General features: G+C 40.7%; 1 protein-coding gene, 1 long non-coding RNA gene and 1 other non-coding gene across 3 annotated transcripts; 1 reads left to right on the forward strand and 2 right to left on the reverse strand.

Annotated features, from left to right (window-relative positions):
- Window positions 1-41,175: 41,175 nt before the first annotated feature.
- utrn (utrophin) lies at window positions 41,176-232,003 on the reverse strand. The gene is given in 81 exon segments (XM_040017758.1): window positions 41,176-42,506; window positions 45,040-45,065; window positions 47,887-47,970; window positions 48,173-48,248; window positions 53,652-53,889; window positions 54,700-54,815; window positions 54,817-54,862; window positions 62,173-62,238; window positions 64,511-64,576; window positions 65,067-65,105; window positions 71,170-71,306; window positions 74,838-74,949; window positions 77,945-78,111; window positions 82,927-83,084; window positions 84,506-84,591; window positions 85,147-85,348; window positions 88,373-88,447; window positions 90,137-90,198; window positions 98,149-98,209; window positions 99,552-99,630; window positions 103,193-103,339; window positions 104,151-104,419; window positions 105,806-105,916; window positions 108,534-108,663; window positions 119,062-119,218; window positions 121,613-121,785; window positions 167,907-168,096; window positions 168,232-168,386; window positions 169,289-169,497; window positions 169,606-169,723; window positions 169,833-170,050; window positions 170,540-170,660; window positions 170,901-171,002; window positions 171,110-171,262; window positions 171,593-171,742; window positions 172,192-172,327; window positions 172,611-172,786; window positions 173,721-173,871; window positions 175,301-175,473; window positions 177,059-177,229; window positions 177,966-178,061; window positions 178,201-178,338; window positions 179,010-179,174; window positions 179,470-179,514; window positions 179,658-179,828; window positions 181,975-182,103; window positions 182,637-182,816; window positions 183,537-183,707; window positions 183,823-183,978; window positions 184,067-184,240; window positions 184,536-184,667; window positions 184,918-185,079; window positions 185,632-185,781; window positions 187,434-187,568; window positions 188,301-188,492; window positions 188,595-188,765; window positions 189,460-189,615; window positions 189,781-189,894; window positions 189,987-190,124; window positions 192,277-192,428; window positions 193,579-193,747; window positions 194,283-194,527; window positions 195,224-195,311; window positions 195,407-195,530; window positions 195,631-195,794; window positions 196,980-197,159; window positions 197,324-197,431; window positions 197,683-197,784; window positions 197,972-198,091; window positions 198,351-198,501; window positions 198,983-199,164; window positions 200,221-200,451; window positions 203,481-203,647; window positions 204,278-204,393; window positions 206,005-206,177; window positions 206,808-206,900; window positions 208,343-208,420; window positions 209,567-209,659; window positions 210,925-210,986; window positions 230,148-230,299; window positions 231,568-232,003. Coding segments are annotated over 80 exon segments (10,761 nt in total). The 5' UTR covers window positions 230,221-230,299; window positions 231,568-232,003; the 3' UTR covers window positions 41,176-42,497.
- On the forward strand, window positions 198,408-201,174 carry LOC120725102. Its single transcript, XR_005694050.1, has 3 exons — window positions 198,408-198,533; window positions 198,774-198,778; window positions 201,164-201,174. It is a non-coding gene; the product is annotated as an uncharacterized LOC120725102 (long non-coding RNA).
- Window positions 232,004-235,497: 3,494 nt separating the features above from the next.
- Window positions 235,498-235,580, reverse strand: trnal-uaa. Its single transcript has one exon. It is a non-coding gene; the product is annotated as a tRNA-Leu (tRNA).
- Between the last annotated feature and the right edge of the window lie 2,027 nt (window positions 235,581-237,607).

Consider the following 237,607-nt stretch of genomic DNA (forward strand, 5'->3'; position numbering starts at 1 on the left):
CACACACTCTGCCTCCGCTCACCTTGCCACTCTGGATATTTGTCTGTAACCTCTCCTGTGCTCCTGCTCCTGCTCCACAAACAAGTGAGGTTGTTGAAGCAGACCACAACAATCCATCCGAGCTCACCTCGGCCACTGCTAATACGTCTGTCCTCTCTAAAGCCAGAGAGTAGAATGTGACACTCACCACCTCTCAGTTAATTCTAGTTTACTGCTCAATAAACACAGTAAATGTGAGTCATGTGATCTCAGGAGGAGTCGTATTAAAAAGTGATGTTTCTGTAATAAAGGCCTGTTATTCCCCCAGACCTCACTGTAAGCTGATGAACCATCTTGAAGAAAGGATTATACGAAAGGTTCACAGTTGGATTATAAAATGAGGAGTACGGGAGGATTAGCTATAGCCAAACAAATGCGATATGAAAATTGGATTTATGAGACTTTTCTTCTGTGCTCGTTCTGTCGTGTTGGATTACGGACGTCACAGAACCTAGTGGACTTACTACTTCCTCATCCGGTCTTCAACCATCGCTGATGGAGAAGAAATATAGAGATTGGCCAGACAACTATCTTCGTTTTTCTCTCTACAAAATCAGTCGTAGTCATCCAGCAGCAGCTTTTGATTATCTTTAGTGATTTATGAAGTGATTTGTGCACTCATGGCACTCATAATTTAAGGTTTTAACGTGATTGAGCCTCATGCTTTGCCCCTGCTTAAATCCTTTAATTTGTGGGTTCTTCGTTTAACAGTTAAGGTTAAAGATTAAGTTTTTTTTCAGGTTGTTTTAAGATGCATAGATAAAAGGTCCTTGGTGTCTATGTTCCTCATCACTTAAGTAAAAACCAAGCAATTCACCAGGTGTACAGATATAGAGGAGAGCTGCCATTAACACGTGTTTTATACATGTTTTTCTTACCCCCGCCTCCCATCCTTAATACCCGATGTGACATCCACCCTGTTGTTCTCTTTCTAAAACCTTTCACACCCAATAACTAGGGCAAAGTTCAGTTATTCATTACAATGTTTACATTTTCTAATCCATATACTGTACATAATTGTATATTTATATGCTGTCCTTCAACAGGCTTTATCATTAGCCCAATCACACATGAATATTATTACTCTGTGTACTTCAGTTACCATGCTGCTTCTTTTTCATTACTTCTTTTTAGCTCAGTTACATATACATGTCCTGTGTTTATGAATCACAGCATATTCAATATATCTTCTTTTATTCAAAACCATACATGGTAAAGTCAGACATTCTCACATTTCTCTGTCTCTCACCATGGATGCACACACGCTCTGTTGACTTGGTGCTTTCACTCACACAGACAGAGCCAAGGACGCACCGTAGTCATATCAATTCTCCCAGAATAGGTGAAACGGTCAGGCAGCAAAATCATTCCATTACTCAAACTACATTTTCGGTTCTTGATTATACATTGATTACAATAAAGCATGAGTAACAATTAGCAAAATGGCATATAAATAAACTCTGCTTTAGCACTCTGTACCACTTTCCTATTAAAAGGATGGATGTTAAGACCTTTTATTCCACTTTAGGGTAAAGATAAGCCCAGGGTTCGCAATCTCTTTGACACTCCTGGGGTAATCCTCTTTAGGAGGAGAGATCCAAGCCCTTTAAATAGGTCCAGGGGTCACAGGGATCTAATAGACCAAAGCTCAATATACATCAGCTGATATACATCAATAAATGTTAACCTGCTCTTCATACATGTTGTCATTTCCATGCCCCAGCCTCCTCCTCTCTTCCTGTTTGTCATTTCTTAGGTTCCATGCCTGAAAGCTGCTGAAATCCTCAGTGAGGCCTCAAAAACTGAAGCCTCAAGCCTGGTTACTCATTTATCAGTCTTCATTACCAATAAATATTGTTTATTGCTTGGGGTTTTGGTCTTTCCCTGTGGTAAATAAGCATTTACTAGGCTGGGAGGCAAACTGATTGTATAAAGTTGGGGTTTTCAGTGTGCTGAAAGCTGATGATGTGCATCTTATCGTTAACATGGTATTAGGAGGCTAACTAGATAATGACTCACTCCTCACAATGGGAAGCAAATTAAGATTACCCATCAGCTAATGGGCCATTTTTGGACCTGATGTTATTTCTTCCTTCTCAACATTACGCCATGTGGCCTGATGGATAACTCTTACAGGGTAATTTCTCTGTCTATGTTTGGCAACAGCACCCTTCGGTGAAAACCAAAATTGCTTTGTGGAGCTTTTTCTTTCCCTGGATGAAAGTCCGCAGTTATGCTTGTTAAGCCGAGGTGGGAGGTGAAAGGCGGGAAAGCCCAGGTGCTGTCAGTATCATCAACAGTTCATTCGGTGTGTTCATTGTGCCTTTGGATGATGAATCTGAAAATCATTAATAGGACGGTCCTGTGTGTGGAGGAATGTGGAGACATATGGCTGCCAGTGCGCAGGTCCGCCAGACTCATAAATCACCAGTGACAATGGATAATGAATGCAGGCCCATCAGAGAAGATTGGTTTGCCCATCTGTATATACGCTCTCTAAAGTAATGGCAGAATTTATATTTACAAGAAAATCAGTGTTCAACATGAGCTACGTGTGGCAGCGTGGATAGGCAAAGACCAGGATAGCAAACACTGTCAGCTAAAGTACAACATGCACCCCAACAAGCACAAACACAGACTAAAAAACTTACAAACACATCTTTATTTTAATATAATGCACATCTACTTGTATTATTCCACTTTCTGCATTTTGCACATTCTTTTCCAGATTTTTCCTCACTCTGCTTTGCCTTCATTACTGATCTAGTGTTCTCAGCACATCTGGCCACAGTAGCCAGACAGATGGTTAGTAGATGAGTCCTGTCTCTAGTCCGGGGATTTAGCCAGGTGTTCCGAACTTACTTCAGGAATAGATTCGTGCTATCAAATCCCAGAAGATATTAGTAAGGGCCTCTATGCAGCACCTTGGAGGCATCAGTGTCTGGTTGTTGAGTCCAAATATGATTGCAAAACCTTGAGGCAATATTCAGAGGCAAATTAGTTTTGAAATGAAGGCTAATATTATACCGCAAGTTGTCATATACTGTTAGAAAAAAGAGACAGATTAAAGGGGGAATTTCGGTGAAGTTCATATAGTTAGTTAATGAGCCATTTGAAGAATTTACCCGCACAGTCAAATCATGCACACTAAGACTACCTTCTAATGACTTTGCAAATGAAGCATCAACGGAAAGAGGTTTGCACTGTTTGACTTCATCTATATTTCTTTATCTTCAGAAAAGAAAGTGGAATTCACTGTCAATCTTTCAACCTGAGTATACAACGTGTTGCTTTCTCACTCCTTCGCTCTCACACACACACTTGCATGCAGATACACACACAAGTATACACAATTTCACTTGAAATCCCTACCTAAATTATGCTGCAACTCTGGGGGCCTGTGAAACTGCCAAGCTGATGGGAAGGCAGGAGGGGATTGTGGGTAATTTCATGTCACATTTCCAGCAAACGAATGTCTCTTTGGACGGATAATAGCCTACAGCACGCGCTGACAGAAAAGGCAAAGTCACAGTGCACCTTTTCATCAAATAGTTTTCCAGAGACGGTTTTATGAAGATTTTTCTGAGGAGGAATTTTCCACATTTATAAATTAGCATAGGCACATAAAAATTGGTTGTTTCCCTGAATACTGCTTCCCTGGTTTTAGTGCCTCGGCTAATGATATACTGAAAGTGGTACGTGAGGAGCCTAAAAAACAACCAAGGCATCCAAACAACTCCTATCCTCTTTTTTATATTTTGTTTGGCACGTAACCTCTTTATATGTGCACGTCACACCTATTCACACCACTAGTGGGTTGTTTGCTTTATGTAATTCATAAAGCCCTGTTTGTTTTAGTAGTTCATTTTTAATCGGGTTCTTGTTTAGCATTTCGTGGGGTTTGGTTCCTGTTTTGTATTCTGTGATGTTCTTTTAGGGTTTTGAATATCTTACAGTCCCAGAGTTCCCAGTGTTTTCGCAATGTCAGTGCCTTCCACAATCTTTATCTTTCCGATTCTCACTGCCTTTTTATTTTAGTAATTGCTTTTCCTTCTGTGTCTCCGGTGCTTTTACTTCCTGTCTTGTCTTGCCTCCTTTATGACCATTATCTGTGGCTTAATCGTTTCCACCTGTGTCTCGGAGTTTAGTCAGCCCACTATTTAAATGCACTCTTGTCTTTTACTTTGTCCGATCGCCTGCTTTTGCTCCTGTTTTTCTCTCGGCATTTATCATTCCTGCTGCCCCACCTGCTTCCTATGGATTATTGTTTTGTTCTTTCTTTCGCTCTGCTCCGCAGTGTTTCCTTCATTTGGGTCCCCTAATACTTTCTTCCAGTTCAAAACATAACACACATATCTCCGCTTTCATTTTGAGAGAAAAAAAAAAGACAAATTGCTAAAAAAAAAAAAAAAAGAAGAAGCAATTTTTCAAAACAAAAGTCATCTCCATCTTCCTGTGCTTTTATTGATAGGAATGAGGCAGGAAAATCCAAATGTCCTGAATTTCAAAAAGAGTTTATATGCTATCTCTTCCCACCACCAGCACCTTTATTCTGTATCTAAGCCTATGACTGTGTGCTTGCAACAGAGACAGGGTAGATATTTTGGATAAATTTGGTACCAGATAAAATGGATTGGGATTTCTCTATTTCCCAACCAGAAGTGAAAACTAGCAGCTAACTTATCTTAGGAACTAGATCGGGGAATAAAATTACTTGATTTAAGCTGCAAGATCTCCACACCAGTCTTCTCTACTGAAATCTGAGGATGTCTAACAGGACTTCTTTACCTGTCCCAAATACATTTGTGTAAAACTAACAGACCTAAAAATGAAACGTACGCTTCTGAACTATTAACAGCAGCAGCAGACTTGTTTTATTATTCAGCACTGCTCGAATAATAAAAGCAAATGTGAAGCTTTATCAACATGCTGTGAAATATTAGCATTTTGCTGCTGGTGTGAGACAGGAACATACATTTCTTTTGAATAATCCACAATCCCGAACCTGCCATTAGTTTTTGCTGAGCTATAACAATGTCGTCCTATGTCCTCTTGCTGTCAGGTGCCATTAAATGTCTCTAATGGTTGTCTATACTATTAGAGAATACCTGCATCAGTTTTAAGAAACACAAATGTGGTGACAGGTTTCAGCAACGAGGGTGATGTGCAGAGCTGTAGCTACTACAGAGGGATAAAGCCAGAGTGAAAGGGAAAGTTTACAAGATGGTAGTGAAATCCGCCATGATGTATGGTCTGGAGATGATGGCGCAGGAGGTGGAGCTGGAGTTGTGAGAGTTGAAGATTAGAGAGACAGCTCAGGTTGAGCAGTTTGGAGATAAAGTTAGAAAGGAGAGGCTGAGATAGTTTGGACATGTGCAGAGGATAACAGATAATGGATATATTAGACAATGGATGCTGAAGATGGAGCTGCCAGGCAGGAGGAAAAGAGAAAGACCACAGAGAAGATTTGTGGATGTAGTGAAGGAGGACATGCAGAGGGTTGGCGTGTCAAATGAGGATATTTGGGATGAGATGAGTGGGAGGCAGATAATCCACTGTGGCGACCCCTAAAGGGAACAGCGGATATAAGAAGAAGGAGGAAACAGTAATGCATCATTTTTGCACACTTTCTAAACTTTCTTCCATCCTTTGTTCTCTTCAAAAGAGTTTAGAATTTGTTTTTGTCTCTTTTTTTGCTGGTCTTTTTTAGATTTCTTGTTTAGAAGTAAAGAGTTTTGTGATCTAATCTGAGCTGCCTGCAGCCTGTGTTCCTCATATTCTATTCCACCACCTTTACATTTCCTCATATCCTGCATCTCTCCTGCAGTTATGCCCCTACCACACTGGGTGGTTATCAAGGCCTTGTTCTTATTCAAGCATTAAAGAGTAACAAGAGAGGTGAGGACTGACAACACTGACGCATTGTTTTGGTCTGCTTTAAATTAGTTTGGCATCTTGACAGGTCGAAAATTGGAAATGTCTAATATGACATTTTTTGCCATCCTTTCCTTCAAAACCCCGCACTGCCATCTGAAACACACAATTACTGATGTACAAATTCAAGCACGTTACTCTTTGATACGAACATGGCCGTGGTATTTGTTTCATTTAATCAGGAAAAGTGGGAATGCTTTGAACTTGCACAGTGGTAAGGAGAAGAGAAAAATAAATGGGGAGAAAATAATTCACCACAATGGCTTTAAGCCACATGGTTTCTTCATAAAGAACATAGAAATATGGCAAGATTAAATTACTCCGCCTCCACCTAATAGGGAGTGAATGTGTTAATATATGCAGTGCATTGTAAAAACAGTATTAACTCAATTAATTCTGTCTGAAAACAACATTTACAGGTACATTTAACTTCTCTTGACAAATGTTTGGCCAGTGTTGTTGAAAACCAACTGCATCGTTTTTGAAAAGTCCTTGACAAGTAAAAATAAATAGACAGCATTCATCTTACCAGTAGGTACGGTTGTGTTTTCTCTGAAGATTTTTCACGCCCCAAGGTGTGTACGCTGTTCTGTATTTCAAACTTCCAAAGCAAATCACATGTCATTCAAAAGTTGTGCTCGCTGAACAATCTCTCATTTCCACACAGTAGAAATATCCTCCCCTTACTTTTGTGATTATTTCTTTTGATTTAAACCCGAAAGGTTTACATCAAAAGCTAAACTGCGTGTAATTGCACCTAGCTACAGAGCATCCATCACTGTGAGGGCTCTTAGGGCATCATGTTTGGTGGGTCAACCTTAAAAGCCTGGGATGAAGTCCTGTCCTTGCATTAGGTTGTCATGGATACTTGGCCCTAACATTCACTCTCACCGTCAGCCACCTCACCGACCTGAGAAGAAGGTTTGCCACTTAAGCCCTCATACTGGTACCGTGTCTCCATCTCTGTGCTTGCTTGCTTGCTTGGTGCACACTGGCAAACACTTCCCCCATTTCAACACCAGAAAGGAAGCTGTTTGGCTAAAAAGACCCAGAGAGAGAGATGAGCAAGTAAGCGCAGAGCGCTGAGGGATTTGCATACAGTATAGTCTCGACACACATTTCACAGTCGTTACATCAAATAACTATCAAACACACACTTTTATCACCTTGAGCATGTCAATAGCGGCTTCAGAGCTTTGCGTTCTTACGTAACAATTCTCATTCGTCTCATGCTTCATTAAATAAACAGTCTTGAGTGGCAGCCTTGAAAATATCCTGCAGGCAAACAAAGCAAGTTTGAGTGAATTTCCCTAAATAGTTGCAGTTCTGGCACTCTTTAAGAACACAGAGAGCTGTTTGGGATCATGAACGTGGTCATTAATCAGAACTGCTGCACAGAAACAAGACTAGTATTCTATATAATGCAGTGTAAATTAATTTAAATTAACTTTCCTCTCCCTCCAGCTTCGGTTGCAAGGAGAGGAGGCTTTATGCAGATCGTATCCGTATATGCCGGTGAAAAAAAACAACCTTGGTCATTAAACAGTTATTCTTGTTTTATGAAAAAGCTCACATCAGGTGATTTGTTCACTGACTTCTGTTTAAGCAAATTAGGGGAAACCCAGTTGCTTTCTGTTGCAAAGAGGATTTTTTTCTTTGGTCTCTAATAGTAGCTTCATCGCCTCCATTCCAAGAAAATATTGTCTCTTCTGCAAAATCATTATTAACATTGGATTGGTGTGATTTGTAGACAACAACAGCCCTTTCATGACTGCAATTTCTGAGAGCCTACTGGAGTTTAATTTGAAAGATTAATGGTTGTATAACTAATTATGTGGGGTTGCGTAGAAAAGTAATCACCACAGGAAAACTGCATACATATTCATTAAGGCCCATCAGAAAGTTAGTTACAGGAACTCTGAAAGTACTTTAGGATAGTTCCTAAAATGAAGATAACTGTATATGGGATAATGTAATCTCTGCACAGGAAACTGGGGGAAGACAAGGGTGGTATCTACAAGGGTGTGTTAGAGCCATTGTTGAGAAAAGATAAATAAATAAAGGAGGCAGGGGAGGAGTGGTAATATTGTGGAGGGAGAAAACTCACAGATTTAAGCAAGAAAGATATGAAAACAATTCTGACGCTTCCTGAGATTAAAGTGGTAAATGTATCCGAAAAAGCTAGTAATATTCTCTAAAACCACATACTTCACTTTTCAAATGCAGTTCGTAGAATGATTCGTGTTAAGGATGGTCACTGTGTTTGCATCATAGTGACGTGAGACTGGCTTTATCTATTTGCATGGAGCTCAAAAAGAGAGATCGACTCAGGAGTTCGCCATAAAAGTGTCCCTGGTTTGAGATCTGTAATGTGGGGGTAGGGAAGATGTTAGGCACTGATTGCCAGGAGGCAAGGAGACAAAAGATCGAGAGGGAGGAAATGAAGAGATGTACGAGTGAGAAGAGTGGGCTGATTTAATAGCGATTGTGCTCGGTCCCGAAGCTGTCGGCCAATTCCATCGAAATGAAGATTCTGATATCTGGCACAAGTTTCGAAATAGAAAGTAGGAAGAGTGAAAGAAGGAAATACATTTGCAAAGGCACACTAGTGACAAAAGAAGTTGGAAAGTCTTTACATAATATTCAGATGACTGTAATTGCTAGAAATCCCTAAATAGCCAGGCAATCATATTAATGTTGATATGTGTATCACCCAGATCTGTTATTCTCAGAAGGTAAGCAAAGTCACAAACACAAAGGCACTTAAATCTACATCTACAAGCTCAGGATCTTCCCTTTCCAACTTTACTGTTATAAGTTTGTTGTATTCAGTATGCCCACTTATGTTTAATTACTTCTGCTCGCTATAAATATAAATTCATTTTTATTTACACACAGAAAGTCTTTTTAAGCTTCTTTGATTGTTGCGTTGCTGTCCTAGTAATCTTAGTAACAACCACACAGCTTAAATGTTCCTCTTTGTTGCCAGTATTTTAGCATCCCTTCCACCTGTGTCGTTTTCAGCCCTCTTAGGATGTGATGGCTAAGGCTTGCAGTGATTGCATCAGGCTTCAGTATCTATCTAGTGGCCATTTTCATCAACAGAGCACAATAGATGAGAGAGTGGTGATACTGAGTGTCCAAAGAAGGTGAGCGTCTATCTCCTTTTTTATCAGCATCCAGTTCCCATAGCTAATACACCACTTTAGACAACAGCTCGATGAATTTCTCTAATCACTACTATCAAATGTAACGGAGGGGATGTGTGTGTGGGTGTGACCCACATAGTATAGGATTGTCTTTCCTTTATGATGTCTAAAGCCACATATCAATATTAAATGTGATTTATTAAAATGTTCAAACATGCATGAAGAATCAGTGTTTTTACAATTCTAATGACCTTGAAAGTCAATATTTGGTATGACCACCTTTATTCTTCAAAGAAGTCTCTTTTCTCTTCCTGTCATTTCTTTTAGTAGTCTTCAGGAATAGTTTTCCAGTTTTCCAATCCATGACTGACAGTGTTCCACTCTCTATTTTTTTCTGTCCAGGTTTGTTTTTACTGCATTGGCAGTGTTTTTGGCATCACTGTCATGCTGAAAAATAAAGCTGTTGCCATTCAAATACTTTCCAGATGAAACTCCGTGGTTGATCAAAATCATGATGGTACTTTTCTGCATTTATAATTCCATCAGTTGTGACAAGATACCAAACACCACTTGCTGAGATGCAGCTAAAAACAATGACAGAGGCTCCACCATGTTCTACAAATGGCTGGAAACACCCACTGATGTACCTCTCTCCTGACCTCCTCTGTAGATATTAAACGTTGAACCAGGGATTTTGAATATGGATTTGTCACTCCATAAGACTGCGACTGATTTTCAGTCCTGTTCTTGTGTAACTTGGTGTAGCTCAGCCTTTTTTTTTCCCAGTTTCCCTTCCTTAGGAATGGCTTCTTGACAACCACCCTTCCACTGACACCATTTCTGATGAGCAGATGAGTGGATGATCAGCAGTAGGGTCAATGCATCTCTGAGGTCCTGTTTCATGTTTTTGCTCGTTTTTTTCCCCTGTATCTTTAGATATTGTTCGTCTGCTGTAGATAGTCTTTTAGGCCTCCCACTTCTTCTTCTTGTCCAACTGCACACTGCACAGCAATGTGTTCAGCTAATAGCTCTTTGCTTTGCACTTTCTTGGTGCAAAAAAAACAATTTTATGCCTGTCAAACTGTGTTATCGTTGGAATTTTTCATACAATCAACTAAAGAAATGTGAAGAGAAAAAAATGTGTTTTTGTGACAGGCTTGTAGTAACACAGTACCGAATGATACAGTTTGAAATTGGTTCTGTGCTAAGTTGTAGTTATATGTGGACACAACAGTGGTTGGCAGACACAACACCCCAAGCTTGGAAAAGTATTGCTCAAGACCAGTGTTGGGAAGGTTACTTTTAAAATGTATCCATACAGAACAGAATAGTGCCCAAAATGTGTTCAATGCATTCCGCTAAGATTTACATCTGAATACGTTGGATACTGATAAATGCTTCCTACTCGTGCATGTACATTGCGCTGTGATTTTCTGAAGTTATCCCACCAAGCTAACATTGTTAGTGGCGTAACGTCATAGACTGCAGCTACGGTTCAACCCGTTCTCACGCCCAAAGCTTACATTACGCTAGGTGACAAATCGTCACATAGTACGTTTTCGGCCCCACACTCCAAGAACCTCGAAACGTGAAATAGAGACCGTCTGGACTGAACCTACACATGTTCGCTCTTTTATTATAATTCTAGAAACACGCGATTTAACATCTAACGCCGGTTAACAGGAATAGGTTATGGTCAGGGCAGGAAAGGTTAGATTAGTGGCTGGTATAGGCTGAGTCTACTACGCGGGAGCGTTTTGGATTCCAGCAAACCGCGCGTACCTGAACGCGAAGGTTCCTTTCGCTTCCTCAGGAACACCGCGGGACGTGACAAAACGTCGACATGTTACGCCTCGGGAGTGAGAACGCTCTGAGCAGGTTGTAATGCAGCCTTCAGTAATAGTAATAAATGACACAGCAACAGTACATCGAAGACTCTGAAGTGGTACATAACCCAGGTAGCTACCACAACTAAAACAAGGTAGTTGCAGGAGGCTAATGTTAGTCTTTTTTTAAAAGAACTCACTTCCAGATGTTTCTTTAAGTTGGAGCTGGAATCTTTTGGCTGAGAACAGCTTGGTTGCTGGCAAACAGAGTTTGCATTGCACGCTCAGATTTCGCCCAATCCCTTTCTTCTTTAAATGTGAAGTGGTGTCGGAATTTCCAAGTAAGAAATGCATTCCTGTCCATGCACTGCTGGCTCTTTCGTCCTGGCTCCAGGTCCATTGTGGAACTGATGCCGCTAACATTAACAGGATGCTTACTTTAGAGCCTCTTATTATGTGTTTCGTTTGGGTTTCTGGCAATGCGTGGAATTACCAAAATTAAAGAGGGGATAGCCTAACGTATAAAACAGGAAAAGACTGCAGTGTAATCCATTTATTTCAACAAGGTAACTGTATTCTAATTATCACCTTTTTAAACGGTAACTGTAACGGAATATAGTTACTCATATTTTCTGTTTTAAATACGTAACCATGTATTCTGTTATTCCCAACCGTGCTCAAGACCAGATTTTTTTTTTAAATTACAGGAAAATCTGTCTCCTTGAAAACAAAATATAAAGAAAAGAAAGGTGGCTTCAGACTTTTGCAAAATATGCTAAGCTGTCCCCTGCAGTCATGAATGCATGACTGTGTGCTGTCTCTATCTTTTAGCAATGAGGCAATGAGGACGGGGGAATAAATGAGCTGAGAGGCACCAGAGCTCATGCTTTGTGATTTAGAAAACGCAAAACTGGTCATACATCATAGTCACTCTATAGAGCTGCTGGTGACCCGTGAAATGTCAAAAATCTGACAACTTTTCATATAAATCACCCACTGTGCTGCAAACTAACGTATAAATATATTTGTCAGGATCAGGCACCTGAGACATGTTTAAGATGTTGAGTTGAGCACATTGCTACTTTGTACCATATAATGTATATTTATAATTTTGTTGTGTTTGATAAGAGATGATTATTCATCCCATATTTGGGAAGTTCTTTAGCCCAGTGATGTGCAGGGTGACTGTCCATTGCATGCTGGGATGAGGGTCCTGTGGGTCTCTGCACATCACGCTTGATGTTCAATCTGAATGTGATATGGGGGACTTGGAGACCAACACCCCGGGGGTCTGTGTGTGTCAAATTAACATCCACGTGAAAACCAGAGCCGAATGTTATTTTCTTCGCCTGTCAGTGGACTTACTGTTGTTGCTGATCAGTGTACTAAAGTAACCCTTCAAACTTTGAAGTAGTTAAACTTAAGGAAAGTTAAACTTTGAAGCAGACAGAAGCATCTCACTCAGACTGATAATATACAAATTAGCTGAAAATTGACTTCACAATCTCTGCATCAAGATTTTTTTTTAACGTTAGAGCAGATATATTATGTCAAACATGAGAAGCAGCAGTAAAATCTTCTCCTAGATAATGTGTTTTTTAGATGACAAATTGCCTGTAATTTGGTTATTAGTTTTCAGCAGCTTGTGAGCCTGACAAGAATCAAGTACAACCATTTATTATGGACATAGGGAAATTATGTTTAATGAAATATTTGACGCGATAGCTGACTTTTTCTCTCAAGAGCTGTTTTATCAGAATGTAATTTCAAATAGTAGGACTATGATCAATAATAATAATAAATAGATGGAAGAAACCCTGTGGAAGAATACATTTTTGTATCTTTACACTTTATTGCTCTTCAAAGCTGTTTTTTACCTTCAAATAGAGGAAAGATAGACCAATTCACTGCAGGTCCAGATGACCGAAATATAATAAAATACCTCAAGTGTAGTCTGAAGTTGTTTTTTCCTGAGTGCAGCCTGAATCCAATTTTCAATATTCCCTCCATGGTCTACCAACTCCATTGTAACATGCTCCTTTTACAGCATTGGTATTTTGGGTATATGGGTGGTCTCCACTGTGTGTGTGTGTGTGTGTGTGTGTTTGTGAGATGCCCATTACTATTTACTTCTTCCATTACATGTTGCATTACAATCTGAACAACATAAGCTAGCTAGATATTGGTGTTATATAAATAATTTAATTTTATTTAATTCGTGAACATAATTTCCTAACTAAGGGTCGACATGGGACAGGGAATTGTTATTGTTGGGTACTGCCACTACACTTACTGAGGACTTTAAAAAGACTAACCACTCTCATTAGAAATGTGTCTCTTCCACCTGACAGGATACATCCAATTGGAAAATATCTTATAGGGATAACATTTAAGATGCTTTAGCTCGCCCTCCATTAATGCACATCTGCAAACCACATTGCAACCCACCACCAACCTCATTTTTACTGTGTGTTTAATTAACTGGTGTCACAATTGATATTGATGCACTTTCTTCTGTCATGGGGTAAGGACAGAAATATCCCAGATGTTTTCTTTTGAAAATAAGGGACTTGCATTTTTGTCACATACTGGCTGATTGGATTATAGTATATATTAGAGGGTACCCAGGTGTTCCTAAACAAATTCTCAGTGAGGGTGTACATGCTGTGAAACTAAAGCTTTAAAAAAAATGGAACAATTCTTTTTGCTTTGGGCAATATTTATCATAGCAATTCATTCATTCATTCATTTATTTGTTGCTTTGAGGAAGGTCACCATATTAATGCAAGCATTTGGCACAGCATGAAGCTGGGATGGCTTGTTTTGTTTTTGTCTAGTTAATTATTTCTTTTTTATTCATTCATTTTTCAGACTTTGATTTCTAGCACAAAACAACCAGCCAGTGTAGATTACTCAGTTCAAGATCCTTCTAATTGCATTTACTTTTGGCTGTTACACTTGGCTCTTTACAATAAGTATTACACAGACCTGAGGCAACCCACCAGGAACAACAAAACAAACCGGGAGCAAAGGAGCATCTTGTTATGACAGGGGGGGAAATTACCTTACAATAGGAGTAAGGCTAATGCTCTTATCTTGTACATTTTTCTATATATTCCAGCTGGTTCCAGCAGTTAAACGCAGGAATGAAAACGTAATTGTCTTTGGGTTTTTCTTTTCTTTCATTCTATCCGTTTTGTATGATTGGATTTTTGCTTCCTGTTTGGTTTATGTTCAGAGTATTCAGCTTTTACCTGCCTGTCAAACTCTACATAAAAAAAAATCATTATTATTATTATTATGAGTGGTTGACATATAGTCTGAATAGGAGTGTTCACCGGGACTATACAACAGCTAAACCTTGGAGAAGAAAAAGCTTCAGATATAGTCTTTAGAAAAAAGACATTTCAAAAGAAAGACAATTTAACTTCTGCAAAGTTCAATATTGTTAAGATCCAAATGCTTTGAATACTTGCTTTAAAATCCTTTAAGGAAAATAACGAGGTGGAAAAAATCAAACACAAATATTTGTGCCTTCTCTCGTTCTGCGAAAACCGGAACGATAACGGCCTACATGTGCAGCCTGTTAAAATGTGCTGCCAGTTTTAATGCTTCCATATTTTAACATTTACATTCCTCTAAAGGATGTGACAAAGAAATTTATTTTGGCAGACGGTCTACGTCTTGACATCTGGGACAAATCACCCCTCGGTGCATCCTATCAGTCAGAGCTCTGCGGCAATGCATATTCCTGATGTCTTTGTCAAGCCTGTTGTTTATCCCCAGGCTCTTTAAATACTCAATCATGTTCTGCAGCGACCAGGGTGGAAGAGAAAAAATAGATATGACAAATCATATTTTATGGTTTCCACCAAGGAAATCAGACCCGATTCTGAATATGTTCCAGGAACTGATGTTGGATGCCGCTGTTATACTGGCAGTAGACATCTCGTATCTTTCCTTTTAATGAGAGGACATCAGCTCATGCACCACAGTGAAAGCAAACAGCAGGAATCTGAGGCCAGCGAGGCACTGATCTGGCAGTTGTGAAGCTTAAGCAATGGTTGCTCGCCATTATCAGTGGAAAGCCATATTTATCTCATATCGTCGCGGACTGGATCCAGAGTTTACTGTTTTTTCCAACAAATTCTTATGCTATCTGTGTCGAGCAATTCTGTGATGTTAAATTTAATCAGAATCAAAATCAGGAAAAGTCTCTCAGTTCTAATATGGAGAAAATCTGTTGCTTTATATCTTATTGATATACAATGAATATACATGTTGGCTTTGTTCACATATTCAGCCTTTTACATCAGTCTTAATGTTTTTTCTGACTGCTTGAAGTCATGTGTGCATGTGATTTTTAATAATGTCGTAGTTATTCATGTTTCTTTCTTCCTAGACTAATAAGTGTCACGTTTGTATCATCTCTGCTTCCATACAGCTTCCTCCATATCCTGTTTTTTCCATTCCATTGTGTATGTCTGTTTCTCTGTCCATATACCTCTTTCTCTAGTAAGCTTTTTCCTGTTTGACTTTGATGTTTGTGTCTCTGCTGCTTTGTGAGTTTTCCTTCCTTTGTGATTGCCTACTTTCACCTGTTTTCCCTCAGTCTGTTAGTCCCTTTGTATTTACCTTTCTGTCCTTATCCGTCATCTGTCTTTGTGTGTTTGTGTACTTCATTAGGTCTCTTCTCCTGTGTTTTTTTTTTTTTTTTGTCACTTTATGTTTCCTTCTTTGTTCATACGTGGGACTGCTGGATTTTTTTTTTCTCTTTGATTTTTTTGCGTTGTGTTGTTCTTATTATTGTTTGCTGGATGCAGTCTGGGCTCCCCAGCTGCCTTTAGTGATCCTGCCAAGCCCAGCTTGCTTCGGTTATTACTTCCAGTAAGTTTATTAAAGTTATCTTTTGTGTCCTCCACCTTGAGAGTAAAACTTGTCCACTTGTGTGGTATCCATCCGTTACACAGCACACATCTTGGATACATGCAATCACATCCATTCAAAGCTATTTTTCAATAATGATTTTTATTAACTTTGACTATTTATACTACAAGCCAAAGTAAGCATTCCCTTCAATTATAAAAGAAACACAAATTACTCAACTAATACAAGAAGAACTTAAAATTCCCACATAAATACACCAGATCACTTGTAAATGTGCTTTTTTTTAAAAAAATTAACATTTTAGAAACTAAAAGAAATCACAACTTGTAAAAATAAAACTTAAAAACAAATCTCCAGTTTGCACACAAAGAAGGAAAAATGAACACAGGCCAGTAATATAAAAAAGTAGAGTGAAGGCTACTGCTAATTGTTCCACAAATGTCTGATTATGAACGTGCATGACCCGTCTCCCCAACCATGGAGTAATCAAAGCAGACGTGAACGTGTTAGCATCCTCATAGCGCCTCTTTGTTCCAGGACAGTGGCTCTGCTCTCGCCCTCAGGCTCGAGCAGGATCTCTTTATTCCGCTTGGATCCTCTTCTCTTCGCAGGCAGCTGCCACCCTACTTGGGTTTCTCATTCTTTGCCTACAATCGCCCTCTCTGCTTAAAGCCTGTGCCACTTTCATCAGAGGGCAATTTGAATCCATTCCACCTTGAATAATTGCACAGGTCAAAGCTCAGTGCGGAGGTGCAGAGTCTGAAAATGGTTTGACATGCGTCTTTGACTTCAGCTTCAAATATCGAGGTAAATTGGTTCATTTGGAATTGCTGCATGTGGCAGATAGGGTCTCGGTCTGGATATAAATGACACATTGATTTTTCCGTCTTCCAAAGTATTTCTCGTTCAACTCGTGAATAAGGTGTCTGGTTAGTATTCAGTTGGAGCACCTCATGCAGTAATTGAACCTGTATTACCCCTGTTACATCACCAAGGCCCATTTAACATTATTCAAGCAGGCATGCAACTCATTATTGTATCCAAAGGAGAGAATGTCGAAAACGGAGAAGCATGAAGAGGTGCGTCATATTTATCATGAATACAATAGACAGGAACAGAGAAAGCGTGCGAGTGAAAAATCAAACTTGTTATGAATTCTGCACCAGGTAGCAGATTCACCAGAACGTTCTGTAAGTCAAGACAACCCTCATTAGAGCGCTCTTCCTATTATCATTAGCCGGTGAATATGCGGCTCTGCGCTTGTTAGGCGACCCTGTGTCCATTTGTCAAGAATTAACAAGTAGCTGTGTTCATTACAAGTAGATAAGCTCTGGGAAGGAGGTTAAGTGATGAGTGCAGAGGTTATCCCCTTCACACACCCAGACAAGGTGCTCAGTGTGAAATGTCAGACAAGCGCACGTCTGTCTTGTTTCTTTTCGGTTTCACTCGGTTATTACTGCAACACGTTGCTCCAATTTACTATGACAGGATTAGCGGTGATTCAGATTTACGACGTCATGCAAAAAGTAACAGGAGCAGACAAGAAGCGGGGTCATGAAGAAATGCCGTGATTCTTTGCAGGTCTTTTAAGTCGTACTTACTGCCCAGCTTTGGTGCTGCTTATAGAGACATAAACTCCTCTCTTCTGTATAATCAGAACCTCCAGATACTTCCTGCGTGAAATGTTTTCTTTGGTTCCTCATTTTGTGCTTGTCAGTGTTTACAACCAAAGCTGTACCTGCCCACTTCCCATCCTGGGCTGCTTGTGTATTCATCAGCGAAAGGCTCAGGCTACCTCTTTTCATCACTGACATTGTACTTGCAAACTTCTGCGTGTTCCAGCTGTGACTGCGTAGCGGACAGGATGCATTTATGGTTTTCAGTTTGAGGCATGTGTATGCGCGAGTGTGTACATTGTGTTGTGTTTGTTGTGAGAGAGGAGGAGGAAAAGGGCAAGGTTCGGGGAAATCCAATAGCTGTGCTGGTAGTAAATGACCTTTACAATAAATGCATTCCTTTTCTCAGGGCAGGCAGGGATAAGCAATTCAGCCAGTCAGTTGCAATGAAGCAAACTTAAAATTTAACTTTAAATCTACTTTTACTCTCTAGGAAAACATGAACTTGGGGCACCAGGTGATTTCTGTGCAGCCAGGCCTGAACACTATGCATGTGCAGTCTGTGGACCAAAATGATGCAAAAATACTACATTTCCTGGCCTAGTGAACTATAACTACTGGTTTTCATTGTACAGAGTGACAAAGAAAATTAGAATTGTAGGTGCACCCCCATTATGTTTGCCATCAGAATTAAAGTTTGAAAGTTTGATTCGGCGAATACAAGGAGTTGATAGAGTAGGGTTAATATTCCTAAGGGTGGCTACATGCAGAAAATTGTCCTTTTTGGAGAGTAGGAAAAATAACATGTGATCATCAAATCATTAAAAAAGCTATATTGATTTTTATTTTTTATTTTTTTTACTTTCAGGTCAATAAGGCTCTATTTCCCCCACCTACACTTACCTTTTTAATCCCTTAGTTTGTAGAAAATACCCATAAAGGCACACTGATGATGATGAGACGTAATAACTTGCGTATATGTTTCATCTGCTTTGATAAAAGTTACACAGAACGCCTCAGTAACAAATATTAGCTGTTACACTTGACAAAAGCTTAGGTCATTATTGACTCAACCACTTTGGCAAACTGCAGCAGCAGCTTGCTGGCACTTAATGTTCCTCCCGCATCATTTCTCAGAAGACTGTTTTAGCACAATATGGATCGGTAGGTGTGAAAGCATCCCTAAAATGATTCATACAGTGGGTGGAACTAACTTTTATTTAGAGCTAGAGGGGAAAAGGACATCTGTGAGGATGAGAGCACTTTATTAGAGCATGGTTTGGCATTGTAATTTAGTCGTGCTCTTACCAGTGGTTCCTGTTTGCAGCGAAAATTCTTCATTCTATTTGCGAAACCTTTACCAGCCATTATTTTGCCGCCTCGCTTCATCTCAGTGGAGACACAAAGTGAAGGCGGGTGGCTGTTTGGCCCAGGCTGACAAAATCTCATTAAATTGTCCAAAAGTGGCATTGGTAACCTATTTGTGGCTGTTAATGGGGTGGATGCCGGCTGTTGTTGTATCCGGCCTTTAGTGGTTGTTGCGGGTTTGAGAAATGCCATTATCGGCCACTGTAATGTCTAGAGCGAGTGCTCCAAAGCAATTGTAATAACTAGCTCTATCCTGTCTTCACAGGTCAATAGTAGGTGGATGAGACAAAAGACCAATCACATTTCCCTCATGTGGCCTATAGGATGACTGATGACTCAGACACAGTAGATAGATGTAATTAAAAATATGCAAGTTTCATTTGTGCCACTTAAGTCTAATTTAATTTGTTCATAATTTCAACCATAACAGTGGCAGAAATCCAATTTCATGACATTTAATGGAAGCAATCTGTCTGACTCTAAAGTGGTTAAAGTGACTATTTGGGCTTCGTGCGAGGATGAATTAAACAAACACGATGCTCTTTTCAAAAACTCACTACTGTATTAAACACGTCTGCGTTGGTTTTCTTTCAGTTCCTTAAACTCTAAACTCTAAAGTAATAACAAAGCTTCAAGCCATTTATTTGAGTGTAAACAATTCACGGTGGCTTTTAACCTCAACCTGTTTCTGCATGCCTTTTTCTTATAACAGGCAGTGGCATTTTTAATGGAAATGAGAGGAAACAATCAACGCAGCTATTTTGGCAGCAAACCAGCCTCTGTGCTGGGTGATTGCATGAAATACATTTGAAAAGATTCTTTGTTTTAGAGGATGAAAATGTCACAAAGAAAAGTCACTGTGCACCATGCAAATTGCCTTGACCTTCAATAAAATTCAGTGCTTTTTATCCATTTAATAGTAACAAGTGTGTGCAGGGTGAACTATACTGCAAACACTATGGGTGAGACTCCTACTTTAGACTTGTCCTGTGGGAAGTGTTAGCCACTGATACTATATAAACATATTGGAGCCCTATAACGAAGGTGGCACAGCCTGTTAAATATAAATGAGGACATCAACATAAGTAATAGGTATGAATAATTAAAAGTATTTACTGCTACAGTGTAGGCTGTTATTTGGGACTCTAATAAGAAACTAATAAGACCATGGTTTATTGCATCAGTGAAGTTATGGAGCTAATAGTAATTAAAATGTGTAAGAGGTTGGTAAAGTCAGCTCAGAATGAAGCAGTCTTCTTCTCTTTCCTTTTTTCAGACCTGTAAACAAATACAAAACTGGAAATGCAAAGTAAACAAATGTTCACTCTCATATCAAATATTCATTCAGAGTCGCAGATCCATGACCTCTGTCTTATGGTGTTTTGTGTAGTTGCGTTTTTGTTAATATTTTATGAACTTTCAATATTGAAATTATTGTAATTATTATTGATTGTTGTTAGTTTGACTCCTTTTTTGATTTCATCATTGTTATTGTCGGGGGGTTTCTAAATTTAAGATTCACTTTCAGTTTCGAGCTTTTCTTCTTCGCTGTTCATTCCTCTGTCTTGTGTTTCGGTGTCAGTGCCTTTGTCCTCCTGGGCTCATTAAAATCTGCCATCTTGTTCAGTGTTAGTGTCCGTGTTTCATCTGTGTGATATTGTGCACTTGTCTCTCTTTTGTTTGCTCTTTTGAAGGTTGGTTTTTGTTTCGTGCTTTTTGGAGTTTCACTTCCTCCTTTGTAATTATCCTGATCGTTTTCAAGTGTGTGTAATTACTTCCAGTTGTGTCTCATTGCCCTCCTGTTTCTCAGTCCCAATCAGCCCTCAGCGTATTGAGGCTATGCAGACACATGAGACGTTCACTTGTCTTCCATTCTGAGCGTGCAAATAAGGCCCCAGTGGTTGCTGTTGGTTGGTGGCTTTTGCTGGGAAAATTATTTTTTTTAAAACTGCCCAAGTCCCAGTTAGGCAGGCCTAGAGACCAGTCAGTGGCTCCCAGTCTCCAAGCAGTAGTTGAATTGCATCCAATATGGCAGACCAATCAAAAGTGGTGGTTGTCTTCTTTTTGTTCTTTTTCAGGCTTCTGTTTTCACTCCCATGGTTGGGAATATAAAGAGAACGTGTAACCACTCACTGTAGTAATGATCTAATGTCCTTGTTAGTGTGTGTTGGAAACACGAGTACACACTCTCAGCCATTATGTTTTGTGTTGTTTTTTTTGTCTGCTGTCAGCCCTAAATAAAACCTGAAAAGCTCGAGAAACTGTAACAGAGTTATCTATAGCCTCCCACAGGAGAGAAATTAGCCTATTTTTCATGCTGTGTCTCTACTCTGCTATCGTGGATTACCAGCATTAGCGTGGCCAGTCATGATAAGCTATTTCAAACCTGAGGTTTTCCAAAAGTTAACCCAGACAAACGGCTTTCAAAACAGAGGAATGGTTTTCTATGAATACCACAGACTAAGAACTGTGGGTCTTCATTGCTACACACCTCACATATAACTTTATCTCCAAATGCCATGGTCAAGTGCATCATTTGTGTACCTCCAGTAGTAGCTTTTAGTAGTAACTTGAGGCTGTAATTCCTGCTAAAGCTGCTTTGAGCAAAGGCAGTGAGTACTCATATACATTTTATATTTTATTTTTTTAATTTGCAATCTTTATTTTAACTTTCTGGATAGATTGTATCTATTTATACTACTTAAATTGTTCAAGTATTTAATCTGGTATCCAGTTACCGGATATAGTGTGGCAGTTTTGTGCTGTGTGACAGCAAAATTCCCACTTTCTGTTCTTTTATTGATTATAATTTTACCTAACACAAAAAAGCTGAATGTCCCCTTTCAACATTACTTCAAATACTTGTGTGATTAAGGCAAATTTACTCCTGGTATCCTATCATTATACGTGCCACCAAATTAAGAATAAATGTACCAAATATGTAAATAAATGATCATTGCAATGTTTGCAATTTTTTTTTTCCTTTCATTTTTAAATAAAATAACAGTCCAACATCATGAGAGCCTGAAATGGCTACATTGCAGATAAATTGTCCATTAAGGCAAAGAGGCAGGGGAATCTAAAAAAGATAAAGTGATGTAATCTGGCATTCTTCCACTGGAGTAAATTGGACTGTTAAGGGAAGCCAGTGGTACCGAATGTCCCCAATTGAAAGGGCTGCCACTGCCATATACACTTGTATTGTGGGCCCTAAAATGGATGATCTGTTATACTGCGACTGTCCTATCCTATCCTTGAAACACTATTGGTTAATCAGCCTAATCTCCTGTTTTTCAAAGTGATAAACTGAATTCTTTCCCAAACAGAGGAAACAGATAAGTGTGCCATTATAGTTTCTACAATGGAAATGCAAAACTCAGCCATGTCATCTGTTTCTGCTTTATTCTCTCTTGAAAAGTGAATTTCAGCTTGAGTGATGCCGGGCCTCAGGAAACCGAAACATTCTGTATATATGTGCAACTCTTTCATAGTGTCACACAGTCTTTTTAATTGTTAATGTATTTGCAATTCCCCATATGAGGAATGTGGCGTATAAGTGTGTGATATTTCCAAAAAGATGGATGCGTCCGAGAACTCATTGCCGTTACGGTGGTGTGATCCCATCACAAGATGGTCTCTAGTTTCTTGTGCATTCAAGCACAAGATAGTCTGACTTGGGGGATAAACAGAAGTAGAATCCCATTATTTATACAGCCCACAAGTTGAAGTGCAATGTAACCAGGGTAGGATTTACTGTGGGAGGATCTATTCATGGCCTATAACCGAGGGAGCTCCAAGCTACTTGTCTGAAGATGTAGATAAAGAATGTGACCTAGCTATGACTGCAGCAGTGCACGAACACACACGCATACCGCACTGAAAGAAAGAATTGAAACAATGTCCACTCCAGCCAACCATGACGAGCCTGACAGGTAATCTTGGGAGAGCAAAGAAAGGGCCATTCAATATGGTTCTGCACTGAAACTTTGTGTAAATATGAAGATGAGAAATAAATTTGGTCACGTTGGTATAAAGGAGACCCAAAGGCTTCGCTGAGCATGGAGACCCTCAATCCTGCATCACCCTGCTGAGAAAGGCACAATAAAATGTCTTTTCTCCAAGTCATTGTAAGAAACTTCTGTTATTATTCATGTATTATTATTTATTTACTACTTAGTCATTAGTTACACTTTGAGTTAGACCCCTGTTTTATCATCAGAACTGCTTTAATTCTTCATGGCACTGATTCAGCGATATGCTGTTGTGGTCTCAGTTTTCACCACATCGCAAAGATGCTCTATTGGATTGAGATCTGGTGACTGTGGAGGCCAGCAGAGTACAGTGAAGTCATTGTCATGTCCTGGTGAACACAGTAACCGGGTCATTGCAGCAGATTTCAATGCAAGACACCATACGAGACCACCCATCTCCCATGCTACAGTTAGCAAACTGCTTGCTACGTTTTGTGAAACTGGTTCAGTGTTGGATTTGCCAAAATGTGGACGCAAGAAAACTGTCACTAATGAAGAAACATCAGTGGCTGTCCTAGCTTCATTCAGCAAGAGCCCACAGCGTAGCACTCGCCGCATGTCACTGGAGACTGGCATTAGTCGAACATCCCTTCGGCAGATATTGGCTTCTCACAAATGGCACCCTTACAAACTCCAGATACTGCAGCATCTCAACGAGGATGACCCAGATCGGCGCACAGAATTTGCAGAATGGGCAAAACAAAAATTGGAACAGGACCCTCAGTTCATGCAGAAGATTTTGTTCAGTGATGAGGCAAACTTTTATGTGAATGGTGAAGTTAACAAACAAAACCACCGCTATTGGTCTGACACTAACCCACATTGGATGGATCCCTCCAAGACTGTTGGAACAACAAAAGTGATGGTTTGGTGTGGTATATGGGGTACAACGATAGTGGGTCCATTCTTCATCAATGGAAACCTCAAGACCACTGGATATTTGAAATTGCTACATGATGATGTGTTTCCCTCTTTATGCACTGAAGCTGACACGTTCCCTGAGTTTTTCCAGCAAGATGGTGCACCACCACATTATGGGTGCCAGGTCCGAGCATTCCTAGATGAACAGTTTCCTGGAAAGTGGATTGGTCATCGTGGGCCAGTTGAATGGCCCCCAAGGTCTCCCGATCTGACCCCCTTAGACTTTTATCTTTGGGGTCATCTGAAGGCAATTGTCTGTGGTGTGAAGATACGAGATGTGCAGCACCTGAAACTACAGATACTGGATGCCTGTGCTGGCATTTCTCCTGTGGTGTTGCTATCAGTGTGTGAAGAGTGGGAGAAGAGGGTTGCATTGACAATCCAACACAATGGGCAGCACATTGAACACATTTTATAAGTGGTCAGAAACTTGTAAATAACTCATGAAAGAATAAAGTTACGTTGAAACCAAGCACATCATTGTTTTTCTTGTGACATTACCAATAAGTTTGATGTGTCACATGGCCCTCTTCCTATTGAAAAAACAAAAGTTGTATCCAAGATGGCCGACTTCTAAATGGCCACCATGGTCACCACCCATCTTGAGGAGTTTGCCCCCTCACATATACTAATGTGCCACAAACAGGACTTTAATATCACTAGCCATTCCCATGTTATTACAGTGTATCCATATAAATGGCCCACCCTGTAGAATATGGGTACACTGTAGTCATAAAAGGATGGAGATGTCAGCCACAACACTCGGGTAGGCTGTGGTATTTAAGGGCCCTGTGTGTGTCGAGAAAATATCCCCCACATTGTTACACAACCACCAGCAGCAGCCTGAATTGTACATACACATAGGTAAACATGCTTTCATGTTTTTTAAACCAAATTCTGACGCTTCCTTCTGAATGTAGCAGCAGACATTAAGACTCCACAGACATGGCAACATTCTTCCAATCATCAACTTTGCTGATCCCGTGTTTATTGTAGCCTCGGTTTCCTGCTCTTTGCTCATAGCCCGTGTGCTTCAAGGTACCCTGTGTTGTGCTGTTGTGCTGTTTTGAGCATTCAGAGATGTTCTTCAGCATACCTCGGCTGTAACGAGTTGTTATTTGAGTTACTGTTGCCTTCCTATCAGCTCAAAGCAGCCTGGTATTTTTGACCTCTGGAATCAACAAGGTATTCTCAGCCAGTAGCCCACTACTCACTGGCCATTTTCTTTTATTTTTTTCTCTCTGTAAATCCTATAAATTGCTGAAATCCCAGCAGATCAGAACCTGTCATGTTCAAAGCCACTTAAATCACCTTTCTTCTCCATTTTGATGCTTTGTTTGAACTTCAGCAGGTCATCGTCACCATGTCTCTATGTGATTGGCTGATAAGGTATTTGCATTAACGGACACTTGAGCGGGTGCCTAATGAAGTGGGTAATCTTTAGATACATATTTCTATCTAAGGTTTGCTCTTAATTCAACACCTTCCACAGAATGCGATTCAAATGAGCACATGGCAGCACATGGAAAAACTACATTTTACAGCAATTTTATAACTTTTTTCTTGTCCTCTTTTAAGAAGTAAGCTTGCACAGAGGCTTTCCAAATCTCAGCATCAGGTTATTACACAGAAATCCCACCTGTAAAATCAAAATTTGCACAGAAACAAGATCCATTTTAAATTAGCAATTATTTCCTCGTGCATGTGTTGGATGCCGGTGTTAATTCACCCGAGGCCCATGCTCTACCCTGTGATTAGACGGGAACAGTGAGATATTATTATGAATTATAGACCTCAGTGTGCAGTATATTTTTCTCCAACACAAACAAAAACACTATTCTCCATTGTTGTGAAATGAAGCAGGAAAAATGACAATAATTCGTTATTTTTATGTAGCTTTCAGCACTCATAACCACACACACACACAGGTGTAGAAAAAAACACCACAGGTCTACCTGCTCATGTATAATAAACCCACACATTACACTCACAAAGAAAGAAAAGCTCAGCAATGACTAATTAGTTCAAGGGCGCCCCTGTACTGGAGAGGAATCAATTACGTTTGCGATGCAGATGTGCAACATCAATTTATCCTCTCACAGCGAAATGGGCAGTAAGTAGGCCCGAGCCCATCACATTAGCATGAAACAGTTGTCGACAAAAACACTGAAATAAAGCAGCCGGCTCCCGGCATCCCAGCGCACAACACACACTGGGGTTAGTCCCGTGCTATTCAACAGCTTGGCTGGAAAACAAAACAGCACAGTGTGCAGGTTTTTACATCACAGTGGACACCAACACAAATACACGGGCGGAGGCAGCACCTGAAATGTACTCGACTTCATCAGGGGAACCAGAGGAAAAACTATTTGTCTTTTGGTGGCAGCTGCCAAGAGGGAAACAGTGGAGGTGCTATATGTTTGTGTGTGACAATTCACCCTGAATTTAATTACAACCATGTGTAATTGTGTGTCTGTGTGTGCGTGCAAATACGTGGATTTCTCGGGCTCCTTTTCAGTGCGTCTCCCCTCAGAAAGTGATCGGGAGAATATTGGACCGAATACGAAATGGCCTAAAATATTATCTGCAAACAGCCGGTCGTTCCCTTCTAACAAAAGCCATTCTCTCCATCCCAGAATATTAGCCGTTGCCGTGGCAATCTTCTCTGACAGACCCTGTCATTGGCTGGATTAGTGAGGATCAGTGTTAGCTGCCGGTGTGACTGAATTCACCTGGGCTTTCTGATACGTTCTGTTGTCTTTGGTAAACAGTAGTTTAGCAGAGTGTCAGGCGGGGAGATAATCCTCCACACGGGGAGGGATTAGCCCCAAATCAATAATGACCCCACACTGTGAGCATGTTAAGGCGACTGGCATCTCCCTTTCCTGAGCTGTCGGGGTGCAATTGCCCAGGTTTTGTTTTGGAAATCAGGGGGAGTAATTAGCTTTCGGGACAGGGAGGTAAATCTGTGGATTATTATGTAACAATTGAGGAGATTACTAACAGAAGAGCTCACATTCTCTGACACCAGAATTTGTGCAGTAAATCGGTTTTCTTCCATTTGAAGTGAAACGAACAGATTTGCTGTTATCTAAAAAAAATTAATGCTTTCAGGTAATGCGTGCCCTGTTTTTGTTAAGTGAAGCAAAAGCATTCACATTTACTCAACGCAAAACCTCTACGGCCAAGTTTTTCATGCCAACTAATCGATGAACTTGTCAGTCAAAAACTCTCCTCTTGCATCAGAGGAGTAGCGGTCCACATGTGGAGGCTTTTCCACTCAGGAGAATCACCTGTAAGCACCAGAAAAAGGAGGGGAAAAGATACCCACAAAAAAGGAAAGCACAGAGGAGTTTATCATGTTTAAGGCAAAGGAGACCAACACAAATAACATCTACATTAGATAACTTCGCATGTAAAATTTAAGGTTCATATTCACTGAAAAACATTTGTTTTTTTGTTATTTAGACTATTTCAAGTAAGATTTCAAGTTTGTTGATACCTTGTTTGGTCAGGGCAGTGTGAATATTTAATGGCTTTTAAAATTTTATGAAAACACTATCAGCTACTTGGATCACAATGTGCTTTCGACCACTGAAAAACAAAAAAATAGCTGCTATTACTTTTGGTGCCAGTGGAGTAAAGCCGTTTACATCCCATCTGGGAGCCTCGATGTTCACTTTTCAACGGCTAGAATTAGGCACCAAAAACTACTTGATTAGGGTGTTCATAAGAGCTGCATGGTCAGCTGTAGGTAAAGGTTTTGGATAACACAGGCTGTGCGCATGGAAAATGCTTGTCCAGAGCATTTAAATGTGATGCCAAGGGGTCCTTGGGAAGCATCTATATGTGAAAGCTGGAAATGAACGATCCACCTCACTGGTGCCTGTATCCCCATGTGTCACAGCACACCTTGTGGGTATCTGTGAGACACCAATGGTTTTTGACAAAATGTCAGAATGGGACGCCCTGGGAATGAGAACGGGCCAGCCTAGCACACTGAGATATTACCGTCAGCATTTTGTTTCTGCACGTAAGAGCGAAAGGAAGGCAGGAAGACAATACGAGCAAGAGAGAGGCAGAAAAGAGAGAAATGGAAGAAATTAGTTGAAGAGAGTGATCGGATACATGGGAGAGGAACACAATTTCAGCATCAGTGTTGCGAGTGAAGAGAAGCAAAAGCAAGGAGAACGGAGAGAGAGAGTCATTATCTGTAGGGGATGGACATGCACCATTAGGTGATTGCTGCAATGTTTCCCTTACACAATAAGGTTTGAATGCAGGCCCTGTGGATGCATTGCATTCTGGAGACCAAATAAGACTGCCTCTATGCAGAGACGCGTGGACGGTAAGATGACGGCGCCGGCACTTTCTCTTTTCCTCTCCGAGTCTCCGACAAACGCACAGTCACGCTCTCTCAAGGTCAAAAACAACCGTTGTTTCCCTCCTGCTGTGCCAGCGGCGTTTCTTCCGCACGCTGTAATAATTAACGATTAACCTTTAATCGACAATGCTTGTCAGAGCTCAAACTTAACATGTCCATTAGTTTCATGTCAGAGCACGTCCGATATTAGCATCCCACACAGACACACGCACACACGCACGCTTAATATCACACATAATCCAAGATACACAAAGTCTGACCTTCTAGCTATTGAACAGATGATTAACCTTTATGCTCATTTAGCCTTTGGTTCGCTTCATTACTTGATGAAATTTTAATTACAAAGCTGAAATTATGTTCCGAGAGCCCTCCCTAGAAATCTGTATCGAAGTTCTCCATGAAGACTATCAGCTAATGTGCAAATTCAATCCATCCACACATTATTTTTTTCTTACTTCCTACGAGGGAACTAAAAAAATTTGAGTTAAAATTAAAAATCTCCTGGAAGGGGAACCAGGAACACCTTTTTTCCTTCGGTATTTGTTTTTTTTTTTTTTTTTTGTATTACTCCCAAGGCTATAAGTGGTGCCCACATTAAACAGCTCTTCAAACCTCTGCTGCTTTAAGCTCCAGCGCTTGACAAGGAACTCTCTGAAGCAGATGTTGCTGTCAATTATTAATGCAAAGGATGAACACATACCTTCCACTCATACAACCCCAAAGCTATAGAGTTCCACGTAAACAACCTTCAGGCTGACAGCTGCGCACAACTAAACAAAGCTCCCACATCAAAGCTCATATAAACCAATACAACTGTGTCTGTCTATATATTAATTCGACACTAGTGGATTTGCACGAGGCCGCGTTGCAGATCTCAGAGGAGTGTTTTCCTGTTTTGCTCCACTTCTGCACTTTCGCTCGTCCCTCATCAGCAGAAACCAGCAAATACAAGGTTGGCAGCTTCGGTTCAGGCGATGCCAGTTCACAGCTTCTATTGTTCACCTGCGGATTTGTGAACAAAAAAAAAAAACAAGGTGTTGTGTTGTGTCATTCCAGGCCCCTTACTATGAAAGGATAACCTGCTTTCCAACTGAAATCTAAGCTGGATTTCCAGCTAAATTCTCATTGCGACTACAGCAATGGAAAGAGGTTAGGATGGGCCCTAAGCTGGATTGGTTTTAGTTTCACTTCACATGGTAAAGAAGAAAGAGGGGAGGGGAGGGGAGGGAAAAGTGGGGCAACGCTTTCCCTGGCAAGCTTGTCATCCATGAATAATGGAATACAGACATGTAGAGGGAGCAGGGGGTGAAACTGAGAAACTGGTATTGCAGCCATGAGGCTTTGGTTTTATTTTGAGGGCTGTCATGCTGCAGCTTCTCCCCTGATTCATGTAATGAGAGTTGGAGAAATTTGTAGTGGAGTGGAAGCAAGTGTTAGGGTTGTCCACAACTTCACCATAACTTCTCTGAGGTGTAAATCTATTGTGCAGTATTGATTTGCTGAGGTCGTGGACTTATAAAGCTCACAGTGTTAGCCCCAAAAAAAACAATTTCATGTAAAAGCTGCCGCGAGCCCGATTCAGAGTCAGAACTTTGTTTGGCACACGTGTATTCAACTGGTCATTAATGTAAATATCCAATCAGCCAATTACATGGCAGCAACTCAATACATTGAGGCGGTTTATGTAGACATGGTCAAGACGACCTGCTGAAGTTCAAACGAGCATCAGAATGGGGAAGAACAGTGTTTTAAGCGACTTTGAATGTGACGAGGTTGCTGGTCCCAGACAGGTCTGAGTATTTCAGAAACGGCTGGGATTTTCCTGAACAACCAGCTGTGGGATTTACAGGTCTAAAAAAAATGAAAATATCCAGTCAGGAGAAAATGCTTTGCTGCCAGTGGTCAGAGGAGTATGGCCAGACTGCTTGGAGCTACACTATATTGCCAAAAGTATTCACTCACCCATCCAAAGCATTGAATTGTTCTAATCACTTCCATGGACACGGGTGTATAGAATCAAGCACCTGGGCAAGTCCAGTCGTGAAATTTCCTCAGTACTATAACTGTATTTTAAGAGTGGAAGTGACTGGGAATGACTGCAACCCAGCCACGAAGTAAAAGGCCACATTAAAAACAGAGTGGGGGATTTTCTTCATTTCTGTGACTCAGAATTTCCTGACAAAAAGTATTCTGTGTTTTATTTTGCAGTATTGTGAAATACAGCTATTTCCCATACATTTTGCAATGTTATCTGCAATTATTTTTGAAATTAAATATGGGACTTAATAAGACTTCTTTAATTTTTTTGTAAAAAATATATTTTAACTAGACAATTAACTAGTCTTGGCTTCACAAAATGTGAAAAAGTGTGCTAAAAGTGGGTCAACAGACAATTTTTTGAACAACAGAACACATGTATATATTCAAAAGGTGATTTTTGGTGAATCAGAGATGCATGATGGAATGACCCGAAAGATTGTCTTGAAACATCGTTTTAATTGTGTTATAAAGGTCATTTGTTCATTTGAAGGAAACTGTACCATAAACCTCAGTTATAAAAGATCAAGGTCAAATGGTCAAATGATCCGTCATAGCCTGGATGATGTTTGCAGAGTTTGTAGACAGTAATTCCTCAGCACTTTGAGATATGCTATTTCATTATTCAAACCCAGAAGCCTTATACTGAAGAAAGCCCTGGTAAACCACCACTAGCTCTGAATTTTCCATCATCAAACACTCAAACCTTGTTAAGACAGTATTTTTTGGCCTATTACGAAAGAATTATGCTGTAAAATAAATGAAATTACATCATTATTTCCTACTGTTAGTAGCTCATTAGGCTTACTTAGAACATAATTTGCAACCCACTGCATTACGCTACACACATTACTATACTATAGTAGCAGTATCATGTTTGTATTTTCACTCCTTTTCTCATCGTTAAATTCTATGACGTAAAGTCCAGATCTACCGAGAGGTATTTTGTATGTGAACGTGGGTTAATATCCATTAAACTGAATAGAGTGATTCACCCTGGCAATACAGAATAGCAAGTGTGGCTGCAGACAAATGGCAGGATCACCTCTAAGTAGAAATGCCCCCCAAAAAACCAAAACACCGAAGGTCGGTCGGCGTCGGTAGCTCCTGTACTCACGGACTGATGAAAGCATTACTCATCCTCAGAAAGAAAACACAGTGCCACACACACACCGTAATACAAAGATGAACCACAAGTAATTTGGTATTCAGTTATTCATAAAAGAACTGATTAAAATGGGCTGAATCAGAGACGGCTGCCACCAGCTGCCAGCTTGATTCTGTCTTTCTCTTAAGCTTCGGTTACTTTATGATCTCTGCTTACGTTGAAGAACCATTGCCAGTGTCCTTCCTGTATCTCTTTTTCTTCAGTTTTCTCAGAGTTTGTTTTTACTTTAACAGTCTCGTCCTTTCATTGCTGTAGATGGGAAAAGTTGTAACCCAACAGCTTTGTCTGTAGGTTTGTCACAGGAGCTTATTGAGAAACTGGATTGCAAGTAGTTAAAATGTAAAAGGAAAAAAAGGAAAATTGCAGCTTTGAGGTTTTTTGTAAATACACACACACTCACTCTCTCTCGTTAGTGACAAGTCGGATGAGCACATCTCTTACAAGCTCCTACCTACATAATTCACTGACATCTCCCTTGTTCCTCGGCTGGTAGCGTAGTTACCTGTTCCTTTGACGCGTGACAGCTCCCTCTCCTCACATCAGCCTGGATGCTGAATTTGACAGGCTCTTTAAAAGCTTCAGTGAATTGCGTTTTGATCATTAGCTCCCCATTTGTCATAAAGAGGATGCATATTATTTAAAAAAGAAAAAAAGAAGCTGTATGTGATGAAGCTTCCTCTCTGTGGAGCAACTTTTTTGCTGTTGTTGGCGAAGCAGATACGTGGAGCTGCTACAAGGTCTGTTAATTTTCACATAAATGGCTCTCACGAGTCCATGGGTTTGCACTGTCAAAGCTTTATCACGCTTTCAGGGCTTAATCATCATCAACTGTTGATGGTAATTAAGGAGCAATTTCCCTGTCTATTTACTTACTCTTTGGGCAGACATGATAGGCTAAAGAAAAACTCCTGCAGTGGGAGGACCAGGAGCCTGTGTTATGTTAGGATCACTGCAAATCAATAGTTCAGCTTTATTCACTGGTAAGATTTTTATTTTATCCAGAGGGGGATGGTGTCTTCGAGAACGTCAGTCAGCAGAAGGGCATATTGAATAAATTTTGTTACATCCTCAGTTCATCACCCCAGATGAACACCTACAAGTGTATTATTATTATTAGAGTCCGGTCTCTCCCTTTGAATATACAGTAAAGATCATTGAGGTGACTGTTGTTCTGATTTGGCGCTAAAAAAAAATAAAACTGAATTTAACTGAATTAAACTGGAGATTTTGGACCGATGTATTAGACAAACATCATCAAATTACCAGTTGAGGGAATATCTTTTGGAATATATTCCATCTCTCCAATAGAATTCCAGAGACTTGTATGGGAAGTGCACTAGCAGCTGTTCTGGCCCAGCACCTCACTCCTAGGGAAAACAGTGCTTGGAGACAGATGCATGATCAAAATTCCTGCAGCTGTTATACTGAATATAACCAGGATGCAACCAGTTGAGCTGAGTCTGCTTTTGCTAAGAAACACCAAGTGTGCCGGTATTTATGATCTGTATGAAAATCCCAATTATTCTTGGATTAGTTGGTAACATCCTGACAGTGTGGGTATATGTATAATATTATACAATAACCCACAATACAGGTTATAGTTCAAAAACCTGTGCATCTTCACTGTGCTGATACATTCAAACATCTGTCAGCTGCAGCTGTCAATCACCTCTGTCTGCTCTACTGTTGAAAAGTTTCCACAGTTGGGAAGTCAAGTTTATTCAGTGGAATAGTTAACGGGCAAACCATCAATTATGAATGTGATGTTAATCCAGGCATCCATCCTGAATTGGATAAGTGGAAGAGGATGGATGGATGTTAATTGGCAGGAACAGATTTTGTACTGAGAAAAGGGATCTGATCTTGAACTAGAAGGTCACTCCAAGGACAAAGCCACGCTGTGTAATTCTGAATAAATTAGTCCGGATCCGCAACAAATTCCTCATTTGCTCTTGCCCCACTTCTACAACGTGATTCATGAAACTTGCCTTTGTAGTTTTGGGTAATCTCTGTGACAGACATACAGACGACACCTCCTCGCCTCAGCTCCCGCCACGCCGGAAGAAATATTAATGTCTACAGCAGATAAAAGAAAGCTGAGCTGTCGTGCTGTGCGGACTTTATCATCTGATGTGACTGCATCATCACACTGAGCTTATTTCCAGAGCTTCCATAATGCACGAACCAAAGTTGTTACCAGTGACAATGGCTGGATAGATAGATGTGGAGTGTAAGCCAGAGGAAAAGGGAGTCAGCATGGACTCCGCATAGAGTTCTGCCGTCATTATTTTTTATTATACACTAGTAGATAATCGTATCCGACTGCAACATGGTGGTAAACAGCGATTGCCCCAGCCTAACCTCCATCCGTGTCCCTTGCTGTTATCTGCATGTTTTCACCTAGCTGTCTGTAAAGCATGAAGTTGGTTGATGAAAAACAGAGAGCTGTTACAAAGACAGACGAAACATAATTTCAAAAACACATCCTCAGGATAAGAAGTGAACCTGTCCTGCATGGCGGTGTAATCAGCACTGAATTTGCTTCCGGCAGACACATTTTGTTTTACAAACATGGGGAACATTGTGTAAATTCTAAATTCTTCCAATTCTCTTCTTTGAGGCATTTTACGAACGTGACAATGAGCAAAACACCTGAGAGCGCGTTAAGCACGCCCAAGGTTGTTGTTTTTTTGTCCCATTTAAAATTCAGAACATCATCTGCATATCAAATACCAACAAATCACTGCGCGAGACTGATTAAAATCACAGCGCCTTCGGTAACTTCTGCTTTGTGCAACTTCACAGAAGCCCTTCGCTGCTCCAATTTCAAAATATGGACCGTGGAATATGACATGGTGGCATCCACATTCAGTATTACGCTCATCAATATGCTAGTGTGTCTGTGCACCATGACCAAGAGCAATCTTTTAATAATTCAGCATGTTTCTCATTCACAATCCTGCAGGATTGTGGCACAAGTGTTGTGACACATCAACCAAACCCCTGTCAGCCACAGAGGTGTGATGAGCATGAGAGCTGCCCCTGGCAGGATGGTGGGTTATGAAAGAAAAGGGAGGCGGCGAACACCTGAGACCATTTTGCGACTAACACACACACACACACACACACACACACACACACACACACACACACACACACACACACACACACACACAGAAATCAAACTGCTATCAGTCTGCACAGATCAGACTGGGTGCTATGATTATTTTGTCTTAATAATCATAGCAACAAAGGTCCACTTCGTACTTTCCAGATGTTCCGGTGAAGCGATACAAAATGCCTATCAAATTTCATTAGAGCCCGGTCTTCTGTGTTTACAAGAGGCCTGATTGGTTTATACTGGTGTGATGGCAGCAGAGCTCTAAAAACCAAGAGAGGGAATGTCAGTGACCCGCCTGCAGCTAATTGTCCATGCTGTAATAAAAGTGAGAAGACACTGACCAATTCCATGCATACCTCCCACTGCTTCCATTTGAGACAGACCAGTTTGGGTTCGTCTCCCTCAATTAGCCCTGACTGGGCATCATGGATGAGCCTGTTACAAAGAGATGAGGGAGCTTAAATAGCCTCAGAAAGCACGTTACAGTGGCATGACTGAAAAGGAAAGTGGGGGGAAACAGCCTTTGCATCTATTACAGCCATATGAGTGTAAAGAACAATGTAATGACTGCCTTGAAACACGAGCACCATGGAGACAGGCGGCTAATAGCGCTGGATGACATTATTCTCAAGAAGAGGTGAAAGCAAAGAGAAATGAGTGAAAATTAATGTGAGGGGAAAATTTTCAACAAAAGACAAGAGCAGGAGAGGGTGACATGTAATGCTGACTCCTTAAAAAACAGACAAGTGCTATAAGAAAGCATGCTTGATATATCAGGTTGTGCTCTCTATTTCTTTTTGCCAACATGTAAAAATGCTGACATGGGACAAATGCCCAGAATATTCCCAAAAGCATCCAAAATGAAAAGTCTAGGTCGACGCCCTGCCAGAAGGTCCGCTGCAGTTAGCTACTTAAAATTAATTGTCAGACAGAGAGATAATATGCAGCTAATGCTAACTCACCATGTGCGCTCAGCATATTCTGTGGGTCTGAAGTGCACCGAGGACAATAAACTTCAGCAGATAAGTACTGCGAAGGAACTGTTAAAGCCAGGAGGATCATTAGGATACAAGTTTAACTCAAGTTTGTGTGTGATGGAGCTTTTACATGCAGGGCAACTGTGTCAGCATAAAAGAGATTCCACTGCTGACATGATAGCGATAATGAAAACAGAAATTACAGCAGCTCTCCTCTTTAATCCGTTTTTGAGTCTCCCATCTAGTTTGCCTGCCTCGTGCTCATCCATTCCCCACTCTCTCTGACTTCATCTGTCTGAGGTCTAGCTTGTATCCTACACCCCACACAGGTCCTGCCTCCCCCTCAACATCTGTTCCCTGTCCTTGCCTTGTGCCAGGGGCAGCTATACCCACCAAGACACCCATACCAGCTATGCCGCTGCCTGCCAAGCATCTGATCAAAGAGGACAGCTGTCGAACTGATCTGCAAGCCAGCATTGCTGTATGAATGAAAAATGTGCAGGGGAGGAAAAAAATAAATAAAAATAAACATCCAGCATCATCAGCGGCACCAGCATCCTAAAAAATGGGCTGGCTGGTTAGTGGACTGCTGAGGCCATACGGCTAAAGCCTGGAGGCGCCGTGGTCTGTTTTTGCCCACAGCAAAGAGAATTCGCAGATCACAGATGGTGTTGCTTAGAGGAGAAAATGGACAAGGGGACAAGAAAATTAACTAGATTAGACACTACCTAGGACCCTGTGAGAGGCTCGTATGCATAGGACAGGGGAAACCCTGCATGAACCAACAAAGAAACAGAGGAAGGTGTGACATTTATGAGGGCCCCGTTCTTCAGTGAGGTAAATTGCTCGGTTACTTCCCTTTGCATCAGTGCATATTTGACCCGATCTTCAAAACCTTGCAGCAAAATCAGTGTTGTTTGAAGTTTTCGTAGATGAAAGAAAGTGCTGTCTTTCAAACTGCTCGGCTGTATTTGAATGAAATTAAATGAACCTGCAGGCACTTGCCTTCTTCACACAGACCGCTTTTCAGTAAAGCTCTGAGCAAAATGAGCAAACAGAGTGCTTCAGAGTTCAACAAATCCATCAAATAGGTTCAGTTTGTTCACACAAAGCAGATGGGGGGGAAAAGCAGTCACTTACATGATGCAAAAAGTACAGTGCATGTATGCCAAAATGTCATGTGTGTATGGAATTTGAAGGGCTGCAACCTCATGGTGTTGTACTTGTTAAAGTATAAATAAATGTCTGACTATAAAGTTTGTACTTGAGATTTTTTAGGATTGTTCGCAAACCCCAGCAGGCATCTCCATGTTTGATTTTTTTACACTAGTAACATTTTGCATCTCCTCCCGGGATCAAACGACGGGTCTTTGGCTTGTTAGGTGAAAGTGTTAACCACTACAGTATGGAGCAGTAAATAAGTGCTGGATATGGCATTAAGTGTTATTAATGTTTGGCAGCACAGACTCAAAACTTCAGTAATAATTATAATAATAATACTTGTGTATTTTTAATATTAAATTTAAATTACATTTAACCCTTTCACGCATAGCGGTCACTACAGTAGAAAGCTATTCAAAGGCTGTTTTCTTGTAATTGTGTCAGTGTTGATGGTACACTTGCACATAAACCACTGCATTGGACGGTGATGTGTCACTCCATACCCTGCCACCCACTGGTGGTTTAATGTTACTATAGATGTATGATGTGTTTCATTGTAATTAGTGTTATTGTTTTCTTAAGTATTTTTATTCATCTTTTCATGCCTAAGATGAATAAAAAATACTTAAGAAAAAAGATCCTGATTGAGGTTGTCAATAATTCATGCATGATAGGGTTAAACTAATTTGTTTAATTAAGATTAGTTTACTGGGTACTCCGGCATCCAACAGTCCAAAGACATGAGGTTAGTGGAGATAGGTCAGATCAAGTAATATAATAATTATTATTATTATTTTAAAGTTAATGACAGGAGAGTTTTAGTTTTTTCACACTCTACTTTAGGAATTTCTGTGAATTAAGAAAAACTCAGTTTTATAATTACAGGACAGTCAATGAGCTACAGCTAGTATTCTTTCTGTAGGTTTACATGTTTATTTCTTGCAATTTAAGCCCAAAGAGTCGATCCTCTTCCATTTACTACAGTAGAATTTCTTTGTCATGTAGAAAAAAATCTGTTAATGTTGAAATTGAACTCTTTCTCATAGATTAGGATTAAATTTGATCAAATCAACTTTTTTTATACCGAAAGAAAGAGGAGCTCCACTTGTCTGGCCCACTTAATATCAGAGTGGGATCTATCTGGACCACAAGGCAAACTGAGTCTGACACCTGTGCTTTACACGGTTCAGGGTTTAAATTCTATTCACAAATAAATGACTGGTTTTAATACAAGTTTGATATCATGGAGTGCTGTGGGAGCTCCAGCTATACCACTTAAGGAGTAAACTCACAGGAGTGAGTGGAAGGGACAGTTAAACATCTAGTCTGTAAATATGTTGTCATTTCAGCACATCTCACTGCACCCTATGGCCAAACCTCACAGTAAAGCAGCTTCACCACCATCTATTCAACAGGGTCCTTTGGGAAATAAAGATTACAACCACAGGACGCTGTTATAGGGAGTTCCAGTCTAGACTGAATTATTCATTTTCTTTCCCAGATCTAGCCTGAACTTTACTTAAATTGATATCACGTAATGACAAACTGACGTTTCTGCTCAGTCTAGCAAAAACACTGCACCTCACTCGAATTTGACAGCCTGATGCACCGAGAGCTCGGCTCCAACCAGACAGGATTAAAATGTGTATAAGATTTCTAATAATTCCTGCAATCTTAGTTCAACTGAGTTTTATATGAGGCCATCAGAAGTCAAAATCAAATTTCACTTGTAAGATTAATATTAACAACAACAGTATCATTTCATTATAGGATATAGTAAATTACATTAGCACATCTCCCTCACTCTAGTACTTTACAGCTTAAAACTACCTTTTTTTGCCTCCGCATATATGGGCCGACTCTTGCAGCATATTACAGATATGGGAGTGGTGGACTAATTAAAGCACCTCAGGGGTGCTGAAGGATGTGAGCAGAGCCAGAATATGTAGTAGCCTCAGATCCAATTAGGGTGCACCACCATTTGGCTACTCTTGCATTATTAAGTATGGAATTGCTGGACCTTGAATGATGGGGAACGCCATTAAGAATACAGGGTGGGGGAAATCAACTACTTTCCTTGCCTGGTTTGTTGAATCTGTACAGGTGTTACAATTTAAAAAAAACAAGAAAGAGGAAAAGGTGCATAAAGTGATCAGACATTGGTGTGCCTGTAGTTAATTTTTCTCCTGGAGAGCACAAGATTATACAGGTTTGATGCGATGAGGCAAGAATGACAGGAAGTGCTGCAAGTTTAGGAAGGAGCAGTTAAACTGAAAAACAAGCAATTTAGGTTTGGCACGGTCTAATAGAGTGCTGACGGTCTCCTGCTGGGAGACAATTTAGTCGGACAGGTTGATAAAATGAGCTGATTTTCCATCACCGTGACATCACACGTCCCGTCAGATTTTCATTCATAGCCACCATCAAGGAACAGCCAAGCAAGATGAAGGTAGATGTCTTTAGTCAAAACATCGTGCAATCGCTGAGAAAAGTGAAATAATTAATGCGTGCAGCACCACTAATGCTGCTCCAGTGAAGAAGAAGAAAAAAACCATCTGAAGGGTTTAAGTAAATTATGAAAAGGCTAATTGCGCTTCATTATTCATTTTGAGTTCTCAGCTACAGCTCAGCATGCTCACTGCAAACATGCAATAATGATACAACCTCTCACTGCGTGATCAATTCCTTTGATAAATAATGACTCCTGTGGCTGGATGACAGCTGAGGGAGTTGGCTGTAATAAGCCCTATAGTCCTTAAAACAGGTGTGCTTTGAATCTGATTAGAGATTGAGTCTGTAGAGTTATTAATCTGCATTACATTAATAAAATTTAGAGCGTTAAACAACCTTCAAGTGCACAAACATGCACCAAGGCAGCTCGCTCTCTCACTTTTAATAGAAGAGTAACGAGCAAAGTGCAGGCTTTTGTTATTTGCCCGGCTGAAACTCATTTTAATAAACTTGACTTAAGCCTTAAGTTTGACCTCATTTGATCTTGAAGAAGAGGTTGGAGGTCCAAAGTAACGTAACATTTACAATCCCCATAACATATATCAACATATATGTGTTTGTCAGTACAAACAATGGCAGTAAGAAACAGTATTAATGAAGCTATGTAGAGCTGTTTGATCTGAAGGTCATAGTGATAATCTATTGACCTTGAAGGAGAGGTCAGAGGTCACATGTGACATGATACTTTAAATTTTTATATGGTACTTTCTATACACTGATCAGGTGAGTGAATTACAATGATTATCTCTTCATCTGGCACCTGTTAGTGGGTGCGATGTATAAGGAAGCAAGTGAACATTTTGTCTGTAAAATTGACGCGTTAGAAGCAGGAAAAATGGGATTTGAGCGAGTTTGACAAGTGTTAAATTGTCATGGCTACGCGACTAGGTCAGAGCATGTCCAAAACTGTAGTTCTTGTGGGATGTCCTTGGTCTGCAGTGGTCAGCATCTATCAAAAGTGGTCCAAGGAAGTAACCAGTGACAAGGTCATGGGGAGCCAAGGCTCACTGATGCACATGGGGAGTTAAGACTGGCTTGTGTGGGCAAAACACATTTGCACTACCAAAGCGTAATATTTCATGCTAGGTGACAAATGGTAAACATATTACGCTTCAGAGGACCGAACACGTCCCTAAATGACGAGAAAAGAAAAACGAGGAGACGTGAGAATTGTTTGGAATCAATCTACATGTTTGTTCATTTGACTTAAATCGCTTTGGAAAACAATATTTAACATTATTAAAGTGCTGGTTAAGGTTATCGTTAGGGGATAAGGTTAGGTTTAGGGCTGGAATACATGGCTAGAACGTCATTTTACTGGATTTCACCCATAACCTGGTGCGTACAGTAGCATAAGAACACGGACGGTCACCTTTTGCACTCCTCAGGAACGCCGGGGGACGTGACAAATCGTCGGGATGTTACACCTCGGGAGTGAGAACGGGCTGGTGGACAACAGATGAGCTACTGTAGGTCAAATTGCTCAAAAAGTTAACCTTGGATCTGATAGAAAGGAGCATCTTAATCTGTGGGATGTGCTGGGAAAACAAGTGTGATCCATGGAGGCCCCATCTCGCAACTTACAGGACTTAAAGGATAATCAAGTGGACCTTGAAAACATTACTGGATATAAGCCAAATTTTAACGACTTGTTAGCACGACCCGACTTTACAGCTCTACAAAGTTTTATCAGAATTCATTTCTAATTTTTCAAGCTGGCAGTGGCTAGTGGCGCCACTCGGCCTTCCAGTAGATACACCGATGTTTCAGTTTCAAAATCATAGGTGACTTCCATCTCAAATTATCGCATTCACAAGACTTTCAGAAAGCTTGACCTCTGACCTCGACTTTGAGGTCGACTCCATCTAGCCCAAGATTTTTAGTAGATATACCTATGGTGTAAATTTAAAACTCCTACATCGCTTTGTTCTCGGGTTAACGCATTCACAAACTTCGACAACACCATTTTCAACTTTAAACGCAGACGTTGCCAAAAACATAACCTCCTGTGGTGGAGGTAATAACGAAAGCACATGGGGGACGTGTACTTGTTATAAAAATTTTATTTTGAATAAAACAACGTAGCCATATTACATGTAGTGTGGTCCATCTATTTTACATACCTCAGGAGAAGTGACACAGTTCTGCCATGGTATGGTTCATCATGATCATTAAAATCATCATCACCATCAGTTTACAGTCAGAGGTTATAGTAGTGTTGTTCAATCTCACAAGTTTTACAGGGTAGCATATAGCACAACAACACGACGCAGTGAGGGACCAGTGCTAGAAGGCCAGTGGAAAACCCCCCCAAAACAACCCAGCAACAGATAAAATACTACTCATCATAACGGGAGGCTAGCTTCAGCAGGCCACAGACCCATCGTGGTACAGTAATAGTAACTTGTTTTTTTTCCTTTTTTTAAACTTGGTAACTCCTCATTGCAGTGTACACCAATACAGTGAGCTAAAGCTTAGAAATCTATACCAGGTTGCTCATGGTTGTAAATGAACACACAACTGTTTGACGAGTTTACGAACCACAAAAACAAAACTGTGTCTATGAGTCTGAGGTAGCAAGGCAATCATGGCTTTCCTCTGATTTCTGAACATATATCTCTTTTAAAAAAACAAACCAAACCTATTCTACATGATAACGGCGGGCCTCTCATAAACCCAGATTCAAAACAACTTTAGATTTAAATCTGTAACTTCCAAAACCATTTTTACACAATCCCACAATAATACATCGACTCTCACCTCCGTCTTCCACGTGTGGAACGACAAACTTTGTAGGCACAGAAGGGGTAAAAGTTTACTTTAACAAAATCGCAGCTGAGACAAAGTCTGCCGGCATATCGATGCTTTTTAAAGGGGAACTTGACATCAAGCATGCTACGAGATAGATAGGAAAACAAACCAGGTGATCCGAGAGGTGATAGTTTACATTTTGGAAACGATCCTTTCAGCCACCGGGAGCAGTGTGTGCGCTCCCCAAGCATTTAACAAAAGTCTGGGGCTATTCGGGGCTCGATGGTACAAAGCAGTGGAATGACAAATAAAAATGGAACAGTTTGATTCCCAGTTAAGTCAACAGAATTCAAACAAAATCCCAACCACCCTCTGAAAAACAAAACAAAAAAAAATCTATACAAAGCCCCGTGTCCATATACTCATCTGCATACCTAAATAAATCACTGACAAATGTTCAATTCGGTACAATCTACAGTTCATAAAATATACAGTTTGCATAGTACAAGACAAGGTGGTAAAAGTAGTTAAGTTGTCTGCTCCTGTGCGTCTTTGGGATTTAGGGGCAGGGGATTTTGTTTGTGTGGGAATGGTCTCTCCATCCTCCAGTCAGTCCTCACATCATCTGAAAACACACAGAGAGAAAACGCTTTGGATCAGACGACAAAAAGCAAGAATCTTGAAACACGACAGTGCCAGTTCACATACAGCCACAGAAAAGCTCGGATTTATGAGTCTCTTTGGTTAGTCCCGAGTGCTGCAGGTGAACCCGCCTCATTTCTCTTCATCAAGACATCACCGTGTGGAAACGTCAGAAGTTCAAACAAAGTAATCGGGTTTGAGAGCTGGCAAATGGACTGCAGTCCCTCAAGCCAGTTAGAGTCCATTAGGAGCGCAGAGGGGGGAAAGTAGGAGGTGGGCATGGATGAATCTGGGAAGATTTTACAAATCAGAGCTCTCCTCAGAAATGAAATTAGGCACTCAAACTAAAGCTTTGCGCTGAAGTTAAAGGAGAGTGCATGGAGCGCTGTCCGCCGAGGACTATAAAAAGCCAGGAGTGGAAGATGTTTGGGAAATGAACTCATTAGATTTAATATTCAATTGATGTGGTAATGCATGTGTTGTGTAACACTGCTGCAGATGAGTCAGATGAGGTTGCATTATTGTACAGAGGAACGTACTCCAAAGCAGGTGGTAAATAAACACATCATTAACATGGAACCTGCAGGAGAACAGAAGAATGAGGAGACCGGTGGTTCACATAGTGTTTGTAGTCAAAGTGCTTATGTAGATAATGAATACAAGTCATAAACTCACAGTGCTGTCAAAAAGTATTTGCAGTCTTCCTGATTTCTTAGGTTTTTTTACATTATGTTTCAGGTCGATCAAATTCTAATATTGGACTAAGATAACCCGAGTAAATACAAAATTCAGTTTTTAGGTGATAATTTCATTTATTAAGGGGGGGGGAGGAAGCTACACCTGCCTGGTTATGTGTGAAAAACTTATTGCTAAATGATGAATTAACTGTGGAAAGCTGAGTTCAGTTTCAGTACCCACACTCAGGCCTGATTACTGTCTGATCTCGGGAAGCAACACATCATGCCACGATCGAAAGAAAGGGCGGAGAAACAGTCATTAATGTCTATCAGTCTGGAAAGCATTACAAAGCCATTTCTAAAGCTTTGGGCCTCCAATGAACCAGTGTGAGAACATGGTAAACCGGCCTACCACAAATAAAGCGAGAGAGCATCAAAGACTCATTCAGGAGGTCACAAAAGAACCCAGAACAACATCTGAAGAACTGCAGGCTTCACCTGACTCAGTTAAGGTCAGAGTTCGTGATTAAACAAGAAAACGACTGGGCAAAAATGACATTCGTGGATCCAACACAAAGGCTCGTCTAAGATGATCCCCAAAGACTTTGGGGAAGATATTCTGTGGACTGAGGAGACAAAAGCTGAACTCTTTGGAAGGTTTGAATTACATGTGGAGTAAATCTAACACGGCATTTTTATAAAATGATTATTGCACCAACATCCTGACAACAATTCTACCTTTCACCAGAAGATCCTAAAGGAAATTACTCTGTCACTAGTTCATGCCCTGAAGCTCAAGAGCATTTGCAGCAGGGCAATGATCCGAAACACACCAGCAAGTCCAGCTCTGAATGACTCAAAAAATACAAAAAAACAAACAAAATGAAGGTTTTGGATCGACCTAGTCAACGTCTGCACCAAATGAGACTTTTTGACACGACCTTAATCAGGTCATTCATGCATGAAAACCCTCCAGTGTGGCTGAATTAAAACAATTGGACAAAAATTCCTGCACAGGGATGTGAAATACTCATAGCCAGTCGTTCTTGCTGCCAAAGGTGGCACAACCAGTTATTAGACATAGGGGGGAATTACCAGGTAGGTTTGGATAACAAACTGCATTTTGTATTTACTCTGGGCATCTTTGTCTAATATTAATATATCTTCGATCTCAAACATGTATGTTTATCAAATAAACAAAAAAACAAGCAAACCAAGAAATCAGGAAGAGGACAAAGTTTTTAAAAGCGATGTAAATTTTGAGTTGCAAACTGCTTGAAAGGACGGGCTGTAGTGTTCTGGTCAACAGAGAGAAAAGTAGAAATGTCTGACTCTCAGAAAATAGGCAGTTTAACTGGCATGTAAAAGTACTGCTTATTGTGCAGGGAGACAAGCTGAGCAGCTTAAAAAGACCCTGAGGGGAAAAGAGGTGTGAAGCAGAACCAAGGGACACCGGAGCGGGGTAAATAATTACAGTGGGAAGAGGTCAGTGGCAACAGCTTTCACAATACCTCTGTCCCAAAATGCACCTTGGCCTCAGACTGAGAGAAAGAGAGGAGCCGTTAATGGCACTCCCCTGGGATCCATTAGCAGCCGCTTTCTCACAGAATGTGGAGGGTTGAGGCAGGTGAAGGCTTCGTGGAGGGGACTGCTTTTGTGGCAGCAGCTGTAATTACCTCTAAAACGTGCTCTATTCCAACTTCTCTCACCTTTGCCAATTACCAAAATACCAATCCCTCAATACAAACAATACGGCGTAAGAACAAAAAAACAACCCACTGCTAAAAGACAAATTAACATCCCCTGTTGTGTCTTTAAATTTATGGGAGAACGTCTTACCTGTGGTCTCGAGGAGAGGCTTGAGGCTGCAGGAGGCAAAACAAAGAAAAATTAGAGCAGTTTAACACTTGAACTCCCCAGTTCATTTCAGCATTTATGAGTCTACACAAAATTGTCAGCCTCTGGGTACCTCCCACGTACTTGTGCGCACACTGAGCGGCTGAGTCCCGGTGCCTCCGAGCTATGCAGTAACCAAATTCTAATAACGCTGGAACGTGTGCCAGATTACAATGGATTTATAACTAAAGCCCTCATAGGAGTTTCGACTCTCCAATAATGGAATACAATTTAAAAATCACCGAGCTCAATATTTTAGCGTTCTAATTTATTTTGCTATTTGATTAACGTTCCCAAAGGTGAATATTGTTTCAGATTCAGCTATTAGGAGTAATGAGCTATAACGTTTTCTTCCCGATTTGATCAAATACCAAATTTAAATGATGATGGCTGAAACAATTAGGCCTGTATTTAAACTCTGTGCATCTGAGCAGACATCAGAATCGAAGGCACAAAGTCACAAATGGGTGCAGAGGGACTTGGACCGCACTGAGCAAACCATCCGAAAACAGAAAATTTCAGCGCCGTGCAGGACGAGACCTTCTGAGTTCAGGATTACAAAGCTGCTTGACACTTTGCTGTGCATACAAAGACACGTGAAACAGGCACAAAGCCGAGTGGCAGCGTGAGAGACGAGGAAATAAAAAGGAAGGATACAGAGCAGGAGTGTGCGAGGGGCTGAAAGAGGAAGAAGACACGAGGATCGATAAGAGCACTGAGAGGTGGTTAAAAAAAAAAAAATCGGAAGGCGGATGATGAGTTTGGTTGATATTGTAGATTATGATGATTATATCAGAAAAGTACCACCGTTTCTCCACAGGCTCAAGCGTGCACCTTTTTAGCGGAAAAAATACCTCAGAGATGTCTAAAGTCAGTGTTGTGCTGTGAACATACTGGGAATCATTGACGTTCATGCCATGCATGTGTAATTTCAGTTATCCCATGAACCTAACGGATCTACTTTGAGTTCAAGTTAAATACTGCTTAATAACATTCAATGCTGTTTTAACAATAATATGTAAAATAGTATGATAAAAGAGGGGAATGTTACAAAACCATTTGTGTAGCTGAAATGTAAAAGGTGGTATTTAATAAGTAAGATGACAGACAATTACTGTAAATAGCAACTATTTTTAAAAACTCTTTGTTGTTCCAGACGTGATTGAAGCTAAACTGCCAAATATTCTCCTGTCCCAGCAATTCAACAGTCTGTTTTGGCAAATTTATCTCAGTCGCAAACACATATTTCAGATCAAACAAATTTAAATATTAGACAAAGATAACCCGAGTTGATACAAACTGCAGTTTTTAAATGACGATTTCTTTTAAGTAAGTGACAAAGCTGTCCAAACCTAGAGTACCTGGTCCTAAGTGAAAAAGCGATTGCTAATAAACTAATGTGGATGTGGCACCCTTGGCTTCAAGACCTGCAATCGAGCAGTTTGTGATAACTAGAAATGAGCTTTCCACATCAATGTGGAGGAATTGTGGCTCACTCTTCTTTGCAGAATTGTCTTAATTCAGCCACAGTGGAGGATTTTCCAGCATGAACAGCCTGCTCAAGGTCATGCCAAAGCATATCAATCAGATTTAAGTCCAGATAACCCAGTGTTTACATCCAAAGTGTGCTTGAGGTTCAGGACATGAGCTGATTGATGGTCAGACATCCCTCCTTCAGGATTTTCTGGTAGAAAGCAAAGTTCATGCTTCCTCCAATTACAGCAAAACAGCCCGAGACCATCACACTACCACCACCATGTTTGACTTTGGCTATGATGTTCTTTTCTGAAATGCTGTGTTAGTTTTGTGCCAGATGTAACGTTTGTCTCGTCAGTACACAGAATATTTTTTCCCAAAAGTGTTGGGGTTTTTTTGGGGTTTTTTTTAGCAAATGTGAGACCAGTCTTCGTGTTCTTTTCTCCTTGGAACTCTCTCATTGATACCATTTTTGCCAGTCTCTTTTTTGTTGTTCAATCATGAACTCTGACCTTAACTGAGGCAGGTGAAGCCTGCAGATGATGTTGTTCTGAGTTATTTTGTGACCTCCTGGATGAGTCGTCGCTGCGCTCTTGGGATAATTTTGGTAGGCTGGTTACTCCTGAGAAGGTTCACTGCTGCTCCAAGTTTTCTCCATGTGCAACTAATGGCTCTCACCGTGGTTCACAGGAGTCCCGAAGCTTAAGAAATGGCTTTCTAACCCTTTCCAGGCTGATAGAGGTCAATGACTTTGTTTCTCAGCTGCTTCTTCAGATCGTGGCACACTGCTTTCTGAGATCTTTTAGCCTACCTCAGACAGCTTCTGTTTAGATGATTTCTTGATTCAGCCAGTCTGGCAGTAATCATGCCTGAGTGTGGGTAGTGAAAATGAGCTCAGCATTCCAAAAAATGTGGTTAATCACAGTTAATTCATCGTTTAACGAGGAGGAGATTAATTACTTTCTCACACAGGGCCAGGTAGGTGCGGGTAGCTCCTTTCTCTTCATAAATGAAATCGTCATTGAATAACTGTATTTTGCAATTACTCGGGTTATCTGTGTCTAATATTAAACATTTTTTGACGATCTGAAAGATTTAAGTGTGACAAATATGTAAAAAAGTAAGAAATGATCACAGCACTGTATCTTGCACATGCTACATCAGTTTTTCTGTGAAGGGCTTCTCCGGTTAAGCAGACTGTACTTTTTCCTCTGCTGACCTTCGACCTTATGGTGTGACAAAAAAAAAAAAATCTGCTGCAGGAGGCTGGGAAGACACGGTGGGAAATTCGAGGAGGAGGATTGGGAAACTTACGACTGCATGCAGGGAAGGAGTTGTTAATCTGCTCCATTACATCTGCCAGGTCAGAGCTGCTGTTGTGGGAGTCCAACAGCTCATCTGAACACACATGCACGCAAAGCACAGAGAGGTTGATTTTCAGTTACCACACGCACTCACACTTTAATACTGCACCACAGCGAGGAACAGTGTACATTTGCAGAAAAGCGAATATTTTTTCTCTGTTGTGAGCAATGGACTGATATCTTCCTATTTAAATAAACAACAGTACATTAAGCCTTTTTCAGCTTGAGTGTCTCACCTGAGTTTTCAGTAAGTGGCCCTCGATCTTGCACGATGGGGGAGGACAATCCATTTACCCTCGAGTCCACATCGGGCTGATGGAGAGACAGACATGAAAACAAAACAAAACAAAAGAACATTTAGTCATTATAACACAATTATTCCACTTTGCGTCTGCTTGACAACTTCAAAATTAGCCCTGCTTCACAGCAGCAGGCGGAGACAAGAAACAACCAAAGGGCAGCACAACGAGGCTCTTGTCATGTGTACAATTTCCCCAAACAAGCCAAAACTGAGTTTAACACACTACAGTATCAATCACATTTCAAGCCCTCAATCAAAATTACCCGTTTTTTTTTTTTTTTGTTTTAGCTCAAATGCTTTACCCTGATGGTCTTCAGTGAGTGGAAAGGTAAAAAATATGTGCACATGCTCTTAAATATAACTGAAGTAGAAAATGGTTAAAACAGATGATAGTACATACTTAAATCTAATCAACAGTGCTCATATTTAGGATTTTTCTCTGCTTCTTGCCACTCTGTAACCTCTAGCCTCATCTTGATATAACAAATAATTATTTGCCCTCCAGTGTGCTGTGTTCAAGATCTAAAGATTCACAAATAAATTAATATATTACACACACACACACACACACACACACTGCAGAATATGTCAAAAGTCTGTTGAAAAACCAATTTCTCAGATGCTCAGAAGTGAACACTTCATGTCCAGTGACATTCACGGCACAATCTCCCATTCCCTTTGGCTTTTCAAGTTCAAGAAAGTAAATCAATGCTCCCTCCCCTCTCTCATATACCCTCCTCCTTCCTCTCCTCCTTCATCTCCTCGTGCCCCTAGCGCTAGCGAAGGCTAACATGTTGGAAACGTCTCTGGAGCACAACCAAGTGTCTCGAGGCTCGTCTTAGAATAGCTCAGGTCAGGGCTTTGGTCACCCTTCGGGAGTGTGAATTTAATGCGTGCCATCAGGCAGGCTGGGTTTATTACTCTGAAGCTTGGCAGTAACACAGCACTTGATGGAAAGACATGTTGACACATCGTCAGGTCTCCGGGGACTCTCTGAGAACTGTAGTTCTTACTTAAGTGTTTGGACGTTTCCATGTGTGCAGGTAGCTGTGTGCGCCATTTATGTTTGGATTTTCTGTCTGTTGCAATCAGCGTCAGAATAAATCCACTGCAGCATGCGGCAGCATTGATGGAAAGTCTAAACAAGGCTAACTCAGTGGAGGTAGAAATGCAGTAGCTTAGACAGTATATAACACTACAGCACATTGCAACCTGACAGTCTGCTGTATAAACCAAATTAAGAATCGCCTTTCAGCCCAGGTTTTTCAAGCATTTCTACTTTGAGATTTTACTTCCTCATTGCTATAATGTGACAGTTATAGCAAACGTTTTAGCATTAAAATTAAACATGAGCGACACAGTCCTTGATTTGCTTTACTTCTTTAGTTCTGCGTGTAGTATAGGGATGAGAATTGCCAAATGACTTTCGGTTTGCCATCATTAATTAGACACCATGGGAAGTCATAAAATATTCAGTTAAACTTCAATTTTTTTTTTTTTCCCCCAATTCTGTTTTATTTAATGCAGTGGCAAATTACAAAAAAAGTCTCCACAAGGTGCTTTGAATTGTAAGTTAAAGACCCTACAAAAGAAAAAACACTGAAAACACTGCAGTGCAAGTGTTGCTGCTGCTGGTTGCTTTGTGGCTTGTTGCTAAAAGATTCGAAGTGATTTGATGAGCTAATGAAGCTGAAGGGAGATTGCTTTTGATACCTGTATCATTAAAAGTTAGGGGGAAAAACACTAAATGTGAGGCTTTTATTTTGGAAATGTGGCACCTTAAGGATGCTGGCAAACTACAGGGAGTGCAGAATTATTAGGCAAATGAGTATTTTGTCCACATCATCCTCTTCATGCGTGTTGTCTTACTCCAAGCTGTATAGGCTCGAAAGCCTACTACCAATTAAGCATATTAGGTGATGTGCATCTCTGTAATGAGAAGGGGTGTGGTCTAATGACATCAACACCCTATATCAGGTGTGCATAATTATTAGGCAACATCCTTTCCTTTGGCAAAATGGGTCAAAAGAAGGACTTGACAGGCTCAGAAAAGTCAAAAATAGTGAGATATCTTGCAGAGGGATGCAGCAGTCTCAAAATTGCAAAGCTTCTGAAGCATGATCATCGAACAATCAAGCGTTTCATTCAAAATAGTCAACAGGGTTGCAAGAAGCGTGTGGAAAAACCAAGGCGCCAAATAACTGCCCATGAACTGAGAAAAGTCAAGCGTGCAGCTGCCAAGATGCCACTTGCCACCAGTTTGGCCATATTTCAGAGCTGCAACATCACTGGAGTGCCCAAAAGCACAAGGTGTGCAATACTCAGAGACATGGCCAAGGTAAGAAAGGCTGAAAGACGACCACCACTGAACAAGACACACAAGCTGAAACGTCAAGACTGGGCCAAGAAATATCTCAAGACTGGTTTTTCTAAGGTTTTATGGACTGATGAAATGAGAGTGAGTCTTGATGGGCCAGATGGATGGGCCCGTGGCTGGATTGGTAAAGGGCAGAGAGCTCCAGTCTGACTCAGACGCCAGCAAGGTGGAGGTGGAGTACTGGTTTGGGCTGGTATCATCAAAGATGAGCTTGTGGGGCCTTTTCGGGTTGAGGATGGAGTCAAGCTCAACTCCCAGTCCTACTGCCAGTTTCTGGAAGACACCTTCTTCAAGCAGTGGTACAGGAAGAAGTCTGCATCCTTCAAGAAAAACATGATTTTCATGCAGGACAATGCTCCATCACACGCGTCCAAGTACTCCACAGCGTGGCTGGCAAGAAAGGGTATAAAAGAAGAAAAACTAATGACATGGCCTCCTTGTTCACCTGATCTGAACCCCATTGAGAACCTGTGGTCCATCATCAAATGTGAGATTTACAAGGAGGGAAAACAGTACACCTCTCTGAACAGTGTCTGGGAGGCTGTGGTTGCTGCTGCACCCAATCAACAGATCAAAACACTGACAGAATCCATGGATGGCAGGCTTTTGAGTGTCCTTGCAAAGAAAGGTGGCTATATTGGTCGCTGATTTGTTTTTGTTTTGTTTTTGAATGTCAGAAATGTATATTTGTGAATGTGGAGATGTTATATTGGCTTCACTGGTAAAAATAAATAATTGAAATGGGTATATATTTGTTTTTTGTTAAGTTGCCTAATAATTATGCACAGTAATAGTCACCTGCACACACAGATATCCCCCTAAAATAGCTAAAACTAAAAACAAACTAAAAACTACTTCCAAAAACATTCAGCTTTGATATTAATGAGTTTTTTGGGTTCATTGAGAACATGGTTGTTGTTCAATAATAACATTATTCCTCAAAAATACAACTTGCCTAATAATTCTGCACTCCCTGTATAACTGATGCATTTTTTTTTTAATTATGAAATTTTTTAAGCAGTCTCTTCAAGTTATAAATATAAATTGGGAGCTTTTATTTTTGAAAATTTCACAGCATTAAAGCACCTTAATAACATCCGATAAATAACTGAAGCCATAATGAAATTTTTAAAGAATCCTGTTCAATTCCTGCAACTATTCTGATGCTTTTGTTCTCATTGACAGATTAATAATAACACATTTAACCTTTTATTTATTAAGAAAACACACTGAATTTAAAGCATACTGGTCTTCCATTTAGAAACTAAGGACTTTTATTTAGAAAATCTGACAAACCCGTGCAGGTCACTGCCACTGTCAGGGTGTAGGACTGTTATCTAACATTGTGTGTGAGACGGACGATGAGAGGGGCAGCTTTAAATTGTGAATGACAGCCAAAATACTTCAAACTGCCTTCAAACTGCAGTATGACGTTAGCTCGTTTTAGATGACTGACTGGAAAAAAAAAACCTACATATACATCTTGTTTCCCACACTTGATGTCAAGAAAGTGAGAAGAAATCCACCAATCAGAGATTCAGAATTTCAAATTCATCATAAGTCATAAACTGTCAACTGCATCCACCTGTATCAGATAAGCTGTTAGTTACCATGGCGATGGCATTCCCGAAATGGGCTTGGCGCTCCTCTCAAACAAAAATTGCTTTCATCCTGCAAACCGCGGCTCATATTCACCAGCTTTAAAAAGCATGAGCGCCCCAAAAAGTTCACTAACAGATCTGCATTTTGTTTTTGTGATTTTACTTTTAAAAACATGGCCATGGAAGCTACATAAAAATGGTGCTTATTTCTAGTTTTTCCTTGATCAACTTATAACGGGCCACCCAGATACAGTATCACTCCTTTCACTTAAATACTACAGATTTTTAAAAAAACAAACATTTCCTACAATCTGGTGGTAAAATGATGCTTGTAGAGTTAAAATTGACAAATCGAATCAATGAGCAAATGTGGGTTATAGTGTCTGTATGTCCTAATAACACTACCAGTATCTGGCAACCTTGTATCATTAACTGCATTCTAAGAGAAAGTAGAAATCAGTGTCCTAACAGCTATTTTACATTTTATTTTATCTACTGTACTTCTGCTGAAGGACAAATTTAAATTTAGTGAGAGTGCAATACTAAAACTGTTTCTGTCCAAATGTTAATCATCTGCCATTAAATATCTGCTGAGTCACGTCAGCTGCCGCCTGTTGTTGTGAGTTATTGCCCATGCTCACAGCTTCTCAGCTTCCAGAGAGCCAATACCTGCCCCCCCCTCCCTCAGTTTGCTTTGTCAGGATTGCTGCTTGTTTGGCTTGAGGCTTGTGAATTTCTCACTTGGCACAAACAATCCAACCTCAGTGAGCAATTAGGCCGGGTATAAACAAATCTGGAAGTTATTAATACGGAGATCGGAGATGGATGCTGGGTGGAATGGAAATGATGTGATTAGGATCTAATCTGAATGATGATGAGCAGTTTTTTAAAAATTGTGATAAAAGTGGGTTATCATGTGGATTTCGGGATTAATAACTGCAAGCTCATGATGGAGCTCGACTTTGAACGAATCCCTTTAATTTACTGGAAGCTTTCTGTATCAGCATTTTACTTTTACGTCTGCTTAAATTATTTTTTTCCTGAGCCGTCTGAAACAGCCCTGCCAGCTGGTGTGCATGAGTGAGTCTGTGAACCGTGATTACTGCCCTGCTGCTCCTCAACAACAAGCCTAATGAACTGAACGGAAAGGAAGCTAATGTGGAAAATAAACTTTATATCGCAGTTGTGTATGTGCTGTACTCAAAGGAGAAAACCATAATTCCTCTGCTCTGCTGCAAATTGGTCCTACTAGCCATAAGAGAGTAATCATGTGCTGTATGAACTTGCTGTATTAACAATAACAATGTTACTTCAGGTTTTAAATTATTTTCAGATAAACTGCATGTTTTCTCTCTGCAAAGCACCAAAACTACAGTCGGTAACGGGAACAAAACATAACCCCAAGTCGGGGATAAAATGTGTACATGATATGTCACCTGGTGCAGTAGCTGTCGGAGGCGATGAAGCTGAGATTCCAGCTGTTTGTTGTGTTCCTCCAAGATGTGCATGCGGGTCTCCAGCCGGCCTTTGTGTTGTCGTAGCAGCCTGGCTTCAGCTAAAAGATCTGCCTCATCGGGGTGGGCCGAGGGGCCCTCCGTCTCCCAGGGGCTTCCTGTAGGCGTGCCTCGCTGTCCATGTTGCTCCTTAAGTTGCTCATACTCCCTCTGCAGCGTCCTGAAGAAAAATTGAGAACAAATAAGTGAAGAAACAAGAAATGTGTCCATACACATGGATGAATGTGAAATTGACGCACAAGCTGTGGCAGCTGAACAGCTGGGAAATTGGACAAATAACGGGAATATGTTCTTCTGCCTGGTGTTTCCCGTGTAAATATATGTTTTAATATTCTTAAAACATTCAAAAAGCCAGTTCTGAACCTCCACAGCGGGACGCCACACAAAACACCACACTCGTGTTTACCTCTTCATTCTGTGTGAAATCCTATCCACAGTGGATAACCAAACATAACGCCCCCTACCAAATCTCTCGCCTCACTTCCTCCTCACCCTCTCAGTGCAGAACTATAAGCTGCAGTACTTTACTTAAGTTGGCATTTATGAGACCGGCTGTAAAGCTCTCACCCGCTCCCCTCTGCCTGTGTATGTGTGTGTGTGTAATCAGTGTTAAATCACTCCAGTCGAGATGCTGGAAAAAGCATCTCGACAACAACAGATTGCACAGTCACTCTGTGTCTATACCAACTCCATTTACAAATCAAAACGGGGAAGGAGCTGGCGGGTGAGATGCACTGGTGGTACGGTAAGTGTCTGTGTGCTGTAGTGTGACTCGAGCGTACACGTGTACTTGAAAGAAGAAGCTGCCAATAAACACTTAGCGTAACAAAGGCAAACAGATGAACCCCATTTTTATGCATTTTGAGAATGTCACTTTTCATAAAATTAATCAATAGCTTGTAATCACTATCAGCAAAGACATGATTATCAATTTTAATAAGATTAGCCAGTTTTGATGTTTGTCTCCTACCTCTGCTCCTCCTCCAGACGTGCTATGATCTTCTCCAATTCGCCGCGCTCTTCCTTCTCCACAGCCTGTAAGATTTGGGCAGGACTCTGAGGCTGGCTGCAAGGAGAGGCCTCCCCCCCCCAGTGTTTGGCAGTACTGCAGGATCAGGGCATGCTCATCATCCCTGTGGAAAGTGTAGAGCTTATGATGAGTGACGAGACCCACACATCCTGTCCCTGCTATTCAGTTCAATTCACCTTCTGTTCAGTTAGAGACGAGCTATTTACTTTTGCCATTTGAAAGAATTATGGTAACTGCTTGTATCAAATCAGTACGCTTGAAAATGGCTTTGAATGAACCCTGGGTGATTACCATGACGCAGTGCTGCTCTATAAAGGCAGCAGAAGGAGTGTGGAGATTGAAGGGTTTTTCATGCCAGCCAGCAAACTGTATAAAAGTGGTTCCTAAATGTTTCACCAAAAACAGCCCAAAAGCCCAAGAACCCATTTATCAACTACAAACTGAGCTTTAACAGTGAATTTTAATCTGTTTACCAGCTGTGCATAATAATTTTGTCTTTTCATATTTTTATTATGTTTTCTGACTTTCAATTGATCAGTTTTATTAACTCTTTTAACTGTGTTCTCATTACACCTAGCTGACAGTAAGGTTCAGCTACGCATGCTGTTAGCTTACAATTTCAACTGGCACTTAAATTTCACCTCTTCAGTCATGATTATCTTCTGATGGTCTATTTCTACTCTTTGTTCACTTTAGTCAACTCTTTACTTGTCTGCTTAAACATGTGCAAATCTATAATTTTTTTTTAAAAAAAAGCTGTAATTTGTGTTTCATGTTAGTTATGCTAACTATTGCGCACACTTCTTGTCTACTGCAGAAATACCTTTTCAGGCTATTTGTACACAAGGCTAAGGTTCTCAGTTCTGCTCAATATTTTTATTTATTAATTTTTTTAATCTCTTTATAAGGTTATTGGTCCCTCCACAACAATCCCAATTTCTCATTTAGCCCCTTGGGAAAATGAATTGCCCACCCCTCCTTGTCTAGCAATCGATGCTATACACACAGACGGGAATGCTTTTCCCCTATTTAAGCCAGTTAGCATCTATTCTCTTGTTTGTCGGTTTTGATTTTTTTGATTACATTTAACATTTCAGCTTTACATATTCCATAGCTAAATGTACAGTACACTCCGTTGATTAGTCTCTGTGTATTGATAGCATGTATAGTTAATTTAAATCAATAATAAATTTAGTTTGTGTTATTATTTTCCTCTTTCACCATTAGCAGACCCAAACTTCATACATGCAGTAATCAAATTCTGAGACCACTGCTAAAAAAGACACCAGTTTCAAACAATTTATTTATCTATTTATTATTATTTATTTATTTTACATTTTTCTGTCCAAATTTGAGTCAAAACACTTGACTTCTCTCAGAAATTAATCAAGCACAACATCAAACCGCTTCTGTTCAGGAATGCAAGTAAATAATTTTTTTTAAAAAGTGCTTTGCTAGTTTAATCTGCTTTGGAAAAAATAATAATTATACTTAAACATTAGAAAAATAATTTTGATTAAAGAGTTTAGTGTAAAAAACAGTAAATTAGCCATTACAAAAAGAAAAAAAAAATATGTTTACCAATTATAAAGTCTGAATTTATGGCAGATGCGGTATAACCCTTTGACTGGATAGTGGTCTAATACATTTCTTAAGCACTGTATGTTATAGAAAAGTATATAACAACTATGTAACAACTTTATCTATAACTCTCGATTTAATGTTTCAAAATACGAGTTTTAACAGAAGAACAGAAGAAACATGAATGGCAGCTTCCAAGCACCTGATCTAAACAAGGATTGTGTTAGCTGACGTCTTGATCCTTAGATACAGTAGGTGTGCTACGCTGTAATCTCCACAAACCCGGGTTTAAAACACAGATGTGTCAGTCGTTACCATCAGATAACTGAAATGAGGGGAGGCTGTGAGGAGATGGAGGGAGCAGAGAGGAGAAAGAGCCCGGCAGACAGCGAAAAGATATGGAGGAAGAAACAGCTGCTGCTCTATAACTGCATGTGTGGTTATCCATCTCTCTCTTTATGTGCCATCTCAGTGATGCGAGTAGTGCCAAAGCCCACCTGTCACCTTCATTCTCAAACACAGCCTGCGCTGAAGCTGAAGCCCTGACACACTCACAAAAAAGTTACACTATAACTTAAAAATCCTTTCTCCGGCTGTTGTCCTATAATGTTTATAAATTTACGTGAATACATTTAAAGGAAAATTTCAGTCTAACGTCATCTGTAGAACTTAAATATTTAACATCTGTGTTAAAAAAGATAAATATTTATTTTATTTATGCTATTATTCTATGCTATTTTACATTAACCTGCTCACACTTCCTGTAGCGTGTGTGCCACACGTTAATTGCTTAAATCCGTGTTCCCAGATCTCAGCAATTAACCTGGTGAGTGTAAGATTATTAGCATGGATAAGTTTTATGTGTGAAAAGTAAATGCACATTATCTGACTCACAGAACATAATACTGTGCTTGAGGTGAAATTGAGTCTGTGAGCTGAAAACCCTGCAAAGCTGACTCAGTGACATTAGGCAGGTGCTTTCTCTATATGCAAAGGAGACTATGAAATGAGTCCCTAATACTTGGCTATCAAGAAAAAGTTAACACAATAACCCTGAAGAACAATCTGGCGAACTAAAATGTCTCAGGTTTTCCATTTCACTTAAGAGTAGTGAGCAGAAATTCAGAATCCATTATGGTCACATGTATAACCACAGACAGAGGTTACCGAAAAGGACGCCTTTTTTTCTGGAGACGACAGTAATTATACTATTTCATGACCAAGGTATGGGCTGAGTGAAACGCTTATGAAAGGGAGCTCAAAATAGTCTTTTTTATCTCTTTTTAACATAAAAGAAACAATATGCCCAGCCTTGCATGAACACAGAAAAAAAAGCTTTTTATGATTAACCGGCCTAAGCAGCTTATATGATGAGTTCAGAGCATCCTTTTCTTTAGGAATTCAATTCGGGTCTAGTTCAACCTTCCCTGTATTTCGGTAAAGATTTTAGCTGCCAGTCATAAAAGGGACATGAAATAAACTTTCTAAGTGGTGAATGTAATGCTTAAACCTTTCCGCACTCTCAGAGAAGAACAAACACATTCCATAGCTTAAAAAAAACGAACTCCTGTAACTAGCAGCTCCTCTTGGCCTCTTCTTGCATACCACTTCTTCCAAATATAGTTTGTGTGATGACTGCTTTAACTTTCACACGCTCTTCACAAACTTAACTTCCCTAGACTTTCTGAAACTTTTATGGAGATTCTGGCATATGCATGAACACAAAGTATCTGTAGTTATTCATCAATTTCACTAAATAATTGAAGGCTGAAGATGTTGAAACCACTGAGTTGTTGAAAAACTGCACAAAGAAAGCAGAAAGAGACGGGAAGTCGACACAGCTGTTGTTGCAACAAGCAGCAATACACCAGCAGGCACACACACAATCACATTTCTCTCTTTGAATTATCACTCTGCTGTGACAGGGCAGACGCTCATGATGGAGATGGAGCTACTCGCTACAGAGAAACTAGGACCGGGGTCCTGCACAAACCGAGTGACCAATTAGGGAAGGTCCCCGACAACGGAAAGCTGCAGCAGGACATTATAGCTGGCAGGAGGAACCCAGAGGACTGCAGGAAGGGGATCATTACGTGCGAAAATGGGGACTAGAGGCGGTAGAGCAGTCTCACAGACCACCTGCTCTGAAATCCTGAGAGAAGGAGGAAGTGCCCTTTCAGTGCACTTCCTCCTGCAGGCTTACACAGCGTGGGGGCGGCTGAAGAGAAAGAGACCCAGAAATTATAGAGATGACAGAGGAACAGAGGATCAGTGTGGCAGAAGATTTAAATGTGAATAATAGTGATGAATACCAAGGCTGTTAGTTCACTGTAGCTACAACTTGAATATGAATTCCATGCTTGGTACGCGGGAAGGCGTAGGACATGCCCGAGGGGACTTTTACAGTTTATTCCGCTACAACAGTGATCTCCAGGCTCAAAGTCTACCTAACATATCACAAAGCAAGCATCTCCTCTCAAGCTGAATGCCACGATCAACTGAGTAGTCTAAGCTCAGAGAGAAACAGTGAGAGATGAAGACGGATGAAAATATAAAGAAAGAGAAACAAGGAAATCAGGAATACCAGAGGAAACAGAAAAAAAAGGGGGGGGATCAAAGACGGTCAAAGGCAAAAATCTTTTATTCTTCTCCCCCGGCGAGAAACATTTATAATCCTTGATTTCTGTGTGTAAAGTCCTTCATTTATTAGAGTTACTGTTCTGCACTGCACGCAGGGCTCTAAAACATTATTTCAGTGTTTAACATCCTGCAGTGTTTAATGTGAAGGTTGCCTGGGCCCAAAGGTAAAGCATGATTAGACTAGAACAAAAACTGATGAAAGAAGGAAAAGAGAAAAAGGGGACAATCGAGCAGGATGAAAGGTGGTTTCAAAAAGTAAAGGGCTGGAAAAATAAAAAGGGAGAGGAACAGGAATAAAAGGGCAAAATATGAAAGACAAGAAAAAGGGACAGTGCTCGGGGAAAGACTGGAAAGCGAGAGATAACCAAACAATAAAGCCCGGCAACAAAAGGGGAATTGGAGAGTCTCGCTCCTCGGTGGTGTCCTACGGCGCCGATGACAACGCTGCGCTTCGGTTGAGGGTCAGAAATAAAAATAGGCAACGCTAGGTTTCTAATTAAGAATTCCCTTTTACATAAAAGTGACGCGAAACAAAGAAGCACACGTGCATGCACGCGCACGTAATAATTATTGAAGTCAATGCAAAGCTAAAGATGAGTGGATGTACTGAAAATACCAGCCAAAAGCCAAACACGCGCATTTAACGGGCAATCGCAGTCACCCGTGTTACGGAAGCTCCGACACCGCCGCCTCCTACAGCAGTTGGGATAATTTCTGTGACTGTGTGTCCTTACAAATCACCAGATGGAGTGCAGTGATAGACAAAGAGGCTTTGGTGAAATCAGCTGTAGGCAGAAAAAAGTAAATCTCGCAAAAAGAAAGAGGGGGAACAATAAACCACTCAAAACTCAAAGCTTTGAAAGGAAGGGGAATGAGAGTTAATTCGTTGCAGAGAGGGACGCGTGGCTGAGTGGGCTGCTTCACTGTAGTGGTCTATATAACAATGCCTTTAAAAAAATTAATTTGATTCAAAGTTACTAACGGGCCCACTGATGTGCAAAACAGCTGCTAGAACTACTGTGAATGGCATTCAGCTGCAGAACTGAAGCACTTAAGTGGACACTCATGACGTCTAGTCTAAAGTAAATTTCGGGGCAAGTAGGCTGGCTCTATTGATTATGCTTTTCACGTGTAACAATTCCCATCAGGGATGAATTCACGATTGTTTAGCCAATAGTCAAATGTTAGAGCAGACAGACTAAATGTAGGTAATTTTCCCAGTCAATTAGCGATACCCTTTAGGCTGAAATATAACAGTGCCTGCTGTAAACTGAATAACAGTTTACAGCAGGCACAAATGTTCCCCATTCAGGGCCAGGTTATTTATTTAAAGCACAGTAACTAGAGCAAGGTTTTACTGCATTAAAAAGCATATTACGTAAATGCATGACCCTGCTGAAATTGGATATATATAGAAGATGGCTTTATGGTGCACCATGAATATAAAACACTAACCAATCAAATAACAATGTATAGTTGATAATACATTACTTCTATTGATCTAAAGGCATTTAAATGTCCCTGTGCTGTTTTTATATGTCGTTTGCATCTGTTGCTTTGCAGTGAAAGTGTAAAAGTAAGAGAAAGCCCAACTTTGACTATGCACTAAATGTTCCCTTTCTGCTGTTAAACCCATTAGCTTTTCATCGAACCACCATCTTCCTCACTTCATTAATGCCCTGCATACATTCTGTGTCTAACATCTGCGTTCTTTGCCGTTTTTTTTTTTAAGAGTTGGAAACGATAATGGCTTCTTCTCTTAAATAAGCCCGAGCGCAAAGCACAAAAGAGAGAGTGAGGAGGAGTAATGATAATATGTTTGTCCCGCATTACGAAAGCTTTGAGCGAAAATAAATCCACCTCTGTTTCTACTTTGCCCTGCTCGCCAACAGTTTTTGTCTTTCCATTCTTCGGTCCTCCTATTGAGAGCGGACAAATGCAGCTTTTGGGAGTCTTCAATAGCGTTTCGTCTTCGTCTGAAACTGTTATTCTAAGCATCAAGGTTGGTTGAAGGTGAAGTGTGGGAGCAGTGGTCCACATGATGCAAGCACATCAGCAGGGGATACAACCTACAACACAGCGAAGTTGCTTTATCTTTACTGCAGATTCTCAAAGGTTTTAACCATCCACCCCGTGTGCCCTTCCTCTGTTGTGCTGTAAATGCTGTAAATACTCTGTTTTTTTAAAAGAAGAATTTCCTTTTAGAAATCCCCAAACTATATTCGCTTCTGTTCACACAGCGTCTAGGGAATCTCTTTGCTCTCCACTTCCAAAACCTCCAAAAACACGTTTGTATAAGGTTTTTTTTCCTGCCACTTCAAATTGTTTTTGAGATTTAAAAAAAAACAGCTTAAATCTTTCCATGCACGTATCCAAACCTATGATTTGGAAAATCTTAAAGATCTACAAATGTCTTACCAAAAACGATGCAAAACCCAGAAGTAATTCCCTCCGCAATGATGAGTGTGTGTGTGTGTGTGTTTCTATTTGAGCTCGGAGGGCATTTGAGCCGCAAGAGCAGCTCATTCCCGCGATTGGGATCTTAGTTGGGAACCAATACGTCCTTCAACTTGAAAGGCCTGCAGACAGAAGCACGAACACAATCGGGATCCTCTGCGCGCATGCTCCTCATCAGCTTTTCTCCCATTTCTTGTGATTTTCTTTTCACGGTTTGTCATGTTCTCATCTCCTTTGATTAACGATAGCGCTGTTGTTATCGCAGATCCTGAAAGCAGACACTCTCACTTTGTCATTGTTGGCACTCTAATCCGGTACGTTCTTTCTAAAGTCCTCTACTTCACACTAATCAACCACATTGTCTTTTCCCCCTCATTTCTCACTTCTTTTACTCTCCAAGAAACCTTTCTAATTTTTTTGTGTCTCCAGATCTCTGTGCAAAGATGCCAAAAGCTACCTGGTATTTATTTATTTATTTAAAAAAAAAAAGTGCTAGGCAAAGCAAGGTGAACAGTTTTCACTGAGGATTATAATGAAACCAAATATCTAATATGGATATCTGGAACATATTCACTTGTGAATTATCGGCTTCATGAACGTTAAAATGGGTGTTACAATATATTATTAGACAAATCTCAAGTCCCAGACACTGGAAATTGAAATCTGTCCAACATAGTTGAATGGAAAACACGTAACCATGTAGAAAAATGCTGAAAATGACCAGCAGTGACTCACATGCTTCCTGTGGCTGAGCTGCTGTCTGTGGGCAGAGAGCCGTTGGAGCGTTCCATCTGAGCCAACCTGAGGAAAAAAAAAAAAAAAAAACACCATCAGGGAAATTACCAGCTGAAACTAAACCATTTGAAAGCTGTCAACATCTCATTTAAATGCAACAGAGCATTAGAGCAACAGCGTCAACAAATTATATTAATGCCACAGTAGCAGACCAATTAAAATTTAAAGCATCTCGTGGAGTCCACAAGCATGTTAATGATAAAGATGCCACAGTTTGTTTGGGCTTTTTTTGGTGCTTTTTGTTTTTAAGGGAGGAAATGGATTACATCATTGAGTGATTCTACTTTATGCATGCGCAGTTTATATCCGAATGTATGGGATCAATGTTTGGATGAATATGTACGACATGCTATGGGGAAAACGTTTGTTTTCTTGATGACATATGCAGTCAAAGCAGCCATGCTAATGAGGCTGGTTCCCCACATCAAAGCCCGTCTTACACCAGTGTAAAAGGGGCAGATTAAAAATATAACCCACAATATTAAGAAATTGATCTCTGACAGAATATACATTAAAGGGAGAAGCTATAATTCTAATATGAAATCTCATCAAAGTGTGCATATCTTCATGCGCATCCGTACGTTCCAATCTAATCTCTTATGTGTTTTTATTACAGCTGAAATTGTAATTCTGGTGTCACTTTGTCAGTGAAACGATACCACCTGAAACAGTGAGCGAAGGTTAATGATGTGTAGCTAATGGAAGGTTACAGGGCTGCGTCACGAGAGTCATAATGAGTAAAGCTTTCTGCAGAAGTCCCGGAAAACTGCGGTTGGGTTTTGATACAGGAGATGAGATTTGGACCAATTAGAAAATCTTTTTAATGGCACAGATAGGATATAGCAAGTATATCAGTGGATCTTAGCATTAAAATGATTTTTAAAAGAACACGACAGAAATTCAGTCCAAGTGCAAAAAAAAAAAAAACCCCACTAAACACATCAGTTTGTTGATGCTGTTAATGATTAACTGCAGCTCACACACTGTGCATACAGATGTGCTGATGTACACAGCAAGATGATTTGAAGCGGGCGGTTAAAAGCAGCTATCAGGCCAATCTGTTACTAGACTGATTTTAGCAACACATCTATAATGTCACCAGCTCATGTGGTGGGTGGCTGCATGCCACTAAATCCACTCAGCAAGCAGACATCGGCATCAAGCTGATATTTAATGTATGTCAACACTGTGATGGATTGTCACAAAGTTCAAAAAGAGCATATTAGGATTGTTTGTGCCTTCCCTGGCACCCAAACATAATCTCCCTCTACCACAAACGCATTTCCCTCACTTTAATCAAGATTTGGAAAACATCAATAAATGCTGTATTTTTCTATTATGGATCTCTTGAAAGGTTCAGGTCAATTATTTTTTTCTATTTTTAAAGTAACAATGAAAAATCCAAACGTTATCGATTTTAATCAGATGCTTTGGTGCCGTCTGAGGAGAAAACTGCCAAACAGTATTCCGGTTTCTCTAATTTGTATGAAGCAAGTTTTAAAATGACACTTTCAGCAAATAAATGAAAGCGAAATGCTTATTTTCGTCTCCAGTTTAGTTGGAACCATGCCATTTCCATCTTTCTGGGCTTTTTTTCCTCCCTTTCTTTTCTTTTGTCTCAGCTAGTAGGAGACATTTAATGTCCCTGACAATAGAGCCAGCTCAATTTCCTAAAATAAGCAATGGGGTACTTTGATAGATGCAGAATTTACTTTTTTTGTGTTTGTTTCCGAATCTGAAGAGCCATTTGAGACATGTTTTGCTGTGTAATGACACTAAAACACAAAAAGAAAAGAAAAGCTGTTCCATTACTTATGAACGCCTGCACTACACATGCATCTTATGGTACTAAAAACACATTATTTACTTAATTAGATCCCATTTACTGGAAATTACATTAGATTAATTATACATTTAAGAAACCACAATTGAATGTTTTCCCTAGCTTCCAAGCACCGACTGTTTCCGATTTATTCCATTTCTTTAGCTTGGAGAGATTTAATTTGGTTGTCACATCTGCATTTGTTGTTGCCCCTTTCAGATCATTATTTTAGTGCAGACTGAAGGGAAGTGCGGCCTGGGGGGAGGGAAAAGCATCTACTTAAACGCTGATGTCCATTAGATAATGGTCCGCAGTTACAAGAATTCATAGAAAACTTTTTTAAATGGTCCTCAAAAAAGAAGCTGTTCAACATTTAAATGCAATTATCGATTCTTTACACACATGCTTCGTGGCATTTGCAATGAGAGGATGGTGACTGGAGAATCCAGTGCCTACCTGCTGGCATAGTGCCCTATCCTGGAATGGGTGTCGTCATGAGAGAGCTGAGGTGACTGGGACAGCCTGAAAATGAACGGGGTAATGGAGATGAATGAGATTCAGCAAGCCCACACAAGCTCATTAACACACTGATATTCACATGCACACACACACACACACATGTTCATGGACAGCCTAACAGCCCCTCATAACGTCACCTAGAAAACAAATCTCATGGTCCTAGACAGAGAAATAGGAGAGCAGGATTATCTAAAGAGCGACTGGATGGTTTTTGACAGGCCTGCTGGGATCAGCAACTGAATGCTAGCTGGGTGCTCTAACAAGGAGAAAAAAGTGAGGGTGAGGAGACAGGGGGAGAGTTTTTTTGGTCCCATGCTCAGCCAGTGACTCAGGCAGGCAGGTGGGCAGGCAACATGCAGAGCAGTCATGGCTTAGTTGGTGTGAGGATGATGGGGGGAGATGAGTAAGTGAACAAGGGAGTAAAAGAGGCGGTGTTTTAAAGGCATTCCAGGCTGGAGACGAGGTGGTGTTTACTGGTGGCGTAGATACTCACTCATACTGCTCCGGACACATGCTGATGAGGGTGACGGGACTGTAAGAGAATCGGGAGGGGAGAGGGAAGGGAAGTAAAGGAACCACAAATCATTTCAGGGTCAAAACCACTGAGCGGGTCAGAAACAAAACACACAGCAGGTAGAGGAAGAAGTGGAAGGAAAAAGTATGTCCAGCTGCTGAGCGCCTGGATTCAGCACACGAGAAGTTTGCCTTTAGGGCTTTCTTCGACTTTCAGATTCTGTCACTGTTTGGTTAGTTTTACTCAGCAAAAATACTTGTTTAGCTCTGGGGAAATAAAAATAAAAATCAAATACATCCTTTCAAAACTGTCAACCATATTTACAGAGCCTGACTGATAGAAAGCACTGAGCGCAAACTTCCCCCGTGTGCACACAGGAAAGGCGTGTAAAACAGTGACCAACATATCTAAATATACACCGAATGTGGCCGAGACTCTCTCTCATGGAGTCATCTTCAATCTGTTTCAGAACTAGACTTGGAAACAGTTTGGAAAAAGTGAAAATGGGCAGCTGGATCTGTCAGTAACACCCTGTAACACAAACAATGGTTGTGTGTGTCTGAAAGATCTCACACACAACGGGTTAATGATGCAAGTTGATTTTGCTGCAGTCACACACATCTCATTAAATTGGTTTCACAGTTGCTCCTGCATACAGAATGATATGGCCTAAATTCATTCCCTTTTCTCATTTATTTCCTGCAGGATTTACAGAAATAGCAAGCCAGGAAAAAAAAAAATCAGTACAGTAGAACCTATTTCCTGGTTAATCTGCTATTGAGTCCAATACAATATGTTATATAAGGAGAACTAAAAAAAACAGTGCAATAAGCACACAAACGAAGATACGGGTCATCGAGTTTTGCTAATAAAACACTGATGCAAGTCTTTTAAAGTTTCTGCTTTCCAGCCCACAATAACTGCTGCTATTTTTAGCGACCCAGAACACAAAATTGTCATTTGTAAACAAACGGGACACCTTCTAATCCCAAGAACACGAAGAAATGTGCCGTTTTCACAAAGGAGGCTGGCTAGAAATTGTTAAGATAACAGTTGAGGTTGACGTTCTGTTGCCTCGCGCTTTTGTTCCCACATTAAAGCAAAGAAAATCAGAGGGAGATGGTGGTTATGTTTCTCACAGCGGGGCAGCCAGCGTAGTCACACTTCTGTAGCTGTGAGGAGAATTCAAAATGTAACAGGAGATTCAGACAGAACAGAGGAGAGAGAGAAAAAAGACGAGATCGGGGTCGGTATGGCAGGCTGAGCTAACTTCTTGGAGGCAGTGCTGCAGCATTTTACACACCCCCGCCTAAATCTTTGCCTGGAGGAATACTCGTTGTGCTCATCTCGCCTTTCAGGAGACCGACATTAGTCTTTAGCTTTGCAAAGATGGATAGCTTTGCAGATTGCAGATGTGTTTCCTTTCATACATATCTCTGCAACCTCTATTCAGTGAGAAAACTTCACTCTTTAGATGAACTCTGGAAATAAAGAAAACAAGGGGGGGAGAAGCTGCTGCCTGCGAGTTTGCTGCAGACAGAGAAGAGCTTAAGTTTGACCAGGTACCAAAGCAAATCATCCGTATGTACAAATAATGTAAATGTGACGGTGTATCACAAAAGATTGATATCAAACTGATCACTTGACCCATATTGCGTTACTTGCTCTTCGAGTGAATCAACAAATGGCAAATGAAAAGCCGAACAACAACAAGGCTGTTTTGTTTTTTTTAGAGAGTCTTAGCTTATATGTGTGTTTATTTCATATTTTCAGTTGTTTCCCTCCACGGCTAAACAAACTCTCTAAATCTATTTCAGTTATGTACCGATGAACACAACAATGGACATAAGGGGCTAAAAACTCAGGTAGATGTTATTTTATATATTATGCTTTGTATGTTGTTCAGTATATTTCTATGCAAAACAAGAGGAGTATCAATACACAGCAGTATATTCACAGTTGAAACCGGATGTTTACAGACACTTTAGGGAGAAAGCATAAAGACTTTTTTTTTTTACTGTTAAATATCAATTTAGAGTAAACTTGTTTTGTTTTGGATAAATAAATATTGAAATATATTTTGAATTAGTTATATGTCAGAATAAAGCGAGAGAGCGCTGTCTATTTTTTATCACTTTCATCAAATTTAGGAGTACATATACACTAAGTTTATTGTTAATTAATAAGAAAACTCCAGACGATTCCATTCTGAGCTTAAGAAGCTTCTGATTGGTTGGTAGAGTCCATGTGAGTAAATTGGTGGCACACCTGTGGACGCATATAAGGCAAAACACAGAGCCTGTTTCTTTGACATGGGAAAATCAAGAGATGTCAACCAAAACACCAGGAAAAGAATTGTGGAGCTCCATAAGTGTGGCTCAATTTTGAATACAATTTGGTGCCATTTACGAAGCAGCATCTGGCTGACTTTTTTTGTCTCTGTCTTGGTCTCGTCTCAACGTTGTCTCGGTCTCGATACCCTCTGATCTTGGTCTCGTCTTGGTCTCGGTTTAGGCGGTCTTGACTACAAGTCTAATTCAAAGTCATGTAAATCACCTTTAGTTTGTTCTTTTCCTCAGTTTAAACATCAGCAGGTCATCTTGTCTATATATGTGAACTAACAAGAGTTTGAACAGTTGTACCTAACAAAGTATAATGTGTATGTGTTAGTCACCGTAGGGAAATTACTCCTCTGCATTTAACCCATTCACCCAGTGAAGCAGTGGGCACCAGGGCCACCAGTGGCCACCAGTGCAGCGCCCGGGGAGCAGTGTGTAGGTCCACGTTCAGTGGATTCAAACCCCCGACCTTCCGATCATGGGGCAACCACTTTACCTACTGAGCTATCCCCCTTCCCACTGAGTGGCCACTGAGTATTTAAAAAAAATACTAAACATATATATAATAAAACAGTTTTTTTTCTTAATGTAATTAATATAAAAACTATTTTACTGCCATATGACAATGGAAAATGTTTTCCTTTTAAAAGTCTGCTATTGATTTATCCTTGTCAAATCATTCCATTAAAACTTTTAGTTATACAAGAAAATTCTCCCACAAGCTTTCAAATCCACATTCAAAACCATTAACCTTCCTGCGAGACCTAATACAACGGAGACTCATCTGCTCCATCTAGTAAGGTTGGGTGAAAAGCAAAAAAAACCTAACACTGAGTGGAATACCATTTGAATGGTTCTTTCACATTATCAAATATAGCTGCGACGAATCAAAAATCCTATCTGGCGTGAAATGAAGCAAAGATATAAGTGGGAGGTGAGAGTAGGTGGTGTTTTGCTCACTCTCAAGGTGGAGAGAGTGGGTGGAATTAACCAAAAAAACAAAAAAGAAACAATGTTACACGAGTGGAGAAGAGGGAACGCGAGAGAGTGAGTGCATTAGTGAGGGCGATTATTCAGCAGACAATCTAATTTTCTCTTCTGCTGCTCAGTACTATAAAATCACTACTTCTTAAAAGTTCCCTTTGTTATGATGACTAATGAAGACTGACAACGCACTAAAAAGGTCTGGAGTGGCACTTAAAATCTCTTAATATTTAGAAATAAAAACTGCAAAACAAATTGGAAATTAAAAACTATATATTTTAAAATTGTAAACAAGCATTATCTTACTGCAACAAACATGACTGCAATTGTTCTGGTGTTTACCTAATCTGTATTAAAGCTCTTATAAAGCAGGAACCCAGACCTTGTTCCAATTACAGAAAAATCCATTTCAATTTAGGTCACGGTATTCATTTTTATGACGCAGAGATGGCAGAAGCCACCAGACGGTGACAATACAGAGCTAAAATGAACGGGAGCATTTCTTAACACTGGCTATGTTTGGGCCAGATCTTACAGCTGCTTTCTTTGCCTGTGGCGATACATGGATGGCCCACTGATCACAGATGAGACCTAATGCTGTAAAAGAGACAAAATGATGAGCATGAAATAGCCCTAAATTTCTTTAAGTCTCCATTCGCTTCTGCCATATTTTGAAAAGTTCTCTGCATTTCGCTGTAATTTCACTACCTTTTAGAGACATTTATCAAACCAGAAGCTCTGCAGGAGTCATTTGTCAGAGAGGAAGAGAAGTGAAAATGGAGCGAGGTGGGAGGTGAGGAGGACAGGCAAGGATGGGAGGGATGAAAGCGGTACAGCAATCCATCTGAACGGTGACTGCGCACGAGTCGGGAAAAAATTTATTGAGAGAGAACAAGTGACTCATTGTGTGTGCATACGTGAACAGCGCCGAGAGTTGTTTTGCTTTAAAAGATGCAAAAACTACATGGTTCAACGGAAATGAATGTTGCATTAGGAGTGAGTGAGTGATGGCACATTAAAAAAAATACTAACAAAGAAAAACAAAGGAAGCAACGGGGGGACAAAAATGCACAGTGAGGGACGTTTTATTTTATTGTGAGTCTCTTGTTTGAAGGGGCAGTAACTCAGACAGCCTCCTGGAAGGTATGACGTAGGGTATCTACATAATATGGGCCTAGTTAAATGGCTCTTTTCAGTAGGATTTAAGGCTGGTAGCAGAAGGGACATAAATTAGACATAATCACTGGGCCAGTGCTGCAGACAAAGGATCCACAGTGCACCCGCTTGAATTCAATTGGTCCATTTCTAAGAATTAAGAAAAAGAGTTTTAGTGCTAACTGTTGCTTATGCAGAAAACACCACAGTTCTGTCCCTTACTGAAGGATAGTCCAAAGCTCTTTTGTGGAGGTTGGCTGTCTTTTGCACATCTTTGTGAATTCATAATTCTATCAATTTTGATAAGATGCAGATAACTGCAGACACGCACTGCTGCTGTAGCTGTCCCCTGTCCTCCTTTGAACATGTTGTTGACTATCTGAGCAAATAATCCCAAATTTAGATGAATGGAGTGAAAGACTAAATGCATGTTTGAGCTTTGAGTTAAGTCTTTGCTGGATTTTTTCATATTTCTTAAGGACATGACTTTCAGTGACTGTTCATCTTTTGAAGATTGTTTTTTTAGCCCTGCTTTTGTCTCCCACTTGTCCGGTGTCCTTAATTAATTTATTTTTTTACCACAGACACAGTTCACACTATGCTGATAGCTCTTTGGGAATCACTTTGTTGGTGCAAAAATACTATTTTATTCCTGTCAAACTCTGTTATCTTTGCCATTTTTCATAAACCGAACTAAAGAAATGGGAACAAATTATATGTTTTCATGACAGGCTGCAAGTGACAAAGTGCTTAAAGATAGAAAAGTACCAATTTTAAATTCTAAGTTGTGTGTAGGCGCCTCAGTGTTTCATCCTTTGTTTGTTAAGCCACTCAGCGCTGACATATGAATCATTCAAGCATTAAAAAGGCACCTAAATCAAACAGAAAAACCAAAACATTGAAAATGGCCAGGTTGCAGGACTGGACTGAAAATGAGTGAAATGAGCGAAAGGCAGCCAGTGTCAAAGAAAAACTTTCAAAGAGCTTCAGAACCCTGGAGAACTGATACTCAAGACCACTATAATGAAAGTGAAAGAAAGTCTGTCTCCTTGAAAGCAAAATATAAAGAAATGCTGGGGGGCTCAATGCCCTCAAAACAAGACTAAGAACTTTAATGGTGTTTTTATGCTTGCGGCGTCTGCCACATGATGTGCCGTCAAACTCTGTGTGTGCCACCATATTTGTGACACTTTGGCTAGTCATGCACCAGGTTACAAAAAATCAAGCTGCTGCAGCTGAGTTGAGTGTACAATCGGTATCGGGTTTTATCACCATTTTAATGTTACTCCAGCACTGAAGCTCACAGATATACAGATATACACTGGGACATGTTGCAACAGTTTGAAAACTTGAGACTATATCAGTGCTTATGTGGTGGAATTGTCAGTGTGTCTTCTTATGCCTTCCTACACCTTAATGGTAGCACAAATAGAAATGCCAGCGTGAGGATATTGCATCGCGCGTGGAGGGTTAACTTGCTGCTTAATAGTCCTTAACAACAGTGTGGACACACAAAACTTCCTTTAAGGGTTATAGCAACTATGGAAAAGTTTTTGTGATCCAAAAGCACGTATAAAAAAAAAAAACACTTATGGGTTACTTACGTTTCCATGTTGTCGCCCTCTAAAACCGTCTGTACTGGTAGGTAACCTAGCCGTGGATGTTTGGCGAAGTACTTCTTAGATCGGAATTTGTTCTTCAGCACTTTGGTGAAATCACGCATGTCCTCACCTGATGTCGTCTGTAAGAGGAAAAAAACAGATGGGCAGGGGGTTGCTTATTATTTATTGCAGTGTGTAATGAGTTCAAAGATTTCTACAGTCTCTTCTGCACGCATAAGCATTTGCGTGTAAGAGAATGTGTTTGCTAATTAGATACTTAGCAGAGGTGTTCTTGCAGAAGCGCTTTCCGCCACGCAAGCAACCAGTAAATTACCAAACGGGTTTGACCACAAGGAGAGAAAATCCCTTCCAAAAGATGCAGACAACCACTGCTAAACACACACACAGGGGCGCGCGCGCACACACACACACACGCGCGCAGGCAAATACACAGCTCCTACAGTTGACAGATATGCATAAATGAACAGACTCTATTGAGTTCACTCGGCTTATTGACTAATCCACACAATTTAAGATGGTAGCTTGAGCAAACCAACAGCAATTACAGAAGAGTTATACTAAAGCTGGAGAAAAATTTGTGCATGTGTGTAAGCTCCTTCCTGTGAGGATTGAGAGACACGCATTTTTTATTCTACTGCCTCTATTACATTAGGTGGGGGGGGGGGTAGATATAAGACCCCAGTTGGAAACGAGTCAAGACGTTTCAATAACATGACCAGACAGGCAAACGCGGGCAAACTGAAACACAATATTCTCTTAGGACAGTTCAAAACTTTGAAATTACAGTAATCAATACATCACGCCCCAAAGTTGTTTAATATCCCTGACAAAGACAATGAGAAATATGAAGACAGCACTCCCATAAAAATCATAAGCTAATAAAAAAAATACAATATTGTGGCCATAAAATAAACAGTATGACAAAGATGAGAAAACAATCTTATTAAATGACCGCAGTGAGTCTCACCAAAGCCGCTATAAATCTGTAATTCTCTGCAAAATGCGTTTATTATTCAATATGGACTTAATATTTTCAAAAGCATAAAACTGAAACACAATTTGGTTCGAGCATGGGGAGACACAAGTATAATTACATATCATGCTGATGGGTTTTTTTTATTTTTTGAGGGAAATAAAGTAAAAACAATAAAAAAAAGTCTGACTTTTACTACACAGGTGCAGATAAAGCTACGCTGAACTGTGAGATTTAAAATGAGACAATAAGGTGATCCACAACTTATTATTTTGTCAGAGATCTATATCTCTCAGGTTGAAACAGCAAGATCTGGGTGATTTCCTCCCAGTCCTCACTGTGCTGAGGTTCAATAAAGCTCTGTGGAGATGGATATGTAGCGTTTATGAACCTGGAGTTGAGTTTCGGGGCTTTACACGGGGATTTGAGTCAAAACTTTCAAGGTTTCTCTTCGTGATCTTTTATTGATCTGGCTGTAAGCTTTAAGTCAGTGTTTGAGCAAAACACAGCTTCACCATGTTGTGTTGTTCTTGAACTTAGCCCCATCCACTCTCTCTTTCTCCTCACACATTTCCCTTGCTGAAAAACCTGTGGATACTATGCTGCTGTCACATCCTTTCAGACACATGCACGCAAACAGAAAGTTGCAGCTGTTATAGCAGACACGAGTCTGAATACTGTGCCTGACAACTTAAAATATTCATTTAATCTTTGTTTTTTGTTTTGTTATTGCACTTTTCAGGCTGCTGTCATGAAAAGAGATCTCTGCAACACTGATTACTGTCCCTCTGGCAAAATCTGCCATCATATCTCTTGCATGAGCGTGGCCCCCTTGAGTTCACAATCATATCTAAGTCTGTCTTGTTCCACTGCATGGGTTGTTGGGCAACCCGTGAAGTACCTCCCTTCGCTCTGGCTCCAACAGAGGTAGAGGTGGATATCCACAGATCAATCTTAGTCAGAGTTTCAATTATCTTTGCTGTATTTGATTTGCATTTCATTTACATGTGTGCAAATGGCCGAGAAAGACCTCAATAAAATCTCCTTTGATTTTAAGAAAAAATAAGAAAAGTGAAAAAGCCTTTTTCCCCCCCATTTTTATTTTCAGTGAAGGGAATCAGTAACCTTTTGAGTGATTACCCGGTAGCTGAGTACCAATAATTAACCAACAGATTAAGTGTTTGTTGCTGCAGCACAGCTGAAAGTAAAAAAAAATAAAATAAAATAATGTTTTTTCAAAGTCAAGTCTGTCAGGCAGCTGCTGGGTATTTTAACTCAGGGAAGAGTGATCACTGCTCCCTACAGCTACTCCTCCAAAGTCAATATCTATCCCATTTAGGAAATTGAAAAAGCAAATTAAAAGACAGAAATGAGAAATGTCGAGAGAAACTCGAGTCACTCAAAGTATGACGTTAAGCAATACTGAAAAGAGTCAGCCCACAAGTGTTAGATCCTAATTGAGGAGAAGAGCAACGTTCAATTTTGCCAAGCTCCCGTTTTTCCAATATTCATCTCTAGCTGTGAAGTGAAATATTTTTGGCTTGGAAGGATAAAAATATAACCTTGAGTATTTTACCATTTGTACGTTCGGAATTAAGCCAGGGGTGTTTCGGGAGGGCTGATTGAGAAACAAGACAAAGGAATTTAACAGCATGTGAGGCGACAAGAAATTCTGCAGTTGACAGAACCTAGTTTAAAGGGAAAAAAGAGGTTAGTTAAAGCCTAGATGCTTCAGATTCACTAAATGTGTCGTCAGTATAACGTGATGTGAACAAGTCTGTTTGTGTTTTGATTCGGGCTGTTTCTAATCTACGTTACATCCGATACGTTTGCCTCTTGTGCCCTCTGATACACGCAGTTTCTGATTTCTCTGTAAATGCCAACCACCTTCAGCACGTTGGGTGACTGCCAAGGTATTATGCACATTAAATGCTGTCTGTCAGTTTCATTAGAAAATTCATATACTAAATACTTACCAGTAAGTTCCATTAATCATGCTACCTTACCATTCTCATCATGTATATGCGGTATCATATAAAGATTTAGGAACTGATGCATTTTCATACTTTTTAACTCTAGACTCCTCCTGCTCTAAACCCTACCCAATACTTTAGAAGTGAACCTATCCTGAGTCTACAGCTTGATCTATCACAATTTCTCACTGAGGCTGCTGTGAACGTCAGAGAGAAACTCCAGCAAAGTTCAAAAAAATTTCCTCCCAGAAGAGTGCAGTCTACTTTAGCTGCAGATGAATGCAAATGACTTTCAAACAATGCACGTTTAATAAATAACTCTGATTGAACCCAGACAAAGAAAACCAGAGAGTAAGACATGACTAGAAGATTAAAATAACAGCATGCATTAAGTGCAAAGAAATTGGAAATGAAAATATGTATGAATGTGCTGCTGTAATACTTCGGATTTCCCTTAACGGGTATTAAAAAAAGGACATGAATATTCAAGGAGTGGGAAGAGTGTGAGTCAGTGATTTATGACATCAGGCACGGAACGGTTTTAATGAAAGATGGGTTAGGAGGTAACCAAAGCCTGAAGTCTGTCTGAACCCCGAGTTCGTGTGCTTTCATTAAATGGATGAGTGGAATGTGTGAGCATGTGGAAAAGAGATATGAGATGAGTTAGTGAGCAACGTCTGTGTGTGTGTGTGTTACTTTCTTACCGGTGTGCAGTACTCCACCATTGGGTAGTTAAGCTTGTGACCCTTGGCGGTGCGCCCAGAAAAGAAGCAGCTCTGACACACGTCGTAGTTGAAATGCTTCAGACTGCGATACCTAGAGACAGAGAGAGGGCGAGGTGAAAAGTGAGATAAGTTGAGATGGGACGGTGTGTGTGTGTGTGTGTGTGTGTGTGTGTGTGTGTGTGTGTGTGTGTGTGTGTGTGTGTCACTTTCATGTCTTCAGGATGTGTTTCTGGGTGTGTGGGCACATATGCACCACTACAACACGACTCCTCTCCAGGCTACTCCGGAGTCACCTGGAGAGCTGCTGACTTCCAGAGTCACTCCATCAACCTTTGCTGCATGAATATGTTTATGTGCACACAAAAGTACATTTACGTGCACATACACACACACACACACACACACACACACACAAAATGTGCTGACAGAGCGACAGACAGTTGGATTTTCACCAAAGCACAACAATGTGACAACAACTGTTGGGATGTTGTCCTCAGCAGCAGCTGTAGCCAGAAGGCCATTTAACAGCTAAATTGAGACAGGAGCCATTCAGACATAATAGCTTAAGTCTTTTATCTTTCTCTCCTTTCCAGCTCTCCCAAGGTTAGCTGACTGATGAGCTACGAAAGAGAGCTATATATCAAAGGATGCAACAGTGCGCATGACACCTCCAAGTCAAATTTGCCATTATGTACTGACACATAGCATATTACTGTTAAGGGGATGGGGGTGGGGTTTGAGTCACCTTCACTTAGAAGGTGTTGAGATGGCCCTCATTTAATTCGCCAACTTTGGGTAACCAGCAAACTTGTATTGTTTGGTGATCTCCTTTTTGCTATTGATCAATGTAGGATCAACTCAAGCGGTGAAAAAAAAAAAAAAAACCCCACAAAAACCCAACAGCAACAGCAGCCTTGGTGATAACTGATTAGTGTTTAGCATTATTGCCTCTTCAGTTACGTACTGGTAATTTTAAGCCCATGCTCTTGGTTGTAAATGTTCCTTGAATGGCCGATTAATGGCTCAGTCTCAAAACATTAACCTCCGAAGACCTGGCGTCCACATATGTGGACATCACATTTTGGGTTATTTAGACCAAAATACTCAATTTTGGGCCTGATATCCACTTACGAGGACATTATACTGCTACTGTTCTATCAGAATTTTAAACAAATATCCTCATATGTGGCTCTTATTTTTCATAAAAACTAAAATAATGTAAAAAAAAAAAAAAAAAAAAAAAAAAAAAATCTGGTAATTCTTTGCTTTTACATTCATCGGGCCCCAATATGCCCAAATATCAAAGAGAAATAAAAAATGCATGCCGTGGAAGAGTTCGGGTCTTAGGAGGTTAAAGTAGGACGGTAACCTCCTTCAAATTAGGGGGGAAAAAAGACTGCATTTAGGTTTTTGCAACTGCCGACTTATTCCAAGTAGTTGCAGTGACTGGCTGGTCGGACAGATGTTGGGGGTTTTGCACTTTGGATTGAAGGATATTGCACAGGTCACCCTAGTGGGAGACAAATTGTCTCCAAACTCAGTCCAGCTCAGTGGCTAATCACTCAAAGACAGCGTGGCAAAGGTTCCCAAGTAACTGACATCTAAATTATAAACACACATTACAAACAGAGCACAACTCTGTCGCTTGCAGATAAACTGCTGTCCTGCAGCAACTTTGTCACTAATTGTGGAATTTTGGCTTTAATCCATGAAGTTCCGCCTGGTCTCTGTATGCAAGTAATTAATGTAAATTTCTGTGTTTGTAGACAGAAATAAATCTGTAATTTTCACAGGTTTATCTAAGTTAATTGCTGTTTTTTTGTTGTTGTTTTTTTTTCGGGAGGGGGGGGGGTTGTTCTGTTAATACCTTTGGTATTAAGGTTGTTATCAAGTTGTTATCTTCTTTTTGGGGAAAAAAAAAGTACTTAGAAAACCAATGTGAATAACTATTTTCCACTTAACCACAAATTAATTAGTTTACGATTCATTCCGATTCTTATTATTACATTTTGAATTTTTAGCCCCACAAAATATGTAAAGCCTTTGGGCTCCCAAGGATTTTGCTGTAACAAAGTGTGATGACTGCTGTAAGAATTAACAGTGCAAGAAAAAAAAAATACATGCAAAGTACCAAGAATGCAAATGCGACTCAGTGGGCATATAACCTATCTCACTAATTTGCAGAATTGAGTTAACATACACCCAGTCAACTCAAACGTATATGTCGACCCTCCCCATCCGAGGCTAATTTTGAACCTACTGATATTCTGAAGAACATGAAAACTACTTGAAACCCAGTTGGTGCCATGTCTCAAGACCACACAAAATGCCTGCTATGCATTTTTCCTCCCCTTTCATTCCTGCTCCCTGCCTTTCCTTCCCACTATCGCGCTCTCTCATCGATCAATGACACAACTTGGGAGATGTGTGCTTCATCAAATGCCTGAGCGTATTTCTCTTTCTGCTGGCAAAGCAAGGTATCCGAAGGAGGCAATCCTGCCACCTAACCTTACTTAGAAAGGTGGGGTTATTACCATCTCCGGCCACACAAAAAGCATTTCCATCATGCTGGCCAGGGGAAAACCTGAATTTTGTTTTGAAATAAATAAACCTGTTGATCTTTCACTACCTGTGATTACTCAGTAAGAGCAGTAGCCAAATAAAAGACAGGCAATATTTAGAGCATGTGTTTGTGTGTGTCAGTACTGCACAGGATCACTGAGTGGTCTTCTGCCAGTTGTTAGCTGGGTGATCAGCTGTTTAAAATTTTTGAGAATCTGGTGGTGCGCTACCTGTTTGTGTGTATGAGGATGTCATTTTGTTTGTGAGTACTTGTGCAAGCTCCACTGCAAACCTCCGGATGGTATTTAGTCAGTGGTGTATCAGCTGCTGACATTTAGATAAATGCCTGCCCTCCAGAGCAGACCTGCCCTTTATGCTCAACCAGGAGAAAACAATGCAGAACACTTCTAGATTTGCTGTGTGTGTGTGGAGCCTGTTACAAGTTGCAGACTTTATCACCTTTATTTATTTGGCATGTTACGCAAATGCCGACCTGAATGCTAAATAGGAATATGTGTATTTACCTGAAGCCAACAATAGGACACTCCTTGCAGATGTTACACTTGGCTTGATGTTTCGCCGTTTCTGCAGCAGCCACTCTGTGCAGGACAGGAAGCCAAACCATGGACTGAGGCTCCAGACGCATCCAGTCAATGAACTCTCTGGGCTTTAGCTCCACCTTATTGTTTACCTGGACATTTAAAAAAAAAAAAAACAAGGGGGCAGGATTAAGAATTAAGCTTTTAAATCAAAGGTTTATCAATCATATGATTTACAGTTCAATAAAGGTTCAGCAATGAGCGCTGATAAAATATAAAAGGCAATCTCTGCAGCATGGGAGAAAAACACGCAGACCAGAAATAACCAACAGGCAATAACTTCTGACTTGTTACCAAACACGCAATAAAGACGCAGACAAATTTAAGATGACCGTACATATCAAAGTGATGAGTCCCTGCGGCTCGTTAAGGCCTTGAATTGTGAACCAAGACTAAATAACTTTTATGAGCTGTTTATTCATGTTTATTGGTTGAAATATCTTACAGTAAACAATGATTGATTTTAACACCCTCTCTGCCCTACACACCCCATAGTTGCACTGTTAGATAACAGCATTGTTGCTCTGTGCAGATACCTTTGAAAAATGCTCTTAAACTCCTACTCATAAGTGCTGCTTTATACTTTTGGGGGTGTAACTTGTACAGTGCTATGCATGAAAACTGCAGAGTAAACAATCTGCTTATCTCCTGTTTCAATAACTTAAGTTCTTTATTAGCTTAAAAGAACTTAGTCAAATGTTTTAAATGATTCCAACAAGTGCCGTAATCCAACACAGGAATGTTCACAACATGTTTTTCAGCTGCATCTTTGCTCACCTGCAGACAATAATGAACCCAATGGAAAAGTCAACACATGAAGCAAAGCTTTGACATGGCTGCTATTACTGCAAAACAAATCAAAGGCAACCTTTCCATCATGCCTGACACACAAAAGGGCAGCAAAGGGCAGAATACATTTGCAACAAGAAGAGCAAACAATCAAAAGGAATAACATTAGTAAATGTGTTTGTGTGTTTCCTCCTGATCCCTTTTCAAGGCTTATGGTGTGCAGGACTATACGGCATCTCGACTTCATTTACATATACTTCTGAAAATAAATTCCAGCTAAAATTTAAACCAAAGAAATCCTGTTCTGGCTGGACTCTCAATGTAAGCAGTGTCAGGATGTCTTTACCTTCTCTCAAAGCTTTTGTTTTACTGAACAGAATATATATATATTTTTACTTCTACTCAAATCAAAGTCAGGTTTCTAAGCTTTTTTTTCCTTCACCATCCCAAAGTTTAAACTAACAAAATAAAGGTATTGTGGAACAGTAACACTTAATTTAAAATTATCTGTGGAACAGATAGAAAAAGGATAAATTTCAACAAACAAAAAGCCAAATATCCCCGTTTTCTGCTTCAAATGCCAATCTAAAAGGGAAATATTTGCACTGTTTATAGGAGTGTGGTGACAGAGAAAAACCCTGTCCTTCCTGACTCTTGTAAATGTGTCTGCTGGCCTTAAAACCCCTTAATATTATCTAAATATGTGGTTGATAACCTTTAAAGGGAAAACAGCTGAATACTTAGCTCACTGATCAAAGACAGGACATATTGACATGTGGCATCATTGATTTTATCAATCAAAACTGCCTTCAAATTATCCCAAAAAGCCATGGTGTACTCGTTTACTCTCAGCCTTTCCCATTGATCATAACTGTGTCATAAATGCAGACGACGATACTGTAAATCAGCAAATATCTACACTGGATATTGGTGAAGCTCTAGTTTAAATTCATTGTATCGGTGGCTCTTTTTACTCAATTATAATCTTGTAAATAATAACATGCTCCATGTAACATATATATTATTAACTGCAGGTAATCAAAGAAAGATATATTTTGGTATTCTTTATGAAACTCTGGTTTTACACTGACATTGTCTTTAAAGTACTAAAGTGAGGTTTAACTTTAAAAAAAATTAACTTTGGGTTTGGTAACTGTTAATGTTTCTGAGGCAGGTTTGGGGTTTTTTTTTGGTTTTTTTAAATTGAAGGCAGCTTTTAAGATTCAGATTCATAAATGAGAACACATCCAATTAATTCCTCACCTTTATGACTTCTCAAATGGTCTTTAACGCTCCTCCACTCTTTCATTTGATCTTCCCATGCACCACCTCTCCATCTCTCCTTTCCCATACATTAGTCTGATCTGCGCCTTCTCTCCCTCCTACTTACCATCTAACGGCAGAATTATAGCACTTACAGATTAATTGCTGGGTGTCTCGAAGGATGACTAGATAGATGGACGGATGGATAAATGAAGGAGAGTAACAAAGGAATGGCGAAAGAGGCTATATTTATGGCGGAGCAACTCATTTATCACAGACCCCATTAAAGGAAATGGAATAAGCGACTGCCCTGTCACTGATGGGGCTGACTGACACACAGGTGGCATGGGGCTTTGCTCGTCCATGTGTATGCATGTGTAAATAAAAGAGAGAGTGTGAGAGTTTATGTCTGCCTGGTTTCCACTTGCCAACCCGGCTGGATGATTGAATGATTAATGAGCAACTGGACTACAGCTGGCACAGCAATTCACGACCAAGTCTGTGAGCAATTTATGTCCATATAAGCTAGTGTGTGCACTCGTGCATGTATATATCTCCTTGTGGATATGTGCGTATTATTATGACATCAAGGCGAGGCAGCAAGGTGTTTGCCTATTTGCAATATTTCGAGAAGAAAACAGAGGGAGAGATAAAGTTTAAAACTGCTCCCTCTGCTATTTTGGGAGGCGCGCGGCAGGAAATCAGTGAAATTTATAGCTTCCTAATTTTAATGTTTGGCTCCCATTTATGACCACCGAAGCACGAGCCAGGGGGAGGAAGAGTGAGAGAAATGAAACAGCGATTCTGGGGGGGATAAGGACATCATTAAATGCCAGTAATGTCCAGAGGTAAACTCGCAAAAAATGGTTAGCTGACTGCAGTAAAACACTAGAGGACAGCCAACAGAGCACCGGAGGCCATTTGAGGCTTTGTGGTTGGTTAGCAGAGCTCAAACACTGAAGTACTTTTCACAGGATCTGGTGTTAGGTGGCTGGAGAAGGTGAAAAAAGCTCAGATGCTCGATGATAATCAGCCTTTGGAAGATGCACCGAATAATAATGTCATATAGCACACCCCACTGATAAAGCAGCCATGGAAGGAGAAGATGATATCAAGAAGGCCCTGAGTTAATGTGGTTATCCCAGCTGGACATTTGTCAAAGCTAAGAAGGCACCCAAAGAATGCCCCAGGCCATTCAGGAGACATGGATAACTGCTGCCTTAGCAAAAACCTATAGAGATCCCGTATGTGTCAGGAGTATCGGAATAAGCTGAGACGCATTTTCTCTAAACACTGTGGACTCTGTAGCTTTTAAACCCCACGCTGTGCCAAAAATTGGCCCACCCCAAATATCCGATCACCCGGCACAAACAGAGTAATATAGTGCACGCTGTTAAGTGCCAGGAGGACTGGATGATTTATACATCGGGGAAACCAAACAACCTCTGGCTAAGTGGACGGCACAACACAGAAGAGCTACCTCGTCAGGCCAGGACTCTGCAGTCTATTTACACCTACAGGCCAGTGAACACTCTTTCAATGATGAGGATGTACACATCCTGGTTTGAGTGGGGAGTCAAGGGGCCTAAGGGTACATCTTTCACCATCCTAAAATGCTGTCATTGCAGCCATTCCCCAACTCTCTATGAATGGTACTCATGGCCATTGATCAGTGGTCATAGATCAGTGGTCGTTGATCAATGGTCACGACAACGTGCATTTTAATGATCAAGAAACTGACCTTACAGCCCATTGTTCATTCAGTGGGCTACTTTCCCTCGTTGTGCAAAGGTAGTTTCTTGCACTGAAAACGCTACGTCAAGATGAACGGAATCAACTTTTTTTGGCAGCGCTTTTTAAGCTCATACCTTTCAGCTTTTTTAGATTCTGTAGCAGAAAGCTGAATCAAAAGAGTGTCAAAGCAGTGTCCACGCAAGAAATCTTTGATGGATAATTGGAAAATCAGACTTTTCTTTTACAAGTATTCACAAGCAGTGACAGATGGCAGAGACAAAATGTGCTTGTGACAAACAAGAAGATGTCTCTTAAGATAGAAATAAATATGATACGGTGGAGTAGGTTCCAGAGGAAGACATGAATAATATATTAACAGAAAAATCCCCAGGGATCGATTGCCTAATCGGCGTTATGAGTTCATGCAAAAAATATAAAGCATAACATGAACCCTGTAGCTAACAGGACATATATTATCTTAAGAAGAGATTTAAAGCTTCTGCTTACACATGAGCACCAGACTACCAGTTAACTGTACACAATATGTGTACATAAGATAGTTTTTCCCCCAAACTAAAATGAGCATATATAAGAAAAACAGCAATAAAGAGGTAATTTTGAGTCGACTAGTTTTGGGCTCATTTTGTCCTAGCATTTCTATTCTATCTGCCCAGCACACAACCTTTATTTTAATTAGTCATTAATATGCCATCTGATTTCCCCCACCAGTTAAGCAATCACAATTTCACATTCAGACTGTTTTTGTCAAACGAAACAGAACAAAAACAAAGCAAAACAAGAAAATCATTTTCAGCTTATGTATTAGAGGTAAAAGCAGTGAAATCATAGTTTAAACACGGAGAAAAATCACTGATTAATCAGATTGAGGTTATAGATTTGTTACAAACAAAAACCCTGAACTTGTTATTCATTAACATGTGGGGGAAAAAAAGAATTTAAATGGATTTTTCCCCCCATGCTTATAATCCATCCAGTGGTAAGAACATTAAAAGACTATGGCATGAACAGCTTATGTGCTTCTGTATTCTTCAGATGTGTGTAGGTGTACACTAATGTGATGTGTTAAATGCACATGTTTGTGCGTTTCTGTGTGAACATACGTGCTGGAAGCAGCTGCGAACACTGGGTTCAATGTTGGAGCCTCCAAAGGCAGCCACCTCGCCCAGCTGTCTTGGGATCTGGATGGCTTCATGAAGCAGCAGTCCAAGCTGCCGCTGGTCGCACGTGTCACCTGCTGACGCCACCTGGCTGAAGAGGTCTGCAGAGAGAGGACAGGGAGGAGCGGTGAGGTAAAAGAGAAGGAATAAGGGAGAAAGTTAGAGCATGTGGGTGATATTTAAAATAATATGTATAAATAGAAAAGATGTAGAGAAGGAAAGAGTGACAATATAGCAGGGAGTGGGAGGGAAAAGCATTAGTGTATATGTGGGTGAGAGGGAGGACACAAAAAGAATCAGAGAACAGATGCACTTAGTTTTTCCACAGCAGGCTTTTTTTCTCTAATCTTTCCCTCCCCGTCTCCATCTTTCCATCCCTTCTCACGGAGATTGACAAAGCTCCGTACTGGATATGGATGCCTGCCCAATGACACACTATCTAAGCTACTCTGCATGTTGGCAACATCCCCCCCCCCCTAGATGAGGTTACGAAACATCGCTGGAGCACATGCACAAAATGAGCAAAGAAGGCAGAGAGTGTAATCCAGAGAAAAAGAGGAGAGGAAAAACAGAGGGCATGACAGGTCTTTCTGCTCCGCTTGCCACTGTCTTTGATCTCTCTATGAAGCCTGGTCCTGATGCCAGCTCCTGCCATGACTGTGTGTGGGTGTTCATGGATTGCACATGCAAAAAAAAGAAGAGACAGCAATTACATGTCTCTGACCCCGTCTCCCCCACCCCCACCCCACGTACACATCTCTTATGAAATCTTGCTGAAGACCGACATCTCCAGCTGATTCAGTCCAGTACAGATATACAACTGACATTTGCAACTGTCAAAAATGGGTGTCAAATAACAGGACACCTAGTTAGGTGCGTGCGCAATGCAGTGCAGCTATCTGCAAGGGACTGACAGTCAATGAGACCCTAAAAGAGTAAAGGAGGAAGGACGCAATCAACCATGCTAGATACCCTTCTCAGGCTAATAGAAACTGCCAGTGGAACGAATAGGCTCAGGGATGGAGTCCATGCCATGGGAAGAGAAAAGGAGGCGAAAGAGTAAGATAGGAAAGAGGATGGAAGCAAGACTAAGTAAGACAGGACAAAAGATAAAGTGGAACTGTTAGATGGATGAACAGTGGCGTGAGCAGTGACAGCAAAGGAAGACAGGGAGCGAGAGAGAGAGAGATAAAGCAGCAAAAACAAAGAGCAGGAAGCTAGGATGACATTCTCCTCCCAGTGCAGCAAGCCTATATTCACGCTCCCTAATCCTAAAAAATAAGGGAGAATAGAAAATTAAATAAAGAACAAGAGAAACGCGGAGGAGGTCTCTCATCCAATTAGACGACCCGATTTCTAACTCCTCTCTGTCTCGAGTTTGATTAATACTGCTGGGAGTACAGCCATCGTGCAGCAGTATCACTTGAAATCGGAGACAGGCTGGTCTCTTATGAAAGGGACGGGAGTGAGTTTAGATGCACGTGTACAGAATCAAACGTCACACCAACTCGCTGACACTTACATTTGTATTTCTCCTCCAGGTGTCCCTTGGAGAGAGAGAGCAGGCCGATCTTCATAGACAGTACCCGGATCTTCCCACTGCGACCACTGCAGACAGCACCACGGAGACACCAAGCAGACAGTGAAAATTAGTTACATTTACTGTTGCTGTGTGTTTCTGAGTATACATTCAATTTAAGTGTAGCGAGATCATTTCAGATTTGAATTACATGCAACAACAGACACATAAAACCATTATGTCCCTGGAAAGGAAAGGATTGCGTGCAGGACGTTGTGATTTGTTTGTCCTTTTACCCCTGAATGCGCACAAATGGTATTTAGAGTGCGGAGATGGTTGGTTTACAGTGTATGAGTGCACACATGATTATGCAGAGAGTACTGTATGTTCTGGCGAGAGCAGATTCTATTTACACATGAAATTTGCTCCTAAATTAGCACAATGCGTAACACGCCCACTGAGGCACTTCCCGACTTATGCATATGACATGATGACAGCATGAATATGTGCATTGTTGACACGACAGCTCCTTTAATGCAGTCTAATTTTAAACAAGTACATCATTCGTGTGCATGCAACAGCATGAAGAAGTAAGCATTGCTACAAATATGTACGGCAACATGTATCGCAGAGGGCATACGTACGTGTCGTAAACATTAAGCAGCCAGTTGAGACACATGTCAACGCAGAGAGGCACGTTAACCAGGTCTTTGTGCTCCTGTTCCAGGCCGTCGTAGATAGAGGTTAGGCAGTTGATGACGTCGGGAACGGTAAGCAGCTGATTGTTATTGGTGAGTTTATGCTGCTCAAAGGTGTTCTGGGCAACGCTGAGGTCCAGCAAGTCCACTGCAGATGAATGGGGCGGTCGAGATATAGAAGGAGAGAAACAGCGAGGAGAAGGAGGCGGGAGGAAAATGGAAGAAAGGGACAAAGAAACACAGGACCATTAGTAACCTTTCCAGCTTGCTCACTGAGCTTTCAGCAGCTGCTCTGATTTTTTCAACAAATGTCAAGATATCAGAAAAGGACAAGGAGCTGAAAATGGCACAGGCTACTTATAGAAGAACGTCTAAACTACAGACTTGACTGATATTTTATCAAAATAGTTTCATAAAAAAAAATAAGTGCAGGGGTAGGCCAGAATTACAGACACAAAATAGACTGATCCATTGAGGAGAAATGTGAACTAGAAAAAAAAAAAAACGAGGAACAGAGATGAAATGAATCAGACAGAGCACTCTCTCTGGAGTCTTGGCTCTAGAATGACAAAAACAAAAATGTAACCATATTTTTTATATAGAATTTCAATTATGCCTCCATCATACTGTCCCCTTCACTTACACATCTGAAGCGCAAGAGAGACGGCAAAAAAGACGGAAAATCGAACGGAAGAGAATAATTGAATAAAAAAGCCAGCGCATTGAGACAAAGTACCTAAAATATAAATAAATACAAGAGAAGCTGCTGTATTTATAGTGCTTGAGCATGAACTCCCCATCATAGGAGGCCTTTAACTGTAACAGTGCAGTACTTCTTTTAGAATAAGGAAATATAAAAGCACTCATAGAGCGTAACGCCTCTCGAAGGACAAGGGTTATACTAAAAATCTGATGTTTTATGTTTTAATTACACTATGATGACGTCAGCCTGTTTTCATTACAATATACTGATATCAGCAATATGGAAATCTAGGGAAGTATATTAAACTTTGAGTGTCACTGTGAAGTCATACTGTTGTATTGAGATTTCTTTTAAAAAGCTCAGACTAAGAAACATATAACATAACATTATTAAACAAAAATGCTTCCACAGTAAAGATATTGTCTCCATTTTCAAGAAACCAACAGCCGGTTTGGTCCTTTAAATCTGTTAAATATCTGACATTAAACCATGACACAACTCACTAATGAGCTAATAAGATAATCAAAACTGCGCTAATATCCTGCTCTTTAATATGACACTGGATCGAGCAGCTGGCTGTCTCTGCCCGAAGTGCTGACCAGCACCTTTCAAGCTCACTAATTAACAAATTATATCTCATTTGTTTTTGTCAGCAAAAAAAAAGTAGATAAGCAGTTTTCTCTAAATGTTATAGCATCTCCTTCTTTGTTTTCTACAGCACATGTACTGCTTAATAAATACATGACAAGAGTCAGGATCTAGTTACATAGTACAAGAATATATTAATAGGTGAGGATGAAGCTCAGATACCAACAGGATTTTTAATTAGTGCTTTGCTTAGATCCACTGGCAGGTCAACCAACCAGGAGGTAAAATGCAGACAGTGGGATAATTACCACAGAAAGAATCATTAACATTTATCTACCGTACTTTATGGTCACGGCATCTTGTTTCAGATTTATCAAAAGATTTCAATACATGGGAGGTTCAAATCTATTTCACAGGTATACAGGAACATAAACCACAGTTGTAAACTCCTCTCTCTCTGCATTACTCTTCTGACCTTTAATGAATTTTCTATAAATATTTAAAAACTTCCACACTGCACATCTCTCTCACCCTCCTGCCCTCAAAGACAGCACTAATTACTGGAGTAATCCACACAGAGTGGACGCAGCAGGGCAGCTGTGCTATCAGAAAGCAAAACTTTCCTTCTCTGCAGCTTTGTCATTACACACTCTGGTATGGAGCTGAAAGGCTGTGGCACATTAGTGGATGCCACGCAAGCTCATTTGTGCTTCTCCAACCCCCTGGCACAGACTTAACCCAATTAGCCGTTTTATAGTATCCCCGTCACGTGTGTGTCAAATTCTCTCTCTCTCACACACAATCACAAACAGTCAGACACATTGATCTCCAAGCAAAGATTCCACATGAATCCAGGCTAATAACTAATAACTACTGATCCTTCTGTGCCTACATGTGTGTGTGTGCATGTCAGTGTGTGTTTGTATACTGTGACTGCTCCAATCTAATGAATGAAATTGAATCGCAGTGCCCCAAGTCGAACTCACTCAGGCTAATGCATTATCGTCACAATCACACGCATACACAGAAGCAATATGAGATAGCAAACTAAAACGCCTGAATCATTCAAACTCATTAACAACCAACACACACAATAACACACTTTGACATACCCTGCTGGGCATGCTGCACATGCACACAACCGCCTGATGTAACGGTACGGTTTTGATGTGTGGTATTTGTTACACTCGTACACACTCCAAACTTCCTACAAACAGCAGGATGTAAATAAACAGTGTAGGCTCACAGTGTGAGGTGCACTAATAATGTCAACAGCTGGATAATGGTTAACATTTGTCACCATTATTACTTTGAGCTGAGGCCAAGTAGCTACTGCCATGCTGGTTGAAACCCCACATGGAGAAGTCTACATGCACCTGTGATGTGTGTGTGTATTTGTATGTATGTGTATATGTATATATATATATATATATATATATATATATATATATATATGGTGTTTATAGCCACCTGAGATTCTAAGTAATGGCAACTTCCTATCGAAGATTACATTATAAACACAAAAAACATCACTCTCTCATTCTGAGAATGTATTTGGTTATTTATTTATTTTTAAAAAAAACCTCCACCTGTGCTCACCAAATGAGGCTTACGCTCAACAGGCTTAACACAAGCACCAGCTGTGACTCTGTATGCAAAGAATCATGCACATACGCGCACACAAATTCATGCAGAGTGGGTAATTTTAAAGCCAAAAATATGCTTGGCTCCTATGCTGTTCTGGCACAACATCTGGCAAAGCTTCAAATCATTACTGCATCCCCTTGTTGAGCCCAAACATCAAAAGAAGCAGACCGCGGCTGTAGGTATTAAGGTGTCTGTGGGTGTGTGTGTGCGCGCGTGTGTGTTCATCTTACTTACAGCACAGTGCTTTCTGTAGTCTGCGAATCTTCATGGCTGTTCGGTATGCTGAGAATCTCACATTGTTCAAGTCCGCTACAGGCAGGAAAGGAGACAGAGAGATAAAAGGTAAATGGACAAAAAAGAAAACAGAGGCAGAAAATTGGAAAACAAAATGCAGCAGAAATCTGCCTTCTGGGCAACACAAGCAACCTCTGTCTTCAGTGAAATCTGACTTCTGTTAGTTATTGTCTGTGGAGACGGCTGAGGCGAGAGGCTGCTAATATGGACTGTGTAATTAGGTTAGTGAGTTCTATCTCAGTGGAGTCTGGTGCTATTTGTTGAGCTCCTGGCCTACAGAATACACTCCCAAAGTTTCACAGGTTATTACTTATCTGGCAGCTCATTAAAAAAATACCACAGTCATACGGGTGATCCTGAAGGGACACAGGCACGCATATGGATATTATCAGGGAGGGGGAGAGAGGGAAAAGATCAGGGTGTCAGCTTCATGAAGTCAAATCTAAAGAGTAAATGAACCAGACAAGTGAGAATGGGTCTACAGCGCTGTGCTGATCCCTGATCAGAAACAAGAGGTCTGCTTCAAAGAGCCACATCACTTGTTTAAAAGGTGATCTTGTTCATGCAGATATTGCTGTGCAGAAGTTGAGATCACAGTGATGATGCTTCAGCCCACACCCTGATTGTGCGTGAAAGCTGCAGAGCCTTTAAACCTTTCTGCAGCTACTTTGCAGTCATGTGAGGGTTTACTTTGCCTCCCGGTCCAGCAGATGTACATTTCAGTCTTAAAGTATTCTTCTTCTTCACCTTCACTGCATTTCTGACAGGGAGCACTTTGCTATCTTTTTATAGCCTTCCGCTGCTTTGTAGGCATGCATCGGCTTTATTTGAGATTCTCAATCAGTTTCTTAGAGATGCCAGAGTTGGACGAAGTCAGGGAACGTATCAGCTATGATACGTCACGATCAGCTGACACCTAATGACAATTTTACCTGAGTTACAAATCACATTCAGTAAATTAACACTTAATTCATACTTTAAGTAAACTTTAGTTCACAAAAACAAAACCAGCCTTGTGTTAGCGTGGTTAATAAGTGCTGGGTTTGACTCATTGGACATTTCTGCGTGGCATCTGCATGTTCTCCCTGTGCTGGTGTGCATTTTCTGTGTACTCCGGCTTCCTCTCACAGTACAAAGATGAGGTAAATTGCCCATAGTTGTGAATATGAGTCTGTCTCTGTGTGAGCTGTCGACCTGTCCGTGGGGTACCCCGCCTTAAGCCCTGTGACAGGACTAAAGACCAGAAAAACTGTTTTTGGACCCTAGCATCATACAGACAAATTGCGTTATGTGAAGCAGAGAGCAATGACAGATTACATTTGAAATATTCAACAGCAGCATTTCTTTTCAGGATCAGCAACCTCAGTACTTTGGATAATATGAAGTACAGACTGTGAAAAGTTCGCATTGGAACAACTTTCCACCAAAGAAATGCTGAGGGGGAAAAAAAGCTGACAGTGAATTCTGTGGATTATCTTGCGTGACAGTCTTTTTTTTGTATGGAAATGTTTTTAAATTGAATTTTTAATATCTTCATTGTACATTTCTCCGGCAGTATCTTATTACCTGGGCAAAGAAACCCCAGCTAAATAACAGTATATAAAGTTGGAAATAAGTTTATTCTTAGCAATTTTCTGAAGCGACATTTATTTTGAAAAATAAGTCGGGAGCCTAAGTCTTCATACATAATACTATGTTCTATACCTAGTGATTGGTAGAGCTCTGTCATCTTTGGATGGTCCCAGCAGGTCGTTTGTGTCTGATGACTAAAAATGGAAACACAGAAGAGAAAACTTAAGAGTGCAAAATACACAAAATCATGAGCTGACACATAAACAGAACAACTGCTGATGTCTAAACACAGACACACACACGCACTCATAAATACTTTCTACACTTTCAAGGCTTATCACAAAAAAAAAAACAAGATAGAAAAAAAAAAACATTGAATAAGAAAGGTATGCAAAAATCATACAGAGAAACTGAGCAAAAGGATAAACAAGTGGAATTACACAGAAGCTAACATTACTTTTATCATCATCACTGGAACAGTACAGACACTGTGGACGCTTATATTGGCATTGCTTTTGTTATCACCCCTGAAATGGAGACAGAGGCTACGAATACATCATAAATCACAGAACACTCAATGAAACAACACAGACACACACACCCACCTTTCCTTTCAAATACCATAATAAACATGAGGGGACCAAGTCTAAACCTTCTGTTTACATTTCTGCTTCAGGTAGAAGCCACAGCATGCACACACACACACACACACACACACACACACACACACACACACACACACACACACACACACACACACACACACACACACACACACAACACACACAAATCAAAGCAGTCGGAAAACCAACAGTAGGAGAAGGGAAAAAAACAACAAAAAAAAACACATTTAAAAAGAATGATCAAACATAGCTGTTTCGCCTGCCAATCACTTCTTTTATTTGAGCTATTCTGGCCATGATGTGGCCTTACGTGTGTGTGTGTGTGTGTGTGTGTGTGTGTGTGTGTGTGTGTGTGCGCGCGCGCACACGCCTGCATAATATTTCAAGGAGGCACCTGGCTGTCAGAAGCCACACTCAGATCTGCGTGGGATGTTTGAGGAGTTTTCTGGAAGATGTTTTTTTTTAAAAATAAAAGTCTGCTTCAGAATGCAGAGGCTCCCCTGTGGATTCTGCGATGGCTCGCTCTCTGCTGACAGTCGGCAGGAAGTAAAGCCGAGTGCTGACAGAGAAGCGCAGTGGCGAAGTGGATGGCATAAGCCCTCCTCTTGCGCAGATGTTCATCGCTATTCAGTGGCTACACAGACTGGTGACCCTTTTCACACCTGAGCAGGCATATTTAATGCCGGGACATTCCTGCACTAAGGACCTGCGAAACATTTGCCTAAATTGTCAAAGGCTGGCAGGGGATTCGCTGATATTTGCTCCACACAGACAAACACTAGGAGAAAGAGCACCATCTCTATGCAGACCACATTCGCAAGCAGCTATCACCAATAAAACGTTTTTTTATACCGACGTGTCGAATGGTACATCGCAGATGAGACAGAATTAGTACACTGATAGGATACACATGAACTCACAAAACATCAAGAATCAGACTTCTGTACACACACACACACGGCAGCCAGTATTTCCATCACCAAAGAGATTAGACAGCTTGTGCTCATATCCACAGCTCATGAATGCCATGATGGGGACAACTGAATTGTCAAATTTAACTGTCTTCACTTCTTTCCCCTCAAAATATTCCCTTTGCAATGTCAATCCTTTTGTTGTCCTGTAGGAAGGCAGGGGGGGGAAAAAGAAAGCTAAGTGAAGTGATGGCACACTTATGACAAAGCTGTTACAGTTTAGATGGCGCAGTGTGAAACATTCATCCACAGTAAAATTCAGGGTAAGGTTGGCTTTATACAAACAAATCACGCTTGACGGCTTGATTCAATAAACACACATTAGAACTAAACCTTTACAACGTTTTACCATGGATGGCTAACTTTGCTAAAGAGCAAAAAATCTGTGTCTATTTCACACTGGCTGGACTTTCGTGTTGACGATTATCCCCAGAGATGATCACTGTGTCTCAGCTGTTTTTACCTGACTGGAAACAGCAGCTTTCAGTGGAAAAGCTGAAAGGCGGTGCGTCAGGCTGGGAGTAACACTAGGAGCATGCTTGTTATTTTTGTTTGGGTTTTTCCTCCTTTTTTCCACTGGATTGTGCACTGTAAATTTATCCCACAGGGTCAAAACATCTACTATAACATCCTGAGTTTTCGTGCCCCAAACTTTGGTGCATGCCCAAGTTTTTTTTTATTCACTTCCCTAAAATTCAATCCAAGTTTAACGGTCATGATCCAGAAAACCTTGAAAGGTAAACCGACAAAATTTAGGAGTGGACTTGAGCCTAGATGGACAACTGGAGACCAGACGGCCGAGTAGTCATGCCCATTATGCTTCTTTGAAGTCTGCTGCTTTGGCTCATACGTGTTTAGCGCATTGTAATGTAAATTCAGACCCTCCTTTTTCAGGAATATTGTTTAGCTCACACTGTAGTCAACAAATAGCTTTCACACCAGCTTGACTAATCCAAATGGTTGAACATAGAAGCATTCTTGAATGTTTCATTGACTGGGCATATCAGTGATCGCGGGATGTCGTTGACTTGTAAGTCATAAGCCTGTCCTCAGCATTGTTGTTCATTCTGGCTTTTATCACTGATCCCTGTTTAGTGTCGCCAGGTGCAAACACAGCACAGCTGTCACTCCTTCTCTTCCTACGCTCCAAATCCTATTTATCTCCATGCTGTTGTCTGAGTGAAAATCTTTTATTACCTCATGAAATTAAGCCAGGTTATGAGTCAATAAATTAACTAAGCTACTTTTAATTGTTTAATTGGTGATTTTACGATGGATAAGTGTCCTTTACTAACTTTCAAGAAGCATTTGAATGCACCACAAAGTTCAAAAACACTCCAAAAGCACACCATGATGCAAGGCTGCCAATTTCAATCGAGTTGAGCGTCTGAAGTTATTTCATTCCAATATCTCGAGCTTTTCAAACTCAAGGATTAGCGTGATAGATATTGAACACTTCTCCAAATTCCTCGACATTGATTTCCACAGTGGAAAATGACTTCTCATATGCATCAAATTAAAAGGAAATTCAATTAGAAACAAGGCAATTAAAGCGGCCACTGATGACACGTAGTGGTGTTGTCGATTCGTCAGGCAGCGGATAGCTGTGAGACAGGAGTTCTGGAGATGAATCCTCTTGGGTCTTGTTTAATGCATGTGACATTTTCCCTCATAAAAGTCATTAAATGACATCTCAGAATAACCATCTACAAGTCGAACGGCGTCACAGAAAGGGGATGCAGCAGCAGGCACAAAGAAAAGGATGATATTTACGTATCCACAAGGGTACTGTGAGGGGAAAATAACCTTTTACAAGATGTTTTAATGAGATTTCTGTCTCACCAAGTCAGCATAATAGGCAGCTGAAGTTATGACATAAGTGATACGATCTGACCCTCTTAGATTAACTGATCATAATAATAATAGCAGTTTAGCTTATCAAGCTTGTGTAGCTTTACAATTTCCAGCTACTTAGAGTCTCATCGACGGTTAAAGTGGTTCTGCTAATTACTACGTCTTCATTGGTGCTTCTTAAAAATAAATTAGAACCACAACAACCTCCTATTCTTTCCCTCTACCCTAGAAGTAACCTAGACTTTTCATATTTCCTGAGGTTAAAGCCAAAATCCTTCTTGGATAGATCTACAATCACAGCACGGCCGGAGACGATTCCCTAAAAACTAAAAACGGCAACAGTGTGGCCAAACACGTCTGCAGTCGCTTTGCTGGTGGGTGGTGGGAATTTGTCACTGTCACACGCTCAGAGACTTCCATGAATAATCATGAGCGTGCACTTGAATGATTAGTAGCATATCTGGATATTCAAAGACACAGAATCAGGGAAATATCTGAGTAAGCACGAGGAAGATTTCAGGAACTATTTTTTCCCCCCACTGACAGCAGCCTGCCAGGCTTATCACCAAGTGTCTGTGACAGGTGATAAGTGCCTGCATTCACCACCTGACATCTTCTGTCTCTCACCGCTCCACCTCACCCTCCCTTAAAAAGCCACCCCCATCTTTCCTATAATAGCATCCCCCTTATTTGGGCTTTTGAGTTACGGTTCAAATAGTTTAGGATTCCTATTAAAACTTCCTAAACTAGACATCCTGAGGAGCACACTGTCACAGTGAGCAGAGTGGCTGGTTTTTTTTGTTGTTTTTTTTTTTTTTTTTTGGGGGGGGGGGGGGGGGGGGGTATTGCTAGGCTCAACCCCACCATAACCGTTTGGCACCATTTCACAGTGCCAAATGTCTCCTAACACAAACACAGACAGACGGCACGACCAAAGATTTCTTCGAATGTCGAGAGGGTGCCAGTGGTGAAATGGGAAAGCATATGAGGCTGCCAGCATGATGCAATAAATACACCGAACTTATGTGAAGCCATTTCAGTTTCCCCACAAAATGTCACTGGAACTGCTCGCTACAGGGGGTGGACAAAGACACAGTTTTAATCAGAGGCCCTTTGTCAGCCCGGAGAAAAGAGGCAGAGTATGAAAGGAGATGGAAGACGAGATGGGGAGGAGTTTGGGGAAATGAATGTTTCAGAGAGACACTGATGTCCCAAGGATGTCACGGCACAAAAAGCGACCTGTGATTAGTCCTGGAGATGGATTTAGACTTGAATTCAAACAACAAATTAGGTGGAATTTTATAACTGCCTCCAAGGCTGAATGTGTGGATGTGAGAGAGGAGGATACTGCTGTAGACTAGCTTCAATTTGAAATAGAAAAAATATGTATCACTGCTTGTGTCTCTAAATACATTTCTGTGTACAGTTTTCTGTGAATACCCCTGTGTTTTGTTTGTGTGTTTGTATGAGTGGGTGGACGCAGGTTCATTGGCTGGCCACATCTGTGATCACAGGCTGTTGTTGACTCTAAAGTTATAAAGCCTGTCCTCCGAGTCACTGGCTTTCACATCTGAACCCTTTCTAGTGCCAAGATGCAGGCCCAAACCCGAAGCAGGTGTCCCTCCCCTCTCTCTATATATAAATCCCATGTTTATCTTCGTCTAGACATTACCTAGCTCTTTAAAGGGGACCTATCATATAAAACAAAGATTTTTTTCAGACGCCCTTACTGTTGACATCCAAATTAAGAGGGTAAGAAGCAGCCAGGTGCTGCTAATCAAATGCTAATCAAGTGCACCTCAGCACCTCATCACCAGTAAGTGTGAGCACCTCTATAAAAGCAGAAGCTTTGGCAGTTTACTGTTCTGGAGAAAGTGGGTGTGTGAATACAATGCCAGACTTCCCAGGTATGGACATCCCAGCAAATTCACTCCAAGATCAGACCATGAAATGCCCAAAGAGCTACATCTCAGACTCTACAGGCCTCAATCGGCAGCTTAAATGTTAAAAATGTTAAAGTTCATGAGAGTACAAGGAGAAAAGAACTTAACAAGCATGGATTGTTTGGAGATAAAGAGAGAAATCCTCTCTGAAAAACAAAAAACAAAGCACAAGACTTCTGGAACAATGCCCTTTGACTATAATGCGTTTGGCAAACAGCATATCAGCTCTAACACCTCACACCAACTATTAAGCACGGTGGCGGAGGGGTGATGATTTGAGCTTGTTTGGCAGCCACAGGGAACCTCACAGCCATAAACTCCTCTGTGTAACAAATATGAGGCTGACAGCTAAATAGTGACTGAAATGCTGTGGCGGGACCTCAAGAGAGCGGTGCATAAACAAATACCTACAAACCTCAACGAAGTGAAGCCACGTTGTAAAAAAAGATTGGTTCAAAATGTCTCCACAATAGTGTCAGAGACTGAAAGTCAGGCAGAAAACGGTGTTGTCTTGTTATTCCATCTAAAAATGGCTTTACATGCCAATTCCTCTAAAAACACAAGGCTTTTAGACACCACTCACAAGGCTGTACATAAACATTGTCTTATTAACATGATTTAACACTTAAGCCTCTTAATACCGTCCAGCAAAAAAGATTCTTATGAAATTTTGTTTTTCTTCATTACTGCCTATATGCACACAAACGCATCACCAAATAAACAACAACAGACAGATTTTCTACATAAAAATAAAACTATCCAAGCTGAGATTGTGACCACACTTAATAATATAGAATCTTTTGGAAAATGAATTCATCAAACTTTTTTGAAGACATTTAACTAGTTACCGAAACATGACTGTATCTTTAAATCTTCATGGCTGTAGCTTTTATTGTGGACTGTTCTGTGGACAGTGAACAAGTGGGGGTTTTTTCCCTTGTGTAAATGGCCATTTGACAATTTTAACTGAGACTGTGACATTTCCACTCAGGGCACAGGATGATTTAGGAGGGCAACCTGAAAAAACACTACCACTTTATCATCCTAAAAATAAATACAGGCAGTAACAGCGTTCTAAAAGAAACCAGAGAGCAGCAGAACTGATAAATGATAGCTGAAATAGAGTTTTCTAACCACTACACAAAAATAAGTGTGGATCTGGTTAAGGCAGCAATTTACTGACGTACAGTTAGATGTTTTTTGGATAATGAGGTCCTTTATGCTTTCAAAACTGACATCTCCTAAGCAGTAGAAAAGCTGTCCTGGACGCCATTTCTGCCCGTTTAAGCAAAAACCTGCAGTTTGGAGTGATTTGGCAAAAAATTAGAATGGGAAGCGAGATGTCAAGCTAAAGTCATTACAGCCACTGTTAGAAGAATATGGGAAGCAGTCCTGGGATTCAGCCAGATATTATCTATTCAAAAGGAAGTGCTACTGTTGAACTGAATGTGAAATGTGCAGGTGAAACAGCCTGAATGGTAATTTACAGACAAAAACCAATCGCGAGAGAAACAAGTTCTTAATTGGACTACAAAGAAAATGCACAGAAAATACAAAGGAAAAACAAATAGCTACTAAGATCCATGACCAGGCGGTGTTTACCGGAGGTCACAAGAGGTTACAGCTCTGACGCACAAAAGAAAAAACTGAAAAGATCAGATAATAATGAGCCATTTCACAATCAGCTCTCAGCATTTTCAAAATGCAGATCATTTCCGTCTGCACCATACTGCCCGCATCTGAATCTACCTTGAGATGAATAAAGGTGTCATAAATGTGCAAACTTCAACTTTTCTACCAAATCTGTTACTTAAAAGGCAGAAAAGATCGTATGACAATAAAGACTGTTTTCACACGTGAAACGAACACAATGTCAGGAGATTCAGATCAGGACATTAAATAAATGTAAATGGTAAATAGACCGGTTCTATATAGAGCTTTTCGATTCCACGCTCAAAGCACTCAGGAGGTAGGAGACGGTCAAAAGTAGCAGTTGCTCCTGATCACTTGAGTGTGAATGCATAGTCTACTTGAGCACTCACAGCACTTTATACAGCATGCCTCGTTCACCCATTCAAACCCCATCATACATTATCATCAGTCAACACCAGTCATTTTCTGCACCTACTATCTAATCGGCTTTAATCACCAAGGTGTCGAACCACCAACCTTCTGATTTGTGGATGACCTGCTGAAAGGGTTTAGACAATGATGCTGCCTGAGTAGAGCGTCCAAGAGACATGACACATGGCACCAGCCTGCTCACTGTCACTTCAACAGACAGTTACCTACATTATTCTCAGATAAGTACAAATGAACTTTGCACGGACTTAACTTTGGGGAACTGACTGTTTAAAAGGAAGAAGTTATTGCAAAATTACAAAAGGGTCATGCCCTATAAATACTCCCTTAAAAGCCTTAGAGGTCCCTTTAGGAGATTACTTTACAAAGTTGCACAGTGTAGACTTGAAATATTCTACTATGGTCATAAAGGTCATGTAATAAAATTCAGGTGCTTGAGACTACCAGTGGGCAAAGAAATCCCAAGAATGAAAATTAAAGCAAACTCAAATTTGATTGGGAAAAAAGACATTAAAAAAAAAAAAAAAAAATCACTCACACACACAATCATTCCATTTCAAATAGGTGACAAATAGCATTTTTTTCTAACCTACTACAGCACACAGACAGACGCATGCATACAGTTTATACAGGCACAGTGAGTGCTATCGAAGCCATTTCTCGCCACTTACTTGATGTAATAAGGAACCTTATTCTGAGAAACTGCACGTTGCCAGGGGAGCTGTACAGATGCTGCAGACGGAGAGAGACAAAGATAAAGAGAGCAGTGAGATGAGGGGAAAGACAAAAAGTCGGGCAACTAAAATCCAAACGCCATCTTAATAAATGCTGCACAATTCCACCAAGCAGTGTAATAATCCATTTAGTGTTTGGACCTTGACTTGAAATAATTTTTACATGTAACACTTCCATTATAACACAGTCTAGATGTATACGGAAGACTCTCACAGAGCATGAAATTGGGTTGGGGAGGGGGGGGGGGGGTATATGGATATTGTTTTCTTGGCAGAAAATCCGGAGGAGGGAGACAATGGGACATGAAAGAAAAGATTTTTATTTTTTTTTAAATAGAGGGAGAAAAAACTGGGGGCACAAAACAAGACAAAAAACACAGACAAGCAAGGGAAATCTTAAAAATGACGAGCTGATAAAGTGTTAAAACCAGACAAGTATAACTCTTGAGATGTTCTCAAAAGCAATAAGAAGCAGAAATGTTGCTTGATTTATCGCCCTCCCACTTTCCCTCCTCCTTGACACAGCTCTACACTCCGATATAAAGATGAAAAGACAGTAAGAGAAAGAGATTAGGCGAGATTGGGAGATATACGAGATGGATAGGGCACGATAAGAACGCACTACTTTATTGATCCCTCGGGGAATATTAAGCTACTAGTGTAATGAGAGCGAATGTGTGATGGAGAAGATAGTGTCATAGTGCCAGGAAGATGAAAGAAGAGACAGAGTGGTGTTTTGTCTGGGTGCAGTTGCTGAGCTCTCAGCAGCGCTTACTTTGTAAACTCGTGTCTGTTGGTGACACAGCATGCCGGCTGAGCATGCCACCTGCTCTGAATCGCACACCGTCCATTTTGTCTCCGTGTCTGACAGCCAGCAAAGCAAATCAGGTGGAACGGGGAGAACACTAATGGCTGTATGATTATAGAAAATGACGAAAGTCAGAGAGCGAGGGAGAGCGCGACAGAGGCGCAGGGAGCCGGAGTCTGGCTGCTCTGTTTAATGTTCACGCTTCTGCATTTGTCTTTTCTCTCCAGCTTTGTCTCTAACTCTCTATGCTCTGCTAATGACCACTCTAAAGAGGGAGGGAGAGGAAGGAGTCAGTGCAGAGCTGTAATTAAGCCTTGCATTATTCATGAGTGAAGTGGCGCATCTGCACGCTATGTGTATGCGCGTGCATGAGTCCACTGAGCATCCGTGACGGCGAAGCATATGGCTGAGGATGAAAAGACGGGGCATGGGAGAGAAATTGGACGATGTGAAACTGTGTAACTGAGTGGAATCAAACCAAGTCACCCCAAATCTATAATTTCCTTAGAGAAGTAATAGGCTCGGTACTCACTGGAGAGGAAATGTTGGGAGGAGGGGCCAAAGTCTCTGTGGGCTTCTTGAAGGAGCTTCAGTCTGTCATCCACTGCCACCTGTATGATGACCATACACACACACACACACACACACACACACACACAAAGAAGAGACAGTCAGCTGTGGGCTGGCAGGCTCTGCTCGCACAGACAGAACTTTACAGTGGCTAGACTTGGCGTCATGGTTGGAAAGAATTCAATTTCAGTGCAATTAAGTTACAAGTGGATTTTCTGTAAGACCCCAACTCAAGAAACTTTATTTCCAATAGAGGTATACATATACACAGTATCACGTCTTGACTGGACTCACAGGCACTTTGTGTCAATTTCAGGACATTTAGCATCGTCTGGAAATTATAAAGCAGCTTCAATTAGCTGAGCACATGTCAAACCCACAAACAGCAGGTAACTGAGTGCTTACATGCACATGTCAGCTAATAAGTATCTACACCGGATGCAGTCAATCACAGTACGGCTGTATGCTCGCGCACAATGAGCTCAAAGCCCATAGCAAATCACTGCAGTGACAATTACAGGTAACTGTGGACTTCAATAGACTTGCAGGTCACAAATCTGCCATCTAGTGTAGACACATGGTGCTGGGGCCAGAGGGAAACCCATTATCCAGATTTCATGGAAGTGTGCTATGTGCATTCTCAACTTTGATGGTATATGTGACCGTAATGGGAAACAGAGAATTAATGGAAGTTTTTTTTTAAATTGAAAAATGAAGAGAAACTCAACGGGGAAACACATAAGAAGCTAAATCAGGCAGCACACAAGAACACCAAGTTTCCTAAATCTCTACTTTTGAGCTAATCCCACAAAAACAACAAATATATATCAATATGGGGCGATCAGAAACATGCTCGTGCAAAGATCAGAAAAGTAACATAGCACCAGAATCACACTGTGCCTATTTGTGTGTTAACATAAAATCTTATATACTTTCAAAATCAATGCTAAAACACTGCTGTTTACTCTATGTTATTATCTCTACTACTACTTCAGCTTGCTTACAAAAAATTAAAAAAAACACTCCGATATAAAGATGAAAAGACAGTAAGAGAAAGAGATTAGGTGAGATTGGGAGATATACGAGATGAATAGGGCACGATAAGAATGCACTACTTTATTGATCCCTCAGGGAATATTAAGCTACTAGTGTAATGAGAGTGAATGTGTGATGGAGAAGATAGTGTCATAGTGCCAGGAAGATGAAAGAAGAGAGTGTGGTGTTTTGTCTGGGTGCAGTTGTAACATAGCACCAGAATCACACTGTGCCTATTTGTGTGTTAACATAAAATCTTATATACTTTCAAAATCAATGCTAAAACACTGCTGTTTACTCCATGTTATTATCTCTACTACTACTTCAGCTTGCTTACAAAAAATAAAAAAAACTTGCGTGAAAAGCATTTAAGTTATCAATCACTCAGACTCTTACTCCCGCGCTCCTTTGAGAGCCGTGTATTGACCTCTCAGGCACTGCACCTGTGCCCTGCCGCACATGATTTGCTTTGCTCCATCATTCCGACTAGCTGGACAGTATTGGCAGCCTGTAATACTGAGACTCGCACATTCACACATGAGCCTCGGGTATTAAGTCAGCCAGATCACAGAGGGATCCTGGAAATGGGTACAGAAAGACCAGTAGCTCAGTTTCTTTTTTTGGCCACTTAGTGACTATTATCCTCACTCTCCCGCAGCAAGGAAGATGGTAGCTGTCTGGAAATGAAAACCAAACCATCAAACTACACAGCCAGATCTGGCTTATTAGTGAAGCTGAAGCCGTCCTGCAGACTGAAAGAAATGAAAAGAGCAGACAACAGAGAGAGACAGAATGAAACTAAGCCCTTCTCTGACTCACAATCTAAATTATAGTCATATTCCAGGCAACAAGACTGTTAGTGGGTATCTGTGCAGTGCACTGGAAAAAAAAAAAAAAATCACAGGGCTACAAATTAGCACAGCTAACCAGTTTTGCTTAGCGGGGAAGGGGGGCCACATTTCTTTTCCTGCTTAAATTCCCGAATAATGCAACCACACTGTGTGCCTCAATTATAAAGGAAGCTTCAAAAACATTGCACTAGAAAAAAACTCTACATCTGTCTCATGTCCACAGCTGAGCATCTAACCTGTATTCAGTTCCTCTATGTGACAAAGTGGGTGAGAACACCATTTGTCCATATTCTTAGTTAACATTCTTGTTTTGATTTAACCATATTTCATATGTAGTCTGCAATAGGCAAACATCTACTATCCAGGGTTTGTTTATGTTTTGCACTTTTACAGATTATGTAAAATAACATCTTGTTTTAAATCAATTCTGACAAGTTTGTTAAGTTAACATGTTATTTATTTCAACTGTTAATTGGTGTAGTTTGAACTCACCTTACTTACCTGTGTTCCAGGAACAAAAGGAGGAAATTATAGCTTTACTTCCTGTATTTATAGCTTTATAGCTAATAGCTTATAGCTAATCTGAGGTCACAGGAAGATACCAGGTGAAGAAGGGGGAGAATTTTAGACTGTGTTTATACAGAAATGGATTTATTGGTGCAATATGTATTGATTACACCGTAGAGATTTTATTGCTAGTAAAGAGTAGCAGTATAGGTTTGAGTATGATAATGTTCATCTTACCTACTGAATGGAATAGTCCAGGGGCGAGTGGACTACTTAAGCAGATGAATACAGGTGTTCAGGGGGGGAAAGGACCAGGTCAGTGTAGCTGTGTGCAGTTTGACCTTAATTTCCATTGATTTAAGTTCAGTTATGTTTATTTGAAGTTGAGTTGAGCTTCTTCTTTTTTTTTGTAAATATGGTTTGATCACAAAATGGTGAATAAATCACTCGCTACACTGGACAGCACCTGTCTCCTGCCATTCTTAGCCGCTTAGGTCAAGTCCCACCACACTCTACCACTGCAGATCTCAAGCATCACTGGGTATCAATGCTAAGGACCCTAAATCTAAGAGACATGACAGAAAAGCTACTTTGGCATAGCAATCTAGAGATTAAAAACTGACTAACAGTGCACCCTTAAGTTTAAAAATCCCCAATTAGAATACAAAAATAACTGAAACTTGTCTAAAGGATATCAACACAACTCCAGCGCTCATGCTCAAAACCCACTCCTCTTCTATCTCCTTGTAATGACTTGTTAAGAGACTTTTTCACGACTTCTCCTCGAGGTCTGAGACATGTTCAACTCTGAGAAACACTCGTGACTGTCTAGCTGTGACTATCAAGCGTGCAGAGAGCCAAGGATGTGACCGGTGCGCTGCGAGAATACTGACCACTGATGTGTAGTGACAAAGTGTCGCACTGAACATAAAGCTGCGTTCAACTAAAACAAGTAAACAGGGAGAGGGACGGCTCCAAATCCCCGTGTGTTCAGCTGACAAAGTAAAATTGGTATACAGTGGAAAAAAAGCGAGGGAGACACAAAAAACAAAAACATCAAGACAGCGCAGTCTCCTTTGAAGTCATTTAGACAACTGTGACAAAATATAGAGGAAAAAATGCACACACACACACACACACACACACACACACACACAAAACCCTACTCCTGCTCCGAAATCTGTAGCTGTTTCAGGGGGATTTAAAGTACCTGTAAAAGTTTCCACCTCATGTTGAGCTGGTCCAGCTGTCTCGAGGCTGTGGACGACAGCTGAATGTCCAATGGTGTCAGCTCAGCAGAAAGCTCATTGACAATTCGAACGTCCTGACGCAACGGGGCAATCTCCTCTCTGAAGGCCTGGGAAAAAGATGATAGCGTATTTGTATTATAGTTGTGAGATTAGCCTAAAATAAATATGCTTTAGTCCAAACTGCTGACTGCTGTTTGTTTATCCCTTTCTTGTTTGACCACCTAAAATCTAACAGGAGATGAAGTTTGCAGCTTCAGCTTTAAAATTTGCATTTAAAAAGTCACATATTAGAGACAAGTGCTGCTCTGGTTGCAATCTAATCTATCAATAGACCGTTTAATCTAAAGTGGATCGCTAAATGACACGGATATAAAGAAATACGAGTGCCTGGACTGGCTGTACCTCAGGTGATTAAGATCTGAGGTGCAGCAGAGAGAGAAATAAGTGCAACAGCTGAATTTCCTCATGCAGGCTGTGAATCGTGACTTGGCTATTTTCAGTGCCCTTTTGTCCTCCGCTTCTTGACTCTTTCATTTGTTGTTTACAGTTTACAAGAAGATGCTCTCATTTTTCTTGCTTGTTAAATTAAATTTGTTGCTTGTTTCTCGGCCGGTTCTCCTTGGCAAAACGAGACATCCTCAAATATGATGTGTAAACAAACAAGACTATACTGAATATATCCTCAAATGAAGTAGTACTTTCTTTAAAAAACACACACACACACAAAAAGTAAATAAAGAACCAGGGAAACCATGTGAAGCATCAAACATTTCTTATTCTTTTTTTAAAATCAGGATTTTCAAAGATTTTATAACAGAAAACAACAAGATTTGTTAAACAGCACTCAAACTGAGCATATCTGACAGTATAAGAGGGATGGTTATGGTGCATTAGCAAAAATCTGACCCTCTGACTCACCGTGGTTCTATCGATGTGATCCTGCAGAGAGTCGATCAGCAGATCGCCCACAGGCTGCCAGGTAGCTTTGGCCTCCTCTGCCCGAGTCAGCCGCAGGTCAAGCTGGTCCATGGAGCTCTGCAGCTCTTGGAGTCGCTCCAAGGCTCGCTCCACCTGACTCTGCCAACCGCCCACGTGCCCTTTCAGACGCTCCCACCGCTCCCTCACTTCACCAGATTGCTTTCGGATAGCCCGGGCCAACCCTCGGGCCTTCTCCTCTGGTGTGAGATCTGAAAGATAAAAAAAAAAGAAAATACAGGAAATAAAGAAGCACGCCATTTTGTGGAGAAATGCTCATGGCCTTCAATATTATTTCATATTTTGTTCAGTTATTTCTTCACAATATGGTAATGAAAGGCATTTATTTCAAGACTACTTCTATAAAATGGAAGAAATGATAGAAATGCATTTGTAATGTGTTCAAATCCTTGCACTGAACCGGATCTTTTCTTTTATTTCACAGTCCTTGACTTCTTTCCAGCTCTGCAAACAGGCTCCCCCACACTGCTTTACTTGCAAAAATACACATGCTCGTGACGTTTCAGTGCTAGAGCTTCCTAAAAACAACCTTTACCATCTTCAACATTTAATTATTGTTCTCTAAATACGTACTTCTACAACAAAAACACCGAAGAGACCTGTATAAATTTTCATTAAAGTCTCTTCTTTTCTCTTCCTAAGATGATGTGGCAGAAGATTCTGAAGAACTATGAGCCATTTATCTGCAAATTTTACTATAATTATACAGCTGAATAATCCCTTTGTGATCATTTTTTCTTTTATTGCAAATTCCTTCAGTAGTTGCACATCTTTCATGTCTAAGTCTGACCCTTTTATGACTCACCTGCAAACCTGACACCCATCGACAAATCAAGCTCCAGGACAATATAAACCCCAGCCCTTCGATCCTCTTTCTGACTTTGTACTGCCTGGTAGAAAAACTACAGTCTTGTCAGAACTGATATGTAGAATTTTCTGACCCTTAGAACTAATTCTTTTGTCCCTTTGTGTCTCAGGTCTATTAACTTCTTTCCAGTAACAACCTGAACTAATCCAAACTGCACACGCGCCTCTTCTCCATCACTCTCGCCAGCCTTGACCTGCTCTCTGACACACTATCTGCCAAATTCAGCTGCATTCAAGTCACAAATACGACCTGCTGAACTATTCACTGTTGTCCCTGAATTCAGCTTTTGAGTCCTCACTTCTTCAGTTAAAGCTTTGATCCCATACTAGGTAAATGAGCGACACTCAACACGAGGAGAATGGAGGAGCAAAGGAGAACAGGAGGGCAGAAAAATAAGAAAAGAAGGTAGGACGCTGAAGCTTTAACTAAAGTCAAGGCTTGATCAAAGAGAAAGACAGGAAAAAAATGAGAGAGACTGAGGGTCTAAGAAATGACAGAAGTCTAAGAAGTCAGAAGGTGAGAAGACATGACGACTGTGGCATATCTGAGGATGCGGTTAGAGAAGAGGGGGGAATAAAAAAAAAAACAAAAAAAAAAAAACAGCAGGTATAGGAGAAAAATGCTCCCCAGACAATCATTTTAACTGCAAAAAAGATGAGCAGCTCTCAGGAGTTCTTAGGTCTTATCTCCAGGGTAGTGACTGAATTACCATCTTCACCTGTTGCACCTCTGCAATCTCGCTTTTTCTCATCTTGCTCCCGGCATACAAAAACACCTGACACTGCAGGAAGCCTCATGTCACTGCTGATACTGATGGTGTCTGTAGTTTATAAAGAAGAATGATATACACAGGCAAAGTAATGTAAGCTCGTTTGATTGTCTTTACAAAGCATTACTATACTAATACACTATCAGAGTGTTACAAATTCAATATCCTCTCATTACACCACAAGCACAGCTTCTGATCTTAAATTAGCTTGTTTTAAAAAAAAAAAAAAAAAAATCTATTTACTGTATACAATGAGATGACACTTTGATATCTGCATCAAAGACCACAGACAACAAGCCTATCGGTCTGCGCTCTGAAGTCTCGCCACACCCCTACACATTCCCTTGGGTCGGTTTAATTATTTACACAGTAGGGGTTTAGTTAGAAGGGAAATATGCTGACCTAATGAAGACTTCCCTGCTGCACCCAAAAAGAGACAGAGAGGGAATACTGAATGAGTTGGTGTATTTGTAAGCCCAGCTCCTTGTCTATTTATACCAACTTCAACAGAGGTAACAGCTTGAATGATTTTAACCTCAGAAGTGAGGCAAATAAGACCTTAGATTCTGGTTCTTCAAACTGGCTGAAAAGCAGACATTCTTGTGATTGATGACAGGTTAAGGTACCTAAAACAAAACCCTTGTGTAGCAGAAAAGAAGAAGTTTCTTCTGGCAGTTCTCCCATTTACATCAGGTTATCACAGCGGATGGATCCATATATTTGATTTTGCACAGATTTGAATGCTGCCCTTCCAGACACCCGCACCACCAGGTATCTTAAATCCAACTAAAAACCTTTAGCAAATGACTTTGTAGGATGCAAGCCGCAACCTTTTCCAGCTCCTTTTTTTATATTGTGGCTCGCGTTCGGGGGCACCACAGCACGTCATCTGCAACCACCTCACCCTCTCTTTTGCATCACATCAACCCTCTGCATGTCCTCCATCACTACCTTCTCTACAACTTTCTCTGAGGTCTTTCTCCTCCTTACCGCCAGCTCCATATTTCACATCCTTTGTCCAGTGTATGCACTATCCCCCCGTTACACATGTCCAAACCATCTCCTCTTGCTTTGCTTACACTGTCTCCAAAATGCTTAGCTGGCACTGTCCCACTGACATACTGTGACACTAAATCTGTCCCTCCAGGTCACTCCCAAACATCTTCATCTTCATCCACCTCCTCTCTTTGAGTCAGACCTACCATCTCCAAACCATACATCATAGAGGGTTTCACAACAGTGTTACAAACCTTCCTTTTCAGTGCTGCTGCTATCCTTCTGTCACTATGCCTGAAAAATGAAGACAAGGTATAGGTGCAAAAAACTAGAGTTCTTTCAGGGGCCAAAGGTCCAACTTTACAACAGAAGCAAACATGGAAGCTGCTTCAACAAAGACATTTTTGTGTAGCTAATGTATATATGGGTGATCTTTTTTGATAACTCAACAGCCTAAATTGCATTAAATTTAGTGGTGTGGCAGTATTAATTGTGGATGGCTTCAAAACAGGGCTTTACAAAGCAATTTTGTCTTTTTAAGTGTTTACAGTCTACAGTTTATTACCACGGGCTGCGTCCAAAATCAATGTATTGTTGTTACCTATCTACTATTGTCATACAGTACAATTTTAGAGTGGGAAATTATGTTTCTACAAGATTCTGGCCATGTAAGGGTAGGGCTGTTCGATATAACGATATATATCGGATGACGATATAAAAACGTCTATCGTTTCCTATTACGCCATCGTTGGTTTCATGGTGTCGTAAAATAAACTGTTTACAGCAATATTTTTTCATCGTTTTGGCGGTCACTGTAGGGGATATATTAATGTATTAAAGTTCTCTCTTTCTCTCATATTTAATATAACCACACTATGGACGGACAAGCGCCTGTTTTTACGTGTTGTCGTTAGCAACAATGACGGTAAAACCATCGCGTGGCACCGCTGTCCGCTTGTTTGTTTTCCACTTAAACCTTTCACAATAAAGCTCAAGATCCTGTTGAGACTTTTCAAAATAAACTGAATCACGTGAAAGAGTATGCAGAGAAGCAAAAAAAGAGCCGTCAGGTGCTAAAAAAATAAACCTTAGACTCAAACTTTGAAAGAAAATGGTGGCCGTTACAACTTGTGTCTAAAAATGTAGTTTCATGCATTGGTTAAAACACTCGAATCCAGGTAAAGGACGCCCAGCTGGAAAAACTAAACGCAAGTCGAGTTGCCCGAGATTCACAGAATTTACAGAAAATATTACATTTTTGTGATTTATATCATTGTCAGGACGATGAGATTTTTGTCATAGCGCACAAGGGAAAAAATGATATGTGAATTACAAAAATAGGCGATTAGTGATTTAAAATCTGTTGAAAACAGACTAGACTAACTAGAGACACAGAGAACTGTGAGTTTCTAATAGTTTTTCATTAAGTCATTATCTCCAGATACTTACTATACCTAAAAGATAAAACTGCCTAAGCCTCATTATGAGCTCTGATTTTACCACAATTTACTCAGTTAGGAGGTGGAAAAAACTGCATGGCATGGCTTTAATGGACTCCGTAGTGGTGTGCAGTATTTTTAAGCTGCAATTATCTTTTCAAACCTGTTTCCAGGACTGAAAGTTTATATATTCTGTTAGAGATATTTTTTTTTTTTAATGAAAAGGAACAAACCAGTCTTTGGCTGCAGGTTCTTGCGTGGCTCTCCAGGACCCTCAATGGGCTGATCAGCAAGAAACGTCCTCGCCTGGTCCAAAGTGCTGATTACCAAGTGCTCGCGCTCCTTCAGTTCTGACCGTAGCGCCTGCGGGAAAAGCACAGAGCAATGGCTTAGAGGGGACTTGATGTATATAAAAATGTTACTAATATCAACCACAAATTTTCTATAACTTTGTTATGATCTATATATTAAAAAAAGAGTTTGAGTTTAATTTTCAAACAGTTCTTGCAGGTCCTAGTTTTTGAAATAATATACATACTAATCAAACAGTTCTTAGAGTTCTTGTGATTAAAACACTCACATCAGCCTAATGAACAAACGCAGATGTTTACGTTCTGCCTATCGGCAAGATAACCAACACATTCAATGGCTAATTAGGTGATTGCAGCACAACAAAACAGTTTCCCTGCTCAGTCTTTGCCTATTAAGAAGGAATCAAGAGGTAAGAGAGAGAGAGAGTGAGAGAGTGGCTATGTAAGGAGTGTCAGCGGTATTGAAAGCTCTGAGAACAGAGCAGCGATTGAAGTGCGAGTACTGGGTCAAACTGGGCTTCTCCTCTGGGTCTGTGTGAAATTAGCTGAGCAAGGCACAGAATAAAGCGAGTCACTGTAACCCTGCAGGAATAATCATTATAGAGCTTGCTAGTAACACCACACATCCTGCACATCCTCTCACAGCGCCGCTCAGATTGAAATAAGCATAGTGCACCACACACTCCAGGCTCTAGTTCATGAAGTTCATGAAGCAATCTGACAAATGCTCTTAACCTTATGTCAAGAATTCTGCCTCAGCAGAGTGCACGGCAGGCGATGGAACTACATAAAGGGGGTGAGAACGGTATGTAACGGCATAATTGTTCTTGTCTGAATATACACGTGACACCCCGAAGGACTTCATTGCCTATCGGAGTGTGTGATTGCTTTGTGAAGAGGCGATGTAGTTGAAGACACTGTGAAGCTGGTTGATTAGCTGGGATGACCCGCTCTGATAAAGTCTCACGCTTATCAGACTGATCAAACAGTCGACTGCAGCAAAAATGAGATGCAAAAGATTGACGACAAGATGCTGGCTTGGGTGCAATCGTATTATCAGCAACATTTGAAGACGTAAGACAAGAACAATAAGAATCGCCTAGAAGAGAAACTATCCAATCCGTATGTATGAGAACACCGCACCACTCAAGATGCAGCTTACATCCATATACGCACATACCTGAACTTGCACCTTCTGTGTGACCTTCATTATACAATGTCATCACAATCATAATTTCATCCTTTTAGACATTTGTGTGAAGATTTGCCATAATTAGCCTATAATTTCCTGAGTGACCTTAACCCTCTCACCACTTCTTTCGATTCTATTTCACAGTTCACACACTGCTGCTGTGGAAGCATTAAAAAAAAAAAAAAAAATTCTGGAAGTTCTTGTAAAAGTTGGATTTAGACCAATGCAATGACAATTTCACACAGCCTCCTGCAGACAAATGTACTCTCACCCTGAAATGAAGCATCCTGCTGAACACAAATTAGATCATCCCTGCTAATAAATGGTTTGCTTCGTTCCAATGATTTCCTCCCCGTTCACACAGAAGAAGCATAATAGGCAGGTAGCGCAGAGAGGGGACCTTGAGAGATAGAACGTAAATGAGAGGGGATTGAGGAAGAGGGAAAGGGGTGTGAGCAGAGATAAGAAAAAGAGGATGAGGAGCTGAGCAGCGAGGACAACTCCCAGTTGATACCAGCACCTTTAGTTTTCCATATATTTCCTTTTGTTTTTGCTGTCAGATGTAGAGTGGTGGTTGAAATTAGGAAATGAAATGAGGGTAAAGAGGCTGTTTATTTTCAAAGTTTGTTGCATGTTACTCGGAGTGACGCCAGTAAAATATTCCGATGTCAGTTTTGTAATGTGTTAATCACAGATAACAGCTCAGATCGACGAACAGCATCCTGGTGGAAACAAATTGCACCTGGTTGAATAATTCAGGGAAGTCTGATTACAGCCAGATGCAGAAGGAACCAACATATATACAGCATCAAAGTAGCAAATGGCTTGTTGAAGCCATTTGTAGAACTGGCTTGTTTATAGATATGTGAAGTTTGACTTCATGTATTACACTTTTAACATCTCCAAAGATCCTACTGCAAATATTTGCAAGTCTGATAAACCCATGTTATTCACAATAGAAGACAGAAAACAAATACTTAACCTCAGAAAATTAAGAAATATCCACTCATTGTGAATGTGATGGAAGCAACATCAAAAAAAAAAGTTGGAACAGTGACACGTTTATTCAATTCAACAGTTGCCTCAAGTCGCTTTATGTTGTAAAGTAAAGACCATACAATGACAGAGAAAATGAAGAAAGCTTCAACAGGGTCTGCCAACAGTCTGAGAGCAAAACGTTTTACTGGGGCGATACTGTGAGGTCCTTCACGATAATGAGTAGATGGGTTTACCACTAGGGCTGTTCGATATAACGATATATATCGATAAAAAAACGTCTATCGTTTCATTTTACGCTATCATTTGTTTCGTGGTGTCGTAAAATAAACTGTTTACGGCAATATTTTTTCATCGTTCTGATGGTCACTGCAGTGGCTATATTCATTTCTTCTTTCTCTCTTTCTCTTATATTTAATATAACCACACTACAGACGGACAAGCGCCTGTTTTTATGCGTTGTGGTTAGCAACAACGACGGTAACACCATCGCGTGTCCGCTTGTTTATGTTCCACATAAACCTTTCACAATAAAGCTCGAGATCCTGTTGAGACTTTTCAAAATAAACTGAATCACGTGAAAGAGCAGATTATTTATGGATGAGAAGTAAAAAAAAGAGCCGCCAGGTGCTAAAAAATAAATCTTAGACTCAAACGTTAGAACAGGCTTTCCCCCGCAGCACGCTGTATAATAAATACTCACAAAGAAAACGGCGGCCGCTACAACTTATGTCTAAAAATGTATCGTTTCATGCATCTGTTAAAACACTCGACTCCAGCTACATGACGCGCAGCTGGAAACACTTCCCGCAAGTCGAGCTGCCCGAGATTCACAGAATTTACAGAAAATGTTACAGTTTTGTGATTTATATCGTTATCGGGACGATAGAATTCTTATATCAGGATATGAGATTTTGGTCAGCACAGCCCTATTTACCACTGTGTAGCACCCTGTGTGACATCTGGGAGATGAATGTTGTCCAATTCTTGGCTGATACAGGATTCTAGCTGCTCTACAGTTCCGGGCCTTCTTTGTCTTATTTTTGCATTTCATGATGTGCCAAATGTTTTCAGTTGGTGAAAGGTCAGGACAGGCAGGCAGACACTGTCCCTTGTGCACAGAGATTTCTCTAAATTCTCTGAATCATTAAATATTAGGCCGTATAGATGATGAGGTATTCAAAGTGTTCTTTATTTTATGTTGAACATCATTACTCTGAAATTTGCAGGGTTTTTTTTGCAGATTGCTGAGCCTCTGCCGATCTTTACTTCTGAGGAGCTCTGCCTCTCTAAGATGCTCTTTTTATACCCAATCATTTTATTTTGATGACAATTAACCCAATTAGTTGCAAAATGTCCCTGCATCCATTTCTTTATAGAACATTTACTTTTCTAGCCTTCGGTAACTCCCAGTCCCAACTTTTTTGAGACATGTTGCAAGCCATCAATTTCAAAATGAACCCCCCCCCCCCCTTTTTTTTTAACGAAGTATTAATGTTTCACTTTAAACATTCTGCTAAAAATGTGTTTATGACACGCGCACATCATTTTTTCTGGTGTTTTCTTTCATAACACACAGCGTCTCACCTTTTTAAGAATGGGGGTTATATTGTCAGGAATTAATTTCGAGTCACTTCTAAGATAACGCCTACCGATTTCTTACTGAACGTTTGATTTTTCTCCTTCTCTTGTTTGAACATGTATCTCATTTCTCACACACACTCATAATTTCTGAGATACTGTATTCTGTTTGCCATGTCTGTTGTGTAATATCACTTCTGTGAAGTGAAGTGCAGTGCTGTGTTGTTGCTGCACTGTTTACTTACACTGTGTGTGAGAATAAATTCAAATACAAGCTGGAGAAAAAAAAAAAAAACAAAAACTGTTGATAAAGATCATGTGGCTTAAAAGCTCAAGAACAGCCTGCAGTAAGGCCACTGTGGTCAAAAGTGAACTCTGCGTCTCAGGCGTATTTACTATAATAATACCCATATTAATAATCATGTCACACAGGCATAGTTTGAGTAATAAAAAAATCCCTGTCAGTTACAATAAATGTAATATTATCTTCTAATGTAAACTGGCTCCAAAGAAATGAGCCACAGAAGGCTTTAATATCTGCAACGTGAGCAGCGCCAAGTAATCCTCTTTGTTAGATACAGCCTCGCCGTCTGTTATCCAGCCACTGGGTATCCTTACAGTTCAGGCAGGTGACAGCACAAAACACTTTCACCCAACACTCAACCAAATCTTTTTAGTGAAACCTCAGCACGCGCACATTATCAGAGTTTCACACAGGGACACACTTTTCACGCTTTTTTGAAAGGCGGATATCAAACACATACGCCGCTTTTAAGTTAACAAAAAAAGCTCTTTCCCCAAGCAAATCCCAGACAGCCTTTGAGTGATGAGACATAGACATCTATGTCAAAGATAAAACAGGACAGGTCTTCTTTGCTCTTTTTCAACAATTTCCAGGCTCTGGCACATCAGAATATGAGCTGCGATTTATGGAGACTAGAGCAAGAGGGGACTGTTGTCACTTTCACAATGCTTCTGGCATCTACCTTGAAGCTACGAGTGACCGTGACCTTGGCTGTGAGTGTGTGATTAAGTGTGGGCAAGTGCTTGTGCCCAGGTCTGTGTAAGAGTGTAGTTTGTGGCTGTAGCAGCACAGCAGACTCTTATCACCAAGTGCCCTGTGCTGTGGCGCCAATGAGATAACATCACAACACAGCTTCTTTCAGAGCTCTGCCAAACATCCCTCTTCCTGCTCTCAAAACCCTGCTATCTCGTCCACAATATTACCGTAGCCCTCTTCTTCTAGAAGAAATAAGCCTCCCAAAAAGGACTGCTACAATATACCATCTCTCAACATAAGAGGCACAAGGCAGGAATTTTCAGGCGCCTTTGCAATAAGGGTTCAATCACACTGCGGGAGAAGGGGGAGAAAGTCACAATACTGATAACTTCTTATTTTTCTCTAGCAAAAACTATTTTTAGTTGAGGCCAGAATTTGAACTTGTGTCGTCTGGGCCAAATTCGATTTTACAGTTGCATACAGTTGCACAGTTCATAAAGGAGCCACAGAGTGATTCAACTGAAAAAAAAATTAATTGCTCCTTTGCCCTCCCAACATTTGCTGTTATCTCAGAATAGCTGAAAGCTAGTGATAGCTGCTAGTAGTTTGAAAACAAATGCTCCACTTAACTAATGCATCCAACCTTGGCCATTGTTAATTTAGTAACAATACCCACAGGCTGTGAAATGCCTGTGGATGTACAAGAAACCTATAAGTGACAAATTCGCAGTTGGCGAAATAAAAATATAAATTTTTTCCATGTAAAACATATGTATATTTTACATTGTTGTGTTAGTGCAACTGCAATAATTTACAAGTTTGAGGTCAATTTAGAACCTTTATGTTTTTTGAATCGTCACTGCATCACTCTTTAGCATAGTTTTGCAGTACTTAATGAGGTTTGCTGTCACCGATAATTATAACTGCTAACCGCAGCATTGTTCATATACTTCTTTGCTTCTTTAAGCTATCATAGCCTTTAAAAGGTTTATTGCACACTTACCAGAATAATATTAGCATTAATTTAGAGGATTCATCTCCTAACACAGTCCAAATATGCAGTCTCTTTTTAGTAATCTGTTTTGGTTAACTCCCAAACCTCTCTCTTCAGCTCATAAATGCTCGACTATACTAACCATCTATGTAGCAATCTGTCCGCTGTTTGGTGCATTAATAGTAGTGATAATAATTGCTTAAATATGCACTTAAACACATTAACTTGTGTTTTTAGACATAACCAACAGTGGATTTTAAATTACACAATTAAGAGGAGATTAAAATGCAGACTTTCAGCTTTAATTCAAGGGGTTTAATAGTAAATATTAAATAGTAATAGTAAAAGTATTGCGGTTCAATAAAGTATTGCATTAACGGCTAACAGTGCATCATATTCAAAGGCTCAAAAGTAATTAATTGACAAGCAGCTTTGTGGCCAGATGCAGTCTGTTCCCTTGATGTTCCATGACAAATTAAACCAATAAAAACATCTGTATTTGACTCCAAGTGTATAAGTTGTGTTTTCACCGGATCTCTCAATATGATGTCGGCAGAGATTCTGACGTGAGTGAGGGAAGCGGCCATTAGACCAATAAACCAAAGTAAACCCATAGAGTGATCACAAACACGATGAGAGTGGCCAAAAATTTGGTACATTTTTAAAAAGAATGAACACACTGACCAGCTCAGCAACACTAAAAGGTCTGAAACACCACATAATAAAACTGAGGTGGATGATCACAGGATTATTTCCATGGTTAAAAAAACAACAACTTCACATTAAAAACCAAATGACAGGCGAAGTGAAAAACTTTAAATTGTACCTAGATGATCAATGTTCTGCTGGATCCTAGCATCTTGATCCACCTAATCACTGCTGCAGACCATGCATACACATGGCACTGCCCTTTGGCTCAAAAGAGACAATAAAGGACCCATGGCGTTGACCTGGTTTGCAATTGCAAATTCCTTTGATTCTAGCTAAATCTGCATCCATGGAATGTGCTGAAACATACCGGATCTAAGGATGCCCCACCCTGGAGCTGACAGGACCCAAAGGATTTGAGGCCAATGTTTCAATACTGCAGGACAAACCCATAGGACCCCCAGCAGATAAGGGCTGGTTTTTGCCAGCAGTGCTTTAGACCATCAAAACACACGTCTAGCAATTTCATTAAACTGCAAGTGTAAATGAAGCAGACAAAAACAATTTAAAGTTCCTCAGAAAAAAACCCAGTGGTGAGTTCTAACAAAAGCCCTGTGTCTCCAAAGACACCCTGAGGTAAAGTCCAGCACAGCACTTCCATTTCATTCTCCTTTACTACCTGTCCATTCAAGAGTAAATGGTGCTAATCAATCATTCAGGCACAATGATTAAGATGAGTCCTGTGGCAAATTATTAGACTCTCCCCACTTTAGTTTGAGTAATGGTATGCTACTTAAGCATATTTAGAAGATATGGGGAAGGGGGGTTTAACTAAATTTAAAGTATATTGCCTGTTGCCTGTATTCATTCTGAATGAGTCGAATGAGCTTTTGAAAGAACCAGATTGAACTTGCGTAACAATGCAGACAAGAAACCAACTGTTGCTGAAAGATAAGAGTCGTTAAAGATGCCCACAAGCCTCTGGTCCCTCGTTCCCACTCCTTGATCTAAAAGCTGCTAATTTAATAGAAGAGACTGATGAGTTTAATCGGCTTGATGCTAACAAAGGCGTTTTTACTGGGTAATTGAATGTGCAATTAATAAACGCTATTATGGCCATTTTAGAAGAGAAAAACACAGACACGGATCAATACACAGAGGAGGGCGGGAGAAGTAACTCAAGTTAGCACAGACAATACCCACTCAGTCGCCTCACACTTTCAGCACTTCAACAATCAGCTTGTTGAGCTAGATCTGAATGCAGCTGATGTGTTGGAAACCTAAATATTATGAATATAAAAAGATGTACTATGTATACTTTTCCTACTTCCACTAACCTGGGTTCTCATCTACTGTACATAACATCTTTCTCTTTTCTCCTCATTTAATTTTGCTTCTGTTTGCCACTTCCTGTCTATCACTTTCTGCTTGGACCACTGCTCTTTCATATTTTTCTTCCTTCCGATTCTTTAATAATGGCAATATCCGTTGCTCTCTGCTGGGCTAAGTGGCTTAGCCTTCATCTTTTATCTCTCAAAGTCTCCCAAAACAAAAAGAGAATGGAAAAAAAACCTCACTCTAAGCCTTCCCTACCTCAGAGACACCAATTTCCATATATTTATATCCATGCACATTCCCCCAATCTCTCCGGCAGAGCAGCTGGTACATGCACTGCTCACCAACTGTGTCTGCGTATGTATGTGTGAGCACAGGGGACTTGCAAGTGTGTGTCTGTCAGTGTAAGCAAGTAATAGAGCATGACATGTTCAAAGCCCCAGCTTTTTGTTCTGCTCAGCCACCTCCCCTCATCCTTTTTAGGGTCACCAAGACCTCCAGGCCAATCTACTAAGAACACAGAGGAAGTGAGGGAAAAACATAACACAGGGAAAAAATGGTAAGTGAGACTTCTGCACTTTCAACACGCCAGTTTCATTATTTCCTTTTTTGAGTATTCTCAAAGCTGAATACCTGGAGATGAACAAGGGAAAGCAGAGAGGAGAAAATGTGAAAGAAATAGAGAGGAGGAGTGTAAAGAAAAGAGACAAAAAGGCTAGAGACAGGAACCACAGCAAAGGATGACAGAAAATGAGATAAAAGGGCTGAGAGAGGGTAATGAGAAAAGGAAAGTAGAAGTGGACATGAAGGTAGATTAAACTCTGTGGTTACTGCGTGTGCTCTCAGACTCATTGCTTATATAATGGAGCTCATCTGATCAGCTGGGGTAATGCCTTTCTCTTCTCTCTGTAAGGTGTTCAGCAGACACGTGGAGCAAGCCTCATCTCAGATCACTGAGAGCATACGCTGATGAACCCATCTCAATTAAAATCAGAAACAAGATTCCCATAAAGGCTCCAAGTTTGAACTGTCAAACAGGCAAAGTGTGGAAGAGTGTCTCTCTTTTCCCATAATATATAGTTTTTACATAATCTGCTCTGCTTTCTGAGTAACGACTCTTCATTAAGCCATTAAAAGACTATATTTAGCAGACATTACAGCAGCCAAGAAATTGATCGTGTGCCACTGGAGGAGCCCGCTCTTAGTCTCTGTGGTCGATCAGTTATGACTTTTTTTTTTCCTTCTCCATTTTCCTTTTAAAAAAAGGGAAAGCACTGAGCACATTGCTCTAATGATTTTTTTTCTTTTGAAGTTTGGAATTAGTGCTTTAAGTATTACACACTTTATTATGTGTGTGTGTAATTTGTCTTATTTTTTCCCTCTCTTTCATATTTCTTTCTACAAATTATCACAGAAATGCTTCACAAAATTGAAACTCCTTTCTTTTCTATGTGCATGATTGCTTCATTAGCCTCAAACAGTATTGTATCTAACAAATTTCCATCTAAAATTACAAAATGACATTTCAAAATATAGTTTGTCAAACTTCATTGAAAAGTTACACAAAGATGTAGCAGATCACAGAAGGCATTCGGATACAAATGCGCTTCGCGTATGCTAAGGTGTCGCAACACAGGAGTACTGAGCTCCGTGTGCGCGTGTGCCAGCTGATCTGTCAGCGTGTCTGTGATCCTTGCGTCTGTGACACATGACTGCACACGTGTTTACTCTCAAGGCGTTTTGGGGAACAAAATAATAGTGTGGCGAACGGGATGCCGAGAAACGCATTACGATGTCAAGAGTGGCCGGCAGGCTGGGAGTAAACAGTAGCCACGGGCTGAGTCATTTATCTGAAAGCAATTACACTCCGGTGCACTATCACAATAACCAGTGGTTACAATAAATAATACAGTGGGGAACACTGCTGACAAACGGCACTGATGGCAAAGGTACGAATGGGTCAGCACAATAAAGGTATTGACTGCTTGTTAGAAAAACTGATTCTGTGTAGTGTAAAAACATCAATAAGTGCAATGATAAAACACGAGAAACGACACTACTCACTGTACGGCAATGATGTCGAAACTGGCCTTTAAAACTCTACCAATGCAGGATTTTGAAACGAATAAATGTACCATAGCCACACGGCTGCACACGGGCTTAACGCTTGAAAAACAATCATCGTTAGCACGGTTATATTTTTAATAACACGTTTGTTTATCTTTATGACAACAACAACGCATCTTGTGCAATTTAATATCTTTATTCTAGTTAATTAGACGTCTGCTCAGGATAAGGAGGGAGGAGTTAGGCTGCTATGATATAACATTAGCAAATTTCACGAAATAAAAGAAATCTTAACCCTCTGTACCCTAACAGGAGAAAATGATTAGGACAGTGAGGGAGATGTTAGTCAAACGCAAGGAAGCCATCTGCGCACACAGAAAGAGAGAGAGGACAACTAATGAGGCATTTGCTTTAAGAAGGGGAAAAAAGCTTGATAACATGGGGCTGGCTATATCAAGCTGAGAGTATGGTTACAAATGCTTAAAATGTTCAGAAGGAACGTTTATTTTAGGAAAAAAAAGTTACTTTCTTGAAGCTTCTCTCTGAAAACTTAAAGAAAAATCAATAAGGTAAGGACAAGGTATGGATAAATCTTTCAGAGTGTGGCAGGAACATCGCCTGTGGCAACAATTCATACCGTGCAGTGATTCTGCTGCTGCAGCAGAGTGGGCACATCTCCTCCGATGGGCATCTGCTTCGCCAGCTCCTCATCCTTCATGCAGATCCACCTCCACAGCTCCTCCAAAAGGCCCAGCAGTCGAGACCAGCGCTCAGCACTCACCTCCAGATGTGCTCTGCCAAGATGAAGCATCCACTTAAACTAGTACCACCAGATCCCTGTGACAGTATCCCAGTAAATCCTTTCAAACTGTACTCCTTACTTTACACTTTATTCTATACATCCGCACATATTATGGTCTCAAATTTGTTATTCTCTAAATTATAGCGTTTAAATCATATAGTAAGGTTCAACAACTTTTGAATTCTTCCTGCTACATTCTAGCTATGACTGTATTTCAACACGTAAAAAGACATATCCTTACCAAACCCTGTAAAAACCAGATTGCTAACCACTCAAAAAGAGGTCGCTGGCCTTCTGGAGTGGACGTTATTTGAAGAAGGTGGATGCAGTTGGCTGCTAACGGTGTGGGTGGCAGCTTGAGTGCAATGTGTGTTGATAATCACTTATTTTTCTCTTCTCCTCTGGGCAAAATGTATCTGAACACGGTGTACAGAGACCTCCTAATGCCACTTACCGAGTTAGCCTTAATTACACATGTACTGCAATTAAGGCATAATGGCCGGCATGCAATCATCATACCGTGTCCCATCTCCCACACCCACCCACCCACACACACACCCACACACACACACACACGCACACACACAGAGTTTTCTTGCTGTCTATTTCCCCCGTTCTTTCCTTTCTGTGCAATGCTTCATCTTGACTAAGTCCCATTTCTCCCACTAAAATAAACCATTATAAATTCAGAATCATTTCATCATTTGTACTGATATCCCAACCTCACTTTGTTCTCCTGGCATGGCTTTATTCACCCTCCCCTCTTCCTCTTTGAACATCTCCATCTGGCCCCGTCACCTTCACTTCTGCCTTCACTTTCTTCACCGTCCGCGTCCCTACTCATCACCAATCTTTTTTATTTATGCCAAGGTTGTGGCTGACGAGGCACTACGTGTGTGAAGTTTATGTCCTACCGTGGTTGCTCTCGGGTATTTTTTGTGCTATATGTCATCCCTCTGCTTCACGATGGACATGCAGAAAACAGGAGGCAGTGTAAGGCTGTTATAAACAACTCGAATGAATATTTCCTAAAATACTGTATGCAAATGAATATTTTCATATACGAAGAATGTTTTTAAATCATGACTAGGACTACATTTGGATTTCATAAGTACCAAATTTCCTAATCAATACTTGACAGTGGAATTGGTCTCAGTGTATCTTTCGATAGGTGATTTATGTACTTCTACACATGTCTGAAAACATTTTCAGGCTCTTCAAAACAAACTCCCTGGTGTTTCAGAATACAATAGGAGCAACCTTGAGACCAATTTCAATCATGCAATCAGAAAAATCAATGCATCTCTCTCTTTTTTGTTTTTAAATTAAAGTACCACCTGAATTCCCCCCAAAATGGGACACTTCAAATTTAAAACATGCACAAATTTCTTGAATATTCATCAGCTTCAACTTCTTGCCTTCGGGATTGCACGTGTAGCAGCCCAAAGTTGGGCTGACTGCTGCGAGTCAGTCAAAGAACTACCTTCACTTCTCTGAAACTGCAGTACCAATCACAAAGAAATAGGATGACAAAAGCTCAACGAGCTATAAATTGGTTGCTGCAGGATGTTCTGTCGTAGTGTCAATAGCGCAGAGAGAGGCACGATGCAAACAGACAGCACCACTGTTTTGTGGCTATCCTGCATCGACCTGACATTTTATTCTGCAGTATTCGATGCTGTAAACGGTCACATCACATATAAAAATATCACGCAGTAGCTATTGTTCTTCCTCCTCCAAAATTTCTAAAGCATTTTAAGAAAACAACATTGGCAGCAGCCTGGGATGGAGGCTGTGATGCATAAGAGTAATGACTGAATTAATGAGCTTGTTTCTGGAATGAGTAGATTACCGAGTTAAGTCTGACCCGCCTGATGTAGTTACTGTGTAGAAGCCTGGTGTAATTTGTGTAAAATAATCAAAGTAGACACTATGGACACTGTGTTTAAAGGCGCAGTGTTTAGGATTTTCACTGAGTACAAAGCAGGTCCAAATGCAGACCATTTTACTGACATTGTTATTTCATTTTTAAATTAAAGCATTTTCTGATTGGATGGTTTCCATTTATCAACTTCCTGGGCTCCAGAATTCCACATGTTGGGGAAAAGGAAATTTTCTGATCAGGAAATAGCACATCTCCCAATGCACTACATTTAATAGTTAATCAAAACTTCTGCAATGTTATGACACACTAGCTGATTAAAAAAAAGGAGTACACTCAAGCTGAGACCTACTTGGACCATTGCCTTGAGACCTTATGCCAAGATATCTTTTTTCTTCCAAGTTTGAGAGCAGCAAAAAGGCAAAAAACTGCAATCTGACATCCGTGACCCAAAAGACTCGAGCAAGCAAAAGTTAACAAGTTAAGTTGAGAGCTTTTACTGACCTGATGTTGGCGGATTTGGTCTTCAGGTCGCTCCATCGTTGATTCATGTCATCCAGCCTGTGCTGGAGGAACACGGCCTCCTCTGAGCTGCCCAGCGCTTTAACCATCTTCGACTTGTTCCCGTCGACGCTCTTGTAGATGTCATTGTGGGCATCGATCTCAGCCTGGATGTCCTAAAAATACAAACAGAGAACATGGTTTTATCAGTGGAAAATTAAAGTACAGTCAAGGGCAGCAATAAAGTAGTTTCACATCATTCTTATCACAAAAAATGGATGAGACAGCTGACTACAAGTGAACCTAAAATTTCTTCGGATTGTGTCACAAAGACTTTTCTTGAGGGACATCACAGCGTACTGCAAACAAATTTACCAGAGGGAAGAAAAGTTTATATTTTCTGGAATATCCTCAAGGTACTTTGACTAAAAAGATTTGAACTTCTATTCTTTTGCCGACTTGGAAGGCCCACGCCATCCAGAAGCAAGTCCCCGAGCAATATCAGCCTTCATATTAATGCTGGACCACCATTACATTACACCAGGTCTGAATGACAGCAAGAATTTCTCATTTTATGCTGGTATAAAGTTCTAATGCACTGCAGTGTGACTCAAAAATGCTCTGTGTATGGATGTTTGTATGTTTACAGGACCAAATTCAATATTATGACGAAGCAAGATTTTGTGTGTCTGTGTTCTTAACTCAGTGGCTCTATTACAGAACCCCATCTCAAAGGGCATGTGTGAACGTCTGTGTGTGAGGGTTAAACCACAAGGGGCGCTGACGCAAGCAGAGGATCTTGTCAAATGTTTTATTTTTAGATGTATAAAACTGTTCCGTGTTCTTCTCTCGCGCACTCTCTCTACTGGGACTCCCCTCAGTTCAACCTTTTTCAACTGCACATAAAGAAAAGACTCCAAAGAATACCATGTGTGTAAGTGTAACACTGCTTGGAGCACAGAGGTGTGCAAATGGGGCAAAATTGCTGTAGCTAATAAAAGTGTAATAAGACATATAGCCTACAACAGTGCAGGAACGTTGTAAAATAATACAAGACATGGTGTATAAAATTACACATCTTCAGCAGCTTAAGTAGTTAATTGTGTATCATTTGCACTGGAAATGTAATATTTTACATTTACTCTAATTATAAAAACACAGGAAAATCTTGGAAAAGGCCATTGTTGCGGAATTGCTTTCCTATCCTCTGCATCACCATAATAACTGTGTGCAGTAATGGAAATGGTCTGTACTGCCATTAATGTGCTACTACACTAACTAGAGCCTAACGGATACACGGATCACCCCGTGCTAATTTTGGCCTATTACAGATGAATTAATGAACATATCTTCAAAATGTTTCTAGATATGAAACTTTTTAATATTACACTATTATATTTGTAAATTATACATCATAACTGAGCAGTTAGGCAATGTATTTGTGTTAAGTTTCTCACTGGTTTGTCAAAATGATTAGGGATTTGGCAATGTCCCCCATTGTTCCATCATCCTGCCGTTCCCCAGTGAGTAGGGAATGGGCACAGAAACCTGGTATTAAACAGGCTCCGGAGCTACATTATTAAAAGATTAGAGTATTAGTAACCTACAACATTATTGGAATTGGTTTTCGGTACTGGATTGCTTAAGAAAAAAAAGAATGCAGTCATATTCTAGTTTCATTTTTCCTGCCCAGTTTCCTTAGTAATTTGCTATTCAATATCCTGAAGATAACTCCTCTCGCTCGACTTGACTGAAGTCTGTTGTAGACACGGACAGCTGGAAACACAGGTTCAGTACCCATTTCATACTTCCTTGAAGCTCACCTCAAGTCCACCATCTGGGATGCAAGTCCAGTTGGGGTGGGTGTAATGTAAATTCTCAGGATGAGTCCGCGGTCACAAAAAAAAAAGAAAAGAAAAAGAAAAAAAAGACAGGTACTCCCCATTTACCAACAAAATTTGCATCACTTGAACCCAAGCGGCTGCAGAAAGTATAATCAAGGCTTAACAGGAATAACTATCCGGCCATTGTGTCTCCAGCTGTCCGTGTCTGTGTCAGCAACAGAGTATAAACAAGGCTTCAGGCGCACACATCATGCACACATCCACAGACTCTGGTCTTAGTGAGGACTGAGGAGAAAATGAAACTCTCCAAAGTGATGGATTCACTTGGCCAGAGTCGACACTTACAGTACTCATTGCCACAAGTGCAACAGGTCAAAACATGAGTAGCGTGTGAAAACAATGAATGAAAGTCCATCACACTAAGGTGAAAAAAAATGAAGAGTTTGAGTCGAACTACCATGACCTACATGTAGCGATGCCAAGTGTGTGCATTTTTTGTATACAGAAAAAATCCACTGACAAAAATCAGCCGTGGTTCCAAATACACACTCCAATATAAACAGAGGGAAGACGCTGAATGGGTATAAACAATACAGGAGACTCAGAGTGGATGTATGTTAGACAAGTATGAAAAGACATGACCTGTGTATATGTTTTAAATAGTTTATAGTAGAGTTTAAATACTCTGCAAAGTGCGCTGCTGAAAAACAAAAAATACATTTCAAAAAGTAAATTTCAGCCACAGTGCGACCAGACTGCACATGAAACGGCTACACCTGTGGCAATATGCCGCAGTTAGTTAATGCCAATGGGCATTTCACTGAAGGCCGAAGCAAATGCCTCTGCTGTGATCTGCAAGGATAATCATCCACTGCATTTTTTTAAGGCACAAATAAAATCCTTCTTAAAGGTTACAGAGGAAAGGAGGAAAGCCAGGGAGAGACGGGCAGAGGGAGAGGATATGGAGATAAAGACAGAAAGAAAGAGTAACACCAAGAATAAAAGACAGAGACACATTTGGCTTCTGAGCCAGCTGGCTGTGTTTCAAGTCATTACCCAAGTGCTTCCCTTACATTTTCCTTTAGCGCTTCTACTTCCAGTGGAAATAGTTTGCACACACTAGCACATTCACATATAACACAGAAAGCATACATTGAACGGGCATACAACGGCACATATATTCATTTACAAAAACCCCTTTTAGGGTGTATTTCAACTAATGAAAGACTGCTTGCAGCCAGAGGATTGTATATGTTGATGTATAAGTGTAGCGACGGATCATTTTCTCCCTCTCGTCAACACAGACATACCCAAACACACACACAAAAAACCATTTGTATGCCACAGGTCACCATGTGAGTAACCACCGGCCTGTGTTTACTTTTCTTCTATGTTTTATTTATGAATTATTGACTAAAAATGGACCATTTTAGGTCCTGGAAAAGGACCTCAAATATGCCTCCTCTCCTCGATCTATAAACTCGCACTCACCATACACACAAACACTGATTTATGTGCGAGTGGGAAGAAAAGCAGCAGAAAGGTTAATGGGTTCTGGATCTCATGCACACTGTAATGAGTGATAGAGATTTGCTGGCTGTGAGCTTGTTGGAGCTGCAGAAGCGATTCGACAGAGTCTCCCTGGAAACTGAAGCAACAACTACTGCTTAAAGCTTTATGAAGGATAAAAGCATTAAACATGCTGTTAAGCTATGGCTGAAGGGCAAAAAAAACAAAACACCCAGATGTGCTTGCCCATCGGTGAAACTCTCACCTAAAGGAACTTGTTTACATTAACAAAACAACAATGACCCTTACTTGGCTAAGCCATGTTAGCCTTTAGATCTTAATAAAGCAATTAGCGTAAAGGTCTGCTTTGACAAATGATGCTGATTTCATGGCTGTGGGTCTCATTCTATACTAATTCGCTCTCTGCACAGTATCCGTCTCTCAGAACCATTCATTCCACTTTAATGAGTCCAATAAGGACTGCTTAGACTTCATAAAGCTGACTAAATTTGGACCACAACAACAAAGATAGGGGGGAAAAGAAGAATGAAAGATGGTTGTGTTTGTACTGATAGTTTGCAACATTCAAAAACTAAAAGAAGTCAAGCTATGACAGAACAGACTTATAATATACCTTTTCAAACTTTCTGAGCAGCTCCTGCAAGCTGAAGTTGAAGCCAATCATTCTGACTCCTCCTACTCCCTTGTGTCCCTACATCTTCTCTACTGTCATACAGATGAAAGGATGTTTCAGGTTTAGGGCAAGTAGACAAGTCCTCCAGTGGTTATGGTCAAAACCAGAACATTCAAGGTCAGCGTTCAGATCAATAATAAATCCAGAATTTGAAGAATCTCGAATCTGGCAACTGAAAAACCCAGCTCTTGCAAAAAATCCAGACACAAAAGGGTCAAAACCAGGTTGCAATCCCAAAACAGGCAATTTACACACCCCTTGGCAGCATTCGAACATGCATGCCGGTGCGTGTGCTCGCCTAATCCCGCCACATGTTGGTAGCATCCTCCTTTGAAAGGCAGCCAGACTGCATAGGGAAGGTGACAGTTACCCTGCAGTCATGCTTCAGAGCTGAGACAAGGATTTAGGGACAAGTGGTGCCACTGGAGGTTTGACAGAGTAGCAGCTGTAGGCTGATTGTTGAGTTCCTCGGGCCAGGAATGGAGCACTTAAACCGCGACAGAAATCCGACAAATCTTGGGTGGAGGTCTGCAAAGTGGAGATAACGGTTTGTGTCTTGAGGGACGACTGGTGTGGTTGAGGACAGGTCTGCGCTCTCCTTCGGGTTTGCTTTGCTTTCCTTCTACCACTTCCCTTCAAAGTATGAAGGAAGCTTTGTTCACCGTGTCCAGTAGTCCAACCCTGGGCAGGCCCGGGACGTTTGCTCTCAATTAGTGAAATAAAAAGCACTTTCTCTCATCCAGTCTCACACACACCAAGAGGAGAGACCACAGCAGACGGAGGCACGTGATTTACCCTTGCTAAAGGTAACTTGGGCTCAAAGAGACAGAGTCCCCCTCAGCGTCCGACTTGCTACCAGCCCCAGTTTGGTCGCTCTATGACACCCTCCTAATCACTGCCATGACTGGGCCACTTAGTCAAAGAATGCCGCCTTCTTTTTGTTGGAGCCACATGTTCGCAGAGAGCTGCCTCGAGGTTCTGCGTCTAGATCCTGAACAGCGAGTCTGACACTTTGGCCCCTCTTTTGAGTTGGAGCTCTGCCGGTTATCCCCTTGTCTCTTGGGAAGGTGAAAGAGATGAGCGGGACCTATTTGCCATTCCGTCCTCTCTCCCTCTTCGAGAAGAAGAAACTTTTTAAAAAGTTACCTGAATTCTCCAGCTCTCTGCTTGATTTTTTAGCGGGGGGCGGGGGTCATACAAACTCCATAGCTGGTATCCCCATTCCTCTCTCTTCCTCTGTTGCTCTTTCTTTCTGGCCACTAGCCTCGCTCTATCACACAGCTGTTTATTATTTTAATCAGTATCCTCCCTTTCCCCTCCTCTCCCTACCTCTCTCTCTTTCTCTCTCCCCTCTAAACCCATTCAACACACTACACACCCACTTCCTGAGGCCTGCATGGGCATAGAGCTAGGCAGTTCATGAGAAAAGTAAGGCTTTCTGCCAAGAAAGAAAATACAGACCAGAATTCAGTAGAAGCAAAATAAAAAGTGGATAAAAGGAAAAAAAATGAGATGTCAGTGAGAAAACGGGCAGAGAGGAAGAATATTAATAGAAGAAAGGATGTCTGTGAGGGTTAAGAGAGAAAGCGAGGGGAGAGGGCCAACAGTGCAGGTGGAATCTTCTACCCGTCTGGTGCAAAAGGGATGAAAACGTGGATGTTTTGTTCAAAGATGAGAAAAAGGAAAGTAATGGGAATTTGGGATGGTGGGGTGTCAGGACAGGGGCCGATATAATCTGCTCCACAAAGAACCTTTTTCATTTCTTATGTATTTTAATCAGTGAACAGCACCTTTCCTTGACAGCCCTTATTCAAATTACTAGAACTACCCAACTACTAAAGGCCGTTACTGTTCAGATCCCACAATTTGAATATCATCACTCTGCAGAGGACTGAATTAAGTGAGGCCTGAAATTCCTACTATAGTGTAAAGGCTAAATGCTTTGAAGAGGCTCGGATAGGAGCTGTGTTATATAGGGCTATGTTAAAGAGGTGCAAGCATTAAAATTGATTCCATATATTAAACCTGTGTGTGAGTGTGGAAGTGATAGCCTGACTCCTCGAGTGTGTGCTGGCATTTTGAACAGCAGGGTAGACATGTGGTGTGCATCAAAGACATGCAGACAGATGGCTGTCAAGTGAGGGGGAAGAAAAAAATACAATACAACCTTGCATATTCATAAGACAAAGACTTTGAAGTGCACTTAGCTAATTAAAAATATTTACATACTCGAGGCCATTAAATCGCACTTGTGAGTTATGCTGACAAATATATGCTGTTTGAGGGGTTTCTAGTGAAAGATGTAAAATTAACTGCAGCGAATTGGCACATTTGACAAGCATAACTAATTCAACAATGGGTGGAAGCTGGGAGAAAAGAAGAAAAAAAACGCTAAAACTTGTTTGATGATTTTGGCTCACCGAGGCTTTTAATGCTTTAACTTTGTGCAATCAACTTAAGGAGTGCGGTTTACAAAAGCAGACATTTATTAAGAATGCAAAAACAGAGATGGATGAAGCCTAAAGCGGGGCACGTCGGGGTTAATGTTGGGCTACATTACTAAGGTAAGCGGATTAGAACCATTACAGGGGTAAGAATGTAACGCTTCTAATCCCTCGGGCGAAAAGAGGAGAGGAAAGAAAAATAAAGTTCAGTGTATGAGCAAAGAGTAACACAAACTTACGGAGTAATAACATGAAGGTGAGCAAAGCAGAGAAAATGCGAGGAAAGGCAAAAAAAGGATTTAGAAAAAACCCCGTAATAGATTCCCAAACGTTTCCAACTTTTGCTTAAAGAAAAAAGAATGGAAAGAAAAACTCGAAGCACTTAACTGTAAACTAAAAGATTTTTATTTGATAAAATAAGCTGAGTGAGTCAGAAATTAAATATTACAGTGCACACGCCATATGTCTCAAATCCTGTTTATTCTTCCGCATAAGCTTTAGTTGTTTTACTTTTTTTACTTCATGGCTTTCACAACCAAGCGAAGGATTTTATTTTTTTCTAACAGTTTACATATTATTCAATATGTGTTATAAGGCCAAAGAGAATTAGTGTTTTACCATATTTAACCAGTGATGAGTGATGTAGTGCGCTTATCACTGAGGACCGAGTATTTACGGCCTTAGAGAACTCTTCATATCTTGGTACGTTGAGATCACACACTCCAGCAGCAAAGAGAACAAACCCTGAATGTCAAAAGTTTGAATAGTGCAGATTTTTACCAGGAATCGGATCGTCAGAGCTTCCACTCAATTGACAATGTACCAAACCCTTACAGCACTTCCTGCAGGTGGTGGCCCCATAGGAGGGCAGACCCATGTAGCTCTTCAGGCTAAGACACCCAGCCTTGAGCCAATGCCAGACTGGGACCCTGGTAACCCTCTCCCAGGGTGAACTGGTCCCTTGCCTGGTCTCTTTGTCGGCATATGGGTTTTCCGAATTTGTTTTGCCCCTCGCCGACCACATCGAATTAATCTAGTTGAGGTGGTTCAGGCATCTGACTAGGGTGGGCCTCCTGAACGCCTCCAAGATGATGTATTTTCAGGATGTCCAACCAGATGATGCCCCTGGGGCAGACTCAGGACATGCTGTACCAACTATATCGCTCAGCTGACTTAGAAACACCTTGATGTTCCCTGGATGAGATAGAGGTGGCAGTGAGGGACGGCAAGGAATGAGTTTCCCTGCTTAGACTGCTGTCCAACTGATTGGGAGGGATGAATCAGGATGGATATATAGATGCTTTTATCTCTCTTTAATGCATTTTTGGAATGTGAAGGTGATTCATGTAGGTTTATACTGACTTTTTCCATGTGACTGATTTGTTGTTTTATACGTTTAAAAAAAAAAAGTACATTTTGTGTGTTATTCTTGAGTGTGTCATGATTATACGTACACAAAGTTTCACAGATGGCTAAGTGTTTGCTTATTTCTAAATTTCTAAAGTGTTTTTTTCCACAAAGACTTCAGTTGAAAATGGAAAAAAAATATTGAAAAACCAATTTCTAAAGCTTTCTAAAATTGCGCTTTCTTAGCCAACTACGCCAACGGGTCATCAAAGATTTAAGACAAAAGAAAGAACCTATACAGAAATATCTGGACCAAAGGAACTATAAATATTAGGACAGGAATGACAAATCCAAAGCATATTTAATCAAAATTATCCAACAAAAACCTCGTCTCAATATCTACACAGAAGACCACCGAAAAGGATATGAAAGCGTTAAAGAGCAACTGCTAAAGGACAGGAGACAGAAGCAGGGCAATTTACCATCTCGGATGATGTCAAGAGGGAGCCGGGGCGATATTGTCCAAATAAAGATTGGCAACCATATCACAGGATCACAAACAGAGCAAATGAATAAACACAAATGTGGGCACGTAAACCAAAACACACAAGCACACACAACGCAATTCTAACAGCAGACCCATCCACCAGTAACCATTCCCTGTCAGATCAGTTAAAATTCACACAAACCTATCTAATCCAGGCTCTGTCTTTACAATGTGCAGCATCTGCTGAAAAATCAATGCAGCTGCAGCATTCCACTATAATTCGCAGCCTCTTAAATTCACATCTAGTGAAGTCACTTCCTGTGCCTCGGGTTATCACTGACACTCCTCTTCCTGTTAGGAGGGCAGCAGCCCTTTGGGGAGATCTGAGCCCTGAAGAAAGAAAGAGAGAGAGAGAGAGAGAGAGAGAGTGTGTGTGTGTGTGTGTGTGTGTGTGTGTGTGTGTGTAAAGCGGGCAAAGTGAGCAAAATTTGCGTCTTCGTTGTGGCTCATTTGGCAGTATAACAAATGTGTCAAGTTTTGGAACAAAGTGTTGTGGGTGTGCACAGATGAAAGAACTCTTGCAGTATTTTAAAGTACTCTGCTTTCAGATGTGTAAACCCTTCTCATCAAACAAATGTGCAATTGTGCAGCAGAAATAGTTCTGTAAACTTGAAGGCCACTTCTCGAACTCGTTTAGGCTTAAATTTCTCTGTGAATACGATCGCAGAGTCGACAGCAGTTTCAGCTATCGAATTCTGCACTGTACTTAGTAAACACAAGGTTAATGCGGCTCCCAGTGTGACTACTGTGAAGGAGCGTGAATAAAAAGACTGGCAGATAAAAGAAGAATAACCAACCTAAGAATGATGACATTGTTGCATCACATGCTCTTATTATACAGCTTCTCTTCCAAGAAAACAATTATCTGGCATATCTGCTCACAGAAGTTATATATGGGCTACACTTACAAGCTGACAAAGTAATAAAGCATGTTCCGGCTAACACGCACATTAAAAAGCCACAATTCGATATTCAATTGACAGCTAACCTTCAGTGATGTGACAGAGCTGCCATTAGAGAAGACAACTGGAGTCAAAGGTCATGGAGAAGAATAATAACTTCTTCTGGGGATTCAATAATAGCCGACACTCTACATAGCCATCGTCATAACCAAGAAAAAAAGGACATCCTGAAATTCGTATGCAAGCTCCTTAACACAGGGAGTGGAAATTGATTAGAAGAGCCTGTGTGCTGTTACCTGGTAATCAGCTATTGATTGTGGAGAGGCTTTTTGTCTTGCAGTGTGTCTACAAGACTCTTGGGAGATGACCTGAAGATTGAGGTAAAATGCAGTGGTTCTTAGATGCTAATCTTGTGCCTCCGGGGTTGTGTGTCCAACGAGTGTGCCTCTTTCCTGGTGTCTGATTAACAATTAAAAGCCATCCTTGTCTCGTGGTAGGTCAGATCATTTAAAATGTGACCAGCAAGTAGTAGAAAATGTTTATTTTCGATTAACAGCAACTTAATATACCGCCCGCATTGCCATAAAGACTAAGCAGCAAGGCAGACATCAAACAAATCAAATAAACAGTAATAGCATTGTTCCCTGTAAGCCACTTGTGCATTTTAAATCTAACAAGGTGAAGGCAAGCTTGCAACAAACAATAAAAATAAAATACAGAGCAGTAATTGTACAACAGAATATGTCAATAGCTTCTAGGTGTGTGTTGGCTACACAGTGTTAAAAGACAAAAACAAGGTCTGACTGTTTTATGTCAGTAAGATTATAGTTCTAGTACAGTTTAACTAAAACAGGTCTCACTTATTAATAGAAATCAATTAATCCTTGGATAGCAGACCTTTGGAAGTAAAATAATGAACAAGAAGTCATTGAATTGTGAGCACTATTAACTTACTCAATTTATTGGATTAAAAAAAAAAAAAAAAAAAAGGGTTTTTATCACCCTGCTTTTCCCTAGCATTCAAAGACTTCTCCCTCTCCATCCTTCCTTTTCATCACTATTTTCCTCCAGCGGCCCATCTCTTTTACTTTATCTCCACTCTTGGCCACTATTTGAAGTGAAGCCATCTAGGTAAAGCCATCTAGGAACAGAAGATCTTGACCTTTGTGGGTGGTCTGCCAGCAAGTCACCACACCACATCACAACAGAAATTATTTTTAAAAGTTAGAAGAAGAAAAAAGTCGATGTGACGTGATTGCTTCTGAGGCGGCTGTCGCCTCCACGGCGGGCTGCCGGAGAAATACGCTTTGAACATGAGCCTGACACCTGCTGTGTTTGGTGGGGAGGAAAGAGGCCTCAGAAGGTTAGGTGACTGGACCAATTAGTGTGCTCCAATAATGAACAGTAGGAGACCACCGTGTGAAGGACTGTCCTGTGGCGCTATGGAGCCGGTGTCAAAACAGTGGGTGAGTACAGGTTATAAGTAGGCAATGAAAGTGTAATGGTAGAAAAGCGAGAACAAAAATATTGTGTTATGCAATGAGCCCACTAACATACATTCAAATTACATCTCAAACAGATTGATATTCTCAAAGAAAATGAAAAGCATTATGATAATGGCTTAAAAGCAGCACATTGTCACACTCTGTGGGGCTGGCCTGGAGCAACAAACCACACAAGAAAGGAACTGATGGATAAAGGAAATGGTGATGATGATAAATTATTGCATACTTATGTCGATGAAGGAAGAGAAAGTTGGAAAACAATCAGCAAATGCTTTAATATCAAAACAATGGAAGAATGAGAGCGCCCTGAAGAAAGCAACAACAGAGACAAATGTGCACAAAGTGACACATTTAGCAACAAAGGCATGAAGGGAATAATTTGTTTTCACCAGAGAAAATAGACACATGAATAATGGGTAGTGTGGGAAAGCCTGCCTTCATATCCTCCACCTTAAAATAAAAACATTATCGAGTTTCTGGTAACAGTCTTAAAAATTTACTTGGCGATTCTTAACTTTTCAGTGAATTGCATAATTACGCAGATCAACACTACCTCCTACTCACCCTCTCACACCATCCTCGCCAAGCAAACCAACTGCTACACATATTGTTTTTAAGAGAAAGAAAATCGCCGACATTTGCTTCATATAACAGTTGTGCCTCGCTTTTTTCAGCCATCAACTTCAAATATTATCGACGACTAAAGAAAACACCCTTCAAAGATACTCAACCTTAAAATCTTTAGACAGTGAACTCATAGAAACTGACTGATTCTTCACATATTGTTTACAATTGCCTTTTTATTGAAGTTTGAAACACGGCATTCAGCTTTGGTGTGACATTTACTTTCCCATCTGTCTGAAGCTATTTCATTTAGAGCCCGCATCGTTCAGTGAAGAGGAAGGATTTCCAAATTGGGGTGGCCGAGCTGGTTGGCGTCCAGCTTTGAGGCTGCACAGAAAACAATTTGACAGCTTCTGTGCATCTTCAAATAACTGATGCATCGATCATACGGATAGCCAAGCTAGGATTTCAAAATGATGTCTGTGTAAGAATTAGAGCTTCATTACAGTAAGAAAAAAAAAAAGGATCAATAACCACAATCCATACTCTACTCCAAATTTAATGACAACACTGTCATCAACCACTGAAACAGCAAACAGGGAACAAGAACAGAGTTGATGATTGATGTTGCACATTTCCATAAAATCTCACGGTGTAGGGGTCTAACCGCCTACAGACACAGTTCCTGTCTAACCCCTCGGGGATGAACTGCTGGGTGGGACTCACAACAGAGCTTCAGTTCAGAGGAAAGATAAGACCACAGAGTTTCCAAAGGCCAAACCCTACACCGTACAGCCGTGAAATTTCATGAGAAACAAAAAACACCACAGATTTCCATTTGATTAACTCCTGAACATGTTTATGAAAAAGCACCATAAAGGGATAAAAACCTACACACACCAGCCTTCAAGCATCTATACATAACAAAGTGGTACATCCACTTTCTGTAGATTTTCTAAAATAAAAATAATTCAGCTAGATGCCTTCTTATTGTTTTGTATTGGAGAAGACATGAGTGATAATTAACACCACAAAGAAAGAGCTTAAACTTCAGATTTAAAAAAAAGGAAATGTCAAGAAGGAGAATAATTCAACAAGGGAATTGGATTTTTGAAAGTATTTCAGCCAAGCTACATAATGAATGTTTGGCCTGGCAGCAAAGATGCTAATAAGAACCTCCACCCCCCAAAACACTGACAAAAATCCTGGGAGGCAAGAAGTCTGTGTCCAATAAAAGAGCGAAAATGGGGATAAAACCATAAATATGTAATAATACATCCTGCATATGGTGCTGGAAACTGAAGCGGTGAAGTCTTTCCACAGCCTCTGAGCATCCAAACAGACTGATATTTTTGCATAACTGCTCTGACAAGCGCTGTAAAAGTTTGCGGCTCAGCAAAAATACGCCCAACCTTTCATTCTCTTACAACTCCTTACTGCATGTACTTCCTAGTTTTGTAAGTCACACCCTAGTGAGATTTAAACAAATACTAAGATTTCTTTGCAAAAACACTATTAGACCCGTGTCAAGTTGAAAACAAAAATGGAAGTGTTTACTGAATACAAAATAAGACGCGAGTCAAAAAAACCTGTGCCGAGGATATAAAGGCCCCGCGGAGGAAGCGATGACACTGACATAGTGGGCGCCTAAGTGTATGATGAGTTCTTTTTATTGCAATGCAGTTTTCTGGTTATACAGCCTGTGGGCTCCCTCTACACCCCGGCTTCTCCATCCTACCCCTTCATATAAACTTTTCATCCCATTTCTTGGCCATATTTATCTTTCTCCACTGCTCCTGTTAACTCCAACTCCTCTTTTTTATCCTCCTTCTCAACCTCCATCTCCTACTTTCAGAACCTTTGTTCCACCCTATTTATCTTTTTATTTTCTGTCATCTCCACCTCCTAGTTAGTTTACTGCCCAGGGGAGGTGAGTGAGATATCCAACCCCCACAAGCCGGCCTCTTGCTGAGCTCCCATCACCACGACAACAGGCCGGGCTGATGGTTGGCTTATTACTTCCTGGAATGTTTACTGTAGGGAAGCTGTCTCAGTCCGCATCATTGACGCGTCTTCTGTCGTGCTGTGCTAAATTACTTTACCCATCACTCAAGCATGACTCTGTCTGGAGTCCCTGCCTTCATTTGTCTTCTTCCCTTCCATAAATTGCCTACTGTCCTAACAGTCACTACATGTTGCTATTTCAGACCACCAGTCAGGAACCATTTGCTGCTGCTAGACTGAAATGACTTGTTTGATGGTGTGTAATCCTCCGTGCCCTGATATCCAGTTTACCCATCGGATTTAAGGAAGATCTGACTCTGTGTCATCTCAGCAGGGGCAAGTTTTTTTTACCCTGGTTTAAACAGCTTCAATTGTCATGTACATGCCTGAAGTTTAATATTCCATCTCCCACTGAGACTCCATTACAAGTTGTGATGAATGCCATCAGCATACAGCAGCAACTTTACTTCCTTAAGACGTCCTGCACAGTGCAACAACTTAATATAAGCTGTGGACTCAATTTTCATCCCACGGATGAGCACTGAGCCACTTTTTACGCTCCGCTGGGTACAAGGTGAAAATAAAAGAACTATAAAAAAAAAAATGAGTGCGTTCTGTGACCGCATGGTTTTTCTCCCAAACTTCTTCATCTCCAGAGACACATGGATCTTTTCCATCAGTGACAAAAGCAATATTCTGCAGTCAACCACAAAGATCTTATTCCTAACTGAATAACCTTTTTCCCCCCCTCATTTTCTCTCATCTCACTGACATTTCCCTGTTGACTTTCACATGATCAATGATCTGTCTCTTCATGGCTTTATCAAGCTTCTCTCCAGGGATCGGGTCCAGTTCTAAGCTATAAAGACAGAACATCACACGTCTCCAACCCTACATGTGCTGCTGCTCCCCCCAGAGGATGAATAAGGACCACTATAAGAAACTTTTAAGCAAGTGCAATTCTGCTAGAGTTTGAGAGAAATCAGCTGCCAACGCCAGATAACTTCGGGGCTCTGCTGTCACTAGTGTCATTCGGCAGTTTTTTGCACTCTGAACAGTGATGTCAACCAGCAACAAGCAAAAAAACACTGCATTCAAAAGTTAAGTATGAGCAAGGATCCCAAAAGTTTAACCGGCTGCCCAAATACTTCAAATATATCACAATGCATCAGCGCTCCTTAAACGAAAACTCAACTGCACAGCTTCCTTCTGTCTGACTGACATACAGGGTCATGCAGAGACAACTGTCAGCAGATTACACGCTTTACTGCTTCACATAATACTTAACAATAATCCCAACCAATAATTCGTCACACTAATAAGCTACACATTCGACTCCAAAGACAACTTCTTCCTGCTACTAATGAGACATATTCTGTCAGACGATAACTGAGGCGCAAACTGAATTCTAAGGATTTACTGAGCTGGAATAACATCCTAACCTCAGTGCTGTTTTGTATTTGATGCCCCCTGAAACAGAAAAATAACCACTTGGATAGTCCAATCGAGGGGAGGAGAAGAACATGCAGTAATTTAGGCAAACTGCAGACCATCTGGGGCACTGAGATTATTTAACCAAAAATAGAGTGGCAGGAAAGGTATCATCAGTCCAACAACCAGTAGGTTTTTCACTGCGTTAGAGGAAGCAGAAGTAACAAAGTGCTGTTTAAACTAAAGATCAATGTGGGAATCAAGACATCAAGACCGTGAAACCAGACAGCCTGCCGATGGCTACCTTTATTCTTCAAAACGTTCTGCATTCTCTTGCAAACATTCTTGTAATTTCTTTAAGTAGGCTCCAGGAATAGTTCTAAAGGCTTCTTGAAGGACATTCAAAGCTCTTCTTTGAATGTTTCCTGCCTTTTGCTTTGTTCCCTGTCAAGATGATCCCACACTCCTTAAATATTGTTAAGGTCCGGGCTATGGGGAGGCCAATCTATGACTGATAGTGTTCCATTGTGTGTTTTTCTATCTGGGTATGGTTTAACTGCACTTCGTTGGGAATCCCTGTCATGCTAAAAAATGAAAATGTTGCTAATCAAACGCTTTCCTGACGGTATTGCATGGTGGATCAAAATCTGATGGTACTGCTGTCATTCCTCTCTGATCTTTTAACAAAAAATACTCCAAATAGAACTCTCGGGTCAGCTGATAAGTTCCTTCTGATTGTCTCTAGTAGCAGGCTAAACCACAGAGGAGACCAGGCCTTTGCGATTGCTGCGCCCAAACCTTGGAACAGTCTGTCTCTTCAGGATGAGGATCAGTCCAAAACTCACCATCTTTAAAACCCTTTTACTCACTAGCTTTTAATTGTGACTGAGTTTTTGTTTTGTTCTTTGTGTGTGTTTGCTCTACTTTTTAACTATGTACAGCACTTTGCTCAACTTCTGTTGTTTTTAAACGTGCTTATAGATTTATTGATTGATTGATACTGTTCTGCTTTCATAATTCTATCAATTTCAACAAGTTCCCCAACCCCAATTGCTGAAATGCAGCCCCAAACCATGAGAGCACCTCCGCTGTGTTTTACAGATGGATGCAGACACTCATTGTTGTACCTCTCGCCTAACCTCCTCAATGACTCAAACAAAAAAAAATAAATAAATTAAAAATTAGATAACCTCTGCACTATTTAAGACTGGCTGCCATCAATTTAAGTTTTGTAGTTTTGTACTTCCCTTCCTTAAGGAATGTGTTTTTGACAGCCAACGTTCCCCTGAGACCATTTCTGGTGAGGCTTTATCGAACAGCAGATCAACTGAAGGACCAAATGCATCTCTCAGGTCCTCTGTCAGGCTTTTGCTTCATGTGCTGTAGATATTTTTAGGTCAGCCATTTTTACTTTTGTCCTTCAATTGTCAAATGTCTTTAAGAATACACTGCACACAATGTTGATATGTTTTCAGCTTATAACTCTTTGGGAGTCACCCTGTCAGTGCATACTATTTCATGGCAATTTTATCTATTTTATGGGAACATATAATGTTTTTGCAACAGGCTGCTAATAAAGTGCTAAAAAGATGCCATTCATTGCTTTCCTAAGTTGTCTGTTATGTGAAAATGCTCAGGTACAAGGACTGGACTGAAAAGGAGAGAAAAAGCAGCCACTGTCTAAAGAAAAACTGAAAGATTTCAGAAAGAAGATGGTGATAAAGTCTGGCTCTTGGAAGCAAAATATAAAGAGATGAGAGGTGACTCAAGACTTCTGCACAGTATTATACATGAAGTTAACTTTTAATGGGTCAAACTGTTGTCTCTGGGCACATCACGCTGATGTGACATTGTTTCAGGGAACTAAAAACTGAAAGCCATTAATTGCTGCTGCTCTTTGATCTCCCATAACAAACTACATGGAAGTCACACACTCTATTCTGTGTGCTTTTATCATTCCTTTCACTGACATTTCATGACACTCACAAACACACACAAAGCGCACACAGTTTATCACGTCCCTACTGATGGGACCGGGGATGATATGATAAAACTCAATCTCTCACTCTATTTCCTGTCGAGACAGGGTCACTTTAGGATGAACGACAGTACAGACACCCATGTAGTGGATGTTAGATGAATATGGGAGCATGAATGCATTTATTACCAGGGTCGCTCAAGTAAATAGCCGTAATGCACCATGCCACTATTATGAAGGAACATCATGTTCCATGTTATGTGGTCGTCTCCACAGGACTCCTCCTGTGAAAAACACAAAGCCAATAAGAGTGACAGCTTATGGAGCCCCGCAGGGGACATGGGAGAAAAAAAATAAAATTAAGACGGACTTTTGCGAGATCTCGCAAAACTAACTCAGGATCTCGCAAAAGTCCGTCTTAATTTTTTTTTCTCCCATGTCCCCTGCAGGGCTCCGTAACAGCTTGATATGATGGTGGAATTTTATAGTTTATAGTTATCGCTAGTCGCAAGTAGCAATGGCATTGATGTGGCTTCAATATGGCGGATATGGGCCGTGCGATTTGCAACAGCACACACCCAATCAGCACATCTTTGTTCAGTAGTAAGTTTAAAACTAGTGTAAAGTGTCAAATTTATTTATTTATTTTCGAAATATTGGCAGACTTTAAATGAGCTCTCTAGAGGACATGCATTGTTTGACAGGGCCAATTATAGAGGATTTGTCTAGTCTGTGTGTAGGCCCAAAAAGATTGATTGGGGTACACAAATCTGTTCTGTATGTTACTCGGCTTTTACTGAGAAGTCACTAAACCCCCCTTAAGATCAATCAAATAGAAAAGTTTGCTCTCTTGCCCCGACAAAGTTTGTGCCGATCCGATCACAACACCATATGACAGAAAAGAAAGGCCACGGAAGCCCTTCTAACTTTGTTTTTCTGCATGCATTACACTAATGTGTCCTCACTGAGGAAATCAGGGCAGATGTAATCTGCTTTCAGTCAAATATATGTAGAGAGGACATGGTGACACAGCTCTGAACTTGTACTCACTAGTACACCAGAGGGTTATTCAAATGAATCCATGCGAGGAACAGGGGAGGTGGGGGAGATCAGAAAGACAGCGGCGGCCCTGAAAAAAGACTGACATTTCCTTTTTGCCTTGATTCGTACAGAGGGAAATCGTTTTCAGCCTGTGCGAAAATATACACATCCCCCAGTCTGATCTGTCTGCGCCTTTTCTCTTCCCCTGACTTTCTAGCTGATCAAACAAAACCCAGGCTCTCTACAGTGGCGTCGTAAGACGTGCTAGAGTCTTCAGAGCAAAGAAAACTCAATTAGTCTAATTAGATGGAAAGACACAAACAATCAGCGTGCAACAGCAAGACTGAGAGAGAGGTGTGCTAAAAGAAAAACACCGTGTGCCTTTTGCAACGGGTCTGTGTGAGAGGGTGAATGTCTGGGAGTGTGTGACTGCACGAGCACGTCGCTGAAACACTGTTGGATGTGTGTGCTAAACCTAAAAGAAGTTAATGAACAAACAACAGCTGCTTCCATCGCTGAGGAGCAGGAGCACGACGAGTGGGAGGAAAATGAGCAAGATGAGGAGAAAAGGATAGGAAGACTACTTGTGCTCATCTGGGCCTCTGTGGTGTGTGCGAGCTGTGCCTCAGTACTTCAAATGAAGATGGGAGAGTGTAGGTAGGGCGGGAACAGTGACACACACACACACACACACACACACACACACACACACACACAGGGCCAGCCCCGTGGAGGCTCCGGCGCACGTTTCTCAAGCAGCACTGAAGGAGGCACAAATGTTATGTAAGTATGCCTTGTGACTTCAAAGCCACAGATGGATGCATGTTAAACATCCTTCTGCCTTCCCAGGGAGATCTGTCTGAGTCATGCAGGGTCATAAGATGAGCCAAGGACATGACAAAGTGAGACCAACCATATTACATCTAAAGTGATAGGAGAGTAATGAGTTAGTCTGCATTACTGTCACAAGTGTGCAAAATCACAAAGCGGGGACTTTGGGAATCAATCAGATGACCACACAGAGAGAACATGTAATAAGATACCTTCAGAAAAATGAGAGGCTAAATCAGCCTAAATGAAATATGACTCACTGGCCATCCAGTGTCTTCAAATTTAACTTTACTGGAGAAACCAGCATGTTTCATATTTACACTTGTGCACATAACTCATCACTTTGGGTCGATGTTCTTGGTCAGTTTCCCAGATTCCGCTAGGAAACAATCTGCTAATAGGTGCACCAGGGGCAAACTTTTTAATCGTTATTGCATCTGAAAAAAAAATATTGATTTTCTGTTACCGCTCGACTGTCAAGCAGCGTGCGAGTGTTTACAGGAAGTACATTTATTTAGTCCCGAGTAAAACGCGGCTTGACAAATAGAACAAACGAGAAAGTTAGAAATGTGTTAACAGAAGGACTAAGAGGCTACAATTTAAAAAAGAAAACAAAAAAAAAACATGATTAACAAGACTTTAAGAAACTGAAATTACACAGGCTAACACAAAATGACAATCTGGAATAAAACCAACTAAAGCCAAATTAGCGAGTGAAAAAAGCCGAAGAAGCGTATTCAAAATCTAACCAAATTCCCAATTCGCAGGAGCCCCATTGGTCAAAATTCCCAATCGCAATTTTAAATACCTAAAAGCCAAAGTTCGATTTTCTATCCTGCTGATAAATTAGAGTTTCCGCTTCGTCATAATAGCAGCTCTTTGCTGAGCAGCAGAGCCAGACGAGGATTAAGAAAAACAGATAAACAGTGATAAACATGGAAAAGAGGGGGCTGATATCAATGTTCCCTCAGATTTCCTTTTTTGTGATGAGTATTTGCAGACACACGCATATATCTGCGCGCACACACACTTATACTCTCTTCTTTTTAATCTGTAAGTGGTGCCTTTGATCTGCCTCGATGAGGAAACGCATATTCAAAGGCAGCGAGAGCGGGAGATGAAAGGCCTGTCCAATTATGGTGAAGTAAAGCGACTCCCGAAATGTGCAGCTGTTCATAAACACTTGTACACATTAGTTTGATACGCTGCGAAAAGTCCATACGCTAACATATTTACAGCTCTGCGGAGGTAACAGATCATTTTGAATACATAAATTAATCCTGCTAATCATTCAAACAGAGAGAGGGCATAACCTGACAGATAATTACAACAAAACACATCAACGGCAAAGAAAAATAAGACAAAACTGTTAGAATAGAGCTGTAAGGATGCAAATAAGGTCATTAGAAATACAACACAGAGAAATGATTCGTTAATAAACTAGACGACAACCAGGTGATTCTGTGACTAACTCGAGTGTCTTATATTCTAAAAACCTACTGACAGTATTTTGGATTTTCAGTCTGTAGTGTACCATTGTACAGTCTATATGGCACATTGTCTATATTTATTCATCACAGCAACTATAATCCTCTAGTCACTCTGTAATCTCCTTCATTAGGCTCCATCCTACCAAGCAATCAATTAGCAGGACAGACTCAATGATATAAACAAACTCTCAAGTGAAAAGCTGAATAAAAAAAAAGATACAACAGTGTAACTAAACGACTTTTTAAGAGTATTGTATGTAGTTAGCTTTCTATTGGTGGCATGGCACCAATTTTATGCTCAATCTGAATGGATTGTTCTTTGGATGAATGGATTTCTGTGGATTACTTGTTAGCTTGTCATCAATTTCATGGTTTGTTTCAAAGGCTTGTCTAATCACAAGGCTTCTGATATTACAGCTTTAACATGCAGATGCTTGAAGTAGAGCAAAAAGCTGACACGCCAAAAGCAGATGACTCTGCTCTATATTTAAAGTTCATTTTGCAGCTGGTAATGCAGAAGTGATATAACAAATTACCGATGCGGCACGTAACACATCATGTTCAACAGAATTTATTTTACTTTAACCGTAAATAGCATCTGACACGCACCAAGACTGTTAATCTGCAGTCATGCATTGCATTTCCATGAGGGCTGCTGTTAAAAACAACAATACTGATGTACCAATGCAAGGCACATTAGTGCAGCATGTTAGCGTGCTAGGTTTTTTATTTAGCATGTTAAAGGGACAGCTGGCGCTTATATAAATATGACGGTTTTGCAGACACGTGTAAGCTTCGGGCAAATTAAATTTAAGACATAATAATGGCACTATATTATATATTAAAAAAGGATCCACAAATATATTACACATCATCCTGAGGGAGACATGAATATACACAACAAAAATAAAGTTACATATTTTACAGCCGGCTGAAGAGTTTGCATGCTCTCCCTGTGCCTCTGTGGGTTTTCTCCGAGTACTCCAGCTTCCTTCCACTGTACAAAGACATGAGTGGGGTTTAGGTTAGCTGGTCAATGAATGGTCATCTGTCTCTCTGCGTCAGCCCCGTGACAGCCCGGTAATCTGTCCAGGGCGTACCCCTGCCTCTCGCCCTATGACCACCGCCCTCATGACCCTGAATTGGATAAGTGGAAAAATGGATGGCTGCATGAAAACAATGACATGTTGGTGGCGGCAGGTAGTCAGAAGTCATTATGGATCATGTTCCCTTTCCATCAGTCCAACATGTATTGTATGTGTTGTACCTCGTTTCGCTCCTACTGGGAACAAAATTTATAAACACTTCATTTTTGGGACCAATTTTGATGGCAGCTCACTCACTCTAGTTTGGACTTAACTGGTGGACCAACAAAATAAAATAGGAAATTAAACTGCTTAACTGGTTTGTAGTGGTTATACTCAAGGCACTCAAGACTTTCCATTTCTTTCAATTGGTTAAAAAAAAAAAATCCAAAAATGAATTAACCTTTCATATCACAAACATCTTCTGCTACAATCATGCTAAACCTTTTAACGTCAAACGTACTAATGCATCAGTGCTTAATGTGGGTCATTTTAAGTGCCAGTAATAAATGTCTGGGATAAGTCGGAGATGACCGCCGAGATCCATTTTAATGTGTGCCCCATTTGCATGTATTTTGTGCTTTAGGCTATAACTGGTGTCAGCTGCTGCTCACCTTTTGATACCCAATTAACCCTCCTCTGACCCCGTGTACTTTTAGCGGCTGTATTAAGAAAAAGAAAAGAAAAGAGCACGACTAATTGAAACGAGGAAAAAAAAAAAAAAAAAAGTTTAATTTTTGTTTGTTGGCTTTTTGTTGAAAACTTGGTAGGAGAAAACAGAAGTCGGCCGCGGGGAAGATGAGAAATAATAACTTCATTCCAACAAACAAAAACAGGAACTAAGTAAAAGTCTAAAGCACTGAAGCTGCAGTGATTGCAACAGACCTGTGAAATTCATTTCATCATACTCCTAATCGGCGCAGTAAACGGAAGAGAGAGGTCCAGATATACCGAGTGACACGAGGTAATTACTCATCTGTAGGAGGTCTCCCAGAGTCTGCTATTGCTGAGCAAATGAAAGTGTTTGACTGCACGTTACGTAAAACAGATTTATAACGTGACGTGTTAATTAAAACTCAGGCCATACTGGTCTGTAGCGCAATTACAGAGGCTCTTCAGAAGTCAATTCATTCACTCAGCACATAGTTCCTTGCAGCACAACCACTCTTCTTGCAACTGTGTAATGTATATTAGCATATGCGTGTTTCGGTTTGGCAGCATTAAAATTAAATAAATAAATAAATAATAATAATACACTTTCCCTTTTTTAATGAAGCCTGAACTGCTGAGCTGTTCTCTCTGTCGATAACAGCCTCAGTAATTGAAGTTAGGATGTGGCTGAGATCCGATTTTCAAGGCTGAAAAATAATAAAATAATAACATGCTTTGAAGAATCCAGGACACCCTGGTGATAGATGTTTACCATCACAATCTTCCAAACACATTCAGACACTTTTGAAATTTAGTGATGGCCTTGACAGAGTTGGCTTAATGCAGACAAAACAGTAAGTGCAAAAATACGTTACTGAAAGTGGAAAAAGGAAAAAAAACAACTTGGTTACTATTGACTTCAAAGCTATACTCACTTTATCTGATTAAAGGAAAGTGGATTATATTTTTTTAAACCAAAATTGATGTTCCAAGTCTCAGCAGTTATTTATTTTTGTATTTTCTTTTTATTTACTATTCTTCCCCCCCATCCAAGACTGTGATCAAACCCATTTGGAGTCTGATGCCGTGATGCAGTTTAAGGTCCATGTTTCTCTAATAAACCGTTTAACCCTGAGGAGGATCGCTGCGATGCAGTAATGGGCTTGACTTAAAGCCCAATCTCTAAATCACATTGTGAGAAAACGCTCAGAAATCACGCGCCCACTCATTGACCATTTTCTCCGCTTTGTGCACTTCTCCCTGACGGAGCACACTTTAGACGCATTAGGATGCTCCGAGGTTTTAATACTGACAAGACACTAATAGCAGCCCATAATGAGAGCTCATGCTCCATCACGGACAAACACGCAGTCAAGCACGCGGCCCGCAGACAAATGTACCAACTGCAGTGGTCAAGAGTAATGGCTAGTGTTGCGGAGCTTCTCATCCAGGGCAGCCAGTATTGATTCAAACTCAAAAGAGATGCTTTAAAAGCTTTAGGACAAGTGCAGTGAAGCTCCTCTCACTCTCCCTCAGCTTGTTTACTTGTGTTGGGGTTTTTTTATTTACATACTGTGGCCCTGCAGAGGCAATTCACCACTGCAGCAAACATCTCAAGTCCCCATTTCTACCTGCAGAAACATATTTTAGAGAAAGCTAAAGCTAAGCCATTAGGCAGCGTCTACTTTGTGCAATGCCATCATTAGCATAGTGTGCTGCTACTTTTAATCTGTCTTAAAGTCTCCCAAAACATATGTTTTCTTCCAGTGATTCAAATCTGCTTTATTTTCAATAATTAACTGAACAATGCAGCGTCATCTTCAATCCATCAACATCAAAACAACAAGCATTTGAACATTTTTTGCATAAAATAATTGCATTTTATCCATTTGGTCTCAAATAGAGTTTACATTTGAATAGTCTGAACACAGGTTTAGTAAACAGAAGAGACACATGAACCATAAGTGTTGGTTAGCGCTCACAGAGTTCAAGTCAAATCAAAGTGTAAACTAGTTTCATTTATTACCAGATGTGTTTTTTTTTTAATCCAAGATGTATCTCCAGAAATTCTCCATCAGGTTTGACTGATCTGAAAATATGAAAATCAGCAAGTCGACAAGTCACCCGCTATCAGAAAAATGCAACACATCATGCTATCATAAAGGTCATCTCATAAAACTAGACTGCATCAATAAAGCCAAATGTCACCGAAAGGCAGCATGACAAACAATCCAAGCTGACCCAACCTTCAGTATCAATGAAAAATGAGAGCTACACAGACTGTAAGACAATATATAACAGAGTCTATTCAGATTTTCTCTCATTGATAGAACAATTACAACAACAACCTGTAAGTCAGACACCTCAGTGAAATAGCTAGAAGATGAGCACTTGATGAAAGTCATCAGAGCAGCCAAAAAAAGATTTAAAAAAAAAAAAAAAAGAAAGAAAACTACAAGCGAGAGAAGGAAATTGGTCTTTTCTTGCACTTTAGGTTTATTCTATGATAGGAACGCAGCAACAATGAGTTGTGCTTTTTGTGGACAAAATGAGCTTTTGACGGATACAGACTGTGACTGATCAAATAACTTCAACCTAAAAAGCAGGGGAAAAAAAATATCGAGTTATTCTCACAAACGTTTTTCTACCAATGAGTCTGATTTCGAGATCAAAGCATTATTGGACCATTAGTAACTGGGAAAGAAATTTTTTATGCACGCATAAAAAGAAAGAGGAACATTTCGAAGTCAATGCAGACGGCACAAAGGCAATCACACGTTTAGTAAAGAACATGATGTAAATGCAAAGAAAATAAAAAGCAAATCTCATTTATAAGAAGGAGTTTGTTAAAAAAAAAAAAAACTATTTAAAAGAAAAAGTGAAGTCCAAGTTTTTAAGCCTACAATCCATTTATCTCTAAAGCACACTGTGCGTAAAGCCATTTAAGCGACTGGTTTACATAATAGAACTCTAGCTTTGGTGAATCATCAATATTATGGCCTGAAACAACTTCGTCATTACAAAGAAAGCAGACACTTATAAATGTCAGCTGAGCATTAACAAGGCACTCGGTGCACTCTACCCACTGACAGACCGAGAGAGTGAGGCGGACGCTGGAGAGATTATAAAACAAAAAGATGGAAATAGAGCGTGTGACGTCTTAACTGAACAGCCAGTCAGCATTAGATCAACAAGCGCCAACCAGCACCTCCAGCGTTAGAGCAATTTATCAATTCAGTCTGCTTTGTGACAAAGTAGAAAGTCTGGCACAGCTGCTGTGTCTGCACGTCTAGATGCTCAGTGTGTGTGTGTGTGTGTGCAGGCGTTAGTTAATTAAAGTGAACTAGTGAACTGAGCAATTAGGTGATGAGTGACATATTTATGGAAAGGTTAAAGCCTCTAAGTTGATTTACTTCCTGCCTCGGGGCCAAGCACGCCAGTCCAAGTTTATAAATGGAAACAAACCAGCGCAGACAAGAGGAAAAGTTATAGTGTCACAGTTTTCTACCAAGGTGTATAAAAGAAAAGGAAGGGGTTGAAAAAAAGAACAAGAAATGAAAAAAGTACACAGAGATGAAATTGAGAAAAACTACGCCGTCTATGATAACAGTGTGCTGAAATTGGAGAACAGAAGTGAATAATACCCACAAAACCTGTGGAAAAAACCTCGTTATTCCACAGACAATGCCGAAAGCCATCTTCCATTACGGAGACCATCTGTGCCCAATTCAGTCACTTAAAACATTCGGTTTCCTGAAGCAATTCAGCAACACGGCACATCACCTCAATATCTTCCATTCTACTGGGAAAATATCAAACTATGGTTGGAGCCATCCAGTCAGACTAGCAACAGTTTTATATGATGAAATGGCACCGAGGCAACAATGTAGCCAACAATGCCCGAGAGAGCTTCAGCTGGACGTTATTAGATATTCGATACGAATTCACATCTGACTACTTTGTAAATGATTGTCGCTAAGCTGTGATTATTTTATAACTCTTGTATTATTGGATTATTGTAACAGACACACAAATACCATCAGAGACGGTCAGGGTTTGAGCCTCTACTCAGTCGGGCTGGTTCATCTTCTTGGGCATATTCGCACAGCTTTGAGGAAGAGCAGGGACAACTACTGAAGCCAGATACAATTACTCTAATGCATGCCATTTAGTGGAAGATAGTTTTATCATAATTGAAGCCATTAAAATATCTGAACCAGTGGTTTGAATATACAATGAACAGCCTCCTCACACCAGACTACAAATGAGTATAAACGTTGTCTCTTTTATCGAAAACACTTTACTGGCACCGTGGCTCTTTTTCGTCACCTGATTGACATTTGTCATCTAAATGGAAACTTTCTCATCATTTTTAAGCTCATAAATCACTTAACCTAGATTGACTTTATACATTCAGGTCACTTCTTTCCTGAGCATTATTGCCTCCCACATCGTGACTCACAGATATCTCTGAGTGCTTCTGCTGCTCGGGACCGGCTGGCTAAGCCAATAATGAGAAGGACTGTTTAAACAATAGAGCAGTGTACAAATCAAGGATGTTTGTGATTGTGATGTTCTTTTGTTATACAAAAAGGAAATTACTTAGGTAATTAGGAAGAGGAGTATACAAACATGTGCCCTCCCAAAGGGACAGGTGAACAGGGTGAGTTTGTGTCATAATGCACCGGCGAGGTGGCGAGAGGCTCAGCTCGAGTCGCAGCAGTTTTCTGCGGTCGGCCTCGCTCTCTGTCGTCTGCAACCTTTAAAGCGGGCCGTCTCTGGCACTTCTTTAGCTGTGACCAAACTACCAAAGCCCATCTCTGCTGCATGTGTAGGGAAGGGAGAAATGACATTTCATGTTCCTTCATTACATTTCTTTTTCATTTCCTCTCACCCGTCTGTGCACTGGACCCCTTTTCTCCTCGAACGATCTGCCACTGACACTGTCATGGCAACCAGAATTTGGAGATCACGCTTGCTAGCTATATAGGATTGTACTAAGTGAAACCCACAGGATTATTGGAATGGAAAGGGGCAGACACCCAGAGTGAGCTACCCTTTTAAAAAAAGTGGAGAAATTTGGATCAGGTCAACAGTCGGGTTTCTGCACCTTCCACAGTCACATGGATCTTAAATAGTGTGTTGAGGTAAAGAGAGACTTGATTCTATCAGAAAAAGCTTCTTTACAGGTGGCGAGTTTCTCCTAACATCTGAGTCATGACCTCAAATCTGAGATGAGTGGCCAAATTTGGTGTACAGAAAGAACAACAATGCCAGTCTTAGCATTTGAAGGAAAAAAGTCTATAACCAAAAAGTGGAGAGTCCCAGGTATTTAAACCCAAGTGGGAGTCGTCCCTTAGAAGGTGGTCGTTGACCCACTATTAATCATGTGTGTCATCACGTGAGCCAAGCCTGCAGGTGTGAGCCAAGGTGTGAAAGCTGTGGGTCATTACCAACAGATGTTTCAGCTGAAACTACTGTGAGACCTTACCTCACTATAGTGTGACCTACTGAGGTCACCTGACGCAAGATGCGAGTAGGGGGTTGAAGTGCCTGGGAAGGGATCTTAAGACAGCAGTGTAGCTGGGCTGACAGTGTCGTGAGCCGCCCCCTCTGTTCAAAGATTGTTCAGAGAACTAGATGGCTTCTTTTACTCCTCTTTCAAATCATCTGTCTTCTCAGTCCAAAATCTGAACATCAGAATCCTCGAATGAGTGACCTTTATTCTTTAAGTGCAGATGTACAGCTATCTCACGCTATCCTTAACATCCTCCTGTGTCACACAAGCCATCACCCTCTCTGCCCATGCTTTTTTTCCTTTTCCCCTCATCCTTCGCACACAGTAATAGTACCAAGGCTACTTCTTTGAGCATATTCCTCTAGGATTTACATGGATAGCAGTGGGTACATTCAACCGCGGTAAAACCTCAAGCAGAGCCAAAGCACGGTGGAAGAACTCCATCTGGCCTGGAAACACTTCCTCCAAGAGGAGCTGAAGGGCATGGTTGGAGAGAAAGACATTTGACCTACTTCACTTTTTTTGCTAGGGGGAGCAAAAGACTCGACTAAACCACTCATGCACAAAACAAGCAAACAAATATGGAAATATAAAAATATGTAAACACTTGGAAAGATTGCAAAGCTCCAAAATAGAGTTAGTTGATAAGACAGAAGGAGAAAGGCAGCACTTGAATGAAGTGCATATCCGCAGAGAGCAAAACGGCTAAGCATGGGCAAAAAAATATCAGCTCGATTCCCAAAGCATGCACTCTCAGAACCGTCCAGGGTTGTGCCTATGCCGACCTGGAGACTGTACGTTTCCCATGCTGTGTAAAGTTAGTAGTAAGTACAGCTAAACTGCAGGACAAGAGAAAAACAACAGGCATGGAAAGAAATATGTCGCAGGCAGCAACACTCAAATGAAACTGTTTGAACATAACACCTTGGAGGATTTCTAAGAGGTCTGCATAAGTGAAGAGGTTCAGTTAAACTACGGGGTGAAATTAAGTGCGTTTGGGCATGTGATACAGAAGGTGACATTCAAGCTTCACCCAGTAATAATAATAATAATATATGAAAATGTGAGTCTTAGTCCTCCCTCAAAGTACATTTTAGCATTTTTCCTTGATTTATTTATGGAATATACTACTTCCTAAAAGGTTTCCAGATGCTACACTTTGGTAGGTGGCCACAAATCTTTCCATATCTGTTGAAGGTGTTTTTGTTTTAATTACTTTTAATCTGCCAGTAGTACAGAAGCATGGCTGCTGCTACTTATTTTACCACAATTTATATGTAAAGTTATTCAAAATATACAATACTTTATCTCCTGGAGATTAAGGGTGAGGCTTTCATGAATCTGATGCATCCTGAGTGATAATTTTCTTAACCTCTACCTAACCACGAGCACTACTGCTTGATTCATGCTGCCACTTTTGCCTCAGTTGAGTGACAGCCAAAATTACTCTTTGTAATTCAACTCAAGCGGCTTTATTGGCTTCACAATATTGCGAAGGCATCAGAATATGCAATAAAGAACAACAACAACAACGATATTAATGTATTATATAACAGGAAAACTGATTTATGCATTAATAATTTACAGTGTTTAAAGCACATCATGTGCCCTTGTGTGTCATTCAGTATCTCTCAGATTGCAGCATGTTTGTACAAACTGGGCATCAAGGTCTGCCCCACCTCCTTACCCAAGAAGCATTTTTAATTGCATGTAATAACTCATAATAAACCCTGCCTTTCATACGGATCACCCCTGCTGAAGTAGGAAGCCTGCTGCATTTACAGTTTTTAGGCAGTGTCTACAATTGTGAATAAAAAGTAGACACAGTTGATACACAAATCAAATCAAATCACTTTTATTGTCACATCACATGTGCAGGTACATTGGTACAGCACATGTGAGTGAAATTCTTGTGTGCGAGCTTCACAAGCAACAGAGTTGTGCACAGGCACAAAGGTTGAGGTTAAAAAGGTGATTAATGGATGTAGTCATATGCAGTTAAGGTAGTATGTGTATGAGTGTGCGTTTTATGACCCGCTCTTCCTCTCTGAGCTGCGTATCTATCTCTGTGTGAGGGGGACATTTAGCAGCGGGGTGCAGGGCCATCCAAACTGAGTTATGATCACACGCAGACAGTACGGACTGAAGCGAGACAGTCAGACGGCGGTGATGTCAGAGAGAAGGTCAACGGGAGGAAAGACAGTAGACTCAAAAGGATCAAGCGCACTTGACAATTGGCCTGTCAATCATGTAGTTGCCATAGTGCTGTCTGGGAGGGTGGGGCCTAAAACGAGCTATAAATAGAGCAAAGCAAGCTGGGAAGAGGACAGAGGACAATTATGATACATCAGCCGGGGGTAGTGAGGGGTGTTCTTGCGCGTGTGCGCGTGTGTTGTGATTGTGTGTGCACGAGCACTTTTCATACAGTGTTTAGTGGTAATTACTGGTCTCTCTCAGGGATGAAAAAACATCACTCCAAAATTAAATCTTGATGAACTACAACAAATCGTCAAACCTGAGGGCACAAACAGATTACAAACACACACACACACAACTTAAAAATGCACAGGAGTGAAAACTTTGTCTCTGTGGTAACCAAAACCACAATTTTAACGCAAATTCTCTTCCTATATGCTCTAGGGATGCACCCATTCTGAATAACGCAATACTGGGCCAATACCAACACCAATGTTTAAAACTAAATTTCAGCTGAGAGCCAATACAGATTATTTTGGCTTGTTTTATTGGTGGAGGAGAGGGCCATTGGGTCATTTATTCGCCCCTTTGGCCAAGGACACCAAGTAATCTGCCAGTACAAAACTGATGAAACACAACATGGTCCAATGGCATGGGTAAATACTAAATTATTTACAGATATATCATTTGGGGCAGGGGAGGGGCTGATATCTGATATTATCCCGCCTATCCAAAAACAGACTAACCTTAGAGTGGCTTCAGACACTAAAATTAGATCTATCCAAAGTTCAACTTAGGCTAAATTCTCAATATCCCCATAGATAATCTTTGATTTTAGGTGTACACAGAGCATTGCTTTGTATTCAGACAGCTTCATCATTTCAGGAAATGACCCACCCCACACTTTTTTTGGCAGATTCGCCTCTATTGTATCGAGCATACTGGGGGTTTTCAAGGGCACAACAGAGCGAGTCTCAGAGAGATGATCTAATTACTGTCATTAGCGACATCTAATTGGAGCTTTAAAATTAAAAGATTAGCCCAGGCGCTAACTCTGCTAACCTATTTTAGTGTTTGAAAGCGCAAGAAGAGAGGTGGAAAAGCAGGAGAGGTACAATGGGAAAGAGTACACATGCTTAGGAGCTCCAAAATGAATTGGATGTGGGGTATATCATTTGCCCACTTAACCTCATAAATAAACTCACAGAGGCCGTGAGATGCAGAGGAAACTGTGCGTCTGGCCCTGCAGTCCCTCTTCTACCCTTTCAGCCCCCACCCCACTTCGCTAATTAACAATTGTTTTAATCCCCCTTTAATTCTGCAGACAACTGCACACATCTGTGTGTGCGCGCTACATGCTGAGGGTCCCTCACAACATTCACCAGATTAGTCGAGCTACCCTCCGCCAAGCGTCGCCCGCAGCGACCAAAGGTAATTGCTTTTTAATTAAGCCTCCGGCGCTAATCCCAATGATATTTAGCAGGCACGAATTGGCACACACACACACACACACACACACACACACACACACACACACACACACACACACACTGACAAGGGGGACCGGCTAAAAGAGGGAGACGTTCAACAAGACATACTTGGCTGTAAACTGGACAAATGTGTAATAGGCTTTGTTGGCATTTCTCTTTTGTCCACAGTGGGAAGCAAGGCAGCCAGTGAAAATGAAGTCACTCATGTACTGAGGCAATAAATGAATTCTCACCCCCCTGCCCAATCTGAGAATATCCTTTAGGCTGAAAACGAGTACTCGGGTCGATTCTGAACTCTCTCTCTCTCTCAGTCTGTCCGTGTGTGTGCGTGTTTGTGTGTGCGATCGTCTCTCCGGTGACCCTGAAATAAGCCCTGCAAACCCCAGAGATGGAAAAGGCAATCGCACACTTCTATCGACCCTTTCTTCTTCAATCCCTTCTCCTCCTTTCAGGCACTGGTCTCTCTTTTCCCATCTTTGCACCCTTTTTCCATTTCCAGGTTCCTACTTGCTCTTGTCACCATATCCAACTTTTCCCAGCTTCCATCGTCCCGGTGTCATGTTTAGATAGCTCTTTCCTCACTTCAATTTCGTCCTTCTTACAAAAAATAAAACATACTTGGCAGCCATCTTTTCTCTCATGACATGTTTTTCTTCCTCTTCTGCTTTTTGAGTCAAACCTTTTTTTGTAACTTTACTTTTCAGAAAGGGCAGACTTCTCTCCCCAAGGAACAAAAAAGTCCCCTCTTCTCACACATTTCTGCTCTAACTGTGAAATATACTGAACCAGTGAACACCCACACTTGCAGCACTGTAGTACATCTAATTTGATTCCTTGTCTCACCTAACGGCTCTGGATTTTCTTTGATGTCTGCGGTCCGACGTGTGAAGGCACCACTGAGATGGAGTTAAAGCTTACGTCGAGCTGTCTTTCACAAACATTTTCATTGCTCATGCTGATCCGCTCCCGTCATCTCTGATCCCTCTCTCAACTTTCTCGAGTATCACATGGTTCCGTCTCGTGTCTAATCTTTTAACCATGTAGTACGGAGAGGACATTTCTAATTTAAGAAGAGTTTTACCTTTCAAAAGCTTGTCAGAGCAGAAACTGCACGCCAACAGTGAGAGCTCCTCTGGGCAAACTTAAGACTTTACAAAAACTCTGCTCAACACTTCTGTGACGTGATTGTGACTACCCATCAAACTCCTTCCCCCCCCCCCATAGTGGCATTTGACTCTAGCAGGCTGTTCCTGCCTGCAGATTACAGACTATATATAGCTTGATTTATCTTTAATCTCCTGTGATATAACAGTGAAAACCATTTTCAGCTCCTCTTTGTGTTATCTCTGAGAGGATGCTCAATGCTCCATTTCCTTCATCGCAGTACCTTCTACACTGGGGCTAATTTCTTTTCCTCTTGTCTTTCCCACTTTTTCTTCCACTGCTATTTTCTTGGGGTTCTTGTTTTTTTTAACATCCACTCCTTTTTTTATTTAGGCCACTGAAAGCCCCAAGTCAGGGACATTCAGACAAAATAACACAGGTGAAGTAAACATCCGCTGATTTAACCAATTGGAAAAATGTTAAGATGAGCTACCTGGATGATAAACTTTGAGGCGAATCATATATGACATCCACGCGAGTATAGTTTCAGTGTTGGAAACTCGCAGAATGCAAGTATCTGGTTTGTAAAGGGTGCATGAATGAAGGCTCAAGTAGCATCTAGTAAGCCATCTAAGAGTTGAGGAAGATGGGCAGAATGTTTTTGGAGGATGGGAGGGAAAAGACGGAAAGCATGAATGATTTAGAAGCGGCGTGCAAAGAGCAGATGATGGCATAAATAGAAAGAGGGCGAGGTGAGCCGGTGCATATGCTGCATATTATGGTGATATTAGGAAAATTGCTACTGAGTGAAATGGTGATAGTAGATCAAGAAGAAAGGGAATAAAGTGTGTCTTTGTATTTCTCTGCTAAAAATAATTTGTAGTTCCATCTAAGTGTTTTCCCCCCTTTTTTGAGTGGTTGTACAAAAAGCCTAAAAGACAGGTGAATAGATCAATTAAATGTTTATCTCTACAGCAAGGACAAGATTCGGAGAAAGAATGGCACCAAGACAAAGACGCTTGCTCATGCGTGAATGTTTCACCTTTCAAAAGAGATTTCTAGAAGTGATAAATCACTGCAAATGCACACCGTGTTTTTGATAGATGTTTTAAAAAAAATAAAATAATGATGAAATACAAAATCTTTTGGGCTCAGAGCACTGGAAATAAAACACAGAGGCGTTGAAACGTAGCAGGAACAGACGTTATCGTGGAGCAAATGTTCCACTCCTTCTTAAAGAATTAATTATCTTTGACAAGAGAGGGAAACTGTCCGAAGGTAGAAGAGATTCACAGAGGAGAAAGAATGAGAACTGGAGCTGATGCAGGTAAACAGGGGGGGGGGGGGGGGAAATAGGAGGGAAGGGTCAAAGAGGAGAGAAGTAACAGAGGGTAGTGAGAACAGGATCAATCGATACACTTTCTAATCTGTTGAATACTAATTGGCTCAATCACCTTCTGATTATTCTGACCTTATGTTATCAGCACATTTGTATAAACACAATCTCTTCTTCAATTTGAAACTGTGGTATTTGTCAGCACCACAAAAAGGTGCAGGCGCTCACATATACACACTGAGAGAAAACAAAATATGGACTGTGAGTCAGCACTGTTTGTGTGCTCACCATAGATATTGGCAAGGTGGGACTCTGGCAAGGTGCAGAGCGCAGGCCTTGTCCCCGCAGATTGATTGTCAGCACAAGAATAGAAGGAACAGCAAAGGAAAAATGATTGCATGCTTCATTTTATTTCCCGCACTTAGGGTGCCCCCTGGATCGCGCCCCGACTCAGTCGGGCAAGCGGTACATGAGACAGTGAAAGGATGATAAGAGAGAGCTGGAAGGTCATAGGGACCTCTAGATGGCAACAAAAATGACTGCCTCCTCACTGCCTTCAGGTCAATATTTCCCTTTTTTCCCCTCTCTTACGGGTTAGTTTCTACAAATCTTTAAGCACTTTAAGCACGTATTGGGAGATTGCCATGCCATAAGGGAGAGCAACGAAAAGGCAAAAACCTTGAGATCTCTATCTCTCCCTCTGCTTGCCGTGATTCGGCTCAGGCCATTTTTGGGCCGGCCATAGATCACGGTGTCAGGTGGGCTAGTGAGTTTTGGCCAAGTCTGCTGTCTGAAAACAAACATGTCCTCCAGTAAACCTGAGTACTGGACCTCCGATCTATCACATCATCTACTTTCTTAATAGCTGGACAGACAGGTGGGGGGGGGGAAAAGACTGTAGAAACATTAGATCAAATTTGTATCAAGACTGTAAAATGTGATTTTGTTAAACTGGGAAAAATATGATCAAGTTGTTAGTAACTTTGACACTAAAATGTAATGTTAGTTCAGATTTTTCTGTTATATGTCACATGGTTATGTCATTGTTCTGTGCTTGGTGTGTTTAATTTATTGACTTTTAACTGGGCTTTGATGCTTTTGTATCAGTGATTCCTTTTAATACTTATGCATGCCACGGCAAAAATGATGGGTCCAAGTACTCATGCTAACTAATGTGCATTGTCCCTTTAGGACTTACACAATACCTAACTACCTCTCTCTCTGTTTGTATACAGACCTTTTAAGAGTGAATTTTGTAGGTGCTTCTCATGGTTAAGCTATTTTTCCTCCCGTTTCCAACCTCAGTGCAAAGATGCAGTCATCACAAGAGAAAAACAACTCCTTTGAAAACTGATCACGACAGTTAACCAGTACACAGTTACAGAGGTAATTGCGCACATCTCTCCATCAATATCTTTCCCTTTCTTCCTTGTTATTTACTGTGGATATCACATGTTGAAGTGCTGGGTGAATACAGAGCTTTCCAGCACCATAAAGTATACGTGATGACAAACTACACAGGCATTAGCAGCTTTAGCTTGGTGTTAGGAAGTGCCTGAAAGCCACTAATGGAAGTGCACAAACACAAACCGGACACACGCGTGCATTACTGGCTCGATAAATGGGTTTACTGGATGTGCGAGAGACAAAATGGGATGTAGACAAAGGGAGGAGAAAGGCGAGGAGGTTGAGGGTCCCCCCCCCCTCCTTTCTCTGTTTATATTTGAAGCAAATATAGTATATTGTGGATTCCATCTAATCCTGGGATGTTGATTTTCAATCTCAAGACCAGTTTTTCTGTCCTCTTCGTCTCATCTTATCATAATGGAACGGTCACTTTCTGCCGTAATGGCAATCGAGAAAAGGAGAGCAGCTTAACTCGGGGCTGTATCAGTGATTTAAGTGCTATTTCACCTCAGTCCACTCCCAATAGAAAGTCCATCTGTGGTGATTTACATGTAATGTTGATTGGGAGAGAAAAACCCATCTTCATTTTCTTTTATTGTCCCTGCTCGTTCCCAATACGGTCTTGATGAATTTAAATGACCTGCATTTATGAATCTGTTACCACATAAATCTCCCGCCTGTGACTCATCACTCACAGAGGAGCTGAGGAGTGAGTGAGTGTGTGAGTGTGTGGGTATGCTTGTATTTTAAATGTGTTCATCCACATATGTGTTGGAGAACTGAATGCATGAGTGTCCGTAAGCTAACTGTGTCTAAGGATGCATGAAAAAAAATAAAGAAATAAATTATCCACAATCTGAGCGTGCGCCAGGTTACTGGGGGGAGAGGATTGTGGGGGGTGGGGTGTAATCTGACTGCACCTGAGGCTCTAACTGCTAATGCTAACACTTGCTAATAACCCATAGGACCCCTGTGGAGCTCAAGGACAGGGAGGTCAGACAGCTGGGCTCCATGCCCACGCCTGAGTCACCTGTCCTGGGGTAGCAGTGAGCCAGGAGCAAAGGTGGATCGAGTGTGGAGCCCAAAGGCCAAAGCATTTGCCAGAGAAACAGAGACAGACAAGGCATGACTGCACATTATTGCTGCTTTAGGGCTGTTTCTAAAGTAGGCTTTGGTTTAACACAGACACACGCACACACGAAATAGCAGCCAAAGCTACAGTAATGAGAGTAGGAGGACGCTCCTCTGGAGAGAGGTGGGCCCTTCACCCAATTCTCAGCTAGAGATTACACACGGAGAGACAGAGCGCAGCAAAAGTGAGGAGATGAAATGAGCCACAAGGGCCCCTCTGTATGCCTCACTATAAATGAACCAGGCATGCCACTCAGAGCTTCTATTCACCAGTAAACTATATGTCACATGCTTGCAAGCAATTTTCAAGAGAGAACGCTACAGAGCGAGAGCGCCAGGTGAAAGGCCGGTCAAGAGGAACAATCGGGATGCAGCGAAGCTCGCATTTACATTTAAGGCATTTAGCCGATGTTTTTAATGAGTACAGAATGAATGCATCGAATGCAGCCTCAGGGGAACGCCGTATAGATTAAAGAAAATTTCTCAGAGCATACAACCTCATTAAATGTTATTGCTTTGAACTGGAAAAGATAATTTACTCTCCAAATAACAGATGAAATTTTAAAAACGTTAAATGGCTGCCGCTTGCAAACACCGCTAAGCTCGCTATTATACATCAAAATAACTGGTGCTCTGCATAAACCCAAAAGCTCCCAGAAAAATATGATTAACAGATAAAAAGATATGACTCGGTACATTTCATACTCTTCCCATCCATCACAGCACGGTGAGTCAGTGGTCACCGTGCCCTGCACTGGTACTCTGTTAGAGGTAGTGAGGACAAACATGATGCAAGTCCGTGCTTTTCAAGAGGTAAGCTTGATATTGCCGTCTAATTGGTTTTCCAAGGGTAAAAAGCAGCCTTTGTGACAGTGAGTCAGACGAAAACACGAACTGTTGACTTGAGTTAGTGTGTTGAAATTGAAAGTGTTGGCGGGATTTATTTTTCTTACGATTTTAAGAGTGGTACGAAAACATAAGAACATGTTCTTCAGGAAACTAAGGAATACAATATATGAAATCAGTTATTTCCTCTGAGAATAATTAGAAATGTTAAAATTATTCAATTTAAATGAACCAGCTCCCATTATTTTTGCACTTAATAACGCGTGTCAGACGATAAACAGGCCGTGGTCTGCCTCCAAAAAAGAAAGAATGACCAGAGCCGGAGGGTGAGCCCATTTCGAATCTATCATCAGGATGTCATTGTTCCACTCTGCCGGCCAGTGAGCGCACCCCAGGGAGGCAGGACTACCCTGGCATTACAGTCCCCCAAGGGAAGGCCAAACGAAGCTGGAATGACTGATGCAACCCAGGGGAGGGTAATCGGCTGTGGAATGACTGATTCCTCCCACTGTCCGGTACAGACACAATCCAGCGAAGGTCTGGCCCCTTAAGGGTGCTTAATGGAGCCAAAAGAGCAAATCAACTCAAGAGGGGTAGAGTTGCTACCACAGATCTAGTTTTAATTGTTTTTGCCAAGAACTGTTTAAAAACAAACAAACATAAGTCAAGCATCTGCAAGATAAGCTGAGAAAGAGCAGGAAATAAATGCCTAATCCCAAATGCCTAATGCTCTGTTTATCACTCTCCCATAATTTTTTTATTTTTTAACAAGGTCTAATCCTTGAGTCGTCACTATTGCTTTTTGTTTCTTGTTTTGTTCCCAGAGAAACAAGACAGGCTAGAAAAAAAAAACAGGGAAAAAATACATATAAATAGACTTTCTCGTGATAATTTTTGGCTTTTCTTCTGTAGAGACAAAAAAATAAATAAATAAATAAATAACCACACACTTGGTGAGTAGAAAAAAAAAGGCAAAAACATGCAGTCCTAAAGCGTAACGAATTTTCAGGATGGATTAAACTGAGCCACCACATGTTTGTCGAGCCATGATTGAAGCTGGAAACTAATCCAAAACTGTTCTGATGCATTAGTCTGTCGCTCTCCAACAGTCACACACGCACAGTACTGTCAAATCTCAACAGCTGCTCTCCCCTCTCCACCCCCACCCTTACCCTCTGAGCGAGAGCAGGTCAGTGATGTGCAGCGCAAGAGAGACGGCAATGAAGATCAGCGATCAATAATGATCAACAGGGGTACAAAATGACATCGAGTCCGGTGCACATCAGCGGTCGTTTTCTCTCAAGTAAAATCAATAAAGCTGACTTTGATTTTCTTTTTTTAACCAAATACACTCTCCTCATGTTTCTCTTATGCGCTTTTCGAATGAATGTGTGTGTGGCGCCAACCTGTTAACCGGTGTGTGTCGTGTCAACGTAATGAGATCAGCTAAAAACTTTAATCAAGAGATCGAATTAAATTAGGTTACAGAACAGCGTCCCATCACTCCCACCTGTCACAATGTCTCTGAAAATCCCAAACAAGCAAAAATAGTTGTGTACCAAAAACAAATACAACACACTCTTCACCACAATCCCTGTGTATGCCTGCACTCACTTTAAAAGCTGACAAAAAGACAAAGCGTGCACACACAACCTCACTCTACGGCAGGGACGCACAGTTTGAATTCTTCTTTGATATGTGAAAGAAGTGCCAAAAGTTCCTAAAGCTGCTGATGTATATATGCACATATATATTTAAAACGACAGGCTGTGGAGGTGACTGGAGTCCTCAAAACAACTTCAGCAGGAACTGAATGTCTTGACAACCGAATGACTCATGAATAAAAAGGCCAAAAATAGAGGAGAAGCTATGGATGAGGCAAAGACGGGCAACTTGGTGATAAACTCCAGATTTCTGAAAAGCAAGAGCATTTACACTGGGGGTGGGGGAAATACACATACACATGTGCAGCAAAAACTTTATGGCTGCTTGCTGACAGGGATGCACAAACCGAGCATCTGATAAATATAGACTCCAAACAAATCCCAAAGAATCAAAAAATAATCATTTAAATGACACATACGAGTGCAATCGTAAAAGTTTAAAAAGAAAATCCAATTAAATTAGGAAAAGAAAAATAGAAAAAAGAAAAACATGAACTCTCTGCTCTCCAGCTCCGTGTCTCCACGTACCTTGCAGAGTTTCTGGTAGCGCGGCGAGGAGATGGCCATCCTCTGGAGCCTGTGTAAGAAGACCACCACTTTCTGGAGGGAGGTCCGGACCATGGCCATCATCTTAAGACTGCTACAAGTCTGCAGCAGCCTGCTCCTGGTCCGCATGCTAGCACTGCCCTACCCCGCTCATATTGTTCTCCCTCTCCCTCTCCCTCTCCAGCCGACCAGACCCCAGCCAAGCTGACGTGATGCGCACACACACATGTACACACAGAGAGAGAGAGAGAAGGGGAAAAAAAAAAAACCCACACACACTCACTCACTCGCAGGCGTACTCAGCTCAGCATGCACCCACGTTTCGTCACATACACGCACGCACACACAATAAACATAGTGAGCGCAGCCTCAGTTTGTTTTCTCCCCCCCTCTCTCTCTCTCTCTCTCTTTATAAACAGTCACTCACACAGCTCTTAGCATGCACTCACACATGCGCGCGATGATGCAAAAGAGCCGGACAAGACGAGACACTCACTTTCTCCTCCACGCGGACATTCACACGCGCACCTCGACCGCAGAGCCAGAAGAGAATCAAACAAATCACTCGTGACGGCACCCTGCAGAGTCAAGAGAGTGACAGAGAAGAGGGAAATGATGAAGAAGAAGAAGAAGAAACAAAGAAGAAGAAAAAGATAAACGGGGAGAGAAAGAGCGCAAAGTGCTGGCAGAGATGAGAGGGAAGGGAGAGAGGACGGCACGAGTTGCACTGGACGAGAAGAGAAGCTGTCCGTACGCGGCTTACTTTTTACTGCTGCCGATCCGGAGAGGAGAAAGAGAGGGAAGGAGTGACAAAGAGAGAGAGAGCAGGAGAGAGAGAGAGAGAGAGAGCGCGCGAAAGAGAGAGAGAGCAAAATAGAGTGAGAGACTAAGAAAGAGGGAGACGGATGAAAGGCACCACTGAGGGAAGACAAACAATGCATCTGTTGTGAAGGTTGAATGACATTATGCCAGGCAAGAAACAAATCAATGAGCGAGAGACAATCAGACGAGAGAGAGAGAGAGCGACAGAGAGAGATAGAGATTGTGCAAGAACTTGGAGGACAAATGAGAACCACACACACACAATAGAGATATAGAGAAGGAGGGGTTATTTCAGGCATCCAGGATTCTGGGAAGTAGCGGTCCCATTCATTTTCTGCACTGGCAATCTTAGCTGGAGCACTTCCACGGCTTACGTGCCCGTGAAGCTGGTGGCTGACTCATGAATGTTAAACATGAGTAGTCAAAAACATATTTTTCATTTTGATGACAAAAAGAAAAATACATCTTTGCACATGTGCAGAGGTCAAAAAGGAGTCTTTAAGTAAGAACTGTAGTATCGCAGCTCGAATGTGTGACGTGAGCGCCAAGAAGTCTGTGTCGGTTCACAGTCATCCGTGTCATGGTAGTCGAGTGCTTGATAGACTCTGCTGTACACCTACAGGAGAGAGGGCATTCTGTCAAGGATGCCAGTGTTCACATTCTGGACCGAGAAGACAGATAGTTTGGAAGGAGTAAAGGAGGCCATCTACATCCGCTGTGATCGACCATTGTTGAACAGAGGTGATGGCTTACAGCACCAGCTACCAGCCACCTTGAGTCAGCAGTCTTCAATCCCCCATTCTCACCTTGCCTTATGATGGTGGGTGGGGCTACATCTTACAGAGGTTTCACACCTCACACCACTACACAACCCCCACATTACCTCGGGCTCTGTCAGTTGCTTAAAACTGAAGAAGCAAGACATCCTCACTTGTCAAGCACTCGAGACCAAGAAGGCTGGTACCATTCATAGTTGCAGACAACACTGTTGAGTGCTTGTTCTTAAGTGTTACTGATGCTCTGTAGTAGGGCTGTTCGATATAACGATATATATCGGTGACGATATAAAAACGTCTATCGTTTCATTTTACGCTACCGTTTGTTTCGTGGTGTGGCAAAATAAACTGTTTACGGCAATATTTTTTCATCCTTTTGATGGTCACTGTAGTGGCTATATTAATTTCTTCTTTCTCTCTTTCTCTTATATTTAATATAACCACACTACGGACGGACAAGCGCCTGTTTTTATGCGTTGTGGTTAGCAACAATGACGGTAACACCATCGCGTGTCCGCTTGTTTATGTTCCACATAAACCTTTCACAATAAAGCTCAAGATCCACTTGAGACTTTTCAAAATAAACTGAATCACGTGAAAGAGCAGATTATTTACAGATGAGAAGTAAAAAAGAGCCGCCAGGTGCTAAAAAATAAACCTTAGACTCAAACGTTAGAACAGGCTTTTCCCCGCAGCACGCCGTGTAATAAATACTCACAAAGAAAACGGCGGCCGTTACAACTTGTGTCTAAAAATGTATAGTTTCATGCATCGGTTAAAACACTCGACTCCAGGTACATGACGCCCAGCTGGAAACGCTTCACGCAAGACGAGCTGCTCGAGATTCACAGAATTTAAAGAAAATGTTACATTTTTGTGATTTATATCGTTATCGGGACGATAGAATTCTTATATTGGGATATGAGATTTTGGTCATATCGCACAGCCCTACTCTGTAGTGCAGTCAGGTGGATACAGCAAATCTGAGAACACATAGGATTGCATGAACCCAAAAACAATGCTTCTAGAGATACAATAATGCACCATACAGGTTAAAGGTCAATTCTGAATGCCTTCAAACTACACTGAGCCAATTTGTTACTACACCTACGCAACTTCTTCTTAATGCAATTTGCGACAGACTTTTTTCTCCATTAGGGTAGCTGACAACCATTGGTAAGTTTTTTTATTAAAGAAAAAAAGGTTTGTTGAGAAACTTTAGTTTCAGACAGTAATTTTCAATGCAAAATAAATAACAGTCTACTTTTTTTAGCTCTAGTTCTCCTCTTCCATTAAGGAAGCCATTTTTGTTGTCTCAGTTTCAGACACCTGAGATATGATCGTGGAACAAATTACATCAGGAAATGCCAAATGCACTTAAAATCTCCCGAAAAAGCCATTAAGTGACTGTTTTTGATTTAGTTTTTATCTGCGGTGCCAAACGCAGGCTGCATCAGACCAGACTTCTGTCATTACCCATGTGGTGTCTCCTCCTGGCTTCCTTGCTGTCTCTTTGCTGCCGCTTATCTAATAAAACCACTAGCAGTCCAAAAAAAATTAAGTATTTAAAACTAAAAGGCCAAAAACTACAGTACACCTACCAAAAACAGAAAATTATGTTTTTCGGTGTTTACAACTGATATCTTTAAAAAGCCAAATATGTTACAGAAAAATATTTCCAGACACAAACAAGTGTGTGGGAGAGATACAGTGCATGTGTCTTTAATTAAGAGCCATGTTTTTGTCGCCAAAAATACTATTTTTTAAGCGATTAACTGAGAAGAAAAGAGGGAGGACATGCTGGTAAACTGCAGATAAAACCAAAAAAATGAGGAAAATAAAAAGTGGGTGGAAAGCAGAGCATCAGAAGAGAAGGTAGGAGGGCAAGGTCAAAAATAAAAGATAAAAGGCTTTTAAGTATCTTTTATCAGTGCAGAAAACAGCTGAATGTTTAGAGAATGTATCTGCTGGAGGCACCAGGCAGCAGAGAGATGACATTTAGAGAAGAAAAAGAGCAGAGAAAAGCAGCCGCTCACTTCCTCCTGAACTCCTAACCACGCTGTATAACAAAGTATAAACCATAGAGTGAATATTTTAACCCTTTTCGTGCCCTCTGCTAATGTTTGAATTTCATTTAAAGTGATGAAAAACACCCTTCTTTCTCCAAACCACAAGACAAGAGGCACTAATTTGAATTGAGGATGAAAACCCAAGACCAGCCGCCTCTCCATCATTTTTTTTTAAAGATGTGACACAAATTGACGCACAAAAACAAAAACTGTTTTGTTTTGTTTTTTGGTCCCTGATTAAGTTTATTTAAATGACAGTAACTTGACAGTGGAAAGGAAGAAAAAGATGCAGCCAACTACAGTAATCATCATTCACCAACAGGCACACACACACACACACACACACACACACACACACACACACACACACACAGTTGACACAAACGCACACAATGAGAGATGGCATGATGAGCTCACTGAAGAGCTGTGTTTAGACAAGGTTTAACTGGCTACAGCATCCATTTCAGTCATTCCACAGAGTATTGACTCTGCTTCACAGGGGAATTACAAGAGACACTCAGTGTTTTGTTGGCTCTGGGTTAATAAAACTATGAACCATTTTTCAAAGAAAGAGGTTGTAGAAAGCATGTGCGACTCATCTGCTTACACCACAGTACAATCATGCACAAACCCACATAAATCTAAAGCCCACAGCTAAACATGCACAAGGCAAGCGAGATATAAGCAGATCATCAGGCTGTGTACATCTTTGCACCTTCATGATGGAATAAATCTGCACATTATTCCACCAAATGTGCAGATTTGTGACGTAAACAAGTGACTTCCTGTATGCTCCAGTAAGACATTATGCAATTACATAACATGAAATTATTCACAGTGTGGTAATTATCCCTTTGAAGTTCCTGTCTCCACTGGACCAGTGCAAATTAATGAGAGGGAGTTTGTTATAAAAAGGCACAATTTATAGAATTAAATGTCCAGAAAATTAACTATTGAAAATATAGTGCATGTAGATAAAATAATACAAAGTTACATATATCTCTATAATGGCTCATGCACAGCCTGCCTTCCAGTGCCAAGATAATGAAAGCGTACTGAACTGGATCAAAATTTATTTTTGTAATTAATTACCGACGCTTCAAAATGTAGTCAGGCGACCTTATTTTCTGCAAAGTTTTAGTGTCTGTTGATTAAAAAATAAATAAAACTGGTACTTCTTCCACTCAGTGAAGCAAAAACTATTTAAGAAATTGTAAATTCTTAAAAAAAAAACAACAACAGAAAAATAAATAAATAAATAAATAAAACAAGGACTTTTTTTTTTTTTTTTTTAATAGTGGCTGAGCCGAGTAAAGACATCAGATATCTGCTTGTGATTATGGGGAATCTGTAGTAAAGGGACAAGATTTCTGGCATAAAGTTTGCTCTACTGAGCAAACCTGAAACAATAGCTGTCATCTGACAACGATTAAGCTTTAATTAGCTTTTTTCTTTTCGTAACCAATGACCAATGAAGAGAACAGGAATTTTTGAACTGGAAATCCATTATTCTTTATCCCCCGATTTCCTGGCTACATTGGAAGCCCACAAAAATCCGCAGGAGACTAACCAGACTGATCACATAATTCCCCAATTTATCAGACAGTCACGATCAATTCTAATCCAACTCGGCAAGAGAACAAACAAGTTTGTTTCCCAGTATGTTGATTCCTGTGGCCATGACTGTCATTACTGCATCACACGCAACAGCATCAGTTGTTTTTCGGTCTTATGTCATTAAGCCTCACATTTTCATGAAATATCAGTTAATGCACCAATTTGTATTTGTCACTGAGGCTGACCAGTCACCAACTGCGGGCTTAACATGAAAACAGCAGTGAGAATGACAACCGCCTGCGGCTACAAATTGTCATTAAAGTAACTAAGCACCGAACAGTGGCAGAGCAGTCATTGTGACCTAATGAAAGGATTTGTGGGGAACAACACTCAGTAAAGCCACAACATCAAAGGCTTGAAGCCTGTCTGTGTTATGTAAACCCACTTTCTGGGCGAGGACCATCCATCAATCTCGACTCCAACTGGTAATGAAATGACAAAAGATGATAAAGACAGGCGGCGGGCGATAACAAATTAGGAAAGCTACACCAATATGTTTGCTCTTAAGCACAAACATAACGGAGTCAGGTGGAAACTACCCTTAGTTACTATTTTAACACATTTACTGAACTCACTACAGTAGGTTGATAGGTGGTTGCTAGGCAACACGATGACATTACAATACATGTATAAGTTAAGGTTTGTGAAAATAAACTTGTCCAATGCTTTTCTAAAGTGTTCTTGGTGCAAAATGCTACAAATGGCTAATTTTAGCCCATTGGTTGGTGGTTGCTAGGTTGCAACATGATAATGTGCTAAAACGTAATATAGCTGATAACCTTCAGAGCCCTAAGATCTACCTTTGTGCCAATTTTGGCATCCCAACTCATCGTATAAGAGGAGTTTATACAGACAGTTTCTGGTGTTCTAGTAAGACACACGACCTTTGCAGGACTAAATTGTAATAATATGCAGGACGTAAGTTTGAAAAGGTTTATATAATGATGGATTATGTTCAATACAACAAATATAGATGACTGTAATGGGCAGGTAAATGTGATAATAGCATTCATTTAAAAAAAAAAAAAAAAAAAAAAAAAAGAAGGATAATAGCATTCATTACTTCCAAATCCAGCAAAGGCTCAGCAAACGGGTTACAAAAGTCTGTGACCATCAGATTCGCATCAAGTTGATGAATCAGAAATCTTTGCAGCCATTCATGCAGTGATTCAGCGTCATTTTTCTCTATAACCTTGGCCTCTTTTTAAATGATCGGAAAATGGAAGCGGGAGTGATGGCAATGTAGCGTTCAAGACAAGAAAACACAGAATTATTATTGGACTGGTGATTTCGATTCTGAAAGATGGATGACACTGCAGCGCTTTTTCAGGGACAAGGAGTTCCTCTGAAAAAGCAATGAGATTGTTAAAACGTCGCTCAATGTAGAAGCCAAAAGAGATGACCACAAGACATTTTTAAAAACACCTTTTCAACTTCAGCAAGAAGTAAAAAAATAAATAAATAAATAAAAGAAAGAAGATTAGCGCCTGTTATATCTGCTGGAAGGCTGAGGTGAGGTGATTTTGGGATTAAATCATTACATAAAGCATAGGATGATGTGCGTCAACTGATCCTGGAGGGAACATCTGGGTAAATGACAAGCAAGCTGGGGGCAAACACACACACACACACACACACACACACACACACACACACACACACACACAGGATTCGTAAGCGGGACAGAACAAGGAGATCACTGAGCTACGTTCAAGGTGTAAAAGCATTCACACGCCCTCTGTGTGCCCTCTGATTCACACACCTTTAACCAGCAGCATACACACACCCCAGCCCCTGTTCGGTAGCTGAAGGATGCGTTAATGAAGGATGACAGTGAGATAATAGGCTGGCACCTGTGCATATATTCCTCACATACTCGCGGTTTCTCTATCAATTTACGGCCCCTACCTCCAGTTGTCGCCTCAGCTCCTTCGCGTGGGCGGAGTCCTGCGACACATCTTCCCTCTGGGAGGCATCAGCGAGAACGTTGACCGTAGTCTCAGCCTCCTGGAGCCATTTGAGGAAAGACTCGAGCTCCCTGAGAGACACTTGCACGCCCTTCAGGTCACTGTCCAGCTGCGTGTGACGGTCATTGGCCCTGTCCATTAATATGATTGAGACAAACGCATAGCTATATATGAGATATAGCAATAACTTCAGAAACATTTAATACTGTTAAAGGGTATCTGCCTTGAAGCACAGTGAGAGGGTGAGCGGGCCAATTTGTATGCACCTATTGTTGAGGCTGTTCCAGGCAGCATTGTGTTTATCTGCGACCTCTTTGATCCTCCTGGTGTCATCGGTAGAATACTCTCGTAAAAGGTGATTGGACAACTCGTTGAAGGCTGCGACTGTAGCTTGGCCTCGGCCCAGAGCTTGGAGAAACTCCTGTAAAACAATGCAGCGCTTTGATATTCGTGACACTGGACTGCGAGTCTGAGGATGTGACAGATGTGAGTCAGCGTGAATACTGTAAGTCACTGTGAAGGGCATTGTTTATCATTATTGGAGTTATCCATCTTCCTGTGCCGTTTGCTGTATACTGTTGTGGCCTGGTATATGAAAAACTGCCGTGTGAGGATATTAATGACTCATTCTCTAAGCTGAAAAAAGAAATATTAAACTAACAACAAAAAAACAACAACATGCACACACACACACAAATTTGTTATTCTGCTGCTCGGCTCTTTGACATTGTTTGTTTAACCTCTGCTTAATGAAGCATGTTACATTAGATCCTGGTGATTAAGACTCCAAATTCAGCATTTGGAAGTAAGTCATCCATATAAGACTGCTGGGCTCCTTTTCTTTTAACAAAAAAAAGTGTACTTCACTATTTTAAATACATAATTACTCATTATTACAAGACCACACACCAGGAGCAAACAGCCGTGTATACAGCATCTTGGATTCTGTTAAACTCAGTTGCCCTCTAGTGTTCGGTCCCTGTAATCTGTCAGAAGAGGCAGGATTTGGTGCCAGAAATCATTGGCCAAGACATCATCTCAAATTAAAATGATGGATGATGTGGGTGTACGAACGTTATTAAAGTTCAAAGTGATACTTCAGAGAGGTGATTTATTCATTCTCGCCTTGTATAAACTTACACGACTGTATAAAGGACCTCTAATATGTTATAAAGTTCGCTTTGATCCATTTTTTTTCCTCTCTGTGAGGAATATGAGTAGACAAGCTTGCTACAGAATCACAGTAAATGACCTCAAGAGGACAGATGAGGCGTACTGAGGTCACAGAGAGAAAGTTTAGCAGTGTTTTTTTTCCACACTAACCTTATTGTCTTTAAGCTGTTCAGTCAGGGGATCTCTGGACTGACGCTGAAGAAGGTTATGGAAACGTCCTTCGTGGTGCCCAATAAGGCCCATCAACTCCTTCCTCTGCTCCTCCCACTGGTTGCTGTGTCCAATCATATTATCCAGCTGCTGGAGCCGTGCCTCGACACCATGCTGAGTGCTGTCCCACTGGCTGCGCACCTTCTCCACTAAAGCCAGAGACAGATGTGGTTATATGGACAAACAAAGGCTAAAGCACAACATACATATTTGCTACTATTTTTTATTTTTTTTCCCCCTGACAACTTTTTTCTTACATTTCGCAGTAATGGATGTGCGAACATCAAGGTTGGAGGTTTTGTTTTTGATGTTCTGCGCCAGTGTGAAAATGTCCTCTAGCTGAGGGTGACGCTGCTCCAGGTCATTCTTTGTCACCTGTCAAGTGAAGAAACATACAAGGAAAGTTTAGTGAAAGTTCAGTTTAAAAAAAAAATGAATCACACGCATAAAAAATACAACAAAAAAAACCCAACCAATTTCTCACCTGAAGACGTCCCATAGTGGTCCTGATCTCCTGCGTGTCCCCCACAGTGACAATATTAGACTTGAGCATCTGGGTGATGAGGACTAGCCAGTCTGCAAGCTCAGTGGCAGTCTCGTTAAGATCAGTGGGCGCCACGGTGTCCGGTGTGTGCGGGGTTTGGTGGTGTGGGTCCTCGCTCACCAAGCTGGCCATCTGCACGGCTGAAGGGACGGCAGACACTGAAGCAGGGGCGGGGGGGAGGAAAAGAAAAAAAAGGAAGAAAACTTGATCGAAGCAAGGTTTGACATATAGAGCTCCTTTAAAAGGAAATGATGCAACAAACATTAAAGATGTTAGCAGGAGGGAGGTGGTGTTGTCAAAAGGCTCTCAGAGGATAGTAGCACCACACCAAATCATGACGAACGAGCCATCGGGGACTGTTTTAGTTTGCTACAACCTTTGCCGCTCACCTCTTACTTGTTATTTTTAATCAAGCATTTCATGCTCCAGATTAAGGCAGGACAAAGGGGAATTGCAAATTTAAGAACTTATTACTTATTTTTGTCATGCCCTGTAATGATCCACAAGCATCTCATTTTTAAATACTTCACTGGGGCAAGTTTTGGATGCCTTCTTCCTTATGCCCTTGATGCACCATAAAAACAGAGGCAGCGATACATAAAGAGAAATAATTGCGTTTCTTGGATTTTTTTTTTTTTTTTTTTTACCCAGCTGCTGGTGTTGGACTACATGTTGGTGATGTGTCCATGGAGACAGAGGTGGCTCGAGAGATTCCCTCAGCCGGCCATCCAAGGCTTTCCAGTCAGCTGCCAGCTGCTCAACCTTAACCTATACACATGATAGCGCATAAGGAGACACACACACAAACATATATATATAGACTTAGTACAAAATAATAGCATTAGAAATGGTGTGTAACCAGATAAAGAGCTAATTAAACTAAGAAATTACAGGAAATTGTATCTTTTTGGCCCAAAGTGAGGCAGCAGCACTTCAACAGTGCAATAATGTGTAATTATATACCACAATCACTAGTACTTTGTTATTAAATTATATTACTATGGAAACCTTTTCTTGAGGCAACAGCTGCTGTCGTCTCTGCAGCTCTATTGAATGAGCTAACAGGTCCTCCAGCTCCTTCTTTCTGTCCTTCATGGAAGCCTCCAGATCCTACAGTGTATTTAAAAATCATATAAGAGAACAGGCCTGCATAGAATTGATGGATTTTCAGTGAGCACCAGTGTATTAGTTTTCTGAGTTCTGTTTAGTCCACCTACCAGTGCCTGGCCAGGATTCAGGCCGCGGGTCGTGACAGTCTGGTGCGTGATGACGGCCCAGTCAGTCAGTCTGTTCATCCTGTCTTGAAACTGGGCGTGACTTTGCAGGTTGGTCTCCACTTCACCCACTTTGTCCAACAACTCATTGGTCACCTGCAGGAGTGGTAGAATCAGGGATGAAGCAGCAGATGAAAGGGAACTCAACGTTTCACACCAACCACTTTGACTACAAGGCTAAGAAGCCAGCTATAGCTACTGCTAGCCCTCAGCCTCCTGGTAGATGCACCTATGGTATAAAATTGAAATTTCTAGGTGATTTTCAGAAAAGTTGACTATGAGGTCGAGGTCCCAGAGATTCAAACCCGCTCAAGATTTTTAGTAGATGGACATATGGTATTAATTTCAAAATCCTACATCGCCTCATTTGAGGTTCTGCATTCACAAACTTGGGTGTGCATGCCGCCCGCTCGGTTTGTTTCATACCTTGCTCCAGTTGAGGTTTATGCCTCTGAGTTTGGCAACATGCTGTTCTCTGTTCTGCGGGCTAACACTGGGACTGGACAGGATCTGAGGAGCGTGCTTGTTAAGCCAGCCAAGACGCTCGTTCTGTAAATCCATTTCCTCAGCAAGGGCCTGCAAGGAAAGATGCACCGAGGCTTAATTTCACCGTGTGATTGAAAATGAGAGATAAAGTCAAAGGAATGGGAAACAAAGAAGCAAACTCCTGTTGCACAGAGATATGCAGTGTGAATGATTCTACTCTGCAGTGTATTTCCATAAGGTACAAGTCTGAGTTTGAGGGCTTGGAGGATGTAAACAGGAATATTAAAAACAGGAAGTGTCAGTGCTCTTTCTGTTTACGTTTGCTGGGTGAGACTGGTTCTGCTTGTGACTAACTGAGACACTCTGAGCAACTTGTGCTCACAGTATAGCATAGAGGGGAAAGAAGAACAAAGGACAACACAACACAGTCAGAGCTGACCATAAAAATAGCACTTCCCCAGCAGCTCCTGAGCAGGAATAGAAATCTCTGAGCTCCCATGAATCAGACTAACTCGAGCATGTTTTGAGTTTTGTTTTACCTTCAGTTCTTTGAGATTTCTGTCAGTGGCAGTGACAGGCAGGGAGCTAACAGCGTTTTCTGCCTGCTCAAGCCACACAGCGAGCTCCTCGCGCCTCCTCACCAGCTCTGACAGGGCCGGATCCCCTCCAGCCAACCTACACACACACACACACCTTAGATTAGGATCTCCATTTCCTCCAGGTTGCAGGCCTGGTCCTAAAAATTTACATTTAAATTGCTGTTATAGGCTGACTGACCGCATTGATAACGTTAACCTGACAAACACTGATAAAGAAACAGACTGATGGTAATGGAGAATGAGCACCAACCTCTATGCTACATTGTATTCTAGAACTAAGATGTTATATGTCAACACACAAGAATGTCAAACTCCAAATCCTCAATCTTTCCCCCTCTTTTGTACAAGGTCATTTTTACCTCCGCTGTCTGTCTAGGACTTGGCGGTTTACCGCTCTCCAACGTCGACCCAGAGTTTCCAGCTTCTCTTCAAGCAGGGGCCCATCAGGAGAGGAGAGCTTGCCAATTATCTGCTCTCCAGTGTGGTTGAGTCCAACCAGGACGGGCTTATGACTGGCAATGCCTTCTTCCAACTCCTAAAATGCATGCCGAACAAAGGAAGAGACAAAAGGAGAAAAAGAAAGGGGGGGAAAAAGGCTTCAGTCAAACAGCATAATCTGATCTACTAGTGCTCAAATCCCGAGCTCAGGTCCATCTCTCCAGGCAAATCTCTTATTGACACATAGGCATGATTTGTAGCGAGTCACGACTTAAGCTGCCAAATCTCTGTTTCCACCGAGAGAGATTTAACCTGCCAAGACAGACTCGTAAAGTAGAGTGAGTGATTGTAAAGTCCGCTAAAGGGTGACTCAGCTAATTGATCTCTCAATTCCCATCCACTTGATCCCTCGTCTCATTCTCAGTGTCTGTGAAAACGTAAAAAAGACAGACGCACTGGACTGCGGCTCGAGCTTTTGCAAATCACGCCGATAAAGGTGTTAATGGCACCGGCGCCGTCAGCGATAATGCAACAGCTTCAGAGAATTTAATTCCCCTTGGAAATGAAATTACCGCTTTAGCAATCAAACAAAGCGAAATTTAAGTCCCCTTCTAATCTTACTCTTCAGTTCACTTCTCTCCATTTCCACTCTGCATAATGAACAGTCAGATGTGTGGTGTATTTATTAGATACAGTATAGCACCCATTTTCCCCTGGGGGAGCCAAATGCAATTATCTTCTGTCTAACACGTCGAACCATCAAGCTGCCTATAGCGTGAACATATTACTACAGCATCCTTGGGAGTTAATAATCTTGATTTAAACTTGTAAGCACATGCTGATGATGTGATATTGCCAAATTAATCTAATTAGTCTCCATAACAATAAAAGAAAGAGACCTGACAGGCCTTTTGTCACAAAAAATACATATTTATTCTGTCTCTGGGGTAAAGAAACCAAAACAGATTAGGAGAGAAAAAACAAAACAGAAAATCTTAACACAGACCAACGATTCACCACCCTCCACTGACCTCTTGGTATTGTCGTGCAGATTCCAGGTCCAGCTGTCCATCAGGGCTAACGCTCTCAGACAGCAGGTTTTCTGTGTCAGTCAGCCACTGACTGATGTCTTTCAAGTCACAGTGAAACTGCCCCCACTCCTCTACAGCACGGTCGAAACTCCTGCAGCACAAAAAGGAAACACACATGCATCAAAGCTGAAATCTGGAGATAATCTGTAAAAAGAGGAAGGACACACCGACAATCTGTCCAACTTTCTGCCGTCGCTTCAGACCCTTTTAACACAGCTGAACTCAAAAGTGTGGTGCACAGCAAAGGCTCTGTGAAGCACTGGGCTATAAATTATATAAATGTAATACATCACCAATAAAACAGTCATATTGTGTATATCACTAACATCGATGTTATCTCTATGGCTGTAAATCCTCTCGATTGTGACTCAAACTGTCATTTCCGCTGCCACTTTTATTGAGAACAGTAGCCAAACTGAGTGAAGTGTTTTCAGCTGTATTAATACCATAAAATCACTGTGATCCAATTCCCATTCCTTTGACTTTATCTCTCATTTTCAATTACGCATCCACTGTTCAAAAAGCATACCTAATCTATTGTATCTGTAGTGAGTAAGAGTATAGTAGTGAGAAAACAGTCTGCATATTTTATCCGTTGTGTTGGTTGGAATTATATCCGCTTGTTAATATGCTACAGCTACGGAAAAATGAATGAATTCATCATGTTCTACCATCGGGAAATGATAAGGGAAAACTGAACAGTTGACCTCTATTAAAAACGCTGCAACAATCAGGAACCTCTGACAACACCGTGAAGATCACAGCACAACTACTGAATAAAAAGAAATAGAGAGCGAGAGGATGATTACTTAAAAAAAAAACAGATCTCTATCACAATGGTGGTCTGCTCAACCGCTATTTCCTTTCAGAGCATCGCTCTGAAAAGGAACAAATCTGATCAGAGGGACAAGCTGAAGAAATGAGTTCTGGATGAGTAATTTTACAACATGTACTCTATTCTTTTGACACTTAATGATGCCCAGAGGTTATTGTGATTACAGATGCAGTGCTGCAGAGTTTGTGTGCAATCTCAAAATTAGCTTACTAGTTTACTACAGTGTCTTTGCACACACTGCACTCAACAAATGTGAAGACTGTTTATGCCCAATGAACTGTGCTGATGGCACTGAGGGTCATGCACTGTGCATGTGTGTGAATGAGTGAATGACTGTAAGACTGCGTGAATTGGCATGAGACTGTTCATGCCCAAGGAATTGTTTTGACATTAACTAAGGTCAGCGTGTACGTGTGTGTGTTCTTTACCATGTGTGCTGGTCTCTCTCTTTATCTGGTCCTGCTGTCTCTCTTGACTAGTGGACAGCTGGCATATATTGTCCCTGCAGCTACTAAACATCCTGACATGCATATTCTTACTCACACAAATACACCACAAGTAAAAATAGCAGCTTGTTCACTGTTCTCCTTTTTTGCATTTAAAAGTTTGATTTAAAACCTTAAATCTAGGTAATGAATATAAATACACCTTTATCTGTTATATTATAGGAAGCTGGTGCACGCACCCTTTCCTCTGGTTGTACATGCGGTTGAGGCGGTCCCACTCGGCATTGAGCTGTGTCAGGGCGTCTGCCATTTGCGCCACCTCAGCAGGCGAAGCGTCCCGGATGGCGTCAGGCTGGCGCTCGTGGATCCCTGTGACCTGCTCGCTCAGACGCTCCAGATTGTCTTTGATATTCTGTGACATGAAAACGGAATAATAAAAGAAGAGGAAGTTCATGCAGCAGGCAGATTGCAGAACTGCAAATGTGGTCGCTGGTTATCTGACACCAATTAACGTCAACAATTCCACCCCCAGTCTTATGAAGCTTATGGGTTCAGTGGTGATGGGCAGTATACAAGATAATCAGTGAATTACATATTTATTTATTTTTAATAGACAGAACAGCCAGTGTGACTTTTTAAGAAGTCTGAATGAATTCTGTTATTGGTCTGTTAAGTGTACTGATGTGGGGATCAATTAAACTGTAAAACTTTCTTCAACAGATCAACCATGATGGAACACACCAAACCACCAGAAAACGTACATTTCAAAATAAAACCCTTGATGAACCTCTAATTTAAACTGTTATTAGGGCTGCCACGATTAGTCGACTAGTCACGATTACATCGTCGACGACTAATTTAATAGTCGACGCGTCGTTTGAGGCTTTGTAAGATCCCAAAAGACGCAGGAATAAGTAGCAGGATTTAAGAGTGTAATAACGGACTAAAACAGAAGATGGCAGCACTGCATGTACAAGGATGCCAGCTGCCATTAAACCCCCAAGAAGAAGAAGCTGTGTCCCAGAATCTATAGCACCCTGCTCAGTTGTCAACAATGGCGGCAGCTAGTTAGTTTTAATATTACTCTTATTATTCTTTCTGGGTCACAAAATAAACGTTTAACATATTTTCAGGCGAGAATGTAACTGTGTAAACCTCAAATATCTGCTCAGTTTATCAAGACACCACATATTTGCAAAAGTGCTCCGACGTTTTCGGAGACGACTGTTACCCACCAGCTCGATAGCTAGCCGGGGGCAAGGTTCACTAGAGCCGTGAGAACACCGGACTCCCGGCAAATCGTTTTCAAACCCACCGCAGTCTTTCGCTACTCAGGTTAAACATGATATATAAGTCACTTAGATAACTTAAAAATTATATTGTTTGGCTTTTTTGTGTGCGTTTTATTTGTTCCTGAGTAAAACGGTTTGGCTGAGATTAAAGTTATAGTTTTTACACAGCTGAATAAACATCAAGCAGACAACTGATTATCAGAAGTGTGAGATGCTCGAGAATTTACTCCGGTGTCCCGTTATATTTTAGATAGCAAGGAGTTTATTAAACTTCACCGAGACAATCTGCAAACTTCATTAAAATTGAATAAACTGTCATCTTGTCTTTACTTTTAGTTTGCACATACCTTAAACACTTAAAGCTGTAAGCTAATTATAGTTATATAAGAGCAGATGCATGCTGGTGCAATAAGCTGTACGTTGTACCTCCAATGGATGCATGATCTGATTAGTCGACTAATCACAAAAATAATCGGTGACTAGTCGACTATCAAAATAATCATTTGTGGCAGCCCTAGCTGTTATTGGTGCAAAATAAGTTTTACTTGGGGGGGGGGTCTTGTGTCTCTTCTATTCTTTAATTTGGTTAAACTTTTTCAAGACTGCTCCACAAAACCAAACCACATTTTAAAAAAAAACAGAACAGAACTTTCTCCACGATTTCTACAGTAGAGAGACTCTTTTCAAAGGCTGGGTATGGCTCACTCTCAGTGTGTCTTCCTGGCTAGAAAAGTCTTCATAAAGGCCCCCGCTGAGCTCAGAGGAGTTCAGCAGCAACTCGTTGTCAGCCATGGCGAGAAGAACTTTATTGATGTCTAAAAGGTAGTCAGATGGAGTCAGCGAAGGAGCAGTGCTACGCCCCACTGCAGACATCTCCTACAAGACAGATGAGAAGAATTAAGTGGCACACTAGGTATTTAAAGTACTTATTCGTTGTTACAGCAACCAAATTAAATGAACCACAAAAAGAAAGAAGGTGGATGAATAATAACACTATTTAAGGATAAATGTGTATAATAACCATAAAAGACGAAATACAGTGTAAATTAAATAAAAAATATTGATATTACAAAAGAAAACAGGAAGCTAAGAAGACCTTCGGCTACACTGAGAGCTGATATTATAATAGTACAGATCTAAATGAGAGCAAATCAGAAACAACTACACTCAATGTAACTAGAGGGGCAAAAAAACACTAAAAGATGAGAATCAAACTCTAATACAGAACTCAAATCCACTGAAAAACTACAGCACTCTCTGACAAAGAGGAAAAACAGTGTAAATGTGATGCCAGCTGACACTCCCTGCTTTTAGCCCTCTACTGGATGATCATCAGGTCACAGAGGGGATGCAGCACCCTCTCCATGATGGTTGGCAGTTTAAGCGGAATTATTCTCTTAGAGCTAGCCTTCCTATTCACTTTGCTGGTCTCACTGGTTCTGATGCTGCTACCTCAACCGACTTTAAGCAAAGAATGTTAAACTTGACTCGTAAATGAGCTGCAGCATCATGAGGCACACGCATTAAGCCCTCCCTATAGTTTCTCATCAAGGACTCCAAAGTATTTATTCCTCCCCTTTCTTAGATGTGTATGCTTGCATTCGTCTCTCACCTCAGCTGTAAACTCAGCTGTCTCCTCTCTGAAGGTGTGAGAAGACGACGTTTGCACGGAGACTTCGGCTCGCCTGATTTGCAGCACCTTAAGCTCCTGAGACAAGCAGACACAAACACACACTTTCAGTGTACTGCATCGGCGCGCAGCAGAAAACACAATATAAGAATATCCCGTGTTTTTCTAGGAGAGGAAAAAGAAAAACTCTACAGAGGACACATGATATGCATCTCACCCTGTGAGCAGAGTATTGACTTTGCAGCCGGAGCAACAGAAGTCTCAGCTCCTCCCTCTGGCCCTCATCTGAAGTTTGCTGCAGCAGTTCTTCTCCTCTTCTCAGCAAGTCCTCCACACTGGCTTTTTCCTCATCCATCTGGTACAGAGAGACACAGGGTAAAAGGGCAAACTTAGCATTCAAGAGTTCAAAAGTTATGCGAATAGTTATTCCCCCCCCCAACAGTCCTCGATGGATCTTAAATCAAGCATCTTCTATTCAATAAACATGAAGAAAACATTTATACCACCATCTGACATAAACTCTGCCTCTTTAGAAGCCTGAGCAACTTGTTGCCTGTTTAGCTAAGTATACACCACTCAGGAAATACTGTTTAAAACACAGCAAGAACTCCCTGACTGGCACAGTGACCTTGCTTGTGATTGGTCTTTTTTAATCAGTCAGTTTGTTTAACATCATAAACTGTGATAAGTCAGACTGAATTCCAGGACTATTAAGCCAATCAAACCTCATCTTATCAAGTGAGAGCTTTACATTACACAATCTGCAGCCTGGCATATTCAGAACATTTCACGGAAATTTCAGAATAACCTGGGTGAGTACTCTGTGTGCTCCAATTCCTCCTGAGAACTGATAGACATGGTAAACCTTTGACCAGGCAATAGACGGAGTCTTCTTTCCTCTGTACAGTAGTTGAAGCTACTTTTCTATTACCATTACTATCACAATCAGTACTGCTACTTTTAAATAAATGGACCTTATTTAATAATATTTAAAAAAAAGTCTAACTGAAAGGTAATTCTCTGTACCTTATCATCATCCAAGGTGTTTACTGGGTCATGCTGATGCTGCTGCAGAGCCTTCAGTGTGTCCTGGAGCTCTGCCTGAAGGTCCTTCACTTCACCTGGGACTGCAGCCTGGTCAGGGAGACTCTGACTCCGACTTTCAACTTGCATCTCCTGACTGTGAATGACCTGATTAGAAGGAAATGGGGAAAAAAAAAAAAAAAAAACAACAAACCTCAGGCAACACAGTCAGAGCTGCTCACGTCAATCTAATTATCTGACCACTTTCTTAAAGAGAGTTCAGCTGTGCTGCAATTCATAGAGACACACGGAATAGGGCCGTGTTTTTGTCTTAAAAAACTTGGCAGCAGCATTTGTAACTTACATAAAATTAATTATAAGCCCATTGCCTGTGATATTATATCTCCTGGTAAGATATGGTGTGTTTCACCCTTGCATTTAATACCAAGGATAGATTCTTTACCTGCTGGTTCACCTCAGTAGTGCCTGACTCCAGACTCGTCAACATCTGTGTTGCCAAAAAGAAAAGAAACAGACTGGCTGAACAGACTGCATCTATTTGACAGTGTAACCTTCTGTGGATATAGTGAGATTTAATTCCACACTGCATCAAGGCAGTAATTAATCTCTCTTTTGTTCTGTTTTTAATACCTTGGCTGTTTTTATGTGCTGGGAGACTTTGTCAAAGTTGCAGTTAAGCTCAGCCAGTTTGGGCTCCACCACATCTCGACATGCGGGCCCCCTGCTGGTCATCAGGATGACAGCTTGATCCCTGACGTTGTCCACGCGCAGACCGATATCCTCCAGCTCCTCCAGCATGCTCTAAGGACAGACCGCAGAGTAGCTGGTCATTGAATTATCAGTTGATGCCATCAGTCATTCTCCCTCAGACCGGCTGGCAGTGTAGCCTTGGGTCAGATTAAAGAGCTCGGGACATCATGTACTGATCAAGGTTAGGAGGCCTTAAGCTCAGCTGATATTTAGTGGGGACCTTCACTCTTCTTGGCAAAAGGAGAGTTAAGAAATTAATGTAGCTGTATGATAAATTATGACACCAACGTAAAAGAACTGCCTTCTCTTTTTTTCTTTCCAATTTTATTCCTCGATGCCACCCAATCCAATCTCTCTCAGCCCTGCCTTCTCTCTCTTTTTAGTCCATTTAGTGATGACTTATAAAAAAAATACCCTATTAAACAGCAGAAAAATATATATGATTTGGAGTTATCCATTTTTAACCAAGCAAAGAGGTTTCACCTGCCAGTGCAAACTCAACTAATCCTTTCGTCTAAAAAAACAAACAAAAAAAAAAAAAAACATTGAAAACTCTGATCTGACCTTCTTTGCTTGTTAGTGCACGCCATCCTAGCATTTATAGACACAACAGACACAATAAAGGATTCTTCAGTTGGCCTCTAAACAAACAAAGATTAAAGATAGTGCTTTCATTCACTTTATCTGCTTTAGATAAACGCGTTTCGAGGTCTCTGCTGCTGTTTTGCTGCTCTTATTTCACTGTGCATATCTCTTTGTGCAACAGGCACTCGTAAAATGGAGACGGACAGATGAGAGATGATAATCATTTTCTAAAGCCTTAAAAGTATTTTACAACGCTACCTACAGATGAATAGACACTGCAAATACTAAAGAAATTGCTGATTTTAGGAGGCAACAATCCACCCACTTTCATTAATTGAGAACTGCAGTGTGCAACCTTATATATGTACCTTGGGGTTGTAGCTCACTACAGACTGAAATGAGAGTCCTGGACTGAGTGTCTGAGCACAGAGGCACAACAAAGAAAACACTTATCCTTGACTGCAGACAAAATGTTCCTGTGCTCTTATTGAAATTGTTCTGAGTTTTTGGATCATTTGTTGGTTTGGAAACACTTCTGAGGCCCAGGGAAAGTGTTAGAAAGATAGCAACACCAGACAGCAAACTGCTGGCGAGTACAGAAGCGAATTAGGAGCGAGGCAAATGCTATTGCAAGTGATGAGAGGCATCCTGTTACGTTCACTGAGCTTTTGGCCTTTTTCTGAAAGAAAGCTGCTCTGTCGCTCCCTTTCAGTTCCAGCTCTCCCACACCTGACTGCAAAAGCTGAACATCATTCAAGTTTTGTGTGGAACTTCATTTGCAGCTCCTGCAGCTCCAATTTTGGCCACTCGGCTCAGAAGTGTGTGGCCACCGGTTTGTTTAGTGATATTGGAAGAAAAAGTGGCAATCTTGAGGGATCCAATTGATCTGCTATTTTGATGAAGTGTTGTATTTGTTAATGGAACCTTTGTAGGGGTCCTCTGCTGATATTTTGGCCTTGGAGACCCCGACATGAACCTTTTTATTTTGAATGGTGTAGCCCAGGAGTCGGCAACCTTTCTGATGAGTGCCATCGAAAATTTCCTCAGAAGTCAATGTGCCATACCAACCATTGCAATAAATGTAATAACGTTCTATATCAACAGTAACACACTATATAGAACAACTTTATAGAACTATATTTGTTCGCACATGTTGGCATAGTACAGTATTGTATTTGTGTGTATTTCCATGGTGCTGATGCTACGCTAAGCGGACGGCTCCTGAAGCATTTGAAGTGTTGGAATGCAGAAATTTCAACATCGCTTGAAAAAACTGCCAGCAAGCAACGTCCCTCTCACCGGTAGGCCAAGTGATTTTTAGTCAATTACAAGTTGAATCTGGTAATTGGGGTTGTTAGCTAAGATACCATCATTAAGAAGCAGCACAACTAATGTGTCTATGTGAGCTAATTTGCAATGTGCATCAGTGGCCCAGCCATTTATTTTTAATGCACCTTCTCAGAATCTTATTCACTGGGAGCTTTCTAAAAAACTCAGGTTTTAGAATGACTCAGGCCCGGTGCTGGTTTCACTGAATCTACACATTAGCTTCACGCTCTCCTACATTATACTGTTGCTTTACCTGTCACACTAATAACCTGCGCTGCCTTACCTTTATTACTTTTTCTCTTTCTGCTGGAGCTAGCCGTTCAGCCTCATCCAGGTGGATCTGGGTCTGGTAGAGCCAGGTGCTGATGTGAGCCAAGTTTTCATCCAAAATTTCCACCTCATTCTGGTGACTCTACACAACCCAAAAATGGATATTTAGGCAATTAAAAGTTCTACATATTCACCATTTTGTACTTTATCATAGACTTGCTGCAGTGCACCAAAGAGGTGATTTGAAGTCTTTTTTTTGGTTTTGACATTTATTCATTTCCTGCAATCAGGTGAGTAAAAGAGCACAAAAAGAGCATGTTTCATGTGAGTTGTGAATCCTTAATAAATATAATCTTGTAATGCACTTTGCACTGAGCAGAATATGCAACTTTTAAATACATTTCTTAGAATTTCTAAACTCACCATGTCTAACTAAATAATCCTGTACTACTGATATGCATTATAAAGTATGCATATGCAGTAATAGCTGACATGGGTAATTGCCTTTACCTTAAATATATCTACTCAAGAGTAGCCTTTATGCATTTGCAAATTATGCAAAGAAATGAAATTTAAGCAGCTGGAAGGCTCGACTTCATTAAGAAACCAAAATATGACATCTTGTGACCAATACGGCCTTTTATTAGTCTTTCTATATGCAGTATTTGCACTCACAAGAACAGTGCTAAGCCAGTCCTCAGTCAAAGTGTGAACACGTTCCCAGGCTTCGTTAAGACCACAGAGTTTGTCCTCCAGCTGAGCGTCACTTCCCTCCACCAGAGTCTGCAAACCAGCGCTGATCTCCGTCAGGCCAGATAGCTCCGCCTTCCGACGCTCCGACTCCTTCAGCAGACCCTGGTTAAGCACATCCAGTTCAAAATATTCAACAAGATCATGTTATGACCACCAGGTTTCAATAATTCAGCGCCAACTCAGCTACCTGTCTTAATATTATCACACAGGCACATGTAAACACTGACACACTGCTATATAAAAGAAAAAAATAATGCCGATGTTACTAAAACAACAGCCTGCCTTCACCAAGATATGAAGAACATTTTCAGATATTTCACTGCATAAATGTTTCAAAACAAGAACAGCTGGAAAACAACAAAAACACTTTCTACACCCTACTGGACTAAAGCACTTTTAATGACTTTATGTAAACTAGTGAACTATTATTAATTCATAGCATTTCAGTTTTAATGTCGTTTCTGGGTATTTTTGGATAAACAGGGTCATTTTTTTTCCTGGTTCTGTGTATGTAATCATAAATCTTTCAGTCCTTTTTACCGAAGTGGGATCAGAGAAGAGCTCATCAATTATATACGAAGCCACACATAATTCACATGGCTCATAATGTTGATTACCATATTAGAAAGAGAATCAGATTCATGTGTTTAGGGGCAAGAAACCGTCCCTCTGTGCCATCTACTGGCAAGAAACAGACTCACCTCTATTGTTTTTGAAAGGTTTTATTTTCACTAAAACTTGCACGGCACTTTTTTCTTAATAAATGTCTGTTTAAAAAACAAAAAACAAAAAAGCTTTCCACATACTGATACAGCTACTCACATTAGCCCATGCAATCTCAGCGTCGATGTCAGCTGGCATGTCTCCGCAGCCATTTTTCTGCTGGAGCTCGGCCTCGTTTGTGTTCAGCCAGTCCTGCAGGACAGCACTTTCCTTCTGGAACTTTTGGGATAGAGACAAAGCTTTTTCCAGGTCCTGTTTGCCCTCTGTTACCTGTAAGGACAATTAATACAATGGCATCTTTAAAAAGGGCTCAGAGCTATGACAGATGTACTCAATGTTAAAAGCTAGATTTTGTGGAAGTGTTAATTCGCCCAGAATGAGGTACCTGCGCCCCGAGTTCATTGTAGAGCAATTTAAGAGCAGTAAGCTGCTCGTCCATGGCCTTGGGGTTCTCTGTCTGCTGTTTCTGCACAATCTGGCGGCCTGTTTTTATCACCGTCTCCACCTCCAGCTTCACCTCACTCAGCAACTTGTACAATTTCTATCCAACAAAAAGACATGAAATAAGTAGCTGTGTGGATTGACTGGAGAGAAAAAAAGAAAAGAGAAGAAAAGGTCTGCTTTCTTACCAGACAACCAGCAAGATGAGGCTGAATTTTTTCCGGGTCCACATCTTTAACATCCAGGATGTGAAGCTCAGCTTTAGCACCATCCAGGACCCTCTTACAGTCCAGCATGCGCTGCTCAAAGTTAGCAGGCTTCTGGAAAAGCTGATATTTTGTGGAGATCTCCCTCAGTTTCCTCTGCAGAGAGCAATTCAGAAGGCAAACAAAGTCAAAGATCGCCGAAAAAATAGCCAATGTTTACCCAGCAACATGTTAAAGAAAGTATGAAACTCTGAATAAAATTTAAATGCATCTTCAGGATTACACAAACCTTTATACAAGTAAAAAAGGAAGAGAAGAAATCTACTATGTCTTATTGGTAATATTAGCCCAACACATAGTAAAGAAAATGTATGTAAAAGGTATTAAAGCTATATGATAAGTGGTGGTGGCATGACAATTCCTAACATTGCCCAGCAGGGGTCAGTGTTACCTGTAGGTGATCCAGCATTATCCCACCACGGCCAGCTTTGCCATCAGCGGTGTTAGGAGGCAAGTTGGCCACATTTCTTCTCCTCATCTCTTCCACTGTCACCTCGTGAGCTGCGATCTCTGCTCCAATAGTCTAACGAAAAATTCAAAACAACCCTTATACACTGAGGGGTTTTTTTTATGCACATGGAACATTCAAGTATGCATTATTATGGTGGTTTTATGTTTAAGACGACAATTTGAAGTTGAAGCATATTTCACTGCATATGCAGTTTATTAGTGTTAGATGAAGGGCCTTTATGCTCCGAGGCTTCTCTGAGTGTCAGATCTCATTAGGTGAGTCTTACCAACACAGAAGTGTTTTATGTTCACGTGCGCTGTACCTGTGCTTCCTGTGGAAGCTGGAAGGCGTCTATGCGATCAGTGAGGTAGGAGGTGAGCGTGTGGTCCAGCTGGCTCAGAGACTCCTGAAGCGCTTGGAGCACCTGTTCGTTTTCTCTCAGTGTCTGCAGCTGCTGCTCGAGGCTGATCTGCCAGTTCACTGCCTGGACGAGGACACAGACACCGAGACACACATTTGACTCTGTTATAATCACAGATTTTAGTGTAGACAGGTATTATATTTATTCTTATCATGCATGTGCAAATAGCTAAGAAAAGGACTGAAAATAATAGCTAATATACACAGTGTTACACTCGCTGTAAGCCTCTTAATTATTTCTACTTTTAGCTGCACTCATTTACATTTGACAATACACCGAGGCATATTTCTACATGTAGCACAGCTGAGACAGTAAAGGAGCACTCCATAAATACTGTATGAAATGTCAATGCATGAACTCTGTACAGATATGGACATGTTCTAGTTTGCAATAGACAGAATCAGATATAAATTACCCAAAAAGAATAAGCACAGATTCTCCATTGAAAAAGGAACTAAAATGTAATTTGCAACATTCCTGTTTATGCAGGAACAAATGTAGAACATGCGCGCGCGCGCGCACACACACACACACACACACACACACACACACACACACACACACACACACACACACACACACACACACACACACAGACAGAGACAAGGTCCTGACCTGGTGGTTCAGTTGCTCGTAGCGGGAATTAAAGGCCTCTAGTTTTTCACTAATGAGCTCATCAAGTATGCCCCCGTCTATCAGCGTCTGACCCAGCTCTCTGATTTGTGTCCGGTTGTCCCCAGGGTGGCGGAGCACACCCTCCAAAGACTGGTGGTGACAAAAGAGATGGAGAGAAGCATAAATACATCCGCAAAGAATCAGGAAAAAATGAATAAATAAGAATCAAGCAAAAAGAGGAGGAAAGCAAATCCTTTGAGGATGCTGAAACAATGATGAAGCTTTACAGTTCCAAAAATTTGCAACAGAAACTTGCAAAGCATGAATGAATTAAAAAGAAAAAGAAGAACAGAGCTAACCTTGTAACCAAACGATCAAAAAGCGCAAAACATCAGGGTGAAAAATGAATTCCGGTACATAATCGTATGTGTGGATGAAAGAGAGAGAAACAAAAAAAACCAAAAAAAGCTGAGCAAACAGATGCAGTCCAGATGCAGAATTTCGCTGGGCTGGGTGTGTCAGACAGCGGCAAACCAAAACAAAGATGATAACTGAATGAGAAATGAGAGACGAGTGAGAGAGCGAGCTTGGATAGTGACGGCACCGGTTTGGACCCAACAGTCACTGTTTATGTGGGGTCATTAAATTTGCTTTTCCTTCCCCGGAGGTAACAGACACAGAGAAAGACAGCCCCCCACCAGAGGGGTGGGTCTGATTAGGAAACTGAGAGGCCGGGAACGAGTGCCGGGTGATGAAACAGGATTTAAAAGAGTGAAGAGGAAGAGAGAAAGAGAAGGACTTGTTGGAGGAGAAAAGAAGTCAAAAAATATATATTATAAGGACACAGGCTAGAGCGGGGAAACATTGTCTTCAAGGGTCTTCAACTTCCTTCATCACTATGCAATGTTACAGAAGCAGCACTGTGATTAAAGTGACTCTGACAGTCGTGCCGCAGGCGGTCTACAGATATAGCAGCAGATCAAGGCAAAGCAGAAGAAATTTGGAAGACAAATCAAAGACAAATGAGGTTATTAACATCCAGTTCAACGTGTAATGGAAGAATTCGTTTGTTAAATGTTGCCACTTCGTGCATACAGAACCAGAAGTGATCAGAACTTTACATACAGTCATCACAGGCATGAATGTCATGGTAATTTGAGGCTTTTAAATGATTTATTTGAACTGTTCTTTTTCCGGGGTGGAATGATTGTACAGCTTACATCTTTAATGATGTTAAAAACAAGTATCCAAAGCACAAGTTTGAATATAGTTTGGATTTTCTACACAGCCTCAAATATATGCATACAGTCATTGACCACAATGACAAGATTTGGCACATTCGGAAGAGTAAAGAGTAACTTCTGACCACAACTCTGTTTATTTGTGAGGTTATGGTGTTGTATCGCAGATAAAAAGAGAAAAGAAAATCCATTCAAAGATTCATGTCTTCTCTGTTTATATATTAAAGATGTAACTAATTATATCAGATTTCTTACACACTTGCTCCTGACACATGCCTTCAGCTGTCGAAAATGCTTGTGTGTACTTTAAAACCTTTTCCACTTTTGCTTTTGACATCAACATGTTTCCTAAAATTATGTAGTTGGATGTATAATATTAAGATTTCCCACTTTGAGACGAAGAATGGTGCATTGTTTTCATTTTATGTCAACCGCCCCTTAGATGATGAGGATATTAGGACAGGCTTGCCGGTTTAAAAGATGGTTTAAAAGAAAAATGAGACAGAAATTGGAATGTGGCACTGAATTACATTGAATTTGATTACAGGTGTGCGTTTTTACCTCCAAGGCTTCATTAACGGCCTCGGTGCTCTCTGGCAGGTTTTCAGTAGCTTGGAGCTTCTCCTCCAGAGTGTTGAGCCAGCTCTGCTCCATGTCCAGGTATTGAAGCAGCTCCATCCAACAAGACCAAACCTCCTACAGAGCACAGAGCAACACAAAAACTATTAAAAGGGAAATTCTTTATGTTACTATGAGGTGACCACACTCATGAGCATGCCCCTGTTCAGGCACTTAAAGAACATTATAAAACATTTTAATGTTTATTTTCTTCTTTATAGCAAGACTAAACAGCCAAATTCTACGGACAAAGAGGAGGTTGTGACAAACAGGCTGCAGGCAAAAAGCATACACAAGCATAAACACAGCTTTCTGACGTGCCTGACCTTTACTCTGCAGTGTTTAATCAAAAAAGGAGCCCCTAAGTAGGACTTTACACTTACAGATTAGCTCTGAAAACAAGAATCACCATTTTCCCTTCAAGCTTCTCTTGGTCTTTGCACGAAAATTAACAAACGAGGGCCCAAGAAATGACACATTGCATAACCCGACATGTCATTCCTCTACTGAACTACGGGACTTCTGAGCTGATGGACAAAATCGTGCCACTCAAGCAGAAAACAATGAATTAACTTCATGTTAATGTGTCATTGCAGCTTTTACTTAAGCTTCAAGGTCATTTAAATGCAACACAATAGGGGGAAATGCCACTTTTTATAATTTACTTAGTTAAGTGCAGGTTTCAAGCAATAAAAGCTCATAATAATGAGATTAATCAATATTATTATTATATATTATGTGAGTAGAGCTCATTTATTACATTTTTAATCACCACCAACATATATTACATTAATAAATTGATTACATTACCTCCAGGGTGTGACACTTGCTCTTGAGGCGGTCACAGAGCTTGTGGTAGTTGGCTAGTACCCCCTCTAGCTCTGAGGTCAGTTCTTGCCTGCTGCCTCCACCTGTGGGTGATGTTCGGGACACCAGCAAGTTGATGCTGTCTTTCAGGATCTTCACTTTCACCTCTTTCTGTATCACATCCTCTTTAGCCCGCTGCGAGAGCCGAGGCCACCCAAGATGAGAGAGAGCAAGAGTTAGATTCAAACACAAAGAATTACTCAACACCGCTTTCTTTGACCGCCCTTCCAGTCCAACCTTCATCTCTTCCAGCGATGCCTCCAGCTCCTCTGGACTTTTGTATTCAAAATCCCTCATGAGAAACTCCTCGTCAACTTGGGCCATCCACTCCTGCATCTCTGCCAGGTCTTTCCTCAAATTCACATGCTTCTCCTGACTCTCTGCCACGCGCTCCTGAAGGCTCAGCAACTGGAAGGAAAATGCATTTCATCAGGTTTGTAACGAGCTGGCATCACATTTTTAGAATTTTAGAAATTCTAATATTGCTTTGAAAATCGCATTTTAATTGATCTTTTAATGGTTTACATTCATGATTATGCAATTATGCAATGATATATACAGTACAGCATATTAGTGAAATGAAGTGGACTTCATCTTCCTGTTACTTATGATGTACAAAACAAAAGGTACAGGACACAGGTGAGACCACATGTTATGAAACCTTAACATTAAAACATTAAGGTTAGTTGTGCATGCATCATTTGTTATTGTAATTTATAATGTAAAATTAGTGTTTTAACTTATTTAGCCTCTGTGTACTACTGATATGTGATTGTAACTTTATTGTACGAATAGTTTGTGTGAAGACTGCAAACAAAAGGCCCAAAACTAACAATTAGCTGTGTTCAAGGTAATGATGCACTTTCCATGTCTCTGTTATCAGACTGGTGCCTACATGACTGTGAGAAACAAGCTCCTTACAGCTGAGCAGAGTTTGTATCCACACAAAGAGCATAAAGGAGCTGTTATTCTTCTGTTCTGTGCTGCTATGAAGACTGTTCGTGCTGTGCTGATCTCTTCATCTTTCAGCATTCAGTTTATTTTTCCATGACATAAATCAGCCACTAAATAAATTATAAGCAATAAAAAAAAAAAAACTCACCTGTTTGCTGAGAGAAGTCCACCGAGCCTGGCACTCATCTAATTTGTCCTGCCCCCACCTGGCCAGTCCTGGTAGTGCAGCTGCCTGTACCGAATTCACATTCTCTCCCATCTGCTTCAGTGAACCTTCCACCTGCTCCATCTCATTCACATGCTCCTGTTTATAGGAACATGAAAGGAAATCTTTTTAAAAAAAAAAAAAGTTCATTCAAGCCAAGCCCCCCACAAAAAACCCTACTTCAGCATATTGTTCAAGTTGATTTCTGAGCAGTTTGTGCGTCATTACCACCAGTGTTTGTTTTTTGTTGCATTTTTCTCTCACCTTGCACTGATTCAGTTCTTCCCTTAGACTCTCTGTGTCACCCATCCCTGTGGCATCCCGAGACAACAGCTCCTGAACTGCATCTAGCCAACGTTCCACTTGCTCCAAACGAACCTGAATGCAGCACAAGAGCAAAACCACAGTGTAAACTACAGCCATAATTTAAGCAGAAACAGACTCTTTATTCTCCCTGACAGCTGCTCTACCTGATTGTCCTTCATGCTACCCAGAATGCACTGCAAAGTGCCAAGTTCCTCACGGGCCCGGGAGGACAGCTGACTCCATTTTTGTAGTTCTGCAGGGTCAGAGGCTTGCTGTGTTTGCTCAATATCCAGACACAGGACCTGACGTGAACACAAGTACAGAATTGAAATGACATTTCTGAGAAACAATCAATCAATCTTGGAATTCTTTGAAAACAAATTTGACCGCCTGGAGTGGAAAACATCTCTTAAACATTTTTGCATTTGTAAAAGAAACATTTAAAAAAGAAAAAACAAAAAAAAAGAAACCAACAACAACAACAACTTGATATTATTCCAGAGTTTAACAAAAAACAAAAAGTTGAGTCTGACAGGAATTTAAAGACCAATATGATATTTGGCGATTTAAAAATCCAGTATATCAGCAAACATTTGTTCTTCTTTCAGGGTCACACAACGGAAAAATTTCCCTAAAAAAAGTATTACCTGTATCTTTACTCAGATACAATTGCAGGCATAACAATGCAGTTTAAAAGTCACCTTGTTTTATTAGGTCATGGATTACTTGTTTACACTCTGCCCGACTCTGCAGGGATCATCTTGTTGTTGTGTTTGAGGCTCCAAACGCATATTGCCAACAGGGAAGTGGCAGCATCAATTCTCATAAGATGGTTGAAGCGTGTTTCTGGTGTCTTTTCTTTAATTTAAATTACCTGGCTCTTATAATTCAGTATGTCTGCAAATAACTAACATCGACATTGTCTATACCGTACATCATATTGCGGTAAGTTATAAAGTCATTAGATATTGATAATATGTTATACACCCTGCAAAATGTAGCTTCTTGAAAACAAATATAGGTATGATTGTAATCTGCATGTGTACTGAAGGCCTAACAAGCATGTGGTTTGTTCCTCATTAAATGTTCAACTCTTTAGTTAAATAGTGTGTAAATTAATTTAATTACTCATTATTCATAAACACTCCTAGCAATTCAATTCAATTTTAAGCCTCAAGGTGCTGCAAGTTAAAGACCATATAATAACACTGAAAAAAAAAAAAAAAAACATCAATCAAATGACCCCTTATCAGCTAGCGCTTAGCGACCATGGGAAGGAAAAACTGCCTTTTAACAGAAAGAAACATCCTGTAGAGCCAGGTTCAGGGAGTGGCAGCCATCAGCTGGGGTTTGATAGGAGGAAAACAGGTTAAAACCAGCAGTAAACTAGTGAGGTTTAACTGTGGATCCAAAGCTTAAACACTGAAAAGTGCTGCTGTTAATTTTATGTCATCAACATAAAATTTCTATATTACAAAAAACTGTGTGCTGTCATACATTAACACAGAGAGAAACCAGAGCCAATATGGTGATTATCACCTTGCCTCATTTGACTAAAGGGAATCTGAACTCGCACATGCTGCTATGGTATTGCATGTTGCGGTCAACAAACTGACTGACAGGTTCAGCGGCTCCACACTGAGCTGTTAGGAGCTCCGCGCTGCATGCACGGGCATGCTGCCCAGAATGCGCGTAGTCCCCGCCCCCCTCCCCGGCACCGTGCCCTATCTGCCATGATAACAAGAGCGCAGACGGAGCCACATTCCACTGAAGGATGGAGGAGGAGACCAGCACACACAGCAACACACAAAGCACAACAATGCACAGATAACAAATCTACACACCCTTCCCTCTTACACAAAGGTTTAATACAGTGCAGAGGGAAGTGACTGGCTGATACAAGGATCTGTTATTCTTTCAGAGGAAAAGACGACAGCAAAAACTGAGATAATGTACATACAAGGACACAGAAACAACCAAAGTGAATGATGAGAATAAATTACTTGGGTCAAAGGGCACATATGACAGCAGCTAAACTTTTCAGCAGGCTCAAAATAACAATTAACATTTATATATTTATATAGTTTCATTGTGCTTTAGAATACAAGCCACATTTAACCACACATTAATAAACCCCTTTATTCTATACGATTTAAGCACTTTATCTGACTCGCTGTGGGAGGAAACTGGAGAACCCAGAGGAAACCCACTTAAGCACATGATCGAACCAGGATCTTTCTTGCTGAGAAGAGACGGTGCTAACCGCTGCAACACCGTGTTGCACAAAAAGCAACTCTAAAGTGCTAACGAGTACCTCAGATCATCAAAAATACTATCCAACTAATTAATGCAGCTATATCCTCCTAAGTCGAATTTACATTTTTGTCCTAGCTGTTTGCTTGTCAGTTAGCAGAATATCTGTATTTAAACTCATCTGGAGGTATTCAAACTCACCTGTGCCCGCTCCACTGCCTCTTGTGTTGTAGGCATGTCAACCATCCCGTTCCTCAGAGTGGCCAGTCTGGCTTCTAGACCCTCCACCACAGACTGTACCAGCTGCGTGGCTTCCAGATTAGCCAGGGCTGAAATAAGGCAAGGAAGAGAAGCTGTTTTAGAAAATAACAGAGAAGAAAAGACAGGAAAAACTGTGAAATATAACTTTAGCATTCAGGCTTAAGCATCAAGCTTCTGCCACAAGGGGGTAGTGAGCAAGTTTGGGATTCCCCCTCTTTACAGTTGGAGATGCTTGTGTTTTCCATACACTAAGAGGTTCCCAAACATTGCACTGTGTGTTAAACTTAAAATAAGTTTAACACACTATTTCCAAAATAGCAAATCCAAACCTCCAAAAAGGTTCACAAGTGACCAATTTATTTTAATTAGTTCAATTACCTTTCATTTTACTCTTATTCCTCTGCACATTTTTCTATACTTCCACTCCTGTCTTCCTTCCCCTGTGTCCCCTTCTCTGTTAACTACCAGGTGATTTAATGCTTACGTAATCTGGCTATGTTCATATACACAAGGAGCAAACCTGGAGTGTAAGTGTGGGGTGGGGGTGGTGATAGAGAGGGCCCCAGCAAGAATCAAACCGCCCTCAGGCAGAAACAAAAAGGTTTTCCTTGGATCCCATCCAAACCCTCAGTGTCATAAAAGCCCCAGAGGTACAGTAAAACAGGCATGCAAACACAACACACACCCACATCCCCCTACAGTCAGCAGAGCATTCAAGCCTCCCTTTACGGATATTTTTTGGCCAGGATCAGCGCACGTAAATTCCAGAGGTAAAACGGTGACTTATTTTCAGAACTCGTCCAGGTCCAAGTCAGGTCCTCAGGTAGAGACGGAGCTGGCACAGAGGTACGATCTTACGCACGATCGCTCACGTACACACTCGCATCTCCGTGAGCTTTTGGAGGCCATATAAGGGCATCATCTATTACTTGTGGCTGGCCAAGGATTCGTATAAAAAGCTCATGTCAAATTTACGCAGCCCATGTGGAACAGGGCTCTGCTGATCTTAACCATTACTCATTCAGTCTCCCATAAACCTGAAAGCTTTGCACCACAAGCAACGAGAGAGATAAAGGCATTTGTTTTAAGGGAGGTTTAAATCTCTGCCCTGCAGATCTCAGGATTAAGAGGATATCTGAAAGCTCTCAGGTCACTGGAAAAGCAGGTGGACCTGCTCAGAGTTTCGGACTTCATTTCTACTGTATTGATTTACGAAATTATTTCAATGCACTTAAGCAGTACCTTCATTGACTTCCTTTTCTCTGCTCTGCAGCTTCTGCAGGGTGGAGGCATGATGTGCAGAAACCACCACCATGTTGTCTTTTAGAGAAGGCAGGGCTCCCATTGACCCTGCCTCTGCAGACAGCTGCTCCAGTCGTGGACTGAAGGCGGTGACCTGAGCGATTCGAGACTGACAAGCACAAAAGAAAACAAATGTGTTCAGTGTTTGAAATGAGGAGTGATCACATGACCACACTTCGTTCAATTAGCTTTCAGACTTCTCATGTTTGTTGAAAACAATTAGAAACATTTACATTTGATTCTTTATTGTGCAATTACATACATTTATCTAAAATAAGTACAAAACATCTTACTCACACTGCTGCAGTGAGTTAGCTGACTGGTCTGGAATTTACCAGACGGAGTCATTGTTTCCAGTGACAGGCAAGTAAGTTAAGCTCAAATTATGACACACTGGAGGGAGGTTTCATGTGTCTTACTCTACTCTACAAGCTTTTGAATGCATCTCAACTTGATTTACTGCTTCCCTGCTGTGGCCTTGTGGTTTCTGATCAGTGATTTTAATGGTGATTTATCTTTGCTGTAAAAATTGTAATACTTGTAAAGAAACTGCAGTTGAATGAGAGGAATTTAACAAGTGACGTTTGGGGTTAAAGTCACACAAAGGACAGTGAAGTGTCTGCGAGTGAGACGGTAAATCTTACCTGGCATTCCCCCTTCAGGTTTCCGAGCTCCATCTTGTTGCACTTTTCTACAGGCGCGGTCGAGTCCAGCCACTGGTCCTGTTCCTGCAAGACCCGGTCCAAGCCTGCAAGTTCATTAGAAACCGCTCTCAGCCGGGTCTGCATGAGAACCCGCTCACGGGCTGCCTGCAGCTCCCTCGCACAGACATCCCACTCAGTCTGGAGCTGCTCTATGTTTGCCCTCACCAGATCCACACTCACAGCCTCTATAGATAGAAACAAAGACACCGGCTCACATCAAATGCACTTAACAGCTAACTGATTTTAGGCCTTTGAATGTTTGAATGTGTCACAGCTTTTGTTCTAGATTTTATGTGGGAGCTCCTAGCAAGTAATAATTGTAATAACACCAGAGGATAAAATAGTGGAGATAAGGCAAAATAGATGAAAAAGCAACTGATGGAATAAAACTGTTTAATGGAAATTTTGACTTTTTTTTTTTTTTTTAAAAAACAAGTCGTCTCCAACTTAGCCACGCCGCCACCTCCCACTGCCTCCAGAGCAGTGTAAACACGTAAAAACCCTGAGTGCCTCTTCATTTCATTGAGTGGTTATATGAAATCAGCAACCCTGCAGACTGACAGGGTTTTATTACTCAAACTCCAAATACACAAACACATGTTTAGAGTTCTGGCATTTAAAAATAAATAACAATAAAAATATGTAGGCTCGTAAATACCCAGAAAATACCAGACAGCTGCAGAAAAGTGGTAAAATCTTATGAGGAAAACACAGTTTAACAAGGAGATGGAAGATTGTTGTTTGAGCTGCCTTAAGGCAATAAATAGAAGTCAAGATCTTTACACACTTTAGAAGAACATACGTGACAAAACTTGGATGATTTGTTTCTAATAATTTGGTGGTTTATACAGAAAGAGGAACCTTTACTCTATGTTTCATACCTCTCTCTAGCTGGTCCATCAGGGCTCTTCCCCCCTGGATCATCTGACTCACTGTGGCTTCTTTTGCTTTAAGTTCTGCTTCCAAATCCTAAAGTGGTTGTTTAACACATATTAAAGTTTATGCCTACAAAATATATTTTGTTAAATTGAAGTTGAAATTATGTTAAATGTCTGCAGGTCTACCTTTAGATTCTCCTGAAGGTCTGGAGTATCAGGTGTAGTCTCAGGATGTGTGGTGGCCAGTGCCTGAGTGGACATCTTCCACGTTTTTATCCAGCTCAAAAGCTCAGAAATGTTGTTTTCAAACCTGCAGAACACAAAAGACATGCACACTATGTACACACTGCTGTGTGTGTGTGTGGTAGGGTAGAGAGATTTATTCTGTCTGTTTATGGCCCCATTCTTACATTCTTATGACTTCTGCATCAGTCTCCATCAGACGTTTCTTTGGGGGAGCAGGTGGGGCCAGGTCCTGATCATCAATTGAAGTGACCGAATCCACGGCAACTGTATCCACGACGACCTGTTCTTCCACCTGAGTCATCCCAGCATCCGTCACAGCTTCCATTAGCTATGAGGAGTGAGTTAAAGTATTAGTGAAAAAGAAAGGAAGATAAATCAATCTAAGCTAAGAAAAAGAAATAAAAGTACACTACCAGTCATAAGTTTGGACAAACCTTCTCATTTATGTTTTTTCTTTATTTTCTACATTGTAGATATATAATGTAGATAATGTTTCTACATTGTAGATATATAATGAAGATGTCAAATATATGAAGCACTGCTTTGCAGGTAACATTGTCGGGGATTGATTCAAAACTGAAGCAGCGAAACGAACCAGCATGGATACCAGAGCATCCTGCAGCAATATGCCATCCCATCCGGTTTCAGGACAATAACACCAAACACACTTCCAGCCTGTGTAAGGGCTATTTGACCAAGAAGAAGAGTGATGGATTGCTGCGCCAGATGGCCTCCACAGTCACCTGACATAAACCCAATCGAGATGGTTTGGGATGAGATGGAGCACAGAGTAAAGGCAAAAGGTCCAACAAGTGCTCAGCATCTCTGGGAACTCCTTCAAGACTGTTGCAAAACCATTTTAGATGACGACCTCGTGAAGCTCATCGAGAAAATGCCAAGAGTGCGCAAAGTTGTAATCAAAGCAAAGGGTGGCTGTTTTGAAAAATCTAAAATCTAAAACATGTTTTTTTTAGTTATTTCACACTTTTTTTTGTTTACTACATAATTCTATGTGTGTTCATTCATAGTTTTGATGCCTTCGGTGAGAATCTACAATGTAAATAGTCAAGAAAATAAAGAAAAAACATTCAATGAGAAGGTAGGAACAAACCTTTGACTGGTAGTGTATACAAAGCATTTTTTTAAAATAAAGATGCTTGCAATGCCGAGCAGTTGGGCAGTGTGGATAGTTTTGAAAGACACTGCTTTCATTTTTATTTTTAACCATGTTTTAATCTAATCTTAGACTCTGTTGTGGCTTAACCTCATTTGTAAAGTTTCAAACTAACGCAAATGAAGGCAACTGCACTTGAGACCATGACCTTGATGACTGAGAACCTACACAGACAACAAGCATGAGTTTTACTTCAATCAAGAGGTCCACCATTAGCACATTAACACATATTATATATGATGACTCCCTTGCAAAAATGGTGAAACAGTAAATGCTCATACATTTGAAGCATTAACCATGTGAGAATCATGTTTTACCACCTGAGATAGAGTCACACACCTGAAACGAGCAGTCTTCTAACTTCTGCACCAAGCTGTCCCATCGCTGTGTCAGCTCCTCTGTGTCTGCCTCGATCTTTGCTCCTGCCTCAGGACTTCGCAGCAGCTGAATCACATCCTGTCCTGCATCAGACAGCTTGTCCAGAGCCCTCCTTTTCTTTTCCATGTCTTCCTTTAAAATCTATAAGAGCGGAAGACAAAAAAATTAAGTAAATACATAAAGATGGAAAGGTCATTCATTACAGTGAAAGCTGTACTGACATTTACAACGCCAGAAATTCAAATTTGCAACATATTTTTCCAGAGTAAATGCTAACAACCAAAACAAACAGGCGTAATACTTACAGCTAACTGGCGCACGTTCATATTGATTTCACCGGAGTCTTTAAAGTTGCTCGTCTTTACTTCATTCAAGGCCTCCTCTTTTTCAACCAACCATATACTAAACAAGCTCTGCAGAGAAGTAAAAAAATGTATTGTAATTACACACAGAGACTCGTGCCTGGGTTAATCTGTTTTTATTTTAAAAAGTCTGATGCTTTTCATCCCAAGTGGAGACACAAGTGATTCATTTTTTTAAATCATCTCAATACAGTTTAATTTTTCTCTCCTGAAGTAGTTTGTTATAAATGTGCATTTAAACAGGAGGGAAGAAAAACCTGTGCAAGATATGAATGTACTGCATAAGGACATAAATATGTTACCTGGTCTGATAGAAGCTGTTGCCAAACCATAAAGACTTCCTGCAACTTGTGCCACCTTTCCTCAGTCCAGCGGCACACGGCTCCCCAACGTTCACCCAAAGACTGAATTCAAGATGAACAAAAAATGAATGAAAGCAGTAGCTCATTAATGACAAACCATTTTATACTCAAGTGCATCCACAATTAAAAGATACTAAACACAAATTCGTATGTTCTGAACATAATGGAAGAAAACTATTTGATAAATGATAAATTGCTGGCCAATCAGCTTCAAAGCCTGAAAACTTACTTGTAATTGCTCCTCCAGGGCAGCAGTGGCACTCTCACCGCTATTCTCATCCACCACAACCACCATGTGTGTTAAAGAATTGACCTTTACTTGCTCCGCCTCCAAGTCATTCTGGAGTTCCTGTGCAGGAACACAAACAGCGAATTCAGTCATATGTTGCAATTAACTAAGCAGGCAGAGAAGCTACTCAGCCTTATCGTGACTCATGAAAGATTACAATCAAACGGGAAGGAGTGATCACAAGACCAGCCTGTTTTAGAACAAGAGCTGCATGCATGCACTGGCACTTTTTTGGCATTTTACTTGACACTGTCAACAATGAAGCATTTACCCATGCAAAAGTGTTTTAATATTAAGTTTTAACGGTAAACTGACTCACTTTGTGTTGCTCTATCTGTTCTTTATAGGCCTCCATGTCCTTTGCTGCTGGCTGTGTCTCTATCCTCCTGATTCGCTCCTCTGTCTGTGTCAGCCAGTCAGAAAGCTGCTGCAGCTGCTGCTGCTGAAGATCCATCAGGACTTCATGGAGCCTGGAGAGAAAGAAAGCGAAGGCAGAAGGGCAGTAAAGTGAGCACATAAAGGTAGAAAGGATATGTAAGCCATAAATTTCATAAACTTTAGGACTAAGATTTAACTGCAACAACACAGGAAGACAAACGCTGTGGCTAAAAAAGCTCAGGGTCAACAAATGTAGCGTACATCATGAACACAACTTGTGTGCAGTTTGTGTGTGTGTGTCGTAAACCTTGATGACACAAGCTGAGAGTGCAAATCGTAAGACCTTGGGTGGCTCAACGCTCAGCATGTGTCATGTCTGGCAACTTGCACCCCTGTCCATTCTTTACAGCATAAACTGATGGCTTGATAACACTGCACACTAGACCATAAAATGTTCAGGTTTATAGTCATATTTGTCCTGAAATAGAAATGTCCTTTACCTGTTTCTGAGATGAATCAGTAAGGGACATTTAAACAACTCCAGAAGACCAATTCAGGTATGTCTCTGTTTACCTGGCCTGACGGTCCATGCTTTCCACTCTAAGAGCCTCCCAGCGGGCATTGAGGAGGGTCATCTGTTCCTGGATTTCATCTTCTTCCTCATCTGTTAGGTTGCCTTGAGCAATCAGTTGGTTACCCGCTTGCAGCACATAACCCACACTGCTCTGACGCGCTGTCAGTTTCATCATAAATGTCTTGAAAGGAAAGAGTAGTAAGTGGTTACAATTTTAAACAATAAACAGAAAAATCTCTGTCTATGAAACAGTTTGCATCCTGGGAACATGAACACGCAGCACTCATAATAAGGCCTTTATAATCTGAGCCTGTTTGTTAGCACTTGGCAGACACATGCTAACATCTGGATGCGCTTCTGTCATTAGGTTTAATGTTAATAATGCCCTGCAGAAGCACTGAGCAGTACCGTAGCACCCTCATATTTAAGTGCTGCTGTAGCAACAACACAAAGCGTGAGCACAAATCGAGGGGTGGGCTGTCAATTAGCGAACCAAAGCCATCCAAAAAAAAAAGAAGCGTAAAAGGTTTGAAGAAGAAATGCAAAAGCTAATGTTTGGTTGTTTTTATTTCATTGTAGCTGTGGAGAAGCCAGTGAACTGATTTGCTGTCCATTACAGGGAGCTCTCTGGATGAGTAAGCATTTTCAACTGCGCCTCTAACGCCTTTGTTTTTTGACTAAGCTTTACTGGCGAAACTGGAGTAAGTCAGGGAAACAAGGCCGAAACAAACTGGATTGATTTTTGTAGACTTTCTGAAAAGCCTGGCTGTTAATGCAGCTTTCAATCCTGTTGCTTTCTGTCTCCATAGCAGATTTCAGCTTTGACCTGGATTCCAGGCATTCAACTTCACAAATATTCACAGTTCAGCCGAGGGAATCCAGCCAAAGCCCCTTTACACACATGCACCGACAGAGACGATGTAACTAAGCCTCGTCGAGCAAGGAAGTAAGCTGTGGGCCAGGGCACCATGGAGTGCAGTGTGTCACTGTTAGCCATGGAATTCCTGCCATTCTCAACATGTTAAAGGCATGCACTGCTGTTTGTGGGAGGCCTCTGTCTGTGGGATACTTTTCTCAGTCTCTCTGGAGAGCGACAGCCTAAATGTGTCACCAGTTATTGTAAAATTGATGCTCCTGAATGTGACGTCTCAGTCCAATCCATTTTTGTTTTTTTACTGTTTCAGAACTGACAAATGAATTCCAAAAAGAAAATAACAGCGCTGTTGTGTCTTCTTACCTCATGTGTGTGAAACTGCTCTTTGACTTCTTCCACATCGTCCGAGACGTCGTCCTGACCCTGTAGATCATCCTCAGCCATCAGCAGCCAAGTCAGAACCTCCTCTAGCGTAGTCTGGTAGGTGTCAAGGTCCCCCTCCAGCAGGCCGCCCTTCATCTCACCCTCTGTCTCCGTCATGGTGCTGGGGGTCTCGGGCCGGGGACTGCTGCCTGCCTCCTCTGTCTGTACAGTCTAAGAAACATTAGGCAAGGTTTGACCAAGTTATAAACAAGATCATTACTTAATAAGTAGGAAAATATTACTGAAAGCAGTACAACACTTGATTGAAAGAACTGGCTTATATTTTGTAAGTATACAGGCCAAAGTGTACAGTAAAAATAAAAAGGAAGGTTTTTTTGTTTTTTTAATTTCCCCAATGTGCCACATTCATAAGACCAAGACGCCTATGAAACATAACAAGTCGAAGCAAGACTTTAGTTTGTCTTCTGTGCTCATCTGCACACATCAGCTGGCAAGTTTTAAAATAGACCCAGACATCTAGAAGGGGGTTGTGCTGCTCTTGAGCACGCAGTGCGACCTGCCCTGTTCAGCAAAGGGGGAAAAAAAAGAAAGACTGCAAGCCAATTATGGGATGGTGGGAAGTGGGCAGGTCAAATCTTATTTTGGGAACAGCAGTAAGTCTGAAACAGCATTAACCAAGATAAAGTTGGATGTGCAGTGCAGAAGGACTGGGAAAATTACCTTAACATTAATTCTACACTTTAAAAGAAGAAGCAGCAGTCTCCATCAACTTTACCAACCTTTATCAAACTGAACCATCACTAAAAAAACCTACACTTCAACAAAATCAACACCTTTATAACCGACTGCACAGACAAAACTATTCCAGGCTTCTAGTTTTGTAAAGAAACGGCTCAAAGGTGCTCAACAAATCTGAATGAAGCTGAACTCCAGATAAAATCTCCACAATGGCAGCCAAGTGAAAGATGGCAGAAATGGTAATGGGTGTGCAGTAACAAATCAAACAGACTTTTGTTTTCCAGGCTGAAATTATACAGTGGTAATGCCTGTGCAACAAACTCAGGAAAGGTCACCTGCTGAAAATATTCAATGACCTTTTGGATATTTTTGGAATAAGTGACAAAAGAACTGTAAGCCCTTATGTTACATCAATGAGGGCTGGCAAAGAAGGGCGACAGGGAGAGAAATAAAGAGGAGAGAGAGTGAGAGAGAAGGGAAAACTGCAGCCTTGCTGCATTTATTGAGTTGAATGGCTGTAAAATAGCTGTGGTCTGGCTCAACAGAACACTTTATTATCACTACATGATTTGCTCAACTCTGTCTATGCATTCATCGCGTTTACAGTTGTAACCGCAGAGCATGTAATTCGCTACCACACACCAGCAGCTCTCTAATTATCAATGATATTACAAAAGGAAGGCGATCGTGGGAGGATCTCTCAGTATGTTTCAAAGTATCATCAATACCGAAAACTACTCTCACAACAAATACGATTAAAATTATGAATGTAAAAGAAAAGTGGGAAACCATATTGAAGTTATGAAATACAAAGAGCCCTTTATTTTAACTACACTCAGTCTCCCAGCAGCAACAGTATTACACATTGGTTCCTATGCAGAGAGGAAGCGAGCCAGGAAAGTAAACCCTTTGTTGGACCAATCAGAACACTATTTATAAAAAAAAAAAAAAAAAAAAAAAAAAAAGACTGTTCCAGGACTCATTCCAGGGGCGTGTGAAGTATGTGCCCATGGGCAATAAAACAACCTAAGACGTGGTTTGGGGGTTTTCTGACTTTTGACCAAAAAACCTCTTAAATGAGAGATGCCCCAGAGCTATATGTGATTGACCAATCCAGCAAGCTGGGAGGGGATGAAAAGCTAACAAGACGAAAATGCATACTTAACTTTTAATTAATGTCAGCAAACTCCTTTTCAAAACACAAAGATTAAAAACTAATAATAATAATTATAATAATAAAGTACCTGGAGTTGTCAAATCACAGTTAACAGGATAAAGCAAATTATAAACAGATTCCAATCACTAGTTTGTGAAATGCTGAAGAAAAACTACTGAATTCACGGTGACACTGCACTGCACTGCACAGCACCCCGACTTTAATGTTGTAACAACCTTTTCCTTTTCTCTCAGCTATCTGCACTCCCATTCTCACCAATTTACTCCCCTATTTCCTTCCATCCTTTTACAGCTCTGCGCTTCCACCATCCAGCTCGGCCTGTTGGATAATGTCAGGGGGGTGAGTCATGGCTCTGCTTCCCATTTCTCTGCGCTTGCTGCGCCTTTCATGAGCGGTGCCGGAGAGAATGAAGGAGGCTGCTTTTTCAGAGTGACTCACTGTATCTGGCAACATACAATAAGACACTATTCCTTATGACAATATTCCTCATGCTTGCACGTAGCAACATCTGCTGCCTTCAAACTAAACATGATGATCAGAAATTGAGCACAGCAGCAAAGCAAAAGCTGGAGCTGTTCAGTTCTTGCAACTCAAGATTTTCAGTTGTTTTTAAAAAAAAAAAAAAAAAAAAAAAAGGAGCTGGACTATCATTCCTGCATTCATAGAAAAGAAAAAAAAAAGATAACAGTTGTTTATATCATCATAGTTCATCAAGGTTCAGACAGGCAACGTCTGGAGATAATATAGCAATAACCAGCTACTTTGAAGCACCTTCAGGGATTCTTGTTTTATGATCATAAGATAAAACAAGGAGGTAAATTCCTTCTCTGTAGACTGACATAAGGTCAAAGAAACAGTGAATGGTACTATCTTACTTAAACACAAAGATCCACCATCTCTGAGCCGCTCAGAAAGTTCTTGCTCTTAAAGAGGGCTTCTTTTTTCCCCCCTCTCCGCTGTGCCAAGTGCTCAAAGAGATTTGTTGATTTGCTGGGCTTCGCCCTCTAAAGTTGTAGCATCTTAATAATATTAATTGCCTTGAGGGACCGCTGATGTGAACGGGTGCTACATAATTGAAGCTGTTTGACTGAAATGCATGCAGGGCCCGTTTCTGAAACTGAATCTGGTTTGAGTTTTGATTTTGCTAAACTCCAAATTTACATTCTTTGAAACTTATGTGTGTTTTGTTCTGAAAAATACTTTCTCAATTTCTTTTTATGTTTAGGTCAAACCTGACATGTCCAACACCTCTGCCCTAAACCTAATAGCTTGTCTTGCACCTTCCTGTTCCTACATGTCACGACAGCTCTACTCTAGATTTTACCTGGGCACCGAGTCCTGGACCTGAGTCTTCTGACTCCACTTTATATTTGCGTGGGAGGGTCTCCACTTCTTTGATGGCCTCCATGCTCACGTCTTTAGGCAGCACGGCAAAAAGCGATGTTATATACATGAGGATGGACTTCTTATCTGGTACTTGCACTGCCACGTCTGTGAATGATAAAGAGAGCAAGACGGCGTTAGGGAGAGGGATGTAAGGCAGAAAGATCAGAGATACAAACTGTGCGTAACAGGCAGGAGGGAGAGAGTGGAGAGAGAAAGAGGGGAGGATACAGAGGTGAAAATTGCATGAGTAGAACAGAAGCGTGGCAGATAGGGCGCGATAGCCGTTAAGGGTGACAGAAGGAGATTAGATGGGAAGGACGGTGAGAGAGACAAACAAAATGCCAGGTTAAGACAAGATGTACTAATTAAATATGCTTTCAGTACAGGTCAGGAGTGACTGCTCCTCAGTCATGACATAAAAACAGGCGTCTGACTTGGACAGCTCAAGCCAGTAAGTAAGGGTCCAGCTTGTTACAGATGTTCAGCCAAAGCAACATCAAGATCCTTCTTCACTCTGAGCTTATCCAACTGCTGGCAGTACATGAAGGGAAGGTTTGTGAATGCAGACTGTATTTTACTATGTGGGAATTTTGGCCAGTAAAATTTATGTCAATCCATAACCAAGTGCTATAAAAAGCAGATGCAGGTGCCAATTCTTAGACTTACATCTAAAAACATTCCTATAATATTTACCTGAGTCACAAATGTGCTCAGAATAGCTCAGAACAACAATACCTTCAGGATCCAGCAGCTTCTCAATACCCAGCTGGTCTTTGGCGAAAGTGAAGGCGTGGTCCAGTCTCTGCACAGGGTTCATCGTGACCACCTTATCCCAGCTAAAAGCGTCTGGCCTGAAGTCACACACAGAACCGCACCAATAGAAGACACAGTTTTATATCATGGCTACTTTATACATCAGAAACTACAAACGTGCAGAAGCAGTGAAGAGCCTAGTGGCACAACTTCATCTGCTTTAAAGGTCAGAAGAGGTCAGAACTTGAGCAACACTTGAAGTAGAATGATGCAGACGAAATCCAAAACCTGAAGCCAGGTGCTGCTGACGTTTTCATCTTTTGAAAGCGCACACATGTTCAGAAACACATGCATTCCTCTGAGTGCAACATTGTTTTTTTTACCATTTCCCCCATAAAGACAACATTTGATGACCTCCCCTTTACCCGTAATGATAAGTTTTGAAACCTCAGTACATATCAATAAAGACGAGGTTTTATGACGATTAGAGTCGTTTCTGGGTTTTCCAAGGGTAGCTGCACACCCTGAGACAATTCAAAACTCGTTCCCTGTTTGCCAGGGGTAAAGATTTGATTTATTTTTTTTGACAATACATTGATTTTCTATCTATACACCTAATGTAGAAACTAGCTCATAGATATCTGAAACATTTACAAACCCTGTGTATAGGCAAAGGTCTTCCCTGATCTGTGCATTGAGGCCAGCCGTGTGTGGAATGTCTTTAAACCCTAGCCCAAGGTCTAAACCAACACTGGTATGTGTGTGTGTTCATGTCACTAGTAAGAACAAGGGGTTACAAGAAAGGGGGGGAAACACCCCAGACAATTCTTTCCCTCTTTCTTTTACGCACACACACACACACACACACACACACACACACACACACGCAAACAGTGACATGGCAGACGTAAACAAACAAGCCAAGCAGTATCAACACACCCTGCAGGCGCTGACCTATCAACTGGATCTTCACCCACATGCACAGCTTGGGTATCCTCACAGCATCTCTCTCTCCCTCTCTCTCTCATATACATGCACAAAAAAAGGTCCTAAACTTTTTTTCTTTTTCTTTTTTTTTTTTTAAATGTCCTTGATTTCTTCACAACTTTGTATCTAAAGGGTACATGCCATACTACGTTAACTTCAACAGTAAATTCACCTCACAGCAACACATACTACAACAGAAGGCTGCTGCACGCTTGCAAGTGTGGAAAACAATGCAATCACGCAAAAATTGGTCATCAATATAATTTAGACTTAATGTAACAAAACACAATTGCATGACCTGGACTTGCAGGCTTTTACCTACGATGAGTATTATATATGTATATAATGTTCATTTTGAGAATAAAGCTGAGATCTGGGGATTAAAGTTGTCATTTCAAGTCAGGCAACTGCCACAGCTGCTATACTCTTTACAAAATGCTTTGTGAAGTTGAGTTACAACATGAGACACAACTTTATCAGCGATCTTATTGCGTCTTGTGATACAACATACACCCTCTCTACTGCACAAGGCTGTGACCATCAGTATCTGTGCTGACTCCTCCAAGTCTGCGTGTTTCTTTTTACTTTATTCTTGAAATGAACAGCTACATATTTTTTTTCTTAATGTGGTCCCAATGCTCCTTTGTTTGTACCAGTCAGGTAATAGCAGTATGTCCACACTTATTGCTAAAGTACCTGCTGAGCGTCCCCTTATTCCTCACCTGAAGTGGTGAAGTATGCCGTTTAGAGCTAGGCCATCCACCCAGCTGGTGGTGAAATTCAACACATTGATTTGCGGGTAAGAGCGGGTGCACTGTCGTACCCAACTCAGTAAGAGCTTTTCACTGTTGGTCTGCTGTAGGTTGGACATAACATCCTTCATGACGTCTTTCACCTAAAGAGAGACATGTACATTGAAAGAGGAGTTTTAATGTGGATGATTAATGAAGAGCAAAAACCTGTACGCTCACATTTTGATTCAAAACAGTAGTTTCTATATTCTGGCTGAATCGATCACTTCTCCTTGTACTGAAAGTCAGCAGAATCATTGTATTGATTCTCTTATTAGCAGGTGGGCACATTGAATAGGAGCATCAGCAATGAAAACCTCTTTCTCAATAACTCTATGCACATTAAATTAGCCATATTTTTTTATCCTAAAAGGATAAGGATTCCTGTAGTTATAAAATATATTGCAGTTAATAAAACCGACACCATGTCTAACACCCAAACAAAAGACAAAAAAAATGCATGTGGCATCTGTTACATTAACTAACAATAATGAAAGTAATGAAAAACAAATGTTGAAAAAAGAAAAAAAAAAACTGGCAAGGTTCAAACCCTATGAAAGAACCTCTTGAGCCGTTTTACGCCAGCAGGTTGAGCACACAAAGCACTGGATGATATACATGTTTACATGCATACACGCATGTGTGAACATCAATACTGATTTTCCATCATCTGTTTTTTTGATCCCAGGGTTAGCAAACAGAAGTGTGTATGTGTGTGCGTGCACCCTGCTCACCTGCCAATGAAGGATAATACTCCAGATGAGGCCCAAGGTCAGCTTGTGGTTCCCATCCACAATATCTGTCCCTCCTATGTTTACCAGATCCACCTGAAAGGAGGACAAACCAAGTTGTTAAAAAATATCACAAGCAACCAAATAAACATTTGTGAGTTCTACTTTCTGAGCTTGCAGGTTATTAACGTTCAAATATATGGAAATGTGTTCTTATGGGGAACATATTAATCCTAAAAATTGAAGCTATTGCTCTGAAATGGTATTAATACTTCTACTGAGTGACTTGAAGAAATTAATCAGCTTTCCCAAAGATATCTGTGGGACCATAAAAAGCTTGCTGTGAGTTGTTATGCTCAGTAATACTTGGCAGAACCTGTAAACACACTTCCTGAGTAAAACCAGAGGAGCTCTCCTTTGAAATGGGATTCGAGTTTTCTTATGCAGCTGAGTAATATTACTTTACATCTTAATGAGCCATCAGTGTTAAAGCTGAACACTTCCACCCAGTCAACTGTCTCCACAAAGCAGATTATGCCACCCTAATTACAGCCTCCCAGTGGTGAAGTGAGGTCTGCAGGTTCATCAGACATGTATCATATGAACTAAGGCCAAGTGTGAACTGATTATATATAAATATTGTGGAGAGGATCAAGGCACAGGGTGGAACATGAGGTCATGTGTCTGGTCAAGTTATGAAGTGTCCTTTCTTGTTCTATGCAGAGCTGGCCTCTGACCTATCTAGTACCAATTAGCCTCATGCTGCCACACCATTACTTCTCCACATCTCTCATGAAACAAAGCCTCACATATGCATCAGAGCAGACACGCACAAATACAGTCATCACCCACTCCAAAACTCGCAGTATTGTCTCCTGAAGTACCCTCCATCCGGAAAATAATAATAATAATAATAACATGAACTGACTAAATCCAATTGCAGAGTTGTGTCTTCCATGGGAAAAAAATTTAATTGTTTTCAAATATGTTTCCACTGTTCAGGCTTGTGGAAACTTTGGCCAGTTGACACTTATTTTGCCTCTTGCAAGAGTGAAAGCAGCAGGATTTGCATGCAAACTTCAGTCTCTGCTGCTTCCCATGAGTCTGCCCTGCCCCTTATCTCCCACTGCTGAGGTCAAGGCATTATGACCAACTGTTGTACACAGAAAGTAGGAGGAGGGATGATGAAATGAAGCAGCGAAGGAGGCAGAAGGACAAAGAAAAATACACAAGAAAATGACTTGTGTATGAAATGAATTCAGAGGCCACAGGAGATTAAGGAGTTTTGTATAATTAGAGGAAGAGTTACTGGTTTGAATCAAAAACAGTGCAACCATGACTGTAAATGTGCAGTGTGGACATAGGGTTTGGGAGTTTCTACTTCAACAAAATACAACATGACATCATTTCACAGTTTAATATAGTTCCTTATTTCTGATTATCTTATGAGGCTGAAATGAAACAGACTCTTCTTTAACGGCACGTGGCAGAAAATGACAAATGCACAACAGCTTTGCCACCAAACAGGAAGTACTCACATTGTTTTGATGTAGGACTTGAAGTACTTTGTTGACGTTGTTCAGAGAGTGCACTCTGGTGGAACCTCGCTCTTTGCTCTGAGGAAGAGGAAATGCAGCATAAATCAGCTGACACGTTCACGGTTCACCAGCCAATCAAGGCTAAAAATCATGCAAGTCAACAGTTTTGGCTCTCGTTTCCTGTAACTCATTTATTCAAATGAGTTTCTGCGGGTTAATAAATAAATAAATATATTCTCATTTGCGAACAAGTCACCTTGACGACTTGTTCCCCAACTTCAAGCCAAAGTTTGGGGGTTAAATGTAGATAAGGTATGCCATCACTCCACACAGTGTTTCACACCATACATTATCACAGCTATTACGCTCTCAGCAGCGTCCACAAGAACTTATGGAAAGAATGGCTCGGTGAATGGCTGCCAACTGCTAATCCTTTTTAAGTCTTCACATACGTCAACCACTCATTAGCACCCAATTATAGAATTAGTATTCTGGTATCAGTGAAAAAAGCCTTTGTGCACATGTGTGTGCCAACATATATGGCACAGAGACAGTTGGCACTCAATATACGGCTGCAGGTGTTAGAAATATGATATGCTGCTGAAGGGTGGTACAGAAAAAAAGAAAAAGAAAGAAAAGAAAACAGTAAAATAAAAATTGCATATACAAGCACAAAGCCAGTCATAGAGGACATGCATATCTTTAGTCTCCTTTCCCATAGTACTTCTTTATCCATTATGCCAACCTCTTTTTGAATAAAGTTTTAGGTGAGTAAAGTGATAGTTTGCTGAAAGCTGCAGAAATTCAAATAACATAACATGTATTTACCAAAATTAAATAAGAAATAACATAAGCGTAAAATACGTGTTTTAATTTAGGAAGCAAAAGCCAAGCACGGCACTCCAGAGTGGCTCAGATGTTTACATTAGATTTAACCTGTGTGTTTACATCACATCGTGCATGTGCTTGTACTGGCATGACTTTCACTTAAGAGGAGGAGGAAAGGGGGGAAAAGAAACAAAACAAAACACTGCACTACTATAATTTGACTGCATGCACTGCCAAACCTTTCATGAGCATTTCTGAGGCTTGAACGCGCCTCCTTGAAATCAAATCTCGAATTTCATGCATTCAAACAGCAAACTTTTTTAAAATATCAAATTTGAATAAAAACAAAAAAAAAAAAAGTCTCACGAATGTTAATGCACATATACAAAAACCCACCAGGACACTGCCAGTGAGACCCTCCAGAAGGTCCAGCAGCTTCCTCCCGTCTCTCAAATCGGTGAACATGTCTTTGATGGGCGTCTTCCCTGTCTGGAAACATCACAATTTCTGCATTAGATTTATCATAAGACTGGATTAGAACAGTCAATACCAGTGATAAGAGGCCCTGAGTGTGGCTGCAGCTTTGGAGAGACAGGCATTTACATTTAATTCAAACACTTCAAGCGTCACTGAGAATAAGCTCACATGTCACAGTGGTATGCAGAAAGAAGAAGAGAAAGTTTGGCACATTGTAACAACCAGTATTAAAAGGCACAGACAGTCAACAAATCTGAAACTATCCAAATGAAACAAGTGTAAGAATGAAACTCAAAGTATTTAGGAGAAAACAGTGTGAGGACAGTAATTAGCTCAGGTAGACCAACTAGAAAAAAAAAAAAATCAGCCAAAAATATTTAATATCATTCTCTGATTGTTGTTTTATAAGAATAAAAAATATATACAAGGACCACACACATAGACTATTAACGCTCTGACATAAACTAAAAGACATTAACATTAACCTTTTTTAATTTATTATTTCGTTTTTAGCTTAAGAAATAATAGAAACAATAGTATGGCAGCGCTGGTATCATGGATGGGTTTTGAGGTCACTGTGCCCCCTGAGCTTTAGTCTAATGATGCAGCTTGGTAATGAAAAGGTTAAACACCCACTTCGCTGATAAGTTGCTGCAGCTCAAGTTCAAGTTAATTATTCAGTTAACAGTTGTTTAGAAGACTAACTCTGGAGCAGGTCTATGCAGGTCAGACTGTGGGAAGTACCCCTCATGTCTCTTTGGCACAAGAAAGATGTCATCCATCAGTTTGTGCAGCTGCACAGTATGGGGGGGAAAAAAAAAGTACTGGGCCACACCTGTTAATCTTCAGTCTCATTGGTGTATAAAATCAAGCACCTAGACATCCAGTCTATCTTTAAAAACTTTTGTGCAAGAATGGTCATTTAAAGAGCTCACTGCATTTGAGTGTAGTACTGTAACAGGAAGCCAACATTACTCAGCTCATTGTGAAATTTTTCTCTCCCAGATATTCCACGATCAACTGGAAGTGGTATTATTGCAAAGAGGAAGTGTTTAGGAACCACACAGCAACACGGACAACGTAAATTTACAGAGTGGGATTGCTGAGTGCTTAGTCACATAGTACGAAAAAGACGCAAATGCTCTGCTGACTCACTAACTGCAGATTTAACATTTTACAACATTATTAGGCAGATGAAGATATTTTTGTACTATGAGGAAAAAAGGAGAGTGCTTGACATCCATTTGAAAATGTTTAGCTCTAATGTTTCACATTACCTTGGAGAATTGTGCATTTATCCATTTGGTGAACGTTTTCTTCTGCACTGCGTCGTGCTCATCTGTGCAGGAAAAGAAAAAAAAGAGAAGAATTGATTGTCAAGAACATGAACAGGTGGATCAAAAGTGACGTCAGGTACAGTCAGCCTTTTAAAAGAAGCAGCGAACATTGCTACAACTTGATGTCCATTTCCACCTGGTTTTCCAGGGAGCGACTTGATCTCGGCACAAATCAACTTACACTGATGTGGTAAATGGTAATTACAGCCTGAGGCTTTTTGAGTTAAAAGCATCCCGATCAATGTGGCTGGAACATCAGAAAATTACCAGAACAAAATGAGGGGTATTTTAAACGTGCGTACCAAATGTCAACAGGTGCACGGTGTGACAAGTAAAGCCAACAAACCTTTTTGCACATGTGCACACACCCTTGTCCATTTATAATGTTCCCCTGAATCCAACTGTACAAATATTTCACATTCTCTTCCCACTTGACTCCCTCCCTTCCTGCGCCTCCTTTATTCTCTCCAACATGGCTCTCTAATAAGGCCTCATTGTGTGACAGGCAGAGGGTCAGCTGCTTTGATGTGCCAGGGCGATGGCTGGCTCCTGTAATGGATCAGAGTAGCTCGCACAAAGCCTTGGACTTCTCTTGAGAATTTATTTCAGTTTTACTTAGGCTTCTTTCTAATGTGCCGTTTCTATGAACTCTAAAATAACTAATCCATTGAGTTCTCAGTCAATTTCAGTGTAACCACCAAGGAAACGGGTAAAAAGACATATTCACATCTGCCTCAAAACACTCTGGCTGAGGTCTTGATCAGACTGTAATCTAAGGTTAGGAAAGCTGTTAAAGTGCCTTATGTGTGTGGGGGTCAGGTCAACCAGCAGCTGTGCAAAGCACCATGAAGTGAACAAAAGGTCAAAAGGTTAACATCACCAGCCTCAGCACTGGTTGGCTTCTCTGTTTGGGATGTGTAGAGTGTGTGTTTGTGTAGCGGCTGGCTGGGTGACAAACTGCATAAAAACAAGTGCATGGTAAGAGTAGAGTAGAAGCAGGTGAAACAGGTGAAACAGGTGAACAGGTGACGGGACTGGATAAACGGTGGTAGCAGAGAGGGTTTCTCCTCTGACTTTCCCCAAATCAGTGATCTAAAAGACCTTAAAGACCAAATACGTAAGGGCAGATGAGGGAAATGGACAATAGTTTTATAATATACATTTCTTCAGAAATGCCACAGGAAAGGACGAGGTAGCAAGAGACTAGTAAGCGTATGAGGAAACAGGCAACTGGCTAGGTTAGATTTTGAGGTGGGGACCAAACCAGAAGAGGCTTGTTGCCTAGACTGGTATACGCTTGAACTTTGCTATCTTTGTGTCATTGCCTTTAGTGCATCGAATCACAGACTGCTATAGAAACACCTCCCGAGTGTTGGTTGAACCCTCTTCCATATAAATTTGAGGCAGGAAAAAAAAAAACGCTTGGGGTTTCTTTACTTTTTTGTATTATTCTTAAAGAAAAGACAGCTGATGGAAGGGTTTAATGAAGATGATGACAGAAAAAGGATACATGAGACAAAGAAGGTTTCATGTTGAAAAACAAAATGACAAAATGGTTGGCAAAGACCACGAGCCATAACACGGCACCCAGTAACAGATGATGATCAATTACAGTAGATAACTTACAGGTGGTTAAACATGTTCTGACAAGGAGAACAGACAAGGAAAGGGATGAAAGAAAAAAAATAGGTGGACCACCAGACAAAAACAATGCTGGGGGGGGCAAGCAGAGTGGGCCAAAAATACTAGAGAAAGGCAGCCAAAAGGGGAGGAATCACTGGCAAGAACATTGAGAAAATAGCTCACAAGGAGCAAAGACAGGTATGCTTTCAACACAATATCAATTTTCCTTTTATAAAAAGGCCCATGCACAGGCCTCCTGTTCTTACAGCTTTATTGGCACCCTGTAGAGGCCCCTGGGGAGAGGGTCCCTTGGGGTTCAGGTCTCTTAGGCTCTCTACCTTACCATCTTCATAGGACAATACACTCGATTCATACGCAATGCTCCCCCTCAATCTGTCTGCTGCTCCTACTCGCTGCAGCACAGGAATGCCTCGCTGCAGGATAGATCAAAGTAGGCAGCAGGCTGTGTGTGTGTGAGAAAGTGTGTTCAAGAGTGTGTTTGTATGAGCAACACAAGAAAAAGTGATTTAATAAAAAAGGGGAGTATGCACAAGTTTACAACTTTACATTACACATGTACACCGATGCCAGTTTTCTCATTTGTAGCTAGTCACTGCATCACATACACAATTCAGCTACAGTCCTATTTGTGCAAGGCAGGTATTATGCTTGATTGTGGACACAAACATTCCTTTTACACTCTTCTAGTGTCCCCGAAGCACACGTGCACACTCAGTGTGTTGCAATGTACAGTCTGTGCAACAACTCTTGCAATGACATCTTGTTTAGGTCATTTAAAAATTGTACTTTTATTTTTATATTTTGTTTAATTGGGCCAGAGCCATAAGTGTTTGCTCTAATCAGTTGGGAGGCTTCAAGTTTAAGCTTCGCTTCATTGTAAGTTGATGTGATACAAACGTCCAGTGTGACAAGTGCTGACAAAAATAATTCAGCACAAATTCTTGTATCTGTTAAGGAGCTGAATTTAAAACCTGCTATTACAAACCTGACTGTTTAATCCGGTCTTTAAGTGATGACGTGATGGAGGCATAAACATTAAAGACTTATGTTCTACATATGGTGCTTTCTATTGACAATACACCAACAATAGCATAGAATAGACATGCTAGACATAGAATAAATAGAATAAATATACAATATTGACTTTTTGTTACGCTTTAAATAATCTGCTTAACACATCAGTTAAGATCTTTTGCACTCTCTCTTGTTGCTCAGTGAGTAACCGACCCTTTTATCCATCAATGAATCAAGCTTTTACTAGGGCTGCAAAGATTCATTGAGTAAATTGAATAACTAATGAAAAAACCACAACGCAAATATTTTTGCTTTGATGCTTCATTAACCCATGACTCTGCAGCACTCAGCTGTCACTATGCAAGTATTTTAGCATGGCTAGTTTACGTCCACACACAGCAAAAAGCAAAGAGGCCGAGCTGTTTTCACGACTGTGAGCTCAGGTGGAGTGAATAAACATTTCTTCTAGTGTTCAAAACAGCAGCGCTTGTCACTGTAATCACCATAAAAAAAAAGTTTACTGGGAAAAAGCTAGTGAGCGTCCTTAATCAAATCAAACCACCTGTTCAGCAAGCTCCAGTGTCAAGGAAAAACAAACATTGTAGCTGCTCCCATCAACCGCTGTTGGTTTTACACTGAAAAATGTACAAAAAGCCGCAGAAGTTTAAAATAGAAGTGCGTGTGGGCAGATGAACTGGTAACTTAGTCAAATATCGTGTTTAAATCACGCAGCTTGCTAAAAGCTGACAGCAGCCGTCCCACTTTCTATTGCAGTGATACCTGCAGCAAGCAGGGGTGAGTCTAAAAGTGGGACATGGGGTGTACTAGACCCTATTTAGCTCAAAGCTTTAGTAACATTATTTATCAGATTTAGATTAAAGGAATATATAAATAAATTATTATGATAATTAAATTATAATATTTTATTGCAGGCCAGTAAAACTCTGAGGCACTTACCTGAGGCAGTTAGGTTGGACACTGATTTATTATTAACATTAATTATTAACATCTACACCATCAGAACGTGCATTTCTGCAGCAGGAAATTTCGCATCAAATTAAAGCTCAGAGAATGCTCATATGCACCTTTAAAGGTTTACACACTTCAATATGCACATAAACACACCAAAGCTTCCTGCTAATGTAGGAAAGCCTTCAAAGAAGACAGCGCAAAGCCTCATTTTAGGTTCTATTTAAACATTGTTTTATATGCCATTACTGCATTTGTGATTACTTTTTTATGCACTTATGTTTGCGCTTAAAAACAACTTTTAAATTTAGCATTCAAATATATAGTTTTTAAACTATTAAAACACTGAAATTTCTCAAATAGAAACAGATTAGCTTATTTTTAACATTTTTATTATTGTTTATTAATGTGACACAAGTATTTCTTGTTTCAGTATCTTTTACCAGGTCCTCGTCCAATCAGTTTGGAAACTTTCACTTCACTTATTCATGTAATCTGCTTTGACACATTCTATCAACCAAATGAGGAGAAGTAAATATACAGCACAAGCACAGTGAAGAAAGGAATTACATGCACATTCCTTCACGGAGAAAAATATTCCAGCCCTGCCAAACAGTCAAATATGTCAAATAACTGAGTCATACATAAACACATCAGTCTAAGTCTGTATATGCTTTGCACAGACAGTACTGTTATATAGTACTGAGAAACAAGTGATTGTTGTTTTGTTTTTGTTTGTTTGTTTTGTTTTGGGGGGGGGGGGGGGGGGGGGGTTGCCAGCAGTCAAAAAATGAAGTAATGATTACATCAGGAGGAGTAATCTGAAGTTCAGCAGAGTGATCCAACTCATACTCTCAACACATGGTATGCATGGGTGTGCACCCACACCACAGCTTAAGACCAAAGTGTTGTGTTTCATCCTGTTTGCAGAATGACAACAACCAAGGTGATAAATTCTAAAAAACTCAAACCCACTTTATAGTTCACACCTATTTCTGTCCAGAGTAACAACTTTGTTACAATTACAGTAGGAATTCTTGAGTTATGTTCAAAGCATGTTTCATGAAGTCAGTGACCTTTGATGCACAAATTCTAATCAGTTCACTCTTTGAACCTGGTGTGATAACACAAGTTTATTTTTCCTGAAATTTGGCCAAGATCCATCAAGCTGCCAAACTGCAATCATTTCCCTAACTGCTGGATAATAGCACGTTAATTAAAGTTTAAACAGTGCTGACAAACCTGAGAAAAAGAATCACAAACACACCTGAAAAACATAATATAACATAAATGTTCAAGGAGCAAAAAAAGAAGGAAAAAAATTAACAGAAGCACACATGTTTCTTAAAGCAGCCAGCTGGGAACACAAGAGCAGACACATAAAATATACAGCCCCGGTCTCCCCCTCGCTCTCACAGGTGGAGAGAGCCTGTGACCGCAAAGTAGAGAAAACGGGGAAAACTATGTGGAAAGCACTGAGGTGAGAAATCAAACAAACCATCAGGGTTTCCACGACAGCACCACACAGTAAACACACGGGAGCTCGGAGCTTTTCCAAACAGAGATATTTACAAAGTTTGCCACACCAGTGAGCAGCTGTTACCTCTAACTAATTCATACCCAGCAGCTAAAATCTTAGCCCAAGGTTTTCCCAGTTCGCCGTTTCAGCGAACGGCTTAAAATGCATGTTCGACCGATGAATGAGCACGGCTAACACGTCAACAATACAGCTCCTGCATTAGCTGAAGTGTCTGGGAAGGTAAATGAAAGAAAAACAACAAACTAGCATGAGTGTGGCTACACCAAAAATAATGAGACTGAATGCGTGCCTTTCTCAGGTCATTGGTGAAGCATTAAACTGAGCTCTTGGCTTGGCTGCTACACAGCTCACAAAAAAAAAAAAAAAAAAAGCATCACATGCTGAACTTCACCTTGATGGCTCCTTGGAAGAAGCCTTGGCTACGGACTGTCCTGTCAGGAGAGCACCACCCACGGTTGAATGAAAGGCGCTAATCCGTATACAGGAAATACACACAATCCTACAACAATCACGCTCATACAAGGATACTGCTCAGTCTGACTCAAAGTGTGCTGGCAGACGTGTATTACTTTGAATCTGTAGGTTTAGAGGAATGAATAGAATTCCTATAATTTCCTATGCATTCCTCCTCCCTACCCCACTGGTCACTTGTCTAAGCTTGCCCCAGCCCATACAGCTTTGTTGACACTCTACCCTTGCCAAGATCTGGGAATTTGCAAGGAAAACACTCATAACGTCCAAATGGATTAACCCATATCCCCACTTACATTCTTCAAAACACCCCCGTGGTCTGCAGAGGTGCGTGTAATTAGGGCTGAGCAGAAACAGTGAGGTGAGAGGGCACGGGGCTTTGGGGAAGTCAGGCCAGGGTGACGAATTTTGTTCAACAAGCCGGATCACCCCACACACGGCAGAGATTTAACAAGAGCAGTGTAAATCGCCTGTGCTGCTTGTAAAAGTGAGGGAAAGAGAAAAAATATAATAAATGCAGTGAAGGAATGTGAAGGAATTCGAACTGGTTTTAACTCCATATGCCCAATTTACAACAGTCCAAATATAGCTTGTATTTTTCTATGATTGTTCAGATATGTTCAGTTTTTCAGTAGAAATAAAAAGAAATGTCCAAAAACTGACCTTTGGTAAACCCCACCAGTATCTTTGGCGCATTTAACAAAGTGGATGAGAGAAGAAAAACAGAAAAAAGACAATTTGCTTGAGAAAACAAAATCTCTCGTTTCATGGCACACTCTCCTTTTAATCCAGCCACCCCATATCTTGCGCCTACACCTTGATCAGATTGCAAGAGCACTAAAAATATGCACGATTTAAAACCAAGGTCCTAGCTGCCACCAAACTACAAGCGCGCACACCTGTCAAAAGTTCCTACCTCTAAGACTGAGTCCATGCTGAGCCATCTTTTACCAGAGGCCACCGTAATGCTCAACATAAGAACCAACAGAAGTCAAGTAAAGAGCCGGAGGAGATAGTCCAAGAGTATCTGCGCAAAGAAGAATTCGATATTCCTGCCTCCCTCTTCTTGTCTCTCCCATGTGTCTGTCACTCCTTGACCACAGAGAGAGGAACAGATCGCAAGAATGCAGCAACAGAGAGAAAAAGGAGAGGGGAGGGAAACAGGGACGCTGTCAGGGAAAGGGAAAGTGGTTGGAGCAGAGCGAAACAGGACAGGGCAAGCCAAGGGTGGGGAGTCATGATGCATCGTGTGATAGGGGGCGAACACAGATGAACGCTGTTCGGCACCATTCCAGCATGCGATGGGACAGAATGCAAGTTTGGGGAAAACAAAGGCAAAAATCGGCATGTCAGACAGAGATTGGCACACAAACATAGATGCAACACGGGATTATGGAGTAGGCGATGCGGTGGGGCAGAGGCGTTGACTTTCCTATCTGCATTTGCTGGAAGTCTACACAACTCAAACTAAGGTTGGAAAGGAATTCACAACCAACTTTAACACAACACAGAGGAGCTGGAGTGAAAGAAATGTAAACGCTTAACTCAATTATGTGTAAATGTTGGCAATCTTTACTCCAGCTTTATCAAGAGGTGGTGCAAGCTCTGCAGTGCAATTTGCAGAGCTTCGTGTAGTTACTTTTTCAGTAGAGTATGAGTGTTTTGTGGATGTGACAAAATGAGACATCACACTCTCTTCCATTGTGCAGATAAATCACAACACGACTGCTGATCAGCAGTCTTCTGCTGTGTGATGGTTGACTGGCTAGATAAGGAGCCATAAAACCCAGGGATGATCAACTATCTCATTCACACAAATAAAAAGTATGCACATCACGACTAAATATGACAGAAAGAGAGAAGTTGTATAAAAATCACAAAGAGGAAAAGAAAAAGAATCCATCAACTGATCAAAGTCATGGGTAACGTTAACAATTACGCTCCTTCGGCTATGAAAAACAGAATCAATGCCGGTGTGTTTAGTCTGCTTTTTAGGTTAATCAAGACAAGCTTACCTAAATCGAGGCTACTTTCATGCTTTCCTTTTCTTCTGAAAAAGTTACGCTTTCTCCACGACATCCATTTACCCAAATTCATGACAGCAATACAGACCTTACAAATATATATACACACAATGGAGAAAAAGAAAAAGGAAAACAAGTAATCCGGAACAGGAAGACAAGGTAGTGGCAGCAGCGTTAGTGGTGGGTGGTGGGAGAGTGAGTGAGTGAGAGAACAAGAAAAAAAGAAAAGAGAAAGAGGAAGTGGAGGTGTGACAGCATTCATCGATGACGCTGGGTGGGTTTATGTGGGGTGCCGGGTCGGGCACTCTGTCACGACATACAAACGTTCGCACACACAAGGCTGAGAAAAAAAAAAAAAATTAAAATTAAATAATTAATAGGTAAGTGAAAGGTTAGAGAGGGGTGTGTGTGTGTGTGTGTGTGTGTGTGTGTGTGTGTGTGTGAGATACGCTTTGTGAAATCAGTTGATTCTCGCCTGCAAACACGATACTGCTGGAAACAACAGCTCTAATTCAAATAACCGCGACCCAGAATGAGCGTGCCTTAGCAGAACGGTTTAGGGTTAGGACAGCCACCTCTTTTGCCTTTGGTTTACATCAAAGTGAAGCAATCAGTGTCCCCGACTCTCAGAAAAACAGAACTGTTACAGCAGACTGAGTTAAAACTGAGACATGGGTCCTGACATTCACCGAGGGTCTCAGCCGGGGCAGTGGAGCAGAGAACAGGGAAAAAGCCAGAGTCCATTTGCCCATTGATATATTTAGTCAATGAGGGCCAACTGAACAAACAGCTCTATTCCCACACAGAGAGAGTGAAAAAAAAGAGTAAGAGAGAGAAATGAGAGGGAGGGCAGAGGGTGAGGGCAAAAGAGAAAGTATATTTTCCTGTGTTTTGTTTTTTTCTTTCCTTTCCTTAACAAAGAGGAAGTAGAAGAGGTGATTCCAGCTTGGTGACCAGCTTCCAGAGTCTGACTGAATTAAATCCACTTCCTTCCACAGAGAGCTGCGGCAGCTGGTCTGGTCACAACTCAGAGGAATGAAATGGTTCGGGTCAGGCTGGCTTTGGCAGTGAGTGAAGGAAGCAGACACCAAAAGGAACTTTCCACTAGGGTGCGTCAGTCAGAGACAGGCGTCCTCCCCCTGTCAGTCCATCCTCACACACCGTCCCCAGAGCATCATCAAGCTGCTTCACTGAAGCCATGCAAAAATGCCCCCCTCCCCCCTTAAATATGCACATAAACATCTCTCTCACGCTTTATATCCAAATACCACTTCTGACTAGAGACTGGAAGACATGAATGAAACCCTTTCATTCCACGTCTCACCACAAACAGTCCTAAGTTTACATGACAATCAAAGTTGATGATTTCCTGGATGTCTGGTATTTGAGCTTCAGTAATTATTAGACAGAAAATTACTTATAAAACTTAATATATGGCAAGAGTTAATTATATTAAGTCTAAATGTGTATGTGAACATAAAGGTCGAAAATGGCAAGTGAGATATAAAGTTAGGTATGTACATGCAGTGTTCCCTGGCTTCGCATCATAGCTAACACTAGAACTCCTACTTTCAATTATGAATAATACAAAAGGACCTTATGAAATCTATATGCACAGAGATGAGACCGCCCATCAGCGATTCATCTACTCACATCACCCTCTGGCATGGACAGTGCAGTCGCTCTGCAGCTTAATGCACAACTGTCACCCCAGTATTTTTACATTTACAGTAATCACACTAATAAATGTACAACCTTCTCAAATGATCTCAGAAGAATGCACACAAAGCATAAATCAATATAAACATCATAGTTGGTGTTTCACACACAGTTTTGGAGAATTTCATGGACATGACATTGAGTTAACCACGTCAAAGTGAGGTGAAAAGACATATTCATGCTTAATATCATGAAACGGTAACCCAGCTGTGCATTAATCCTGCCACCTGCCACATTCTGGCGTCATCCTGCATTTCAGCTGCTGCAGCCTACAGTGTCACCAGCGTACAGTGCAGCCCTCCGCTCTGCACTCCGGGGGTAGATAATCACAGGAAGACAGCAAAATGCTGATTGGATTTTATTTTGAGATTCAATTTAGCTTATATCCATAGTGTTGTGACTCACTGGCAAGAACAACAACACTGATTTAAATGTTTTCGATAAAGCAGAAGTACAAGTACTTTACTGTGTAAAGAGAAATGAAAGAAGGGTAAGAGTCGAGGTATGTTATAATCATTCCTTATTTATTAGGGGTGGGGGAAAAAATCGATACTGTGTAGTATCGTGATATTTTGTTTGCTAATAATGTATCGATACAGGGACAGCAGAAATCGATATTTTGTTACAAAAAAATTTTCATGGACTGGAACTGACTTCAGAGCATGTTGATCCTTTTTCTGAGCAAGAATCCTGACATTCCTTCAATGTCCAAATGTGTTTAACTTTTTTTTTGGCAGCAATAAACATGACCATTTACTTATTTTAATTTAAGACATGTTTTATTTTAATTAAGTTTAAAACTTTTTTATTTAATGTAAAATTATATTTTGTTTTAATTTACTTTCAAATTCTTCAGTTGCTGAATGGGCTGCATAGTTTTCATAAATTGCATAGTTCAGAATAGCTATAGTTGTAACAGATGGTTGCATTCAGTTAAGTTGGACTAGACTGTAATACAAACCGTTCAGTTTGTCAACAATAAAACTGACTGAAATGAGAGAAAGACTGAGTGTGAGACTTTGATATTAGATAAAATGAATATTGATAAAGTTTACCTTTATGTACAGAATTTGAATATCGCAAAATATTTTTTAAAATTGCAATAATATCGTATCGTGCGTTAAGTATTGTGATAATATCGTATCGTGGGATTTATGGTGATTCCCACCTCTATTATTTATCCTGTTAATTTTCCATCATCTGGCATTAGTTCACCAACCCAACAATGTTTTGCCAGGTTCGCTTGTCTCCAAAATGTCTGTACACGTGGGTCAGACACAGACAGACTGAGACTACCTGATTGTGGGTGAGAAGTCCCATGTTAGCCAACTGCCTTGTCAAACTGGATTCTGAACCTATGGATTCTGAAACTATACAATCATTGAGCATGCAGTTCAGACAGATCACAAAATAAGCTCAACCAACAGCCATTCTCCGCTGACAGAAAATCCCCAAAAGAGACCTTCCGACTCTGCTGTCACTCTTTGATGTTGATGTGTTGCAGGAGTTAGGTGATGAAATGGTGCAATTAACTTTGTGTTTGTTTCCTCCAGCCTCCCTTCCTGATATTCCACATTGATTTCAGGTTTGTGAGCCTCTCCTGTCACGTGGCTTCTCTGGCTTTTTCTCTCTCTTTTAACCACAAACAGGTTCTTCTTTAACAATAATGTCTGTGTGATCGTTATATCTCAACACAACATCGCACATCATACACAAGTTAAAATTGAATAACTAGGAAATCCAAACCTTTTAAATGTTGGACCTTCACTTAAATCCACTCAAGTAGATTCCTTTGTTTACATCCTAGAACTTCATCAGCTCATTAGCACATGTATCACTTGTAGTCAGTCCTTTCCATCTCTATTGAGCCTCTCTATGCAACGCTGGAAAAACAAAGTGGGTTGTTATGGATCTATGCTAGTTGCTAAATAACCATGCCACAACTTTATATAACATTTTTAGCATGATAACTAAATAGATCTGTATCATTTTATGCACCAAACAACAAAAATATTTAGTACTGTAGCAAGAAAGTAGGAGTGATGCGATAGGTCAGAATGTAGAATAGACAACATAGATTGTAGCTGTAATGAGCTTAGGACAAGGGGTAAGAAAGGAAGAATGAAATGGGAAGTGCCTGCAGTGGAAAATAAGAGATCCACAGGAGGAGGGGAAAAAGTGGTCTGTGAGTGTTTAACAACTGTAGGAACATTTAAGACTGATGATTTTCTGCCATTCCCAGTGTGGTCTTGAAGAGCTTGTCATCTTGCCTGGGCGGGGTGTCTCAATGCTGCTCATGCACATGCACCAAAGAGGCAGAGTCCCACACACAACCACACCCAGGGGAGATGCTTTGGCCCAGGCCTTCATTCCCACATTTCCAGCCAGGACTTTGCAAAGTAAAGTTTCCTCCCATTTCCCAAGCAGCCAGATTAAGCTGCAATCAAAGACATTAACACAAACACAGAGAGGCTTGTGTGCCCATATAGAGTGAAGATACATCCAGCTGCGTGTTCCCTGTGGAAACTTCTTTCTCAAAGTGGAATAAACTCATGAAAACTCCCACTGACCCAAACAAGCCTGGGAGGCTCCAAAAAAGCAGAGGCAAAGAAACAATTCAGGTCATTACGCTGCATCAAGAGGCGGCACACAGTGAAAGCCTCTTTGTTTTGATTTGTATTCCATGCTACCCACACATGCAAACACACACCCATTATAAGCATTTTGCATGTATATCATTGCACTCACTGACAGCTTGAAAATCTGTTTTTAAAGTAACAGCAAAGCTATGAAACAATAACAAATGAGAATAATAACAACTCCGGATCGTCTCAGTGTTTCACCCAGTTACTCTTGAACACAGGCACGCACAGAACAGCTGAAATACTGAGTACACCCAGCTCCAAGAAGCCAAGGCCCGAATTAAGGATCTGTGACATGTAGCTGAGCGAGTATGGTGACAAAACACACCCTCTACACCACCCATTTGGTGACATTCACATTCTCTTGTTGAAAACACAAATATGTCTTACATTGTGTCACACCCAAAGGTAAGCAGATGATCCAGTCTGTGGCTCATCACACATATATAGCTGATGGTTAAGCTTCCCATTTCAACCAGTCAACCATTTACTTTTTCCTCATATCTTTCATGTGACACATATTGCACAAAGCACGTACAAAAACAAAGTGTGGGAACCAAGTAGGATAGACTCCGTCAGCTAATTTCAAAACACTACACTACACAACATTTCAAGGCACCCACCAGCTCTTAAAATATATTGTCTGGGACTTATACAGATACTGTTATGGATCATACGAAATCAATACTGATGAGTGGAGAGCAGAACAAAGAGCAGAAACAATAGAGAACAACAAGGCCAGGTCAGGTACTGACTCAGGTTAAGAGCAGGCTCCTCCACAGAGCTCTCAAGTGACAAATAAGGATCGGGTGATTGTTTCTCACCTCATTACCGTGTGATGTTAAACAACAGCCGCTAACCCTGTGAGTGATATATGACCTTTAACATTTGTATGCACTCAGGAATGGAAAGAAGAAAAGCACACGCACAGACAGGATGTAAAGGCAGGACTTTAGCGGTTATAAGGTAATCCAGCTGTAACTGTGTCAAGTAGTGTGTCTAACCATCCTCTTATCCCATTCAGAACTGATTTGCAATGTGGCAAACCACAAAATTAGCACTTTACCATATACAATACAGCCTACAGGTCAGATGGAGGGCAGCAGCTAGTGATTTATTTATTTTAATTATAGGGGACTTATTACCCTAAATTCCATCTTTAAATTCTTGGACTTTGTTAGAGTAGTTTTGCATGATGCATCGTTTAACATAATCCTTATTTACAATTTCAGCCACTCAGTTCATGCTGTGTGAAACATGGCCAACCTTTCTCCTGATTGGTTGTCCATCATGAACAGAAGATTTGTGTGCTAATAGCCAGAGCTGTGTGCCTGGGATTAACAATAGCCCCGCTTACTGACATCATGCTAATCCAAGAAAAGACAAAACTCTGGAAAGTGTTAAGAGCAATCAGAAGCCTGACCTGTTTGCTCCCCACCTTTCTTTCACATGTGAGGTATGTATGCATGCAAGTATGCATTCATTCATTTTCTTAACTGCTTACTCATCTTCAACTGGTGAGCGGACTCGAGCCTATCGTAGCTGAATGACAGCAACAGGGTTGTGCAGAAGGACAATGGTGTCAGACATGGTCAAAGTTAACGATGACAGCTCGCCAATCAAGGCGACTTTTAGCCAATTTCCCCATTGATGTGTTAAATTTATGTTGTCATTGTGCTGAGATTTGTGATAAATTCAATCTGTGAAGCACTAGGTTTCACATCGTACCTCAACACATAACCAAAACTTGCAACGCAGATGTTTCCAGGCATGCACAAGTCGGTACCCAAACTTCTCTGCACTTTGAAGTTGGTGTGTGTGTGTGTGTGTGTTTATGTGGATAGCGGCTAAGAGATCCATCATGATCGTCATCTAACGAGAACAAACAAGAGGAGGATATTTCTGACTACTGCTGGATTGATTTTTAAATCTGAGTGTAATATGACCACATCTGCGGAGATCCAAGAGATGCCATTTCATCTTCCTCCACTGGGTGTTTTTGTCTGTGAGAAACTCGGCTGTGTTGGGGAGGGGAGGGTAAAGACTGCAGTAGAATCAAGTGAGATTTTAAGTAGAAGGAACCAGGATGAATTTGTAGAACTGGAGTTTCAAGTTATTAAACTCCAGTTCCACAAATTAAGCTATGTGTTTAAGCCATACATCTTTACATTATGGAAAAAGAATAGCATTACCACAAGGTAGGCTCCTCTGCAATGACTGAGCCTGATCCTAGTATCCAGTCTTCTAATGACTTTCACACTGAACTGAGATGATACAATGCAAATACATTACTTTGCACTAGTATAATTACATTAAAATAAATGAAATTAACATGTTAACATAAAAATATGAGCTTATTTTTTTTTAAACAAGGTTGTTAGCTCCCGAACAAATGCCACATAAGTTTGGCTCTCCTGTTTCCAGGAAACTCTAAACTTTTCTCTATAACCTTCGGGAAATCAGCTTCATACAGACAAACATGTAATCTTAACCTTTTCAATTCCACTTCCTGCTCTTTTGCCTCTCTTTTCTTCACACTCCAAAGTGTGTTGATGCTGCAACATTAACATCTCTTTCTGCTGTTCAAAAGTTAACGCAGATGGAATTACCTTAGGCGTTTGTTCAGAAGACTAAGATTTTCTTGCGGCCACCTTCTGCAATCAATACACCGTTCTCAATAAGCTTTTCTTTTAAAATAGAAAAAACTTCATCCTTTTGGAGAGTCTAGAGCAATCAATGCCAAAATGCTCTGCCACTTCCCACTGCTCTTTTTTTCTAAGCAGTTAACAACTGTTCATTGGGAGTTTGAAAAAAACTCATGTGCAGATGCCATGTCCACACAAAAATAGTGTAAAATATACTGTACACACTTCTGGGACTGGACCACAGAATATAACTGATAGAATAAAAAACAGTTATTGATACAAAATTGTTGTACAACACTAGGTTAACAATTACTGGTATGAAACACCCAGCAGTAAGGCACACTCTTCCCTTACTAGCTACCTAACCAAAAGAAACTTACTACATACACTAGACCGTAGTCTTCATGCATTTGGTGGTGGGTGTTTTAAACACACAGCACGGTAACTGATGACAAACCGACTAGCTGCCAACTTACCTAAAAAGTTACGGAAATGTACCTGAGACAAGCTGCTCCAACGGCCTTCATGCACAAAGACAACAAACTAAAAGACAACAAGTAAATGTGTCCAGTTACCCAGAGCACGATCTCTGAAGCCTGCCGGAAAAAATGGCTCCACCATAAAAATCAACAAAGAGTGTAGGTCACCTGATCCAGAATCAGAAGAAGAAACTAGAAGAGGCTTACAGCCTCCAAATTTACTGACTAATGAAAAAAACAACCACTAAGGAACTGAAAAAGCACCATTGCCTTCCAAATTGCATTCATAGCTACAGACGAGCACCTGTTTGTTACCAGCTTGGCTCAAAATTGGCAACAAAAAGACAAGGCTTAGCTTGTTCAATTAGTTTATTTAACAAAGAAATACTTAAACGTGAGATGAGTAATCGCACATATCAGTGATGAAATGCCCAGCATGGATGCTTGTAAAGGTAGGTGCAATATGTTGTAAAAAGAGGCATGTAACAAAAATACTACACATGTTGGCAAGCAGCCTCCCGGATTCTCTCTGTGTGTGTATGTGTGTGTGTGTGTGTGTGTGTGTGTCAGTTGCAGCTGGATATGTAACAATCTAACCCAGGGCTCCAGGAAGGGAAAACACAACAGTGCCAAATGAAGTGCTACCAAGCCATCATATGTTTCATTATTTTGATCCCATTGTCATTTATTATTTTACTAATAAATACACTTTCTGTAAACCATTCATTGTTGTATATTCAAGTTATTTTACTCTAAGATGGAAGAAGTTCGATCAGTGCATCCCTAGCAGATACATTACCTGCTCTGTCAGCTTTAACCTCCACCCCATTTCCTCTGTTTTCTTTCCTCCTTAATCCACTGTAAGCTTGGATAGTAACCTGACACACTGAACCACCTCCCCTCGCCCTCCAGAGACACTAATGTGCATTTGTCTGTGAAACGGAGTGACTATATAGCTAGTTCATAGGAAACTTGGTAACACACATACACACCCCTGCTCCAACCTACACTGCAGTGAGATCTCAGTCAAGCACCAAATGGAAAACGAGCCAGCTGAAATAACGAACGTGCTCACTCTCTCTGCAAGATCAGGACGCCTGGCGCTAACTTTGTGACAGTCACTAAGCGTGACAAAAAACAGAGTTTACCGTTTGAGCGCGCGCTCTGCTGTTGGCTATGAATTCTCCAACCTTTCAAACATGCCCACATGGTGGCCGGCATGGAGATTAACAAGTGCGCTAATGCTTGTCTTCCCAGCTGCAAAAACATCCCTCCACCTGCTCACCACACACACACACACACAGACGCACACACACTCACCTGCTTGTCACTCTCTTCTAATACCCCATGTTTCAGCTCTGTGTAGACTTTTTCTCATGATGACAGAAACCACATGAAACAAACCCAGTTTTGGGTGGGTGTCTAAGGATCACTGTTAACAATCAGCCTCACTAGTTTATAACATGGTGAAAGAAAGAAGACTTTATAGTGATCGGGGTAGACCACATGATATTTTATCAGCGTTTAGCTTGAAGCCATTTCCCAGATTTGCCTTGGTTTCAAAGCAAGCGCTTACTCTCTGAATTCTAAAACAGAACAGCTAATTTCTGTCATATTTATCCACCAACTACAAACACACACCACAAATTTCCATCATCAAAGAGAAGATAAGAACCACTTGTGCCGAGGCTCCTAGGTTACCTCGACATACATGTGAGTGGCCGTATTTTCTAAGTTGCGTTTTTTGTGCAGCTATGCTACGTGCTAAATTTTCCCCTCGTTGCCATAAAAGAAAACATTACTTTTAGGGTTGCTAGGGAAACCTGAATCTTTGTGAGAAAAGCATTGTGGTCTGGAGACAAGCATTATAAATTACAAACTCCATCGGCACAGTGGAATTCCTGGCATGGAATCCACCAGTGCTGTGAGGCTGGGTGGGTGAGGAAAGCTGGCATGAGAACTGGCCTCTTTTTACTGTATTTAACAAGTTTACAGCAGGAATTGGGAGTTAGAAGGGGGGAGGGCTATGGTGAAACCCAGAACACAGGCTTTAAATATATTTATATGTGTTCTTTTTTATAGGAACATTAAAGTAGAAACATTCCAAGGCCGAAGCTCCTACTTACCAATGACCTAAAATAGGTCAAGTAACACTTTAGCCTAACATATAGCAGGGTAATCCTATTACCAATATCAGTGTGTTAAAATAACAATTGAAAGACACTGTTTTTTCCCCCACTTCTTCATATTATTAATTCCATTTTTGACACTGAATTTTTTTAGTACAACAGGGGTCAACCTCATTTATATCAACAGCCACATAAAGCCCAATTTCATTTTAAGAGGGCCAGACCGGTAAGGCTACTGCCTAATAACCTATTAAAAATACCCAAAACATTTTCCCCTTACCGTCAGTCTAAAGCAGTTTTATAAAACATTTAATCCTGATTAAATGTGTTATCAAAGAAACCTGCAATTTTACTATTACATCTCACTTTTTCCAAATCACAAAGACACCAAAGAAACCTATTGACACTGCTCATTGAGACTACACTGTAAGAAATAAACAACTTTATCCTGTAATTTAAAAATAATAATAAATCATGTGCAAATTCAAAGAAAAACATTTTTTTTTACTGTTTAAAGCAGAAAAGTCTTATTTTTAAGTATATGATAGGCTTATGTTTTATATCATTGTCAGTAAGAGGCCTGTAAAACTGATCCAAATACAGTCAAAAAACCACACTTTATACTCTCCTTTGAAATTTCCATGTTTTCCAAAGCCCTATAGTAGGCCAGATTGAACTCTTTGGCAGACTGATTCTGGGGGGGTGGGGGGGTTTAAACTTCTGTCTGTGCCAACAGATAAATATTGAAATCTGTAAATTATTTTTTAAAAATCTAAACAGGAATAACAACTGTTGCTCAGCTGATCATAATAGTTGGCTGATGTATATAAATGCATTCCTAACTTTGATCCCCATTTCAGTTATCAGTGGAAATGGAAACCTCATGAGTTACATGCCAATGATTTTGCACCTTAAGCCAAATGCTGCTTTAACATCAATTTACATCCAAGACGTTTAACTTAAAGCTCAGTTTTTGTTAAAAGTAAACAATCCCCATATGACAATAGTGTTTGTGTAATAGTTACTCGTACAGGTAAAGTGTTTGATATAAGAGTGATGAGCTTGCTTTCCTCGGTTCTGTCTTACACTCCAATTTTCTTTGCATCTTGTCAGCCCATTTGACCTGGGCACCAATTTTAAAATGGGACATCCTTTAACAACCTCTTTAGCGGGATGTATCATGATAAACTTACAATGCAAAGTTTCACTCTAGACTCCTCTGACATAGGAAAATGTGTGCTTATATTGTTCTTCCAGTTTGCCATGTTCTAACTAAATGTACTGTTCAAAGAGCCAGGAATAGACTAAATCAAGATGGGTACACAACATCAGGGCATTGTCCTCCAATTACCTTAATTTAGACCAACTAAAGCACTCCTCTAACTAGAACAACAACTTGTTTGTAAGCGTCTCTCCCTCTGAGGGCGGCGTCTACGAAATATTAACCTATAGAATGGAATGATCTGCAGAGAACGTGATCAGTGGGTGTGTCTCTCTCTAAAACCATCCCTACATTCTTGTCCTCCCCCTCTTCTGCTGCTGGACACTTTCCCTTTCTGTTTCCCCTTGCAAAGGTGTGATTGCAAACCCACTCTGTCCTCATTACGCTGTGTTGTGTGCTGTGTCTCTCTTCCCCTGCCTCCACGTATGGTTAACCATACACCAACAGGATTTCTGGCTCTGTCACGGTTTTCTAACAGTGACTGCACATGTTCACGCACAACAAACTGTTGCCTCGTGCCATTTATTCTGTTAAAGAACACTGAAAGCTCTGACAACCTTTGGACTTGCATGCTCTGCTTCATTTGTTCACGTTAGGGAACATTAAGTACTGGAGACAGCTGCAAAATACCAACACAAACAATGGACATAAATATCAAAACATACCAGATCTTGATTTGATTTTGTCGTTGAATTCTTCGTTAGCTCCTCCCCCAGCGACGTCTCCGGGTGACGCCATTGCAGCCCAGTTAATCCAGTGCTAGATTAGGTAAAATAGTGATCAATTTCCAGGCCTCTCAGCAGCCCTCTTCCTGCACCTGTAAGGAATAAAAATGAAAACTCAAACTCCACAGTTCCTCCAAAAACAAAATTAGTTCTGTCAAATTAGTTCTCTATTGCTTTCATATGACATTTAGTAGAAGACAAAAATCCACAAATGGCCAGATCAAGTGTCTCAGACCTGGTACCTCATGACAACCTAGGATGTCTCAGGAGGAAACAAGCTTTTTAAACCATGTCTTAGGATGCCAAGCTGTGCTCTTCTTTATCTTTAAATAACTCCTTAACTGGCAATTAAAATGTGGACTTAAACCTTGGCATGGAAGCAATCTAGATATTGAAATCGGCATCAACACAACAAAGAAATCTGATTGAAGAGATGTTTTTTGTTCAAGTCTCAGTTTGAAACTCAAAAGAAAAAAGCTCCAGTCAATACTTCAGCTGGTCATCTCAATTTACTAGTTTACATTTCTGAGTCATGCTGCAGCTTTTGAGACCCCCTTTTTTTTTGTCTCGCTTATGCCTGTGGTCTGTTTCACTTCAGGGTATCCTTTCATTAAAACTCAACCACTTTCCCTTCCAAAATAGCTTACTTTTTTACCATGAAAGGACTTCATGTGCAGTTTCCCCCCCTTACAGTTCTTGGTGAGTTACAGTTCTTGAGGGATGATGCAAGACCCCAAAAATAACAACTGTAAACTCAATGAAAAGTCAGCCTCATCTGTCTTGCAGCTATCTTTACTTTAATTTCAGTTCCTCTTTTTGTAAGTGGAGTAGTGCTGACAACCAGACCAAAACAACTGAGAAGACTTTAAAATAAATAAATAAATAAATATATATATATATATATATATATATATATATATATATTCTAATCTGATCTCTTTGACTCACAAGTGTGGTGCAGAACTTTCTAGCTTGCCCCAAAGTGGACTGGACCAAAGTGCACATGTTAACTGCTTAAAAGCACGCATATATATGGATAATCTGACGGGACTAGCGCGATCCTTACAAAATATACCAAGTGACTTTTAAACAGTGAATCAATGATAGTCTTGTTTTAGTTAATGTTTTATCTCTTAGGTATGACTGCGGCAGTTTGGGAATCTTTGTTTAGAGTGCTGCACCACCCCTCAGCCAACTCACTGCAAGATTACTGTGATTTTTTTTTTTATCCCATTTTATTTCAAACTTTTCTCTCTCAGTGGCTCCTTTTACAATTAAATCCGATAGCGAACTTCACAATAACGTACCATAGTGATGAGCACTACAGGTCATGGGCGTTTTCATGGATCCAATCACTCACCTCTGCTGTCACCAAGGGTCAAGAGACGTGTTCCCTCAGAGCAAGTCCAAAACGTGTCGAGTACGGATGGACAAACAGGGTAAAATGTATTAAAACTGCGTGGATTTAATTCATCTAAGGCATTTTCTACGAGAAACGAGGCGTCTTTCCCCACTAACTAGCGTTAAAACTTAGCTGACGTTAACCAAAGAGAACCGTCCCCGAGCGCATCCAGTCTCCGCGATGTGCCAAAAAAGCTTCAAGAGACGCCTTTTGGCAACGCAATGCAAGGTGAGGCCACCGTCGTCTACCAAAGCACACGGCTAGCTGTCTGTTGCAAACGGAGAGCTGGTTACAACATTTCACGGGTGAGCACGGCAGAGCTGTTCACTCAGGTCCACAACTTTTGTTCCTGTTGCTTTTCTCCACTCTTTCTCCCTGTTACATACACTGACGCAAACAGCAAGCTAAATGCAACGGAAACGGTAGCGCTGTCTTTCAAAATAAAATAGTCAAAGAACTAAAGCAGTTCCTCGCAGTGTTATATTGTTACTGAGGCGTCGGAAATAAACGAAATAATCTTTTTATAGATGGAAAATGATATATTCACCGGATAATAGATTCAATCCTAATTACCGACTCACGTTGCAACAACCGAGGACTTATTTTGAAGGCATATATCGGAACTACATTGCCCCCTCTGGGTGACTTGATTTCGCTCTGTAGCGTGTCCCTCTGGCTGTAAAAGTTTTCCTGAGTCTGAGATGGAAACATGGCGCGGTGGCCGTCACGTGATGTAATTCTAACAAAACCTATGACTCTCACGGGGAAACACAAACTTTAATAGAAACACTAAGCCAGGAGAAATAATGGACGGTGGAAAGACAGTTTCCACGCCTTTCCACCTAAGGGAACGCAAACTGACTAAAGCCTGACGCTGGATCAGAGAGATTTGTTTTATTGCAGCATGTGGGCAATGTGACCCATTTAATTAATTGAACTCTCTGCATTAATGGTTGTATTTAGACACCTACACATTTGTTGTCTCTACAAACTGGTCCGTACCAATGCTTGATTGTATATCATATTATAATATTGCTATTGATGCATTAAGAGGGGCATTTCATTTGACCTATATTTTGGGTAGTTTTATTTATTAACACTAAATATTTCACTGGCAGATCAAGCAAAGTGATTCATTTTTATTTATATACCAACTAATCAGACACTGTACCTTACACTGTAAGGTAAAGACCCCTGCGGTATTAAAGAGAAACCCTCCGATAACCCCCTGTGAGCAAGCATTAGGCAAATGCGGGGAGGAAAAACTCCCTTGCAAGAAAAGAGACCTCCAGCAGAACCAGGCTCAGTCATCTGCTGATACTGGTTAAGAGGTGAGGGTAAAGAGAAGAGAAAAAGGAGATGTGATGCACAGAGACTATGCAAGAGACAGGACAAGAATTAATAGCCTGCAGCAGTGGTATATAAACACCTGGGGAATGAAAAGAAATCTAGAGAAGAAATGCTGAATGGATCACAGGAAGTACCCCAGCAACCTTAGTCTAGAACAGAATAACTAAGATATGCTTCAGGGTCACCTGACCCAGCCCTAACTATAAGCTTTATCACAAAGGAAATGATGACTCAGCGAAATAGTAAGTACAGTCATGTAAAAGGAAGAGGGACAGAATGTATAAGATGCATAGAAATGGACAGGTACCCCAAAGATGCACTTCCTGGAAAGAGTAACTGCATTCCACGCCTGGCTGCTTATCACTTTATTGAGTATTTCAGCCCATAAACAAATCCTGGGAATTACTGGGCACCCAGGTACAGTGTAAAATCCCCAAAATGTGTGTTTGTGTGTGGGTTTTTTCTAGTTTAATTCAAAATTACAACCAGCAAAGCTCCAACAAAACATATGTTGCTTTTTTCAATCAACACACAAAACAGGTTTCTCCTCAATAACCAACTTTATTCATATAGCAGCTTTGATACACAACTACAAACAAAACAAGACAGGAAGACAAACAGAAACTCAAGTTTAAAACATAAATAATTACAAGTAAAATAAGAATCAAACCCTTATTTATGGCCACGGCTTAAATGGAAAAAATAATAAGAAAGTTAATACATACAACAGCAACAATCGTTACCATACACACCCCTCCACCCCTGATGTCTCAGGTTTCATGTTGTGATAGTGAGTTATGTCGGCCTGAAAACAACAACTTTTCCCGTGTCTGAGGGGACTGAATAATAGATTAGACCCCATTAGAAAAAGTCTCTGAGGCTTTGGGGGATGTTGAGATGTTGATCTCCCATTGTATGCCCTCATCCTTCTCCCTCTGCGTCTCAGTTGTCGGGCCTCTTTTGTGGATGCTTCCTCACGCAGCCTAAAGAAGAGGCTCAATTTCACAAATCAGTGCTCTATTAATGCCTCAAAAACATATCAAGTGACAGCATATGCGTTTGTCAGTGAAAAAAAAGAGGGAGGAAGGGGACAAAATATGGTCTAAGACCAGGAAATCTTTAGTATGTAAGGCCCCATTAGCGATTTTTACACACAGTAATTCTTCCTCAATTTACCCCAATTTGCTAAACATGATTCATAGTTACACACTCACCATGTTTGTGAAGTTGAGAAGTATTTATAAGGCTGCATGACTACAGTGCACCAAACTGTTGAGTACTGCTTGCAGCTATTTTCTGTCAAGCCTTTCCGGTGGCATATGCAGATGACTGGGTATCGATGGATCTAAGGCATCGCCCTGGCTGTGAAATTACAGGGGTGAGTGTGTGCAGGCCTCCTCTGGGCCAGTGCTGGACTCCAGCCCAGAAACTACAAGAAGGCGTTAAAGTGCCCTCTTCTGTCCTAATCACGCAACTACTCCTGAAAGATTTAGTAATGCAATGTGCTTTGCTAAGACCTAGTTTTAAACTTCTGTGGAGAATCTTAGTATATCCTAAGTAATTTACAGATGCTGGTGTGCCAAAAAGTTATTTCTGATGTTTCAATTTTTTATGTCTAATATCTTATATTACTACTACTAAACTTATATTGGTAAACAGACTGTGATCAACAGGATTTCCCAATCCTGAGTTATAAAGAAATTACCTGTTTTGACTCTGCGTTAACTGCACCTACATTATATTTAGTTATATTTCTTGCAATTTCTGCTGCCTCTGTTGTCCCTCAGTTTTTCCACTACTTTGTACATTCACTCACTCAGTTTCAGTTTCTCCTTGCATTGATTTGCCTAATTTTGTGAGTTTTTATATTGACGGTATGATTATTATACCTTATATTGAGATAATTCTTGTTATTCTTTCACTGATAAATCCAAAAACTGCGGCGAAATTCACAAGAGGAAACGACCTCACCGAACAAGCCAGTCACAAGAGTTCCGTCAATGGGGGTGTAGCTGCATTTCTAGAGTGGTGCACGTCGGGTTACGCCTTAAACAAGTAATAATCAGACGGATAATCAGAATTTAAACCAACCTTCCTAATCAACCTTCCTAATTCTCCAAGTAATGTTTGGATACTTGGGTTAACCGCAAGCTGGCGGCTGGCTTTGTATAACAACACTATTTTAGCGACCGCGATTTTCAGCACCGTTTTATTACTAATAGACTGCTGCAAATCTGTTAACTTAGAGGAAAACTGTTATTATCAAAAGAAATTGGCTGAAAAAAAATGTGTATTTTTTAAATAACTAATTATAAAATGGGAGAACTGTTAAAAAGTGCAATTTTAAACGGAGCTGAAATTGTTGCATTCGGTGGAAATAATACAAGACGATGCATACGCAGCTACCACATCTGCAACTATAAGCTCTTTATCATCAGTGCTCTCTGTTTTGCCTCGGTCTCGCTTGTAATGTAACAGAACTGTTTCTTCGTTTATGTTATGTGACGCAAACCTTCCAATACATCAACAAAATAAATTTACCAGGAGTGGGGTTCGAACCCACGCGGACATATGTCCATTGGATCTTAAGTCCAACGCCTTAACCACTCGGCCATCCTGGTATATACACCGTACCCCAACGCATCCCCACACTTGTAAAACTCAACTCATCCAAATACCGTTAATCATTATGTATTCTAGACTTAGTCATCAAATTGGCACGAAGCTAGCAATGCACAGCAGCGTAAGCCGACGAGATAAACAATAGCAAACAAACACACTAGTCTAAACAATTGACATTGCCGCTGCTAGTAGCTAGCAGCTAAGTCATTTACTGTCATGCTAACGACAAGCTCGACCTCAAAAGCTTGAAATAAAACTACCGCTATCCTTAAGGTGGCTTGTATTTACAAAAAAAAACTAAAATATACACACACACACACACACATACATATATATATACCAGCTCGCATACTTGGGTTAATTGCTTCCATTCCATTCGAATTCCTGTGAACCGCTCTCTCAAATTAGAACCCGCATAATAACATTAGCGTATGCTAACCCGTAGCAGAAGTTATAGCAGGCGTACAACTTCTATATTGTAAATACACAGTAGCGTGTTTAGCTGCACATTGCAGCCAAACAAAACCTCGAAGCAAAGCGAAACACCGATACCGCACAACAAATCTCTAAATTACGAAGTCACGGAGAATAAGTTGCCAAATAAAGTCCGTAGAAACTTCGGAGACTGAATGACAGCTAGTCTTGCTAGGTGTATGTGGATCTGAGTGAGTGGGGCATTAACGGGACAGGCGCCATCAGGGATATTTCATTCTATATTTGAAAAACGAAAAAAAAGAAAACAAAAAAACTATAGTATAGGGCCACATTAAGAAAAAAATAAATATTATTGTTCATTTTGACCATAAAGATGAAATTTCGAGACTGAACTCGAAATGTTATTTTGAGATTAAACTGTTTTGAAAATAAAATCTAAATACTGCTAACTGGTACGGAAATTATACTTTGAATTTTGATCATACATAAGCTATTATGCATAGTTTTAAAAAGCAAAAAGCAGTTAGACGTGCACACAGTCTGACTCCAAATGGCCGAGATAGGAAACCTCAGTTTGGCATCTAGTTTGTTAAACAGTTTGTGGAGTAGAAACTGACTGCATCTATTCGCATGGCTGTTGTTGCCTTGTCTTGTGCACTGAGCTATTCTTGAAATAACTACAGGATTTAATTCCAAAAAGTTCCAAATATTATACAAAGATTCAGGGTGCGTTTTTCTCATTTTTAGCAGATTTCCAGCAAAAAATTTTTTCAAATAACAGCTAATGTTCGATCTTACATTCAAAAATGAAATTTAAATTGAAATACTAAGTGTTAATAGGTACATCTAAATATTACATTTAAAGCTTTGGATGCTGAACAGACCGGATAAGCTGAAGAAAATGATAGATGGAAGCTTGAATATGTCAAATATGCACTCACCATTTAGGTACACCTTGCTAGTATTAACATGAACCCCTCTTTTTCCTTCATAACTTCTTCAATTCTTCATGGAATTACTTGATTACATCAGCAGCAGTCTGAATAATTGATACGTGCAGGATGGAACAATCTTTCATGTTGTTCACCATAAATTCTGCCCTACCAACCATATATTGTGGAAGAAATTGAGGGTTAATCAGACCAAACAATTTTTCCAATCTTCTATTGATCTTCTATTAGTAAGCAGGTACAGATTGTAGCCTCAGTTTACTATTTCTGTTCTTAGTCTTGCCATTCTCCTCTGACCTGTGGGATCGGCAAGACATTTTCACCCAGAAAAGTACACGCACTGGATATTTTCTCCATCATGTGTCATTCTCTGTAAACCCTAGAGGTAGTTGTGTGTGAAAATCCCAGTACATCAGCAGTTCTTGAAAGACACAGAATAGTCTGTCTACTTGACACCAACAATCATGCCACATTTAAAGTAATCCATATCATCTTTCTTCCCCACCCCAGTGCTCATTTTAAATATTAAATCTAAACATAAATTTACAGATTAGCAGAAGTACCAAAATAAAACCTTAATGGATTAGATCATTTTGTTACATTAATGCAAAATAATCTTGGGCCAGTGTAATATAAGAGAA

This window comes from Simochromis diagramma, unplaced genomic scaffold, assembly GCF_900408965.1.
Source record: "Simochromis diagramma unplaced genomic scaffold, fSimDia1.1 OVJJ01000802.1, whole genome shotgun sequence".
In the NCBI taxonomy this organism is placed as follows: domain Eukaryota; kingdom Metazoa; phylum Chordata; class Actinopteri; order Cichliformes; family Cichlidae; genus Simochromis; species Simochromis diagramma.